The following is a 245,083-nucleotide window of genomic DNA, read 5'->3' on the forward strand; positions in this document are numbered from 1 at the left end:
AGAATGTCCAAAAATATGCAAAAAAAAGTAAAAACCACAAGCTTGAAGGATGTATGATAGACACCTATTCTCTATATTTAAAAAAAAAAAACAACTTGAAAGTAAGATACCTGCTAACCTAAAAGATTTTTAAAGAAAAATCTGAATATTCCTCTGGATCTCTTGGGCATTCTCACATCCAGTTATGTATTTTAGAGTTTCATTATGCTCAGACAGAATTCCAGTTTCCAAGAAAGCCAGGAGCTGCTTTTCTTCTATTGCTGCTGGGGAGAGCTAGCTTTAGTTGACACCCCTACATCCGCTAAATACAAACAAATCATCACTGCTAGTAAGGACTCACAGTGAAGAGCATCAGCCCTAGAAAGAATTATTTTCCAAGCCAAGAGCAATGTCAGACCCGTGGACAGAAAGATTTACCTAGCCAAAAACATATCTAAAGGACCTTAGCTACCAGTTTGCCAGATGCCAGTGTCTGAAGTTTCTTTCTTCAATGAGACTAAATATTTAGATATTGGTGTGTTTAAACCTTCAGAATGCCTCCTGGATATAATTATCCATGAGTTCACAGCTTCTTCCCAGAAATAATTAGGACATCTTACTCACAGAATACATTTCTGAAGGAATGTAAACAACATGGAAGTTTATGAAATAGGTAAGGCATTAAATATTACAGAATGATCTTCTGAGGGGACATGCAGTAATTTTCTATTATTTGCTGCTGTGTTAGTAACTTTATTGAATAAAAGTTGATTTTTTTTTAAATCTAATAAATGCAAGGATTTTGCACAAAAAATAACTCAGTAATATACAGCATACATTTTAAATGATAATTTCATACCTTAGTACATGATAAAATTATAGAATTATAGAATTGTCTGGGTTGGACTGGACCTTCAAAAATCATTTGGTCCAACAACCCCACCATAAGCAGGAACATTTCTCACTAGACCAGGTTTCTTAAAGGTCCCTCCAACTTAACATTGAATGTATCCAATAATAGGACATTATGACTTCTCTGAGCAAGCTGCTCCAGTATCTCACCACCCTCATCATAAAAAAGTCTTTCTTCTATCAAATCTCAGCCTACTCTCTTTCATTTTAAACCATTGCCTCTTGTTCTGTCACTACACACACTGGTAAAATGTCTCTCTGAAAAGCTTTCCCATAAACTCCCGTTATACACTGAAAGGGCACAACAAGGTCTTCCTGGAGTCTTCTCTCCTACAGGTTGAACAACAGCAGTTCTTGCACCTTTCTTCATGTGAATGGTGTTCTAGCCCTCAACAGGAATACATAATATCCATTAACTTTTTTTTCTTTAAAATTAAGATAAATGGAAAGATTGATGTTTTCACAGCTAAATTTTTGAGTTTATAGGACTAAATTGCTTTAAAAATTGAAGCATATATATTAACAAAATTAGAGAATAAATTTTCAAAGTTTAAACTCATCAGCTATGCAGGAATATGTCCACACTGACTCTCAGTTCAAAACATCCAAAGTCTGAGGTTCAGGTCAGGCCCTGAATTATTCAGATCTCTCATTAATAAAGTAGATTTAGCAAATATAGAACATAGGCCTCTATCAGTGCAGAACAGAAGTAATACTACAGAGCTGGCAAATCGACAAAACTGTATTTGAAAATATGTGCACAAGCCAAATCAAAACCATGGGAAGCCTTAAGGTTACTGAAAACATTCCCTAAGGGACTTTACATCACTAAGGGATTTAAAGACTGTCAGTGCTGTAAAAAGTGGCCAGCTGAAAGTTTGTAACAGTAAAATACCCTTTCTAGTCCTTTTAAGAGAGCACTTATGCCAGAGAGAAACCACCCTTCTGATTCTCTCTAGGGCAATTCCACTAGACTTAAAACAGTATAGTACTCACAGTATAAAGACTATGATTCATAGCATTGGAATAAACAAAGAATTACAAATATGGAGGCCTCCTGGATATGCACATCCGGAGCAAAATAAGGCATAGGCTGAAAGCCCCACAACACAATACTGATCAAATGCTTGAAAGAGCTTATAATGGACTAATCTGCATTAGCAGAAAGATAAAACAGATCTTTCAAAGTCTGTAGATCTGTCAGCCATGAGTGATTACGAAGAGAATCTGATTAAACTTTAAATCCATCCTTATTTATTTTTTTTCAAATTCTGCTTCATACAGTTTGTATTCCTTGATGCTTTTTTATAGTGCAGATAGTGGAGTAGAGTTTGAAGTATAGACAAGAAAAGGCAGCATTTGAAGAACGTTACATCTTTTTTGGGGTAATTGCCAAATAACCCTTAAGCACCATCACTTTATTTTACATTTCTGTCTTTAAAAACTCTCTGCATTGAAAAAAATCTTGAAGTAATAATGACAAGAAATGCTGAGTGTTAAAATTACAAGTAGAACCATTTGCAGAAAAGTCTTTCTCATGATGAAGTCAATCATTCCTGTTTGGGTGTGAGAAGATAAATAATAAATTATATAATTACAAAGAAGATAAATAATAAATTTTAATTTCATTATGTTGAGACCACACAGATATGCTGTCACTGACCCCACACATTGGTAACCATGCTGTCAAGATTTTGTCATTTCTCTCCCAATTTTGGTGCTGAAAAGGATCTTTTCAGAGAAAAACTCCACCAGACAATCAAACTGAAGTTCAAAAAAAGAGTCCGGTTTAGTTCTGCACTTTTCTACCTATCTCTGCTTGGAGTACTGCAGTTTCTTTGTAAGAAAAATTTCATATTTTCAGTCATAGTCTTCCAAGCTGCTATGTCCAGTAGAAACAGGAATGCTACTGACATCAGTAATTTCAGCAAAGGAGGCAAGAAGATGGAATGTACTTCCACAGCAAAGAAATTCTATTGATCTAGGAATCAGATGAGGTGGAAGGAATTTGGCTGCATTTGAATGACACACTCAGAAACTCCATGTTCCAGTGAAGAAACCATGTGCAGAGTGGAATAAATTTGGCCTCTTTACAGGATTATGGACAAAATCAAAGGATTCAAAGGAATCAAATAGACTTGTTGGGTGTAATACTGTCCCAACACTGTTGTCCTGCTGCTCAAGTGTTTCACAGAGCTGGGGCAGTTAACTCTGTGTGGAGAAATATATTTCAATGTTATCAAAGGGCAAATACCCAATATCACATACACAAAAAGAGTGAAATTCCTCATGCTTGGTAGAACATGGTGAAGAAGAGTTAAATTGAATCAAATAAAGGAAAAAAAAAAAAAAGAGGAAATAATAGAAGTTACACATTTTAAGGCATATGACATTTGGAAAAATGATGACCCAGGAACTGAAGAAAAGAATGATTTAGAAATGAACCATAAATGAAGAACCTGAACTGCCTTGTTCAACTGTGGCAAAGAGAGGCTTCACTGGGAGTACGAACCCTCATTTCAAGAAAAAGTTGAGGATCCTCAAATCTCCCCAGTTTACTCCCTCAACAAATAAACTAGAAATCTAATGTAACATCCCTCATTATTCTTGTCCTCTGGAGTTCTCCATTGTTGTCCGTCTAGCCCCTCCCTACCCCTCCAAGAAAATAATGCGCATACTGCTATCTTGTCTACCATATTAAATATCATCAGTGCAGTTAGACGATTATTTCCTCTTCTATAAGTCATTAAACAGAAGACAGCAAGTTTGTTTGACAGATCCACTGTTTGGCAGACAAAGATGTTGACAGAATATGCTTAAAACTCTTGATGCTGATACTTTAAATACTTGAAGCTGTACAACTTCTTAGTACAAGGCAGTCAAATAAAATATAAAAGGCTGTACAGTACAGAGATGGAACATACTGCACTAATATAACTTCATTGTTAACGAAGAACAATTCACTATTGACAGTGTTTCTGTTAGAATTAAGACATATATTGTTTTGGGACTGTTGTTAAACTTCTTCCCAATAATAGAGTACATTTTTTGTTGATAAACTCTGTCTCTCAAAAGCAACTCTCTTCATACAGCCAAATAGAAAATGTCTATATTTGGAGATGAGGGACATAAACTGCTGTTATTTCATGCTGAATTATATCCTCATCGGAATATCATTAAAGCAACTAAGAAAAGCTTGCAAAACTGAGTGTGGGAGCTCTGTATCACATAGTATTCATATTATTGAAGTATTTCTGTTGTTTAAGATATCTATATACTTAACTATCCTGAATAATGGAAAGCTAACTATAGTCATTATAACATTGTATTTCTCTAGTTCCCCAGTCATCAGGGTCACCAAGAAACTTATGCCCTCTTTCCGATTTCTCTTGCCTGGGATAGAAAAACTCAATTCCTTCAAAAATGCATATTCCAAACGTCTTTTGACACAACTACTGTAACATTTTCTCAGTGTCAAGCTCTTTATACAATGTCTTACGCTGGACATTGTATGTAGCCAAGACATTGCCAGAACAAAGCATTGTAACCCTTCACACCTTCCAGGTAGCAATACCATTAATACATACGAAATGTCGTCTTTTTTTTAACTAATACTTTACATATTTAGGCTCATTTGTTTAATAATCCACTATGGCCTGCACGTTCTTTCCTATGGCACTTCGACCTAGGCAGTTGTTTTTAATTTTCCAAGCGTGCCCCCTAATTATAGTATTGCACATTATAGAATCATAGAATAGTTAGGGTTGGAAAGGACCTTAAGATCATCCAGTTCCAACCCCCCTGCCATGGGCAAGGACACCTCACACTAAACCATGCCACCCAAGGCCTCATCCAACCTGGCCTTGAACACCACCAAGGATGAAGCACTCACAACCTCCATGGGCAACCCATTCCAGTGCCTCACCACCCTAACAGGAAAGAATTTCTTCCTTATATCCAATCTAAACTTCCCCTGTTTAAGTTTGAACCCGTTACCCCTTGTCCTATCACTACAGTCCCTGATGAATAGTCCATCCCCAGCATCCCTGTAGGACCCCTTCAAATACTGGAAGGCTGCTACGAGGTCTCCACGCAGCCTTATCTTGTCCAGGCTGAACAGCCCCAACTCTCTCAGCCTATCTTCATATGGGAGGTGCTCCACTCCCCTGATGATCCTCGTGGCCCTCCTCTGGACTTGTTCCAACAGTTCCATGTCCTTTTTATGTTGAGGACACCAGAACTGCACACAATACTCCAAGTGAGGTCTCACGAGAGCAGAGTAGAGGGGCAGGATCACCTCCTTCGACCTGCTGGTCACGCTCCTCTTGATGCAGCCCAGGATACAGTTGGCTTTCAGGGCTAAGAGTGCACATTGGAGCCGGCTCATGTTCATTTTCTCATTGACCAACACCCCCAAGTCCTTCTCCACAGGGCTGCTCTGAATCTCTTCTCTGCCCAACCTGTAGCTGTGCCTGGGATTGCTCTGACCCAGGTGTAGGACCTTGCACTTGGCATGGTTAAACTTCATAAGGCTGGCATCAGCCCACTTCACAAGCGTGTCAAGATCCCTCTGGATGGCATCCCTTTCCTCTGGCGTATCAACAGAACCACACAGCTTGGTGTCATTGGCAAACTTGCTGAGGGCACACTCAATCCCACTGTCCGTGTCACTGACAAAGATATTGAACAAGACCGGTCCCAACACCGATCCCTGAGGGACACCACTTGTTACTGGTCTCCAGCTGGACATTGAGCCATTGACCACACCTCTTTGAGTGCGGCCATCCAGCCAGTTCTTTATCCACCGAGTGGTCCACCCATCAAACTGATGCCTCTCCAATTTAGAGACAAGGATGTCATGTGGGACAGTGTCAAACACATTGCACAAGTCCAGGTAGATGACATCAGCTGCTCTGCCCCTGTCAATCAGTTCCGTAGCCCCATCATAGAAGGCCACCAAATTGCTCAGGCAGGATTTCCCCTTAGTGAATCCATGCTGGCTGTCACCAACCACCTTGCTGTTTTTCGTGTGCCTTAGCATGCCTTCCAGGAGAATCTGCTCCAAGAGTTTGCCAGGCACAGAGGTGAGACTGACTGGGCTGTAATTCCCTGGGTCATCCATTTTCCCCTTCTTGAAAATGGGGGTTATATTTCCCTTTTTCCAGTCATCGGGAACTTCACCTGACTGCCATGATTTTTCAAATATGATGGCCAGTGGCTTAGCAACTTCATTCGCCAGCTCCTTCAGGACCTGCGGATGGATTTCATCAGGTCCCATGGACTTGTGTACATTCAGGTTTTTAAGATGGTCTCGAACCAGATCCTCTCCTACAGTGGGCCTAAGGTCTTCATTCTCACAGTCCCTGCGTGTGACTGTGAGTCCCTGCATGAAGACCATCCAAGACTTGGGTGGTGCGGTCAAAGCCTTTGCCGGTGAAGACTGAGGCAAAGAAGTCATTAAGAACCCCAGCCTTCTCCAAATCCAGGGTAGCCAGTTCTCCCCATATCTTCCGGAGGGGGCCTACGTTGTCCCTAGTCTGTCTTTTATTCACTACGTACCTATAGTATCTCTTCCTGCTATCCTTAACATCCCTAGCCAAGTTCAATTCTAACTGGGCCTTAGCTTTCCTCACCTGGTCCCTAGTTTCCCGGACAACATCCCTGTATTCTTCCCAGGCCGCCTGTCCCTGCTCCCACCTTCTATAAGCTTCTTTTTTCCTTCGAATTTTCCTAAGCAGCTCCTTGTCCATCCAAGGAGGTCTCCTGGCCCACTTCCTCTCCTGCTGCACTTCCTTCTAGTTGGGATGCAACACTCCTGTGCTTGTAGCAGGTGATCCTCAAATAACAACCAACAGTTTTGGGCTCCCCTGCCCTCTAGGGCTGCATCCCATGGAACCTTACTAAGCAGGTTCCTGAAGAGGCCAAAGTCTGCTCTCTTGAAGTCCAGGGCAGTGAGCTGGCTGCACGCTCTTCTCACTGTCCTGAGGATCTCGAATTTGACCATCTCGTGGTCGCTGCAACCAAGGCTGCCCTGGAGCGTTACATTTCCAATCAGCCCTTCCCTGTTGGTGAGCACGAGGTCAAGCATGGCACCTCTCCTTGTTGGCTCCTCTATTACTTGCAGAAGGAAGTTGTCTTCCACACAATTGAGGAACCTCCTGGATTGCTTGTGCCGGGCCGTACCTTCACTCCAACAGGTGTCAGGGTGGTTGAAGTCCTCCATGAGAACAAGGGCCTGGGAGTGTGAGGCTGTTCTTATCTGTCTATAGAGTGCTGAAGCAGAATCCACAGATTCCTCTTGATCAGGCGGTCTGTAACAGATCCCCACAGTAACGTCCCCCATTGCTGTTCTCCCTTTAACCTTGACCCACAAACTCTCTTGTCGACTGCTCACCCATTCCCAGACAGAGTTCCATACTCTGTAGCCTATCCCTAACATAAATAGCAACTCCCCTCCCTGCCTGCCGGGCCTGTCTTTTCTATAGAGCCTGTAACCTTCCATTCCAACACTCCAGTCGTAGGAACCATCCCACCATGTTTCTGTGATGCCTACTATATCATACTCCCGTAGTTGTGCACACATCTCTAATTCCTCTTGTTTGTTCCCCATGCTACAGGTGTTTGTACAGAGGCATCTGAGCCGAGCTCCAAATGAAGCCAGCTCATTGGCTGGAGCGGCTGGAATATCTCTGCATCGCTCCGAGCATTTATTGTAGGTGCTGGCAACTGACTGGGTGTGATGGGATGAAACAATGCCCCCCTCCCCCACCACATCTAGTTTAAAGCAACCTTGACCAGCCTGGCAAGTCTCCTACCAAAACCACTCTTCCTCTTCTTTGCCAGATCAGCTCCACCAGTCCCCAGTAGACCTGGCCTACTAACTTGGGTCCCGTGTTCAAGACACCCTGACTATGACACCACCCTTTTAACCATTTCTTAACCTGGCCAATCCTCCTAGCTTTTTTAAGGTCCTCCCCAGTATCCTGGAGAATTGACGAAAAGACAATCTGGGCTCCAGAGCCCCTAACCACCTCTCCCAGGGCTCTGTAGTCCTTCTTTATGTTCTCCAGGCTACTTCTATCAACATCGCTAGCACCCACATGGATCACCAGAAGTGGGTAATAGTCCGTGGGACTCACTAGAGCAGGCAGCCTCTCTGCAACATCCCTGATCTGTGCCCCAGGTAGGCAACACACCTCTCTCGAGACCGGGTCAGGCCGACAGATGAGTGCTTCTGTCCTTTGCAAAGTCAAGTCCCTTACCACTATGACCCGCCTCTTTTTCCTGGCAGCACCAGTAGTGATCTTTAGCTGGTTGTTTCTGGTGCAAGTGCCCTTCCTTCTTAGCCTTCTGGAGGACAGCAAAGCGGCTCTGGGTGGGGACAACAACTTTATTATTATTATGTATGTTCAGTGTATATTATATATATTCAGTGTATATTATGTATATTATTATGTATATTCAGCTTCTTTTATTAATATCATCTACCTGATTTTAGAGGAATTTGTAGTCAGTCTCTGCCTTACTTACACTGTGCTTGTGACTCCATGTATTTTACTGTTGCTCATAGATCATAAATGCACTCCTCTGTCATTGCAGCAGTTAGTGTGAACATGACATGAAAAAAAAAGAATTGTCTTCCAACTGATCAGACTGTCAACAGAATCTATATACCCATATAAACCTGAGATGTCCTCCGGTTTGACAGGAAATTAAAAATTTGCTGAAGTGCTGTTTTACAATGAGGTATAGTTCTGGTTTATTGTAATTTCATCTTATTGTAATCTCCTTCATTTATCAGGAAAATGTCACCAAAAAACCTGTTATAAGTCTTACTGAAGTCAAGGCAGACTTTCTCCTATTGTTTTTGGTGAATTTTTCACCAAGAAAAGCACTGACTATGATTTTTTTTTTTATACATATTGACTATCTTTTATGCCTTTATTATTCCCTAAGTGCTTGCAAATTGATTCATATCTTTCCAGTGTATTTCTGGATAACTAAACTGATTGGCTTGTCATTCCCAAGATACTGTACTGTTTGTCCTTCTTTCATTCACAGGAAGCTTTCTCTGACTTTCCTAAGTCTGGAATGTCTCATTCAGTTCTTTAAATTTTCTTACATAGATTTTGTGTAATCTTTCCTTTTGCTTTTTTTTTATCTTGCTCATTTTTTCCTATATCTCTATTGAAGATTATAGAAACATCAAGCTTTCATCCTAACCTACATTTTTAAAGACACATCATAAATTGTTACATTTTTATCAGATCAATTTTTTTTAGGCAAACCTAAATGATACATGTAATAGTAGATCAGATACCTTAGCATAAATGTGATTGTATTGAAAATGTTTACAAGCAGAAATTAAAAAAAAAAAAAAAGCTGTAGATGGCAACTACTACAGTGGCTAACTACTGTCCCACATCTAGACTGGCAAAACCTGTTCCCTGCCTCCTCATTTGCCTTTTTCTTTTCTAAATGTCACTCAGTCAGATGGCCACAGTCAGCTAGAATCAGGACACAGAAATGTTTCTGACTTACTAATCTCTTCTGGCTGTCTTTCCCAGTCATGTTATTCTTCCATCCCTTTCCTAGTATAACCAAAGTGTAGGCAGCTGGGTAACACAATCAACACCCACAAATACACAGGGAACCTAGTTCAGAGGACCATATGACAAAGGCAAGTTTTGTCATGTGTTTGTGAATGCTTGCATTTTGGTCTAGCAGTGGGCACAAGGACCTAATTTTTGGAGCAGATACACTTCATTCAAGCATTTCATAGAAAAGTATCTAAAGCAGGAGGAAAAAGAATTTTATGTTTGTTCAGCTGATTGAATTACAAATACCTTCTTCATTAAATCCCTTTTTCCTCTGCTACTATTCTTAAATCATTAAGAGTTTGGCTAGAGCTAAAAAATCATGTCATTACTTTGTGAAAAAATGTTCCTGGCAAAATAAACTGTTAATGAATAGCTTACGTAATTTGAGATAATGAAGGTTTATACTTACTTATTATTCCACTTACACATTTTTTCCACACTTGCATGTCAGTTAAATGCAATATTCTTTATAAAATCCGATGAGTTGAAAGTTAGCACTGCTTCACAGAAACCAATGACTCTTTGTAACTTTAGAAATCATTAGATAGCATTATTTTTTGATAAGCTGTACAAACTATGAAGGAGGAATTTTGACCTGACCTGGAAGTAGTGGAAGAATATCACTAAGCAGAATTCATCTGTAACACATAGCTGTGTCAACTGCAAAGATACACAATTGATGGATAATTCTTTTAAATGGAAATCATCCTTTCCTTCTTCATATGCTAACAGAAACAACAAAAGAAATATCTTTTAACCATCAAAAATCTGTCTGCACACCCCTTTATACAGAAAACATACTATAGCAGCTCAAAGTAAGTGATTTAAGGATAGACTCATTTCATGTATTTGCCTTGTTTGTCACTCTTATGCAGTAATCCCAGCAATTCAATTCATTAAAGTTTAAGCTGAGTAAGTGTCTAGATACAGGCTGCTATATGGCAGGTCTATACAAGAAACGGCATTACTTGGCTACCACCTAGAACAAAAAGGAGGATGCACCCACGGTGGCTGTAGCCTCAACATTTTGACACCATATGATGTACTTGAGCATGATGGAACAGTAATATAGTTCTGAAAACCCACGTGTTCTAAGCAGTGTGCATGCATTTAACACATTACCTTGTATAACATTAAGCACAAAACTAGCTGTTTACAGCATCCATCACACTGAGCTTGAAATGGTGAGTTTCCAAGTATTTTTGTCAGAGAATTTAGAACAAAAATTTTTTCCTTCTTCAGTTGTATGTACAAAAATTCAGCATTCAGACTGAATAACAAAGAGAATTAGTTTATAATGGATCTGGTCCAAAACAAATAAATTTCAGTAAGATGCTTTATTTACCTTCCACAGTCTTTGGATGAAGTCTGCTAGACCACTAGACAAATGAAATTTGTTTTTCTCTGTTGCCTTGTTGTAGCTAAAATCTGTATCTAAGGAGGGTTCTTCCCACTGGTGTTATAATCCCTTTTTAAGATAGAAACTATTTTGTTTAGATTTCCTAGACTTCGTTATATTTCTATTGTATTTATGTGACTGTATTACTCCAGACTTCAGTTTTCAAAACACACGAAAGTTTAGCATTGTTGCCTGAAATCATATACTTCAGGGCATTTTTGTAATTAGTTATAGCAAAGATTCATAATTAGCTAAAGCAAAGATCAGCTCTCTTCTGGTATCTTATTTTTATGTGGCAAAGAGTATTTAATTTATTCATTGTGTTACTTTAGTATAATTTATGGAAGCAGTGTTTGTATTACATTGACATACCCAGAGTTCCACTATAAAAGCCTAACTTGCACTGTTAAATTATTTGTTTACTTCTTTTTTTTTTTTTTATGGTAGATTGCGCTACCTTTGAATTTCATACCTATAAAAATGTTCCTTAAGTAACTGAATAGTGTGAAATTCTTTTAAACTTCAATTTTTATTTTCAAATTCTTCTCTCCACCCCTTTCCTGCGAAGATATAGACAGTGGACCTGAAAGAAAGCTCAAACTACTTTAATCCTGGAAAGTAATTTGGACTTTTTTCTTTGGGCATCCACAAAAGTAAAGCAATGAACTATAATATTTTTCTTACCACTTTTAAACAGGTAAGTCTCCCCACAAAGGATTTAGATCTCTCTCCATTCTTTTGTGTTCATTTTCACTTACCTTCAAATAACCACTCTGAACTATATAAATATTTACTGCATATTGAACTTTCTGGGGCATTTCTTTGAAAACTGATTTTCTTCAGGAGTTAAATTTTCTCCATTTTCTTGAATTCCAGGCTTTAATGTTCAAACATTAAACCGTTTACTACCAATTCAAATGTTACAATAGAAACAGGAATGAAAATAACTTGAAGATAAATATAAAATTCAACAGAAAATAGAATAAATCCCAGAAACCTTTTTGGTTTTGTTTTTGCTTTGATTGTTGGTGGGGTTTTTTATCAAATGAAGTCTTCTTTCAGGGTTACATATATAATTCTGATGCCATGGAGTGAAAGGTGAGATATGCCACATATTCTCTAACATCTAGATAAGACCAGACGCCACTTTATTGGTGTGCCACATTCCATTTTAAGTAGGTAATGGGAATCAGAGTTATTTTGTCCTTAATAAAGACATTACTGTCTTTGAGTCTGTCAGATCATTAGTGTACTCTGAGTGGATCTTTCCTCTGCTAAGCAATATGGAATAAAGTAAAACTATACAAAATGGTGGTGATGGTTGTTGTTAAACAGTTATCACTTCACCTTTAGAAGACCACACAAGTGAACTACACAAGAAAATTGAGAGAGTCAGGAAGCGTTGCGGAAAGGGTCTGATAGCCATTCTTAAATGTGCCACAACTGATTATTAGAATCTCTAATGGTATAACAAACAACCCCTTGAAATCCAGCCGCTTCACAATACAACAATAAAAAAAAAAATCATGATTTCAAGACCACCCAGTCCTGGGCTATGTAAGGCACCTACGGCAGGCATGCTGGGCCTAACACTTGGCTGTATTTTGTGTTCAAATGCAGAAAGCAAAGGAATCTCTTGATGACAGCTAAGGTATGTTACGGATCCACAGTTGTTTCTTCTCTCTGTAAGTAGCAAATTTCACACAGGGAGCTCCAACTGTCAAGCAGCTAGTTTTGACAGTATGTGAAGGAGAAGATAGATAGGGCTTATAATGACTAGAAATAGAAAACACTGGTCTTCAAGACATACAGATTCTACATCTAACAAACAACAAAACTAAAGATCTTCCACCAGTCTATAAGATGCACATAGGCCAAATGCTGATTAAAGCAGGACATTACACTCTAAGGAAAACTTAAAGGTAAAAAATTTAGCTATGTGTCAGTTCTGTTCTCTGGGAACCGATAGAGCTATGTCAGCTCTGCAGCATCAGGGAGCTAGCTCTAGAACTTTATTATTATATTTAGTATTACATTAAAAGCTATATCTCCCATAACCTCCAGTGGTCTGGTTGTCACAAAGCTATCCATTTTGACTTTTTCCCATGAGAATAATTCATTTGTGCAGATTATTTACAAGGCAGGACAGTGTTTCAGACAGGAACATGGAGTACGGGAGCAATGACTGTCCTCAGAAGACAGTGTTCACTTTCAAATTGAGTGAAAGCAGAGAAGACATGCCAGAAGGCAGTTCTTAAATAAGTTACAGGCTGTGAAGTGTGAAGTAAGACAAGTGACTTTTCAGAAGTCTCAAATATCATATACTGAACATATGTCCCGTTATTTTTGTCTCCTTCACGCTAGCTACTGTAGCATGATCACTGGCCTTGACTTATTATCCATGTTGGAGAAGGGCAGACTGATTCTTAAGGACAAAGATGATATGCCAGTGCTACATGCTTTTAAGTGAGGGGATTTGCCTTTAAAAGTTGAATACAATTCCATTCATTATCTTAATGAATAGAGTATGAGGTCAAAAAATGCAACAAGTCTCAGTTTATCTATCCCATGAGTTCCCTTGTTTAAAGAGATGTCAGCTCAATAAGAAAAATAAATATATTTGAACTTATTTTTGGCTGACATATGCACAATTTGTACCATCAAAATTTACTCATGCTTTTGCCTGAAATTTCAATGACTTTATAAAATTTCATATATTACCTGATACCAACAGTATACCAACAATTACAATTGATTTAGCATACTACCTTCCAGGGTAAAACTAAAGACCAGCCTTTATACCTACTTGCAAGAGACAATTGACAAAGAGGAAAATTCAGGTTAAGCCTTTTGAAATCTATGAAAACATTTCATGTTTATGTAATACACGCTTTCAAAATATGAAGCAATTCTACCAGTCTCTGTTCAGCTATGAAAAACATAATTGTTAAAGCAGCAGATTAGGATGAATCTTTTCACAGACCAACTCCACTGCTTCTTGAAATTGGTTGCCCAAGCTAATATCAATTTTACTCAATTTAGATCAAATGAGGAGGTATAGACATTTATTGTAACTATGTAATAAGCAGCATTTGCTGTCCAAAAAGTCTCCAGCAAAACTTTTTCAATTGTTCAGTAGCCTGATTACTCCAAGTATCTGGGATACTATTTCCTAATTATAAATTATTAGAAAGGTCATATGACAAATTAAAAGGTGGTGAGGGATAGTACACTGAGGTGATATTTCATATTCATGTGCATGAGCTAAACTTGTCTTGCCTATGCATCAAGCAGTAACCATTTTAAAAGGACTTAATCAGTTACATACTCAGATTTAAAATTTCATCTCAGATAAAGACTTAAGATATCCCAACTGAATCAAGGGTCAGGGAGTATAGAAGTCTCTATAATTTGTCTTCATAGTTTAATTATCCTTCAGTGTACGTTTGTCCAGCCTCCTGGAGAAAAGCAGAAGGTGAAAAGCAGAAGTGAAAAGCAGAAGCTTTTAGAGAGGCCATGCATTTGAAAAGTTATTTCAGAATTATTCCCAAGATTTTTCTGCCCTTAGGTTTAGAGGTCTTCTCGGATAATTTTTTACTGCTTTAGTGGGCTAGTGAGAAAAGTACTCTGGAACTTTTAAGGATTTTTTCTCTGTTCATGGACTGTGGGAATATCACAAGACAATAGAATGTCACTGACATGAGTACATGAAATATTTTTTCCCATGGGCTTCTGGGTGAACAAGGACCATGCTGCTTTAGCAGAATACCCTGTAAGCATACACATCATTGCATCACATGGATGTTTGCTAGTGGTTTACTGTTCCAGCAGCAACTTGAATGTTTTAACTCATTTACATGCACAAATCTTATCAATCTATAATCTAAACATTACATAAATACTGGCTGTGTTAATTTATTCTGTCCTTGCAAAGCACTCCCTAACTGGGAAATGTTTAAGACTATAATCTTACAAACACTTTGCTGCAGACTGCCTGTGGCTTACTTAAGATGGGTTTGAGTTTTTTTGTTTGTTTGGTGGCAGAAAATTAAATGCAGCATCTGTTCAGAGGGGAGCAAAACCACCACACTGTTCACAGAAAGTCAGCAGGATACTAGGATGCCGGTTTTGGGGTTTCGTTTTGTTTGTGTTATTTTAGTCTATAAACAAAACATTGACAAGTTTGTTGAACACTTCTCAATACTAAGACTATTCAGAATTTCTCCTTTGATATGTACCCTTTTCTACTTATTTCTCCCAAGAGAATTGCTGCAAGAATGATGCTTTCTCTGGAAAAACAGCTTTTTTGGTCAATGCATCAGTAGGAAAGTCAAAACATATTTTCCTTCAGATTTTCTTAAAATAAATCAATATGTATCTCTGTTGACTCTGAATCTTTATAATATGTACTTGAACTACTTTAGTGATTTGTATATTTTTCTTCAAAGATCTGGCTAAATAACACCGCAAAATTTGAGCAGCCATAAAATGATCTTTTAAGTTTGGGGTTGTTTGCATCTTAATATGCAGATTGAATTCAAATTAACTTGAACTGAAAAAGTGAAAATTTGTATAATAGATTCACAGGGAAAAATAAGGATTTGAGAGGCTTTTTACTTTATCCCTGCCCCTAAGCAGGATTATACCTAAACTATTTTTAACTTGTATATAAACGAAAATCAGTGGGAAACCATTGCTGGAGGCACACTTTTTACAAAGTATTTTCCAAATTATCACACTTCTCTGAGCTTTCTAAATTAAGTCTTTAGCAATTTCAAAGTATTTCTTGTGCTGGTCTGAGTCAAGAGAGCTGGGTAGGCTACAGGGATTTGCTTGTTTGCAAGTCATTGCCTAAATTTATAGCTCCATCAAAATAATATTAAAGGGAGACAGGCATTTTCTCAGGTAGACTTAGTTCAGTTAATTGCAAGAGGGTAATTTGCAAAAATTCCACAGTAGAACCAACAGCAACTAATTTCTCCTTCTTATTTCACTTCCATATTAAATCAGTTTCCTTTCAGGTACTCAGAATTAGTTTATTATCAAGTCATTTTAGGCTAACACTTTTACTTTTTGCATGTGATCAATGCAGAACATGCCTCCTTATCTGTTAAACATGTGTTTGTTTGTTTTTTAAAAATCCACATCCTTACAATGTTGTGTATATGCACTTGTCTGGTGTGGACCAGTTTCTAGTAATCAATCAATTTGCTTTATACATGGAGTATCTACAACAGTTCAAATGAAATAATATTTTCAGATAAATGAAAGACAATAGAAAATAAAGCAGAACTTAAATGCATCCAAGTAAAAAACCTAAGGCATCCATTAATTCTCAAACTCTCTTTCTGCAACCAGTATTTAATCTATCCGTATCTTGCAGTCTTCAGGAAGACAGCAGATCAGATCTAACAACAGTTTTCTCTTTCTAAATCAGGGTAGCAGTGAGGTCTTGGCAACACCTTGAAGACATTCAATTCCTTTACCCAAGGGTTGTAAACATTTTTCTCTCTTAGAAGCGTACACCATATATTATGGAAAACCTTCTGTAAACAAAGAGGTACTAAAAAATTTCTTGCATGCTACTTCAACTACTGCAAAAGACTGCTATGAAATTAGAAGATTTGTGCATGTGAAGGGCTTACTTTTAGCTAGGTATGACTCTACACAGAGAGGTGGATGGACAGGAGCAGGATTCTATTTGCTTGTAAATAGTAAGGTCTATTTAGAGCCATAACAGAGATGTTTTTCCTCAAATAGAATTGGCAGATGTTGTAGTAGCCTATGCAATGAAAATAATTCTCTTCAAACAGCGCTCAGGTTAAAATGTGATATTTTACAATGTTCTTTCATATTAAATGCTAAGAAATTGCAAGAATTGACAAATATGAATTTACTTGAATTGTACTCAAAATAAACCTGGGACTGAACTAGAAAAGAATCTTAGTCTACAGCTTAGACCAAGCTTATAGAAAATCACCTAGTACTTTCCCTGAAATCTAGATACCTATAAAGATAGGTGTCTAGATACCATCATTTAAAGCTTCTAAAAGAACCAGTTCCCAAATCTGAAATTAGATTTTCTAAAGGTTTACCCTCCTGTTCATGTTCTGCAAAGAGCTACAAGATTTCTCGAGAGAGAGGTATCTGGCATTTGGTCACTATATTAGGTCATACAAGGAAACTGGATAAGACCTGGACTTCAGGAAGCTCATTGAAAGTTCCTGACAAAGATTTTAATTGCAGTAAACAATTAAACCATGTTGGGGGCAGCGGTGGTTGGGAGATGGGGACATTTTGTCTTTGTAACTGACAATGACAGCACAGTACTAAGTGTGCTATTTAGCTGCCAGAGCAAGTGGAAGGACATGGGATGATGATTGGTCATTATTCACACCACCTCCAGGCAGCCCCTGAAATTCATATTTAACTGACCTGGCATGCCACAGCTAAGATGAAAATATGCTCTAACAGAGTGTAAATAAGCACAGAAATAGAGAAATACAGTGTTCCTTTTGTCAGCAACTGAATCCCAAATAAACTTAAACAATAGCTTCTTTGAAATTTGGCTAATGCCTGTAAAGAAAAAGAGGAATGCAAGACCAAAACATCCATCCACAGTCTCACAAGCTGATAATTAAAATCATACTTGTTTACCATTCCAAACTGGTTAACCTTTCTGTTTTGCTTACCCCTCCAGAATCCCACATATTTTATTGTAAAAACTGCTCATTACAAAGCTGATATGTTAATTTAAATGGACATGGTTCTACCACCTTTGAACTCAATATAAAATTTTCCATTACATTCAGTGAGAGCAGGATTTCCCCTAAATCTGAGCTATGTTCTTTAAAATGTGATTTTTATGTGTGAATATATATATATTTATGCACAAACACATAGCCACATTCCATTGGGTTTTTTCCAATCTAAATACTTAAAAAATCTGTCCCTTAAGCTAATACTACAAGAAATCAGACATATATATTGCATCTGGTGGTGCCCAGTGTAAACAGACTGAGATTGTCCACTCAGGTGACTGAGAAAATATTTCATTTCTCAGAAGAAATCGAAATACATAAAGACATTCTGAACTTCCTCACCATGTTTTTTCTCCTCTCTGAATGAATAAGTTCATACTAACTGCAATGAAATCTTAAAGAGACTAAGAATTCACTTTTTCAAATGTGCTTCCAGACAACATATGATGTGTAATTGCTGTGTAATATTTTTTTTAAGAAAGAAGTGGCAGAATTAAAATTGTGTATGAAATGGATATATCCACACTTTCAGCAAAGCCTGTAATGTAGTTGAAGATTCTTGATCCAAAAGTTAGTTTTTTAGTGAGTTACCATTTCTCAATTTTACCCTAGTACAAGCAGCTCAAGTAAATAATAAAATAAAATTCCTTCATATATTAAAAGGCTCAGGAGCCCATTATAACTCTGCCTTGACTGACACAAATTTCAGGGACTTTGAGTTAGAATCTATGTATATGAGATGGGTATAAACCTGAAAGCAGCATCTGTTGGGTGGTAAATGATCATCTGAAAAATGGTTCGTTTCTCATCTACAAGTGCACAGCCTTCAACATGCACAAGTAAGGCAAGACAAGCTGCAATTTTGACAGATAGATCTAATTGGAGTGTTATAAAATAGCTTCCCTGAAAAAATGATAAGATAATAGCACACTCCAAAATTAGCCAGAAAGACTGAAAGAAACTGAAGAACAATTTAATGAAATCAAAACTGCCTGGTATTATGCCAGTGAGGAGAACTTCAGGCAAACAGCTAAAACTCTTAAATTTTCTGCTTGAAATTAATAATTATTTAGGTGTGATTGGTAGATGGCTTGTTCATGCTGAGAGACAGCACTTTAGCACAACCATAAATTACTAACATTAAAAATAAAGTATACTGAACACAGCAAAATAAAACAGAAGTTTAAATGATTGATCCAGAAAAGCTGCATTTTGTTTTTTTCAATCTCTTACCTTAAAATATTATTCTGTATCATTTGCAATAGGTGTTTTAACTTCTATTTATGTATTTTACTATCATGATGAAAGTAATTTCCTTTTCCAGTTGAAATTAATGAATCTTCTCATACGAACTGTTTTAACGAGCTTTTAATCTTGTCTTCTGTAAAAGAAGAGTAAAATATGAAGCAGATGTAGTTCCAGGTTTTGAAGGGATAATTATGAAGGGTATTTTACTTTCTTCATATTCATTTTAATAATAATCTTTTATATTCCAGAATAGTACAGCTATGGCCACAAAAACCTTCTGCCAGTGAAGCAAATGAGAAATATTACGCCATGGATTGTAATATTTCTGATGGGTTTTGGATAAAGCCCTCATTTAGCTGAACTACCTCATAGCCTATTCCTAGAAAAATAGGCTATTTCAATAGAATGAAATCAGTGGTTGTTTGCACAAGCCAAAAAGATCATTGAAAATACCTATTTTATTAAAATGATACTTTGCAAAATGTGAAACAGTTGGATTCTTGAAAAATTATTTCATTACTCCTCATATCCTGACAGCATGTCAATTCCCAGAGGAATTACAGCTCACCAACTGTTTGACAGAACCTGATTTTATACACAACACATTATATGCACATTACAGGTGACTAAGATAATGCTTTACCTTTTGGGTCTTCTGTAACAAGACGCTAAAAGGACACTATTTTATATAATATTTACCAGATCTGACATTATAGACTGTGGCATATTATATGCACAATGACTTTGTTAGAATGTTAAGAGAAACATTCTCAGACAAAAAGAAGGTTGACTCTTTCAACTATTTCATAATCACCTCCTCTTGCTTTCTGACCAGTGCTTTGCTTTTGGTGTTTGTGCTTTTGGTATTACAATGACCTTGCAGTTACAGCCTGTTACCACTGGAACTGCAGCTCACATGCAATATAACCAGACATGTCTGGTTAACAAGTCACCTTTGCTTTTAACATCATTGCTGTTCCAGTGTTATGGTAGTTTCTGATCTCCTAACGGACATCCAAGGAAAGACAACAACTGTTATGCAGCCAGTGCAGGGTTCAGGCTCTTAACAATTAAATGTTTAGCAAGAAAAATGTTTCCCACTGCTCTGGGAGCCTCAGCGTTTCCTACAGAAAAAGAAAAACAAAACAAAACCAAACCCAAACAAAACAAAAACCAAACAAACAAAAACAAGCAAACAAAAAATCCAACAACAAGTAAACAAACAAATAAATAATCAAAAAAAAAAGAAACACAACGCAAAGATGTTATTTCTTTGTCTAATGCTCATTCTCCAATCCTTCCCGCTACCGGAGGTGAAGTGTTCTTCATTTATCTCAGGATATTGTAATTCTTAAACTCAATGCAAATTGTCTTCCACGGGTGATAAGATTACAATTTTAAACCAAGCAATACTTTGCATGAATCTTTGCCCTGAGAATCTGAGCAGAAACTACCCCCCATCTGTTCACAAACAGAAAGGAATCAATTGAGGCTACAGCTTTCAACCTAGCAGATGTCTCAGCTCCTCTCTATTTCTAATGCTTTGCAAAGCGCAAGATAATAACTAGGCCAATTGAAAAGGTATTCTTATTCTAGCTGGGTAATGAAAACCAACTTCTTTTCTATGTGGTGGAACTGAATTGGAAAGATAAGCAGAAACTGCTACGCATTACAAATGCATAGTGCCTCTGTGGAGTAAGTCCTCCTGAAAAGGATTAGGGGAAAAGGTATCATGAGTCAGAAATATAGATCCAAAGCAACCTGAAATTCAGGCAAATGCTAATAGCCAAATTGACTCCAAAACATGATTTATTTAAAATTTAACCCATGGGAAAAATATGCCAAAAGTGATTGTTTCCCCACAGTAGGTACTAAGGGAACATTAATTTTCATGAAGCAAAATATTTCTTTAGAACTGTTTTGAGCTTTCATAACAATGAGAAGAACCATCATGACTCAACCCACACTCACTCATAGACAGCAAACCTCCTGAAGACATTCAGCTTCAGTATTATATCATTTTGCTTTCAGGGACAACAAACTTAGGACTGAATATTTAATTTTGGCTGATCAGAGCCATGTGTCTTTCCGTTTGATTCAGTCAATGATCTGCAGTGTATGAATTCTCAAAATACCTTAGAATGAAAAAGCAATGTATCTGTTTCCAGATGTGTTTCCAGACAGAAAATTTTTCATCATATGCCTGAGGTATCACCTCCTTCAAATAAATTATGTAGATATGTTAAATCTTCATAGAATTGGGGTGTACTTTCGTATATTTTGTGCTTTGAAAAACCTATTTGTTTCTATTTCCTGAACACACCTTTTTTAAAGTTGTGTAGCTACAGTCTAAGAAAACTGTAGCCCAAAATCTCACCTATCTTTAGGTTGCCTATTCTGTCATTTCTGGGACAAATTATAAGAAAACAATCTACTTTAAGAAAAGAATATTGCTGTTGTGGAAAATCATATTCTACCTTCTGTTGCTGGGGAAACTTATTTGTAAGATTTTTTGTTCCATTTTGAATTTCATTGAAAATTTAAATCTCATTTTCAAAGTCAAAGGAGATGGATAATGTAACTGGAAAGCTTAGTTTCTTAGCTTAAGGTTTCTGCAATAATCAGATGTATTCAGTCAAAACACTCTCCAAATGGCAAGCAGTCATTCTGGTTGTGAAACCTGAATTAAGCAATGTGTTAGCTCAACAGACAACTTTTTTTCTGAGTTTCTGTCTAAGGAGAGATTTCTGGCAAGTATGTGTGCTGGGCATAGTGTTTTTTCCATGTCTTCATAGAAATTTCTAAGAATACAACATTATTTTGTTTCCCATCCTTTCCTACTCCTTTTTGGTTGACTTCTCGGGGTTTTGTTTACATTTTAAGGAATTAATATTTTATTGACTTATACATAGTTAAGCTCAATTATATTGTTCTCTCTAATTAATAGTTTCTCCCTCCAGCTTTAAGGCAACCAGACTGAAGTTCATTTTTAAAGCAGGGGCTTATGTAGTAAATTGCATAAAACACAGGCAATTTATATAATTTATCTGAACAGTTAGTGTCTGGATCAGCAATTCTTTCAGTCAGGTTGCCTTCCTGACCTGCCTAAAACACAGGGATCCCAAAGGTTCCTCACATGCAGGCTTCTTTTTACTTCACTTGAAGCAAATCTATAGTCTTATTTAAAAAGTATCAGCATTCTTACCTAGATTATGGGTAAAGAAGCACAGCTGTTTAATTACCTGCTTTGATGGCTGATTTTTCTAAATTACTGGAAAGAAATTATAGCAATAAAACCACTGAAGTCTACTGGTACAAAGAAAGCAAATTGTTGTTTCACTTACTAAGGAGAAAAGCAGCACTTATCTACTTCCTCTTTTTCCATGTCATTGTGTTACAAACTTTTCAAAATCACATTTTCGGTAGCTAAACCACAACCACTTACAGCAGCAAAACTGAGGCTGAGCCTGCAATGGCAAGTTCACAATTTCTTCGCAACAGACAGGCATTTATAATATGTTTTCACAGCATTAATATTATTGCCTTTTCAACTTTAGAAAACAATTTTGGCAGAGTAATTTTACATGTGGAGTTTAAATATGAACAGAGTTCAAGTAAAAATAGTCAAAACAACAGGTGACATAAAGCTTTAGCACAGCAGTCTTCATTGCTACATAACACTAGTTTAACTATTGTTGAGATACAGCTCCAGTGATTAATTGCTTTTCCATTTCACTAACAAGTATATTTATGAAAACTATAAGCACATGTTTGCAAAGCACGAACAGATTATGGGCCATATGGATGGGCATTCAATGAACCACCCCCCGTGAAGGTTAAAAAAATCACCTAAAAACTTTGCTAATTTCAGTAGGTAAAAGAGCACAGAAGAAATGGTTTTACATTCAAGTGTTGGTGTTTATATTCTTTTATTGAAAGGCTTAGAAAATTATGTGTCCTCTTAGACTAGCTCGTATGTATAGAAACCCTCTAATTTAAAAATGGCACTTATTGTTTGCAAATAAAGCAGGGATTTAAAGTTTGTTCATTCATATCCCACCCTTGGAATTAATTATTCAAACTCTCTAGAGAAGCATCCTAACATGAATTATAAAAGTTCTTTGGCTTTTCATTTTAGTTTAATATTTTGGAATAGAGGAAGACCAATAGTTACTTACCACACAAACACCCTCACTCACATACACCAGTTTTGCCTGTCCATAGGGCAACATAAGTAAACTGGGAACTCTGAGATGCAGAGTTAGCCACGGTAAGATTGAAGCAATTTTGTTTGTTAGAAACTGTAGTGCAAAAAAAATCCTCAGACAAATGTGTATACGTATGTGCCAAGAATCCTGCCTGTTCCTGATGGCTGTGGGCAGAAGGATCATTTTTCTCTCCAGCTTTACCTATTTGAGATTTACATAATTTATTGAGAAGTGCAGGAAAAGGATGGCCTCATGAGCTTTATGCAGAAATCTGACGATAGATGTTATACCCAGTAAAAGGCCCATATACAGCGCATTCCTTTGACCAACATGCAGAATTCGTCAAACATGAATTTCAGTGCTAAAAATGCCTTGACAGTTACTACTAATAGTTCATTAAATAAAATTAAATATGTGCAGGGAAAGATACATTTTGTTTTAAAATACTATTAGTGCTCATTTCTATCATCCTGTTGTATCTTCTGACATCTTTAAACATATTCCTTGCTGAAAGCTCTCTTTAGGTGACTTTCAACATTACAGCATTTAGGTGACATTCAACATTTCGGCATGTCCAGTAGAACATGCATGTGATACATCTATTTTCTTTTACCATCATCATAGAAAAAGGATGCCCCATCAAATTCTTGATCCCTCAGCTTTCAATCTGAGGAAGATAGAAGGACTGTGTAGGTAGACAAGTACTCAATGTTAAAAGAGTAGAAAATCTCCACAAATGTTTTAAACACAAAGAGGCAATTTTACAGTAATTTTAATAAAAGTTAAAAAAACAGCTTGAAGACAAGCAACAAAGTGCTTGAAGAAGAGAAGACAGAATAGAATTATTTAATAGAATAATAAAGTGAGAGAAGTTGCAATACACCACATAAAAGAAATATTGTACTTTTAAACTGGAGCACAGTGTAGAAACCAGTGTTGAACAGGACCAAGTAAAAACCTCAGCAGACACTTCTGAGTAAAAGTCGTAGCAGAGGCACCATAAATGGTCTTCTACAAGATTGTCTGCTAGTAAGCATGGTAAGAATGTCGTTGTGATAAACAAAGCTTGAAAGTTGTAAGTCAATTAAAAAAGCTAGAGACCTACTCAGTTGTGAAGAAAATGATGAGGATAGCAAAAATAAAGACTGCAGGCAGGTGAAAGAAGAATAAAATAGCAAGGAGCACTACCCATGCACATCACATTTCTACTCCTAAACCAACTGGGATTTGCACTGTTCTCTTCTTTAAGGATAATTTTCACTGAATAATCTGTTTAACAAGTGTTCACAGCTCAGTGGGGGATCAGTCACTCTTCCCCCCCTAGTAAGTTCTTTTCTGTAGGGTTTATTACTCTGCCCACTGCATTGTAGTTATGTGCTCCAACAAAGATCTTTTTAAATCATCATCTACAGAAACTGTCTAGCTTTTTGGTAATTTAAGACAGGCTATTGCAAAAAATGTAGCATCCTTGTATAATAGAGAATACTCCTCACATAGAGAAAACAAGGATTCATTGCAGACAAGGCAGAAGAACAATAGACTCACTGTTGAAGACAGGCATAAATAATTGAGAACGTCTGCAAAGGGACTAAGTTATGAAAGAAACTGGCTTTTAGCCACTTGTAAATTAATTGTGCAGCACAGAGAAGTAGGAGGCAAACAAACCTGAAATGGTTAGGCAAAGAGCAGCCAAATACTAGTCTCGGTCAAGCAGTCAGCATATCAGCCCTAGCTGTATGTAAGGCACAGCAGACATTTTGTATGAGTTTGTAACAGGAGGCTACACTCTTGTTTCACTGCATGACCTAAGTATCCATGACCTAAGCACGTGCATGTGAATACATGTAAACATACACACAAATGCGTGTGCATACAGATGTATACGTAAAATCAGGCACACTAAAGTATCTGTACATCAGTATAGGACACTACTTGTGGTCTCCAGATGGGTGAACCCCAACATGTTCTACCTAAAGGAACTTATCTCACAACATCTATGCATTCAGTTTAGTATGTACCTTCATACATTCAATATTCAGAGTTCGTTAACATAATGCAAACCCTCAAGGCTCCATAGCCTTTTTCTGCCAAAAGCTGCAACTTGCCCAGTCTCTAACACAAGGCACCATTTGCTGGGACCTTCATCACCTTAAGCTACAGCAAATACAGGACTGTCATTTCTCCTGGAGTTTATACCTCTTTTGCTGATGCTATGAAAATAAAAACAAACAAGTGTAGACCAGTTCTACATTTCTCAGGAAGATTCTTTGAGTGGGCAAGTCCATAAGCACTTTCCTTTTTCCTTGTTCTGCCTCCCTGTGTGGGAGGAAGAAGGAAAAAGAAAAAAAGCAGTCTCTGCCATCTCTGGGGTGACACATCCATTCTGTCTGTGGGCCACAGTACTGCTACAGATGCTGAGCTTCCATTTTACAAGAGCAGGTGGAGCTTAAAATGGTGGTCGGGCACTGGCAAGCCTCTGTCAGTGAAAACTAAATGGTTTGCAATGATGATAGTGATCTCTCAGTGTAACAACACAGTTTCCTATGGTTTCTTTGTATAGAGGTATACTTCTGTTACTCCACTTCCTCTCTTTTTTGTGTGTATACATCTCAGGTTTGGTCCTGTTGCACACTTCTGCGTGTGTAAGATTGATTGTTTCCCTTTTCTTTCAATCTACATTTCTGTTTCTGTTATTTCTTTTTTTTTTTTTTTTCCTGACATAATTACATGGTCTTTTTGGCTTCTGTCTATCACTTTCTAAGACTTTGTAGTCCTTACTTCTTAAAGACAGGCCACTCACCCCAGTGTGTCATCCTGTTGATGTTCATGTTCCTAGTATGATTGCAGGAATTGCTATCACTGTTCTCTGGATCATGACTGGGAAAATAAACATTTCTTCTTCTTTTCTGTTCAGCTTACCTTGTGTGACGAATTTATGTGCCCTCAGAAGAGACCATGTCAGAGAATTAACTGTTTTCCTAAAAGCAACTCTGAGCAAAGGACTACCCTTCTCCTGGGATTTCCAGTACACTCCAGCCAGCCAGGGAGCAACCTGTGGCAATGTTGTTCTCCTTGCTAACTTTTTCACCCAGGAAATGTATGGTTTCAAATTAATCAGCCTGCTGTCAACACACAGAAATCTATTTCACACACTGTCATGCATCTGTACCAGAACATAACTAGTTCAGTATCTCATTGTTTAATAGAAATGCATACTTCTGAAGTGCTACAAACAAGACTAGCATCACTGTTTAGGAGGGAATACTCTCATTCACTTATTAAGTTCAGCCACCTTTACCATCAGTGAAGCCTAAGTTGTACTTTCAGGAAAGGTCACCAAACCAATCTGCATGAGCCTAAGACTTTTTCCTCCATGCATCCCACACCTAACCTACTGCCAAGAGTAATTTAGGTGACAGTTGCACTAGAAAGTAATTAAACCACTTTACACTGGTATATCTATCTTTTTATTTCTTAATTCATTATTGCAACCTTTTACTGAATCATAAGTTGAGCCAATTGTGTTTTTATTGAAATTACTGTACTGCTGATGTAACCATTTGGGTTTGAACATGGAATCTTCTGCTCAGGAAAGACTGAACATTAGTTAATCTCATAAATGTCAATGACTGGCAAAGAAATTTTGTCTAAAAAAAAGCATTAAATGTCTCATACTTACAGTCCAGATGTAACATCATCAGTTTTATATTTTGTAAGAAGAGGCTGAAAAACAAGGAGAACATGAGGAGAAATCTTCCAATAATAGCACATATGCAATGCATCCACCCTGGACAGCGTAACTACCTGTGGCAGCTGATGCCTGCTGCTTTGTCCCTTAGGCCAAGGTTTCCCTTCAATGATTTTGTTTTATCTTACCCTCAATTAAGCTTAAAAAGATAATAAAAAACTCAGCATGAACTCAGAGTATAGGAAACGAATGTTCAGAGAAATTGCTGATATAAACACACAGAAACTATTTTCTATGGCAAAGCGCTACGCTTCTTTCTGCAGCAGTTAGCAGTAGAGCAACGTGCCTGCTCTGCCCTTCCAGCTGCTCTGCTCTCCTGTCAGCTGGGTAATTCTAACCTGTTCCTGCAGGTCTTTCCTCCCTTTCTTCAGGCCATGTTTTCAAGCGAGTCCTTTCTCTAGCAGGGGGCATGCAGAGGAACACTAGTAGCAGCTGTGAGCCTCCTGGGCCTGGTCCAGGCGTGACACATTTGATGTACCACTTCACTTCAGCATTTCCTTTACATGGCAGGATTAAGTGGGTGTATGGGCTCTAGCCACTTTCATTATAGCCTCAAGAGGAAGGTGTGTGTCTGACAGTGAGGCACAGCTGATGCAGTATTGCATATGCTGTTCAAGCTACTTCTGACTGACAAAATTGTTCCTTGGGGCTATAGAGAGCTCTAGAGAAACTGAGGCAATCTGCCTCACTTCTGTGCACCAAAAGAGACACCAGTTAGTTCCACTATTAGAAAATGCAAGAAAAGTCTTAAATCACTGGTATTTTCCATCCCAGGTCTTAAAATATTTCTAGTTTCAAAGGATAAATCTGGAGTTGTTGAAAAAAATCCTGTACTCAGGGACTCGGGTACTTTACTGCATATTTAGCAAGAACAGGGAAACAACTCTCAAGGAAATAAGAAAGGAGTCAGTCATGAAATAACAGGGTCACAGAACAGCCTTGACATTTACACCAAGTGAGGTGAGCACCTCCTCAGAAGTCAACTGGGAGACCTCAGACGATGGTTGCAGCAGCTTCACATCTGTTATGACTGTGTATTTAGTTTTTCAAAGTCTGTCCCAATCTCAAATATAATCCCACAATCAGAAAAATTTGTAAACACTATCCAATTTTGAAAACCAGCACTGTGAAGATTGAAAGTTGGGTAACATTTATGGATTTATAGACTTAGATTTTCCAAACGGAAAATCTAATTTTTTTTTTTTTTATTTTTATCTGAAGATAATTACATAAAAGGACACTGGATGTTTTTTTCTATTTCAGTTTCAATTTTACATTATCTAATTAGAATTGGCATATCTAGGACACCCAAGTAAATGTTGCAGTCATGAAATATCGTAATGTGGACAGGAAACACATAAACTAACTGACAACATTATGTGAAATAGTTAAATGGTTCAGATATACTGGAAGTTTGGAAGTTTGGGGTTTTTTTCATCTTGTTTTCCAAGTTATCGCTAATGTCAAAAGAGCTGTATTATTTGTAGATTTTTAGAAGCAGGAAAAATCAAATTACTGGGTAATAACTTGCGCATTTTAGCCACCTGAAGTGGTTCATTATGGCTGATACTACCTTTGATCTGCCTCATTTACTTTCCACACAGAATTATTACAGTAGAAATTGTTTAGCTTGAGATTAATTGTATACTGCATGTCAGTGCAGCTAATCACATATGATAAACAAGCGTGATATAACATTGTTAAGAAAACAAACTGTACTTTGAACTGAATTGTTAGACAAGAACAGGAACAATTTCCACATATTATAAGCTTTTTCTGCATGATTTTTACTGATAAACTGAATAAAAATGAATAGTCTGAAACGGATTCCATTGCATGTGGAATGATCCCATTAATTTTAAATAAAACAGACATAGCTGTTTTTTTAAATTATACTTTATCTTCTGATTTGATCAAATTTTAGCATTGCAATGAAGTGTCAAAGGCAACTGTATGTTTCTGAAGTCTTAGGTCAGCTAAGAGCAAACTAGTTCCCTTTCCCAAGGTTGAGTATTGCATTCAACACCAACAGTTCTCTGTGATCTATTAGGTTGTATTGTTCCCTGCTGCTTAACATCTCTGTAATGTCCATTTTGTATAGGACACTAGAGTCAGTATTTGTCTCTGTCTTTCTCATTTGTACATGCACATGTCAGAAGAGGTTTTTAATTTTTTCACAGAATATTTTTCATCCTGATTCATGCTGCTTCTAATATGTCTGCTTTAAGTTGACAGTTTGCTAACACTCCAGTAGAGCTCTGAAATCATGGTTTATTGATATAAAGCTGGTAAAAACAAGCAATCAAATAATTGATACTTTGCAGTTATCAAGATGAAAAAAAAGATTGCTTGATCTGGTATTGAAAGTTGAAGAAAGGATTTTTTTGCCTTAACAATAATGCTTAACTGCTTCAAATTATACAAAACCTTAGTTTTAATTATCAAGTTCCCAGCTGCTTTTGTAGGCCAGCAGTTTGTATTGCCCTGGATTCTATCATTAAGCACAGACGGATATTTGTGGAGTCCAATTTTGATTTATTGTACACAACTCAAAGGAACAGATGTGTGAACAAATAGAACAGAATATCAGTGTCCCCACCTCTACAATAACCCTGACAGAAAACACACTGAAAGCTCTACTGTATGAAAGCCTGAAAGCATTATAAACATTTTGGCTCTACAAAGAAGCAACCCTTGGCCACTTTTTAGAAGACAGGCAATCCTATCTGAAAGAAACATGGTACTCATGTCTTAGAGTTCCTCTTAGGCTTCATATATGCTATGAATTTCAGGTCTGTAATTCCCAGCATGTCCAGCTCTGCTCTTGAATCTGTATCAAGCAGGGCTCAGCTGGCAGAAGGTGCTTTTTATTCACCAGCTATCTTGTGTAAATTCCTTACGTGCTCCCATCTCTGCACATAATCTCCAAGATGGGGGTTCAGCCTCTAAAAATATAATTTGTATTCAGTATGATACAGCCTGAAGCTGAGGGCGTTCAGCCTTAGCCACACAGAACTGATCTTATGTGAACTTTCTTTACCCATAATATAACTGCATTAGTTATATTATTAAAAATCAGTAAAAATCAGATATAGTAAAAATCGGATATAGTCCTGGAATAAGCAAATAAAAATACAGACCTTAAAGGCTCTTCTTGATTTTGGAGCAAAATTTTGACAGTTAACAACTTTTTCAAAGTTGTCCAATGTCCAATGGTCTAGATCAACAATAACAGTTAAAAAAATAAGCTTAATAAAATTACATCAGCAGTCCACAGCTCATGAGCAGACCACCCTCTATTAGCAGGTTCTGCTTCACAGTGTGTTTGGTTAGCTTATGGATTTTCCTATGATTTTACAGAGATTACATTTTCTTGTCAGTGGCGGGCCTGCAGATTTCAAAATTCCTTTCCCAGTGAAAAAATGGATTTTTACAGCTAATGAAGGAGAAGGTGAGTCCTAACTGAGACATCTCCCTTCAACTCATGAAGGATTTGAGAAATACCCACCTCTTTTCTCTTCCCCTCCTACTCCAAATTTTTGAAAGAAAAATAGTAGAAAATGACAGCTTCTCAATAAAACACATTGCTTTCTCTGAAAAAAATGCATGCTGGAAATCCATAGAGCAAAACCAGTTAATTCTTCTAAAACTCAGGTATGTGGACCTAGCTTCAGTTAGCACAAATCTTTCTTCCTAGTAAATCTGCTATTACAACTATAGATGGTAGCTGTATTTCTTCACATTCAAGAAATGGTACTTTCACTGGGTGCATAGAATCTTTGACAGGGTGGAGAAAACAGCTTTATGGTTACTTCTAGGTGGATTTACATTCCAGCAGCAATAATGACTTGTCATTAATCCTTGCTCTCAAAATCTAACTTCTGAAATGCGAAGGTACAAAGGCAACACCCATAAAATCGTTACATGGGAGGCTCTGCTATTCTGCTGTGGAAAAGATCACTTCTGTCATCAGTTGCTATGTAATACCTTGGCATTTGATAGCTTTACTGTTTTTATGACAAAATGGTCTAAGCATGTGCAGAAGAATACAGAAAGAGGTAATGAGCGATACTAAAGTAACGTAGTAAGGTACTCAAGTTTTTTTGAAAGAATTTACCCAATAGCTTTATGAAGAGGGAGTAAACTGCGAATCAGTCCTTCTCCCTTTTTCAGCTACCAATACTAAGATGAGAACTATTTTTGCATGCCCACATGGCCATGGAAATTGATTGCAGAAAAGATATTTTTTTGGTTGTTGTTGGATTTCTCTCTGTGTTTTTTTTCTTTTTTTTTTTTTTTTTTAATGGGTAGGGGCTGTAAGGAAGCTTTCAAAGAGACTGTAAGTAAAAATGAAATAGATTTATTTCTTACTTCCATTATCGAATCATCAAATAAATTCTCATGTACTTTTCCACAAAAAGAAAATTAGAGAATTTAGATTACCTGTAATTGTCTCTCTGGATTTCTAATTTGAAAACTTACACATGAAAATTTCAAAGAAAAAATCCACCTACTATTTCATTTTGCCTATGTGAAAAAATGAAACCAATCCAGAAAATAACCTCCATGACAGCAGACCTCAGGCAGTTGAACTTCCAGTGTGATCCTTGCACTGCAAGGAAATGTACTTGGAATTACAGAATGGTGTTGCTGTGAAGAAAACAACATAAGCCATCAGTGTGCTCTTGTGGTGAAGGCAGCCAACCACATCCTGGGCTATATTAGTAGAGGTGCAGTCAGCAGGTTCAGGGCACTGGTATTTCTCTATTCTGCACTAGGGAGACCATGTCTAGTGAACTGTGTTCAGTTTGAGACTCCCCAGGAATGGCTATAGCGGAGCAAGTCCAGCAGATTCCAAGCTGATCAGAGGGCTGGAGCACTTAGTGTGTGAGAAGAGGCTAAAGGAGCAATTTTGTTCAGCCTGTAGGAGGGAAAGCTCAGCTGCTTACAGCTGATGCCCCTGGTGGATGCCGAAGACAATGGAGGTGGGCAATTGAAATTTGATAGATAACACACATTTCAGCATGGAAAATTCCAACAGGATTTCTCATTTTGTTTTGTTTTGTTTTTTAACCTGAGGACTATCAAATAATTATATAATTCTAATTGGCCAGGTTTCCCAGAGAGGCTATGGGAGCTCCATCTTGGGAGATAATAAAAAAAACAGCTGGAGGCAACCCTGAGCAATGTGGTATAGCCAGACCTTCCCTTGTTCTTTTTAAACTTTTGTGATTATGTAACTCTGCATGTTGGCCAACAATGTCTGCTAATGCTGCTATTAATGTTATATATATAAAAAAATCCTTTCTTGATCTCCTGTGTCGATGCATCCTTTGTATGCTAGCATAACTCTGTAATTCTCAGACACTGGTTTTGTTCTATGAGGAGAATGAATGGATCTTTTTAAGGGTTTTTTTTTTGTTTTTACATAATGACAGCCACCCAAATATACAACTGTCATGGAGTGAAGGCACAGAAATATTTTACTCTGTGAGTTACATGGACTAAGGCAAGTACTACAGTCCAGAGGGATGAGGATGCTTGTGAAGTTTATCCCATTTAACTGCAAATTCTTTATCTTGGTTACCAGTATCAAATAATGACAAAATGCTTAGGAAGGTCTGCTGAACCTGTTCAGGATCTGTTCAGTGCTGAGTCAAAACACAGCTTTTTAGTGCTGTGGCTGGGCTACCAGAAGTATTTGAGCTTGTTACTCCAGAGTATAGCTGTGTTTTCCTACACAAACTGCAAGCACAGTAGACATACTATATAAGTCTATGTAATGCAGGTATAGATATAAACTCCATGATGAAGAGCAGAGGAGTGATTTCAGGTAGATATACTGAGGTAGCAGGCATTGTGCTTGTTCACATTAGGATTTTATGCCATTTGCTGTCTTCTTAGAGAAACATGCTCTATGGATTATGTCATAGCTGTGATTGCTTCAGGTAATACTGTCACATGTTTAGTTATATGTGATTAACCATGTCTTTCTTTATGTAAATACAATGGATTCTTTTTTACATTTATGCAATCAGAAAAATTGAGTGTTTTAGTAGTGAGTTAGAACAGATTAAGAATTTCAATACGTCTAAACTAGTTTCAGCCCACTAATGTCAACGGAGTGCTTACATACCCAAGATGATAACAATTTTTTTTAAATGTAGTAACTAGCAATTGTGAATAATTATTTTCTAAACATACAGGAGACAGCCTAGTCTTGATATGTCATTCGATATGGTATTTCTACATAATCCATTTGTTTTAGGCAAGAACTTTCTCAGTCCACATCTTAATCTCAAGGCTATATTTAGCACATTGTGATTTTGTTTATTATTTCTGTGTCTGCTGCTATGTAACAGGCAACACTATGCAATATGTTGCATAAAAACTATGCAACAACCAGTACTTACTGTCAATTAAATTCCACAAAATTATACATTGTACTCACCTCAAAGCTTTCATTTTAATTGTTGTATACATAAGCAGTGTCCTACTTTAATCACACCCATTTTCAATATGGACTAGAGAAAAGCTCCAGAAATGTTGGAAACATTGTGTCATATGGCAGCTTTACATTGCTAGTGAGTTATGTAGGGACAACATATAACATATTCTTCCACTTCAGTGGAAGAAGCTACATTTTTGTACAGAACCCACCATCTTGTCTTCTGAAGCTAACAATAATTAATGAAAGTTGTCAGTCAGTGTTTGTGGTAAGAGCTACAATGGCTAAAAATAACACTCTTGATCAGGTAGCCCATAAGCTAGGTCATGAGGATATGGAAGACAGAGATAGAAATCACAATTCTTCAACTGTTTTAAAGCTCTGACTGATTGCTGCAATTCTTTCATTGTATATTTTGTTACATTTGCCACTGCAGCATGACTTCTTGCTTAATTACACCTGGCAATGTTCCCTTCTGGGAGAAGTAAAGCTTTAGAAACAAGGAGACAGAGGCATCTGAGCTTGTAATCCCAAACAGAAGGAAGAACAGGAAAAAAAAAACCACTAAGGCAGAAAAATCTGAAATGACAAGGTAAGAAGAGAAAAAATTATCTTATGCCACTCATTTGTGAGAAAAGAAACAGCAATGTGTAATGCAGACTCTTGACATCAAGAAATATAGATAGTAAAAAGACAATCTTATTAGTGTATATAAATATATAAAGGGGGAGTGTCACGAGGATGGAGCCAGGCTCTTCTCAGTGCCAAAGAATGATAGGACAAGGGGTAATGGGTACAAACTGGAACACAAGAGGTTCCACTTAAACTTGAGAAGAAACTTCTTCTCAGTGAGGGTGACGGAACACTGGAACAGGCTGCCCAGGGGGGTTGTGGAGTCTCCTTCTCTGGAGACATTCAAAACCTGCCTGGACGCCTTCCTGTGTAACCTCATCTAGGTGTTCCTGCTCCGGCGGGGGGATTGGACTAGATGATCTTTTGAGGTCCCTTCCAATCTCTAACATACTGTGATACTGTGATACTGTGAATATGTGTCATTTCACACAACTGCCATATATACAAAGTAATGTTTTAAGGCAAATCTTTTCTGGTTATGAATCTCGGCACTCTGTTGTTCAACATAAAGACAAAATGCAGAAAGCATCAGCAATTTTTTTCTTTTAATAGATAGATAAGGTTTAAACAAGCGAGACATTTTGTATATATCCAAATTGATTAGAAGGCAGTATTATGTTCTGATAACCTTAAATCAGGATTCTATAGGAAACAGAACAATTTTTAAGTCTCTGCCAAATACCTTCCAAAGTGTAAACAAATAAAAATGCAGACCAAACACCTCAACCAGTTGTAAGACTTAACAAAAAATAGAGTGATAGAATAGAAATGGTGCTATCAATGGTAAATTCAATGTCTGCGTTATGAGACTTTCCCCTTAATTAGCAGTCAGACACCATGAACAAAGATATGTTCTGACACATCAGGAAGCCTGTGAAAGCATGCTGTCACCATATTAATGTTATGGCAGTTATAGGACCAGTTAAAGCTTAACAACCAATGATGTTGCTACTAAAAATTAGTTAAAAAATAAATAAAAAATTGACGGCACACGTGTTAAGCATCAGTGCAGCACTACCAATTCCTTGATGCAGCTGTACGCATTTAGAAATTTGGAGTCTGATTCTTAGTTACACTGATGTAAATCTAAAGAAATGCAGCTGAAGTCTACTGTATCAAGCCAAAGCCATAGGGAATCAGCTCTTAAGAATGTGACCCTCCAACTACAAAAACTTCATAAATACACTTACTTTTTCTGTTGTAAGGTTACTGTGACTAAGGTCTGCTTTGATTTACACTAGAGTCTGAAGTGATTACCAGCATTAGCCATGGAACTATGAAGATGAGGGAGTGTCATTATGTCTTTCTCCTGTCTCAGACTGGGGCTTATTAAACATACTTTAAGATGTAATTCCCTAGATGTTCTGACTCTGGCCTTTGCTGTTTTTTCCTCATATGGAACAAGTAGTTAAAAATATTATTTTGGTTTGATTTTGTTTGGTTGTTTTGGGGGGGTTTTGCCATGGCTTCATTGTGTAATTCTGAGTATCACTTTCCTGTATTCAAAACTGTAATGCCAATTCTAAAAAGCAAGTTAAGAGTTTAAAGCAATGCAGATAAAAGTAGAGAATCTCTCTGAAAATCAAATCAGTAAGACAGAAGTACATTCTAGTCCAAGCACTGGTTATGAAGTTGGTGGGATAGCAGCACTGCACCAAATCCCCCAGTTCCCTTGGAGAAGTTGCACTAATCTAAATAGCAGGTTGAGTGCATCTGCCTCGCCACCAGTTCTCCCACAATAAAACAGCGCTTACACAAAGTAGAAGGAAGTGTGATAGGACCTACTATATTATAAAATTATATCAGAAGTGAAGGATGCATTTTCTTCTTCTGTGTTAACTAGCACAGTGACTTCAACACAGGACAGAAGCTTATGCTCCACAGATCCTACCTTAGCACTGATACTTCAGGGATGAAATCTCCTTTGTCTCTGCCTCCAAAATGATCTTTAACTCTTTCTTTGCTGCTCCTTCTCACGAAGTTAACAATGCACCCAGTGCATGATGGGAATTGATTAGTTAGTGTGCCAAGAGGGAAAAAAGAAAAATTACTATAGTGTCAGCTGCTTTTATTGTGACCCTGACAAAAGAGCCATGACAGCCTCACACGTCAATGCCACAGGAATGATACCAAATGTATAAAAAAGAAAACAGTCCAAAACTTTGCTGCAGAACTCCAGAAGCACTGAAAACAGGATGTAATATGTGGGAAATTAATAGTGTTATCTTCACACAAATTACATCAGCATGATTACTTTCAAGCATGAACTTTCCACGTTTTACAGACTAATCACATTTCAATAAACCAGGATGAAAAACCAAAATACTTTATGTTGGAGAAAATTCAAGTCATGGCTGCAGACCCAGCCATGCTGTAGATCTAGGGTTTTCAGTTTCTTTTCTGTAGTTTTTAGAGGCTTGCAGGCTGCTTCTCAATGGTCACTGACATAGGCAAGTTTGTTGATCTTTGCACCAAATGAAGTATAAATTCCTACCAAATAGTCTACAGATCAGAACAGAGGTTGCAACACCTAAGCTAGACTTCTTGCAAGTGTCCCAAGAGACCATATCTGATACATGTAGGCCTAGTATCTCTGTGTAGAGCCACAAACCTGCAAAACACCCTGTGTAACAATCTTTTTAGACTCACAGGGCCATGGAGCCACACATCAGACACCTCCAGGCTTTCTGGGGGCACGTGTGGTAAAAGCTGACTATGCTATGCAACGCAGATGGCTCTGTCAAAATCAAGCATTACACATCTGCTCAGAATACATAGCAGGCAATAAAAGAAAAACCCAAGTAAAACTGAAATGAGTTTCTATTTACATTTCCTCTTATGTACACAAAAAATCCTCCTCTTGGAAACTTTAAACTCCATTCAACTGTATAAACCCCATCTCTGGCAAGGGAGAAATTTGCTCTGCTGCCAACTGCATCAGTTGGTGGGTCGTTCTTTTTCTCTCTCAGATAGCACAGCTGTACTGCTGGATCTCAACTTCACCTGCCTTTGAAAGAGAGCCCAGATCCTTCGAGTTGCATGGCAATGACAGATACATTTCACCGGAGGTCCAGCGCATGTGTACATATCCAGCAGTGATCCCTACATGGCTCTTGCAGTGTGCACAGAGCTGTGGATTTCTGTGGCTGTATCATTCCTGACACCTGAGCTACTTCAAAGATAGTTCATGTCTGCACAAGTTCTACATAAACCTCTGACCACAGTGGAGAAGCAGCACTGGGGCTGTTCTCGCACACACGCACCCCAGATGTCGCTGAGAACAGGCTCCCAGCTCTATGCTGTTAGGTCAGCACTTTCATTTAAGGGTCATGTCCAAGATGAAAAAGCCTTGAAATCCCCATTGGAGTAAACAGCTTTACTCCTTGGTGTCTACCAATACAGAGTTTTATCTTTGGCCTTATTTGGCTTTATCTGTTCCCAGTAGCCCTTTGACTTAAACTCCTTGTAGCTAGATTGAACAAACTAACATAAATGTATTTATTAAAAAAATACACATATTCCTTCTTTCAGTGCAGTATGTAAGAGTGTATCTGTTTAAAATGTATCAAGAAATATTCATTTAAAAGCATTTTTAAAGATGCACAGGATTTCCTACAGAAACTGATATACAAAAGCCTATACTAGAGTGATGCACAGCTGCAGAGCTGCCTGAGCAGATCTGCATTAGCACACAGACCCTCCCTTTCCAGGCTCATTAATATCTCAGTTCACTCCACAGTCAATACATGTTTTTGTGAGGCACAGTGATATGCCAGAAGCTACATTGTGGACTGGAATAATAGTCTTTCCATTTGAAGTCTGGCCTGGTCTCTCCAAGCAAAGGAAAAGTCAGCTATCTCGAAACTGAATCACCAGCATGTCTTCAGAAATCTTCTGTTAGCCTTTGAGAGAGCAAAGAAAAAAGACTACTGCAGGGGGAAATTGGTGTGAACTTCCTATCTTTGCTATAGTCAATTTAGCAATATCCACAGATAGGCTGACTTGAAGTGACTGCCCAGCAGTATTAAATTCCCCTTAATAGACTGATTTACCCCAGTGGTTTACAAAAATATCTCCCTGGAATGCTTCCAAACATTCCAGAGATGCTGGCTGGCTAAGTATCCAAAATAGTCCTCGGTTAGCAACTTCCAAACTCCACACAAGAATCAAATTGCTTTACTTGAACACTGTACTACATTCCCTTGATCGAAGTCATCATCTCCCTCTTTGGGTGCAATTAGGGAGGAAAGTCTTTTTCTTTTACTAGAAAATAAAATTTATGGAGTCTTCAACAGACCCTGACACAAGAGAGAAATATTAGAATCACAGAATCATAGAATACGTACTCTTTCAGTGTGGCCTCATACTCAAATTCTTATAGGATCATAGAGCACTTAGGGTTGTAAAGGACCTTAAGATCATCTAGTTCCAAACCCCCTGTCATGGGCAGGTACACCTCACACTTATACCATGTCACCCAAGGCTCTGTCCAACCTGGCCTTGAACACTGCCACTGTTAGAGAATTTACCACTTCTTTAGGCAACCTGTTCCAGTACCTCACCACCCTCTCAGTGAAGAACTTCTTTCTTATACCTAACCTGAACTTCCCTTGTTTTAGTTTAAACCCATTGCTCCTTGTCCTATTGCTACAGTTCCTGATGAAGAGTCCCTCTCTGGCATCCTTCTCAGGTCATAGACAGAAATACAATTACTGCTGCTTCATAAATACTGACAGCACATTTAGAGACCACTGGTGCAACAGGAACCTGTCGTTACCTTTCGGAAGTCATCTGAAAGTTTGATTTTGCTTTGATCTAGGTGCCGTAGGACTATAGATAAGTAGCTAAAGCTGATACCTCATGGCTTCTAGAGAACACAGCTGTTCCCTCTGCCCAGTCTACCTCAAAGGTTACCACCCCTGGAATAAGCTGCACTTGTATTTCAGCAGTGACAGAGCACAGCCAGTTTCCTTCCGTGAACTGGTCAGGGAGCTGTGTTTGGGGATATGGTTGCCCTCCTGTGAACTGTGATAACCAGTGTGCAGAGCCACCCCTCCTTCCACTGCCTTTGCTACAAATAGCTGCAACCTTTAATCAGTGGACAGGACAAGCAGCAAGGGGAAATAGCTCTGACTGTCACAGCTAGAGTCAGAGCCTCAGCTCAGATGAGCCAGCACAGCCCCAGCTGTACTAGCTATGGGCTGGCTTTGTTTCTCCACTTACAGGCTGCAAGCCAAAGCACAAAGGAAAACTGCCCAACTGCTTGTCTTATTATAGTACAAGTAAAACAGCTAAATCTAAAGCCTTATCTGAAAACAGGCAGCATGCACCTTCCCTTCCTCACTCCATGAGATGTTTAAGAAGCCTGGTAGCACTAGACTTTTTTCAAGACTTCTCTGTTCAGGAGCGTGGCCTTTTCTCTCCTGGCAGTACATCAAATATTCTTACCACTATAGTGTTTCAGTGCTGCTAAACAATGCTTGCAAACATGCGCTTGGACTCTAAGCAGTTCTACTAAGTTTTATGCAGTCTTTAAAATCTTTCTTTCTTTGATCGATCATGCAGGTAGGTTTTTGTTTACGTTGACTTCTAGGCATGGATTTTCATTGTACAGATAAATTCAAAGACATAGGTAAAGAGGGTGGTGGCTATTTATTGATTCTTAGCACCAGTGAGCCAATTAGGAAACAAAACCAGTGCAGTGTAACCTACAAACCAAGTAAATAGACTGAGTGAATGCTGGAAATCATAGCATCATAGAATCATAGAATAATTTGGGTTCGAAGGGACTTGCAAAGGAAATGCAGGGTCTGAAAATACATGCAAGACTGAAATCTGTTTGCAAAAGCTGTTGTAAGAACAATGCAAAAGCCTATCTTAATAGAAATTAGTTTTGTCACAAAAAGACAAAGAAAAGCCAAAATCATTACATATTTTATTTCCAACAAGTATTACAGTCAGTTATTTGTCAGTTTTAAGAAGTTTAAGCACTGGTTAATGCTAAGAAAGATCATCTTATTGAATATCTGCAAAAACATGGCGGAATTTCTTTCTCCTGAAGTTCTCCAGCTCTTTCAATCTTATGGTATGTGAAACTTCCTCATTTGTCTTCAGAGCAAGGGAAATAGATAGAGTAAGAAGAGTCTTGTGGAGCCTGAAAAGCTAATTTACTACATCCAGATCATAAAAACACATTCTTACTTCATTTGTAAGACACGTTCCTCCACAGACTCGTGTTAATGGTAAAAAGGCTATGAAAGAGAAGATGTGCTCTTGTGACTTACACTACATATTGTTCCAATGAATTCTGAAGAAAAGTTCTGGAAGTGCAACCTTCATCTCTTTCTCAGGGAGGAGATTCAAAAATTTAATTTCCTTTGGTATTTAATTAAAATAAAATTTATTATGTGCACATTCATATGTTGCAACTCCTGTAATATTTAAAAACTACAAACCAGCAAAAAAAATACAGACATTCAGGATTATTTTCTTTTTCTTTATCAGAGTGATAAATAAGCCTACATACTTCTAAGTCTCTAAGCAAGAGCATAGTCAAACTGGCCTTTCTCCAGTCCATCAAGTCCCTCAGCCCAGGTTGTGGTTGGCATACTCCTGTAGGGGTCGAGGAGAATTCGGAAGCAGTGAGCAATGAGGATTCCCAAGAAAATAAATAATAAAATCACAAAGGCAAACGTTGTTTTCTGTTCCAGGGTAATGCTGGAATTTGGTGTCATGTTCCCAGATGGCATGAAAGTGGCAGTGAATACCTCTCCATCCATCATCCAGAGAAGGTGAAATGAATAATCCCACAGCTGCCTTCTCTTCATCATCATCATTTTGCTGAGGTCAGAGTAGAAGCCGTTTAGATGCACTCTGCTATCTGTAGGGCAAAGGGCAAGCAATGGTAACTGCAAATAGCCCTTTTGTTTGTTTACTTCAATACAACTTTCTCATAATGGAGAAAAATTAGATGGAAAAGAACTTGACAGCAGGTTCTGCTTGCCTCAGTGTCATATTTGAGACAAGTTAGAAATCCTGCAATGTTCTGTTGGCAGTACAGAATCCAGCCATAAATCTTAAATGTCGCCCAACCAGAGCTGGCAGTAACTTCTCTCTAATCTACCATGTAATTTGGACTGGAGCAGAATGTTTCTTTCCTGCAAGGGGAAAAATGAGGGGTTTCATCATAGTGGGTAGCACAGAGAAAAGACAAATTTCAAGCCTTGCTGCAGGACAGGTGAACTGTAGTTGATGCCACTCTAAAGTGGGCGAATGGGGTCTGAAAAGCATGTGTAGTTATGGTTTTACACAATGACCAAAAATGTTTTGAGGTGGGATGGACCAGGACCCACTGCAAACCAACAAAATGTGTGTGTGTCCATGACAGAAAGCAGCAATCATTCAATGCCTGAAAACATTGCAGCACTGATGAAGAAAAGCCATAAATAATTTGTGTTTGAGAGTTTTAGAAAGGCAGCTTGAAGTAAGTCAAGTAGAAATTTATCTCAAGGGCAAATGTTTCTAAATGTTTTCTGACTTAAAATCAGAATCAGGCTTACAAACACAGTTAGCAAGAAAGTGTTTTTTATGTTAGCAGTTCTGCCACATCAAGAGAAATGCCAGGATTTAGGATTTGTTCCTAGACAGCAGCGCATATGCTGTGCTACTTCCTGCCTGGCACATCTGCTCCCTTGACTGTCTATCTAGGTATCTGTCTACCATTACTTCCTCCTCCTTTACACACTGGATTTTCCTTCCAGCAGGAGGGAAGGTGGATGCCACAGCTTAGGCCTGGTCATCAACACCACTGAAATTGCCTGTGAAGTGTCCTTAGGAAAAGAAAGGCTTCAAAACTGGTTGAAAGACAACACTGTATCTGCTGAACACGTTGAGCTAATGGAAAGAGGAAGGAAAAGAAATAGAAGAACCCAATGCAGTATGTAGCACACACAGAAAAAAAACTTCACATCATTATAGCCTTCATATCATATACGCTTAATATCATTTTATAGATGGAATCATTATCCTGATTCCATCACTGGACTGGGATCAGTAATTAGATATAAGTAGATTAAGAAAACATGGCAATACTGGAGTATTTCTAGGATTATCCTAAAAACTGTACCTTAAAAAAAATAGAGAAAGTATTAAAGGAACAAAAGATTGGAATCGCATGGCTATTATTGCCTGGTGTAATTTATGATGGAAAAGATAGCAAGATCAAAACTGTTAACAAGTGTCTCAGCTACCAGCTGATAAAAAAGTAATGCAGAGTACTGTAACAGAGAGCTAAAACTGAGGAACAACTGGTTTAAAAAGGCAATAGACATTTGGGGGTGGGGAGGGAGTAACATAGGGTGAAGGAAATAATGAATTCTGGCAATAAATAATCTGATTATAAAAAAGAAGAAACACATAAACTGAGACAGAGTGTATCACTGTCGCACTGATGCTGCAGTGGAGGCCAAAGGTGATGGTGCCCCATTCTAAAAGACCTTTGGCATTCTGATTTTGGAAAGCTTTTCTGTACACACATTATGTCATAGTTTTTAATGTCTTTTTAAGCATATGTCCTCAGCTAAACACATACTATACACATGTAACTTTAGTCTTTCCTAAAACTGTAATTACACAATACAGTAATAATGCTTGCTTCCACAGATCAGAGTGTTTTAGGAAAGGTTTTCCTGTCATTTTTCTAGGCATTACCCGAATACAGTTAGCAACCATGGGAGAAAATGCAAAAGGTGGAAAATCTGTGAGTCTCAGGAAAGATGAACTTTTGATACACTGGTTTTAAATGCCAAACTTAGAACAGACAGAGGATTATGTGCACAGTTTTGAAGAAACTTGATTTTAAAAATGGATGAGCTTATTACCCACTTCTTTTATGACAAAATCATGTTTAAATATCCCCACTGATATAAGCACATGGGTACTTGAAAGGAGAAGTTAACTAGCTAAAGACATTAATTGGGCATATCTAGAGACACAAGTAATAAGCCTTGGAAGCATCTTGGCCACACTCCTGGCTTCTGGTCATATACCTGGAGCAACAGGTATAAGGAAGTCCACGAGTCCCACATCTTCCTCCCTGCCCATCATTTTCTATTGTGTCAGCAGACTTTCCCTGGCACTGAGCATGAGAGTTTCTTTCCAACTGGAAACATTCCCTGTACCATGCACATTGTACATGGCAAACTGTATTTTCTTGTATGAGAACCTCTGCACACCTTGACAGAGTTTCTCCGTCCTGCCTGAGCTCCATCTTGCCTTGATGGTAGTTGTAGTGGGCTGACAGGGAGGACAGGAGCCTGGAAGAGGGTGTTGAGGAGCTGCAGAGAGAGGCAGAAAGGCTCTTCCCCATGGCATGAGGGAGATTTCTGCTACAGCTCTAATGCAGATCCCAAGAGGCCGGAGACAATAGCATGAATGAGATGTACACTATAAATATCCCCATTACAGCACAAAAGCATCCATGCAGCCAAAACAAATAAATAAAAAACACAGATCATAACAAGGGAAGTGGTAGAAAACAGATAATAGTAATAATAACAACACAACCTGACTGTGTTTCTTTTCAGCTTGTTCCAATCACTAAATGCTGAGCCGTTATAGCAGGGGTGGAAGAGCCTCAAGCTTGTTTAAAAATTCGTTGATGTAATCAAGATTCCTGTAGGTGCAAACCTGCTGCTTTTTTTTTTTTTTATTTCACATCTCAGGTAAAATCATAACTGACAGAAGAAACAGGTTATCCTTCACTTGAATGTCTAGCCCTGATTTTTTTTTGTTTGTTGTTTTTGTTGTTGTTGAAGGCAGATGTGCCCCCTTCAGTTACTTTCTGTAACAGATTCCTTGCAGATGTGTTTAATCCTTTGTTTAATGAGTAAACAGTTGCACATCACTCCATCCACATCAGGTTGTTAATATAATTTCTCCTTGCTAGTGTGCACACATCCATTAGATAGTTCAATTATAGCTCTCCTTGAGGTGGTGCTTACAGTCTAAGATAGTAAATTTATAAGGAAATAAAGAAACAGAGTAAAACTTGCATATCATTAGTGGCGTTAAATTGACAGGTTAGTCTCTGGCACATGCTAAACCTTTATAGCCTTCAGAAAGTTTCAGGTATTCACCTGCAGCCCTGTAGCTGAACTACGACCACAGGCCTGGTCAAATGTCACCAAAACATAACTTTTCTGGCCAAGCCACTAAGATATTTGAAGTTAAAATGCCACTGGATTAATTAGTTGATAGAGCTATCTGCACATTCATCTGAAAGATACAAATTCACAGGACTCTGAATAGTTAAGTTTATTCAAAGCTGCTTCAACTGTTTTTTTCAGTTCTTTTAGCATTTCTTTTGTTTCAAAGTTGACTTTAATTGAAAATTGTTATACATTTGAAGGATTTCCTTAGGGCTCATAGTTTAAAGTTTCTTACTTTGAGAACAATAGGACTAACAAAAGAATGGCTTTAAGATCTGCACCTCTAAGAACGACATATTTACAATTAAATGTGGTTTTGTTCTGCTGTTTAAACTGCTCCCTTTTTATAACCATGTATAACCTAAATTGCATTCGGCATCAATACCCATATGTTTATGTTCTTACTGTAAAACATTTGCATGTTGGTGAGTAGTCACAGCCAAACAGACTGTAGGAAATCACATCCCAGTTTGCTGAATAAAATCTTACTTCTACCCATTTTGCCAGGTTCTGTATCCTACCTGCTCATAAACTTGCATATCATCCCATCCCTGTAGCTGCAGTGCTCAGACACAGAGCAGCTCTGCAGCTGACCTTCAGTTGCCGTAAATTGTTCCAAAACGGAGATATACACAGATTAGAATTATTGGCCCTTTGTCTTTCAAATACTGAGGAACTGGTAATTCAAGAAACCATTGAAGACATCCAGGCTGAGCTGTGACATCCACAATCTATGTGCACATGGATTCAAAGCAAATGTTTTAACAAAAATATTAACAATCAAACACCATATAGAATGACAGAATCTGTTTATTACTATTTCTTGACAAATGATTCACTCTACACTGTTCCATGTAAATCACATAAAACAAATAGAAAAGTCTCTGAAACGACCAAGGTCAAAGGAGTAATTTAACTAGCAGAAAACTCTTTGAGTCACAGGGGCCTGCAGCCTTCATAACTAGACACAAGGCCAAGGTTCCTGCTACTACAGCAAGCTATGCTGTTCTGCTGACTTAACCACCATCTTTCCTGCCTTTGGTCCTGCAAAACTTGCTTGATAAAAATTACAGTTAAGCAACAAACAGCAAGACATTAAAGATCAAGATATTTAAAGAGATTAAACACGATATTTTTATCTCTCTTTTAAGTCAATACCCAGGGATTTTCTTTCGCCCTTCTTGTTCACTCAGGATTTACTGGCCTGATCTGTAAGGTCCTGTGACTTAACTGGGTGCTTCACCACATATGCCTGATATGCAGGTATCCTATATTAGTGGAGCAATTGGTTTTCCATTATGAAATATCTCATGGAATGTAGCAAGCAGACAGCTGTGCCAAGACCATGTGCATGATTTTCCTATACCACCCATACTAGTTTCACCGATTACTCACTTCCTTAGCTACAAAAACACATGGCAAGTTTCTTCAGGCTCAAACATCTGTACACAAAATATTTGAGAAAAGATATTTCCATGCCCTCACAGCGCAGTTGCTGTGATTGACATTTTACACTTACCTTAAATAAACAAAATTTGATTACAAAAAGTACCAGGCTAGCAGATTAAATTACATGTGCACTTTCCTTGTACTCGAATGCTTCTTAGGTTCCTTCATACTGTATCCTGTATCCTGTACTGCACCAGAGTCTCTTTCCAACTGTATATATTTGATATATTAGCAATGCCCTTTTCACCTATACTTCATCCTTTTCTTCTTACAGATTTAATATCAAGATGCGATTGCCCTTTCCCTGCAGGCACATATCCTCATCATCTCTCAACAGCTATTAACGACAGATCTTTGTGTGCAAAAAGAGCCCCGTGGTGCACTATTCAGCAGTTAACATTGCTAAAGCAAGTTCATGGGGTTAATTTTAGCAATAAAAAATGCTAGAAAGGTACCTGTTATTTTTTTCCATAGACCCTCTCTAATACCATGCACATCACTTTTACTTAATGCACCATGGAATGTTTAAAATGCAAGCTCACCTTTAATGTGCTAATGTACACAAATAATATTTTGAATTCCTCTACATAAGCTGTGTAAGGATGATTTACACAAAAAAAAAAAAAAAAATCAAAGTAATTCTAAAAACTTGAATGACTCAGTGAATTTTCTAGAGTAATTGCTAGCTTTTCAGCAATTACCGAAGGCATGAATCTGTGAAACATCAATACATTTACACCATTCAGGGGTCTGTGCAATGGTTTGAAATACGCACCCAACAGACTGTTCTTCTTCCTCAATATACACTCTTCTTTCAAAAAGAGGGTGTACAGATACAGAGGTTACAGTAATGCAGCCCTTCTCCAGAGTGAATATTTTAAAGGTATAGCAGTAATAAGATAACAAAAAATGATAAAGCTGTTAAAGCCAATAACATGGCTAATATCTTTATGGGTTGCATCCAACATGAATCTGCAAGTTGAAAAATTGTCGTCATAACAGTCATAAATCCTTACCAAAAGAAATATTTCCAGCTCAAAATGACAAGAAATGGATTTTATACTAGCCTGACATCAGTAAGAGATGAACTGTAATATACTTTTCACAAAATAAATAGGGAATGCGTAACAATATAGTCAGTACATACTAATTTAATTATTGTTATTTTGAAGTCTAATGTCAGTATTCCTGACCTGGTATGGAAGACATAATAAAGAATATTAGCCAGGTATATGCAATATAAAGATTACAGCTTTATTAAATAAATGAAGAAAATTAGACAACCAATTTCTCTGAAACAAATACCATCATCTAGTAGAGGGGGAACCTGACTCATTTCCCACTGCAGCAGTTACAGGTTGTTACAAGTATCTTTAGTTTCCATTCTTCTTCACCTTTCTTGTAATTCTAAGCATAAGGGATCAGGGACAGCCAAGAAACTAGCAAATACCCAAGTTCAAAAGCTGCTGTTTGAAGGCTTAAAATTTTACATGAAAAACCACAAACTGGACTGAGAATCCTATTTGTGTGTTAGAAGTAATTAGCTGACAATACTATTGTTTTTTTAAAGTGAGGCTATAATTTCAGCTCTGCCTCAGCAATGCTTCAATGGATCCTGCTTGGCTGAGTACAGCAGTCGCCTTGCAGCCTGTCTGAAACCATCTTCAGCAGAACATTAACATTCAAAAGGTGTGCCAAAAAATAAACTAACCAAAAAAAAACCCCTACAGGATACTCCCATGCCTTTGCAAAATCAGACCTATAATCTCCTAGTGCTTCTTTCTTCTGTATAGATTGTTGTCACTAATGTGATTTTTTAACTTCAATTAACACTTTTTCCAGTCATTCCAAATAATGATTATAATATCTTAATATTATAATATCTTAATCCTTTATACATCTTAAAATGTAGTGGATTCTATGAATGCCAGTGGTATACTTTCTTTAGAAAATAAACCAACGTTGCAATGGAAGAGGATATAGTCAGTAACATTTAATGCTTAACTTCTGAACTTGTATCTAGGGATTTTTGCCCTGGGAGTTGTACTTGTTTCCACGTACTGAAGCTGCTCTTGATATAGTTGCTTTTTATTTTGAGGGAAAATATCTAACTAAAGCTAGAAGGTTCCTGTTTTCCTTTCCCATGAGAAAAATGAAGTCAGTTTTAGAATGTCAGTCAGATAGGCTGATTAAAAAGCGTAAGGGTTGTTTTTCTGAGAGTTTTTACTTCAAAACAAGCAGGCACACACACACATACATCCACACCGAGACCCCAAACCATTTTAGGGTGACAGAATGTCATTTGTTTTGAATTCTTACAGGGAACTTTAGTTTTCAGATATCCTGTATTTTCATAGACCAGAAAAAGAATATGGGATATTATTCTGCTCTCATATTTCCTTCAGACTTCTGTTATGGACAATAGATTTAAAGCTCACAAGAATTACCTTCCTTTCTCTACCTCTTGAGGATTTTCCTGTGGAAACACCCTTTATCTTAAAACATTAACCTTGCCAACCACATTGTCTTTGGCAGGGTCAACATTGTGGTGCGTGGGACTATCATTTTGTGCATGTAGTAGGACAAAATGAGCTTGCAGGGATGATGCAAAGCTGTCACCCAGATTATCACAATGCAGAGATGGTCATTTTGTGGACACCCATGCAGGCAGCTGGAGACACCCATGCACCCTTGGGGTGGTCTGCCTTAAACCCATTGACAGTCTGGTTTTTCATACCTTACAACCAAAAAGAAAGAAGGAAGCACCTCCTCTTATTGTCACATAAAAATCTCCATGCAGGGCTCTCTCAGCACTTTGCTCATTGCAGGGTAAGCAAGTAACAAGGGCTATCCAGGGACTAGGACTGGCAGATACAAATATTCTGTATGTGACAATTAGTTGCCAGCAGGTTGCTTTGCAGAGTAGCTATACCTCAGTATAAGCCACAAGCCAGCCTGCAGTATGAATGCATTATGCTGACATCAGGGTATACCTCTGCCACTGCAGGAAAACATTTCAGGAAAGAATTTTCACCTCCTTGTTCTCATTTGCACACGTGGGCGTAGATCAGTCCGATGTTGTGTTCTTCACCCTCCAAATCCCTCAGAATCTATCCCTCTAGACAAGCTTTTAAAAAGGTGTCCTAGAACCCCTTTCTACACTTCTCTTAATCCCATCAGCATCTCTTGTTCTGTGACTTTAAAGAGCCAACTTGTAATTTCTCTTTTTAAATCTTTGGGGATTTTCCACTTTCCAAACCTGAGCTCCACACAGCTAGATTAGATCCACTCCATTGCTGTACTCTGCAACTTTTGGAACAATAATTGACAAGGTTTAGTAACCCCTCCTTGTCTGGAATATTCATGACAGGACTTGACAAAAGAGGCTGGATTACATTCCCAGAAGATTTCTGGCATAGGAATTTCATAACATCAGCCAGAAACTTTATATTTTGAGTGTAACTACTCTCAGATCAACCAAAGTCTTACAGACCCAGTAGCACATTACTGCAGCAGCACTGATCTGCGATCAAGGCAAGCTGGTGTGCTTTCTTGAGGTGTACCTTTTTGTCATGAATAAACTCTTCATCACACTTTTCCCTTTAAACAATTCTCATTTTAATAGAAGTTGTCATCCACTCAGCTTCCAGAAACTGAGCAACTCTGGAAGAAAAGAAGGAATGATTCATTTCTTAGAGGAAGATAGATCATAAGAGTGTGAATCTGTAATTCAGCAATGAGGGAATTCCTACAGAAGGGGAGGTTTTCTCCTGTCACTCTATATGCATTTTATGTTAAGTAGCCATTAGATAAAAAAAAAACCAGTACCTGAACCTCAGAAATAATCCACATGGGTTAACACATAAAAGCTCAATGCTCAATGCTGCTGCCACACTGTGTGAGCTGGACTCCAAAGGAGATACATGCACTGCTTTTGCTAGGTTTTGGTCCCAGTAAGATTGAAGCAGGAGCCAAGAATTAAGTGGAAAACTCAGGCATGTCTCAAGGAAGACAAGAGGACAGTCTAGTAAGGCAGTTATTAGCCAGGGACTGCTTTGGATCTCAGTTTCAGAATTAGGTTCTTGTAGTCCCCTTAATGGTGCTTTAGGCAGCTTAAGTTTTTGGGTGTGACTTTCAGTTTAACGGATGCTACAGAGTCAGTTCTTGTAGGGCTTGCAATGAGTGCATCATATCCTGGCTTCCAGCCATATAGGCTGCAAACTCCTGCATTATTTTATTTGAAAACAGTATGCTTCACATGTGCCTTTGAATGTAAATGATGTAAAATTCTAAATAAATATCAGAAATACATTGGTATTTCAGGTAATTTCCTACAGCACTAGCAATGGGATGAATTTATATCTCCAGCTATTTAACAGGGAAGTTCCTTTAATTCTCTTCATAGAGAGTGTTTCTCAGCCAGTATCATTAAAATATTTTCCACAGCCTTGGCTTGCTTTGCTGTACGGTTGTGTTTTACTCTTAACAACTTTTTGAAACAGGAAATATGAATATAATTATATTTAATATTCAGTGCTTCAGTTCCAAAATTGCTGTCGATTTCAGAAAGTATAAATAAGGGCACCCTTTCAGGAAACTATCAGGTTTTGATTAAAAGCCATGAATGCAATCCTGAGACATTCACTGCAATTCAAAAGAGACTCCTGCCAACTTTTTTGTGTGCTTCTATTTTTGTCTACTAACAGATCTGTTACTTACTTTTGAGAGGTGGAGATGGGGGCCTTGAAGTCCTGCATTGTACAAAGTCCAGCATTGTACAAAGCAGCAACATGCCACATACTCAGTAGCAGGCATCCGTCTTGCAGGTCTTCTGCCACCATACTTAACACAGATGGAAAAGGATAATGCAGACTTTTTCCTGCAGTTTGCTCTCACAGATGTTTATAATGAGCTCCCATAAACCTCACAGCTAATGTCAAGAACTGACTTTCTGTGTCAGGTCTGTAGAGATAAAGTAAGGTAGAAAGATTTCAGCTGATTCAACAGGATTTGCACCCCAGCACAGCTTCCTCTTCTCCTGCAGAAAACGGGGGTAGGCCACTCATGTTTGGCCCAAGGGTCACGTGTTAAGTTGCTTAATACACTGAATTTTTATTTTCCCCTAGAGGTGAATTTAATTGCCACTAACATTTGGAGGCATCCTTCCCTATGACATGTATTTGGCTGGAAGTGTGGGCTGATTCTAGCAGGTACTGTGAACATTCCAACCACAGAGTCAGATCAGGCATCTCTTAAACAACATAGAGGTTCCCATCCGCACTTTCCCTCTCAGGCCCTGCCGTTCTACCACTGGCACCCCACCACCTCCATCATGAAAGACATCCTGCAAAATAAGCTCATTTACTATATTCATGCCTCCACTGAAACCACACTGTGTTTTCAGGGTAACTCCATTGCTTTTCTTGTTTCGCGCATGCATGGGGAAGTTTTATTTGGCAGTCATGTGACAGTGCATGAATATCCTCCTTAACATAGGTCATTCAAAATAACAATGTAGTTTAAACATTTTCTGAGAGCAGTAGGCAAGCAACATGACTGCTAACTTCTTACTAGTAAAGATATCTGGAGCGCACATGGGTTCATTATGGTAACCTCAGAAGACAACTTTGACATGGCACAATCTGTTTCCCTGCCTTCTCTATTTAGTACAATTCTACACTGCAATTTCATCTCTGTGATCCAAATATTAGCCAGCATTTTCCATAGCAATTACTTGAGCTTTCACATATATGTTTCATTTGGCATATCATTAAAACTATTTTTTTGGGACCAAGTAAAACTGAAAAAAATAAAAACCTGGAACGTTTCTAAAGGGTGCCTCAGCCTGGACAGCAGGTATCTACCATTGCCAGGGCAAAGCAGGAAGTGTAAAATGTTGGGGAGGGTAAAATATTCAGATGTCTGAAAGAAAAGTGGTATTACAAATGAGATTTACTTCGGAGACTGTGTGGCTTCCCTGCTTTCCTGTCCTAACATAAGTGGTTATCTCATGTTTGCATCTACTGCTGTAATCTTTAGCAACAATGGGTGCACAAACTGATGAGGCTGGAATCCTGGCTTGGCCAGAGAAAGCCATGAGAGACTTTGTTTTGCATTCAGTGTAAGTATTGTCTGTATTCTGATGGTCGATGCTGACAAGTTTTATGATCCTAACCTAAAGAGACTTCTAAAATCTGGGTAAGAACAAAGTGAAAATAACAAATACTGGGGCAGGGAGGGCTGTTGTATGTGGAGAATGAAGAGGGAAAAGGGAACAAGGATAAGTTGTGGGGTGACAGCACCTTCTCTGGGGGAACCTAAAGGCTCCTAAAAAAGTAATAGACTCCTAAAAGGAATCTAAAGTAGGATACAGATAGCTGTAAATCAAAGCTCTTACATTCCTATTTGTGTTGTTTACCTGTATGCAACCATGGCCGTAGTGCTCATTTCAGACATTTCATCCTGAGCATCTCCAACATTATTATACTCTGTTTGACTTGATGAACTTACGGTCTTTTCCAAGCTAGTTGATTCTACGATGCCATGATTGATTATGGGTTTGCCACAAAAGTTGAAAAACCACGTCCTGCTTCAACCTTCTTGGAAGTGCAAGTTGAGTTGCTCACTTCTAACTGAAGGATTGCAGGAATGGGGATCAGCACAGTGCAGTATAATACCTACAAAGTGCAATATGCCACCAACTTAAACCAGAGGTGGCATTCACTTCATTAACTCATTGATATTTAGTACCTCAGAGGCTGTGTTTGCAAATTATATTGCATTAATATTGATTTTTTTATTTGTATTTGTAGTGTGTGTGGATGATTTTCTGGCAAAGAACGGCCATGTACCCAGATGTACCAGCAAGTGCCTACATGGAGTTTGACATGAACCAAGGGACAACTAAAGGTGAAGGCAGATGGGAGTGAGGCACTGGGAGTGAGAATCCCAGCAAGATAAGAAGGAGATGGAATTTACTGAGTTGCTAAATTGAGGACTGTTGGAAAACTTTGAAGGTCAGGTTCTCACACCTGTGCTTAACCAATTATATGTTAGTTGTTAAGAGCCTCAAAAATATGTATCCTATCACAATGGGACAAGTTAGTGTAAACAGCCTTAAGAAATAGTATATAAAGAGTTAGTTTTCTTCAATAAATGGCTTTTGTCTGATCACATTGATCTCTGACTGAGTCCATTCCGCGACAAGTGTGCACCATAGCAATACCAAAAAAGAGGAAAATCCTTAACAAAATTTACATAATTCACCGTAAGAGCCAAGATTTCAAAATGAATTTACCTTCTCTGCACTTTTCCCTACTTCCCATTTTTCTCTTAATACAGCCTAGATGTGACACCTAACATAACATGACAGCACTTCTGCTGTCAAAACATAAAGGTTTGCAACAACTTCTATTTCTTTTCCTACATACAGCTGATTTATGCAGGCAGCTGTGTAAAATTCAGATGGTGTCTGAACAAAAGAGAGTACAAGATGTCTTGTGACTGGCAGCTCCGTAGGAACACTGATTTAAACTTACACATTACACGAACACAGGAAAATAAAAGTGTATGGATAGTTATATTTTTAGTTATATCTATGGTTATGTTTTTAATCCATAGGCTAAATGAATTAATTAAATAAGCAATGTGCGAATTTACTGCTACAATGCTGAAGATTAAGAGACTGGATTAGGATGCCTTTCAAAAGACATCAGTGCATTATTTAGGAATTGTGGTTTGGTATAATGCAGTTCAGTAATGTCAGTTAAGGCACATTTTATGGCTAAGTATCATTAAAAAAACCCAACAGAGTAACATCACTGAACAGATTTTATTTTTTAAGAAATTATAAATGCTACCTAACATTCCCATTCCCACATTTGCTAGCTCGTCTTAAGAGTCACCTCAGAATAACATAAAGAAATTTAGAACAAGGAATATGAAGAGACGTGTGAGAACTTAATGAGCAGGCTGCTGGCTCTCTTGCTGCTTGATTTTGTCCTGATTTTCAACAACTTTGCAGAAATGAGAGCTACTACAGAGAGGGAGACAAGATTGTCTGAGCAGAAAGGTTGAGTGTACAGGCATATAACTGCTGACCTTTAGAGCAATTTGGGATGATGAGTATGTTTTTCCCTTTCAAGAGCCCTGCTTCCTTTATAAAAGCTGCCCCTTTTTTAAAATTATGTCAGTCTTTGATAGTGTGTCATGAAAGGAAGAGGTAGATCCCTTAAATAAACCCATACAGTTAAAATTTCTATAAAATGTGTTACAGAATTCCAGGCAAGGAAGCTGGTAACACCCAAGTGATTCTTATCCACTGTTCTGGTTAAATTAGGGCCTTAAAGGAATGAGAGTCATCCTGTTGGCTAACGCAGAAATGCCAAAGGCAACAGTGCTTTTTCAGGATTTGGAGAAGGCTGAGGTTCTTAATGACTTCTTTGCCTCGGTCTTCACTGGCAAAGGCCCTGACCGCACCACCAAGTCTTGGAAGGTGAACGCAGGGACTGTGAGAATGAAGACCTTAGGCCCACTGTAGGAGAGGATCTGGTTCGAGACCATCTTAAAAACCTGAACGTACACAAGTCCATGGGACCTGATGAAATCCATCCGCAGGTCCTGAAGGAGCTGGCGAATGAAGTTGCTAAGCCACTGTCCATCATATTTGAAAAATCATGGCAGTCAGGTGAAGTTCCTGATGACTGGAGAAAGGGAAATATAACCCCCATTTTCAAGAAGGGGAAAATGGATGACCCAGGGAATTACAGCCCAGTCAGTCTCACCTCTGTGCCTGGCAAACTCTTGGAGCAGATTCTCCTGGAAGGCATGCTAAGGCACATGAAAAACAACAAGGTGGTTGGTGACAGCCAGCATGGCTTCACTAAGGCGAAATCCTGCCTGACCAATTTGGTGGCCTTCTATGATGGGGCTACGGAACTGATGGACAGGGGCAGAGCAGTTGATGTCATCTACCTGGACTTGTGCAAAGCGTTCGACACTGTCCCACACAGAAAGAAGGAGAGATTCAGAGCAGCCCTGCAGAGAAGGACGTGGGGGTGTTAGTCAATGAGAAAATGAACATGAGCTGGCTTCAATGTGCGCTCGCAGCCCAGAAAGCCAACTGTATCCTGGGCTGCATCAAGAGGAGCGTGACCAGCAGGTCGAAGGAGGTGATCCTGCCCCTCTACTCTGCTCTCGTGAGACCTCACTTGGAGTATTGTGTGCAGTTCTGGTGTCCTCAACATAAAAAGGACATGGAACTGTTGGAACAAGTCCAGAGGAGGGCCACGAGGATGATCAGGGGACTGGAGCACCTCCCATATGGAGACAGGCTGAGAAAGTTGGGGCTGTTCAGCCTGGAGAAGAGAAGGCTGCGTGGAGACCTCGTAGCAGCCTTCCAGTATCTGAAGGGGGCCTCCAGGGATGCTGGGGATGGACTATTCATCAGGGACTGTAGTGACAGGACAAGGGGTAACAGGTTCAAACTTAAACAGGGGAAGTTTAGATTGGATATAAAGAAGAAATTCTTTACTGTGAGGGTGGTGAGGCACTGGAATGGGTTGCCCATGGAGGTTGTGAATGCTCCATCCCTGGCAGTGTTCAAGGCCAGGTTGGACGAAGCCTTGGGTGACACGGTTTAGTGTGAGGTGTCCCTGCCCGTGGCAGGGGGGTTGGAACTAGATGATCTTAATGTCCTTTCAACCCTCACTCTTCTATGATTCCATGATTCTAAAAACCACAAAAGTTCCATAATGAATGGTTTACACTCCCAGCAGTGCAACAGGTCACACTGACACAACCAAAATGGAACTTTTTTCCCCACAGCTAAACGTTGCCATTGATCTAATATTATGTACAGACGTTATGTATTTGCATCAGAAAATAGCAGAATACATTATCAGGTAATTTAAGGAAATGTTCATAAAAACCATTATTTAATTTAAGATTATTTAATGTTATTAGTACTTGCACAAATGCTGGAAACAATACATTTCAAATATAAGTATAAAGATTTCATGTGACAAAAGATTAGTTATGCAATTCTCTTTTCCAAACCGCATAATAACTAGCATATTGTAATGCTACTTCTTGCTGTCCTGTCTCATGGAATTTATAATCCTCAAAAAATAAAATTGGTCTCCTTAGTTAAATCTAAAAGCATGTGAGCCCATATCAAAGACAGACAATAGAGTTATTGAATACTGCAGTTACTTTATATTCAAGATATGTTCACATTTTACATGATTGGGGCAACTGATTTAATCCTATTTTAAAAGGTGGTAACAAATATAATGGGCTTCATTTGAAAGACCCTTAGCACATCAATCAAAATTAATCTGAAGGATTCTGTACAAAAGGTAGCACGCTTTTATCTGTGACAAAGCCAGCAGGAGTATGCCAGGTCCTCAGATGTGCATTGAAAAAGATATTTCAAAAGCATGAAAGCTCCTCAAAGTAGTTCTGCTACATTTGTTTCATGCCAACAAATTTGTCATTTGCTAATAGAAATATACCTAAAAGTTCATAACCTTTAATTTGAACCCATCTATATTCTTATTTTGGAAAGTGATTGGTTATATATCCTTCACTTTGTTTATGCTGATATTTCACAAATCATGAACTCAAATTACACTGGGGTTTTTTTCAGCCTCTTTCCTGAGATTTGAAGCACTAATGAAACATTACCAGAATCACAAACAGAATCTAAGTCATTGTAGATCGCTTTTGGACAGGCAGCAGTGAAAGGAAGTTAACCCTCCTCCTTTCCACACCCTCCTACGTTCTCATTCAGGTTGTTCATATCCCTTGGCAATTTCTTCCTCTGTAGCCACCAGGCATGAAGAACCGATGACCTTTTCTCCTCGGAAAATCTGTAGCCAGCCATTTCTCTCCCTGCTTCTTGATTCAAGAGAGACTTTCCATACAGCAGAAAAGTCAGTGTGTGAGCTACTGCCAAAAAGGGGCAAATCTGCACATCCCCACCTTCCAGCCCTGAAAGCAGCCACCCCTCCCTTTACATCAGGCACAGCTATTGTGCAACTACAGCACAAATCAGGTGTGGAAAAATCCATCTGGGGAATAAAAAATGAAACAAAACAAGAAAAAGTTCTTATCAGATCAGTTAGCATCTCAAGAGAAATGGGCACAGAGGGGGGAACCTGAAAGCAGAAGAGCAGAGCTGCCTCTTTCAGCAGTAGCTTATTATTAGATTGGCTTAGCCACAGTTGAAACTGCATCCTAAACCTATCTGCAAAGCTGGGGAGGAAAATCACTATGCAGTCATCTCTCCCTAGAGACAGACAAAGGGAAAGATTAAAACAGATGGGAGGAACCATGGGTGTGCCACAGCTGCAGTTACCTCGAGGAGCAGATATGCAAATAGGACTGTAACAGATCAAGGTTGAAAGGGAGTTGGTTACAGATGGATCTGGGTGATTTCAGCAGTTCACAGTCAGGCTGCACATATAAAGAGAGGTGAAAGCAGCTGTAGAGGGAGATGGGGAGAAACTGTAGGAAAGAAGGCTGAAAAGAGGGAAGATTTGAAGGACAGCTAGTTGCAAAATTACGGTTTCAGTTAAGTGCACATGAAAGCAGAACAGTCTAATGACTGAAAAGAGGGAACAGGAGTTTTCTGCATACCAACATACTGGGAAAGAAGCCACAAGACGACATCAGCTAATAGGATGTGTGCATACACGCAAACACAAACATATATTGAGGTATTCAGATTGTAGTCATGCAATAAACTGAAGACATTTCTGGTAAAGGAGCAAAATTCTTACGGCAAACTACAAGACTCCCAGCCATCCATGCCCACACCTCTCTACACTATTTGTACATGCCCTGTCAGCACAGCTGTAATATTGCCAACTGTAAAGTGCCCTGGTCCTGGTGGAGCTGTGTGTACGACAGCTGTCATGCAGAAGAATAAGAAGATGGAAACTCACCTTCTCCTAAAGGCCCTGTTTTAATTATATTCTCATTGTAAAGTCACAAGTACAAAAGTGAGGGGAAATCTCCAGTGCAAGATTTTTTGGGAGGTGACTTCTCTATCACATACCTTCAAAGTGAAAAATGGGATGTTTTTTAATTTAATATCATATGCTAAATCTAAAGCTAAAGAAGGTTACTTTATCCATTTAAAGAAAACTAAAAGGAACACCCAAAGGTTTTCCTCATTTCTCTATCCTTCTTCAGTTACTTTAATAGGAAATGGAAACCATTCCATCTGAAAATAAGAAAGAATTTTTTTACAGTGAGAACAATCAACAACCTCCCCATGTACATGGTGGAGTCCCCATTGCTGGGGGTTTTCAAGATGTGCTTGGACAGGGTGCTGGATAATCTCAATACTCCCTTTCCCATAAAAGGATGCACCAAATAAGTTTCTAAGGTCCCTTCCAACCTGGGCTAGTCTGTGATTCTGATTCATTCGACACATCTGACATGTCAAAGATGCAAAACAAAGTTAAAAAGAGAGAGACAAGCCTTGCTCTGGGACATTGCGGTACACATCATAAAGCTACAAAAATACCCACAATTTTTTTAAAATCTTTTCAAAGATTTTAAATTTTTCTCATTAATCTCAACCACAGCATGATACAGTATTTTGAAAACCAACTCCCAGCATCTGGGCGTTCAGCCTTGTCAGAGGCAGACTGCAGTATCATTAAAGGCAGGCACAGGAAAGGTACTGGGGTGATTTCTAACTGCAGATTGCAGCAATGAACACTGAAAGTGCTACCAAAACAGCATTTCATTGCCCTCATGAGCACAGCCTTTATGAGTACAAGCATTTGTCAATAAACCTTTCTGGTGACATTAGGCCTTTATAGCCCTTAAGGCTTTCCAGATGATAAAACCCCATTTAAAATGCATTGTATTTAAACCTAAGATATAACAGTAAAACAATTGTGAAGCTTATGAAAAAAGCTGGCTTAACAGAACTGGAGGCTGCAACTTTTTGTCTCTCAGGCTCTGCAGTGGTATGGCAGTATCTCTCTCATGCTGCCTAACAAGGTAACTTTGCTTTGGTTTCATGGGACATCCAATGGGCACAAAACAAATTAATATTGATTCATTAACTCTAATTCACTCTTTATTGACAGCAAACAGTGAGACAAATGAGATACTGTGCAAAATCCTTCTGTGACTTCAAATAGAGACCTCTGGTTTTTTGTTTAAAACAAAATGTTCATTGGGATACATACTGTGTAACTAACAGCCTGAATCTCAGAAGGCAGTACTGCTATAATGCTAATCAGCCAGTTTTTTTGACAAATTTAGTCTTTTTTTCTGCTAACACAAATTCCTTGAAATATCTTTTTAAAGAGGTGAGCAATAACAACTAGCAACTTAGATGTGCCTGGTCACATATCATGGCCTCTTCTCCTAGATTCAAAGCACAGTCAGAGGCAGTGCTTCTCTACCTTCTCTGAATAGTCTACATGCTCTTAGACCATCCCTCCAAGGGTTTTGCAATTACTCATTCAAAACAACAAACCTATATTCTCCTTTTCCCCAGTCATTCTGAAAATCTGCATGCATAGACATCTTGTCTCATCCTGCTATCCTACTTTCCCTGCCATCTCAGAAGCACTGCCTGATACAAGTCCTATCAGAAAGCATTGACAAAGCTGCCATCCTTTACAGGAGTTTGCCGCTCACAATTGCATCTTCTAGTCAGCAGAGTCACCTTAGCACCTTCTTAATTTAGACTTCTAGTAGAGAATCTGTGCAAATTAGCTGCACTAGAGTAATAATTTTCAAGTTACGCTTAGCTTGACAGAGAGCAGCCATCATGTAAAACAACCAATCTGCCGTTTGTTAGTCAGTGTTGCACTGAGATGTGTGAGGCAATGAGGATGCATTTGCAGCACTGACATAGCAATTCTCCTTACAGGGTTACCTGAACTTTCCCAGGAAAGGCACTGAAGGAACTAGTAGAGCTACTGCACTGGTTGCACTTCACCTGAACTAAGGCTGTCTGCTTTTTAGCAATGCGATGCCCTTACACCACTAAATACAGACTTTCTTTGCTACAGCTGCAGTAATTTTAGATGTTAGAAACAGCTGAAAAAAATCATTAATTTCTGTTTGTTTATCCTGCTGTGTTGCTTCCCTAAGCATCTTTCATTTCAGTGAATTCTGACTGCTCACATATTTTCTCTTTGACTTAAATTTAATTTCTTTAAGTTTCATCCAATTACCCATCACAGCTGAAAGTGTGTGTTATTACATTCTCTGTCATTGTTTTTCAGCTGTAGTTCAGAAAAATCTGCTTTGCGTGCTTCTTGGTAGACTTCAGCAATTTCATTTTTCTGCAAAAGATCCTACCAAAATGTTACAGAGAGAAGGCCTCTTCAGTGAGAAGAGAAGGAGATTCTATTTAGTCAGATATTTATAATGACAAAATATAGGCAGGGAAGTGATGCTGCGTTAAAGAAAGGAGAGCCCATCCTGAAGCAGTCTAAGAAGGAACCCAGGTCAGACAAAATTCATCTAAGAGCAGATATGTGGGCTGGAAACCATTACTTCTCCAGAAAGGACACCATTCTCTGATGGAAAGCTGACTTGTTTGGGTTCCACGACACCTTGGTTCTGCTTCAGATTCAGACTTCATAGTTCTGGGGCAGCAGCCTTTATTCTGTTTTGGTTTTCTGTCCCATGTGACCATCTGATTAGTTTCCTTTTCCACTCTATTGAAATCCACCAGGCATTTGATCCTTTCAACATCCTGGATGGGACCCAAAGTTCCCAACACTGGAGAACCCTCCAGGCATTTGCTTCTGCTCACACCCCAGCTAAAGAAGATATATCAAGATGACAGAGTCCTGCCCTGCCAAATCCTGTCCCAAGAAAGCCAGTATCTTGCCTTTGTCATTAGTCAAAGGTGAAAGGACGATCCTGTGTTCTGTGGAGTCTACTCCAAGATCACATGTAGATTACATCAGAGATTATAGATCTATTTTTATCTTTAGCTCAGCTATCACATCCCCACAAACCTCTTGTTCAGTCACTGCTGATGCAGTCAGAAGACAGAAGATATCCTTTTATTGTGGCAGCAAATGAGGGAGCCCAGGAGTCACAGGGGCTCAGCCAGTAACAGGGAATTGGCACCTACAGCACAGTCAGACAGCACTGATAAATCCTTCAAGGCAGGAATAGGCGGGACTTGATTCCCCTTTCTCCAGGAAACACTGTTTACAAAGAAATTATTTTGAGCCATGAGGAGAGAGCTGTGGCTGGCTGGCATTGGCTCTGCTGCCTTTTCCTCATGGACTTAGATACTTCCCCATGCCCTTAGATACTTGTGCGTGTGCAGAGATGCAGTGCCCCTGTGCCATGAAGGCTCAGTGGAGCCCATGGGGAGCTGTCACCAAGTTCTTTCTCCGACCCTCACCGTCTCTTGCCAGGGAGTTGGGGTGGGCTGAGAAAGGTGTTCAGAGATGACCGAAAGATGGGAGGCAGAGCCTGCTACACACCTGGGCTTCTTGACATGCTGGACCTTCCTGCATTTTTGCAGTTCCTGCCTTCTTCCCTCTTCTTTCTTTTCTTTGCTCGTTGGCATTGCCTCTTTCTCTGACCAGACCTCTTGTCTTTTTCTTCACTTTCCATTTTGCTGGGGGGAGCCTGCAAACCTTCCCATCCTACAGGGTGACAAGAAAGGTAAAGCCAGGATCGACTGGAATGCATGGATTTAACCACAGCTGACCCATTTCACCTTCTTTCCTCTGAAAGGCTCCTTAGCTCTTTGACACATGCCAGCGAGCCTGCCCTGCTCTTGGGGGCGGTCGGAGGCAAAGCAACGGGTGCCTAAACCTGAGACAGTGGTGTCAGCAGGTGGCTGGGGATGCACTGGGGTGGTAAGTGGTGGTGCACCAAATTGCTGCTTCAGCTCTACAGAGAAGAGCCCTTCGGCTGCTTTGGACAGCCCTTTCTGCCAGGGTTGGGCCGGGCTTTGGCACACTGTGTGCACACAGGGGGGTGACACTCCGTTCCTTGGTGGGGGCCATTCAGCAGGGAGCCTGCGGTCCCTCTCCAGGCCAGAAAAGGCCAGCACACTTCACTCTGCCAGGGTTTCTTCTGCCCTCCCGAGGCACAGCCCTGACGTTACCTCCCTGGTGCCGCACCACCGTCTGTGGTGGCAGGCTTTGCTTTTGAAATCCGTCTTTCTTGCAGGCATTTTGTAGGTGTTTGCTTTGGTGAAGCACATAAGTCCTGTCAGTTGCTACACTGATTTTTCATTATTTGCTACTCCCTCAGAAGTCCATGCAGCTCCGGAAAACACAAGATCACTGGAGGAAAGCAGCCATCCTTTCTAGCTCCCAACAGTCTAGCCTAGCAGCCTCTGTTTAATAAACTAATTAGTCTAATTTTTCCAGTTTTACCTATGAAATTGGTTGAAATTCAGATTGTCATAATTTTAGTACGTTAAAATTAAGCTAATGTAAAATTTAAGATGAGATGCAGATTGGTGCATTCTGATTTTATACCAATTATTGTAATCAACGGATGAGAGATCAAAAATTCTGCAATGTCAGCATACTAAATATAGATAATTTGCTGTTGCATACTTACTCCTTTTTTAAAAAAAAAAAAAAGATTCTTTTAAAACTGTTTCATTTTCATACTTCCCTATTTCAAAGTATTGGAATACTTCCTGTTTAGCATTTCTTACCAGTACTTGTATGAAGCCATGATATCCAAATTCTAATGACAAACTGAAGAAATATCCAAAAGGGAGTAGGCTGAATTCTTCGTAGTGTTGTTTCTGGACTGAAAGAAAGTGTGCATAACAGGGGATATACAGATTTGCTATTGTAGATATATAACCAGCAGTAGAATGAATCAATTCATGGTACAAATTTCTGTCAGAATAGGAAGTTTGTCGCAAAATTCCTCTGTCTTCATATATTTCACTTACTTTTATTTTGGAAGATTGCTGTGAAGTGTATTTTTCTTCCAGAACTTCCCTCTGTGCAGAATGCAGAGTCTTCAGTTTGCATTCCTAACCAAGGCAACATGACATTCTGACTTGAAAAAATGCACTGGGGTAGGATGTGACTTCCATCTTCCTTCTCCCATCTTCCTCTGCATTCCAACAAAGACACATGAATCTAAAAAAAAAATTTAAAAAAGGCCAAAATTTGGCATGTAATTAAATTGTGTGTGTTGGGCATGGGTGTTCCTGATGGAGAGATCCGTTCTCAAGTGCATGATCAGTGGCATTTTCCCATAAGGATGATGTTAGGAGTAAGGTTTCCTCACAAGCACTCTGGGATAAGGCAGCACCTCAGTGTTTGTCTGGAATGGACAAGAGCTGGGTATTTCCTTGCCGACTGTGCTTGGATCCAGGTGTTTCCTCTTGTTCAATGACTGTATTGTGACTTTTCGTTAGCCATAACTTATATTTCCACACAGTGACAGGATGGGAATAAATGCCACAGATAGCGCCTGAAACGTTCATTTTTGTGGTGTTTCCCAAAAGTCCCAGTCCACACTGAAGGAAGTGGAAGTTTTGTGTCAAAGTGTACATTCCTGAGCATGAATAGGCATGGGGTCAATAGCAACAGAAAATAACCCAACATTTACTTTTTGATAAACAGAGAAATAATTAGCCTAGGCTAATGAGTAAGCACTGAATAACGTTACCAGATACATCTGTCAAATGAAATGAATGGGCTATCTGTAAGCTAAATGCACACTATCTATCTAAATATCCTTGCAAACAGACTCAACACTAAGATACTAAGTAGACTTGCTTTTTCCCGTACATGTTTCTTAAAAATACTGAAAAATTATGATATTTTCTTTTCCATCTAGTTCACAATCTAAGAAAATAAAGTTCCTGTTGTACGAGAGAGGAGAGTTTTGCAGATTTCTGTGTATTATTTCACTTACGGGAGTCACTGCTTGTGTAGTGAGCCTGCCATTGTCATAGCAGTTTGGAAAAGAAAGAAGCGATACTGATCAATATGATAAATATGATATATGATAAATATGGTTAGGGGAAGTAATGGGGATGAATTTTATCTGCTACAGCATCTACTTAAGACCTCCCAGTAAATAAGCTATATCTCCTGTAGTTTCTCTAGAAGCCTGAAACAATGGGCTAAATACTCTGTTGCTGTAGATTAGTTATGCTTTCCTAACTTTATGCATATAAACTTCCTAAGGTTCTACAAGGCAGTACTTTGGAGTGGGTTAGATCTGAAATACAGAGGGCTATTAAAAATAGCCTTTTTTAATTAATTTCTTTAATTTAAAAATGCATGTCTACCACTGTTGACACAGTGTGATTTTAATTCTTTGAAACTACATGTTAAAAATTTAAAAAAAAAAATCAAAAAAAAAAAAATCCAAGAAGGAAAAAGAGCAGGCAAAAACACTTCTGAGGCCTTGAAAACAGCTGAATGTTTCAATTGAAGCAATTGACAGAAAGAAGATTCCCTCATGGAAGGAAGGATAAGGGACTGGAAGATTTCCTGCAGGAGAGAAATTGTATCATCTTGGGGAATGATCTTTTTCATTTTTTTTTTAAATAAAGGAAAAAAAAAAGAGGTTTTGTGTTTGTATAGCTATAAACCAAAACTGACTGAACACCCCCAGTTTTACTTATAAAACCTTCATGCCCAGATGATAATTATCTGCCCAAATATTTTCAGTATTTTAATGTATCTTCTCACCAAAACTTACTCTCTGGGCATTTCCAATGCATTTAAGAGAAACATTCCATAGAGTTTTACTACATTCCCCTCAAACTGCAAGAGTACTTTTCACAAGTAATTGGTCTCGGTTCCAAGCTGAAGGAAAGGGCATAGATACCTGAGTTATCTTCAAGGTTATGTTTCAGGAGGCAACAACTCTAGTGGGAAACAACTTTTGAAACACGTGAAAATCTTAGGCAAATGTTACTGTAATGCTAGCATTAAAACAGGCTAAATGTACTTTTCTATTGCCATTATGGAGCATTTCTGTTCAGATCCATGACTTACCAGGAGATCTCAAGCTTTTAAAGCATGGTTAGCATGCATTTGTCACATTGCAGACAGCTCTTCTCCTTACAAGCTTGTTAATGAAAGTTGTTTGTTCCTCACAGGGCAAGACCCTGCTGTCCACTGACATCTAGTGCCATCATGTGGAGACGTGAACTGTTACTGTCTGACTGCCGAGAACATTGAGGAGTGTTTGTCCAAAGGCCTGCTGCTTTGGTTTGCGGATGCAGAGATCCTTAAGAATCATATTTGTGTATGGCAGACCTCCCAGATGTATCTTTATCACTAGCCAAGACCTCAGGACAAAGTAGTACATCTACTTAGAAACTTCTATTTGCAAAATGAAAGCAAGGAGGGCAGGAAGGGGAGTTGAGGGAAGGGGGGAATGTTCACATTAGTAAAATACTTGGCAATTAAGATCTTCCTTGACTATTAAGATCAATCTTAACCCTAGAGATATGTTCAGCTAGCTGTCATATCTTCCCACTATATTAAACTACAGCAATCCTTTCTCAAATGAAGATGGAGTCTCTTTTGCTCTAATTGTCTAAAATGGTGTGAAAGCATCATCCTCTGGAGTTTACTGGGTACTACACTTTTCAGTGGCTTTCCTCAAGGACAAGGCTACAGATTCCTTTCTCAAGAAGAAAAATACAAGTCAGTTTTATCTTTCATTTGTATATAAATATACACACATATACACATATGCACACATACATAAACACGTGAAAGAAGTATTTAACCTTCAGACAGAATTTAAGGGAGATGCTGGTCTTCTTGTGATTACCAGCCATTTTGACTTTCCTAAGCCATGATTTCAGCCTGTGTGGGTTCCAGAATAAATAGTGGCCTAAAAACATATCCATGTGAAGAAGTAGAACTAAACTAGTAGGAGAACTAAAATAGTTCGTGCTCATTTCTGAACTGTCAGAAGTTACAATTTTGAATGATCAGCTGAAGTGCTAGCAAATACAGGTAGAGCTGAGTGTCCTATTAGCAAATGTCAGACACTGCTATAGACTGACTTTTTTTGGCCCATGTGTTTCCTGGCAAAGAACATACACCTTTGGCTGATAGCAAAGATTTCTAGGGAGGTCAATCTGACCTACAGACAAGCAAGATACCAGTATTTCTTTAAAGTAGATCCAAGATGGGTTTTCCTGTCAGAATCCACTACTGAGAATAGCAACAACACATTAACTCTATTCAAGCCAATAGTCTGTGGTCTGCCGCCTTACTATGTCTCAAACATTCAATTTGAATATATAAAACAAAGAAAATGAGTGGCTGTTTCATCACGTGTTAGATGCCCAGAAGATAACCCTGATTTGCCATGTGATTTTAGCAAGAGTTCTTTCAATTAACGAGGGACTGAATTAGGGTCCAATCCATATGCTGAGAAATATGAAATATGAAAATCCTGCTGCAGTGCTTTGCGCCCCCCCAAGTGCATGCAGCTGCTACGCAGAACATGGAGTCCCCTGAGCGACACCACTTGTCACTGATCTCCTGCCATTTTTGCCCCCCTTCTAGTCAGGACAAAACGCTCCTGCACTTGGAGCAGGTGACCCTTGAATATCAACCAGCAGCGTTGGGCTCCTCTGCCTTCCAGGGCTCTATCCCACAGGACCCTACTGAGCAGGTTCCTGAAGAGGCCAAAGTCTGCTCTCTTGAAGTCCATGGCAGTGAGCTTGCTGCACGCTCTTCTCACTGTCCTGAGGATCTCGAATTCGACCATCTCATGATCACTGCAGGCAAGGCTGCCCTGGAGCGTCACATTTCCAACCAGCCCTTCCCTGTTGGTGAGCACGAGGTCAAGCACGGCACCTCTCCTTGTCGGCTCCTCTGTTACTTGCATCACCTCCCGATGAGAATACAATTTCTGCTCTGTTTTGCCTAAGCTTCTATCAGTTGGGCAACTATAGCTTCTTCATTTGTTGGGCCAGTTTAAACCAGGCCAGTAGCTACCAGCTGCCAAGGGTTGTGTCAGTGGTAAATAGACTGGGAGGACTTCGTTAAAGAAGCATCAGTAAACTGGACTGTAGAAACAGCTATATTAGTAAATAAGGAGAATTGAGGAAGATGCTCAAGCACAGCCCTGCAATGAGTTTAACCCCTAGAACACCCACAGACATCACTGGCTTATGCCATACAGTGCTCTGCCTTGTGATGCCTGGCACAGTTCATGTCTAGTACATGGGAGCCAAAGCAAAGAGGTGTTTTCGATGGATGCTGTGTGTTCATCAATGAACACTCTGTATCCTGTTGCCCACAGGAGGCAATCCTGCCCTACTGATTTTGTTGTGGAAAGGAATAATTTGAGCCCATAGCACAAGAACAACTCAGCACGTAATGATGCTTCTCATGCTACGGCCTCCCATTATCTGACAGATGTAGTTTAAAGATACTGTTGTATTTGTATCTTTGTGATTAATGGCATTTTGTACTCCTTCATTAGTCTCTTTTTTGACCCCAATTATTCTTGTGGATTTACTACAGGATTTAGTTCACAAAAGACTATTTGTTTTGACTCTGTAGTTGATATGTATGGCTGTTAGTTCTGCTGGCTACTCAAGAACAAAACAAAACCACAATTTCTCCCTTTGTGTCACCCTTATTTTTCAAGAATGATACAAGAATCTTCTAGAAAATAACAAAAAATAGTTTTTCTGCTTGTGTTTATGATATAAAGGACATGGTTCAAAAAACCATCTAGATAAAGATCTACATGCGTTTGCTCTGGAAATCCTCAGGTTTTATCTTCTTGCTGACTTGGCAGGTTTGAAGCATGGAAGCCGAATGCACGTAGAAAATGGGTGAACATAGTAAAAACTTTCAAAAAATTACTTTTTTAAATCAAATACTTGTCTTCGACTAGAGCCTCATACTGTCTCCTGTGCATACTCTACTTAGTGGTTACTCTCCAAACAACACTGCAACTCTATATGAAATCACAATTCCTTAGCTGTATGTCCCACTCTTGCTTTAAGCAAGTGACAGTGGTTCTTTAAAGACCTCCCCAGGTAGATGACAAAAAGAAAAAAACAAATAAGCAAACTTCACACAGGAAAACAACATCAGGGCAACCTAAAGCTCTGTCTGTGACTGTCAGATCAGCCCTCCTCATTGGTGTTATATGCTAAAGGCAAAGGCGGAGGGCCAATACAGCATGAAGCTTTGACTGAGTTATTGAGTTGCTCCCCAAAGGGTACAGTGAAGCACTGCCAAAGACTGAAGGAATCAGAAAGGCCCTAACAGCATCCAAGGAGAGGATGAGGTGTACCACAGCAGTAGGACTTCCCTAAAATGGAAGCAAGCCAACAAAACTAGGTGAAGAGAATTAAAAGAAGAAGTGGAGGTGAGGTAAGGGAGCTTCAGTGAATCAGACTAGACTGAGGAGAATCAACAGAAAGGTAAGTGTGTTTGGGTACTCAATAGGATGAGTTTAAATAAAAATATGGCAGATACAACTTCTCTTTGTTCTGATAGTTTTGGAAGCAACAGTCACTTTTATGTAGCTACCTAGGTAGACTGTGCAAAACCAGATGGTATTTGTGATTGCTTACAGACAACTGTTATGTTTTCTGCCTCTGAGCTGTTTTCCTACAGTTCCTACTGCACTGCAGATATGAAGAATATGCAATTACAGACTTTATCAAGAACTGTTTTCCCCTGACTATACAAACCTAAATAAATAAAAAGATTTGCACTGAAACTATATTACTGTAACTGTTTTATTCATACCTGTCTAGTAGGAATTCGATAGAATTTCCTCTACGAGCAGCAATTTTGTGAGTAGGTGATTTAAATGGCTTCAAAAAAATCAACAGAAATATGCCTTTCTTTTAAAAACTGAATTTAAATGTAATTAGGAAACCTCACAGTTAGAAGGGTATTAATGTTGGTAGAGGCAGGATGTTCTGCTCAACACTTACTGGAGACACTTGCTCTCACAACCCTCTGGAGACACATGCTCTCACAACTCTCTGAGTGTTTATTCAACTCTACTTTTTAATGCCAGATGAGTTCAGCTAGCAGTAACTAGAAGGGTAGTTTTGATAGAATCATAGAATCATAGAATCATAGAATAGTTAGGGTTGGAAAGGACCTTGAGATCATCCAGTTCCAACCCCCCTGCCATGGGCAGGGACACCCCACACTAAACCATGTCACCCAAGGCCTCATCCAACCTGGCCTTGAACACCGCCAAGGATGGAGCATTCACAACCTCCCTGGGCAACCCATTCCAGTGCCTCACCGCCCTTACAGTAAAGAATTTCTTCCTTATATCTAATCTAAACTTCCCCTGTTTAAGTTTGAACCTGTTACCCCTTGTCCTGTCACTACACAGCCAATGAGTAGCCAGGTTCATTTCTGAGGCTGCAAAATAATAGCCAGAATATGAACTCTCTTCAGTTTCAAAAACTATGAGACATGTGCAATCTCAGGTTTCTTTGGGCTTCATCTGACTTCTTGATCTGTGGATTCAAATGCACTTTGTTTTAGTTTTGCCATAACACAAAAGTAAAAAAAAAAAACCAACAAACCAACAAAAAACAAAACAAACAAACAAAAAAACACTGCAAAGAAAACATTTTTCCTATTCAATTGTATGTATGGAAGCAATAGTTTGGTATTACTGAGTTCTGCAGAACTCTGAAAAAGTATCTTAGATCCTGCCATCTTTCAACAAAACCAAATCAAAATCATGAAAATGTGGTGCTGTTTCATCAGCCTGCATGAACTGCTATGTTTCCACTTACGTTAAGAGAACAATATTGACCTAAACTAGCAAAGCATTGAGAGTTTGACTAAACCCTGCTCATGCAGGGGCTTTCAAAGTTATTTTGGATAGGCACAGCAGGAGAAGATAAGGCATCATCATGACTGGCTGGATTTTGCATCAGCTCTGATCCCCATGCTTACACCCCCACCTTTACACTCAGTTCCCAAAATACATCTTCAGCTCCTCATCCTTACTGTTTTAATCTATACCCTCTTAAATTTGGCTTATATCCCTCCTTCCCTCCTCAAGTTTTATGCCACATGCTTCCTCATCAGCTAGGTCTTTGGCAGCTTCCTATGGCAAAAGTACTGTTCCCATCTTGGATGGATTGCTACAGAGTTACGGTGAACCAGAAACAAACTGAAATCTACCTGAAGAGAGCCATGGCATCCACAGGAGTCAGCTTTTGTATCTTGCACTTAAGCAAGTAGAAAACCAGAAGAAACTGGGAGCTCACTCACAAGTCTACAGCCATTCAGAGCTGCTCACTTACTAATTTGGCTGTCACTGGCAGTAAGAGAACCTGCTGTCACAGAGTCATGGAATTTGTAGCACTTAAAAAAAAACCCAAACCAAAACACCTTATCCCTAGTAATAATTGTAATGTCTTAGATTTATCAATTTAAGACCAAATTGCATATGTCTGGTATTACTGAGTTCCAATGTCCAAGAAAATAAGCTCTGAAGATACAAAGGACTGCATCTATATAGGACATAAAGAACTGCTAATGCCTGCAACCTTCTAAGTACGGGTATGTGCATTTTTGTAAATACTCTGAGATCCAGAGATTAAAAGACCCATGTAACGGTGGGTTATTAATTTAATTATTAAGTTATTAATTACAGTAGCTCCCGTTACATTAAAAACAAATATTCTCCTGTCCTGTCCTCTTCAGGCACATTTTGTTGACTTTGCTTTGGTCTTAATACATTTTATGAGAAAATAAATTGCAGTATCTGACTCGCATGTGCACAACTGTATTCATTCATCCCACCACAATATATCTCAAGTATGCTGTAGATTGCAGGATAACTGTTTGGCCTATCTGGAAAGACTTTCTAAACCTGTTGCTCTACCAAATACTGGTTTTTATTCTTGTTGGGTGGCATAGCTATTTGACAATTCCACTACTGGTCAAAACACTCTTCCTTACACAAGCTAAAAATTCCTGCACTTTTCCAAGAACTCATGGAACAATCACCACCTGCTTGCAATAGTTGTTCCTGCAACTGTAAGAATTAGATCATGAAAATGATCCCTAAGTACTATGAGTTCATGTGTGGTTTATTGCAAAAGCAAACAGAATAGCTCTCTGTTTCATATTTGAGGAAGAAATAAATTAGGGTGGTTCTCACTGCAGTTAAATGCCGTTCTCTCCACAGCCTGTCCCAGGTTGATAAATTTGCAAGGAGACTTTAATTAACTCTGTATCTCTTATCTACTAATTTTCTCACCAGAAGACATATTTTTTCCATTTTTAGCATAAAGCAGGGCTACAGCTATAGTCTTTTTTGTTACAGAGTGGAAAAAAAAAAAACCCTGAGTTCCTTCTAGTATTCTGTTAGGTGTTTTATTCCGTTAGGAGATAGTCCTATAACTTTCAGAGTAGAATTGACTCAGGTGCTCACTATGGAAGGCATAAACACACAGATACTCAAACTATGCCTTTTCAAGTGAAAACTTAAGACTCAGAGAATTTTTATGGAATACAAGAGAAAATTGAGGGCAGAATTTGACTCAGTGGTTCAATGCATTGCTCAGAACAAAGCTACTAGTTTGTTAACTTTAAGTTTGGTCTTTACCAAATACATGCTGTTTGCATTGATCTGACAAAATTAAAGAAGTCTGAAAGTCTTGATGCATAACTTCTAGCATCAGATCTCCATTAAAAGAAAAACAAAGAAAAAGATCACATTCACTCCTGTTGTGGGGAATATTTTTACGTGAAGCATGGTTTTATGATTAATAAAAAACCCCAAAACCCAGAAATAACATAGAATTCTATGTAATTTTCTGTTAAAGAAAGCCAACATAACTTTGGAAAGCCAGCTCATCTGCTCTCTCACCTACTATATGAGATACTTCCCTATTTTACAGGGAAGTCCATGGGTACATTCACTCGCACTTGTAGAATGCAAACAGTTGGAAATCACTTTCTCAGCACAAAATATTTTAAACTGGTCTGTAACCTTTTTAAGCTACATCTACTTTGATTGTAGTATACAAAAAATCACTGTGTTAGCTCAGAAGGAGCAGTTAAGTGTTTTTGAATATGTTACTCCTCTGCAGCACTGTGTATTCACAACTTAATTGCCAGGTCATAGTCTGGCTGCTTTACAAAGTCAACTGGCTGGAGTATCTAAAGCTCTAACAGAATTCTGAACAACGAGACGATAAATCAAACCAATTGGCATTTTTTCTTTTTATGAACTGTAGCTCTATACACCATTACTCTTAAGCAAATAGTTTTTCCTTAATTGAATAACTATGGATGGAACAGAGCCACAAAGTCAAAGCCAAATGGCTCCAAGATCCAGGATGTCAAAATGTGAGTTCTTGATAGATTACAGACAGATTTAATTCTTAAACTCCACACTGGAAAATTAACCAAGTTTAAAGCTATTTTATTCTGGTTTTCAAGTCTGTTGACAGCTTTTGATGTGGTACAAAATGTTCTCATTTCCTACTTGTTCCAGTGTCTGCTAACAGTAGGAAATGAAGAAAAGCCTTCTAGTTTTTTTTATTTATTTTTTTTTTTTTTATTTTATTTGTTTGGTCAAAAATTATTACTAAAAGTAACAGTAAACTAGACCCACAGAGCTCCTTCAGGCTGAATACCATTCAGCGGTAAACTTATTTTCCATCTGCAAACAGTACATCAGATCATACTACTAAGAAAAAGAAAAGTTACTTTTACAAATATCCGTCAGAATTTTACTAAAATTCCCTTTTTCACAAGTTTAAATATGTAATTCTTCAAAATCCTCCCATTTGAAAAACTGCTCACTGAAAAACCTACCTTATGCTGCATGCAAGGGTAAACTTCAAAGGCAACTTGTAAACTTCATTACCCGCCAAACATCTCTGCTGCAAGACTTGGCATGTATGTGTTGGTGGTCTAAAGCTGGCCAAAGTCAGCAGTAGCAGACACACAAGTTATTCTGTATTCCCATACGATTTTTCAGCCATCCTCTACCATCTCCTGTGTCCAGGACATTGAACAAAAGACATTAAAGATGCTGTTCCTTCTCCTGCACTGCTCGCTAGACATTCTGACTTCTGTGGTACTCTCCTGATTGCTTTCACATCCTTTCATATTTCATTCTTTTCTTTGACTGACTTCTTCTGCCATTTTTCGCTCTATTTGCCAAATTGAGCATGTGTCTAAAAGAGAAGACTAGTATTAGAAGGCATTTCTAAAATCCTTTTGTTAAAGGAGAACATTCTGGAAAGTGCAGGAGCAGCCATCAAGGCTGGTTGGTTTCTCATTTTGGATCAGTATGTTCCACCAAACTCATTTGCTGTTTCAGCAGGCCCCAGATGCTCCATCCTTTTTTCACAGATGTTCATGGCAAACCTTGAGAGGGGCAGTGGTGTGAAAGTTATCAGATTAGTTTCAACAAATGTGGGGGGGATTTTATAACCAAGTTTTTTCTAACAGAACTGTGCCATTCTGAATGGTGCTGTGATGAAAAAACTGAGACCATAGCAGCAACTTTTCAACCCAGCCTAGCTACAGCCAAAACAGAGTGTGAGAGCAGCCCTGGATCACATCAGCTGATTGTGAGTAGAAAGCTTATTATGCTAGAGCATCTGCAGGGGCAGAGACCTCCACCAACAGGGCTCTACACCACCTTAAAGCCACTACAGCATAAGTACAGTACAGCTGCTTGTCAAGTCAGTCTGACTAAAGCCACAGCATAAGAGCTGCAATAGGGATAATTATATACATTCTAACTCAAAATCTGTCCAGACCACTGACTCTGTGAAAATGAAATCCAGGAAAAAAAGGTTTCATCCGAGCAAAGAGGTTTTTGCACACTTGAATTTCCAGCCCTTCTTTACTGATAATCCCGTCACACTCTCCTTTAGAATCATCATTAGTGACAGCATGCCTAAAATTCATCTATCTAATCTTGTAGAAAGCGCATGCCAGTGTATATGTGGTAGAAAGTACTTCTATATTAAGGAGTTGAAAAGAGTAATATTATTTGCTCTTATTCATGGTGGGAATGCAAAACACAGCCCCACTTCTGCCACCTGCACCTTGCCACAATTGGCAAGCGTTCTGAAAAGCAGTGCCAAGGGTTTCATTGCAGAGTATCAACCAGCCCAAAAGAATCCAGAGCCAAAATACAGCCCTATTTTCTTTTGTCATCTACACTAACTAGAATGAGCATACGTAAGCTCATCTCTGCTGCCACCCCATGCCCACTTTGTTGCATAGGTACACCTGCAGCTGGTAGGCACTTGTTCCTCTTTTTGAGGATATTACAATTAGGGTTTTTTGCACAGCTTTCAGCTTGGACCTCTGTTGCATTACTTTTAAGAAGCCTACAAATATTTCTAAAAATACAGAGCATACTTTGTTGTTGTGTTGGTTTTTTTTTGTTGTTGTTGTTGGTGGTGGTGGTTTTGGTTTTTTTTTTTTTACAGAACAGGTACATTGACTGTGAGACCAGAATACTGGGAAAACACAACAAAACTAAGTCTGAATATTACAGTCTCTCCTTAACACTCATTTTTGAACCAGACAGGCAGGCTAACTGAGTGAAACTGAGTGCTTGCAGCACACCTTTGAGAACCTTCCTTTCTCAGTTCTGGCATCCCAGCTTTCCAGCCATGCAGTCAAGTCCAATTTTCACAATTCATTCTGCTTCTAGGAACCTCTCAGCCCCGTAAAAGTTTTCAGCCTTATCACTGCATAGGAATATTTGTGGGGATATTCCTTAGCTGAGCCATCCTATTACATTTTCTGCTCAGTTTTTTTAAACATTATCTTCTCTTGAGGGGGTTACTTCTTGTGAATTGGACCATACCGAGTACTTTCATTAAAAAAATATAAATAAAACCATAATTTCTTAAGCCTACTGATAATAAAAATTACGCAAAACTCCTATGACAAGTGGGAAAGCTTGATAACGGCCACTAGGAGTAATTTGTTACAGAAACTACATGCAACAAGCTTTTAACTGGATGGCAATTGACATAGCGCATCTTAGAGAGTCACTGCCTTGACATCTACAAATGTCCTGGGTTCAGCTGTAGCAGTCATTTTTCTCCCTCTTAGTGGCTGGTGCAGTGATGTGTAAGGAGGGGCACAGAAGCTGGCAGGAGGCAGAGACAGGACACCTGACTCAGATAAAGAGGTATTCCACACCACAGCACGTCATGCCCACTATATAAACTGGGGGCTGTTACCTGGCAGGGCTTGATCACTGCTCGGGTCGGGCTGGGTATCAGTCGGCGGGTGGTGAGCGGTTGTATTCTCTTCCCTTGTTATTTCCCTTATCATTATTATTATTGGTGGTAGCAGTAGTGGTTTGTGTTATACCTTAGTTACTGGACTGTTCTTATCTCAACCCGTGGGAGTTACCGGCTGGACTTAAACCACAGCAACAAAGCAGTGCATTTAACACTTAGCATGAGCCGGGCTGCACAAAAGCAGCAAATGTTGCTACCCAGGGCACCAGGCAACAGCAGAGATAATGAGCTATCTGCAACATTTTAAAGACTGCCTCTGTTTGAACATCATGTAGATCTGCTTTGATTTAATGCAAATGTGGAGAATTTGGCTGTGTCTATTTACAACATACTTTAAAAAATGGTGGTCTAGGGGACAAAATAGATATTCTGGCTTGGACACAGGCATGTGAAGGTTTTTAACCAGAACATCTTTGTCAGAGTCATGAAGTGGTGATTAGGCAGTGCTGAGATGCGCTGGTGCAATCATCTGTCACATTCCAGCCCCAAGGAAATGAACTGATCACATGCTGGCAGTAAATGAAATTACAGGATCATTACAAGGATGTGCAGCAAAAACCCATCAGCATCATCAACACCATAGCAGAGCAGTGCTGTTATTATTACATTTTGGCTTACCTACAGTTGCAAACCACCTCTCACAGCCTGGTCTTCTGCTCCCTGGCAACTACAGTGCTTTTACATTTGACTACAGCGAGGTAGAAACTACAATAGAAGTGAGTCAGGCCAAAATATGTTCTTTTTACAAAAATATTTATCAATGTGCACTTCCTTGCTGAGGCAAGTACCTCTAAAACGTCATGAGAGTACTGAACTAGCCCTGGTCACAGGAAAATTGCTGTCGGTACCACTTGCTACAAGAGATACAGTAAACAAAACAATTAGAACAGCAATTCGAAATAAAAGACTGCAGGTAGCAATAGCTGGTCAATTTCCTTCTGGAAGTATCCCCGTGACCATTTTTAGCAATCCTTGATATCCTCTGTCTTCAAATGTGGGAGCTTTCCTGATTTTTGTTCATGCTCCTATATTTGAGCAAACGTACCTACTCATAAAGCAGCAGAAATGGCTTCTGCAGCTGTATCCGCAGTGATAACTAGCAATCAAGAATTGTCGTTACATTTCCAAATGTGTTCTGATACCTGGCTTTTCTAAGCTGATTTCAACATAAGCTTAACACAGGATGTCAGTGTCCTACCTGCCAAGTTTCCTCCTCCCATTACAGACCACATTACAGCCCAGCAGATGGTAAAAAGCTGAATGTTGTCTTAACTTGCTCCAGAATTCACCCATGCCACTCAGACCCTAAGAAGAGCCTTCACTTCAGGAAGTCATTTCAAATTTTATTAGCTTTCCGGAGCGTACTGTAGACATTTTTCTTTTCCTTGGCTTCTCAGAGAAGCTGAACTCCTGGCTTTTATGTGAGGATGGGTGGTTTTGTTAATACATAAACAAGAAATGCTCAGTAAAGGAAGGAAACTCAATAAAGTTAACATTATAAGCCGTTTTAATTCTTGGGTGAGCTGTCAAAACTACATCAACAGATCTTTATCAAGCCAGAGATTCTGAATGGAGAAAGACCGCTTCATCTGAGTATGTCATATCCCAGCACCCAACCACATGGAGAAAGCACACAGAAAGAAGAGTGTGCAGACACTCTCATTTTGGCATAAAGCAAGCAAATTTATACAGGAGAAAAGAGATGCAAAAGTTCTCTAAGGCAGGCTAAGGCAGCCTTGGAAAATGCCACATTAGTGGCTGTGTAAGATATCTGGAATGCTGGGACAATGTCACCACAATGAACCAGATGCTGCAAAAATGAGAAGCCGCCTTCTGTCTCCACTCTTACCACCTTTGAAAACCAGTGAAGACCACGGCCTGGAAAGACAGAAAGAAAACACAAATTCTCATTCAGTTTCTTCTGTTTTAATTTTAACTTAGGCCACGGCACATAAACCTAATGATCATTTCAGGTCCTCTTTGTTTGCAACATGGAGGATGCTGCAAGCAGGGGACAAAAGGGCAGCATTCAACATATTATACACTGCAAACTGAAATTACAATAAAAGTGAAGATGCCTTTAGCAAAAAATGGCAAACAGAAGCCCCTGTATCATCCTTCTAGTTTATAATACAAAGAAGTGCTCCCAATAAGAGATCTCAAGACCACAAGAGTCAGATTCTGTTTGTTTGGGGTTTTCTTCAGACAAGACAGGCATTTAAGTATGTGCCAAATTCGTAATTTAACCATGCAAACATCATTTCAATAAACAGATGTTCATCAGCTATATTAAAAAATAAACCTCTAAAATGGATACAGTGCTGTAGGAAAACCATTTATTCAACTGATTTATGGAGTAAACCAATTAAGGCAAAATATATTACTTGGAAATAGGCTTTCACTGGGCACAAATATGAGCTGGCTTAACATCTTGTTATATATAAAAATGTCATTTGAAAGCATCAAAGAAAGGTAAAGGCAGAGCAGTATAAGATGAAAAACTGCTTCAAGGCAAACAAGAAGTATTTTTTAATTCTTTGTTTCTTAAAAAAGTATTATTACCAAAACATTTTCTTCACAATTACTTCCATATTTCTAAATACAGGTTTAAGATTATGTAAGCATGGATAAAGGGCATTTGTAGCCATGAAAAAAATCAGACACCACTGAAGACTTACATGAGAAACAATGAGCTCATGATACCAGGAAGATATTTAAGATTTCAAAATACTTAGAAAACCCAGGAAAGCAAAGCAAGTGATACAGTTCTCACCATTTTCACATCAAACTGCTGAGAACCATAACTTCATAGAAGAAATTATATAATTCCATATAAAAGATGAAGTTTGGAAGCACTGGAGTAAACTAAATTGTTGAAACTGCTGAGATAATTTCATGTGTTTGTGGTACCTGATCCATAACCCACTGAAGCACTTGAAATTTGTCTAGTGTTTTAATTAAACATGCATCTTATTACTGTTACAAAAAAAAAAAAAAAACAGAAAAAAGATGCAACATGGAACATGAAATTTCAAAATACTTTAGCAACAATTTCAACTAATGAGGGATAGATTTGTGCTTTTTTAGTAGCTGACCAGTATGTGTTGAAAGGGCTACCCAGTATCACTCCTGAGAACTTCTATACAGACATGAAAACATATCATGTGTTAAGTATCATCTAAGCACAGGCTCCAAGAAACCATCTAACACAGAAGATAAGACTCTCTGGATTGAAATGCATATATAACATACATTTTATTTTGTCGACATGTACATTACTAATATAATAGAAATAGCTAAACAATTATCCCCTTCTTTTAAAAAGTATACTAACTAAAATATCTCAGCAAATGCATAGTAAGGTCTCAAATAACAGCACATTCACCATACAAACTGTAATGCTATTTGTTCCAGTTATAAATATATATTTGTTCTCATTTCCCATTTTGTGAATCATATTGGAAATCATATATTAGTTAAAAATTGCAATAGCTCATTTCTGCTATTGAAAATGACCTTCTCTTCTTAAAAAGCAAAATTCAGTTTAAAGTTAGATTACAAATGTGTGTTGCATCCACTGAGAATTAGAATGTGTAGCTTTCACTTCAATTCTAGCATCACAAACCCAGTATTCTTTAGTGTCGTGGATCAGCCTTCTTTCAAACAGTCCTGGGTGGTAACTGTTGTTTGTACATTCCTGCTAGAGCCTTAGCTGCACTGTAGATCATCTGTCGACGGGACATGCCAGTGAATACCACATGCCAATCAGTCCTGTTGACATTCTGTATGTTCTTCTCAAGCACTTCACCCACAGTCACCAACAGGCCTGACCATCTCAGACTGTAGTCCTCAGGAGTGAGACTCTTTGCCTGTGTAACATTTTGAGAAGTGATTATTGAAAATTTAAAAGGAGGTTTTGTTTCCTATCTTCACCATTACCAACTCTGATATATCAATAGAATGTACATAGCAAATTAAAAGAGTCTGAGAATCCAAATTTCAGACTGCCTCATAATTTGCCTAGCCAATTAATACTTTTTGGATTTGTATGTATCATGATCCAAACAGAATACTCTAAAGCTAAAATATGATGCTTGAAAGAGTAAAGACATTCCACCATTACCAGGAAGTAGTTTTCTCATTTGAAGTACCTAACAGATGGAATCAATTATATATATTTATCAATGACTCTTACCTGCCTAAGGTTTAAAAATCATTAAAATGTCCCTCTGAAGCAGACAAGTAGCCAAATACAAGAAGAAAGCTGCGGCTGGCAGAAATGGAGGACTGAGCTATTTGCATGAGACACAGGATTACATACACGTAATTCCCTGAAGCTGGAAGCAGAAGGGATGCAGTGGGGGAAATATCACTGCAATTAATGGCTCTGATGCTCATCCTAGGCAAACACCTCTGGCCATTGTCACATACAGTGAAGCGTAGAAGACTTTTAGCCACACTAAGACTGCTCTAAGTATTATCCAGTTCTTCATAGCATTGCTTGTTGGGCCCAATTCTTCATACAGACTTTATTTTGACACAGCCTGTTTCCAGTGCTTGTACAGCAGGTTAAGTTCATTACTGTGTTCTATGCTTCCTCAAACTACTGTCTTGCAACAATAACAGGATATGTAAATTTGTCAGAAAACACAGTCTACTCCAATATCAAAATAACTTGTGATTATCAAGAGGTATGTAAAAAGCAGACTTCTTAAGCAAAGGAACAGGACTAGTCCTTACTAGTCAAAACAGTGGCAGCAAGAAGTAAAGAGGAGTGCACCTAGCTGCAAGTAGGGACTGAGTATCTTATTATATCTCCACTAAGATCCACAATTACACATAACTTTGAGGGTTTTTTTATTATTATTTGGTATTTTTATTGCTAAAAATTTGAAGAGAACTTCAAATAAAATAAAAAAGATCAACCTTGCAGTAGTTTCCCATCACAGCTGCAATTTCTGCCTCACCTAAAAACAAGATGACAGCTGGTCTGTTAACAGAAAAAGTTTCTCAAAACAAGCCCTCCAGTCCACCTTTTTACCTTCTCAAATCAAGCAGTATTTTAGAGTTATATACAGCCATGAGTCTCATTTTATGTGCTCAGAAAACTCCATGCTGCTGGTAAAGACATTAACAAAAGAGCATCAATCCTACAAAGACAGTTTTTTACCACTATTTCCTTATACAGGACAATAGGACACATAGCTAGCAAGAACTATGAGGAACATAACTGGTTTTAATATTCAGAAAACTACAGAATGGCTGGGGTTGGAAGAGACTTCTGGAGATCACCTAGTCCAACTCCCCCTCCAAAGCAGGTTCAACTAGAGCAGGTTGCCTCTATTAAATGTTTTGTACTGTGAATAAAAGAATAACACTGCCTGTCCAACACATTTATTTTCTGTTTGTAGTCACACAATTGCTGGGTTTTTTTCCCTGCTGTAATCTGATTTTGCTTAAAGACACTGGACTGCATTTATACCAACATGTGTTTCTTAGACGCCCCTGAGAGAAACTCACTCTGTTTGTAAAAGAGACATAATAGGAACAAAGGCATAAAACAAAGCTATGTTTTGCTGTTGACGTATATACAAGAACAGTTTTCTTTAAATACGAGAACTCAATCTAATCCAAGTTTAAAGACTTACTAAATCTGTGATGTACACCAAGCTATACGCCAAATGGGCTGCACAAAAGTTTAAACAAGAATGCTTTCTGCTATCACAAGGTAAATACTAATTTTGAAAGTTACAAAATACGTTTACATAAGAGAAGAGAAATACTCAAAAAGGTTACTATTAACTTATAATTTTTAAATGACACAACAGGATATTCTGTGAAACAAAAATTAAATATACCTGTTGTGCTTTATGTTTAAAAAAAATCATTTGGTTCGTATCGGTGCTCCACATAGAATGTGACAATAATTTAATTAGTAACTTCACATTGATTTCATAGCATCATAGAATGGTTTGGGTTGGAAAGGAGCTTTAAAGATCATCTAGTCAATTAAGTTGCATCTGCATAATCAATATGTTTTTCCTTAGCTTCATATCTTTCCTGACTCCTTTTGAAAAGCATTCTGGAAAACTAAAGAGAGACTGAGCAACAACAATATTTCTCCTTTTGCCACTTGTCAGCTTTTCAAAATTGTAAGAACTCTGAAATATAAGAACTAAAACCAATCCCAAAATGTTCACTCTATTGGAGATAGTAGTAACAGGAAAAAAAACCCCAAACAGTTACTATTTGTTTTCTCAAAACAGCCCCCTGAGGATCAAACCCGAAACAGTTTGTTTTGAAATTCCTCACAGAAACATTTATTTAAAAATAATTCTCAGAGCAGAGTTAACTAATTCATGACTCGTATCTTCCTTCAGGCAACATGCAGTGACTGGAGTTTGGAATAATTCCTAGTGCATATCCAAAGAAATGTAACAATCTCATGAAAAACTTCTGTTGGTGATATTTAAGACCTGCATACTACTGCATTATTTTAAATGGGATGAACCATGACATTTCCAAGATTAAAATCTTTCCATTTCAGAAATTTTGGATCCCTGTCAGGATAAGATAGTCAAGAAGAGGAAATCAGCCTTGAATTTTAGGTAACAGTCTGTATGTTCATAGTGGACTTAAGTCCAAGCCCAACTCTAAAGAAGGGGTATCCTTTATTTATTTATTAGGAATGACTTTTCAGAATACTAATTAGTACAGTATGCAGTCTGTTTGGTGGTAAATAACAACATAAATACCAAAGCTTTATGACCTTTAGTAAAAATTGCATGGCAAGTTCTCAATTTAAAAATTTCTGCCTAAATGAAACGTAAGGTATGTTACTGAATTACTAACACATACATATGTGCACACAGACAATTCACTATTACGCACTTTTGTTGGCATTAACACTCCAATATATACATGAAACAAGTTAAGAAAAGGAAACCAAGCCTTTGGATGGATAAAAGTGGTTACTGCACTTCTTTGTGCAGTTGCTTAGTGCATTTTGTAAGCTGCAAAGAACTCCTTCCACACCTGAGGAAGAATGAGTATTCTTACCTTATCAACATAAAGATTCATGAGGGTTAAGTCTGAGTCACTGAACCAGACTGATGATGATATTTCAATTATTAAAATTATATTTCATTTTTCATGGAGTACTTCTTGGTGGTTAATTTCTTCTTAGATAATATTTCCTCTTGATTAATTTCTTCTTGGAATATTTCTTCTTTGTTATTAGAAAAGTAAAACTAGTGCTTACAAGTACCATGTATTTCAGAATGAGACTACTGATCAAAAATTGCTTTGTGACAAATGCCTGACGATTTCTAGGTAATACATAAATATGATTCAAAAATAGTTTTTATCCTAATTTCATAAATTAAAACATTCAAGTGGAGTGACTGCAAGAACTGACATCATAAGTGAAATTAAACCTTAAGTCTTATCTTTTAACTGTTAATCCAACATTTGTAACAAAAGTGAAAACTCACCTGCTGAACATACTGCAAAGGCACAGGTGTTGCTTGGGTAAAAGCTTCCAGATGAATTCCATGAATGGGATCCTCAATAATCAGACATCCAATGTCAAACCACCTGCAATGATATACAACCTACTTTATTTCTGAGTACCGAGCATCACTGAATTGAAAAACAACATGCTAACAGTTAAACTATGACCATTTTACAAATTCTACCACAAATGTAGTAATAATGAGTTTCATCAGTTTTCTAATATTTTTCAAGTAAAATTTGCACATAGCTATTTTTATATATATAAAATTATACTGCGTACGCATGCACGTGAAATACGTAATATACATTAAAATATATAAAATACATAAAATTTACAGACCAAAAAACCACACAAATTTGGTGGGGTAGGCATATGTGCAGATATATTCTTTTGGCCATAGTTACTATGCTTTTAGAGAATGTTTCTTATTGAGATAACCTGCCCTAACAATTAAGAAAAAAGAATATCTATTTATCATTCATGTTCTATATTCATAAGATTTTTTGGTATGTGTAATCTTATAACAACCATTTAAATGATTTATTCAGAGAAACACTTCCACACCTTTCTGAAAAGATGGTGCCTGCTGTAGCATACACAGTAAAGGCTACTGAAGCAGTACCCAAAACAGTTCCCTATTTAGCTTGCAAAAACATTAGATAATTTCTCCTATCAACAAACTAACAACACTGACATAATCCAAATAAAAACAAGGACAATGCACCAACATTAACTCACTGTATTCAATTCCTGTAACGGTTTTACAGTTCAGTTGCCACAGGAGAAACATGCTCCAGGGAAACCACAAACACAAAACCAAGGCCAAGTATCATAAAAGACTTAAAAAGAAAATTATTATTGTAGTTTTTGTTTCATATATATATTATATAGTGTATTTTGGGAAGTAAAGGTGTTGTTCTAAAACAAAATGCAAGACTCCAATTTTAAGAAATGACTGGGTGAACCATGTAAGTTTCATGTTAAGAGTTTAATGGAGCAAGACAGGAAGAAGTATTTCACTTGTGTCATCTCTGTAGCAGGGAACAGAGCAATGCTGCCTACTGAATAAAAATTAAAGCATCCATTAAGTTATTCTTTGCTTCTGTTGTAACTAATATCAAAGATCAAGGTGTTCTGGGGACCTGTCATGTGTGGAGAGAAGAGCTATTATTCCCTTCAGTAACACTTCAGTCCTGGTTGAGCTTTTTCATGTTGAATTCTTTAAGCAACACTTTCAGATTTAGGAACAACAGAATTTGAAGGACAAGAACAGCAATTATTCTGAAACAGAGATTTCACTGTCACATTTAATCCTTCCTGGTAATATGATAAAACATCTATATCAGACTAGATGGAAATAAATACTAAACAAAACTTAAACCACTTCCTAATTCTATTTACTGTAGAAAATCACCATCTACCTTCCACTAAGGATACTAAATGTACCTTTAAAAATGCACAAAACATTAGAAAAAAAACTAAGCTTGTATTAAGAAAACCATGATGTTGTCCTTAATGCTTTGGAAATTAATTATAAAGCTACTTCAAGAACTGTCAAAAAGCATGTTATGAAATCAAGTTGTATTTGGAAACACCATTGTTACATCTGTGCAGTGCAAATTAAAAGCAGTAAACACAGTGAAAATAAATTAGATAAGATATTATCTGATAAAATCATATTGCTACAAATGAACTACAAATGACAGAACATCTCCCAGTGTACTTTCTGAACTGAATACAATTTTGGAGAAAGTGAAGAAACAGGAGTTCTGCTCAGAGGAGTAAGCAAACCACTAGCTAAATTCCAACTTCTACAGCTATTTAGTTTTGTCATTTCAGTGTAACTTCATTGTGTTTTTATATTGTGAATCTTGAAAAAATTGAGGATTTTGTATGTTAAAGTCTCAAGGACAAAAAGCTGAACATCATTACCAAACTCAAGTCTGCTAAACCAATACTGAAGACAAACTCTCCTTTCTTCTGCTCAGAGTGATTCTGCCAGCAACTCTTTTTTAGGCCCCTTTGAGTCAACAAAGAATATTCCTTTCCCCTGCATCCCACCCTCCCCTAGAATTTATCTGAAGTTCTCACTTGTCAGGAAGCAATTCCTCAATGAAGCTTTCTGCTGATACAGCGGGCTGTTTTTCATGTATTACTCCTGTCCGACGCAAGCTGTCTATCCTTTCTTGGGCTCCCTAAATGATAACACAAGCTGTTAGACAACATTCTCTTTGAATCACAACACAGTGCAATGCTTGCAGATTAATGCAAGAAGAATACTAGAACATACTTTTCAAGTTAAACAGAAAACGTGAGAGATTTTTTAAAACTTACTCTTATTTCAACATTAGAAAAACAAACAAAAAAAAACCAACCCAAACCTCACAAAAAGCCACAACGGAATCCCTAACAGTAACAAAAACTATGATAAAACTCATTAAATATTTTATTATTTTTCCCTGAAAAAGACCTAGATTCCTAACCTGTTACTGCGACAAGTTTCATTATTAGTTAAAGCATCAGTATATATGACTGTTACTCATATTGACATTTTTGCAGATTTGTTGGGTCGTTTAAGAGCACTGGACCAACTTTGGAAGAGTAAGTGAGAGAATCCCTTTCCTGTGTTACCTATTCAACTAAGATGAAGGAATCATTTGCTCCAAACCTCTCATCACTCTGAAGTTGTAACAGAAATACTACTACACTGCAGTAGCTAAACAGTTAAAGGAACATTATACTCCTTACCTCAACATAAAATTGTATCAGCTAATATGTTGCTATGAGGATAGGTTTTACTCATCTGCGCACACTGCCACAGCAGTTAGGAGAAAACTTTCTTTTTATTGAGTAAATGATTTGCCTGTATTTAAGAAGCAGAATACTAAATAGTTGTTTTCAGGGTTTTTAGTTACTGGCCAGGGAGGTAGTTACATATAAATATACCTGATGAACACATACATTTTTAAAATCTGGTGAAACAACTTTTGATAGCACTTGCAGCCAGCACAGCTGTCTGCAAGGCTGCAGAGTGAATTCTCACTTTTAAAATACCACAGATCTAGTTGAGAAGATACCTGACAAGTGTTGATCAAACTATTACTGATCTACAGAATTAGTGGGGAGAAAACTCAGTTTTAAAGAAACTCTTTTAATTTCTAGCATTTCCAACATGTGTGCTAGTAAGTCTAAGAAAAGCCTGCTACACTTTGAAACTACAGTACTATCACAATGTGTGATAGATGTGATGGCAATCGATGACAGTGTAAGAAAACTGACATGAATATCATTCGTTGTGAATATCTTTGCAAAAAAAACCAAAAACAAACCCTAAAACTATTTCATCAAGTACCTTCAAACTGATCTAATGACTCAGATGGCAATTAAAGAAAAAAAAAAAATTATACCTATCTCACAATTGCCCTCCCCTTTACAGAAATCAGATTTTTGTAGGTGAATGATTCCATGCTCTCTCTTTGCATTGGAGGTACTTTGGTACTGTTACATATCAACTTACTTTTAAACCTGCAGCATAGCCCACAGGTTGGGGTGCAATGTTAGACTGTGCCGCCTCTCCAGTAACAACCGCCATCCCAAAGACTTCTTGAAAGGCATCCCGAATTGCTGCAACTTTTACCTCTTTATTAGAAGTAACCACTATGTCCAGTTCTCCCCCAGTTTCTGTAAAATAAATATATATATATATATATATATATATATAAAATCATAGAATCATAGAACCAACTAGGTTGGAAAAGACCTTTAAGATCATGAAGTTCAACCATTACCCCAGGACTGCCAAGACCACCACTAAACCATGTCACTAAGGGACTCATTTACATGTTTACACGACGGACAGTGACTCCATCACTGCTCCGGGCAGCCTGTTCCAATGCCTGATCACTCTCTCTGTGAAGAATTTTTTCCTAATATCCAATCTAAACCTCCCCTCATGCAGCTTGAGGCCATTATTTCTTGTCCTATCACTTGTTACCTGTGAGAAGAGACCGATCCCCACATCACCACAATCTCCTCTCAGGTAGTTGTAGAGAGTGGTAAGGTCCCTGGGGCCTTCTCTTCTCCAGACTAAACAGCCCCAGTTACCTCAGACGTTCCTCATCAAGACTTGTGCTCCAGACCCTTCACCAGCTTTGGGGCCCTTTTCTGGGCCCACCCCAGCGCCTCAATGTCTTCCTTGTAGCAAGGGGCCCAGAACTGAACACAGTATTCTAGGTGTGGCCTCACACGTGCCAAGTACCAGATGCTCATGTATTTTTCCTCATTCACATTATAAACTAGTTCAAATACATTTTATTTCTTATAAAACTATGCTTCAGAGTTGGTCTCCTCTTTCTTTGCCACTGTATAGAAGTAACTTAGGAAGTAGAAGTTAGATGAAGAACTAAGTAACTTAGGAAGTAGAATTTAGGTGAAGAACCAAGTAATTCAAGAATGAAAGACAGACAACAGCAACTGACGTTTATTCAGCAACTGAAAAAAAACCCCATATCACTCATCTAAGATGACAATGGATTTAGAAGAATAACTTGGACATCCATTTCTGAAGATATTTTGGTGTTCTGCAAAGGGGTAAGGAATGTTTATGTGACACACAAAGTCTTCCTTATGAAAGAGATAAAGAATACTGATGCAGTTCATAAAATCCAATGAACAGCTGTCAACCTTTAAAAGAAAGGCTCATATTACTTTATAGGTGTCTGTGGACTGTGAATTTTATTGCCTGTCTGCCTCCCTACAGCTTTATCCTGATTTAGATACTTATGGAACAAAATTTATGGAATATCTATGGGACAAAAAAGTTGTATTTCTGAATCATTTCCATATGACAGTATCTTCATAAAGAGGGTGAGTTTTCACGAAGCTTCTTTAGAATAAAAGAAAACAGTTAATGAATTAAAACATTTCTAGATGGAAGTAAATATTAAGTTTACAAATCTCTGCCCTATCCCCACAACCTGCAACTATAAAAAAAAAAGGCAGTATTTTAATAGCCAAGACATATACAGATGCTTTCCCTAACAACATGACTTCAGAGAAGTTTGAGATAACTACTGTATTCGTTTACTCTAACTGAATCTTATAAGCAAAGCATTTTATTAGAATTACTTCCTCTAGGTAACATTGTTCCATCCAATAAATAGTGTATCAAAACATCCAAACCATAACTGGATACTGTCAGATCCTATTTTAAAAAGGGATGGTCATGACTGCAATAGCAACCTTAAACAGAGTTTGCCAAATTGTGCATAATCAACATTTACTCTAGTTTTGTATTGCATCCCTCTACTCAAAAACTTTCTCAGTTTCTGGGTGGCCTTCTCACTGATTTCATATCCCACTATCTCCTCAATAGTCAGTTGCTGACATACTTTCCCTTAAATGTAACACAATTAACTACTTAATAATCTGGTTATCTTCCCCTTTTATGCCACATATTGTCCACTGGATTAGAACAATAGTGCAGAAATGTGGTTAAACGGATCACAGAATAGGTCCACCTGAAAAACAGCTTAGAAAACAAAATGCAAGAATATTTTAATAGTTTGTTCTCAGTCTTATCAGTTTCATCTACATGCAGACAAAGGGCAGTACTGGCAGAACCAAGGAGGAAGACTGCTTACCAGACTGCTGAAAAAAAAAAACCAAAACAAAACCACCAACAACAAAACAAACCAAGCCATCACACTGGACAATTCATGTCTGTTGCTTCACCATTATAAAAAAGTAGAAATTTCACATCGGCTGTATGTCACATGTAATGTACTCTGGTAAAAAACGCTGAATACCACAACAAACTGTAATTAAAATACTATGCTCTTCCTTCCTGGCTCAGTGCATTTCAGACTTCATGAGACTATTTTAGAATTTTAAAGTTACTACTAACTGAATCAGAAACTGCTTCAAGTTTGATGAATTTCTTAAAAATAGTGTAAATACTATTAAGTAGAAAAGTGCAACAGTGAAAAGAAAGTCTCAAAAGCCATGTAAATACCTATGTTCTATGCCTCTCAGAGTATGCCTACCTTTTGGCTTGTTTTAGCCCTAATGTGACATCTTCCATGGTACTATTTAGGGTTATGTGATCCAGCAGAAAACATATGATGTGTTTAAACTCAGCTCCATAAGGCTTAAATAGAGACACAGTAGGAGAAAATAATATGCCACAGAGGGATTACAGGGAAGTCTCTTCAATTTTTTTTTTCATTTTTATTTATAACTTCTTCATCTTTCACTATCTGAATCTGAATTAAACAGTATTACTACGCAATTATTTGAACTACAGCAGAATACAAAAGTGAAATGAACCTCGAGACACACATAAAAATTCAGCCTTCAAAATGAGTTTCAGCAGACAAATCACTTTAGAAATCAATACAGTACTGTGACTGTGAATTAACATACTACATATACAAACTTCAAGTGTAAAAGTAGTGTGCTATTATATTAACCTCTCCAACATTTAAAGGTATTACTTAATGGTTTGTCACAAATACTTACTGATATATGGAACCATGCCAGGATCCAGTGTTGTGATCATGGTCTCCACTGAATGTTTGGTTTTATCAAGAACAGACTTCACCATGGGATTCTCAGCTACACCCTAAATTTAAGCAAAACGTATTTCCATATTATCTTTTTTTCTTGAGAAACTCAAAATGTTACAGTTAAAAAAACCCAAAACAAATAAAAAGCAAATATTAAGCGGCTTTGTGTTTCTCTTATCACATTTACACTACGTAACACCTACTGTATCTCACTCCTCAGCACAAACATTACAGAATATGGCTATCACTGCATGAGTTTTCAGTTAAAACATGAAGTTCAAATATCACCTTTACCATCCTTTTCTGCATTAATGTAGAAGCAGTACCACCAGCGGTGATGGGCAACAAACTTGATCTAGTTCTATTCTGGAGCATTAAAAAAACCTGTAGATTCCTAATGCTAATTATAGGTATCATAAGACTAGGTAGCTCGATTTAGACTGTGATAACTCAAGCTGAAGAGTCTCTTTTTCTGTTCTTAAAGACAATAGGATCTATTTTTAAATGGCTCATTACTAACAAATATTTCTAGAGCAATTGAGCTGGAAGTCCTCAATTTATAAATAGATTTTTAACATTGCTGGAAAAATGTTCTACATTCTCCAGCCAAGTCATAGGTGGAGCTGCTGACAGACCTAAAAGTTCATTAAATATAAACCCAAACACCACCCCGTGTCTTGCATAGTCTTAATGAATGTCTGTATCTCATCAAAAGTTTATTTAAATTCAGATATGATCACAGGGTGAAAGAAGAAAAATACCTTTGCTGAATCACTGAAAGATAAAGCACTGGAAACTATTTCACAGAAATCTTTTAGCAAACTTCTTCAGCAAACTGGCTGTTTTCAGCCAAATATTAAAACTGCATATGCTTGTATCTGTTTCATTAAATGACAAACCTTACACAGGACAGCACTGTGCACATACATCTTTCCACTTGCTTAATACACCACACAGTATTCCAGAGAACTGCAGAATCAGAGTAGTTTTAATTATTTCAGAATAAGTTTTGCTCAGCAAAGCTTCTTTCCCATAAACAACATAATGGTTTGGGTTGGAAGGGGCCTTACCTATCACCTAGTTCCATCCCGTCTGCCATGGGCAGGGACACCTTCCACTAGACCAGGTTGCTCAAAGCCACATCCAACCTTTGAATGCTTTCTTTGTAGAAAGCTTGAAAAAAACCTCAAACAACTAACCAACCGAAAACAAAAATCTCACACTTCTACAGACACTGCGACATTGTTTGGCTACTAATAATGATGATTATCTTATGTCTCACACTGAAACAGTTTACCACTGGGTTTAGGTACTCTTCTCAATGCTGTGCAGAACACTAAGCCTGACTGCAGAATTTGATAATGAAAACAATTACTCACTCATACACAATTAAGATTTTCAAGCCAGAGCCCACTATAGCCACTTGTTTCTCACGAATACAAGACTTTTCTGAATGGTAGCATTCACTGAGTAATACATAAACTCTTGTGACTACTCATGTACCCACAGGATGCCATCAAGAACAAGGAAGTTTAAATTCCTCCTTCAGCTCTCCCACAACTTGAAGTTTCTCTGTTGTTTTAACAAAAACTGAGCACTGTGAGACTCTCAGAAACATTTAAAGTATGAATTTCCAGCTCTGGTATCATTCCAGTAATGCAAAGGCAAGCTGTACTTCTTCAATCAGCAGTTTGCCTGCCTAACTAACTCAAAGTCATTATACATATCGTGAAGACAATCAGATTCCTGAGTAGCAAGAAGCTGTTGCTTCTACCTGTGGAAGATGCCTTTATGTTCATCAGTCTAGCACAAATAGGGACAAAAAATCCAGTTTTATACCAATACAAAACATTAAGTTATCACAACACTGAACCAGAATGTAGTTTAGTTTGGATTTCTACCTAAATAAATTCTAAGTCAACATAAATTTAAATGGTTCAAATAGAGAATCTTCCAGATTGGCAGAGCACAAACACAAATATTTTGAAAATTCAGGTCCTGTCTGTCTTCATTTCTCAAACAGTTAAATATGCAAGGTGTCAGGTGCAATTACTGCCACAGTACCCAGCTTTGCCTTCTATTATGTAGAAACCAGTATTGGAACTGATACAAGACTGACTACTCAGCCATCTCTGATGATGTTTCAAAGGAACTGAAAACAGTCTTGTTCAATTCTAGACAATTAATTTGTCAATTTTAGATTGTCACAGTTTTGGGATATTATCTAGCTTGAAAGAAACCCGGAAAAAAGGTGTATGACTTCTTAAGAACACTAGAGGAAAAAGGGTAGTTCAAACTACTTCAAGAACAGAAATAAAGATAACTGCTGCAACTACTGTGTAAGCTTTTCCAGGGAATCCAGGATGCATTTCTGTAATAATTACCAGTTAGTCTCCCAGATCCTGGCTGATCTTTAAGAAACAGAGATTCTGATGTGTGCTTACACACACCAAGAACTTGATGGTTCAGTATCTGACTCCACATTCTTCCACCGCAGCCATTCTCAAAAACAGGTCATCACTGAACACAGAGAGCACATGGAATGCTTAATACTTCAACAAAAATCTGTATTTTATTATTGAAATCAGTAATGTGGACTTTCTCCATAAATAAGAACAGGACACCTTCTGGATCCTACTGGTATAAAGGCAACAGTAACATGGATGAAATTGGCTTTTCAAGTAATCTGCAATGGCAAGCTCTGGTACTTCCAAAACAGCTACAGAATCATGTTACCAAAAAAAATGTTCCCTTCTGGAACATTACCATCTATTGTGAATATTAAGAGGTGCATGATAACTGAGAGAAGGGCATTATTTAAAGGAAGACAGAAGATGTGCTTTTATGATCATGAAAAGACATCTCTCCTTGAAAAGGGCAGCATGACAACTTTGTTTTCACCATACTAACAGAGGATTATTCTTGCTCTTTAAGACTGTATCACTGTCAAGATGTGTATTCCTGGAGGAAGGGAGAGCTCAGTCTGCCATAACACACATAACTTTTTCTCCCAGCTCTTCATGCGTGAAAGGGCTTGAAAGCCACTCCAAAATTCTGCAATCCCGTTGAGGTATCAATCTTGTTGATTCTTCCGTCACTTCTAGTATGAGACAGTACAAAAAAACTGTTGCTCTTGAAGACGCTTCAGTGTTCATTCACAGCCCTTACATCTTTTTGCCACAATCTTCACGATCCTACTTACATGTAACATTTGTCACAACTCCAGAAAGGTTATAGGCTAATGAAATTCTAGTAAGTTGATGTTGCTTCTTTTTTCCTCTGTATGATTAGATCACATCACAAGGAGTATCCGTTCTGCACTATATACCCCATACCCTGCAGCAGAACAGAAGAATCCTACATCTCTCAAACACTTCTTAGGTAAACTGTTCTTTGATTGAAGAATTGAAGAAAATATATTTTCCTCTCCTTGAAGAGACATTTTTGTTCTGTAACGGGCAAGACTGCATCTCATAGAAATCAAATTCAGTTCATTTGGGAATAATAAAGAAACATGATATATAAAGAACCCTGGTGAGGTAAAACAGACTTTCTGCATTCAGTCACTGTAAAGTAAAAACTAGCTTTCAGGTCTTAAAGAGGTCCTAAAGCTTCCCCAATTTAAGAACATGTGACAGAACTTGTTAGGTATACATATCTTCCTGTCACAGCAATATATTAACCTAAACCACCAGCATTTGTGCACTCCTCTCTCTTTCACACAGAGGAAGAGCAAAAGCATAGTCTCAGCCACCTTGCATATGAGACTAGAGAGAGATTTATAGCAACGTGCATTTAAAATATAAGATATGTCTTCTAGTCAGTAAAAACAGTAATTCCTCATGACATGTAACAGACAAAACCCCATACCTTTATAAATCCCCACAGCCCTCCTGTAGCAGTTGATACTCTGGGGTCATCATGCTCCTCAGGAAAAGTGATTGTAGAATCAGTTCCAGCAGGCAAAGCTGATGACAAATTTGCTTGTTGAGTAACAGGATCTGCCAAAGCACCTAGGAAGGGGGGAAAATAAATCACAAGTGTTCTCTTATTTTACTGCATTTAATTTATTATACTGTAGGAACACACAATAGCTTAACAAGAAAATGAGCAGGAAGAACAGAATACTCAGCCAATTCACTTCATTTCTTGAAGGCCCCAGAACAATTCTGCTTATTAAAGGTTAGCAGATATAACTACTCTAAAAGACTTCAACAATACCTGCTATTAGAACAGAGACTGCCTGTACATTATGTATAAAATTAAACAGTGATTTTTTTCTTAGTAAGTTAGTCTAACAGTAGTGCTTTTTATTGTATTCAAATTTTCATAATAATCCCTCATTAGAAGAAAAAGAGGAATGGGTGTTGCTCTCTGAACAAAGAGATAGGAATGATCTCACACATAATAGAAGAAAGAGAAGTAGGAAATTTTCTAACCCTGAGTGCTGGAAATCAGTAGCAACAGAAAAAGGAGCAAGCAAATGAATAGCTTTACATAATTCAAAGGAAAACAAAAGAACCTCAAAAAGTATAAAATTTAAGCATGAGCCTTTGCTGCATTACTCAAGTCTATTTTAACAGATTTTCCAGTCTGGCTCTCAGCTGATCCTTAGATAAGCTAATTTTGCTCTCTAAACCAAGTTTAGCTAGAAAATTTAGTCAGAAAAATAGAAATGACCATTTTTTGTAGCAGTAACCTATCGGATCAGCTCAAGCATCTCACTAGTCTCAGCCTAAACACCAATGACAGTAAACTATAGGCCAAGCTGCACTAATGCAATGGTCTTCAAACTTTATCTCACACACTTATCAGAAAAAATTTTTGAGCATGGAACACCCATGCAATTTCTAAATTATTTACACATATCACTATAGTGTAGTATATTACGCGTATCACAAACCATACACAATACAAATGTTAAAAGGACGTGATAAAGAGGAATTTTTTTTTAATTATCTAACAGTACAAAAACTTTTCTGCTTGCACTAACAATTGTTTTATTAATATAATAACAATATAATAATACAAATGTCAATAACTATTGACATGTTATATAATACAATTATTATTAATAATATTTTATGTGAGCAATGTGATTGAAGAAGCCTCCTTATTTTTTAAACCTTGGTTTAACACCATGATTTGAAAGTCTGGTTTGATGTTCAGACAATTCTGACACAGCTTTAACGGCTGTAACTGCTGGAAAAGATACCTCACAAAGATACAGAGATCTAAATGGAAGAAGTGCATCATTGTCTGTGCTTACTAAACCATGCTACTTATTTTCCACTCCCACTAACCAGTTATGCAAAGGTTTTCTTGAAATTCAGCTAGCAAATTCCCATCTTTAGTGATATCAATCAATTTTCTTGCAAACTAATCAGAAGGTATTGCAACTTAGTATTTTTAAAAATGGGTTTAAGCCCCACTGAAACTCTTTGGAGTGTTTTTACATAGGTCAGGAAGTCCTCTTTGCAAGTTTATGTGTACAGATGTGACAGCTTTTATATGACACTTGCATTGCTTATGGCAGTAGGACTGCATAATGTTGGAAACATTTCCAAGTATGAATTTTTAAAATGCTCTCTCAAAAGCATGACTTTCCTACAAAAAGTAGTTACTGCATCACTCCTTGTTAAAATGTTACCTTTACCTTGAAGGAACAAAGTATGAGTGCAATTTTTTTTGAAAACAGCTACTAGCCAGCACACTGGTGACAGCTACTTGTCATGACAGGAAACATCAGCAAATCTGGGAGACTTGTCTTCATGTAAAAGAAAATTGTTCATGCCACCTTTACGTTCAACAACACTTTTAAACACCTTGCCACATGGCAACCAGCAAACCTCCGTGCAATACAAAAAAAAAATTCATAGTCTCTCCCTATCTAAAAAAAAAATTACTATTTAATTTTCCTTAAATTAACCACATTGAAGACATCCTGTAGCACTTTGTGCCCTTCTGGCTCTTGTTTCTTTGTTGCAATAGCTTGCTAAAGAATGAGGCAACGAATAAATTTAACATGTGGCGAATCTCTGTAACATTATTCCAAAATCTATTTTCATCCTAGTCAAAGTAACTACTCCATATGTGGTTATAATTACACAGTTTTAATAAAAACTTTGCTTTTATTAAAGAAGTCATTTACTGTTGAGGATAAATCTTCTCTGGCACATCCCTCCTCTAGCATTTGACAATAAAATAGTTATTTCTGTATTTTATCACTGAAACAGAATTTAGCAAAAGCAGTAAGCTGAGACATGTCAGAAACACCTGTACTTTCAGGCAGCTTTACAGGAAACCTGCCATGTTGCGCCCTTTCTTCTAATACTTGTTTCTTCAACGCCTCAGCAACGTTTTCTATGCTTCTTCCAACAGTATCTGCTGATGAATACAGTTTAGCTTGTCACCATACTGTTTCCCATGTATTATTTCAGAAACTTTAACCATGTCAGGAAGAGCAGGTGTTTCCCCAATGTAAATAGCTTTTTATCTTCACTATTAAGTAAGAAATTTCCAAAGAGGCTTATAAAGACTTATGAGAATGCATACTATATTAAAAAAAAAGAAATAAAAAAATAGGCTTTCATGTTCTGCTTAGGTTTTAGAGGTCTGCTAATTATAGTGGCTTCACAGTATCCCCACCTATTATCTCAAGACACAATGTACACTTAGAGCAAGGTACACCATTAACAATACCAGATGTAAATATATATTTCAAATAGTCCTCAAAAAATTAATTTTTTTTTTTTGCCAACTTTATGTCAGATCCAATCAGACTGCTAGCCATACTACAAGATAAAAACAACGGCAAAGAGCTCGTACTAGGAGTCAGAGAAGTCTCAGATATTTCACTTTCTTCTGGTTTGCCCATGCTTGCATTATTAGTAGTATTTCCAATACACTGTTTCTTTGCAGGAACCCTTTTTGAGTCACTTGTCCATTTCATGAGGGTTAATATAGTTAAAACTAGATAATGTAACCCATAAATTGCCTTGAGCAGGCACACAAACTGCAAGGCATAGTAGCATGATTAGCAAACAAGTGATGGTGATGCTGTCAACCCCTTTGCATTGTGGAACACCCACTCTTCCCTAAGCGCATGTGAATGTCCCAACATATGAATCGAGTGAAGACACTAGTGTCAACCTGTATATTAAATATCAGTAAAGCTTGATTTCTTTCTTATTTTTTAAATAACAAGAAATACTAATGAAGGATTAGTATTTTTTCCCCACACCCCTGCGAATTGCTTTGCACACCCCCTGGGTTAAGGGTACTCCACTTTGGAGTCCACTGCACTTAGTGTGACTCACGAGAACAATACCAAGTGTGCCAGAAAATAAAGTATTTGGTGTTCAGATTCTTGAAAAATCAGGTAAAGTGTTTTGATTACCACCCACAATATTAAAAACCAAGTGATTATTCAAGTTTACTACAATCCCCTACAATACTGTAAATTTCTTTGGTTTTAATTTCCCTTCTATGCTGCTCATCTAAATGTGCACTGTAGTGGAAGGTATTATTTGCCTTAAAAAACACAAGTGCATCCACAAGACATCATTAAAAGGTTTCAAGAATAAAAAAATGTTTAATATTTTCTGTCAGACACATGTCAGATAAAGAGCACACTTCCATGATTAAGAAACAATTTAAATTCTTCCAATTAGTCTGGAGAAGAGCACTGTAACTATGCTGATAGCACTGTTTTTGGATGAACTGCTGTGCTTCAAAAAGCATGAATAAATGTGACTAAACTGCTCAGAAAATTTTTGTACCTAATGAGACAGGTGTAGCAGTGGCAGCAGCAGTAGCAGCAGCATCCCTTGCTGTGCTTGTGCTTGGTGGGGGCGTGCCAGGTGGAGTTGCTTCTATACCACTCTCTTCCATCATTTTCTTTCAGCTACAAAAAGCTGTGAGAAGGAAAAAAAAAAAAACCAGCATATCTTGAGAAACAAGGGAAAGACTATAAATTAGAATGTAAAGGCCACAACGCAGTAATTTACATCCCTGAACAGAGCAGGTGATTAAAATCCAACTCTAGAAAAAGAAAAAAAAAATGCTCAAGTACATAATTATCCACTATGTCTGATTTCTACTGCATCCTCCCTTTACTTTTAGCACCATAATATTATCTCTAACTCCAAGCCTCCCTCCAAAAACCTTATCGTGCATGCCCAGTTACTGTTTCCAATATACACTGGTGGTACTTACGTGAGAAATATCAAAGAAGTAATTACACTTCACAAAATCCATATCCCACTGCAAAAAACTTAACTACAGGGTAGTATTTTGCTGCATTATTGAGTGGTAGTAACTCAAACAAGGAACTGTTATTTTCAGAGCTGACACATGACAGAATGCAAACTTGGCAAGAGGCAAGACAGGTCTCCCTCTTCTGACAGTGAAGAACCACAACTACACAAGAAGCTGTAGCCCTCTGAGACTTAAGCACTTTAACAGATACTCCTGAGCATCACACCCGAGGGCAAACACCTTACTGAAGGCCACAGACAGCAGCATAGCTGGCAACAGGCCAGGCACCCAGACTCTGTGGCCTACACTCCAACCATGATTTTGTCCACCTTCAAACAGAACTGTTTTAGGGCCAGCTGAATAAGCCTCCAGAAAAGCTAAATGAAACCAGATGAAATTCACTTCCAACATAGATTAAATTACACTGAAATTAATTTACACTGAACAAGTTTTCCAGTACAAACTTGCTGTAAAATGCCATACTCTTCTGGTGACACTATCAGAAGTGAAAGTAATTGAAAACTTTGGCTTTTATTTTGAAGGCTGGATTACGTTGAAATTATCTTCTAACATCTTTTGAGTAAACCTTTAAAATATACTACTTCCAGAAAAGTATAGCTATATGCTTATTAAAAAAATCTTAAGTATGCTTATAAAAACCAATGTAAAAGAGTATATAAGAAGGGAAAAAACTGAGACTTTAACAAAGTTGTGGAGATTTTTGTTTGTGAAGAGGCAGCTAACAAAACCCCATGCTTCCTCCCAAGTCTATCAAACTAGACAGCAATGATTTGTACTACCCCAAGGTGATATTTCTTCATGAAATAAAAATCCTACATGAAGTAATATGTATGAAAAATAGATTCAAACATTTTCCACCATATCCATTACATCAGCAGCTACTGAGGACTGCCAGCTTTATTCCCTTTAACAATTTACAGAGGAAAAGGCTTAGATAACATGTTGAATAAAAATATCCATGTGTATATAAAAATAACTCCACTTACAAAAATACTGGTTTTCCTCTTTCAACCCCCTCCTGATTGCCTCATTGTTGATTTAATGTATATGCAACTCAAGTTCGATATGGAGGAAAAATTACTGTTGTTGCCAAACTGAAAAATCCAGAAAGGATGTCAATGTTAATCTTGAGAAGCTTAGTCTCAAAAACAAATGCAAGTATCAAAATCACAACTTATACTCCCTCTGACAAAGTGTGGTTTATGCGTAGCACCCTTCATGAAAACTCTCATCACAGAGGGATTTTAGGTTCCAAGTACCTCTTCAATTCGTTTAAAAGCTTCTCCTCCAAAAGGATGAAAAGGTCAGTAATTGCTTGGTGTGGCACTGACTGTCCTTGCAGAATGAGTACATCTCATCATCTCTTCAAAAAGAACTGCAGGGTCTTCTGTTAAACTTCACTAAGTGAAAGAATTTGCAATAAGATTATGTTCTTAATCAAGCTAAATGAGTTTACATTCCCCCTTGGAGAAGTATTGCTAAAGTCATTCTTTCAATTATACACTGCAAAGCAAGAAAGAACTTTCCATTGTGCAGCTGAAGTAATCACTGATCAAAACCTCCCAGACCCATTTTATTTTACCAAGGCTCTCTGAATCTGCCCTTTATTTCACCTAATGCCATGACTAAAAACTGCTGAGAGGTGCTTACTACTTAAAATAAATACAGTGGCCATGAAGAATGACTGGAAAAGTTCCAGGCTTTTCAAAACACTCTGTACAAAGCTTTTTTGAAGCTTCACAGAGCTATTGGAAGGATGAGGGGCAGAACAGGGGAGGAAGGAACAAGCTACCCAAAATGTAATCTGACATCTGCAAAGTAAGGAAATAGAATAAATGGAAGTAACTCTATAGTTGCTTCACTCTATTAACCTTACAATGTGAAAAATGAAGAAACTATTAAAACAGCAATCCCAAACTTGCAAAAATTATGAGTCAGTTGCTGGAATATAATTACAAAAAAAACCCAAAAAACCAAACATGGAACCAACTTAAAATTTGAATCTCCTCTCACTTGTAAGCCTCTGGGAAAGCCAGTCATCTGCAAATCCATCCTGGACAGGAGATGGAAGCCTGGGAGAGAAATCCTGCCAGTTGTAAAGCTTATTTCCATTCCCTCGGTCATTGCAGGCTCAGGCACACACCATTAGGCAGTGTGTCTGAGTAAGCTGGATACTCTCAGAGTGATGTCCAGTCACAAGCATACTGCTATTTCTCTTGTGTCTGGCTTAAATTTATCCTATGACCCCAGTACTCTTTCATATATTGACCACTATAATCAATTGGCTTCTTACCACCATCTGGGGAAAAGATGAACTCTACTTTTCACTGAAAGAGTAGACAAATTCCTTTATCCTCTCACACAATGCACAACCACAATAGCCTGCAGCATTTTCCTCCCACTCTCAATTTTTCCTTCACTCTTTTCCCTTTCCGTCTACCCATCCCCATACCAATTAGAGAACCCTGAAGCCAAAATGCCCCTATATTCTTTTCTCCTTCCTTTACCCCCTCACACAACCATCAATCTCACTGTGAAGTCCCGACATGGCAGGGACTAACGTGAAGCCTGCACAAATAACAGCTTTCTATACACTGAGCTCTCAACATAAGCCAGCTGTACTCTGCATGTGCTGCAAGAAAACACACAAATAATAATAACAATAATTAAAAAGAAGTTTAAGGAGAAAGATAAGACATGGAAGAAGGAAAACACAAAAGGAAGAGACAGCAAACCGTTCAACAGGTGTAACTGGAAGCTAATAGCTCATTGTGTTGAAAGAATCCAGCACTACATATAATTAAAATTCATCCTACAGGATGTATGGTTTAACACTTTAATCTAAATGGCCTATGAAACCAGTTATATGTGAAAAATAGGGAAGCATTATGGTGGAAGAACAACATGGCAGTGGAACCCAGGCAATCCACAGACTTTTAATAGGATTCCATCCTCAGCAGTTTCCAATGAGAGTTTTTAACTTCTCTGCGGAGAGATGCAGGAAAATGTTCCCCAGTAAGATCATCCTACCAATTCCTTATGAGTGACTGCTGGGTGTGGAACTGGTCTGTTTTCTCAGCCATTATTAAAAAAAAAAAAAAAAAAAAAAAAAAACACATAAAAAAGAAAGTAATAATACTTCATAGTCCAAGCCACAACCTCCTAATTTGTAGCAAGCAGCATCTGAAAATTCAGCCTAACTTCTTAAGAAAATTACTTTTGTGCCTTCCTGCAAACTAGAACATTTTGTATTACTAAACTGAAAAAACAAAGGAATAACTGAGACAAGCAAACTGAAGCAAGTACAATTAGGTGAAAATAACAGCAGTACTGCCATCTAGTGATTTGTGACCATAAATTAATTTCACCAATTTGATAATCTCACATTGAGCTTATGCGGATACGGAAAATAAAAATAGAGAAAAGCATAGAAAAAAACATTCCCAATGATCAGTCGTTCTCCAAATAACTCACAGAAGATGTAGAAGCATGAATTTTGTTATGCTTCTATCACTTATTTGGTTAAAAAATTAATCTTTGTAAGTACTAATGAAGACACTACAAGGATGATGTTAAACCCATATAACACAAAGAATAGGCAGCATACCCAGTATATCACAATCACAGAACAGTTTGTGTTAGAAGGGACCTTCAAAGGTCATCTAGTCCAATACCCCTGCAATGAGCACAGACAACTTCAACTAGCTCAAGAACCACATCCAGCCTGACGCTTTGGGATGTTCTCTCTTCTCTGCTCCTTCACCACTGCACTCTGGAAATCTGAACCTAAAAATGCATTTTTGGGGTTTTGCTCTTTTTAATTACATTGACCTGTACATCAGGAACATCTCTATAGCTTTCAGTGGGGTTTGTTACTATACGAAACTTCAAGGCTTTTTCTGCTTTTTGGCCCTGATTTTGTGACTTGCCAGGCATGTGCTTAATTTAAATCACAGAATCATTAGGTCTATCCCTAGCTGTCTGGTAACTATACTTTACAGACTCCTACCAGCTGAATCTCATCCATTAACCTAATTCCCAAATGCAAGGCCTGTGTATACTGAAAGGAAAACCAGGCTAAAGTTCCAACTGAAAATTTTAACAGGGCTCATGTTAAAATAGGAATGAAATTATTTGATTTAGAGACTAAAAGGCTGAACTGAAAAATTACTCATCTTTTGACTTAAATTTAACATGGAGTAATCACCTTTGCACTAATCTTTTGCAACGATCTTAACGGCATAACCATACTCAAAAGCATTCTTCAGGTTATTACTCCAAAATAAAGATATGAACAGTTAACAATATGATTATCTACAAATTGAGATTAGCAAATCTCACATGGATAAAAACATATTCTCTAGAAATCATTCATACTTTAGAATTTATAGTGAAGCCATACTTTCAGTCACCCTTAATTAACCCCTTCTTATATTTTGGAAAATGCTTCTGCTAATTAAAACAAAACAAACATACACACACACACACCAAAAAAAAAAAAAAACAACCAAGCAACTCACTCCACAATACTTCAGAATTCTAAGAGGCAAAACTATTCTCAAAACTGAGCCTAAAGTGAAAAAAAGACACTGCTGGAAAACTAAATTCAAATGCTGTTAAACTTCTTCTGAAAATAACTCTGCCTATTACGATTGTGTATAACAGTACTGGTTACATAAACTGTTAATGGCTAACCACAAGTTGAAGCTGTCCAGAATAAAGCACATTTATTTATTTGAACAAATAAATTGTTTGGAGCCATTCCCAGTGCAACCACCTCTTCAAACAAAATGTTATATTAACTGATAGATTCACAGGCACATACAGGAGATTCAACAGGACAGGTCAAAGAGGAAATAAAACCCAACAACTCACAAAGACACAAATGAGAGAAAAAACAGAATGACTAAGAAGAAAGCAAGAAAAAACATGACAAAAGTCTTCAGCTATTAAGCTGAAGCTGACACCTATCAAAAAGATAACACTTTAAACTAAACAAAACCAGAGTTTAATAGTTAGTACATTAAAGTTTCATCTGAAAAACCCTTCACATTGGTTTTCTCAATTTTAGAAAGGGAGAGCACAAAGACAGGGATAAAATTTTCATCAGATTCCAGTCTGCTAAATGCAGGCAAGTTCCATAAGACAGAGAGAGTCTGCCTGAAGCCAAAAGAAGGGCATAGGGGGATCATCAGTTTAATCACCTGGTGTTAAATGACTTGTTCTAAAGTCCAAAGCCTTAAAGAGCGCTATGCAAGCAAGGAAACAAAAACCAACCAAACAAAAAAAAAATATAACCACATACACACAAAAAAACCCCAAACAACCAAAAGCATAAAAACCACACCAAAAAAAACCCCGAAACCCCAAACAAAACAAAAAACCAAACAGAACTCTCCTATACCTGTTTTATATGCATAGCATACTGTTAACCCTTTTTCACCTGAAAAAAAAATCTAAAAAAATTTATCAAGCAGAATCTAGTAGATTCTGCCACAGACCTTACATAGGATCAAGATAGCTCAGAACCAAACATGCCATAAGTGGTTGGTCTTGAGACTATTACAGACAGTTATCATAGTCCATAGATATATTTCATAAGAAATAGGAAGTTCCACTGTTTTAAAAGCTTCCTAATCAATCCCTGAGGATTATTTTGTTTCCCACATTCTTAGTGCCACTGCCAGCCGTCAGGATTTGTTCTTGACCACGTGCACCCTTCCTATCAAATACATATTTTCAAATATCACAAAGCTTATATAGTCCATGGACTAATGAACCTCATGAAACATCGCTTCTATCAGATACTAACAGATCCTCAAACGAGAGGATTTCCACTATCATGCTAATTCAAGCTCAAGTCACAAGGGTTTACCAGAACCAGCATTTCCATCCATAGCTGCAAGGCTGGAACACAAGAGCCCTAAGGCCAGACATCCAACTTTCTACACAGTGCCTGGAGGAAGCTTGGTCGGCCTAAGAATGATTCAGAAGAGCTGAACAGTATGCATGGCCTTGCAGGGAAATAGAACCAGGCAACTGTAAATTCGATGGAGTGCTGGCCCATGCATTTGCTTGCAATGCCACCAGTCACTGAGGCAGCAAGGACTCCTGCTGTAAGGTCTCTTACCTGCCCACAATCCCCATCTTATGACAAGCCCCAAGGCATGTTCCTGTCAGTAGGCAGGACAGGAGCTACTACTGCCCTAGAAGGACAAGATGGTTCTAAACACGCGGAATAAGCTATGGTGGCCAGAGCAGGTGCCTGGCTGCTCTCCAGGCCTGAGACGGTGAGGGCATACATTGTGCAGCCTAAGCATGCCGCCCAAGAGGGAAAAACGACAGGTAAGGGCATACGTGTATACGGCCCCCGGAGCTCGGCCCGGGGCCTCTACGCGCTCAAACACACGCATACGTCCCGTGGGGCCGGCAGCTGGGGGCACGACCCCAGCGATGACAGGCCGCAGAAGCGGCGCGGCCTATGCCGGCAGGTCAGGCGGAGACACACGGAACGCGCCTGCAACACCTCCCATCCCCGCACCGGGAACACCTCAGCGGCCCCCCTGCCCCACATGCCATAGCCTCCCACATTGTCCCCGGCCCCGCCACCCTAACCTTCAGACGTGCCCCAGCCGCTTCGGTACTCAACGACACCCTACTACCACAGCCGCCACCCAGGAGAGCGGTGAAGGCACTCTGCCGTCCGCCGCAGCCCGGCCTAGCCCAGCCCTTCAGCCACTCCTTCCCCGCCGCCGGGGACGACGGGTGCCAGTGTGTACGCTCTGCCCACCACGACATGCGGCCTCACCAAACTCAAGCGCCAGAGCCCGCCAGCCCTCCCGCCGGGTGTCTCCCCCCGCCGCGGCCCACCCGGCAAAGCTCGTTTCGCAGGAACACCACAGCTCAAACCCCTCCGGCGATGAATGGAGGCACCGACGGCCGCCAACTACAACTCCCAGCAACCCCAGCGCGCGGCCCCGCCCCGTGCTGCCACGTCTACCCTGCGGAGCTGTCTAGCGGTGGTGCGCGCGCATACCCGGGCGCCCCGTGTCTTGCAGCCGCGCAGCGGGGCGCCCCCTGGCGGCATGTTCTTCTACCCCGGGCGGGGGTTGCGGGTCTGCGCTCTGCGTCCCTCGCCAGCGCACTGCTCCCGACACCCAACATGGCGGCAGCAGGGGGTGGGACGCCTCTTTTGCCACGTCCGCGAGCGGCCGCTGGGAGGGGCCGCGGGGCCGGCGGACTCTGCCTGCTGCGGTGTAGCGGCGGTGGTGGCGTGTGGGTTACGTTCGCCCGATCTCCCCCCGCTACATTTGCACGCCAGGACTGAAGGGGTTGGAAGGGAGCTAGTAAAGGAACAGCCAGGTGTGTGGCTGGAAGCCACCTGGGCAGCTGGTGTTCAATAAGCCGTCGTTCTGTTGCTGCAGGGCTGTGAGCAGTGGGGTGGTTATGGAGCTCCTGCATGGCGGCTGATGACACATGATGCCGCAGATGGTGTGACAACATGCTCCTCAAAGTCGTCATCAGCCCGCACCGGGGGCATGATAGAAACGATCCTCCTCTTGCAGAGGGGGCACTCAGGCTTGCTTTCAAACCAATGCAGGATGCATGGATAGCAGAATTGGTGGCGACATGGCAGTACAGAGCTGGCCTCCTCCCAGCCCTCCAGGCATATTGACAGCAGTTGTCCAGCACTGCAGCCATGCTCTTCATGGGCAGCAGTGAGCTGGGAGGTGGTGAAGGTGTCCCTCATTGCCACTGCAGCAGGAGGTATCACACTAGAAAGGAAGAGAGGCCAGGGTCACTGGCTGGCTTGGGGAGGGTGAAAGAAATGCCCAGGTCTCTAAAAAGGAAACACACCCAGCTCACCACCCCAGGTGAGAGTTCCCCACCTAGCTCACCTCTGCTGCTGCAAGAGCAGCTCTGGGGGTCTACTGGCTGCCTGAACCTGGTAGGGCTGGGGAGGATCCTCTGAGCGCTGCAGCTGAACAGCCCCCAAGCACACCAGCACCAAGACCTCACTCAGGGCTTCAAATCTCGCCAACTGCTCAGCTGAAGTGAGGGCACAAGCCATCTGTGTGAGACTCAGCAACCAAATGCAGCGAGGGATGCATGGTCACAAAACATCGCTTGGGGACACCAGAACCCGTCACTCAGGGATGTCACAGCAGACCATCCGTTCCTGTGGCACTCACCCCACTAGCACTGCAGTCCCAGCACATGCATCTGGGGTTACTGCAGTGCCACTGACTACTCCATCCCCCTCTCTTTTGTGCTTGGCGTAAGTACTCCATGCCAGTCACCAAGGCCTCGGTTGTGTCTTCTCAGACCACGTCAGGTCACTGTGGCCATGGCAGACGTTTTCCAGGCACATCTGGTTCACTCAGCAACATCTTGTGCTTCCCTGGGTGGCTGCAGGACAAAGTCCCACAGACCCTCCATGCACTCCAGCAGAGCCTGTCAGCCATCTGGGCTCCACTGCTTACTCCCACAAGGTGTCACAGGCTTGCTGTGGTTCATCTTCTACCTTCATCTCCTTCCCATCCAAACCACTCTATTGTTTCTATTATGAGTTCTTAATGCCAGTCTCTCATCCTTGAACTGTGATAGGAAAGAAAAATTTCCCACCTCATCTGTCTCTAGCCAGTGTTGTAGATCCATGTTTGGGGGTCAGAATAATAAAAAAGAAATTATGCATGTTACCCCTTTTAAGTTGTGTTTGTATTTTGGTTAACTGTTTTTCTAAGGGTTAATCCAAGGCTAATACCCTAACAAAAAGGGAAAATGCCTTGCTTTTGGCAACCCAGGTCTCCATCTTAATCAAGGTTAAAACTTTAAATATTCAAGGGACAGGCTGGAAAGCATCACCCTGTTTACGTAATTAATTCCTGCAGGAACAGGCAGTAATCACAAAAGTTCCATAGTTCAATATCAGCCTTGATTTTCTGCATAGCATCTCATAAATTGCTTGCTTTCTAGAAAAGGGAAAATAAAATATATTACTTGGTGGTCCAGCATGGACAAGGGTGATATTTTCTATATTTCCCATGCTATTTCCATCCTAAGGAAATGGAAAACAAAGGAAAAAAAATCAAAGTATTTCTTTCATTAGAAACTTTATTACATTAACCTACAGGTATGTGAAGTGAAATAAATGGTAGTGAAGGGCAGAATGATGAACATCAGTCATCTTTGGAAAATAGATATATTTTCACAACAAAACACTTTTTTGTTACAGCTAAGAAAAAAAGCCAAGCATACTTGATAGGTTTTCTTTAAAAATACATTACAGTTCAATCATATCAAAGTGAAGTGTTGTGGGCTAAAAAACTGGACATAGAAGAGTTAGGTTCAGTGCTAGAGCACTAATAGGAGCGTACTAAATTACATGATTTTCTGTACATTAATTAACAAACATGCACCCTTTTGTCTTTAGTAATTTTAACTAATATATATATAATCTTTAATATAAAGCATTTTTGTCAAAATTAGCTCTGTATTCTTTAGTCTAGACTTTAGAGCTTCAGTTTAAGGATTATTATTTGGACACATTTCTAATAAAAAATTTCAGTTGAAGTCACAGTACTTGAAAAATTCACTATATTTTAAATAACGTTCCCCACTTTTGATTTTATCCCAACTTCACTTCAGTATAAACTTAACTTTGCAGATTGTCTCAACAGAAACTATGAGTACAATGAAATCTTTCCCCTCTAATCTTCATGTACATCTCCAATTAATGGGAGTTTTCTGGGTACGTCAAGATAAGGACAAAATTTTATGTGTAACAGTGTGTTGTGATTAAAAATCTTTGATATAGTAAAAAGCTTTGAGGTTTACAATGCTTCTAAATGACCAAAATTAATATGCCTACATTATTTAAAACCTAAAGTTTATACTCACTACTTACTTTAAAACCAGCTATTAACTTTGTGCAGCATTTTGCACTTCATTAAACTGATAACAAGTTGCTAAGGGATAGCTATCTCCATTTTCAATGCTATGTTTCTTGTTGTAACGTGAATAGAGGCAAGGCCTCTCTTTCCGTTACTGTCTGTGATGAAGCCAGTTCTCTGAGTAGATGGTGTTTGCTAAAATTATTGTATCCAGGACAGTATAGTATATATGCTGAAAGATATTTAAGTTCTCTGAAGAGCATACTGTGATACAAAAAGGGCTGTGTGTCGGTTGTGAGGATTAAGCTGGCGTTGTCTTAAATCGACTGCAGAGTATACACCCTAGCCATACAGCAAACAGCAGGATTCCTAATGTGAGTCCCATGCACTTCTTTCCTTTGGAATGACACGCTGCCATCATTTAACGAGGATACATTACCCCTGCAGGCAGTCTGTTTTCTGAGTGTCTGCCAAAGATCATTCACTGAAATAAATTCACAAGTCATTTACTTGACCAATGCGTATTGCAAATCCTGCTCAGATATATGCAGGTATTGCTTAATGCTGACTGTGCAGCAGGAGTTTAACCCACAAATAGAAAGGCAGACTTTGGTAATGTATATATTTAGAACATACAAAATAGGCAAAATTATCAGAAACTCATCTGTTTTCACGCATATTTGGCTGAATATATCACTTGAGGATATGTGACATACTGGAAATTTCCAAACAATTGTAATCTATTCAGCTCTTCACTTTTTCACATGAAAAAGGAACTGGTTATATTATGAAGATCATCTGTGGTCTCCAAATTTTTACACAGAGGAAGAAGATAAGTTTTTTTGAGATCACAATTGCTAAATACAGCATTTGCTATTCATGGCTTGAGAGAAGAAAGGTTTTATTTTAACGTCTGTTTCATACAGTACAAACACAAGTATATACCACTTAGCTCTATGTGTTATCTATATGCACACAAACCAAATCAATACTTTTGCCTTACAGAAGGATTAAATTGTAACTGGCTTTTGAAATCTTGTAGTTAATTTCTGTACTTGCAAAATGCAAAGATAATCAAATTATTTATTCCAAAGATATATAAGAAATGCCCAGGGAATTGCAAAAGAGCCAGTGCTCATGGCTAGAAAGAGCCAAGTATGTCACGGTGCACTTCATGCAGGCATATACATTCTCAGGCTTGGACACATCCGCAATGATGTCTTCAGCTGCAGATCTCTCATTTATCACCACTTCAGTGACAAAAACTAAAAGCAAACTGTACTTCCATTTCAGCTCTGGGGTTCCTTTTAAAAAAAAAAAAAATAATAATCCATTTTTTTTTTCCAGTTTTTCTTCCAGTTGATCCTCTGTTGCATTTAGTATTCCAAAGGCAACTGGTTGTGATTTTCTTCAGAATATATCAATGCTCTCACAGTAGTGATAATACTTTGTCTCAGACTGTATTACAGTCCAGATGTAACAATAAAAATTGTTGTGGCACTCCCTGTGCTAAGTTGAGAAGCACATACACCAAATTCTTGACCTATTGACTGCTTTTCCTATTGTCATTATCACAGGTCTCATGTGCCAAAATGTGACCCCAAAAGCAGAAAGAGGACTAGTGCTTCCCATTGTATGTCATACAATGCAACCACTTGTGTCCTTCCCTCATCAATTGGGAATATACCAACCCCCAGGACAAGCTATTCACAAGAAGCCACAGAGTTACCACCAGGGCAGGGTAGAAGAGCTTGCCAGGGTAACCTTACTGCCTGGTAGACCATGTTTAGCAGGTAGCATCACTGACAGCAACAGCAGCTGAAATAATACTGTGACATCATTTTTAGGTTTCTAAAGGTAACTTTCCACTGAAAGAGAATGTCCAACCTATATCAACCATTATTTTTTTTTTTAGGCTGACATGTCTGGGCAACAATTTTCCCTCAATACATGGATACCTTGGCAAATTTAATTTCCACTGAATTGTGCACTTAAAAACCAGACTCTTTTGGAGAAAAGGAGCCATTTGGAAAGATTGTCTCCATCCATACAGTTGACAGAATCAGCTAAACTTCACAGAGGGACTGGTTTTTACTTTTTTTTCTGCATTCTTGTTATTATCCTCAGCAAAAACACCTTGTTGGTTTGGATTTATTTTTTTTTCCTAGTTAATTTGTTAAGTTAAACTACTTAACACTAACTACCTCTGACAGAGATCAGTATGACAGGAATTCTTACTTTAATCCTTTTCCTTCTGCACAGAGGTGTCTATAACCATATAAAATAAAGTCCAGTTAGCAAAAATGCAAAAGAAATGGGCACATAGTGAAGTACTTTTGCAGTTACAAGCTAGATCACTAAAAACACAGACACGCAGCATAAAAATGGAGACACAAGTTAAGAATGGGGAGCACGTTATTAGCAATGCAAAAGACCAGCTTAAGCACGTTTCCCTACATCAACTATAAAAAAGAAAAGGTGCCTTTTGAGCAAATACGCACAGAGATTGCTTAGTTATTTCTAAGAAAAAAACAGAACACTTTACTACTTTTATTCTATAATACAGTCATTATTACTACCTGTTTATAAAATGTAAACCCTTCCTTGCAGTTAAGATTTACAGCAGTCATCACCTTTGTCCACTCCTTACATAATCAGTCCACGGTGACAAAAATAAACTGATTTAAGTCACATATTTATGAAGTGATTAGTGATATGTGATAGATTACTTGTTGTGTACAGCAGAAACAGTGGTCAGAACTGCAACATATGAACAGTAGCAAAACATTCGTTGAAGACTGGTGCTGCAGTACCAAGAGATCTCGAGGCATGTAATACTGATGTACACAATGATTTTATCTGCAAAACTATTCAAGCATGGTATGCCTACCACCAGTAATGGACAAAAAAGTGTAATGACAGATTTCCCAAACTGCAGAATTGTGCTTACTTATCCCCATCAGATCTTGTCTCTTAGTATGTCTTGACTAAAGATCAGAATGGAAGGTAAAATTTGGCAAGGCAGTTTTTCTTCTACATAACTAGTAAATCAGATCACCTATATGAAGTGGTATTTGGTAATTTCCAGTGTCCTGGGAGTATTTCTACTCAAACGTGACAAACATGAAGTCTATATTTAAAATTGTTGAAATGGGTTGTTATCAACACTGATCCGCAAACTAATGTTTTTAAGCCAGTATATTTCAGTATAAATGTATTGCATACCTGTTTCTGTAAAATTTACTGCCATGAAAACAAAAAAGCATGAACAGGATCCCCAGAGTGTGGCATTTGTCCATCTGTCACTTGTATACACCATACAAACCTCATGTTGAGATTCTGTTTAATGTACAGCACTTGTCTGCTGGACAGATTAGGAGCCAAATATGATGGTAAAACTAGAGGAAGGAGCACAACCATGCCACTTTGCCCCTTCAGAGTCCCACTGTGCCACACATCAGCTTTTGGGCTCATTCACTGTTGACCCCTTTTGCAGAGGATTTAGGGCTATCTCGAACTGGTAGCAAGTCATAATGACATGGAATATGGCTGTTTTTTGGAAGATCATAAGGATCCTGGCTGAAACGTCCACTGCTGCTGAATGCTCCCTGGACAACACTCACCGTAGGTTCTGTGATAAAAGAGAGCACATACTTTTAACGCCAGAAGTGACAAAGAGAAGGCAAACACTGTATTTCATTTCAGTTCACATTAAAATATATCCCCTCCTTTCTGCATCAATGTAGGGATTCCTTGTCAGGCTTAGTCCTGAAATACAGGTGTAAAAACAAAGGCTGATGTTTAGGGGTTTTGGCTTTAAAATAAGTTACACCTGTGGGCTTGCAACAGGGCCCTGCCATGAGTATATTTACTGACAGAAGCAAGTGGACCAGCATCTGTTCTCTGTGTGTGGACAAACTGAAAAAACAAAACAAAACAAAAACAAAAAACAAAACCTTAAAAAAAGAAACAAAACAAAAAACAACCAACAAAAAAAATCCCAAAACACTCACAACTTTTATTCAAGATTTTATAAAAATCCTTAGAAACACCATTAGGACAACTACCTTTCCGCGCGACCCCGAAGTTTTCTATAACTATACTAAAACGGTAGCTAGATGTGGCCCATATCAATTAAATACTACATCTGTTGGTGAAGATGCTGTTTTTTCTGACCAAAGGGAGGAAACAGATCTTTCCTATTCCTCCGATAAACTTAATTCAGCTGTATTCAGTACTTGACAGCCTAATCTAGTGTTGAATTATACTGCAATCAAATGCTAAGCTTATCTTATGCTGTTGTTTAAAGAAAGGCTTTCAAACCAGGGAAATTCAGAGGTACCTCTAGGTTACAGAACAGAGCTGAAAGTATTTCAAACTCTGTTCTTGTGAATTATACTGCTTATGTCAAAAGAATGAGATTGTTACAGCTTTTGAGCAGAAAACAGACTCTGAATGCATCATCTTTTTTTTTCAGTAATTTTTCATGTGTTCTGTTTAGAATGATTCAAAGAATAAAAACCCTGTGCTCTTTGTTCTTAACCTTCCAAATCTAGAAGTAGATTTTGTACTCACCAACTTCATAAATGTTCTTGTTGGCTGAAGCAGATCCAGCGATCTCAGCATATGGGGAGTCCCTGCGTGCTGGTGACTTCATTTCAACATATCCACATTCTGAATTTTTTGGTACAAGAGCTGGTGGGTCTTTTATAGTAGCATATGGGTTCTCAGAACTACTTAAAGAGCAATTACTTAAATTGTATTCTGAGTTCTTCACTAGATCTGCAAAAAGAAAAACAATTGTTCTCTCAAGCATGCTACATACTATGGACATTGCTGCTAACCAGGGCATTCTTTGAGTTCAAAAAAGTTACCCATAAATGATTATTTAAGTGGAAACCAGTCATAGCACTTCAAAAGTACGTGCAGCAAAGTACGTCTAATGCTATGCTTTTTTATGGGCTTGATCTTGCCAGCAGGAAATTTCTTTTACAAGGTCTGAGAACCTTCAGTTCTCATTAAAATAGTAGCAAGAATTAACTACAGAAAATGTGTAGAACCAGTTTTTAGAAGGAACTTCAGAATACTTTTTGCCTTTCTAATTGCTAAACTCAGGACACTATTAAATTATCTAAGACTGCTCCCAATAGCAGTGTCTGAGCAAATGATAGGGTGAAGTTAAGGTTGTCCAGTTTGATCATCTTAGGAAACTGAATGTGCACAAGCCCATGGGACCTGATGAAATCCATCCACGGGTCCTGAAGGAGCTCGCGAATGAAGTTGCTAAGCCACTGTCCATCATATTTAAAAAATCATGGCAGTCAGGTGAAGTTCACGATGACTGGAAAAAGGGAAAAGAAGGGGAAAATGGAAGACCCAAGGAACTATAGACCAGTCAGTCTCATCTCTGTGCCTGGCAGGATCATAGAGCAGATTCTCTTAGAAACCATTTTAGGGTACATGAAAGACAATGAGGTGGCTGGTGACAGGCAAATCATGCCTGACCGATTTGGTGGCCTTCTATGATGGGGCTACGAAACTGATGGACAGGGGAAAGCAGTTGATGTTGTCTACCTGGACTTGTGCAAAGTGTTTCACACTGTCCCACATGACATCCTTGTCTCTAAATTGGAGAGACATCAATTTGATGGGTGGACCACTCAGTGGATAAAGAACTGGCTGGATGGCCGCATGCAAAGAGTTGTGGTCAATGGCTCCATGTCCAACTGGAGATAAGTAACGAGTGGTGTCCCTCAGGGATTGGCGTTGAGACTGATCCTGTTTTTTGGTGTCATGGACAGTGGGATTGAGTGCGCCCTCAGCAAGTTTGCCAATGACACCAAGCTGTGTGGTTCAGTTGATACACTGGAGGGAAGGAATGCCATCCAGATGGACCTTGACCTGCTTGAGAGGTGGGACTATGCCAATCTCATGAAGTTCAACCATGCAAGGTGCAAGGTCCTACACCTGGGTCGGAGCAATCCCAGGCCCAGCTACAGGTCGGGCAGAGAACAGGTTCAGAGCAGCCCTGCAGAGAAGGACTTGGGGGTGCTGGTCAACGAGAAACTTAACATGATCTGGCTTCAGTGTGCGCTCACAGCCCAGAAAGCCAACCATATCCTGGGCTGCATCCAAAGGAGCGTGACCAGCAGGTCGAAGGTGATCCTGCCCTCTACTCTGCTCTCATGAGACCCCACTTTTAGCACTGTGTGCAGTTTTGGTGTCCTAAGCATAAGAACATGTCTACGTCCAACAGCTGTTGGAGCAAGTCCAGAGGAGAGCCACAAGAATGATGAGGGGACTGGAGCACCTCCCGTATGAAGACAGGCTGAGAAAGTTGGGGCTGTTCAGCCTGGAGAAGAGAAGGCTGTGTGGAGATCTCATAGCAGCCTTCCAGTATCTGAAGCAGGCCTACAATGATGCTGGGGAGGTACTCTTCATTGCAACTGTAGTGATAGGACAAGGGGTAATGGCTTTGAAGTTAAACAGGGGAAGTTCAGGTTAGATACAAGGAAGAAGTTCTTTACTGTGACGGTGGTGAAGCACTGGAACAGGTTGCCCAAAGAAATGCTACATCTCTGGCAGTGTTCAAGACCAGGTTGGACACAGCCTTGAGCAGCATGGTCTAGTGGGAGGCATCCCTTCCCATGACAGGGGGTTTGGAACTAGACGATCTGCAAGTCTTTTCCAACCCTAAGCCCTCTATGATTCTATGAGAATTTGAGTATGGGCCACACTGAAAGAGTAACCATCTTCTTAAAAGTTTCTGTAAGGTGCAAACAGAACTGAAAACAAAACATCAGGTGGCTTGTTATTTCAGGATTTAACTGAAGGACAGATAACTGTAGTTTAAGAGAAGATGTGTTTTCTTATGCTGGGAAGAGATTTTGTGGTGTCTGTGTTCCTTTGTTTTCTGTGTTGTTCTGTGATATGCTGTGTTATTTAAGCTTTAGAGCTGAGATTTTCCAAGCTTGTTCCTGACTGAATATGAAGCATGAGACTGACCTTAGTGAACCTGTCAGTGGGTAGGTGCTTCACTTTGTGACTGCTTTAGTATATTTTTAATTGGGCTTCCCTTAACCATAGAATTGTTTAGGTTGGAAAAGACCTTTAAGCTCATTGCGTCCAACTGTTAACCCAGCACTGCCAAGTCCATCACTAAACCATGTCCATAAGCGCCACATCTACTCATCTTTAAAGTATCTCCAGGGATGGTGATTCCAGCAATTCTCTGGGCAGCCTGTTCCAATGCCTGATCACCCTCTCTGCGAAGAAATTTTTCCTACATCCAGTCTAAACCTCCCCTGGTGCAGCCTGGGGCTATTTCCTCTTGTCCTATCACTTGTTACTTGGGAGAAGAGACCGACCCGCACCTCACTACAACCTCCTTTCATGTAGCTGAGGGAATAATAAGGCCTTCCCCTGAGCCTTCTCTTCTCCAGACTCAGCACCCCCAGGTCCCTCAGCCACTCCTCATAAGACTTACTCTCCAGACCCTTCAGCAGCTTCATTGCCCTTCTCTGGACCCACTCGAGCACATCAATGTCTCTCTTGTAGTGAAGGGCCCAGAACTGAGCACAGGATTTGAGGTGCAGCTTCACCAGTGCCAAGTACAGGGGGATGATCACTGCCCTGGCCCTGCTGACCACAGGAAGCTGATACAGGCCAGGATGCCACTGGCCTTCTTGGCTGCCCAGGCACAAGCTGGATCATGTTCAGCTCCATCAATCAGCACCCCCAGGGCCTTTTCCACTGAGCACCTTTCCAGCCATGCTTTCCAAGGCCTGTAGCATTGCATGGGGTTGTTGTGACCCAAATCCAGGAAATGTCAGGTATAATAAAACCACTCCTTCAGATGAATTGTCATGTATTATACATAAGGTGACAAACCAGCTGCTTTTTGCCTACATATTTATTTTGTCTCATTCATATTAACGCTTAGCTACACTTTCTTCATTTTCTGGATATCCAGGCAATTCTAGTCACCCTTGGCATACCTGAATCATATAACAAAAATAGTGACACATACCAGTATGGTCCAGTATGAAATCTTACAAGAAAACCAGATAATTCAAAAGATAAAAATATCATCACTACCCTGAATTTCTGAAGCTTATAATTCCTCTCTATTCATATTTTCACATCCTTTTCAAAGGCCTGCAGTGAATGTGATGAAGCAGTGCAGGCTTGTAGTCATGCAGTCCTACCATACCAGTTGCAAGAGGAATTGTATCACTTTTAAAGTCTTTCATCAGAGGCAGCATGCATCCTTACCTGGCTCTCTAGGCTGAATTCAAGGGCCATCCCTGTTCTGCTGTCTATTTAGAATAGAACTATTTTGTGACTCAGCTGTTACAGAAATATTTGATGGATGTGACACAAAGGGGACTTAAAAAGGCTTGGCTTGTTGTTTTGTTTTTTGTAGTTTGTTGGGGTTTTGTTTTATTATTTTATTTTATTTTATTTTATTTTATTTTATTTTAACCTTCTTCTCAAAAGAAAAGAAAAATCATGCATTGATTTAATGTCTAGGAATAACTTAGTCCAAAATTATTTTATGTTTTCTTCACACAGAAGCCAAAGAGTAATTAGAAGAGTAAACTGAATGTCTACACCATTCACTCAAATGCATCAGAAAATCACCTCACCTTTCAGGGACTTTCCCAAATATCCCCTATCAAGTCCAAAAGCACCTGAGAAAAACAGCACAAATAAACAGAATAGTTTTAAAATCAGAGAAAAATTATTAGATAACAGCTTCTAAAGCTTTTAAAATTGCCTTGGGACTAATTTCTACCTCAGCAGAATAATTCTCTTATAAGCCCTGTGGCCTAAACACCTATTGTCTAAGTCTATAGCTTTGCAATTATCTGTTAGTAATAGATTTCTCTCAATATAAATCCCAATGTAAACATCAGCAATCAACAGTGCCTGACAACTGTCTTCAGAGACCTGGCACTTGGTTACTAATTCATATACAACCCCTAATTTATTTAAAAAGAATATGTAATTTTTGTACAATGTAAAAATTGTACAAAAAGCAGAGCCTTATTGTACAGTACCCATTATTTTATGAAACTAATTGATAAACAAATCTTTTTATAAAAATGAGATACTTTGCACATCTTGTCTCCATTGGGCATCAGACTGATTTGCTGTGACTGATTCCTCAAAAGGAGTTACTTTTTTTTTTATCTGTAAGAATGCTGCCTTAATGGAAGGTCAGATCCATGACCCTGAACCTCACACACAGTCTAACAAGCCTGGCATTACCCTAAGTGGAGAACCAGGAAAACATCCCTGGTTTTCAACCCATCCCAAACACACTAAGTAACATTCACATTCTCCTTATTACCAAGCTCATTGAGGTAGCCACCATGTTTCCAGTCTGCAGGCAGTGTCCCTGTGTAGTCCATGATGTTGCCTCGTTTTCCAGGTTCCACGTTTTTAAGGTTCACAAACAGCTGGCTGGTTTTTGCCTGTATCAAAGAAAGATAGGTTATAGAAACTGAAACTGATGGAAAGTTTCTGAATTTCCATGTGATAATCAGGGAAAGTAAAACTAAACAAGAAACATTAGGGAAGCAAATCAAAGGCTCATTTACACAAAAGGATCCAGATTTTTATGCTTTACCTTTGCCAGGGTCAGCCTGTCCATGTTGTTGACATGAGGTGGGGTAGTGCATTGAGTTAGAGTATGATAACTAGGATTAGAGAAATAGTGACTGTTTGCATTTCCACCACTACCATGAGGAATGGTTTCTGAAATGGAAAAGAAATAAACTAGTAAAAATAACATGGCATTTCTTTCTCAGGATATATTTTTGACAGTACTGTACTGATTTCAGAATCTGATTTAGTTTCTTGGAAAAAAAAAAGAAGTTTAAAAATTTTGCATCCATTTGAAGAAATTAGAGATAGTAACTGACTAGTCACTGCCTGAATTTCAAATCTCAAATTCTCTGGATTGGAAACAGATGGTGGGAGAGTATGTTAAAAATCTATAAAATTATAAAAATATACAGAAGGCAAAGAAAGTACTCACTGTTCTTCCTAATAAAAGCAAGGGTACCTAATAAAATTTATAGTGAATTTAAACCTAACAGAGCAAGCAGGTTTTCACTCAACATACAAAGGAGTAGAAGCGAAGAAACAGAATAGGTAAAAATCTATTCTCAATTACAGTGATGGTTATTAAACACTGTGATTTAGATGCGCCTTTTGGTTGAGAAGATTTCTATGCTGATAACTGTATATTTAGGAAGGTACTGAAGGCATATCTCTATACTTGTTAAATATGCCACATAGTTTCATGTACCCATCCACATGCACTTTCATAGGCTGAAAACTCCTGTTTCAGGAGCAATGCTCCTTTTAATTTGTTTTAAACTTAAGCCACTCTGCTATCTGCCTCTCTACAGAATCTTGCCACAACTAATGTAAAATCCTGATTTTCTATAGCTATAGCAGTCTTTCTGTATTCAAGCTGTTGGCATTGAATTTAAAGTCTCAGTAGAAACTATTTTTTGCTACACTTTTCAATTCTGTTTAAAAATAAGCAAAGAGGAATAGAAACATCCATACTTCCACTTTTTAATGCAGAAAAAACATTTGAGCTGAACCACTTAAGAGCTCAGCTGAAAAAGCACAAGATTAAGAGACAGAGAAAAAGCCCTGTTCTAAGTATCACTTACCCGAAATGGTGTAATCAGCATTGATGACTCTCATAGCAGGTGTATAGGTCACTGCAGGCATATTTGTTTCTTTTCCTTTCTGCTTTTGTCTGTAAATTATGAACAGCACTAGCAGGAAAAGCACAACCAGGACAAGAATAATGATGCCTGCTATAGCCCCTATCTGGTAAGAATCAGCAGGGATGGCAGTACTGGTACGGCTTAAACTGTTCAAGTTTCCTACTATAATTACACCAGCTGAAATACAAGAAGAAATGAAAATATGTGGCATAAATTCAGAGGCTTATGTGTCAGGAGCAGAAGACAATATTTCACTTCTAAACCTTTCTGCTAATTTAACTGCATTTAATAATGCCAAAATAGAACTATGTCAGAAAGCAATACAAAGACAGTCCTAGCCTTAAGAAAAAGCATTCATCTTCTTCAAAGAAAGAGATATTTCATGGAGTCGAAAAAGTAAGAACACTCACTAGGCAAAAGCAGAGAGCAGGTAAAGCACATGCTCTATCAGCAGCTCGGGGCAGCACAGCACTGCAAAACATGTTATGAATGCTTTGCTCCAACAAACTATCACTGAGGCAGTTAATATTTTAAAAAATCTACAGAACATGTATAATTTAATAGAATGGACTATTTAAACACACATGCCTTATCAGGTTAATTTAATGAATAATATAGATGTGGCATTTAATATGCTAATCCAAGTCTTATATAAAACAATTACAATAATTTTATTGCATCTAGGTTTTACCTTGATCACACCTGGCCCCTTTCCAGCCTGGGCTGCAGTAACACGTTCCTGTGATGTGGTCACAAGTTGAGTTGTTTAGACAGTCACATATCTGCCGGCATCCATACCCATATGTGCCTTGAGGGCATTCTGCACAAAATGAATACAAATAAACATCAGACACAGTACTTCTTAAATGGTTTGGTATTACAGATCGGAATTACAGATCTACAGCACTTTACATGCTGCCATGCATTTCTAACCTCATACGGTTTTGTACATGGCCAGCAGATGGCAATGTGTTATTAGTACCAGACCTAACAAGATGTTCCTGAGAGGTCCTCTCTGTATAGGTGTGTATGCCTGGGAAAGGAGATTGTATTCAGAAGTTATTTTCCTTTACTTGTAATGTTGCTGTCGCCGAGGCAATGAAATTAAGAAAGAAAACAAAATAAAATAAAATAAAACAAAACAACAACAAAATTTTCCCCTGCCCCAAACAAAAAACCCCCACAAACCCCAACACTTAAAAGGTAGAAGACCCTTTAAACTGGCAACAGTTTTACACCAGAATGTCAAGTCTCACAGGTTACTCAGATCCCTTCTGGAAATATCACATAATCATATGAGTGGAGCCAGACATCTGGCTGGTGTTATGTCATATGACAGATGTGCTGATGTGGTAAAAGAGTAAGAGTATGCCTACAGCATACTTTGGTACTGCAATGTGTACATTAAGGAACTACCTACAGGAGAAAAATGGTAAATTATGAAAAATAAGCTCATTGGAAGAGGTTTATGTTATTTTTTTCTCGTGAAAAATGACTTCAATACAATAATTAATTACTGATCAAAGTGTCTTCTACATCATGTAATCAGCATGATAGGGAATTATCCTACACTGATAAAAGTTATTTCTTCTATACCACCACCTCTGTTAGTGTGTGGCTGGTTGCATCACTGTAGTTCTGGCTGTTTGAGGAATTTGTGGTATTTCTTCACCTTCTGAGACTCAATTTTCTGAAATCTCTCAGGAGTTTGTAACTATATTAATTTGGTTTTCATCTTTAAAAGAATATACCTAATCTTTTATGCATTTCTAACTTAGAATAATTTACAAGATAACGTAACACAGTGGGTGCTAGATAAATATTCTTACAGTCTTGGTAAATCTAGACTCAAGTGGAATTTTATGCTTATATACCAACTCTTTCTTTTGGGTATATCCAGTAAAACAAGATTATAAGTAATGAAGACAATATCTGGGCAAACCCCATCACACTATAATGTATTTTGGCATTTTAAAATCTGAATTGAAATAAAAAGTCCATTTTTAAAACTTAAATTCAAATTCAGAAATGCAAAAATGTTTAGTTTAATACTATTAAATCGTTGTCAGATTATACTATAAAGTATAAAATCTATAAAACTTAATTATAAAGCTATATTTCCTGAAGTATTCAAAATTATTTTTTATAACATAGCAGGCTGAATGGACTGCTTTGCAATGTAATATAATGCATGCAGTGTGGGAGCACCACTCTGTAGTGTTAGCAAAACTTGGGCCAAAAGCTTGATTATTCTTTTAATATTGTACAGCGTTGTAACACTATTGATGTCAGTGGTGTCATTCTTGTTTTCCTGGGGTAAAGAATCACACACATATGAAAACAAAATGATGATGCTTTTGTCATCAAATTGTTTTGTAAAACCACATCATAAAATTAATTTTATCCTCTAGGATTCATGTATTTCTTTACTTTTCTATTAGTTTTCATTGTAGTTTATGCTAATGACAATTACTTGGATTCATTTGTTACACTTACATGGCAGAGTTGTTGGGGGTTTTTAGCACTATGTCCAAAGCAACTAGAATGAAGTACAAATGCCTCTTACATGTAGCTATAAATTGAAAGAAACAGCCGTTCCAATTGGAACCAGTCTTAATAACTAATTCTGCGGGCTTTGATCTGTTTGGAAAAGGCTGAGGTCCAACTCCTGAAGCTCTTTCCCCATCAAAATTCCCACTGAAGAGAAGAGGTTGTATCACAACACCAGCCAAAACAACAGAGGTTTGGCTCAGGGTTTAATATTTGTTATCCTGCATGGAGAATTCCTGTCCCTACTCACTCTGCTCACAATGCTTCCCCATGAACCCTGTGCGGCAGGTGCACTGCCCGCTGATGTGGTCACAGTCGGCTCCATTCTGACACTGGCATATCAGTGCACAGTCCTTCCCATAAAACCCTAGGGGACATCCTGCAATACAAAAAGAAGCAGGGGAAAAGGAGTGAAACAACTGCTCTGGAAATGAAATGCAAATATCCTGATTAAGTATGTTATTGAGAAGTCATATCTATAACCCTACTACTTAGCATAGCATTCTCTAAACAATAAATCAAGACCTACCCTATTTTAACTGGTTTAAAATACATGTTAGGCAAAAACTCCATAAAAATGAGGTTGAGATATTGCACAGACAGCAGATGTTCAGAAGAAGGCAGCAAGAAGGTCTCTTCAAAGAAATGGGTTTAAAAAGATATTTGAAGGAGGAGACAGAGGGCAGTTTGTGAACCAGAGCAGGGGGTCTATTCAGTGATAAATGAACCCTTGGACATATTTTTGCACAGTTGATGTTGAAACATAAAAAAATAAAAATAATAACATATTGTATCTCAGCTCCTTGCCAAGATACCATTTCAGCATGAAGACATATCACCACAGAGAGATCATTATTCACCAGCAGGAAGCACAATAACCATGATAGCTGACAGCTGAACCAGTATAGTGAATGTCTTCCCGAACTGCATCCATATGGCCCTATAATATATCGGTTATTTCCTGCCACTATGACATTATTCACTTGAAAAAGGAGATTTCTGATTAAATGAAAAAGTGTACTTAAGAACTGAATGCAAAACACAGCAGTCTTAATTTTCTTGAGTTCAAAATAACAGTTGTGCACAGATTACAGACAGCAGGGGTGCCCGGGTTGAAGGTAAACCAAATTGAAGCTGTAATGTGATGAAGAAGCCAACTTTATCAATATCTATCTCTACTGCATGGCTAGTATTTTAATTTTAATGAAAAGTTCTTGGGGAAAAAAGAAAATCAGATTAGTGTATTAATTACATGAAGAAAATTCAAAAATTTATGAGTCTAGAGAAGTTAAGTTTCTGAGTTCCAAATAAAATAGCTTTATCAGTGTCTGAATTACAGGTGCTGAGCTAGAGCTGTTGTTGCAATTGATCCTGGAGATAGCAGTTACAGATACAAGATTTACTGTATGACCATTTTGCAGTTACAACAGGGACTGTGCCTCAGCAGACCACAGCCACAGCTAAGGTAGAAGCTATAATCATGGCTTCAGTCAGCTCTATGTTATCTTACAAGTCTTGGTCATCAGGTCCCTGCTACTAGAGCACTTCCTAGGGTGGTTTCAGAGAAGGAAGAAATTAAATGGTACCATCATCCCACCCTGTGGGGAATGGGTGAAGAACTGACACAATCAGTGCTTTGGACTGTAGCCAAACCACACATGCGCAGTGGTAGCATCTGAATGTCAGAGTCATTCTGTGTATGCACGTGACAGACTCTTCCACAGGGATGCCCAGCTGCAACCAAAAGTTGTCTTCTTCTGAAGGAATGCTAAAGAGGATCCCAAATGAAGTGATCAGCACTCTAACAGTGCTTATACAAGGCCTCCCCTGCAACCATGGGGACAATGTGTTGCATCTTCTGTATCAAAAAAGATTCAGCAGCATGGGAAGAAATCGATGATTAAAGTGTGAAAATACTAAAGAAAAATTCTGTCAATGACTATAGACTAAGGATGGATAACAAAAGTCACTTACTTTGTGTACAGTAAAGGCCAGTCCATCCTGGGGTACATTTGCACTCCCCATCATAGGCACTGCAGTAAGCTCCATTATGGCAGTTGCAGGTGTGGATGCAGTTTGGTCCCCAGTGGGAAGGTGGGCAAGCTAAAACAACAATTAATCTCAAATGACAAAGATCCTTGATACCCATGAACAGAGCTGCTTACATTCATTAATAAGCACTGCTCCATTTGGGGCTTGCTTTTCTTTTAAACGTATTTTTTGTGCTGCTTCATTCTGAGAAAAAAAATACAGACTTTTTTTTTTTTTTAACTAAGGAATCATTTTAGTCTAGATAGAAAGTGCTGAAAACCAGATAAAAGATTAGATGTGTGAAAGAAACCAGTGATACATACTTGATACTCAGCACCTAAAACACTCATACCAGCTTTCACATAGAGAAAGCCATGCAAGTTTCCTTTCTTGATTAATTTTTTAATCTGCAAACAGTTCAGTAAGCACAATTAAGGGGATCAGCCTTTTGAGCCTTAAAAGTGAAGAAGAAAGAGAAGATTGAAGCGTCTTACAGCCTTAGACCCAAGAGCAATAGACACATCTATTGCTTTAGACCCAATACTAAGCTTACTTCTTTTATTTCCACCGTATAGATTCTACACAGTTGCCTAAACGTGGTACATATAATCAGGACCATACAGCACGTTAATTCAGTTGCTTCTGTGGGTCCATTAATCAATATAATATTTCTAAAACCCAAGTAATTCTCTATAAAATGGAGATTTTTTTTTTTCATTCACAATCATTTGGACATGTTACGAGACAGAATTTTACTGTAGATTTTTGACTGCTTTGAAAATGTCATAGTGAATGAATTTGATACTATGTGCTGCCATTAGAATAGTGAATGGTTCCAAAATTATAATTACTATTCAGACACAGCAAAAGATAGTTTTCTTCATGTCAGAATATCACTAAATGCAGAAGGTACTCTTAAGAATAGTCCCTTTCTGCTGATTAGGATTCACATCCTGAGGTTTTTATTTGTTTCTTTAGTTAAAGAGATGCATAAACTAAGAATAGCTTTATGGAAGTGCAACATGAATATTTCACAAGAGATAAGAAAGAGATCAGACACCGAAGCCTTAGCTCTATACCTACATAAGTTTAAAAAGACTGGTAACTCCCTTTACTGGTACTGATTTTGTTGTCCAGAGACCTGTCTGACAGCAATAAGAGTTCCTGAATCCTTTAAATGTTTGCATAATGATTCATCTATGTGTGGGCTGTATTTTTGCAGTGTTCTCTTTGTCCAAATTTCACTTCATTAAGAAATACACTATGCTGTGTTAGAAAAAAGTACTAAGCTTGTTTTTTGTTCTTTCCATTTCAGTTGTGCCACACAATGATTTTTATTATTGTTTTGTATTCAAAATTAGTGGTCAACGAAGAAGGAATGTAAATCACATGCAGACCAAAGGTTAGAAGTTTCAAAAAGGTCGCTGGTTCCAAAAGAAATTAATGGAATCATTATTTTCCATGTGAACGAAAAACCTTTATACAAAGCAAATTAACTTCCTCTGTTACGGTCCATGAGCACAGCTTCAGTAGACACTTCCATTCATATTGCTGGCACCATTTTCTTGTTATTGATTCAGTAAGTCCCTCCTCCTCCTAAATACCCCTATTCTGCTACTCTCCCAAATACCTACTTATTTTACCATAAAAACAGGGACCTTTGTTGCTACTTGCTTCCACAGAAACAGGCCGAAGATTTATTTTGGTATCATATTGACTTGTACATGCTAATCCCTTCACAGAATGTAGCCAGAAAAGCTTTTCTTCCAAATTGATCAGATGTTACATCACACTGCTACAGAGCCCGTTAACCTGGACCAGTCAAACCGTAAATGATATAATGTTATTAGGCATGTTATTAGGAAATGCACCTCCCTGGAAACCCCACCACAATGTCTTTTGAATTTTGACGTATCAGGGTCTTGTACAGCTTCTTTTATTCATAAAAATGGGTTGGCTGAAATTTTGGTATGTCATGTTAGCCAGACTGTATGGATTTTGATACCTTATGGTTTTGGATATGCTTCTTGTGGGAATTTTGCTTCAGATATTTATTTCCTGTCATTAGTAATTTGCATAGACCAAGCAAGACATCTGGGAGTGCCTAATTATTTAATAAAATATGAAAGAATAAAATTACCCTTCTTCTTTTTAAGTCAGGAACAAAGTAGACCCTAAGTTTAGCATACCAAGACAATATTCAAGGGAGGTAGAATGACACTAAAAATGTGTATCTGTGAAACATTTATAAAAAGAAGAAAAAAATCCATAAAAAATTGTAAGTACTTTAAAAAGTCATGGTGAAAAATTTGTTAACAAGATGTTCAAATGTTTAACAAGAATAAGGATGATTTTGCAGCCACAGCAGTAAATTGTATCTGACAAAATCTTGACTCTGTTCTGAGCCTTGCCAGTGGCTCTGTATGCAACCGTGTTAAGAAAAAACACTGTCTTTAAGTGCCTCAGCTCCTAATTTGTAAAATGTAAGACATTTGTTAAATGTAAGACTGTCTTGAGAATACAAGCCCTGGTATCTTCACGTTACCATGGAAAAACTGAATAATTACAGACAAGCAAACTACAAGTCAAGAACCCTCTCTTCAATGCAAGATTCATCAAGTCACAGACTTTTTCATGTTGGAAGAGACATCTTAGCATCACCTAGTCCAACATCAAAGGATCTTCAACAGTGATACTTTCACAGCCTCTTTCAGGCTGGAGACTTCAGAGCCTCTGTGGACAGTTGCTGTGCTTGACCACTCACACAGTAGCGATTTATTCTTTTTTTTCTTTTATCTAGCACAAGTAACCCTTGCTGCCACTTCTGAAACAAATCTCATGCAACTTCTCTACAACTCTTCTTTGGACAGTGGAAGAATGAAAATTGATCCCTTTCTGTCATATGATCTAGCCCACTTACTAGGAAAATCACAGTGCAGATGTGTTTCTAATAATGCTGATGAAATGTAGAAAAGTTTGGGATCTCTTCATTATATCCCATGAAATCCTCATTTCTGACTTACACAGTGGTTTTTTACCAAAAAACTAGAGAATTCAAATAGCCAAACCTTGATCAATTGCTTCAAAAATAAAGGAAAAAAAGATGATACTTACGCTGAGAGCAGTCACTACCAATCCAGCCAGGGTAACACTGACAGGATCTATCAATAGGATTACACGTTCCGTTATTGGTACAGGTGCATATGCCAATGCAGTTCTTGCCAAATCTGCCGCTGGGACATACTGAGAACAAGTTGTCAGAATTAGAACTCCTTAGTCATCAGAAGAAGATTGTATTTTCCTTACTTCAAGAGAAAGCAACTGGTACTTGGGTCAAGAAATGTGTTGCTTAGTATAATGTTAATGTATGGCATTAAAAATTCTGGTAAGACCAGTATACATACTCATTATACAAATAATGCAAACAAGAATACAATGGGGTTTATGCTTCAGGATCAAATGTTCAAACAGCTTAAACCTGCTTAAGATTTCTAATTTATAAGCTGCACATACTAAAACAGAAACTGGTTTTGGTTTCATTATTTCCAAATTGTGAAATTAAAATTATTACAGTGCTTGATCTGCATCCCATTAAGTCTTTATTATAACATGTACCTTCATTACAGAGGGCTCCTGTAAATCCAGGTAAGCAGTCACATAAGCCAGTAATGTGATGGCAGGGACCACTGCTGTGTACACACTGCGGGCATGCCTGGCTGCAGCGGTGTCCATAAAACCCAGGGGAACAAACTGGAATTAGAAAGAACAAATTGTCGTTGCTTCCTGTATTTTCTCTATGGCTGTGAACTACTCTTCAGTGCATGAGTTCCTAACTTTGAATTAGCTCTCCTTTCTAAATACATAAGAATTGCAATGGCGGTTGGTATTATTTATAAAGTCCCATGCTTTACTCACAAAAGGAGATTTGCTCATCTTCCACAAGAGTTTACTATATTCTAGTTAGTGATGATTTAGTTGCATTCTATTACCTGTCAGGCCTCAGTGCCTTTGAGTTATGTTTGAAATGCATGTATACTATACATGTTATATGTATTTTTCTATGCATTACATGTCCTCTGCAACATCAATGTCTTCTAAAGCACCTTTGAAGAGAAGTGATTTAAAATAATAGAGTGGATAGTTTTATCTGTAGATTACTAGAATCATCTTAGATCTTGACTTCTGTGTTTTCTAACTTAAAATACAAATAGCCGTTACTTCACTGAGAAAAACATACAAATGTTTTCCATTCATTCTTTCATTTAGGTATTCACTGTACTCATTACATGGTACAGACAGCTATGCATCACCTACCTTTTAGGGAACCTAAGATCAGAAATACAGAGTCATTTACTTAATTCTTACACTAAAGACACTGGTTTCTTTGAAAAAAAAATAAAAGGAGGAAAAAAATAAAAGAAAAAGACTGTTGCATAAAATCTCCTTTGTTGCTTTAATCGCTTTTGACATTTATTTCCTGATAAATTAGAATATTAGGTAATGCATCAAGAGAAATACCTGTTTCACAGCAGCAATTAGCACTGATGAAAAGTAACTTGGAATCTTTTCAATTTTAATTTCATTCAAGATTCAGTCTTTTAATTATACACTTGAGACAAGTTATGTGGCCAGACCTCTCTAGAGACATTAACTTTTCCAAGTGAAACAGTGCCAAAAGGTCTTCCTGTTTACTGAAAAGGCACTTTCTGACTGGGATCCAAATTATTCATATGACCTTTGTCTTCCCTGCCTCCAGACCGTACATCAGAGAGGGACTCTGAGAGCCACTGGACTGGAAGCCTCTTGTCCAGGTTATAGGCACAGTTCCAAAACACAGGGAACATTTTTATATGTAGTGTTACACTTAGTCTGCCTTTGGATTAACTGATTAACTGCTAGGCCTTTCGAGATTAGATAGTAAGAATAATTTCTGCAGTTAGTTAAAAATGCTTAAGGAATGCTAATGCCACACTAATGTGGGATTTAGCAGTGCCATAGGCAATTACATTTTTCAGCTTGAAAACTTGCCATTCCTAGACTGTAACACTTTATCCTCCTCTGGTTCTCCTTCTACCTTCTCGTAACCATTTCATGTCATCTCCTGCCTTTAAGCCTCTTTTGGAGAGCCTATAAGCAACTCCACTTAGCCTACTACACCTACTTCTTGGCCCTGTTTCTGGAAGACCTCCTCTCGAAACAGGGTTATCCTCCAAGTGCAGAGGACTCAATTTCTCTTCTCTGAACACCTTTTCCTCACAGCTTCAATAATTCAGACTGAAGGCAGCTAGATTGCTGACAAACTGTGACAAATCTTGGAAGGGTAGGTATTTTGCACATCAGCTTATTTTTGCCTCCCTGTTTTTGGTATTATTTGCCTCAGTTCATCTGTATCTCTTCTTTTAACATTTAAATTTTACAGAGACAATTTTTCCAAGTGCAACTATGGGTACACATGATATCATCTACTTACTGTAAGGCCTTATCCCTCTGGCCATTCTTTGCTGCTTCAAAATAAGTGTTAAAAGAAGGCAGTAATTTAGCCAATGATTAGACTCAATGGGAAGCCTGGGTGTCTAGCTGCTAAATCTCACATGTTTTCTTTACCTACTAAAATATGTATTACAAAATTAATGCTCATCAATCACATTTGGAAATGCTTGCCTTTAGAATGGAATGCCGTACTGAATTTGTTTCTTTGAAAGTCACATGCGTAGCAATGTCACAGCACAGACAGTAAACAAAAGTTCCACAAGAAGAGCACTACTAGTTGGAAACACTTTTTAATTCCAGGTAACACTTAAATCTGTATATTCAGACCCTTTAACACAATATACAATCAAAGAGTGTTTCATAGTACTTCATACTACAATTAAAAAAATATTATGGTATTATATTCCAAGTAAAGGAGGGAGAAACAGAGATTGTAAAGCATTTATTTTGTCCTTACTTCTCTGACAAGTGGTGCCTCTGTATCCTGGTGCACACTCACAGATTCCGTCATCTGGAGAGCAGGACGCTCCATTTTTGCAGTAACAAGACAACGAGCAATTTGGACCCCACTGTCCCTCAGCACATACGCTGTCACAGTGAATGCCTGCAATCATAAATAAACAAAACTGTCAGCTTTTGTAGAGAACTCTCACATGGAGTTAGTTTAAACCTTTGGTCCTCAAAGGACTCATTTTTAAAACAAAGCTCACAAAACTTGTTTATGAAAATATCATTAACATCAGGAAAATATAACAAGGTAAACTTGTATCTCTGCTCATGCCTTTCCTCAGAGCAATGGATTTCTTTCATTTTCCAGTTTTGAAAGATGTACATAAGGGCTGATCCTGAGTTCTGTAACAGGAAAGCACTTCTGCAGATTTACAGGGAACATAAGAGCTCAATGGGATCCTACCTCCAGGCTTCCTGCTTGCAGGTACTTTAATATCTACAAAAAAGAATGCAAACCTCTGAATAGGATAAAGAGTTTGATCATTTTCCAAGACCTTTACACATATAAAAATTTAAAAAGGTCTTTTATTTCTCTCACTTTCACCATTGGTATCCATAAAAAGAATCAAAAAAGAAAGTAATTTAAATGCAGCAAAATAATGGCTTTTGCTTCCTCTATAATAGCTGTTTCAAAACAGCAAAAGCTTATTTTTAATTTTTATGTTAGGGAAATTCACAACAAAATGTTTTGCAGAAACTTTTCCTCCTCAGTGTAAAAATACTTAAGGTCTGACATAATTTTATTTAATAATAGGATGCAGGACATGGAATGATTTCTAATTAGTTGTGAGCTGATTACTGCTCAGCCTCATACCAAATGGAAAAATGTAGCACACACAAAGGGTTCCCAGACACATCATGCGAACATTCCAAAATGCTTAGCTGCAACAGTTTTAAGGATGCTGGTCAGTTAGAGCTTTGTCTAACCATTTTTGGCACAAAATTTATTATAAAATGGCCACAACCTGAACCTCTATACATAAATCATAATACAGATTGCTAATTACAATCATCCAGTCATGTGGTGTTTTATTTCTTTGCAATGCAGCAACATTAAATATCACTTTCCTGTTTGCTTTTTCCACTATCTGCTTTTTAAAAGCACACTGCATGTTAAATGCCAGCGGGCACCACTGTAGAACTCAGACCGTATTGTGTCTACAGTACTTTGCATTAACAATTAAGTCTTATTGTAATGCCTCTACTGAATGAAGCCCTTCGCTAAAGGAAAAGTGGACTGGATCCAGCCACAAGCATGTCTTGCGTTGTAAGTTTTTCCAGCAAAATATTCCACAGGTTCACTGGCTGCCAGTGTCATAAAAAAGCAAAGCAGTTTCACATGTGGCACTAAAAAGTTCTTTTAACTTTGAAGAGCAAAACCTACTGTTTGTAACAATGCTGAAAAAATGTTTACTGATAGACCAGACTTAAAGGTGATTCCTCAACCCTTGCAGCATTTGCTTTGTAAAGCTGCCTATATCCAAATACCTAACTCTCTAACTAGAGGAAAAGTGAAACTCTAGGCTCTCAAATTGTTTGCTTCTCTACAACACAATCAACAGACTGAATAATCAAATATGTGGTTCAACAAATCGCACCAGTTTATGCCAGCAAGGGAGACAAGTACATGCCTTTTAGAATCCAGACACCAACCAGCAGCAGACAGTACATGGGCCACCTAAAAGCCCCAACTGTACAATGACCATTGATTAATACTGATTTAAACCAAATTTATTGTCAAAAAATGAAAGGTCTCTTATATCACTACTTTTTTTTTTTTTTTTCATTTTTGCCTGTGTAAGTAATATCATTCTCCTATCTTCATCTACATTTGAGAGGCACTGTAGGCTTGCTTCTCAGTAGCCTGGGTCAACTTTTTCATTAACTCCCTATTTGTGGATAAATAGATAAAATGGTGGTTTGATTTTGAGAGATGCTGATGCACATTAGCTAGATGAGATCACAGCACTTTTTTTAGAAACAAGACCACTTACATTTCAACTTGTAAGAAATTGCTCTGCTTTAGGTTCCAAAATTTGAGAACTCAAGTTTATAATCTGTGAAAGCATAAACAGACACATGCAGAACATCTCAGAATTGAGCCTAGCATTCTGTTCATGTGAGTGTTATCTGTCGTATCATACATATAGCTTCACTCACTGAACCCTGCTACAGAAAAGACATTTTTCACAGAGCTTTAATGGGTTTCAGTAGTGTTCAGTATACAATGGTCACTATTAACAAGTCAGCAGTTGCCAAGAGTTACCATAGTGCATTATCTGAGATTATGTAGACCAGTGACATACAATAACACCAGGCTCAATTATATCATCTTGATCTGTGAACAGAGGATGCTTTATGACAGCATGGTGTCAAAGGGTGATACTGGGCACACTAGGATAGAAAAGACAGTGGGTCCCATACTGCATAGACCCACGATACTTAAAAGAGCCAACAACTACCATTAAAAATAAAAAGGAAAAATTTCCTCCAGTACACATCGGGGAAAATTATCCATTAGGGAAACTGAAAAAAATATCTTTTCTTTCCCACTTTCACCCCTTATAGTCAGGTGAAGAACGGCATCCCCCTACTTTGCAAAGAAACAGTGCATCCTGAGTACCACTGGGTAATAACTATGAGAGTATAACATACTACAAGTGTGCTGAATACTACTTACGTTCCACTGCAGAAAGAATTCTATTCTGTTCATTATTGATCACAAGCAAAATTAATTTCACTCCTCTGTGTGCATGCCAAGAACATATGTAGCAAAGCCAAAAGACTAGTACATTCAGTGATTTACTGCATCTCTGCTTATAAAAAGATTTTAAAATCTCACTCACTGTTATTTAGATAAGTTCATAAGGCACTTAAAAACAAGAAACCAAGTTTCACATCTTATAGCTGTAAAAATCAAATGTGTATTTTTGAGAAAGAATAGGTTAGAAATATTAAAAGGATTAAAAAATTGAAAAAAGAATTTTCCAGACTGATGCTTTATATGAAATTTCAGCAAAGAAAGGTATGCTTTTATAGAAGAGCTAAACATTTTTGAGGAAGAAAACATTTTTACTAGAACTTACAAAGCAAGATTTTAGACTCAGCTTTTACAATAAGGGTATCAACATTGTACTGGCTTATGATTGCCACAATTTCAAGCGAGTATTAATCTCTTATAAAATGAAATTTTTTTAATAAGTTTTTTCATGTTCATTTTGATAGTGATAAGGATATATGAGAGGAAATGTTTTTGCCAGAGCTATGGACAAAGAGCTCTTTGATGGCCTTCACAAGTTGCTAGGCAATAGCTGAATGGTCATGATAAACTTCAGCTAAGCTACTCTGAAGAAATGCTCATGCATTTAATGCCCAGTGCTTTATGCTGGGGGCCTCACATCTAAATCAGCATTCCCCCAGCATTCGTAATTGCATGAATGAAGTAAATAAATTCTTTAGGTATACCATAGTTTCGGCCCATGCCAGTGAAGTGTTTACATATTCCATATGCTATATTTGCAAGTTGAGACTCAATGATCCATCCAATTCTGATGAATGGAGAGCTAATTTGTTTTAGCACTTGAAGAGGAAAAAAAATCTACCAATTATTTCTTACAGTCTTTCCAGGTAATTTATTATTAGACTAAGTACTATTTTACAGCTTATTAGGTTTCCATTAGTCTGATAAGTAGCTATCCAAACCTTAAAAAGATACTTTTTTCATGAAGAATGTGTATTTGGTATACATATCTTCACAACACATGGAGCTTTCCAGTATAGACTCTCAGAATTAAAACCTATTTGTGTATTGGTATACTTCCCCTATATCAGAGCTAAACTGGATATACAACAGCCTAAATAAGAGAAGGATCAAGCCCTCAAACCTTGGGAAAATCTTTGTGTCATAAAGCTAATGATATATTTACATTATGGTCCAAGACCTCACCCTTCATATTCTTTCATATGAGAGATACAAACACTAGATCACATCTGCTCAAGGAAACTGAGATTTCTGATGGTGGCAATTACTCCCCTCCTTTTCTGTCAATTGATGGAGGAGGAGCTCAAAGAAAGGAGAAAAACACTACAGGGATATGGTGAAAAACTTTGTAGGCACTATTTATAAGTGAATTGTCTTTAAGGGAAGAGAAGTACCTTGCCCACTAGCTGAAGGCAGCCAGAAGACTAAATAAAAGTGTCTTAAATTAAAGAGTTAATAAAAGGTTCAAAGATTTTTCTTTAGAAGTTCAGACTGCTGTTTCTTCACTCCCGCAGCAGGAAGTTTGTGCCCATTTTGGCAGTTTTGGTAGGAAGACAGCTACAAAAGCTTGTAAACAAAACCAGCAGTGTAACAGAGTTTGAAAGCAAGCATCAGTATCTGCAAATTTTAGTGGAAGAATCACTTTTGAGACAATCCCAGTATCTTTTTGAAGGCCATACTTTTGCTGTACCCTGTTACTTACTCCAGAGAAGCTCTTCATCTACCACATTTTATGTAGCCACAAGAAAATAGTATATTTCTCCTTTTCTTACCTTCCTGATATGTAGAAAATAAAAATGCTTAATCTACTGATTTGAAGTTCTTCTTCTAAAAGACTGGTATTTTTTACACATAAACACCCAGCACAACACATAGGCAATAAAGATACAGACCCAGTGAAGTCCAGATTTAGGGTAGGCCAAGCCTCTTATTGAAGAACTCATCTCCCTAGGTTTGGAAAGTAAATATGCTACTTATCAAGACACAGTGCCTGCATATAATTGCATTCTGTGGCACACTGAATATTCATCACAATGGGAGGGACCTCGCACATCAAGAGCCATGTGGAAATCAGCCAAGGTGGACAGTAACCCATGCTCTTGCAAAAGGTTCTCCTCTTGGGTTGACTAGGGTGCCAGCACCACACACACCACTCGAGCACAGCTTGTTTCTCACTCTTAAGGAGCAGGAGACCCATGAAAAAGTACTGGTTTATATCTTTTATTCAGCTATGTAAGAGAGGAAGAAAATGCATTACATATTAAAAGCTAAGGACCGAAGGAGAGTGGTAGTTAGCACTTCCCAGAGGACCTGGTTATTTGCATCAGTGTGGCAGGTGTCAGATGACAGTCCTCCCCGTTATAATCCAGCAACAAATATGCCTCTTAGAAATAATGTCAGAAGCACATGGAAAGGCACAGCGCTTCCTCACAGAAACAACACATCTGGTGATGGGCAATCTGACTAGTGTCAGCAGGTGTCCAGCACAGCAAAAAGCCACCAACACCCTATCTGCTGTAGCGTATGAATGAACACTATGCACGCCGGTAAAATGTAGGCTGATATTACTGCATCTGTTTTTCCCATAAACCAATGCTATTGTTTTGTTACAGATAGCAGACTAGCAGTGTTTAGTAATCCCTGGCACCATCTAACCTTTAAATTGGTTTTAAAAATAACAAAAGTGGTATCAGTATGACATGACATTTCTTCACAGAGAAGTCCAGAAGAAAGCACAACAGTAATGTGCTATCACACAGAGCAACACCCACATTACTGTACATTTGTACATTACTGTACCACATTCCTGTAATACAAACTGTCTGGAGAAAAGAACTTGGTTCTTTTTACAATGCTTTTGAAATCTCAGTTTGCAAGAATGTGAATTTTCTAATCTTTTAGGGAATTTGGAAAGTGTATTTTGACATCTGCTTGCAGAATTAAGGGATGAAATTAACAGTTACCGTGGATTGTGGTCACTGGGAGAAATGGTAGAGGTGGCTCTTCAAAGTTATCTAATGTTTTGGTATATATTACTAGAAGAATTAATTGTCATTGCCTATTGCAGGAATACATTTTCTGTGCCTTTCGTCTGCTTTCTATTTTAATGGTTCTTAATTCTTCCCCTGTCTAACTATTGCACTCTCTCCAAATGAAGAAAAGTTACTTATAAGATACAGTGAAAAAGTCAAGGGACAAGAGCGTTTGGGGCAGATATCATCCTCAGTGTGGGCAGTGTTTCTCTTTTGTGCCATCCTATCATGTGGCTCCTGGAATGTGATGGAATGGTCAGACTGCCAGGAAAAACATCACCCTTAACTCTTGCTTTTTCAAGCAGAATAAGGCTGCTGTGCAGGGAGCATTTGGTGTAAATTAGAGAGCGTAGGATTTCTAACAAGAGTCCCATAAATGAAGTCACTTTTGTTTAGATGAGAAAATCTAACTATCCTCATAGGCAATAGAACCTAAATTAAAACCAGAAACCCTAAATTAAAATAGAAACCAATGAAAACAAATTTTAATTATTTCTTTAATTTTATAGCAGCTCATGAAAACACAATAGTCAGTAACTGAACTTACATGTTTGCTCATAACTAGGACCTAAGAAGCAAAAGATAATATATTGGGCCTCTTAAAAAATAATAACACACTTAAAACCCCTAAACTATATAGCATCTTATTGTTGTCCAAGTGGTCAGCTGCAGCTGTATCTTGAGATGAAAGGGTAGGATATTAGCTAGGCTACCCCTTTGGTAAATGACAGTTGCACTTATGTCCACTTCAGCAGCTCAGAGATCCCTCGCTATGCAAGGGAGCATGTGCAGTACTAGGCCAGTGACCTCCTTCCCTGTGCATCATGTTTCCTGTTCCCCAGCATTATGGTACAACTTCGTCACCCAGCAAGGGAAAAAATCTTCCACCCTTCGCTTATTTTTGCAAAGTTACATAAACTATTCCCTCTGATTAAATTCTCTGGAGAAAGTTTAGACAACCGCTCTGTGCACAGGGCCGAGAAAAATACTACATTTAAAATATGTATTTGGAAACTTTATATAATTTTGGTGGCATCAAACCATCTGAGGAAGTTCACCTTGCACTTATCAATTTATTCTAGTTGAAACAGAAAAAAGACTCACAAATTACATTTCTAAGCCTCTTCAAATGTATTCATTTTTTAACATTACTCTCTCAATGTTTTTGAAACAACTAAATCCTTCATTTGGGTTAGATAAGCATTAGACTGATCCAAAATCAGTTTCTTCCTCTCTTTGGTTCTTTCTGGTAGGTGCTACTAACCACCAAAAAACTATTGTCTGATGTTTAGTTTAACAAATTTAGCAGAAAATGAAATCTAAGCTATTCTAAAGTAATTTGTTTCATTTTAGTACCTTTCTATATGTTCACAAAGCCTTCATCTGATTCTCCACCTATTATGCATCCAAATACACACAGCACCTCTCTTAATCCTACAATCTAATGCTATCTCTGCAATGTAACATTACAGTACAGCTATTTGAGAACCTGTTTCTGAAGTATTCTCTCCTTTTTTTAATCATTCTAAATATAAGTACCTACACAAAGACCAAATTCCTCATGGGTATTGCTCTGACATGTGAAGTGTGGGAGGATGATTTTTCCAGACACTGATTATAAAGCTAACTATGCCGTTTATGTTATATTGTCTGTCTAGACATCACCAACATGTTGAAACTAGTCTGTTACACACACTGTTGTGATGACGTCATCCAGGGACAGATACTCAATTTGTATCTGTAATCATGCATGAAGTGTCTTTCTAGTGAAATCTTTTTCCTTACTAAAAAATGAAGACAAAAAAAAAAAAGATTTCACTGAAGGCAAAAATATTGTCACATTTTCAATGCCTGAGTTCAAGCACAGTCAAGGTTTGTGCTATGCTTGAAGCCACTGTCACATCCTAGGTTAGTTATAGCACACTGGCTAGGTAACTTTTATACCTCTTATAAAAAGTTGCTACATTTTTTGTACAGCCTTTCTAAACTACTTATTTTAATGTGGCTCACCCAGTAACATACTTCTGGTTTCAGCCTTAGAACACTCACAAGATGTATTTTGAGCAGTACATCTGGAAATTGTGAGCAGCTCTAACTGCCTACACCATGGTTGCTCAAGATTAGCAACTGTTCACATGTTTTTAATGTGAGTATTCTTTGCTTAATACATTTGTTAATTTAAGGAATTGTATTTTGAGAAGATCCAAATACAAATTTGAGAAATTTGTCCAAATACACACACACAGTTACCTGAAACTAGCTGTAAGTAAGAACAGTCATCAAAGGCCATTAACATCATAACAAAATAAATACAAATTAATGTCTCACAAAATAGTAATAGATGGCATAATGCTAATAGTATATTTTTACAATTCGCTCAGATAACTTTTATTTTTTTTGCATTCTTGTGGTAGTGACTTCCTAGAGGTATCTGAGTGGCTGATGTTAAGGCAACCTTCAGCTTGTGGAAAAGGATGAAAACCAACAAACTTTTGGCACAGTTAGGTGAGTGCTGGCTCTGAAAGCCTCTCTCTTTCAAACTGGAAAGTTCAACAAGCGAGAGACCCAACGGTTAGACAGGCCTTCTCAAAGAACTTGGCAGAAGCTTAATATACAGACAAATTGCACAAATCATAAATGGGTTTGGACTTCCAAACCAAAGCAGGAGCCCTTTCTGCCCACGGCTGTATCCCTGAAAGATACTTCCGACCCCCTTCCCCCCCTAGTAATTACAAAAATCATGTTTATCTGAACAGAAAGTATTAAAAAACACCAGTAAGCTGTAATCAACTACAACGAATCAACCTGAACTGCAGACTGTGTTTCATACTTTGAACAAAATGCCTGTGATCCATCTACAGAGCTATGGGGGTGAGGGGGAGAAAGGCATATAAAAATCAAAGTTGGACAAAAAACTCAGTAAAGACTGTACCCAAGGAAGTCATAAGCTCTACACAAACTTCTGTGAGCACAATTATTTGCTAAGCTTTTCAAATAAATGGCTTGCTGCAGACTGTCTGCTCACCTCCATCTGCTATGTCTGGAAGCAAGCACCAGAGAAAACAGAAAACAATTATATCATGAACTCGCAAGTTACTTAGGAAAAATATTAACTTATAAATGAGTGGACAATAAATAATAGTAAATGATATCTGAAATCACAAAAAAAAAACCCATCTCCTTTCTTTTCACAGCAGAAACATGCTTTGTTCACTTAATGTGTGTTTTTCATGCTAACTTCTCATTATTAAATGGAAGGAGTCCACATAGACAGGTGATATGAAACCTGACCTATGCAACACTAACAATATGCCAGTGAGACAGAGTCCAGAACATTTGGAGAGGGGAAAACTTACAGTGTCAATTAAACCTTACAGAAGATGGAAGAGTTTTCTCAACACTTATTGCTTAGAAATCTATGTGAGCACTAAAACTACCTCCTAGAGATAAAGGGAACATTTCATGATAGCTTGCCCTTGCATAGCTTCATCAGATTTTTAGAAAAATTTGCTTTCCACAAATGAGTTAGGGTAAGAACAGTGTCAAATTCAAATTTTGAATAATAATGAAATATATATAGTTCTTAAAACCACAATGAAAATGTTGGAGAAACTTTGTGAAAAAAAGTGGAACAATTTACATACAAAAAATATGTGCAGAGAAACAATTTTTTCAACAGTTTGAGAAACTCAAATGGCAGCACAGCTTCTGCACAGTTTATCCTCTTTTTGGCTGCCTGAGCAAAGCTTTCTGGATGTGATGCTGTGCTTACCAAAGCTTCCAGCTCAACCTTGAATATTTAGGTTATTCACCACTTTCATAAGAAATCATATGGTAGAGGTGCCCACGTGTTAAGATTTCCCCTTCTATTCCTGTTATCTGTGGATCCCATGCTCAAAAAATTTTCTACATATGTGCATTACAGATGGGACACGGCAGCCACAGAACTGTCCCGTTTCTTCTGCCAACCCCATGTACTCCTCTGTTTTCCTCCTCTACCCACAAAACCAAAATACAAGACCAAGTCCCAGACATGTTGGAAACTCTTGTCCTTCACCACAGTCTTTTTTGTACCTGACCATCCTGGCAGACAGCGACAGTATCCTGTGGTGGGATGACAACCATCCGCATGGCTGCAGTCACAGCGTTCAGCACAATCCAGACCATATGTGCCATCCTGTGGCAACAAAAGAAACCAAACAACCCAGAGATGATGACAACTGGAAGTTAGAGGAGAACAAGTTCTGGTCAGTCCGGCCTCGAAAAGCAACCACTGATCATTCCTGCATCCATAATCTGCTTTGTTAATATAAAATGGCTTTTGGAACATTTTAGTGGCCTACACCTCCATTCTCCATTTAAAAGGGGAAGATAAGAATTTACTACATTCTTCTGAAAAATCCCAGACTAATGGACTTGGAGATAATGATTCAGAACACAGTAACAGGCTGCAACGAAAACTTTCTTGTGCTTGTACTTGTCCCTCTAATTTCTGTTACAGCTGAATTCCTATTCCAGGACCTCAATGTCCCTTGATGGAAAAGCAATTCAGTCTCCCTTCTGCCTCAGACCCTCAGCACTTAACATGTTGGTCGAAGCCGCTATTGCATAAAGCCACAACTTCTAAACAAGAGCAGTAAAACATTAGATTAAAATATGCCTTCAGACTAAATTTTATTGCTTAAACAATGCAAACTGCATCACTTTCTTTTGATTAAAATCCTTTTTCTGCATTACAGCATATACTATGTTAAAAAAGGAAGCTCTTTGGCTATGAGACAGTGTACAAAACAAAATTATTTTTTGGCTATGTGACATTTCTTGAACCACAAGAGAGATTACAGTTACAAGCTGAACACCCGTCTTGGGGTATTCAGCTGTGCCAAAAGAACACAGCTGATTTTCATACAACTACATCTAAACACTTAAATTTGCCTTTTCTGCTTCTTCTGTAGAAGATGGCACAAATATTTGGGGGTAATTCCATACAAAATCGATCTGAGAAACTGAAAAGAGAAAAATCTTTATAATTGCATTCTCAAAACACGGCAAAGTACAACACTAAATTGATTTTACAGAAGAAGTGTCAAAACCAAATTAAAAAACTATGGAAAAAAGCAAGTATAGTTTAACATAATATAATGTGGTGTTACCCACAGCAAAGGCAAAAAGGAAAAAATTTATCAGGTTTAAAACCCAATCATTTAAATTTGAGGCTAAAAATTGGTCTCACCCACATTAAAAATCAAAATAAAACCTGTATGAAAATGTATCTGCTGCTCTGCAGTATTTTTAGTCTGCTATGTATTTGGATTGAAGTTCGAACTTCAGTCAAATATTGGGTAACAATCTGGCCAGTGATACTAATTTTCTGAAGTTATTGAAACAAATTGAAATACATTGATTTAAAAAACTTTGTTCAACAAGAGAAAAATCAGACAACACTGGACACATCTGAGTTAGTTTTCTGTTTATTCTCCTGTTGTGGAATTTTGAGGCAGAAAAGGCATTTGAAATATGTAAATGCTTGGGAAATCATTTGACACAGTGCGAACAAGACAATGAGTATGGACATGCTCAATTATATAAAATAAAACTGCTTTTAAGCATTATTTTACTAAATTTGGAATAGTGAAGCCGATGCCATGAAGCAATAACAATATTTTTTAATAAGTCAGTTTTGGAAGAGCTAATGGAGCTTGGGAGACAGAATCATCCTTCAGAATCAAGACACTAAGTGATAAACAAAGCTGCTTAGGAAGAAGAAAAATTAGTCTTCTGATGGAGATGCATTGTTGGAAACACTGCATCAACATGCACAGATGGTACCCTAATCAACTTTCCAGAATATTTTAGAATTTGCTTGCCACTTTACTCACTGTATCAGTGTACACTATACCTCATCTTAAAACAAACAAACAAAAAAACCCCAAAGAAAAATATTTCTTCTGAGTATTCCAAGAGCAATTCAAGAGAGCAAATTTTCATTCAAAACAGAGGTGCAGTTTCCAGTCTCACACAGTACATAGGTCAGCCTCTCCATATTACATTACCGCTCAGTAAAGCAAGTTCAAACTGACAGAAGACTGAATGTGATATGAGAGGGGAATTTACAAGGTTTATGTTCAGTTCAGGTAATTCCTGAATACAATCCCTAACACAGTTATATTAAACCAACAGCCTGCTAAGCAATGAGTATTGCAAAAGTGAAGAAAAGACAGTAGAGAAGAAAAGGAGAGCCAACAGAAGTTCTTTGGCATGCTGAGCAGCAGAGTTCTTGCAGAAGAATTGCTGGTGCACGTCCCTGATCTGTAACCCAGTTGTATATCGGCTACCAGCTGCAGTGCTCTTAATTACCATGAAGTCAGAAGAACAAAAAGAGCATGCACCTGCCCAGCATTACCCCACAGTGCAAAATTCAGTGAAATTATTAAACTACCTGGCAAGGGAGTTCACATTTTTCTCCTCTCCAGCCCGGGGCACAGGTACAGGTTCCATCCAGAGCATTGCAAGCCCCTCCATTAAGACACTGGCAAGTTAAGTTACAGCCAAGTCCCCAGGTACCACTGGGACAATTTATTGAGCAATCGACACCATGCCAACCTGCCAAAATTAAGAAAGTGACAAATTAATCAGGCTTTGGCCCATTCTTCTCTGAGGATGTTCCCTCTGCCTACATGTGGCATCTCTTGGAGATGTGTAATATTGGGGTAACATTAACTACAGGCTAGTACCAGCAGTTTCAGCTAAGAATTTGTCCAGGTTTGAATAAAGGTGCTCAAGGGCACCTTGTAACATCTGTGCACAGCACACTTTTGCAGATCAGTGCCAGCATACAAAACCAATTGATGGGAGATCTGAAATGAAAACAGAGACACCTTGAAATTTCACGAATAAAGCACTAAACTATACTGAAATTTTTAAGGCATAGCCTGAAAAAAAAATAGGAATATTTTCCCTAGAAAGCTGCTGCTGTCATAATTCTTCCACCAGTGTTTGTGGATGATTTTCTGGCAAAGAACGGCCATGTACCCAGATCAGCAAATGCCTGCATGGAGCTCAACATGGATTCAGGGTCATCCAAGAGCGAAGGAGGACACGAATAAGGGAGCGAGAAAGCAAGATAAGAAGGAGCTGGAATTTACTGAGTTGCTAAATTGTGGACTGTGGGCAAGCTTTGAAGGTCAGGTTCTCACACCTGTGCTTGACCAACTACATGCTAGTTGTTAAGGGCCTTAAAGATATGTATCCAACCATAATGTACCACATTACTGTAAACAGTTTTGAGCTACAGTATATAAGGATCTGATACTTTGTATTAAATGGCTTTTGTCTGATCACATTGATCTCCGACTGAGTCCATTCCGTGACAAGTGTTCAGTACAGACAGTTCTGCAATATGGTTTTAACAGAAATCTTAGACAAAAAAAGTGAAAACATTGAAGTAGTGCATAAGTTGGATTTCTCCAAGGATACATAGAACTTTTAAATTATTTCTGTACTTCTTTCCAAATACTAAAAAAAGAATCAATGGAAAAAGGTTCTAAAATGCAACATTCAACACTGATTATGCCTGATAGCAATGATTCATAGACTGTGCACTGTATAGACGGACGTGTAACTAGATGATCTTAAGGCCCTTTCCAACCCTAACTATTCTATGATTCTATGTAAACAGATTTTCTAAAATGTGATAATATATTGGATACAAGAGGAATGCCATGAACCAGTCATATGTTATCATCAGGAATGACACACATCGAGTTTCTAATTTTGTACCTTGTTTACAGGAAGCAAAAGGAAAAATAATTCCACACTGAGTCTAATCAATAGACTATGTAAAACACATGTATTGAAATGAAGCTGACTTGTACCCTGGTTTGGTAATTTTGAATTTAAGGGTCATTTCAGGAAAAAAATATTATACTACCCTCACTAAAAACCAGACATTTTTTCTCAAGTGTTTTTCCAGAATTTATGAATTTCCTTCACTTACATGACAAATATCTATGTTTGGTTTAATTTCACCATTTGCTGTCCTTTTTCATCATAGTATGACTAAAACTGTATTATGCACTAGAAGATAGGATTATGCATGGCTCAAGAAAGAGTTTTTCTCCTCATGGCCTAGCTACTTAGCATAGCTACTTAGCTACTTAACAGAGTTAAATCAGCTCCACTCTCTATGGCAAAAAAAAATTGGAAACTCCCCACATTCCTACACTATAGATTCATTACCATTCCCTTACAAATTTAATGACAATTTGTCTAACTCTGAACACCTCTCCCCTACTCTCAACTTTTGTGTATTTTTTAGAAAAACGTTTTTAGATGGGAGGAGGTGTCTGTAACATAGGCTGGGCAAGGGATTTGCGTGGGAGCATTCAACAGCCTTCCTCTCTCTCTGAACAGTCAATCCAGCACCACAGCTGAAGGATGCTGGACTTCAAATCCTTCCCAACAGCAGAAGTGAAAAAGAGAACAGGTGTACTGTAAAAGTGGATCTTTAAGTGAAGTTGAGCAGCATATTCTGGGTTGAACAGGAACACCATGTGGACCTGTGGACCTGTAAGCCTTTATATGGGAAAATGTCTCTGCAAAACCAGCACTGGAGCGTGTCTCAAGTATCTCTGCCCCAGCCAAAGGCATGTGCTACTGGGAGATGGAAACGTAGACAGGCACATATGGTTGCTAGTGGGAGGTACAATGACTATTAAAATTACTGTTAGGAGGAGAGAGCCAGGCAGAGGGGTCGAAGAACACGAGTCCACTCGCACTAATACTGGGAAATTCAGAACGTTTCTCATGGAAGCAGGGAACTGCAGAGGGCCCAGGCTGGGAAGGGGGTTAGGCAAGGTTTTGTCGGAGAATTAATGAAAGAAAGAATATTCAAATTAAAAAAAAAAAAAAAAAAAAAAACCAACAAAAAAACAAAACAACAAACCAATAGATGTCAACATCAGTGCCAGACTGTCAGGAATGTCTGTGTCTCTGTAATGCTGAGAGGGGCAAGGGTGACAGCCAGAGGTGGTACTCCCTGAGGCTGAGGTATTTTGACTAGGAAGGCTGACATCAGATAAATGGCCCACTGGCAACCTTTTAGCAGACCACAGTGCTACCACAAGAACCAGTGGTGTCCCATCTCAGATTAAACACCAGCAATTTTCCCAGCCAAAGTGTCCAGGCCACTGAGAACTGCATGGAGGAAACATGAACACGAGACACACACTCTTCTCTAAGCAGATATTCTTGTTTTCTCCCCCTCAGAGAAGTTGAAGCATAAAGTATCTAGTGATATGGTCTCAAGATGGTCTGCTTTTTATTAAGTTTCTATTAAGTTTCTTTCTTTTTCTCTATAGGAAAAGAAAATTAATCATAAGGGATACTTACCTGCTTTGCAGGCACAAGAGCCGTCTACTGGTGAACAGACGGCATCATTTTTGCAGTTGCATACAGATGAACAATTTACTCCATATGTTCCCGGAAGACAAGGAGTACCACAAGTAGCACCCTGAATTACACAAAAATAAGAGTCTATTTAAGGAGTTTCAGACAATACAACTAATAAATGACCGCGACTGACTCAGATCCTACAAAAGCCAGAAAACATACAGCCCCTCACTGTCCTAGGCTGTCACTGAGTTATCCCGAATTTAAGGGACAGAGAGTCCTTAATACTTTTTAAGTCTACACTAAGCATTAGTTTACTATTAGTTGCTGTGAGAGCTCAGGACACATAGGTAACAGCACTTGGTTAAATCAATGGACAGCATTTTCAGCAATAAAGAAGCCCTTTATGAGAACAAAACACAATGCGGCAGGAGTTTAATGGAAAATAATGTAGATATGGGAACTATTTTTAAGAATTAATTTGGCTGAAGTTTTCAGAGTTACTGTTCCGAGAGGAACAGTGATACTGTAAAATGTTTTCTATGTCAGATTAGCATCCAATGAAGAGGTAACAGTAAGTGAGTTATAAAAGCTTCAGAATAGTCTGTCCTGAACTATTAAAACAAACATCTTTATCCAGAGTTTCTCTGTATGGAGCATGAGGCCTTGGTGGAACAAGATAATGATTGAAAGCTATTGCTCTTCCTTTTATTTACACCTCAACAGCACACCCTCATTATTCTCTATGTCTTTTAGAGCAACTAACTTTTTTTTCTTAAAATGGCTTCCTTTCTGTACTGACAACCAATCACAAATTTTGTTTGTAAGACACCCATTGGTATCTAAGTCTCTTTACCTCCTTTACTGTGGTGGAGAAAGGACACTCTCATCTTGAAGAATTTCGCACCTAACTAAAGGCTGCTGTGAAAGTGAGACTTATTTACCTTAAATCCAGGGGCACAGGTGCATTTTCCAGTCACACTATCGCAGTCAGCACCATTTTGGCAGCTGCAGATCTGCTGACATGACTCGCCATAGAATCCTGGAGAGCACGTCTCGTTGCAGTAGAGCCCAGACCAACCAGGCTTGCAGGAGCATTCCCCAGACATAGGGTGACAGCTGCCAGGGGGTATGAAAGGATAAATAATTGAGGACTAAACATGACTTTTTTTTTTTCTCCAGATAAAAACATGTTGTTATAGATGGGTTGCATAGCAGATCTTGCATAGAGATAGGTTTACTCCTCAAACCACAAAGCAAAGGGTGCTGTATATGTACTTATAAATGCATACCAATTAAAGAAATGCAACAACATACAAATTATGGACATTTTGGGAGGACCTGGAAAGAAAATAAGTTTTTTCCATAAAATAGATATCCATGGTTGCAAATATTAAGGTGATGAAACCACTACACTTCCCAGAATGCGTTGTGACTCCAAGTATAATAGGATCACTTTCATAACATTCTTATGTTACATTCAGCAGCATATTGTCTGACAGATACGATGTTTTGGAAATACAGCATGACATCCAACACTAAATAACAACACAGCACCCAGTAAGTAGCGAGCATGCTCTTTTCTTTAAATTATTGGCAGAAAAGAGGACAACTGGCATTTTTCCAGGAATGCTACAAATTTATCTGCATCAGGTGGAAGTCAGATATACCGTCAGAGCAGTGACCTTCTGGAGAGTCTTCCCCCTGTGCTGGCCATACCTGGTGGCAGACCAGCTGTCTCTACCTGGAACAGCAGTTTCATTGAAGGGCCAGACAGACAGCTGCTGTCTCATAACAAATGGACATCATCAGCTGTGCAAAGATATATGTGCTGGAAAAGTGGACACAATGGGGTACTCTGTAGCACTCTGGCAGACAAAGCACTTGCTTAATTCGCACCAAAGGAAAGCCTTAATATCCAAATCTAATATATTTACAATGGGAAGACTGTTTAAAGATATTTGTGTGCCACTGATTGAAGTTCCTTTAAGTGTGCTAGAGAAAAGAAGTGCCTTCATCCAGACATATTAAATAACCCATGACAAGAGCCTGATTTTGCAAGATTTGCTGACTTCTTGTGTGGGGGTGTGTTTGAAACTGAGTATTTTTCTGACCGTTTGAAAGTTTGAAAAAATACCTACTGCACATTTCGATGCTATAACATAAGTAACAGCAATATTGTTAGAAAAAGTTGAAACGTAAGATGGGAATACAGTATTAGTTGCAACTGCATTTGGACTCGACAACTACTCATCAAACTAAGAGTTCCCTGCTCCTGAATACAATCAACTGACAACATACTTCTGATCAAGGAAATTATTAATTACAAAGGTTAGAATGTCATTCTGCATTCTTCTCACTACATATTATTGCATATGTTATAACATCTTAAGAATCTGGGGGTCTTGGTCCTGAAGATACTAAAATCTCTTTGACAGTATCAAGCTTGTTTACATAAAGTGAGAGGAAAGGTCTTCTCAACTAGAGAACCAACTGCAGAAATGGTTCAAAACTCATGGTGTTCATAGTCAACAGCCCTTGTTACTTGTTCCATTACAAAGATACCTGCCATGAAATAAGTTGAAATGGAACTATTCTCATATCAAATACATGTAAAATTATGACATAATTTTCCTAACTTCCTGTAGGAACTCACTGGCATTTTGGATCCAATTCCCATGTTTCTTATCAGTGGAAGAATACACAGCAGGGAATAAGAAAAGATTTTTCAGTTCACAACTGAATAGTCATTAGGAAATGTATTAGAATATATTTATAACATAAAATTAGGAGTACTGTCATTTTAAGACATAAATCGCTGCATTGTTTGTTGTTGGGTTTTTTTTTTCCCTTTCAGGAGAGGGGGAGACCACACACATGAGTAAGCATTGGGTATGAAGCAGAGGCATTGATATTCTGTGCCCCCCCAGTGAGCGTTAATAAGGCATACTTGCACATATATTGATTGACACCAAAATTAGTATTCTGTAATTTGTAATTAGATGTAGGAAGCTGAAGCACTTCTGAAGCTTTTTGATGGGTTCTCATGCAGTTATCTTAATTGCTAGCAACATTTATATATTAAGATGGGGAAATAAGAGATGTTTGAGAGATACTGCCAGTACATCCACTTTTATTCCTGGTCTTTTGTTCACACTTTCTGGCAATACAACCCTACCATGTACAAAGACAAAAGAAATACTTACAGGTAGTTGATATTATATATTTGAAGGACTTAAATGAACATAATGATTTTCATGTGATTTATATAGATGTTTCACTATTACAATTTCCAACTAAATTCTGTAGCACTCTTTGCAATATAAAATTTCCATGAACAGCTCTTGTATGTACATACAAGATCATTAGAAAAATGCAAAATTGTAAGATGCCCTTATCTTGGCTTTAAAAACACACAGCCTGAACTATACCAAATTAGTTGACAGAATTACTCCAGCTGATATCACCTACTACAAGTGTGACACAGTGTTGGAAGACCACCAGAAAAAGCTTACAAGAAAAAATTCAGGGTATCTCAAATTTAGCTTGGAGATCAACCTGAAACCACTGCGTATGCTGTCGGTAACACAGGTATAACAAATATCCTTCATAAACTTTTTAGACAAATATACAGCTACAATCTGCCCTTTTTATATTTTCTGGATGGTGATCAGTTGTCACTTGAGCAAAGGAATGACAAAACCCAGTCTAAAAGTGGTTTAGGCTGGAAGATCATTCCTATACAAAACCAAGCGACAATGTTGATGAAGGCAGATTGAGGTCTTTTTTACTCATTCTTGCAAACTGGATCTTCAGAATGACAAGTTTCTGTAAGCTCCACACACTCTGGATGGCAATGGCAGGACATATGGGTCTGCTCATTCCAGTTCACAGCACTGTGGTTGTACCCCACTGAGGAAACATGTTTTTCGTGGCCTTAGTCTTAACCAGCTTGCACTCACTCTATTTCTCTTGACTATCGAGTAAAAAGGGAAAAATTGACAGTGTCGCTTAGTCACGAAGATCAGAGGTCTGTGTCTGATTTGCACTCTAGCTCAAATCATTTCATATATGTCAAGAGATGCAATAGCAAAGAACCATGTGTGAAAAAACTCTCAGCACAAGAGGGCTGTTACCTGCCACTGTCCTCTGGACCTCTCAAAAAGAATAAAATCACTCAAGTGTATCTATACTTAACCCTTTATGAAGCTTTTAATAGGGGATGCTGATACCACTAAGAGCAAGGATGGATTCACATTCCATACCCAGCAGCTGCCATCAACCAATAACAATGGCAAAATCCCTGTAGCTTAGCCTACCCAAAATGCAAATTATGAATTACTGCCAAAGCTGTTTTGATGCAATATCCTCAATCATAAAATAGTAATAGAAATTTGTATGCATTTTTGAACTATGAGGTATCATGATGGTTTTGTATCTTCAAGTATTTGAAGAAATTGGATGGACATACACTTGTATACTATACCATATGTACACATGTATTACAGTGTTATTTTTTGGTGCTAAGTTTGGTTTTTTTTTTAACTAACATTTAGTTCATTTCCGTATCTATGAATACTAAGAACATAAGTAGTAACAAAGGGCTCTAAGCCTATGAACAGCCCCTCTCTGAGGAGATTTAAACTGGTGGTCATACCCAGATGAAAGAAGCTTTTAATAATACCAAGGCCCCCAGAATCCTATACCTACAGATACACAAAGTGTATTTGAAGAAGGAATTGTACCCCCTGTTTCATGCCCTGGCCTTATTGGTTGTTACATTGCTGCTAAATGGGTTAGTGCTATAAAGACAATCCTTTGGCTACAGTCAGCCCAAATAGTACCTGTGGCAGAGAAGTACGATGAGCATATTCCCTGATATGCTTAAAAAGTTATCTCCTAGTGGACTGACATTTAGTAAGAGATGAAGACAGCCAGATACAACTGGCTTCTCAAAAAGTTCTTAGAAATGTAAAGTGTCCCTTTTTATCTTCTGTACCATTATCCAGATGCCTTTTGATTTCTGTTATTTGGTAGTCTAAATCACTTCCTGACCCAGGGGAAAGGAACCCATATACGAAAAATACACCTGTGAAATCATGAAAATCTTTGTTTTCCTCACAGATCATTGCAAATATGCTCCCGCACCTTCAGAGCTGTTAAGTGCCTTTTGATTCGTCATACATAGGGGAAAATGTTCAAAAAAAGACCAGCCATATGCAGCTGTTTACATGTGAACATTTGTGATCTGATTTGACCACAAGCTGTCTTCCAGTTGTATAAATGAAGGAACAGCTGTGTTGAACATGAATCAGAAGTAATCCCTGTAATATCAGAAATACTATACAGTGTAATACATTCCTGTTAAGCCTGTAGGGCTGCTACAACAGTCTGCAGACAAATTTTCAGGAAATCAGCTTACCGTAACTTATAATATGAGTTATTATTTGGTCTACTAGCATGATTTGAGAGCTAGACAGGTCAGCATTATGGTGTCATTTATTCTTGAACGCATTGCCCAAAGAATGAATCTCTTGATTTTATGTCAAAACCTGTATTTTTTCAAAAGACATGTCAAGTAAATAGGATAAACATAAGCACGAGCACACAACTGTAAAAGCGTATGAATGGAAAGGGAAAAAATTCAAGTTTGCAACATGATTTGTCAATGAAAGGTATGTTGAACAACTCAGACAATCCACAAAGTAATTTTTCACACAGGCCTAACAGCATAGAAATTTCCATGTACATGCTTGCGTGCTTTAACATCATTGTTAAATTCTGCCTAAAGGCTTTTGGTTTATCTATGAGGAATAAAAAGTGCATAGTATATACAACATGTATAAGTATTCTATGTGACAGTCAACAGTTCCTGCAAATTTCTTTCACAGCTATTTTCAACAGCAGAAATTTTAGACAATGCTCACAAACCTGATAAAAGGTACTGTGATTGGTAATGCAATAAAGTGCAAATGAATGAACAACCTGTTTCGTCAAAACTGCATTTCGTAACAGGAGAAAGCTGTCCAGGATTGTTCTATAAATACGTTGGATTGCCTCAACTCACACGTGATGTTCCTCCCTCACAGCTGAAACTTTGCCTTCAAAAACCTAGTATTCAGAATTTCATAACAACATGATGAAACATTGAAAAATCCACAAAGACACACAAAACTCAAAAAATAGGACTCTCCACCTGAATAAGGAGAGATAGTAAAAGGTAAGCTAATTGCAAAGCTATTTCCATTTGATTTCCAGGGATCAGATTTTACCTGCCTTCTAGAAAAATCACTGAAATGACAAAAAATGTATTTTTCAAATCTAGATTTACAATTGGTAGGGCTTCGGAAATTTTGTATTAAATCAGTCACCTACACCTATTCTTATATATTTATACACAGAGAGAAAAAGAGAGAGAAATAGATTCTCCTCTCACACCCAACTCTTAAGGCAAGTACTCATCTACAGTACACCAGAATATGCAAGAGACATATGATTGTATGCTGACTTTATATGGTGAACAATATAATGATTTATTCATGTGGTAAATATAGACAAAGATCACACTTTGTCTTAATGTTTATTTCATGGGTCAGAGATCAAATACAATAGTGAATATTCAGATCAAATGTAGCTGCAAGCACTAAAATTCAGAGGCTCTTTTGAGCTGGTATTTTCTTTCTTGATATGGTTACGGAACACCAAATACTGCTTCATTTTGTATGAAAGTACTATAAAAGATAGGAAACATTTATTTGCAGATTATATTCTGATTTCTATTCTCTATGTAGAAGAAGAAAACAAGCTAAAGCCTGTAAAGCCTACCTCCAGGTATTAGACATGTGGCAGGGACACTTCTTATCACACTTGAGACCATAAATTCCTTCAGGGCAAAGCCTTGTTTCACAGTGCTCTCCAGTGTATCCTGGTTCACAGATACAGGCACCACTAATATGGTAACATTTCCCACCATTCATACACTTGCAGGTCTCAGCACACTGCACTCCGTAAGTCCCCACTGGACACTCATCTTGGCATCTGTGAGAAAAACAAGCAAACAAAAATTAATTTTATTTCCCATAAACTACCACTTGTGGAGATTTAAGGGAAATACAGTTTTTAAGGAATATCTTATACTGGCGTAAATTTACATAACTTCATATTCAAAAATGCCTGTCTCTGGTTTCTTTTGCTGTTCAGTTAGACAGGCTTAAAAACATTGGCTTTGCAAATTCTTTTGGAAAAGTTCTCCCTTCAACAAATGAGACAAGTTGCATACACAGACATTTGCACTTCTCATTCAGGAACCAGAACAAAACCAAACCCTTTAAAATCAAACCTGAAGTATGAAAGAATAAATTTTCAAGTATTTGGTTTCAAAAGCCATCCATCTGTAATTTTTTTAAGTGATCTAGATTCTTCACTTGACAATAGTGTGAACAGCCAGCAGACACACGTGCTCCTGCAGATGCTTAGGCCAGGAAGTTCCCTGGCAATCATGCTCAGCAGTCTCTGAAGAGAATATTTTCTAACTGTGTTTCCAAACACATGATGTTTCCAGAATACCTTTCTTTTCAGAATTTCATTCTGAACATTTTTAATGTTTTTATTTTGCCCTTCAAAAATTCACAGCATAACATGGAAAAATCTTCAGGAATACGAATCCATTCTTTTCATCTGACTTTTCCAATAGATTAAAGTGAAAATTAGTAAAGACCCATATGGGAGAATAGTAATGATTTTTGTTGCTCCATGAGGAAAAAATATCGTAATAAAGAGACTTCTTCACCAAACCTCTCTGCTTTCATTCACACAGATTTTAGAAGAAGCTACTGGGGTAACAGTCTTATTTTCTTAATGTTTTGCATATGAAAGACATTATTTGAGTTAAAGATCACACTGTATGTTTAGCTGTATGTTTAGCTGTCCAGCCTAACTAAAAGACAATTTTCAGTATCCTGCTTCTAAAACTTGCAAATCATTTACTAAAGAGTTTCCAGATAGCAATTTCATTGACCATGTATTTCAGAGATACAATATGAGCTTGATGTTTTCAGCTTTCTCTTTTTTTTTAATATAACTGAATTGTTAAAATTTGGAACGGCAGCACTACTACAGCATTAATATAGGCTCCAGCTCTAAGTGCACATAAAATATTTTATTATATGTATAAGACCTCTCAACTCAACAGATTTGTATCTCAGAGCCAAGGATGACAACATTTCATAGCTTATGTATCAGGGAAAATCCTCATACTTTTCAATATAAGTATCCTATAAGCTCTGAATTATGCTGACATAGACAAAAAGACAAAACAGCTAAATTCCAAAGCTTTAGGTCCAGAATATGATGACACTGAAGTCCTGAAGTGTGCTGGGAAATGAAAGGGCACAAAACATCTGCAATTTGGGTATCTGTAAGTTTTACAAAGTTACAGATTGTACAAAAATACTGCTTAATAATACAGCACATTATTAATGGTTTTATCAGCTTATAACCTACTCATGTCCCCAGTCCTATAAAAGAATTTCCTTGGTGGTGTCTTTCCATTTTTCTTAAATAGTTGTCTTTTTTTGTTTGTTTTGGAGTGGGTTTTTTTGTATGATTGGTGGTTTATTACAGGAGATTTTCCAAGACATGATGCAAGTCACTGCAAAATGTACAGAATTTAGGGTCTGACTGACATAAAATAGGTATACACATTCATTTCATGCTTCTGCAGTGACAGCCTCAGTTTGATGCTGCTATCCAGAAGTTTCAAGGTATTCATAACTCTGCCTGGGCTGAAGCCAGAAATATATCTCCTTTCCTTCAGAGATGTAGCATAATGATAGAGCTAATAACCCTGTTTAAATGTTTCCTAATGAAGTTATACAAATAAAGCTGAGAATTAATTTTCTCCAAATGACAATCAGGAATCCCAGTCAAATTAGACAAATTTAACACTACAATTTTTATTTTATTTTTATTGTATCCTCTGAAATATCCTTTTCGGCTTCATGGTGAGGACAGGCTTCAATCAAAAAGTATTAGACAGAAGAATTATAAAGGCATTTTAAACTAGATTTGCTTGTGTTAACCCTAGAAACTATTACATGCTCTACGAGTCCTCTTTTTCTTCCTGTATGAAGCAGTTCAAGGAGTCACCACCACACTGAAATCTCAGACAAATAATTTTGTGGTTACACAAAATTTACAAAAGTTTGTGGTTACACACAGAAGTGAAGAGTTTAGCACATTTAAAAAACATCCTTTTTGCTGCTTTATGTAAGTGCTAGCTCAGCCAAAGCCCGCACATTTGTTTTAACCCTACCCTCCCTTGCCAGTCCACAGACATGAAATAAGAACCAGGTCTAAAACCTTGCTTCTGACCCGTTCCTGCCCTTGCAATACCTTGAAAACAAAGGAATTGCAAATACAGCCTGTTTTGCAGGAAAGAGGGAGCTCAGACTTGCAAAAGTGATCAACGTGGTGCAGCCAGTAAGGCACTTAAGGTTAAAGTCAGATTTAAATTACAAGTGAAAAAAAAAAATTGCTTCTAGAAACACCAGAGTAGTGCAGTGCATGGACTCTCATATGGATATTCCTTCAATTTCCGTGCTGACTCGTTTGTGTCTCTTTAAATGTGCCTACTACTGTCTACACCGTTTCTTCACAGATGCGAATTTTAATCTGGCATCCAAATGGCTCTGGGCTAAATGTTTCCCTTCTTCATGAGGTTTTTTTCCTCCTTATGACTGGTACAGCTCTTGCCATGTCCTGTGAACACTTGTGTGGGAAGAGCTTACGGTTACAATGCCTACAAATTGTTGGCAGAGGTCCCCTGGCTGACCCCAGTGATTAAGCTGCTGCTGACTTCAGCAAATGAGTTGTGTGCTGTTTAAAATACTTGCAGGAAATCACTTCTTTCATCACTTGCCACTGCCTTCAAAGATTATGTCTTGCAATGCTACCTTTCCAACCTACCAAAGGTGATTTTTAACAATCAAGTCAGAAAATAAAGAAGTTTCAATTATTCATTTGAATGAAATAATTTAGGTAACACCTTTCCAGCCTGCTCAGTCTGAAGAATTGTATGAGCCTCCCCTGCTACTGTGATTGCCAAACATCTGCACAAAACCAAGAGCTTCCCTTCTCATCCCTTCACCATACCCCAAAATGCGTCACTCTGCAAACCACTCAAGTGAAGACCCACAAGACACTGCCAGAGCATGGGCCACAGCAGGAAAAATCCAAAACCAAGCAGCTCCCCATAGAAGGCTGATCACATAAGCACTTTTAACTTGTGACCCAGCATCAGCTATGTGACATGACAAATATTTCACAGGACTCTTTTAATATTATCACAGGTATTTTCATTCTGCTTTCAATCAGCTTCTACCAGCCACAGCAGATCCCTTGCAAAGTTCAGCAGTCCAGCAAAAATATGTTTTCCTTACCGTTCCCCTGTGTAACCTGGGCTGCAATGGCATTGACCTGTGGCTGAGTCACAGGTCCCTCCGTTGTGGCACTGGCACTCCTGGGAACAGTTTTTCCCATAACGGCCCTCAGGACAAGGCTGACCACAGACCATGCCCTGCATGTGCAGAAAACAAAATATCTTAATATTAGATTTGGGATTACAGCTTCAGTGGGCAACGAAGAAATGTTTGTAATCAAGGAAGATCAAGGAGATCTTGTGTCACTTGTCTAGCGCTCATCTTGGAAATGCCAGAATCTTCTCCAGCTTTAAACACAGGCTATGTCTCAGCACTGAGGGGATAATATTCTAGGATTTCCATTTGGAAGCGTAAGCTAATGAAAAATGCTATCTCTAAGCAACAGTGAAAACACTTAGACATTTAAGACTAATTGATATCAAGATCTTCCCAATTTATTTATGAGGAGTAGTATATATCAAGACATCCGGAAATGCCTTTTAATAAGTAGAGGTGTAGAAATCAGTAATTGCTGTAATGCCCCAATTATACTACTTTATGATAAGTTGTTTTTTTTCTGATGAAAGGAGAAGCTGTTTGTAATTTAATTCAAAGGAGCATATCTTAAAAGCTTACATAGGATGCCTGCTTCCCTTTAACGGGTTTTGAATTTCTGCACTGCTATTTACATCCTTGGAATTAATTACATCTGTGTAGTGAGGGGAGCATCAGATCTTAAGACTTTCAAGAAGCCATTTCAAGAAAAACATCTGCAGGCATTTCATCAGACAAAAGACATGCAGGTATTTCAGTTAACGTAAGATACTGCAGAATTTATACCTGCTTACTTTAAACCTTCCCTACATGTAAAGCAAAAAATGTTGCATTGACAAAATTGTGTTTTACAGAATCAAAAAATCTGAACCTAATGACCTATGCTTAAATAACTACTTGGAATGGAAAATTAGCTAAAGAGCTAACCAATAAGTTATTAGTTAAGACACACACTAGTATAAAATTTCCATTGCAGGTTCACATGCGCTTCACATGCGCTCTCATTTTTCATTACCTGTATTTAGGCAAATAAAGGGAGTTAAGAATGTATGCAAAAAACTGTATTCTATAACAAATAATTTCATTCTTCTAAGATGAAGTAGAATGAAAAATAAAAATGGCCATAAGCCAAGTTAGGCAGTCAGGATCGTTGGTGCTACTCAAACACACAGAGACGATCGTTTATAGCTATGCTGTCTAGTTGGTGAAGACCTGACCTCTGCAATAGGTTATTTCAATGTAATATCTCAATTATCATGAGATAATTAAAAGCTCAGTAAATGTGGATTTTTGTCTAAAAGGACATTTCAATTAAAAATAATATAAACAAATACTATTGATCAATATCATCTGTGAATGTATGTAAAGAAATTATTTGGGCTTTGATCACCTTCCAGCCTTTTGATCATATTCCAACTCCATTATTTTCCACCTTGGAGTTGGCAGCCTGGTAGTATAGGTGGCTACTTGCAAAACTAAGGTCAATTCTTCTTTCCCTATCCACTGCCAAAAAGCTAGAAAGTCTAAAGATAATGTCAAAGTTCTGATGTCCCATTTCCAACGGCAACATTTAACACAATATTTAAAGGTCTGGTGTTTTTGCTGTGCATACTATACATAAGAAAACAGGCACAAAACCCACTGCTAAAACATATAACAGTGTCACCTCCCTATAATATCAACTTATATGTAGAAATTAATGACTTCCAGACAAGATCTAAACAATGTTGCCTCATCACAGTATGAATCATATATTTTGCTTCTCAGAATCTGATAGTTAAAAAGGCAGCACAGAACTGGAGGATTTTCAGTAACAGATGGTTTTGCAAGTATTTTGTTCCAGTCCTTTAAAATACGTTCCTCATTACTCCTGGCAGCAGGCAGACTACATTTGCTATCCTCATTTGCTACCCTTTCTGGTGCTGCCTTAAATCTACAAATATGGAAGTTTTACAGGGTTGTGTTGATTTCGGGAAGTGTTTTTACCGTCCATCCTGGTGGGCAGGCACACTCCCCGGTGACGTGGTGACAGATGCCTCCATTCTGGCAGGGGCACCTCTCCTCACACTGGGGCCCATGCTTCCCGGGGGGACAGAGGTCCTCGCAGCTGGGGAGGTGGTGGTTTACAACAGAGACAACTGTTACTTCAGCACACACTCCAGTCGCCAGCCACCTCTCTATTTTTAATGCAACCGTTAATTTTTCCAGCCGAAAGTATAAAACAGAAAGCAATCCAACAGCAAGAGACGCACGGTGAATATTGTACAGCATCTATGCAACAAATCTAAGGAAACGCACCTGGCAATCTAGGAACTATTTCTTCTTGAAGATATTTCTTTCTACACTGGCCGATGCTCATTTGTTGTTAGTGACAAAGCTCAAAATCTATTCTCGAATGGCAAAGCTGAATAATTCTTTCACGGCGATTTCCCAGACTTGTAGTCAAACCATTTTCATGTGGGCATGACAAAGCTCCTGCTGCTACTTTCTGCAGCTTTTACATAAGAGTACAGATTAATAGGGCTTTCAGCTACACTTTTGAATATGCACTGCAATACAGTTTGCCCAACTGCTTCTTAGCCACCAACCGCACTTCCCTGCACTATGCAGCAACCAAACTAACAGTGGAGTATTAAGTTAATCTAAACTTTATTTCTCTTGTTAGCACTATTTAAGAATCGCATCTTTCCCCCTGAAATAATATACTAATGCTCACAAGGCACCAGTGTATCCAGGAGGACATCTGCACTCTCCAGTCACGTGGTCACAGGTGGCTCCATTTTGACACTGGCATCTTTGATGGCAGTCATTTCCATATGTTCCTTGATCACAATGCTCCTCGCAGCGCCAACCTTTGAAACCCGATGCACAGTGGCAGGCTCCAGTGATGGGGTTGCACAACGCTCCATTCTTGCACTGGCAGCGGCTGCTGCAGTGAGGTCCCCAGTGGTCACTGTCACATGCTGACAGGGTTGAAGGAAAAAGTTACAGCAGTTTTAGGATAGCTCATGTTACAGCAATGAAGATACTATGAGTCAACTGTAAACAACCAACCAAAAAAGTTATAAAATGGAAATAGTCATGTAGTACATCCTCAGTTCTCTTTGGTCCTCAAGAATCTTGTCAGGCAGAAAGAATTTATGCACAAAAATTGACTTCTTAAGCTGTGAACTAAATGCAAGTTCTAGTTCCTTCATTGTCAAAACTCTTCATTATGACTCTCTACCATCAACTAGCAGTTATGGTTGCAGTGAGCTTTCATTTACACAGAGAAGTCTTGCAAACTTAAAAAAGTAAAAAAAATGCAGTCTAAATCCATAAACTGTCTGAATCCCACAAGGAAGTTGTGAAACTTACACAATATAAGATTATGATTTTATTTAAATTCAGAAGTTCCTACTTGTTTACACAAGTACAAGTATTTCCTTTTCAATATTGCAATATACTGATAGGGTGAAAGAAAACACAAGATGTGTTTCACCAAGCAATAGAAATTAAAGATTATATGGCTAAATTTCATCTGGATATTACATGTTTGGTTATCCAATGTGTCTTCATGGTAATTCAAAAGCTTCTCTTCTTGTCTGCCCCAATGAAGCCCATTAAAACCCTATGAGCAAACCACGCAGCTGTTATTTCAGCATCAAAAGAAAAACCTTAATGCTAAGGAAGATATTTTTCTTAAGTGAGAAACACTGGAGTTCTCTAAAGAGCTAGAAGATGAAGGTCACCTAGAGTTCAACAGGAATGCTAATCATATGGTCAAATGATCTGATTTTATTTTTATGTTCTGTTGATAACAGCAGTACAACAGGAAAGCCCGTCAATTGCGCCAACTGACTCTCCACTGGGAGACTGACAACCATTGTTCTCTCAGTCTTCTCCCGGGGCAAAAAAGTCAGGCAGAAAACTGACACACTTTCCTAGACTAATGCAAAGTAATTCAAGAATCCTCCTCAGGGCAGGCACTATTCAGCTATAGTAGCTGTTCACTCAGGCTACACAAATAGAAAGGGATTAAGTCTTTTAAAGAACCTACTCCTTAAGATTTATTTTTTTTTTTTCCAGGAGAGGTCACCAGAACATAAATCCATAATGGATATATTGCAAGCACCTAAAACCAATAAAATATAGAGCAACAAAGTACTGCATGTATTATAAACACCCAGTAATACTGTCAAACTGTCAGAACAACTGTCCATCTTATTATTGGCCTCTCTCTGAACACATTGTGGGTTTTGTTTGGGACTACACTACAATGCACTGCTGTCTACAGCACACAGTATCTCACAAGTTGCCTTTCCCCATAATAACTCACATTCATTCAGAACTGCTATATGTTTATTTTCAACATCCCTGCATGGAAGAGAAAGTGTAAGCCTCATGCTTAACCAGTACTCAAATTGTCAGGAAACTAGCTATTTTGAGATATATAAAAATACATGTACGAGCGGTGAGATGTCTGAGACATTCACATATTCTGTCTTGATTGAGCAGACACCCCTACATTTTATTCTATGCTTAACACATTAGCCTGATTTCAGATTAACAGTCACCCTCCTGCTTCCAAACAAAATAGACAATTTCAATTTCATCCATTCCTAATGGAATAATTATAAAATTAAAACAAACAAACAAAACAAAACAACAACAAAACCCACTAACAACAACAAAAAAACCTGCCCTGGCATGTCTGACAAACAGAACAATTTTAGACTGACTGCCAGGTCACAAGTATTCCAGTGCAGAGCTCAGTCAAGGGTGAATGTGGCCTGAACACACTTTAGCTATAAAAACATGACAGGCAGTAGACTTCATCTTGGCTGCTAAGTGCGAGTTTGTGCTCTTCCACCAGTTACTGGAAACGGAATGTTTGGTGCTGTGCAACAGCGTTCATATTAGCTGCTTGAAGACTCAGCATAATGAGCCTCAGAGCCACACAGACCAGAAACACCACCATCCATCTGCTACTGCACCCAACACCCAGGCCCCAAAACAGCCTTGCTAGAAACCGCTTCATTTGTGAAGCAGCAGAGGCCTTTTACTCTCTCTGCTCTTTTTACAATCCCATCACCAGTCTGCCTCCTGGAGATGTGCCTGTCTCCTAAAGATTTACTGACATCCAGGGTGAACGACATTCACATGCTGTGTCTGTGAACTTGAACCTGTCTCAACTATTTTACCGTAAGAGCATGTACCACACAGTACATAACAATATATTAGTTTCCTGGTGTGATCTTCTCATGTTTGCAGGAAATCATTAAAATAAAAAGCATCAATATAGCTGCTGATACGATTTCCAGTCTCACCACCATTCTCCTGGCAACAGCCAGCTGGATAACAAATGCTGACTATGCAATTTTTCAGTACAGCACAACCATGAAGCATTCCACCAGGACAAAACCATAGTACAACTGCATAATAGTCTTTCACGAAATTCTGTCACCAGCCTGGCATCTATCCGTGAGTTATGGCAAGAACCATGGAGAAATTTGTACGATTAATGGGAATAAAAAATAATTTGGAACAAGATGGATAAATCACATATTTCACTTCTCTGTCCCCTGACTGATAATCAATAGTGTTCCCCATAGGAAATTAAAGTGATTTGTCAGAAACCAATGCCCAGTTTACTATTGAAAAAAGAAGAGGCCAAAGCATAGAAACATTTCCTGTGGCAAGCTTGGTTTATTTTTAATTAGTTTTGGAGGCTAAATTTATGAACTATTATGTCAGACTATTTCTGTTGCTTCCTAGTATTCAGACACTAAGAAAGCTGGGCTGGAACTCACACAGCTGCTAATCTGGTGGAATGGGATAGTCTTTGAGTTAATGACTATCATCAGGTTACACACTGTCAGCTGGAGTTTAATCAGAATAGCTGCTCTGACTGTCCTCACTGGACCAAGGTCACAGGCACACGCATACATGCAAACATTACATGCATGCACGCATAAGCAAAAGCATAAGCATCAGCTTCTGAACAGATTTGGGGCTGTAAATCATCTGTCTCAGGAAAAAGTATATCTGAAAGGGAAGTAACGTATAGACAAGAGCCTCATGTTCAGAATGGTTTTGTCACCACTACAAGGACAATGCATCTCAGCCTCAGTAACTCCTCGAAGCAGTTTGAATCATGCAGAAATGCAAAACCCAATTAAGTAAACCAAAGTTAAATTTTGGTATTGATCATACAGAAATGGACTAATGCTGCCCTGTTTCACACGGAGCACCTTCCTTACAAAAGTAATTCCTCTTTTCATATATTTTATATTCATCCTCAGGTTCTGCTGTTTTAAACAGAAGAACCAGCTAACTGAAAAAAATAATCAAATGAAACATTTTACAAACACCATGGTATTAATGCTACATCTTGTCATTTTTCTTTTTATCTGTTCATCTGGGAATATCTTTTTTTGTAATCACAGTGCATGCTGTGCACATCACACAATGCTACAAATACAGGACAGAGGGAACTTTTCTCTGAAAAGGCTACTTCAGTGAATGCGGAAGTTTGATTTGGGAATAAGGTCACTGCATTATATAAACTCTTATTCTAAATGAGCATGTATGGTATATGAAACTCTAAGACAATATGGTCTATCATCATAAAGAAACGCTCACTGAAACTAATGGCCAAACAACAACTTTAGAAACATAGAGAAGCTCAAGGATTCAACAGTGCAAAAGTCTTCTTCATGAAGCAATTGAAATCTGTGATTCAAACTGCTTTCATTTTTGGGCCTTCTCTAGCATCTTTGAAGATGTAGATTTCTGTACCTCCTAGTATAATAATTTCAGGGCACATTGTTATTCTGCTGGGCTAGATGTGCTTTCATGTATAGGTTTCTGTGAGTGGCTGGTGATTTGCCAATTAGAATGGTGGGAGCCCTGCTATTTCATAGCACAAGGTATGAATTTTTATAATAATCTGAAACACGTCTGAAGAATTTGGCAACTCTTTTATTGCTCCCTATAAACAAAGACATTTTTAATTAAATGTGGTCACATAATTGTTAGGTCTTTTCCTGCCTTTTTTTCTTTTTTTTCCTCATCGATTTCATTAAAAGGTGACAAAAAAAGTGCAGACGAGTTTGAGTTTATTCCTGACAAACCCACCTTGATTACCTACAGTTCTGTACTTCTCTAAAGAATGGCCTATAATGAGAACAAAATAAGGCTATCAAATCAAGTCAAAGAATATTTCAGAAGCAAAACCTCCTCATAACTTCCAACTGCAACTACTACCTTTTAAGTGTGATACAGTTTCCTTTATAACATGATATTCAGGCTAAACAATGCGTATTGCAATACGTTTTTTAACACTTTTTCTTTTTGTCTTTCTTTTCTTGCTAATGGGGAGGTGGAAGTAAAGAAACACAGTAAAACTAAGATCTATTTTTCTTGCTATCTTTTGTAGCTGTCTGAATGCAGCACCAAGACAACAGGATGACATTTTATTCTGGCATACACATTTTTCTGTGACAAACACTGTGTGTTTCTGGTAATATGTACCACTGTTGCCAAAACAGAAGATTTTTATTGCAATATTAGGCTTATGTATTTTTATGGTCCTTTAGAGCAACTGAAAACAAAAATCTGCACCACTGACAGCAGAAACATAGTGAGCGCTCCCTCGCTTGGAATGAAATACTGGGAAGTATAAATTTAAAATAAGCAAACAGTGATAAACATGAAGAATTTCTCTCTCTCTCTATTTCTTCACAACTTCAGCATAATTTCCAGATAGGTTCAAGGAGCCACAGCCTTTGGTAAGTGAAAATTTTCCTTGCTACAGCATGCATAACCGAAGCTGCCCATAACTTCAACTTTGATTGACCTTAAATCCTTTTTAAGTTGTCACATCAAGGACAAGTCTAAATCTGTGTGCCTTCTTTTGCATCCCTCCTTTGACTCTCAGATCTCTATTGCCTTGTCCTTTCATGGCCTTTATGGTGTAACCATCATCTATCATTTCTCATCCAGTAACCAAATATCAACCCCCACATTTACATCGCCCATGACATTAGCACGCGTGTAGCATTCTCAGACTATCATCTTCCATGCTACTCCTCAAGTTGCTTCTACAACTTGGCACAGCTCTCCATACCCCAAGCCATAAAACTGCCATGATGTCCTCCTCTACATCCCTACCTTATAACTCCTCCTTCCTGTGAAGTCCACAAAAAGTTGACACAGCAAGTATGTCAAACCACTACCTGCCATGGTCATTTATCAGTGTTTGTTTCCTTCCTCATCTCTTATGTGTTTCCTCTTTTCCTTCAACCACAGGTTCCCTGGTGCAGAGGCAATTTTCTGTTGTGCATTTTTACTTGCAGAAGGAGTCCACAAATCCCCAGCAGGGGCAGCCATGAGCTCCACCAAGGAGCAAGCATAACCATCACCTACAGCTAAAAGTAGCCCAAATGTAACATGTTTCATTCAAAATCTATTCCGGTCTTTTGGAGCAGAAGATATAAATAAGAGTAACATTTCTAGGAGGGCCCACAAGTGACTTGCATTATCAGGGAATAACCACTGCTAATAGGCAAGCATAGTCAGTGCAAGTAAAATAGACTAATATTGAAAATTACAACAGCCAAATAGGTCCTATATTACATTAAAGCATCACACACCTTGGTCTACAAAAAACTAAACTTGTATAATACTTTATGGATCTTTAATTAATAGTTAATAAGAATAGGAAAAGTCATAGCTATGTAGATGCTACCTGTAACAATCTTAATTTCTGAGAGTGTGTTCAGAACAATGTTCACTTATTCACTAAGCAAAAACTATTAAAAAACTATGAATATTGCCATTAACCTAAATCCACAGCATCCTCACTGGAAAGTTTAGAGAATATTTTTGAAACTAGTCTCTGCTCTTACGATTTGGTTAGCTGCAGATCTAAACTGATGGCATTTGTTTCCCGTAGGATATTTGTGCAGGACAAGAAACAGATAATAATACTCCCACCTGAAATTTAAGCCAAATAAAAGTAAATTCCCTCTGATTCTAGAAGCTATAAATACCCAAGTGTGCTCAAAATTCAACAAGATGCATTAAGCCCCTTGTGACATCAACCTGTATGTCAGCCTGGATTGCAAGATAGTAAATGTGGATCATGGCAAACAAAAATTTCAGAAATTAGTCAGGAAAGCCAGAAAACAAAGCCAGCTATTCTGCAAAGTAGAATAAAAACATCCTTTAGAAAAACATCAAAATCTTATTTAATAAAAGGATTATTCTCCATGTATTTTTTATCTGCTAAGGATGTGATGAAAATATGTGCACATGTGTATCAGAAAAAAAAATCTTTTTCCTTTATAGAATAATTCATAATAATTATAAAATACCAGTTCCTTTTAGTAAACACTTATTTTACCTACATCCCAGACAAAAACGCTTAGTAGTGTCTGGGGTTTTTTTCACAATGCACTTTCTATTAAATCTGGATTTTCTTTCAGTCTTTTGTTTCTATCTGACTTCATTTGTCATACTGTAGGCTTTTTACCCTGTGGCATATTTTTCATTCTTACTTTTTGTTTTGTGTATAAGAAAGGATTTTTATTCAAAATGTTAAGCTTTAATTTAATTTAGGGATTTTTCTTTTTTTTACTTTGTAAAAGCCTTTTGATCCATGAAGTGGAAGAACAATGAAAATGTGTTTTTCAGATCCTGTAAAAGACTGGAACTATATGCCTTTCACATGCCATAAATTTCAGAAAACTCCTTAAAGTGCTTTGGACAGCAGAACACAAGGTTGGATAATTGCTGAGAAAAACACACACAGATGGTTCTTGGTGTTCATTTTATCTTGCTACTAAGATAATATCTATTAAAAATTTTCACTATTCAAGGAGAAGTTATAAAATTGTAAGAATCTGATTATACTGGTTATAAAATGGACTGTTGCCCACAATCGTGATGTTGCACAGATCTCCTTGTAGGACCGTAAATTAGCCTTTTTAATTTCTTATAATAACTTGAAGGTCATCTTAATTTTAAATTGACAACAAATTTTATTCTTCACATTCTTGAAAACCTGCTACATGAGCCATTGACAACATGTAAGTTGGCCAATATATAAAGCAGATTGTAATTAAACGAATGCTAAAAATACTTTCACATTGTTACCAGAAGAAAAAAAATTACATACATATCATTTAAGAAACCAACTTAGGTAAATACCGCAATACTGAGTTTCTGAAATGAGGAAAGCAGAAATTAAAAGAATCTCTGAACTGGAAAATGTTTACAAATCAGTAACACTAATACTCTTTCCTGCAACACTTTTCCTTCAGTAAATCTCAACATAAGTAAATACTATTTTGTAGAAAATATTTTTTTGTTTCTGCTTTTGCTTAAAGGTTTGGAACTGTAATTCAGCAAAAAGCTGAATCTATAAATAATCCATAAAAATCTATTAATTAGCCTAGAACTTCAAAACCAAAATGCTTTATAGGACAGAAATTATATTAAACATAAAAATATTATAATTTCAAATACATCTTTGTAATTAATTCTAGAACTAAAGCACAGCTGCTATGTACCCCTGAGGATTTTGATACCACCTACCACAGTAACACCATAGTTAGTGACTTTGCCAACAATGATGGTGATGGTAATTTCCATTAATACCTATTTTCCCTATTTTCACCTGACTGAACTTGTTGGTGGATTAGTTTCTCAACCTAGAGATATTCAACCTTGTTAAGAGGAGAAAATAAAGACTTCAGCTGGCAAAACTGAGAAGTTAGGTAGGGTGATTACAGAAGTAATAATTACAGAATTAAGGGTAGTGAAGAGTTTGGGATAGACACATGTAATAAAAAGAGGTTAAATTTGAGACTCTTTATGACCTGCTGTCACTTTTGCTAATAGGATGCCTTTGCATATGTGGCTGTTTGAGAGCCGTGGTTGGTGGCAGTTCTGCATTACTTGAACAAGCTATTTCACTGCATTTCCAATGAAAGCAAGCAGCTCTCTTTAAGGATCCTCTGCAGTTTCACTTGTGTGTTCTGAGAATCGAGCCTTTCTTGTGCAAACCAGAACCTATTTCTACAGCCTGTTGAATGGCTTGGAAAACTTAAGGATGAGCTAGCTCTTCAAGCGTATCTTGTAAGCGCTGTTAGTCAAAATGCTTTCAGCAAACAAAAAGGAAAGCAATGCCTTGGTCACAAAAGCTCAGTTCCAGATTCACAAGCTGTGACATGAGAGCGTACAAGATGCTCCAAGGCACCTTGCCTGGTACCTGCACCAAGGGAGATGTTTCACTTGGGAGTGCAAGTGTGTTCGTGGAAAACAGTCACAAATCCACCTCTACAGGGTTAATGGAAATTATAAACTCTACTGAGAAACTGGCAGTGCTTGTAACTCACGTGAGTGTCTCACACAAGCTGTGCCAAGGGATCCAGTTTCTGCCATATTCTGCATCTGCCAACTCCCATGAAGAAAACAGCAAGATTTTAATGGAATTTGCTAACTTTACAAACACCCATGGCAGTAAAGCAAATCTGACAGTAGCAGAGCGACTGTACTTTAAAAATTTCCTTAAGAAGTGCATTTAAAGGTAAGAAAATGTTCTTCTGAGATATCAGCTTTAAGCACTCTGCTTAATGTATTGAGGAAAAAGGCAGTCCTCTTCTGATGCTTTATAAAACTCTGGAGCCAAATTATGCCTTAACACCACTTGTTCTACTCCCATTCCCTCAGATTATAGTCCCAATGAAACCTATTAATCACCAACAGAATCAAAATACAAATTAAAATCCTAACATACTTGTGATAAACCAAAACCATGTCATTCCCTTTTTGCTTTACTGGCCAGCTTGGGGGTCACGAAAGATATAACCTTTGCAGATTAGTCAGTGTAATATTGATTTTGGCCTTTTGCCTCTGCTCCAGCTTATTCAGAAAGTGTCCTATTGATTTTGAAGGAATTATTTGTGGACTACTAAGCATGAGAAGAAAAACAAAGTGAGTGTCTTGATTGCTTAGTGGGGCTCCACGTTAAGCTGCATGTGTTACCTAGCTTGCACACACATTCAAAACTGACAATCTGATCCCTATATTGTGTATTACAGCAAATATTGTTACATGAGTGTGAGCAGAAAAAAAGCAGAAAACAATCTGAAAATGTAAAACATGGTTTGATCGTCTCTTCACATCTCAACAGTCAACTATCACTATGTGTAGCAACACTTACGGAAGACTGCTTTATACACAAGGTTTTTAATACAACCTGTATTCACATTCTTGCAACCTTTAACAATCCAACCTGACACATGCAACTTAAAAAATTGATATGAAAAATGATCTAGTTTGAGAAGGAAAGGTTGTGTTGGCTTGTTCATTTCTCAATAAATTCCATTTGTTTATATTTTAATTTAAAAACATACCTGTCTTTACAGCTGTGTCCTTTTTATTAAATTTTGTCCTATCCCCAGCCTAGAACGGATCAACTTACACTCCTGACGTTCACAGACACATCTTCAAAGGGGTGCTGACAGCATGTTGATTATGCTGATTTGTTTACTCCAGCGGACAGGTTCAACACATCTTCTGTCCACTCATTTGTTGCTGACCTCGCTACTGTGTTCAGTCAATAAATCTTCATTAGATTATTATTAGAATAACTTGTTCTGCATGACTGTCATCTCTCCCACTAGAATGGAAGTGTTCTGTATATGAGTGATGTCTCAATCCAGGTAGTATTTCTTTTCAGATATATGTACATTATCATAAACTCCATCACCTCCCATTGAAATTCGCTGCAAGCAAACACTGCCTAATACAGTGTATTTATCTAAAAGGAAAGGACCTTTCCTTTTAAAGAAAAAAAAAAAAAATCTCACATTGGAAATGTTCCCCAAGGGGATATTATTTAGTTAGCCAAATTCCAAGATCACCACTCAGATTTTACCGACAGAAGAATACATCCAATACTATTTTCCTCTCATGTGTGACATAAGGTTTCCAGAAAGGCAGGTGGGGAAGAGTTATGGGTTGAGCTAGAATTAAGCACTGAAACAAGAAAGCCCTCCTCTCCCTAAACTGAAAACAGCCAGTAGCATAGGCTATTAGGAATTGGGTAAAACTAATCACAAAAAGGAGGTAATAGTTGCCACAAAATCAAATGGGAGTCTTCTAAATAGTTTAGTCCCTGGAAAGGTTCTTAGGCAGTAGCACACAGTGGTGTGCAAAGCTACAGAGGAAGCTTGCTGATTCAGCTTTTACTGCACAACACATGAATTTAGTCCATGCAATCACTATGTCATTTTTGGAGAGAACACTACAGCATTTAGGAAGCATTTGTCTGCAATTACCACCCAGGGAGCCACTGTCACATATAAGCTGTGGAATATGGTTTAAAATTTTATTTTAACACAGTGGATAAATACAAGCAAGAAACAACTGATAAAATCAAGCTGGGGGTTGGCAGATGGACAAATGCTGCAACAGGAATAACTCTGTTCTCAGATACTTATGGGTGAAATTTCTTTGTAGGGAGAATAACCTGTCCTAATAGAGAAAAGATAGTACTTTGGAAGAGAAGCTTAGTTCTGCAGTTTTACAAAAAGTTTCGTGCTTAGGTAGAACAGTTGCTTCCAGCATGGTTGTGTCCATGAAAATAAACAGATTCCTAAACTGGAAGTTTGCCTAATATCTCACGCTTTGAGAATAATCTCTCCCTTTCAGTCACAGTATTTTATCTGACCATCAGTAACCACTAAATCCCCAAGTGTCTGCCTTACAAAAATACTGGCCTGTCTTGTAATCATTGTTCCTTCCCTATTATGCAGCTAAATAGTTACATACTTAAAATGTTTACATGATAGACATTATTACAATATAGCAATTTGCATGTATTTTTCTTGTATTAATAACTTGTCATATCAATAAAATTAGTGTTTTTTTAAAAAGCATCTCTTTATTTTAACTTATTGTACCTTTCTGTGACTAAAATTAATCCACTTGGGGATCATGCAGAAAATACAGTTAAAGGCAAAACGTGAATGTCTCCTATATAGGGCAAGCAACAATAAAACTGAGTGTCAGCATGCCCAAACTCTATCACTTACTGTCTTTCCAACATCATCCACTGTTCTTCAATTCAATTTGGTTTGTGCTATAGCTCTCAGACATACAGAAAGGAAGTCATGCACAGCTACCAACAAACAGCCGTGCTCAAACTTGGAAGGACAGTCTGGTCAAAGCCACATTTTTCTTAAGTTTGTCCACACAGAATGGGATGAATTCCAAAACAAATGTTGCAGCAGCACATGCACAAAAGTATCCTCTTCCTCAGCCTATCCCCCTTCTCGTAGGACTACTCTAATGATCCGAAACAAATTTCGGCAGTTCCAGTTAGCTCTAATGTCACACAAAAGCCTTTAGAGGATCACCAGCCCCTCCAGAGATCATACTGTTTAAAAGTATGTGTACAAAGGTTCTTTCAGTTTTGGGCTGTTGTGTACACACAACAGAAAGTATTTTTGCTATTGAGGCTGCTGTTAAAAGCAATCAAAGGCAACCAGCTGAGGATGAAGCAGAGGAAAAGAGCTGCACATGCATTCAAAATGAATTATATCAGGCACGTAAGGGAAAAGGATTCTAGAAAATCCTGTGAGAGGAAGGATTATTTCCGAAGGCAGATTTAGAGGTTCCTGTCTTGCCTAAAGAGTCCTTTCAGCAAGTTTCAGACTTGGAAATCTCAATAAATAACAGTATCTCCCCATTCTATGTTGTCTAGTGATACATATTTCTTCTTCACATTTGATGAAGTAAAGAAAAGCTCAATACACAAGCTTTTTGAAGGAAAGATAAAATTTTTTGGAGATTTCTTTGGACAATCCCGCACACTAGATTAAGATTGGTATTGCAGTATTACTGCATTGCTAACTCTTTCAGTTCTATGCCTAACAAGAAAGTTGATGTTTCTTTAGAGCTGTTTAGGGAAAGAATCACATTTAGGTATATACAAAGACTATACAACAAATGTAATCATCTTTAAATGGTTAAATTTTCCCTCATGTGATTTATTATTATTTTTATTCACACACACTCTGTGTCAAATTTCACCAACCATGCTGCCTGAACAACAAATTTCCATTACCCGCATGTTTCTGAGCACAAATTAACTCATGACATTTAGTGTTGCTGCTACAGGACAATACTGTTTGCAAGTAAATGAAAAAAAATCACGTCATGCAGGGGAACCTGATAACTCAGAACAGCCCCCTGACCAGAAAGCAGGAGCCCAAGCACAGGATCGATGGTAATCTGCCCAAAGGAAAGGACAACACTGTGGAAAGAGGATGAGACAGGCAGAGGCAGGTGAAAACTCACCACTGGAGCAGTTGGGTCCTCCCCAGCCAGGCTCACACTGACAGGTGTTTGGAGCAATACAACGACCGTGGACACATTTATCAGCACAATGAGCTGTCACAGAAGGGAATAAAAAAAAGAATTAAAGAAGGACTATTAATAGGAAAAAAATATTCTAAACTTATTACTAATCCAGACCTTTCCTGTCTCAAATGTCTTTTAAAAGCGAAGCAAACATTTGTGTATTAATGTTTGATGGCATCTCTGCAAAATAAATTTTCTTAATTCGCCTGTCTCCTATTTCTCCAAAGTTTGAAGGCTCCAACTAAAACCATGTTTGCGCTACTAAAATATTCTGGCATTTAAGGAAGCAAATTCATCCACATTTAATGAAAAAAGAGACACAGTAGGACATAGGCTGGAAACCCATCTGAATACGATCCTGGGCAAGAGGCTGTAGGTTGCCCTGCCTCGGAAGTTAGGGAAGGTAACTTCCACAAGTCCTTTCCAACGGCAGCTAGTCCCTGATTCTCTGAAGCAAACTCTCACACTAACAAAAAGAGGGAAACTTCTGCACTCATAAAAAAAGGACTCTTTTGCAACAGCTTGGATAAAATACAATCCACAACAGATCAGAATTTTAATATTGAAGCACAACAAAACAGTGATGTTGATTAAGGTGAGGCACAAGATACAAATAGTATGAATCACTGCAACCTTTATTCTAAGTGCTAAGCAGAGCTGGTGGGGCAGTTTTGTTTGGTTTTTTGGGTTGGTTTTTTTTTTGTTTTTTTTTTTTTTTTTTAAGCCTGTACTTCTGCGGTTAAGGCTTACTTTGAAATAGAGCTTTGATTTGAAACTTTTAACAATTTGAAATAGTTCTGATACCTGGTACATCAATGTAACTGTCTCAGAATACAACACACTGAAAGGAAGAATCTGCAACCAGCAACAGTTCGCTAGCGTCATATCCATCTCAAAATACCCTTAAGCTTTCCAAAATATACACACTGTAATACTTTCCTTCTAGTTTGAACAACAATAAAACCAAAAAAAATATGCACAGTATGAGAATTTTCTTTGTACTAACACTTCCAGAGAAACTACTACAGGACCCTGATCAGTATGCCAATGAATACAAGGTGAACGATGGGAAAAAGACAAAGTTGCTCTTTACAGTAAGTTTAATGGGATTATACATGAATCAAATTGGCTCTGAATGGATTGAAAATGCTCTACATTAATTAGTAGAAATACTTGAAAAATGTCCCAGTTTTTTCCTAATTAAACATGATGCAGCACATTGGTCATTTATATATTTTGTGTAGCCAAGAAAAAGGAAAGCCATACAGCAATCAATCACATATATTATTAAATTTTTATTTTATTTTATTTTATTTATATTTATTTTATTTTTTAGTATCCCAGTCACTAGTTGCACAATTGATCTTTGTTCTCAGTTTTTATTTCTACTATTTTTCAACTATGCATTCAAATGATCTTTATTAGAAATGAACAGAGAGAATATGAATTTTTAAATGTCAGATGATACAAGAAAGCTAGTTCATTGTTCTCTATTATGAAAATAATGACTTTTAATAATACATCACAATTTTCAATTATTCTTATACCTAGACATGAATTACTTGTATCTTTGAAGATTCTTGCCTAGTAAGTTCTACCTTAGGAACTGAAGCTCTTCCTAAACCAAGTGTGTGAAAAATCTTACGAATAAACCATTAAGACATTCCATCACATAATCTGTGAAAAAGATGGAAAAAAATACAAAAATAAAAATGTTATAAGGAAATGGACCCAGCGCGAGGTGTCAAAGAAGCTCGTTGAGCATCTCCTTGCACTGCCCCTCATGCCATGCTGAGCGCAGAGGTCCTTCCTACAGTCCCTATGTAACAGTACATACTATGGCACTGTGCAAATAATCATCAATTCAAATAATAAAATAGAGTTTTATTTATATTTATATATATAAAAATATATATTTTTATATATAATATTTTATAATATATATAATATATATAATATATACTTATATATACATATATATACACATATATGTATGTATATATATGTATATATGTGTATATATGTATGTATATATATACACACATACATATAATATATACATATATATAATATATATAATATATATAATATAATATATATAATATAAATATATTTATATTTATTTATATTTATGAATGTATAACAGATGAAACTTTGGGTCAGTCTTCATCATGCAAAGTCATCTCACAAATTAGAGCTGTATTCTTTTCTTGGCCACAACAGCATAAACCAACAGCAGCTGCTCTTCAGACACTGAAAAAGGGTTTCAGTTTTCCAGTAATAGAAGGTAAATCTAACACAACTCTTAAAAAAAGGCTATATCTAGTAAGCCTCTACATAAGTTATCTATAGGTAACAATGTTGGGAGTTTTGACAGCCAAAACTCTGCTGACTTCAATGATGAAGAAATATGGGGTAAGGAGCACTGAAGGAAGCTGTATAATGCAAATATTGCTGCTTCCAAATAAATTCAATGAAGATCAATTAAGATTTTGTATGTGAGTATATATATGAGACACACAAATACACTTTACAGGGTAACAGATTCATAGCAGCTGAATCATAGCCAACAACCCTAAAAGACAGCATCTGTAAAAAAATTATTACACTGAACATGGGAATACAAGAACCTGTATCTGCATATAAACTGCATTCAGATCAGCTCAGAAAGTCCATCAGATCTAAACATTAATTTTTTTTTTTTAAACTCATGATGACTGTTCAGGGGTGGTCTTTTCCATAAAACTCTTAACAGGTATCTATTTCTACTGTGACTGTCTTCTTCATATCAATTGCATTAGTCAAAAGAAGAGGATGATAAAATTTTGTATCAATTTGGACAGTTTACATTAAAATAGTTATTTTTAATTTAGAGAAGAACAAACAAAACAAAAATATTCATATGAGTGATAAAAAGGCCTTTTTGCATATTTTCCATATATACATATATTCCACACATACATATTGCATATATATATGTATATATACACATATACACACACTGAATCCAAAGACAAAACACAAAAGAAATTTTCATCAAAAGTGAAAGCACAACACAAGTCTCACCCACTGAAAATTTTCAGGAACAAGTATGGAAGTCAGAGTCACAAATCTTGTATGCTAAATTAAATCCAAATTCATCTGTTCAGACTGGACTTCAAAAGACTAAAATTATTCGCACTTAAATTTCAGCTAGTGCTTTTTTCTGGCTGTTAGTCATTCTTTTCCTTTGCAAATATAACATTTACAGACTCCAGCAACATGAGGCTGGCACATTCTCACAACTCTTTATGCAGTGACAACTAATTCTCTTCCCACTATAGGCAGTGAAGTGGCACTGCCACTAGTAAGTACTACCTCTAGCAGAACAGTAAATGGTGAGTATTCACACTGTAGATTTCTGTTATTTTGAAAAGGAAGTCATAAGATTTCACTGAAGTGTTAAGTCATACCAAAATCATCTACCAGTAGAATTTTCTAATTGAGTTTTCTAAATTGAGAAGTCAAATAAAGGAACAAACAAACAAAACACTAACAACACCATAAATATTTCAGCCTTTTAGAAGCATCCTACATCTTCCACTAAGAAAATAATAATCAAAACTCCATGGAAAATAAAATTACCCTAATGGCAATGCTGTGCACATTGTGGAGCAATAGCAGCATAAATGAAGATATCTGTAACACTTCAGATGGCTTTGCTTCTCTTTTTTGCATATAAAAAAGGGAGGAGGTGAGTATGTGTTCTTCAGCGTGGTTGCCATTTTCTTGTGGAAAAAGATAGTGTGTTGGCTTTCTGCCGTTGATATTTCTGCTATGATGACATAGGAAAAGAATCCTCCCCATATACTATCTCTTACCATTTAATCTCAGCTGTCAGCATCACACTTGCTTTCAAAGTTCAACTGGATGACTAGTAATAATACTAGTAAATACACAGCCAATGCAGGCATCATCTGTTATGTACAAGTTCACTACAAAGAAAGCTGGTTGAAACAATGGAAAGTATGAAATATTTGCTGCCTTCCACTAACTACTGAGCTCCTTCTTTGCCTTGAATCTTCAGCTGTACTTGAAGATCATGAGGAATGAAGGTCTCTCAATCCCTTCCATGGACAACCATTACAGCATCAAATAAATGTAAAGTTAGCTCCACTGAAGGATCTTTACTTTTAACATAATTTGAAGTCTGAGGCATTCCAAAATTGCTTCAAAAGTCAGAGCAGGTTATGTTCTGAATATAAGCATTTGGCATCTTTTATGAAATATAAATAAAAAATTGCTCGTGAGACCTCACTTGGAGTATTGTGTGCAGTTCTGGTGTCCTCAACATAAAAAGGACATGGAACTGTTGGAACAAGTCCAAAGGAAGGTCACGAGGATAGTTAGGGGGCTGGCTGGAGCACCTCCTGTATGAAGATAGGCTGAGAAAGTTGAGGCTGTTCAGCCTGGAGAAGAGAAGGCTGCGTGGAGACCTCATAGCAGCCTTCCAGTATCTGAAGGGGGGCTATAGGATGCTGGGGATGGACTATTCATCAGGGACTGTAGTGATAGGACAAGGGGTAATGGGTTAAAACTTAAACAGGGGAAATTTAGATTGGATATAAGGAGGAATTTCTGTACTGTAAGGGTGGTGAGGCACTGGAATGGGTTGCCCAAGGAAGCTGTGAATGCTCTATGCCTGGCAGTGTTCAAGGCCAGGTTGGACAGTGCCTTGGGTGACATGGTTTAGTGTGAGGTGTCCCTGCCCATGGCAAGGGGTTGGAACTAGGTGACCTTAAGGTCCTTTCCAACCCTAACTATTCTATGATTCTATGATTAGTACAACCAATGTGATCTGAATTTACTGTTTTCAGTAGTACTAACTTAATACAGAATTAATTTACTACATATACTATAGCTATGCAAAAGCTGTAGTCACATGAGGTTCATCATTATACTTCTCGCATGATCAGTCAAACTGTTATATACTTCAAAAAGAATACTCCTTAATTAAAAATTAAATATGATCATTCAAATGCTGTACAATAACAAAATGTAGTTAGAAAGTAGTTATTGTAAATCTAATACATACACATTAAAAACAAAAAGGTTAAAAAAATTGCCAATATGATCTCAGATGGATGCATTTTTTAAATATTTTTAAATCTTTTTAAAAATATCATTTTAATCCTGCTTTTCCATGTGCAGAAAACAGCTTAAATCAAAGATCTTACTCTTGCATTTTCAAATTCCAGGAAGTGCTGTAAAGCAAAAATATAAATGGGTATAGTGTGATGTGTTATGACATTCACAGGTGATTATTGCCAGGGATACAAATAAATTCTGTTGGTTACTTGCACCTCACAACAAGCAGAAAGGCATAAATTAAGAAACTATTCTGTATTTGTATTGAATAAATACATTTAACGTACATACCAATACTGATTTTCAGACTGATTTATTGGTAAAAACCAAAGACTTATCCACTGCACTGCTGTCTGCTAAACTGTGCAAAATCCAGTGACAACAACAAATCTCATTATCTGTTATCGCACCGAATGTTTTCCTGGATAAGTTTTGCCACACTTTGAATGCCGTGCTTCACCACGGTCATCATAAGGCAGATAATAATGCAATGAATGTATCTCCATATTTCTCAATCCCAACTGACAAAAAAAAAAACACCAGGCAAAGCAGTGTGCCACAGAGAGTTATACAGAGCCAGTCTTTCACATGTGCCTCAGTCCAGGTCCTGTTGCAGAGGGAGCCTGCCAGCAGGACCCTACGCAGACCAGCCAAGCCGTAGTTTGAGTCAGGCGTGACACAGAGCTTCAAATGCAAGGAGCTGAAGCAGCCACCAAAACAGCTCACATATGGTGGCTTTCCCAATAAACTGAGTGTTTCGCTTTTTTTCTCCTGGCAACTCTTGCCAGCTGATTGCCTGTCCAGAAACTAGGCAGCAAGCCCAAGGGCAGCCTCTGCAGTCGAGAGGCTCCAGCCCCTCTCTGGTCTGCTCTTAGAGAGACCCACATTTCCAGAAAAAAATGAAGTATCGCACCTCAGTCCCTCTGAAATTGTTCATTAATGTTTTTCAGGTTTTTTAAAATCTCTTTACTATAAAAGCTGAAGTCAAGGAAGGGATATTGTATTTTTTTCATTATAATGCATGCCTGTTCTCTAAAATTAATTAAATTATATGTACAGGTGGACATCACAAATAATGTTACAGAAAAAAAGATTGCCCCTGATGAGCTCATTTCTAAAAGGAGATGAAAAGATGAAGAGATTTGGTTCCCTGGCTTCTGGAAAACTTACTGCCACAGTTCATGCTACACATTCACAGGGACAAATAATTCGAAATACTGTTGAATCATTTTCATATGTAGCCCTATGCATTTGCCTGCCTCCAAGGATATGCTGTCCTTCTCAACTTCATGCTTATCACAAGCTCCCTGCCTTCAGTCCTGCTGACATGAGCATGTAGCTACCCAACCTGCTGTATGACTTTGAACAGCCCTATGTTAAATTACTAACCATACACTTCCAGGGCTCTGGGTTCTATGATTCTATGATTAACACCTCCTCTGTTTTCATTCTGCCTTTTTACTATGCTTTTGAGTTAATACCATTTTAAGAATCATACTTTCCTAGATCTTTACAAGGCTGCACAAGAGAAAAAGCTGAGCACAAGCCACCATGCTCTGGACACAGCTCTTCCCCCTTTAGACTGAGGAAGATATGGAGAAAGGGATGTGTCACATGAAAAGGTGGTGCTGCCACCTTTAAACAGTTGTTACAGATCTCTGTATCTGCAAGACAGACCAAGCATAGGGATCAACCACAGCCCGCATTAAGGACAAAACCTTGTATTTCCCTTCTGGTTTTGAACTTTATATTTATTTACTGTGTTGGAAAACGCACTGACACTTTTGCTGTGCATTTTCCATGTGATCATTACTTAGAATCACATCAAGGCTGGTTACTTAGACATCTGAGATCCAATTATCCTGTCATTTGCATATGCACAACACCAATTGACTTCGAGAGCTGCACGTGCACCACTGATGAATAACTGAGCCCCTACAACAGCTTCCACAAGTTGACGATCAAAGGAGAGTCAAACCAGCACTGTGATAAATGTATGGAATTTCAAAGCAACTAGAAGCTAAACTTACGGACACACATTTCCCTGCTTTCATAAAATCCAGGGCAGCACTGGGATTTACGCCTGTACATTGTTTTTTCACCATGTCTGTAGGCAGTACGGTAACTGATCCTAGAGAAAAGAATGAATGGTTGTTACATACAATTCATGGTACAGAAACAAAATAATACATATTCTTATGTATTTTAAAAAACATTCTGGTATCAGTAAGAGGAGAGAAAAAAAGGTTCAAAGAGATCTTGATTTATCTGTTGCTGAGTTCAAGAGTCCTAGTTGTTCCACAACAAGCCTTATGTATGTGGGTGGCCAGACAGCAGGGAAAACTGTTAAGGATTTTGACTACTTAACTAATATGCAAACCAGAGCATCACTGCCTTTGCCATTAGCATTCTTTATGGAGGCTAAAGGCTGGCAATACAAATCAGTTTGCTGGATCATTGTAGGTATCAGTTTCCGAGGGAAACACTTCTTGGGATCATCCTCCCAAGGGTGAGTCAGGTTTTCTGAAGCACAGATGTTGTAAGAAGAGTCCTTTTTAAGGCAAGAGACAGAAGGGCTAAAGGAGACCTTGGGCCCCCTGGGCAGCTGGCAGCACAGCATGCCTCTGGCCATGAGGATGGCTGTGATTTGTCAAATGCAGCCCTGCAGGGCAATGGTGAGCAGTACACAGAGGTATCAGCACATAAACCCATCACGAACTGCAGAAAATACATCTTCCTTCTGACATGAGCAAGTAGTATTTATCAGAAGTGGGCTCTCTCACCATTCTCTCTTCTCTGCTCCTCACTGTGTCCATAAATCTCCAATCCTGCCTCTGCTGGCTGCTGACTACGTACTCCACCAATGAGTAAACACATCTCCACAACATCTGAGACAGTCTGAACTCCCAGTAAAGAACAGCTTGTATGTAAGTGTCATAGGTAAAAAAAAAACTAATCTCTCTTTGAATGCAGTATCTGCTTTTTACGTACTATCTGTACTGATCTGTCTCCTCCAGCTGTTGTGCTCCAGGGAGCCTTTCCCACTGCTGACAGTTAATACTTATAAGGACATTCTCTGGAGAAAATTCTTTTTATAGCTGTCACCAGTTTTTAATCATTCGCCCCTTGCTTACTTTCTGCAAGCACAAGGAGTTATCTTTAACAAATATTTTATTTTCCTGTCAAGTAGCATACACTTGCCCCAGAACGTAAGGTTGCAAGCAGCAAAAGGTCTCACCTGGTATTTCTCTACAAATACACCTCACAGGGTCTGAGGAATTTAATTTTGTACATTGCATGCTCTTTCTCAAACTGTCTGTTTTCTGTTAGCACTTCATGGGATGTTACTTCCTAATCTGCTGATACGTGATGCTGCTTGGACAAGCATCTTCCAGTTGGTACAGACTGTAGCAGTTAGACTACTCGCTAGAGCTAAGACATCCTACGTCTGCTTGAGTTTGCCAGACACAAAATCTTTACAAATATCTATAAAATCAGCAGTTGGACAATATCAACAACTATACATCACCTGTGTCGTGTGCACTTAAACCAGTTTAGGATGTCAGTACAGCTGGTGTAGTAAATTTGATCAAAAGGATGTGGATATGACTCTTGCACTGTAACTGAGTAACTGGGGAGAGAAAGAGAGCAAGCAGAGAGATTATGAAGCAAGTCTGATTTAAGTGTCTTTTACAGAGTCCTAGTACAGAAAGGAATAAATATAACAAACTATTACAATAAAAAATAACGAAAACCCACAGAAAATTCAAGTAAAACACAAACCAGCTAACTTTACAATACAGAAGATATCAATTAAAAGGTTTTTCTTCCATGACGCAAAGAAAGAAGTTTATTCAGAGAGCCATCATGTCTCTACTGTGTAATACATTTGATAAAATGGTACTACTAAACATCTAAAGAAAAGTAATGTAAGCCTAAATCTAAAAAATCCAAACCACCTGTCTCTCAAATGAGCAGCAAATTGAAGTAGCATGTAGTACATGTTCTCCTGTGGCAATAAACTTTTACTAACCTCACTGGATAGCTGGAAAACTAGTTAAGAGCCAGAAAATGAAGATTCTTCTATTATACAATATATATATATATGTTGTTATTATCATAAAAACTATATTATTTTCTGCCAAATTATAAGCACAGTGCCCTAGAAATGAAGCTACACTTTGAACTCCAGAGCCTCTAAAGTTGTCAGTGCAGGAAGAGGAACACAGCCCTGTTGCAGAAGGGAAAAATACTGAATCATCCTACAAAACTCTTCAGCAGGCTGATTGTGCTGGCAATCAGTCAGTTCTTGATTGCACAAGAGGGCTAGAAAATAGAGGAATGCATGGCAAGTTCCTGCTGTAGGACTAATTCCCAGGACCAGCCAAAATACTAAGTATGTAGCCCATCTGGCTTTCACTCACACCCTCTTTGACCTCTTACCACCTTTTGCAGGCTAACAGCCACACTCTCCTCTTCCTCCTGTCACCACCTATACTGAGTGAAAACATATCTAGACCCACTTACTCTAACTGCCTGGAACTTACTCCCTGTTTTTCCTATGTCCAAATGAAGGCAAGCAGTGCTAATCCATCCAGCTGTCCAACCTAGTCTGACAAAACATTGATGGGGTGCCAATCCTGCCTGAGGCTCTGCGCTCTCTGTTCGAGGCAGGGCACAATCTCCCCCTTCTTGCTGTGATCATGGTTCATTTGTAAAAAACAATTTATTACTGGCTGGGGTAGATTTATTTAAAGCATACAGCACTACCAGTGACAGCAGCAGTAAATAGCTTGTACCTGGGGTACACTCTCATACTTACGTATGAAATATGTATACTTTCATACTTTTTTATGTATACTTTCATACTTATGTACCTTTGTCGCTTGTTCTGAGCTACAGCATGAATGTTTCAGTAAGTTTACTTGGAGTTCCTCCCTACTCCTGGGAATCAGAAGGAAAAGCTTCATGCAATAAAATGCACCAGGTATATTTCGATTTCTGTACATCTTGATTAGTTTGTTTTAAAATGCATCATGCAATGTAAATAGTTGTATTTGAGGTTTTTTTCCCATTTTGCTTTTGCTACCTTATAGCTTCCCTCAAAACTGCTTTTATCACTAAAAGCAGTAAACAAAGCCTATAGGGGTGAATACTGCAAGCAAATATTTGTATGGTTTGTATGGTAACTACTTCATATACACATTGTTGTATAAACCAAACTGTACACAACAGTTGAGGCAGAGACTCCTAATGCTTCACATGAATCTCAAATAAATTCCTGGGGAAATGTTGTGGTTTGTTTGTTGTTGTTGTTTTTTTTTTGGAAAGACTTTATTAAAAAGTAAATGCAGTTTTTTATTTTCTTTGCAAAGATTCAGCCATAACAATTGCAAACAAAAGTATAGTGTCTTTGCAACACTCTCAGTGATTAAACCCATAATACAGTTTGCCATAAATGCAGGAAATACTGATGTCCTCAAGTGAACAGTTAGACTGTCTCAAGGACTAGTTGATCAATCATAATAATAATAATAATACATAATAATAATAAAAACTGTCTCAAGGACTAGTTGATCAATCATAATAATAATAATAATGCATAATAATAATAATAACGCATAATAATAATAATAACGAGACCATAAGGCTGGATTTCACTACTATAACCTTTACGCAAGAAAAGAAATACAGCAAATGCTTGTAGCTCAACCTCTCCTACCCATTGTGTTGTGCAATTCATGTGAAACTGGATGAAAGAATGGGCCAATTAAATTGATTAATTTCCTTCTGTACGTCAAAAATCTCTGAACATCAAAAATAAAAAAAACAAAGAAAAAAACCCCAAAACAACACCCAAACACAAACCAGACCTTAATTCAGATTCTGTGAATGAGAAACTAAGTAAGAAAGAATCAACATAATCAAATTTTGGCCAAATTCCAATATGGTTAATTATATTTTGCATATGTAAAAGCTTCTTTTCACTTAAATTGAAAAATCTATTTTTATTCACTTCTTGTACCCAGATGGTTGTGTAACACTGCTGGTGCCACTGTAGTGGTTTTCGTATCCTAACACCCTACTGCAAAAATGACTGCATTTCAGCTGAGTATGAAATTATCTTTTACTTATCCATGAACTTACCTTACCTATGCAGTAATTTTTTTTCCCCACTTCATTACTCAACTAAAAGCTTTAAATCATTTGAAATGTGCTAAGTAAAACAAAACAAAATTATTACAATCAGAATTCGTGTCATGTATTTTCCAGAAGAAAATATTACCTTTCCCAGTGGCTACACACATTGGGATCTTCCAGATTCAAAGATAAAGTTGTCCCCATCCAATGGTACAGGAGTATGACAGGGAAGCCAAAAAAGGAGTTCAAGTGAAGAATCATCTTTCCAAAAAGGTGGCTGTATGAAAAAATATTTATAATATGTTATTATACGAATTATAAAGGAGGTAAAACTGTTGACCCATATATAATCAATATATATGATATAAAGCAAAAGGTACTTCAAGAAACACACACTGCTTGTCTAGCAGTAGCAGTACCATGCCTATTTTGGAAGGACCCAAATGAAGTAGTTTCACATGAATGTCAGGGCAGTTAGCTGGTGGACAATCTACATTTTAGAGGTCCCACTGTCCCATCGAATTGCAGGAAGCCACGCTCAGAGGCTGTTTAGTGGACAGCTTGTCCACACCAAATGACAGAGCTACAATTTAAAATAAAGGCCGACATTTGCTCAAGAGAGCAAGAGTAGAAAGGTTCAGCTGATGACACACCACCAGAAATCCTGCACATTACTTACAGGAGGGGTCTGTGCTACTCCATTGTCAGAAGCATCCCCAACTCCTGCAGCCTACACTGGCCTCCTGAAAACACCACATAACACTCCACCTCAAGCAACATCTTTCATAAACAGCTCTTCCCCAAAATTACACACTGCCTTCACTATGTGGCTTTCCTAAGGAAGCACTAGCACCTGGGGCCCAGGCCACCAAGGAGAGGTAATGCCCAGGGTCTTCTTGGAAAAGGCTGTACTCTTAACACCTGGGCACTACCTTGATCTCGGTATCTCCGTAAACTGCCTTCCTACAGGACCCAAGCAACAGCATCATGTGGAAACATGCAAGTCAGAGCAACAAAATCCAGTACAAGATATTCTGTAGGGCTCAGGGAGTGGTGGTGTTCATTTTTTAATGCAAACATATAAATTAAATTATATATGTGCATGAATACTTATCAGTACTTCAAGACGCTACACTACTGGAAGGTGCAATACAAGGTCATGACTTGCAAAAAATGGCATGGTTCTTTTCTTAAATAACATTAATGTTATATATATACAGTAATTTTCATGCAAACAAATTAATTAATCAGGGAAAGGGCTAAATGACTCTTCATTGTTAACAGCCTCACATTATCCTGCTTTTAATAGCTGAATTCCCAAGATAGTTTTGCAAAAATACCCCCTCCTCTGCCAGTTGTACAATTTCCAAACAGACTGAACACTTTGCTAATAAAAAAGTAATAACATAAGAATCTAAAATATTGTCCTAGCACTCTGGCTAGTTCCATCTTTCTTTTCAAGCAAACAATTTTAGTTTGCATATTGAAATACTTTTAATCCAACCTGCCATTAATCCACAAATGCCAGATTGAATCCTAGTAGAAGGTAATTTGTAACAACTTAAACTGCTACATTTCCCTTTCAGTGAATATTTGACTTTATATCCTCGTTTTCACAAATTTAACAGTATGTGGCTACAGAGATTAAAAAAAAAAAAAAAAAAAGATATCATTGAGTCTAATCTGTAGTTAAGAAAATAAATTCTAATAATATGTCTGGCTTCAAATAATACAAGTATTTTTAACAAAGTTAATTCATCAGAAGTAGAAATTTCTTACTTTAAATATTATGGAACAGAATAAAGGAAACCACACCAATAACTTTATTCTAAGAGAAAATGTCTGCTGGGCCATAGGAAAAAAAAAAGGGGGGGGAGACAGATGAAATAGTCTTACTTTACAATATCTTCTTCAGAAGTCAACATAAGAAAAGCTTACAAAAAGAAACTATTATATATAAGGTACCTGAGTATACAGAGATAATCCCATTTTGCTAAATCCCTCTTGAAAAATCAGAGCTGCTGAAAGACATTTCATGGTCTGTAACTGTTTCTCTCCATGCACACTGCATAGCAAAGTAGTTAGTGTGCAGTTGTTTAAAAAGCAGTAAAAGCAGCTGTGTTTTCAGCTAATAATTTCAACAAAGTGGTGATTTCCCTCATTGAGAATAGTCACTTTGATTATGCAGACTGTAAACTGCATTTCCTTTTTTTCTTTAATTCTCAACTTCAGCAACTTTCCTATTTGGATGCACTTAACAAAATTTAAAAGAAAATTATATTTAAAAAAAATCATTTGCATGAACCCCCTAGTGTAAAACTTGATTGCATTCCAAATCTTTGGCTTAATTATTAAGGAAAATCAAAACAGAAAATCAGTACAACTGATTAGCATTGCTAAAATGTTTATATTAGCAATAAAAAATGTAGATGACTCATTTAACTCTTGCTGTCTACAGTTTGCAACAAGATACCCTGTTCAGAGACTCACTTTTCATATTATATATTGCTTATGTCACTCAATAATGCATCAGTATCTTCACTACCTATATATACCATAGAACCTGTGGTTTGAGTACTGAAAATGCTACGTTGCAGAATGCATTCCGTATGCAAATTAGTGATCAGCATATGCATGAGAGAGTATATACCTCATGCTAAAACTGAAAACTCCTCTGACCTCCTACATCACATTGTATAATTTATGTTCCTGAGCAGTAAACAGGAATTTTGGTACCAGGCATTGAGCTTTCTACCATGAGTAGCACTGTTAATCTCCATGAAAAAGAACTTCAAAGCAGCAAATGGTTGTCCCCAAAATACTCTCCAATATCCAGCAACATGTTTGCATATACAGGGGGCAAAGAAAAAAAACAGACTTTTTTAAGCTTCATACTGGAGTGAGCAAAATACATTTTTCCATCATTTTGAGTGTTAACCAAAGTGTACGACCCCCTTAAGCACAGGTGAAGTCTCTGACTTTACAATCCAACTGAACACACAACAAATTCAAACTAGCCCACAGCGGTTTACTGCCAGGTCTTTCTTCCATTGTTAAGACATATGTCTTAAGAGAAGACATATGTTAAGACATATGTCTTAACAGAACGCTAAAAATCTTATCATCCTAACATTTTTTATACTATTTGAGGAAAAACTTTAGTTGGCAAAGCTCCATCGTTATTTTCATTTAGGCATGATCTTTAAGGAAGGTTCTGTTCGGAAGGTTCTGACAGTTCTAAACTAAGAGGTCTGTTTAGCTTACAGACTTCTCTGTTTCCCTAGACTTTAAGGCAGGCCCATGTTTTAAAAATGTTGACAGGAAAGCACTGCAGCTGCATGAAGCAACCACAGACTACTTCCCTAAAACTTTGTAATCTGATGAAGGAATATTAACTCATTATATGCCTATTACATCAAAGGAAGATATAAATAGTCACCAATAAGTCATATAAAAAAATTAACCTGATCATCCTAAGGCATAGTATAATTACTAACAAGCTCATTTTAAAATGGAGTAACAGGTATGCAGGTATCCCAAAACCATACTCCTATAAGTCTCCTAAAATACATTTTAATGGCAGTAACTACAGAAACTGCATTTGTCTCGCTAGTAAGCAGTTGAAAAAGCCTGTATGTGCACCATACAAACACAAACAGTTAACCATTACTACACATCACCTGAAATTTGTAGGCACTTTCTCTGCCACTACTAAATATGTAAACAGCTTTGCACATATATTGTTTTGGTTTGTTTCTTTTCCTATAGAAGTCAGCATCAAAACCAGAGAGAGTAGGCAACTATAAAAGGCAAACAAATGCTTCTCCTTCAATCAATGAAAACTGAGACGCAGTTACAAATTAATCTCTCCACCTACCCACAGCAGAGCAACAAGCAAATCTCTGGACACTCAGCTCTCCCTCAGATTTGTCCTAACAAAAGGTAAATACAAGTGGAACTGGGGGATCAGGGAAGACAAAACGATGCAAAATGGAAAAGAAGTGAAGACTGCTCAAGGCTGAGAGCCAAGTACTTTTGGGTCAGCAAAATCAAAGGGTGCTGGTGAATTAAGCAGGATTAGAACTGCATGAGCAACAGAGAATAGTACGATGCAGTTGCTAACATGACATAATAGACCCAAGATCAAGGGAAATGCTGATGTAGCTTTCTCATTACAGTTGCAAAAGCATTTTTACCAATGCAACATAAAAAATGCAGCAGCAATATGCCAGTTAGTTAAAAGATGAACTACAGAATAGTACTTTCCGTATTCTGTCATGGTACCTGTATGGTTTTACTTGACGTATTTCTGCTTTCTGCAGTGATGCTGAGTACGTTGATGATGAGTACGTTGAACAGCTCTCTGGGCTGTAATCCCATGGGCTAGTCTTAATTACAGTACGTTGCATTCACCAGCATGTACTGCAAATGTTATTTTAAAAAATCTTCATTCTGTCCATCACAGTTAAATTTCCAGACTGAACTGTAAACAACACAGTTGTTACTGCAGAGCCCACGGCTGATGCCCTTGTCTGCATGCTCTCCAGAGCATGATCAAGCCAGCATCCCATAACAGATTTTGTGATTGCTACCTTAAACTGGAAATCATGGCCCCAGAATTTTTCCTCAAGATTTTCCAGGAAAGATTTGTTTGGTCCTTCACTTTCTACGCAATGTTTTTCATAGCACTACACTCTTCTCAGTCCTGAGTTTCAGCTCCTCTATCAGAGGCACGGTTTGTTTATAAAATCCTCCTATACACTATCGATGTCAGGCACAGCAAAATTTGAATCTGACCTAATCTTGTCAATGATGATTAGTCCCATGTTAACTTCCGTGGAAAGAACTGATTGCTTTTATTGATTACATTAGAGAATTAATGGGTGCAGAGCAGAAGGCGTTTTTCCTTTGGAAATCAGTAAATCAGTTTGATGCCATGTCACATGAAACCTCACTCATAAACCAAATATGAATGAAACTGAATAGGAGCTTTATCATAAAGACCCTAAACTGGCTGATGAAGTACCTAAATGTATGACTAGCCACAAACAATAATAACCCAATCACTGGGCTCTCCTTCAAAATATACTATTAATTTCCTTATTTCATACTACACCACACAAAATAGTCCTTCCCGTTATCCTCTTCATATGTTTATTCTTCTGCAAGCTTTTTCACTCCCAAGATCTCTTAGAGGGTGGCAGCCATTTATGTCAATTAAGTTTAGGCACACAAGGCAATGCAGCAGCATGCCAGGCCTCCCTTCCCAAACACTAGCCAGTCTTGCATGAGAAAGAAAGTACCCCTAAATCACTCAAAAACAGTTACAATGCAGACAAAGTCTCAAATTCGTTAGTTACTGAGATTCAAAGTGAAGCAAACTAACACGTTTGAAGAGTCCAAAGGTATTTAAAATGGACTAAGTGCATGAAATGTGAGGTGTCCCTGCCCAGGGCAGGGGAGTTGGAACTAGATGATCTTAAGGTCCTTTCCAACCCTAAGTATTCTATGATTCTATGATGCTATGAAATGGAAAAACAATTTAGACTGGTACCTGAAGAATAACTAAAACAGAGGCTAAGTGGGTTAGAGCAAGTCCCTTTCATGGAGACAGATACACTTCTACATTTTCAAAGTGCCATGTTACTAACAAAAATAAATCATTAATGAATTGCCATTTTTCTTCAATTAGTAGATCAGATAATTTTTATTTTTCTGTCTAACTATCAGATATTTCTAAGAAAATTAGGTTTATGTAATCACAATGTTTGTGTATGTGTTCTGGCCTTATCCCCAGTAATTCCCAAATCCAGTGATCATTTAAACTGGAGTTTACAGAAGTGAAGAATTCTTGAACTCTCAAGTCCCAGTAAACCCCCTGATAACCCACAAGTATGGAAGACAGCCAGCTTTATTCACCCATAAGTCGTGGAAATACCTGGTTTGAAAGCTATGGCATCACGATCCTTTAAGCAACGTTATCATTTCACAGGCTGCATACCTGTACCATTCCTTCTAAATAAAAATGCATGTACATGATCTGCTCTTAAATAACAGAGAGCACCTGTTAATCTACTACTTAACAGGAAAACTTTCAGGAGGAAGCCTGGAGAGGTTGGGAGCCATTACACTATATATTGTTTTCTAAGTGTCAACCTTTTGGACTGCAATTATAAGGACAGTTCCACTTCCAAAATGAAATACAGCAATTCCAAAAAATGGACAAACCAGAAATCTCTGACTCTCATCAAATATCTAGCCTCATACTAGCAAAGTAACCCAGCGCCACGGCACAGTCCCAGATGGCTGATCCCTTCATAGCACTGCACATCCCAGCATCATGCTGCAGTACAGACCCAAAAGCACAGCAGTATTGCACAACCAACACAAACAGGGTCCTCAAGGACTCTGTATTCGCTTGCAAGTCACTCAGCAGTACCTTTTACAAGATTTTTTCTTACTGTAAAAGATCAGATGAGAGTTTCCCTAGGAACTTGTGGCCTCTTGAAAAGCAAGACTCCTTTTGGCCCACTAATCTCACTTACTGCCATGCAACCCCCTCATGATACAGTGAGAGTTTCTATAGACACTAAACTGGCAGGGAAGATACATCCATTGATCAGTCCTCTTCTCCCTCAAATCAGTATTGAAAGGGGAGGGAAAGAAAGTTCAGTAGAAGTCAAGTTTGCACAAGGCAAGGAGGCATAGTAAAGACAAATGCCAGCATGCCAGATCCTTTGGAGATGGACTCATTATTATTCCCCAAAGACAGGCTGCCAACATCACAAGCATGGGGTCACTTCACTGTAGCTGTCATTGTCCACTAAATCAGAGCACTGTTCACATTGAAAGATTTTTTTTTTTTCCAGGCAGATAACTAGTATAGGTCTTGAACAAGCAAACCTGTGATCATTAAGGTTATTTACAGCACATGGTACTGTGTGTTTATTTACATGGAAGTCAATAGGATGAACTGTTAACAAAAATCTTTTGACTAAACCAAAAGATTATTCAGTTATGTTCCATTCAGATTAGAAGTTACCAAATAAGACAGTTAAGGCTGTCTAGAATCCAAATCAAAGCATCAGAAAAGCACACTTTTAGAAGATGAAATAACAGCAAGAACATAAACCCTGATATACTTCTTTTACACAAGACACTTCAGGTGAACCATGTAGTATACTTATTATGTATTTCTGGTCTGGGCATTAAAGAGCAATATTTTATTGCTTCAGACTCTCAGACCAAAAAAAACCTGGGAAATTCCTCAAGATGCTTAACACTGCTTCATCTCAAGACAAATAATGAAATGAGTAAGTGCTGGAACAGAAAAGCTATCCGTGAGGTGAGAAAGGAGAAATAAAAGGAAACTTTTTCTAAAAAGGATTTATAATAAACCGATTTTATAAAGACAGACCACTGAGAATCTGCACAAGATGTGTCTGTATTGTAGGTGGTAGCATTGCCTCAAAGTCATATTTTGGGGTAATGGCAATGTCTTCCTTGTCACTGCAGGACAACTTGAAGCCAAGAGTAGATCCTCTTCCACTTGCAGGGAATGGCATACAGCAGCCTGTTTTAGAAAGGCCACCCTCAATCATCTCTTCAGTGTGTGTAGATCTTTGGAGGTTGCCATTCCCCAGATGACTGCCTGTTTGCCAATGAACTATTGCAGCTGTTTGTTGTCTGCAACCTCCAGTCAGACCTTCAGTGTCTTCCTCCTCCCCTTCCAGCCCCTCCCCACAGCTGCAGACTGCCCCGGGGCTGGCCAGCTGCTCCCAGGGAAGCCACAGGCCACATTTTGGAAGAAAACAGTGGTGGGATGCAGAGACATGCAGGAGCCAGGGGCTGCCTGGTGACTCACCCAGCTGGGACAAAGCTACTGATGCAGGCACCAGCAGCCTTCACCCTGCGCACAGATGGCACCTATCAGCCCTGGGCATCTTTCCAGGGTAGCTGTTGTCAGTGAACAGTCAGTAGTGAAAGCAAGTAACACATATCTTAAGAAAGGCTACATGATATAGGACATGATACAAAAATCATATCCACACAGGCTTCTTTTCCCCCCTCTTGCCCTTTTCTTCTTAATCAACTTACTGAACAAGTGGTATTTTATATTAATTCCAGGGGAGTTTTACTAGTGCAGGTGAAGTCTAGAAGGCTTTAGAGTAAAAATGGCTGCATACATATGTTTAAGAAAAGTTATTTCTCAAGTTAGATGTTAACTGGCAGGACATGAGAAATCTGGATTGATTTTTTACCAGTCCCATAAGCAGACAACACCCCCAGACATCTGCTATTTCATTTTTTCATTGGGAATCATAAGAAAGGATATTGTATTCATGGATACAACTGTGAAAACTCTGTGGTTGCTGACAAGTTGCCCGGGACAATCCTGTGGTTGCCTAAATACAACAATGCCCTGGTTTCACTGCTGCGGAAAGTTTCATTCATGGTTTTCCCCTCTCTTGACTGTAGCTTTTGTAACCCCTCTTTTCCTATTATGTCAAGTATCAACCTTCCAGACACTGTGCCACTTCCAGTTTATTGCCAGCATGTAAACGAGTACAATCACCAGATTCAGACAATTCCTTTAGCTTCCTATGTAATTTAGGGTCCATTTCAAATGGGCCTGACTTCCTTTAAATGTCTTCTACTTTCTTGATTCATCTCTCTTCAAAGACAGCCTCTGTTTCTTTTCTTCCCCCATTACATACACATTCTTTTTCTCCATATACATTTCCATCATACATTAGATTCTTCCCTTTCCCAGACACAGCCTCCATTATTATTGGCAAACTCTTCAGTCTGCAGCTCCCCACACTTGTCACAGCCTTTCACAGAACCCTTCCATTATGAAAATCAGCCATATGAACACCTTCATTTTTTTACATCTTCTGATACCATGTTGTTAAAATTTGTGAACAAATTTGTTGGTAACACTGTTTCAGTATGTTTATCTTTGTATATTGTGCAAGGAAATGCTCTTTTGCATATAATGCCCACAGAAAATAAAAGTTGTTATTCCAGTTAGCTCCTATTCTCATGATTTAGACTGAGCATTTCATTTACTGTGTACATCCTTATCAAAATATTTTGTTAAAAACGTCCATTTTCAAATTATCTTTTTTTGGAAAAAAAAAGTTAATTAACTCTGATGCCATCTCATTTTAAAGCTTCTGAACATTTCAATGCATTACTTACCAGCTTTTCTTTTCTACTTCCAGCAATCTAGTTCAAAGCACCTATGATTCATTGCATGAGCTTTCCCCTCCACCCTCTCTCCCAGTAAATCCAAAACATTCTGGTAGAAGAACGGGGAGCCCATAAGTGTTTTCTTTGACACTTCATTCATTCATTCAATTCTTCCATGTTTTATTTTGGCATTTACAAAGGTTAGAATGAATGTAGTATTCCTGCATTCTTTCCTCAAAGGGGAAAATGGAAAACCATAATGCAAAACTGAGAAAGAGTGGTCAATTCTAGTTTTTTAACCACAGTTAAAGGGACAAATCCTATTCCCACTAAAGTCAAAGGGAATCCTGCACTGAATACCTGTCAGTGAGACACTATAACCTGATGAGGCCATCCTATTAAGTGAGCAACATATAAGACTCTGGTTTTCCGTAAACTAGCTCAACAACACTGCAATATTCTTTCAGTGCATCTTTTGGAGTTGCTACTAATTGGAATAAATGGAAGGAGCTCTACAGAACAACACATGCAAGACCAGAACCATCTTCCCACCAACTCATTTCATTTCTCACCCATCTCCCTGTCTCTACCACAGTTAATTTACTACTGCTGAAGGCCTTAACGCGATGCCATCAAGTGATCATACTGTATCCATTTACACTTTCAGCAGCTGTATATTCATTGCTACTGCTCCAGGAGAAGTGGGGCAAGACTTCAGTTTTATTCTAACTCTACACCTTTCATAACGATTCTAAGAATATGTAGTAATGTAAACAATGCTTTTCTCTGGGAGCCTTCTCCTCCACCTTTACTTACCTAGCTTGTTTGATCTGCTCTGCTCCCTGACATTACAGGGTGACAATTTGGTCTCATTATCCCACCTGTAGCCCGTAATATTTACTGACATAGTATGATCAACAGGTTAAGGAGTAGCTGAACATTTAAGACACCTGAACTCAATCATAGAATCATAGAATAGTTAGGGTTAGAAAGGATCTTAAGATCATCTAGTTCCAACCCCCCTGCCATGGGCAGGGACACCTCACGCACACCTCACACTAAACCATGCCACCCAAGGCCTCATCCAACCTGGCCTTGAACACCGCCAGGCATGGAGCATCCACACTTCCCCGGCAACCCATTCCAGTGCCTCACCACCCTAACAGTAAAGAATTTCTTCCTTATATCCAATCCAAACTTCCCCTGTTTAAGTTTGAACCCGTTACCCCTTGTCCTGTCACTACACTCCCTGATGAACAGTCCCTCCCCAGCATCATTGTAGGCCCCCTTCAGATACTGGAAGGCTGCTATGAGGTCTCCACGCAGCCTTCTCTTCTCCAGGCTGAACAGCCCCAACTTTCTCAGCCTGTCTCCATACGGGAGGTGCTCCAGTCCCCTGATCATCCTCGTGGCCCTCCTCTGGACTTGTTCCAACAGTTCCATGTCCTTTTTATGTTGAGGACACCAGAACTGCACACAATACTCCAAGTGAGGTCTCACAAGAGCAGAGTAGAGGGGCAGGATCATTTCCTTCAACCTGCTGGTCACGCTCCTCTTAATGCAGCCCGGGATATGGTTAGCTTTCTGGGCTGTGAGTGCACACTGAAGCCAGCTTATGATAAGTTTCTCATTCACCAACACCCCAAGTCCTTCTCCACAGGGCTGCTCTGAATCTCTTCTCTGCCCAACCTGTAGCATGCTTGAACTTCATGAGATTGGCATAGTCCCACCTCACAAGCGTGTCGAGGTCCCTCTGGATGGCATCCCTTCCCTCTAGTGTATCAACCGAACCACACAGCTTGGTGTCATCGGCAAACTTGCTGAGGGCGCACTCAATCCCACTGTCCATGTCACTGACAAAGATGTTGAACAAGACCGGTCCCAACATCAATCCCTGAGGGACACCACTCGTTACTGGTCGCCAGCTGGAGTTTGAGCCATTGACCACCATTCTTTGCGTGCGGCCATCCAGCCAGTTCTTTTTCCACCGAGTGGTCCATCTATCAAATTGGTGTCTCTATAAACTTACAATCATGTTTGCATTTCTGTAGTTTTAGTGCTTAGTCTCCCTGTTAGCAGCGAAAAAACGTACTCCTAGGGAGATATTCAGCTTGCCAGGTGCTAATGGTGTCTGCAGGTTTTCTGTGTGTGCATGTGTGTGTGCATGCACAGTGGTGCATATATATATATATGTGCAAGTAAATGTTCACAGGGACTGACAGATTCTGTGTACTCCTAGATAAATAGTTGAATCCTGTAAGACAAGAAACTGCACTTCAGTGAAAAGATAATACTTCTAAGAAATAAAAATACTACCAACAATTGTGATGGGCAGTAAAAAAACGTGTTCTTTCCAACAGTGACAAAGAAAACAACTTTGTATTTCATGCATAAAACCACTTTGATACTAAAAGAGTAATTCCATATCAAAGTTTCCAGTTCTGATTTATACCAGCTTCAATTTTCTTACCATAATTTTTAAGACATATAAAATCATTAAATTCTTAAATTAATTTAATGATGACTTAGACTCTTCTTTCAAAAGAGTGCTTAGTACATCATTAAAATGAACTAATGAAGCCAAATGCCCTAGAAGCTCCAACAATCAAAAGAAGACTTTTTTTGGTTGCAATTAATATATTTTTTCAAGATGATTTCTCTTATTAAAATATGTTAATATACTTTGGTTACAGGTTATCTGAAACTTTCCTAAATGTCTGATGCTAATTCCAGCTGAAGGCAGTGTAACTTGAACCCAGAAGAATCAAGACCACATTTTTATTAACTTGAGCACAAGGCCCTAAATCCCTTAAAATGTTACCCTTCAGGACACATGTTGCCTTCTTTAAACCTGTACCTCTTTGCAGTATGGGTTGTAAAAGGACAGCAGTAGCACAAGCACGTATCTGTCATTACAAAAATGGTCTATTCATAGCATTGTCTGACAAAGCACCTTAGTAAGTATCTTATTCAGAGATCTAATTTTTGCAGGCATTTGTATGCCAAATTTAAAAAATCTCTGTGATGGTGGGTTTAATGAGGTACTTTGTTATTCTCTGTAATAAAAATTAAAAGAGAGACAGAATTCTTCAGCTTAATTGCCACATCTGTTATTAGGCATTTTACAATGATTGACTGAAGTGTATGTGTCAGAGACTGCCAGAAAACAAGCAAACTTTGTTAGTAGACATAAAACTTATAGCCCAACTGGCATCAGCAGCATCTCTCTTACAACTTCTGCTGCCACTCAGTTAAAATTACAGGAACGTTGTTGGCCGTGGTTCAGTCATTCATTAAAAATAAAAACAAGTATTGCAAATTGTGCATGGGCTTTTTTAAAGACAAATAAAAAGCATTCACTATTTTCAGAAGGAAATGTTCATCTGAATGTGTGAATGTGTCATCTCTCATTAATGGATGAGAGACATAAGCAATCCAGGGTTTGGAAATTGTGCAGGACAGAATTTCAAGTTCAGTAGTACATCTGCTGCTTTATTCTGCTAACAGATGAGCAACCAGCTAAGAGGACACTGAAAACAGCATTTGCAGAGGGACTGGATGGTCACAGTGAGGGAGCTTCTGGGAAGAGCCAAAATGGAAAGGGTGCTCTTCTCTCATCTCTGCGGAAATCTGTGATGAAATCTGAACTCACCCATGAAACTGCTTGCTCTCTCTGAAATCCAGAGCAACCTAACAGCTCAACGCTGACTGCCTAGTCATCTCATTGGCATCAGCAAGGACACTGCAAGCAGTTTAGCAGTGTTTCTCAGAGAGATAGCAAAACCCAACTGTAGCTCCCTGGCAGCACGCAGTGCAAACAAGGAGAAATCAAAGCCAATGTAAGAGTAAGAGATCAGAAGAGCCACCCCAAAGGATTGTGTGATGCAAGAGGAAGAACATCCCTCCTCCTGCCCATGGCCCTGTGCTGGGTGCTGCTGCGACCAACCTGATGACTAAAGACTCTGATTCATGATCATGACACCTTGTGAAACTCCATGCTTGGGCTGGCCAATAACTACTATTGAACTGTTTTTACTACCAGCCGATCTTCTTTTGGCTCTAAACCCCAACCTTTTAGCATCTACCAGTCCTGACATAGCAAAACAACTCTGATCTTCACTCACGTTCTCCCTTGACTAAGTGGTTTTTTCAATTTCATAGAGGCTTTCTACTAAGAGCACAGAAATGTATGTAGCTATTGTCAGCAAGGAAGACAGACAGACCAGCTGCTATACTGCTTAAAATTACTTCTTTTCATCCATTTCACCCAGTAAGCAGCAAGGGATTACTTGACCTTCCTCACCAATTTTCTGCTGCTCTAGAGAGTGTGAAGGAAGGTAAGAATGTGTAGAAGAGCAACAAAAACTGTACTGATACCCATTGCATCCACTCCTGAAAGGCGGAAGGATGCCTATGTGTTTGAAAGCCAAAGCAAAGCTGTCTACCAAGGGCTGGTTCAAGCAAAAGTCTCTTTATCTGACCCCACATATCAGCAGCCCAGTGAACTAATCCATGAATAAATCTTTCTTTTCTCTGGTGGGCAGAGTGGGACACTGTAATTCCCTGCCTCCATGACAGCAAGCGACCAATTTTTTGGAAGGAGTCTCCCTCGATGGGTGAGATGAGCCAGGGCAGATGTTATCTGTCACTGTTCAAAGGTCTTTGTTGTGCCCTCAAGAGTCCAAGGCTGCTCCATGCAGCAAGGGGTTGCAGCACGTTTCCATGTGGCTCTCTCTCTCAGCTCTCTTTCCTTTCATGTGCCTTTTGCAAATACCTGATCTCCCTCAGACTCTAATTCAGAAAAAAGATAGACTTCACTTAAAGAAGCACACTCACTTTTAGGTATATGTTATGTCATAATCTCACATACAGTATTTTTATCAATGTCACTCCCTGTAAGATCTGCAACACTTTTTCTAACACTGTAAGGTTTTTTGGTTTTAATGCTACTCTTCAGAAGCACACTGTTCTTAGGCTCCTGTCTAAATGTTTTATCTCATTAAAAAAAAAAAAAAAAAAAAAAAAAAAAAAAAAAAAAAAACCTGGCAGAGCTGAAAACAGAATTTAAATCTGCTACTCTCCATTTCCAGCCTATCCTTAGGACCCACACATCCAGCTCAATATTTTGCCACAGTGGCAATTACATGCACATCATGCTTAGAGTACTTACCACGGGTGTAGTATTAGCATCATGAAATATGGACTTTGGGGTCAGAGATATTTACAAAGGAATCGCCACGCACAGTACCACAACTGAGAGAATTTTTAACAGATTTGGGACACCTCTGAGGAAGCCAATAATGCTCTCTTCTCTGTCTGTTTCTTTATTTATTTTCCCATTGGTATTCTTGTTGTGAACTGCAATGAAGACAAGCACACATAACATGCTGAAGGAAGACCTAGTTGTACTGAAACTTTGGTATTTCCCTGGAGATGGGCAATGCAACAGAAATCAGTGTAATTTTTGGAAGTGTAGTGAGAGACTACCATCAGAGAAGAAGAGGAAGCTTAAAGTACATCCTAGGATGCAGCCTCCAGAGATGTTTCTGAATGTCACTGGACATTTTTTGGATGACTGCAATGGATTTCTATTTAATTCCAAAATCTTCCTACTGCAGACCAAAAGCCAGTAACCCCAGACATTTTATTCTTACATCTTCTCTCATTGCCACATTCCTTCATCCCAGCAATACTTCAGCAAACAAAAAAACCCTAAAATTTATTTTCTGAGGTTGATCCACTGTCAAATAAAAATCAACTTGTAAAAGGGTGTTGTACACACAGAAAGGTTGACAGTTTGTGAAAACACAAATAAAGTCCTCTGTATTTTAGCGGTGGAAACCAGAACCCCAAATCCCTGCATCCTTTGAGGTTCACTTACCATGAATGCATATCCTGGCTGTTGTTATTCATACATAATGCAAATTGGCATGAACTAGTGTTCAGCAAGAAAGAATGGAGCCTATGTTAGAAGTGCATTAAAGTTGCAGAGAAACAATATTGTTTCAGAGAGGAGATTAAGTCTCCCAGCTCTCTGAAATGGGTTATGGAGACAGAAAAAATCTACTACACAGCAACAGGGATACTTCAAGCAAAGAAGCTTCTCCCTTGCTGTGCTTTTTTGTTTCATTCTTCAATAACTGCTCTCCCAATCTTCTTATTCAATAATGAAAAATTCACTCTGTTGCAGGATCAAAATTTAAGTAACTTCCTCAGAACTTGTAAAACTTCTGTTCAGTACCATCTTCTATCTTAAAATGATGAAGCCCTGTGGCATACCTGCATAGCAGCATTTGCAGCTGGTAGAGCCTTATTCAAAACTACCCTAAAGCATAAAGAACACTAATGCTGCCATGCATTCTCAGCAGAGGCCATTACAGAGCTTGCAATTCAGCTTTTTTTCTGGAAGAAAATTTAATAATCTATTAAAAGAGGCCAGTTGTTCTGGCTTTAATGGAGGCAGGTTTGGGATAGCTGGATAACAGAGACATGTATATGTTCACAGGTCCTACAATATGTTTCCCAGGCAATGCACAAGAGATCCATGTTCATGCGCCTCACCTCAGATACTCTGAAAGTCCCCTGATCTCACTTGAGTTATTCCTAGTTTACTCAATGCAAGTAGGAAGAACATTCTTCTGTTCTCTTGTGCCTTTTATTTTAAAAGAAATGAAACTAGCTGCAATAATTCACAAGAAAAGAAAGCACATTCTTTGCACACAGCTAAAACCTTCATGAAATCTACCCCTCAATTTAAAATATGCATTTCAATCCCACTGACAGGTACCCTTCAGAAACAGTTGTTATTTACAATATCGGTCTGGGGAGGAAAAAAAAAGGAGAGGAAAAAAAAAGGAAAGGGAAAAAAAAAAAAAGATTAAAAGATCAAGTTACTCTTCACTTCCAAACAAGCCCGGCCACAGCTGTACTTCAGCTTCCGAGCAACTGCTCCGCAAACACACAACAGGGCTTCTGTTTTACCACAGGGTTTGCTCGGGTCACCCGCATGTGGCGTGGATTAAAGCAGCACGAAGGCTCCGTTACAGCGCAGGCGGAGCCACAAGTTCCACGAACCGCTGGTGAATGAATGCCCCCGCCCGGAGCTGTGCCCGGCGGGTCTGCCCCGGCGCCAGGAGCCCGCACTCAGCCTCGCACGGTCCATGAACGGGGCAGAAAAAAGAACGCCAGTGATTTTCTGCTTTCGCGTTTTCAGTATGTAAGCAGAAGAAAATCTGAGGGAAGGAGATAAGCGTGTTAAGGGGGCGGAGGGGAGGGATTGGGGCAAAAAGACGGTAATGAAGAGGCAGCCTATGATTTTGGAGATGACAGAGCAATGGAGTCAGCCAGCCTGTGTAAACTGGGAAATTTTCTTTAGAAACACCATTGCCAAAACTGAAAACTAGAGGAAGGTGCAGTTCCCCATGTCAAACACTTGAGTACACAGTGCAGAGGTTCCCCGTATGGGCATACCTCCTCAACCCACTGGAAACAAAGAGCTCATCCCTCAGTTCCCAGGCGGGCTACAACTGGAGTACCCAACCCTACATGAAACCCATACCCTTGCCAAGAGTTAAGACCTCAGTCCCCTACACAGTGGGGGAAGCAGTTTGTTTGACCAGGGCTGTTACACTTGGTAGACCACCAGCCTTCCTGCTTCTCAACAGGCAAGAGAAACAGCCAACAGAGTGAGGGAAGTGTTTTGTTTGCTACTGGACTTAGAGCTCCTCTCTTCACAAACATGACATTGAGAACCTGAAGAGTGTTACATACTTTTTTTTTCCTCTTGGTCATGCCAGGAAGACAACACAAGTACAAAGAAGCAGCAGCAGCCATCTGTCCACAGGTGCCCCAGATATTTGACATGGCAGGAAAAAAAATCCATACCTTACCTCACATTCTTATGCATAAAAGGCAATCATGTGGTTAACCAGAATCCACTAAAATAAATTACATAATAATAATAATAATAATTACATCATCGTAATAATAGTGTACTGCAGCCAGTGAAACACTCCTCAGCTGCTGTGTACCAAAAACTCCCACTAGCAGGAAAGCAACACCACCCTGCAGGAATAATGGCACCAGGCATTTTATTCTGCCTCTCTTACATGCTCTCTAACCAACATACAGCCAGTGTGGACAAGTATTAATTACTTAACTGCTTCACCTTAGCTGCTTTGAGGAATGTGGCCTCTGTCTGGCAGAAGAGTCTGTGAAGCAGCAGCAGGGGACATGCAGTCTCCGAACTCAGAATAAACAGACACAAGTCTGAACATATTACAATTATCTAGAGAGGATATAAACTAAGACTTGTTGAACACAAGTGACAAACCTCCTTCTCATCTTTCCACAGAACCTTCTTCAAGTGGTGTTTCAGATTCTTGAAAGTCTCCTAGTTGCGCCATAAAAAGCAAAATTTCACAAGTTTCAAAGTTCCCATGTTTTGTGGTTTTGTGTCATTGAATACCTTAATTTTGATGCATCAGAAAATACCAAAAGTGTGGGAGGTCCTGAGAACATCAAACAGGACTGTAAAAGCTTACATCACAACAGATAGCAACACCTATACCAAATATAGAAGGCAGGAATCACATAGCACTATCTCTGCAATTAAGCCCTATGCATAATTTTTAAAATATATACTCAAATATCTATGTCTTTTGTGGTCCCTAAAACAAATATGGTACAGCAGGATGTGATCTGAACAGTAAAGCACACCCGTGACATGAGTTCATTTGTACAAATCCAAACATTAGTATTTGGAAGCAATAATTTCCTTTCTAAGTGAAAGGGCCACATAAGAGATGGGATTTCAGATCTGGAGAAGCTGTTTCCTTTGTTGTCTTGAGGAGATGACAATGTACTGTTTCACATGACACGCGCTTTTAGAACATTCATAGTGACTTTATAATCAAAGAGATTCCCATACAAAAAAAAAGTAATTATATGGATAATTAAAATCTACTACTGTCATTAAGCTGTTCAGTGGCCTACAAACATCCTTTAACAGCAGCACATACAGAGATCACAAGCATCACTTCCGTAGAGCTTGCAAGAGAAAAGGAAATACTTACTTCCATGCAGTCTAACAGAGTTTAAAAGAAAAAAGTAGCAATCCTTTTATTCAGGATTGTTTGTAAAAAACAGCCTATCTGGCCCAGCTGTACCCTTAGCAAGCATTTATTCATCTGCTGTACTGAGACAGATCACTGAATGTCTTAAGCTGAAAGCTCAGTCTCCTAACACCAATTGGTCTGTATCCTTGGACTTCTTTCTATTTAGAAGATTTACTAAAATATGTAAGGTAAACACTGCAGTAACAAGCTGGTCAGGAGTCTAATTCTGCCAGCTGTGCTCCCAAAACCAAGCACATCCTGCTTTTTTGCCAGGGGCAGTGAGACTGTTCGAACACACTGTTAAAGAAAGAAGTAGCAATGACCAAAACCTCATCAAGTGTCAGACCAAAACTGGCTGGGATTTTTACTGACATGTAGAATTCAGACAAAACCATTAAGCTTTCTAGTTTTGATCCTCAAGCACCAGCAACTTGGCATAAAAAGGAATTTGTGAGCAAAAGTGCCAAGTTCATCCAGAGCTTGCAACAAGTCCCAAGAGTCATGTTTTTGGAGTGGTGGGGAGTGACCATGCAGAAGGGCTGGCTGCTGGAGGCAGCCCTCAGCACACGCTGGATGGAACAGGACTGAACTTGGCCTTTCAATGGTGCAGGTGATAGTAACAAAATCATCAGCTCCTTGGGCATCTGTATTGTGTATTTAAATAGAGCCACCAATATGCTATGCTTCTTGATTTATCACTTGTACCTCAAACACAAAATACAGCCTGACTCTCTACAGAATACTTCTTGGCTCAAAAGTATAGACAAAAAAACCCTTCAAAGAAAAGCCTAATGACAGAGTACTGAGTAAATAAAAATATTAATTATTTAATACTAATCCATCACCAGTTGCAAAAAAAAATGTTTTCTGTTCCTCTTTACACTGTAACAGCTTCTCTAAAATAAAATACTCACTAGGAATGTGTAAACAAAGTAGGAAAAAAAGTGTCAGTATAAACAAAACAACTGAAGAATATGAAATCATTTTATATTTTGAACTTCTTTATTCAGCAAGAGTAATAGAGCAAAATGAAAAAAGCATATTTGAACCTTACATAAAATTAAAGAAATTGAACTCACAGTGCTTTGGTTTTATACCAATGCCAGTATACCAACAAACAAGAAAAGACTGCTCTGTAAATAATGTTCTTCCTGTAAGCTAAGTGTTTAGGAGTGAATACCATCAAAAGCAAACACTAGTTTAATAAAGTCCTCGATCAGAATAAGAAAAAAGAAAAAGGAAGAGAGAGAAAAAAAGAGAAGAAGAAGAGCAAGAAAGAAAGAGGAAGAAGGAAAAAAAAGGGGGGAGGGTGTGGAAAAAAAAAAAACAAAGGGAGAAAAAAAAGTAACATACAGCAGTAGATAGGGAATGAGGCCAAAGCACCTTTGTTGGTTGCACCAGCGACTGGTCATCATCAGGTGCCCCCTCCTGTGTGATGGCCCAGCTCTCAATGCTGCAAAGGTGAAACAGTTGTTTTTAAACAAATAAATCTCTCATTGAAGAGCTTTCCACTCCAGCCGCAGTACCCTATTTTTTAAGTAGATTTACAATGGCTGATGTAAATCTGAGGCCTCTTGGGCCAAAACTGACCCAGGGCTCAAGTTGTCAGGGACACTTGTTCATGTACCAAGTGCTTTGATTCTTTCCAGTGGTCTGGAACCCTTTGAAGAAGATTTATAAGTCACCAAAAAAAAATGCTTCCCACAAACACACATAAGCAGTATTTGTGCCTAAGTTCCAGTGATCATAAAATGTGCACTGACAGTCCAGTGCAGTCCAAATTTTTGTAAACACTGTAGAGGAAAACAAAACTCAATCACACATGCTCCAAAGCACACTGTGGCAAGCAATCTTGTAGCAGGGCACAAAAGAACTTAAGACCTACTTGTTCTGTTGACATACTCTGTCTTACTCCCACCTAGTCTGTCCTCAGTGTAGCATTACATGTAGGTTTTTCAACTTCCACAAAAACATAAATCAATTACATCATTTTGTACTTATAACTTAATCAGACCTTGGTGCACACACACACATACACGCGTGCGCATGCACACACACATATCTTTTTCTTCTTTTTTAACACGAGAGTGCTTCTAGTGTATTCACGTTCTCGGGGCGACCAAGCTTAGTCTGACTGTTGGCTTTGGGAAGATCTGATGCTAGCCAGCCGTACATAATGGCCTCTTTGTCTGGCTGTCACATGAACAGCGTTGTATTACAATCACTGTCACTCTGGGTTTAAACTGCAAGGCATGCTTCACACAAAACATTCACTTTGGGGGCCCTTTTTGGCAGAGCCCTGTGATCGAAACTCTTTCGCTGCTTTTTAGTCAATCAGCTCAGCAGTGCTGAAACTTTGAAAGTCAGGATTCAGAAACTCTCACACAAATCGACTGATTCTGAAATTTCTCTAGAGACCACATGAAGAAAGGGGCAAGCAACATAACATAGTCACCATCTAAATCACTATGCAAGATCAACAGCAAACTCAGCTGTTGAGCAATATGGTTAATAAAAAGTAGACTGCCATGGTTTAAAAGGTCTGAATGAAGAAAACAGTAGTGAAAACGTAGAAATAAGTTTGATTTAGTTCGTCTTTGCTATATGTGATGTCAGAAGGATACTAGCATGGTGGTGGGATCTTCCTAAAGCCCATTTTAGGAGAAGACAAGCACAGCATCGCAGCTGCAAATTCCTCCCTATTGTTCCACCAGCTAAGAACCTCACTATTCCCACATGTGTCTACAATGCAAGGGAGATGCACCCTGTAGCCCTGATCACTGGATGTGCATTATGACAGTCAAAACTGCACATCAAAATGAGATTGCAGTGTAGAGCTTCCTGAAGCACATGCTGGCTCCCCACAAGAGTATGAGCAGAGGCAGAGCTGGGGAGCTCTCAGGCAGCTCCCACACTCCAGGCTGGCACGACTACAAAGCTTCGGCATGACTGCAGAGTACAGGCACTGCCACATCCACTGTGAATCATGGATGAGGATCTCATCATGACTTTCCCTGAGCCCTATGATAGCAGAGTATTTTGTTCCAAGTAGCAGTTGGGAATAGAAAAAGTCCCAAGTCAAAGTTGTCAACACCTGTAGTATTTTAATCCTGTACTTCAGAAAACTGTCTGCAAGATAAAAGTCAAAACATCTCCATAAGATAAAGATGAGCAAATTGCCAGGTGGCAATATTATTATTTGCTATGTCAATCCTTTAAATTTATCAAGTACACAAAAAAAAAGTCCTGAAAAGTAATAAATAAGATTTCTATATAGGAGAAGTTTCAAAAGTTTCTGCGTACATGCTGAATTGAAGACCCTGCACGGATGTATTTGTTTTCATTACTGAAAAATATTCTCACAGAGCTAAGATAAAAATATGTTAAGAACAAGATCCTACCACCCTTACTGTCTCTCTGAATCATTTTCAGTTGCATGTATTTTTCTTGTACTGTTACTTATGGAACACAACGCTACTCACTTTGACGAGAGCTTAAAGGATCTACCCTTAAAGGACATAAGCACAATGTGGCAAGGTCTCATAGAATAATGCTTGCAACATATGGAACACTTTACAAAGCAATGGCTTTTTTCCAAAAGAAATGGGCTTGTGCATGGAATAGCTACCAGCTTGCTGCTTGTTTTGTGTCCTGTCCATTTTTCAAGAGAAAATCCAACTGCAGTCCATCAAAATAACATATCTTCTCTGGCTTAGTATTCTACCCCGCTATTACTCATAGATGTGCCAGTTGCCCAAAACACACATTATTACTGTCTTGATCATCTCTCTTTCCTGAGGAGCCCTGACCATCCCTCCTTCTGTACATCATGTACCAGTTTTGATCACACTCTTCCAGACCAGCACTGCCTATGAGAGACACTACCAGGCTGGGCCAGGGCTTATGCCTGCACAACTTTACCCACACCACAAAACCCTCCGAACTTCTCCTGTCCAGCCTGACAAATCCACCTGCTAGTCTAAAGTCATGACTTCTCTGAGCCTCCCCTTGCCTTTCATGGTCTCTTCCCATGCCCAGCATTTCTGGAACTTATCAGGATGTTGACCTCTTCAGCAGTGCCATGGTACCAGCCCTCACTGGTAATACACTGGTGTTTCAGAGAAGCAGTTCTACACCACCTCCTATTTGAAGACTGTCCCCTGAAAAAAAAGCTGTTAATAATCCCTTTAAGTATTTTAATTTCCATAATTATTGATGAATAATAATGACTGTGCTTGACAGCTGTTTTAACTAGTTCACTGTCCTTCCTTGTTTCTTATTGTCTTTTGTCTTAAATTTTAGATTGTAAAAGGCAAGATTATTTTTGCTATTGTTTTGTGCTGTTGTACAGTCACTCCTGTGACTGGAGTGGTGGGACACTAAAGCCATACAACCTACAGCTGTCAGTGCTAGTGTTTCTATTTTAAACATGGCACATTAATATGAAGTCTTTATATTCAAGTTACTTTGCAGGAGTTAACTTGCATCTTTGAGTGTTCAACAAAAATAATTTTGTAAGCTTAGAAGAGTGTTCTTGTACAGCAACAGAAAAAAGATTAAATTTCTTCCCTAAGGTCACACAGTAAGTCAATGTCAAAGGTAAAATTATGCTTTTTGTTTCCTAATCTATATTCTTTCATTGTCTTGCACATCAAAAGAGGTCAGAATTAGCACCTCATTAATGACTATTGGCTAATTTCTCTGACAATCAGATACAAAACAGAGATAACGGAGATGAAGAGCTAGCTGTCTACATTTTAATATAAACCTAATGTGTACATCCAAAGGCATGAACTACAAATCCTTACACAAGCAAAACATCAATTAAAGACCAGTTTGAATAGGTTAATTAACAAGAACACTGACACAATCAATAAAGCTATTCTAGTAAAGCAAATCCCTCCCCAGAATACTCCTCCTGTTTTTCTGACAGACGGCTTTAGATGATACATACCTTTTTTATAAGAAAAATCATTTGGAATATCAAGACATAGATTGTCCTCATAGATTAAAGAATAATACAGTTATACCCATGATTCTAGCATGTTTCAAATCTTTAAAGCAGAATATGAGTACCAGTTACTGTCAAGCGCATCTCTTGATATTAAAAATCAGGGTAAAATTCTATTGCTGATAGTGAGTTGGTAACATAACTACTATATAGTGAAATCCGGTGCCATTGGCATCAATCATCAACAATGACACCACTTAATGGAAATAAGGATGCAAGAACTTTGACTCTAATTTCACTACACCATTCTACTGCCAAAGAAAGTCTTACAATGGACTTTTACTGCTCTACACTGTGTTGTATTTTAAAAATTAATATACTGGATCACATCCAAGTTACAGTATTCTGTATGGAATAATCAACCTATCTTTGTTTTGACCAAGATTGTGGTACATATGCAAAGAATCTGTTTATGTTTTCTTTTCCTCAAAAGCCATTTACTTTCCCCAATGAGAAGAAGTGAAAATACCTAGAAAAGAAAAAGGTATGTAGAGACACATTACAAATCTCCTGCCACCTAATCTGAATATAAATTCAAGGGATCCTAACCAGCTGCAGCCAAAAGCCCGCTCCAAATTCTGTTAGATGTTAATCAAACCTAAGTATGTTAATCCACGGTTCCTGTGTTCTTTGCATAGATGAGTTAACTCCTTTTCTTAAGCTGCATTTGCCTCCCTAGATGTAAGCCTGCAGACAGCAGAATACATCCTTTCATGGAAAACGAGGTTATGAGAATCACCACAGGACTGTTCACTAGGTCAAAATCTTCTGTTCACCTGCAGGGCAGGAACAGCTCATTTAACACTGTTAACCTCTGGACACGTCCACTTGTGAGGATGCAACCCCACACCTCAAGCCGCATTTTGTTGGTGTTAGCTATGCATGTTTTAGCTAGAGCAGCTAAACAGTAAAATTTAGGGTAAATGAAGGGCTAAAGCATCATGTTATTGAGGCAAAGGAAATACAGTTTCTGCCTACTGGTGGTGTCCATGGGGAGTTGAAATAGGCACGCAGAGCCCCCCCCCCCCCCCCCCCCCCCCCCGGAACACAGAGCAGACTCCAGACCTTTTCACCACCTAGTATTCAAAATAGGGGAACTCTGATATATGATTTCCAAGGAAATTAAATAGATACCACCAGCTTACTCCACACAGGCCACTGAGCAGCCAGCAGCTGAGCATTTTTTTGCAAGACATGGATTTCAGTCACTGAGATGCAGAAAATTCATTGACAGTCCTGTGAATGGCTTATCTTCTGGCAGAGACTTTCAACACTCCAGACTTAAAACTGCACCATCTTAAGAAGCCAAACACAAAGCCATGCCTTCTCCACAGCACATTAACTATAAATACTAACATGATCCAATTGATCCACCTCTTGTGGGAGTGATACCATTTAAATTTGATTGTCTGACAAGGCCACGTGGTGATTACAATAGTCTGTGTAAGAAAAATTCAATTAATTTTTACTAGATAAGGTCTTACATTTTGATGCTATGCAGGTGATGACTTGCATGAGCAAACAAGTAGAAATGTGAGCCTAAATTACGTTGTTTGTCCCGCTTATTAAAAACCTGCAGCACACCTGCCTGGCTGACCTTTCTGTCTTGAGACAGGAAATAAAAGTAGGTTTCCAAATACAGTTTCATTTGCAGAGCCACTGAGTAGCAATTGATACAGATAATTTGGCCACCCAAGCTGTTATTTTCCTAAATTCTCTCTCCACCTCAGACAGTTGGATTCCCCCCTCCACTTCAAGAGGAACGCACATACCTAATTACGTATGCTTTCCTCATGGTATTGTGTTATTGGGCACAAATGGCATTTAGGGGTTTTGACAAGGAAACTTAAGCCAGCTTTCAGCTTCAGTCTCACATCAGACATGCTGCTCAGTCAAGGCATCTAACGCTTTTCACCGTAGGTCTGTAGCTTATCTGCTGGGAAACTCTCCAGACTTGCCTTTTCTTTTTCTTCCAAGTTGCTGGATAAAACCATTTTTCCTAAATAGAATCATTATGTTAATCTGCTTTCCAAACTGCTGCTGCCAAAGCTCAGTTACAAACCTGAGGAAGTATGCCATGGAACATCTTCAGTACTGACAGGATTGGTCCAAACTGAGGTTTTAAACTTGCTCTACAACCAAAAGTTGGTACTTGAGAACAACTTCAGAGCTGTATGTGATTCTGTGAAATACATGTCTACTTGGACTACATTTGATTTCTCAATGACTGGCAGCAACGTCTAGGTAATTCGTAAGATTAGCAAAAAGCCTGCATTACTAGCTCATTCTAGGAACAGCAGCTGCCTATTTTTCCTAATTGATTTGTGCCTACATTTCCAGATCAAGCCTACTTCTTGGCTGGAACACAAAATAGGAAATATTTATACTACTATAACTGTCGCCAAAAGAAAATCTGTACAGGATACCACACAACTGAGAATTTCTCTAGGCAGCTTCTGCTGAAGGACATAATGCTGGAACAAAGTCAAGTTATGTAACAGATGTGCAAGTCACGCTTATTTACATACACACACAAACATCCCTCTATATCAGTATCTGTGCTCGTTCCAGTCTCTGTTTAGGACTGTCAAAAACTTTCCGTGAAAACGAACGGCAACCTTTAAAAAAAGATCTTTCCGCAGCAATACAGGAAAGCCTGAACTGACTCGTCCCGGGAAACGGCGGCGACGTGGTCAGGGGAGAAAGGGATGAGCCTGCCCGAAGCCCGCTCGCCCAACCAGCCTCAACGCGGTTTGAAACATGCATGGGCGTTCGACTGCTCTGCAAAGATGGAGATACCGGGTTACCGGACGAGGGGGACAGCATCGCGCCGCTACCCAGAGGCCACCTTTGCCCAGGGCAAAATCCCCGCCCCGTTCTGCTCCGCTTCGGGAGCAATGTTGCGTTTGCCGCCGCTCTAACAGGGATGCCGCCGCGCTGCTCCGCGGCATCCAGGCACCGCGGCATTCCGACACCTTGGCATCCCGGCGCCGCACCTGCGGAGAGTGGAGGGACGGGACGGAGAGGGATGGGATGGGATGGGATGGAACAGGATTGGGTGGGACGGAAATGGATGGTCCGTACCTACCTGTCCCGCTGGCGCCCTCCCCGTCCGAGCCGGCTCCGAGAGCCCCTTCGCCGCTGCGCCGAGCGAGGGGCGGTGAGAGCAGCGGGACCGGCGGGGTGCAGTTCCTCCTCCTTCTCCTCCTCCTTCTCCTCCCCCCAGCCCGGCGGTGCCCGACCCGCCCCCGACTCCGGCCCCGGCGCTACCGTCGCGGCGGACGAGGAGTGGCGGCGCGTAGCAACGATGGCCAGACCGACAACTTCACCACTTACAGGCTTTGCGGGGACGCTCCCCAGGGCGGATGTTGCCTTCACCCCCTTCTCCCGACGCTCTCCACGCACCCCAAAAATAGCCTTTCCCCCCAGTCACTTGTAGGCAAAGTGAAAGCTACACAAGAGCCTCAGAGGTTACTTCGTTCATCCCAGAGAAGGAGGGGCTCCACCCAGTGCTGACCGAAGAATAGCATAGTCAAAGCTCCTTCGGTCCCGCGAACAGGAGACCCAGATCCAAAGAAGAACAGATGTCACGTGATCCCCTCCGATACTGCTTGAGAAAGGATGGAAATCGTTAATTTCTCACTTACATATATTTTTTTCATGTGGGAGTTGAGATGCGCTTTAATATTCCCCTAATATTTCACGTCAGTCAGACCTGTGAGCCTGTTTCATGACTAAAGTTGCAGCATGGAGCAGGGGAAGGAAAATGTTCTGTGAAAGCAACCACTACTTTTTCCTTACACAAAAGAGAGACCAGAAGAGACGGACAAATAGCGTGTTGTGTGTATCCCTTGTAAGACAGCCGTTACACAATAAACAAATGTAAGTATGTTTAAAACACGAAAAGCTGTCACAAATAATGACAGCAGCTAATATACTAAATTAGCTTCTCAAGGGGGAACCCGCCCTGCATAACCGGTTAAGTACTATTTTGCCTATAGATCTATTTTCGCTCTTTGTTGTAATGGTTGTGCCATTACAGCACCTTCTTTACAGAACAGCGGGTAGGGTCTATTGTTTATTGGCGCTGCTACCTCAGGCGGGGTCTGAAAACAGTGCGCAGGGTGCGCAGGACAGGTTGGGGGGAGCCGGCGCCGGGGCAGGGGCTGAGTCCGATATGCGGGAAAGCGGAGACACCTGCTGTTAATAAAGGCGTTGTGGGGCTGAGGAACTTCTTCAAGAACAGTACTACAGCTACACAGCTGTAATAGCTGTAATACTGCCTGTAGATAATATCTTCCCTTTACCAAGAAAAAAAAAAAAAAAAAAGAGACAACCCTTTTTTTTTTTATTTTGGCAGATGTATTCGTAGTCTGTCTATCTAACCTTATAAGTACTAATGGCAGTTTTGTTCTGGTATTAAGCCTAAATGATTAATAAACCACTAAGAAAAAGCACGAGGATTGCAAATAAAAAAGAAAATATTGAGTTGATTCAAATTAAGTGTTCTAATTATGGAAAGATTTTTTAAGGCAATCCAGAACGAAATGTTAATTGTCTGCACAAGGAGCTGATCAAGCCAACTGAAGACCACCAGTGTCACTTGTATGCTTGTTGCTTAAACTTAGTTAAATTTAGAATCCTTCTTGAGAGCATGTATCTGTTCACTCCTTCTCAATGTGTGTGCCTTCAGAGTTACTAGCATATTAAAACACTGCAGTATCTCCAAAGCTTGTAATTTATTGCAATCACCATTCCTCCAGTTTTGATGTCAAAGATACATTCATTCTGAGCTCTCCAATTAACTTCACATCAAATGAAGAAAATTGAAAATGAACCAAAAAGTTATGTTCATATCAAATGAAGTTATGCCAATTGTGTGTTACTCTTTTTTGACATCTCTGGCAACTTGAACAACTTCCTCTCCATTTCCTTTCATCATTTGTTCATCTGTAATGTATGCATATAAATGTGTAATAGTAAGATAATGTATTTCTACTTCTCATCTTTTTTGGTTTTTTCACTGAGAACAACATTCTTTTGTAATTTTCATTAAGGGAAGTTGTGGAAGAATCATAGAATAGTTAGGGTTAGAAAGGATCTTAGGATCATCTAGTTCCAACCCCCCTGCCATGGGCAGGGACACCCCACACTAAACCATGCCACCCAAGGCCTCATCCAACCTGGCCTTGAACACCGCTAAGGATGGAGCATTCACAACCTCCCTGAGCAACCCATTCCAGTGCCTCACCACACTGACAGTAAAGAATTTCTTCCTTATATCCAATCCAAACTTCCCCTGTTTAAGTTTGAACCCATTACCCCTTGTCCTGTCACTACACTCCCTGATGAACAGTCCATCCCCAGCATCCTTGTAGGCCCCCTTCAGATACTGGAAGGCTGCTATGAGGTCTCCACGCAGCCTTCTCTTCTCCAGGCTGAACAGCCCCAACTTTCTCAGCCTGTCTTCATACGGGAGGTGCTCCAGTCCCCTGATCATCCTCGTGGCCCTCCTCTGGACTTGTTCCAACAGTTCCATGTCCTTTTTATGTTGAGGACACCAGAACTGCACACAATACTCCAAGTGAGGTCTCACAAGAGCAGAGTAGAGGGGCAGGATCACCTTCTTTGACCTGCTGGTCACTCTCCTCTTGATGCAGCCCAGGATACAGTTGGCTTTCTGGGCTGCAAGCGCACACTGCCGGCTCATATTCATTTTCTCATTGATCAGCACCCCCAAGTCCTTCCCCACAGGGCTGCTCTGAATCTCTTCTCTGCCCAACCTGTAGCATGCTTGAACTTCATGGGATTGCTCCCACCCAGGTGTAGGACCTTGCACTTGGCATGGTTAAACTTCATAAGGTCGGCATCAGCCCATCTCAGAAGTGTGTCAAGGTCCCTCTGGATGGCATCCCTTCCCTCCAGTGTATCATCTGAACCACACAGCTTGGTGTCATTGGAAAACTTGCTGAGGGCGCACTCAATCCCACTGTCCATGTCACCAACAAAGATGTTGAACAAGACCGGTCCCAACACCGATCCCTGGGGGACACCACTCATTACTGGTCTCCAGTTGGACATGGAGCCATTGACCACAACTCTTTGCGTGCAGCCATCCAGCCAGTTCTTTATCCACCGCGTGGTCCACCCATCAAATTGATGTCTCTCCAATTCAGAGACAAGGATGTCATGTGGGACAGTGTCAAACGCTTTGCACAAATCCAGGTAGATGACATCAACTGCTCTGCCCCTGTCCATCAGTTTCGTAGCCCCATCATAGAAGGCCACTAAATCCCCATCATAGAAGGCCACTAAATTGGTCAGGCAGGATTTCACAAAAATGGTTTTTGAATTGTTCTTCAAAGACATCCATCCTGCATTTCAAGACAGGCAATATATTTAACCACTCATCATCATTTTAAAATAAAAGTATTTTGGGCCTAGCTCTGAGTATGAACACTTGTGGTAATCCTGCTATAACATTTGATAGCAGAGAGAAACAAGACAAGTGTAGAGTTAAAAAGAGGCATGTAAGACTGAAATATATTTAATGCAAAAGCATGAAGTCCATTTCATTAAAGTTCAGCATTCCTGAATACTAAAAGACATGCATTCATTTTTGGAAGCTAAGCATCTTTTAACACACTTCATATATTATTTTCTGTGCTAGATTTTAAACTAGTTTCTGTTGTGCAGGATAGTTAAGTCAATATCAGCACAGTAGGCTTGTATAAGAAAGAAACTATCTCTAGCTTATGCAATCAAAACAGTTGTGTCCTTTGGAGCTATTAGGCCATATATAGCACACAGTCAGTGACATAATCAATCAGATGTGCCTTACCACATGTTGACTTGTACTGATGAAAGTAAAGCTATCATATCTTCTTCATCTAATAGCTGGGACTATGCCTGTAGTGTAACAGAAATAACTATCTATAAAGTCCAAACATTTACAAGAATTTATTTTAGTCCATCAGAGCCCACAAATATATATAAATATATATATATTATTGTGTATGCATTTTACAATATTATATATGAATATATGTGCAACGTTTCTGCAAAGAATTTATCCCAACCAGTGCAGCATCCATGGATTTCAAATATGCGTTTGAATTCAGAGTCGTGATACAGAAAAGGAATACAATACGGTATCACTTTCAATGAAATAGCTATTTAAACAGCAGTTAACTACATACAGAAAAGAAAACCACACACAATTAAAAAAAAAAAAAAAAGGAAAACAAACAGACACACACACACACAAAAACCTCCATACAGCTGCCTTCTACCTTTTTTGATAATCTCTTATTTTGAACCTCTCAGTTTTAAAGTATGGCTCTGAGGGTACTTCTAGTTAAAATCCCTTTTTTTTAAGACAGCGTTGTGTAAATTAAGAGACGATTGAGTAGAAAGAAATGCAATAGGGTACCATTATTGCAGAAAAAAAGAAAACTACTGAATTTTCATTTCACCGTTTCCAAATATAATTTCTTAAAAATAGTTTTTATGCTCATGTCGGGGTTTAAGCCCAGTCAGCAACTCAGCCACGCAGCCGCTCACTCAGACCCCACCTTCCTCCCACCCGCTGCCAGAGGGATGGGGAGGAGAATGGAAAGAATGTAACTCCCACAGGTTGAGATAAGAACAGTCCAGTAACAAAAGATATAACACAAACCACTACTGCTACCACCAATAATAATAATGATAAGGGAAATAACAATGGAAGAGAATATAGCCGCTCACCAACCGCTGACTGATGCCCAGCCCGACCCAAGCACTGATCTAGCCCTTCCGGGTAACTGCCCCTAGTTCTACATCCTGGGCATGACGTGCTGTGGTATGGAATACCTCTTTGGCTAGTTTGGGTCAGGTGTCCTGTCTCTGCTTCCTCCTGGCTTGCCCTCCTCCCTGGCAGAGCATGAGACTCAGAAAGTCCTTGGTCAGTGTAAACATTACTGAGCAGCAACTAAAAACATCAGTGTTATCAGCGCTGTTCCCAGGCTGAAAGTCAAAACCACAGCACTGTACCAGCTACTAAGGAGAAAAATGACTGCTACTGCTGAACCCAGGATGCTCATTACAAGTAAATTTTGCTGCTTCTAAAAATGATTGCATTCGGTTCTGATAATCTGTCACTGCATATTCTTGAAGTTTGATAATAAAGTCTTCCAATTTAATTTTTTTGAAAAATACTTGCTCTCCTGTATCAATAATTGTAGGTTTTCAGCCTGATAGATTACACATGAATCAAAAAAAAAAAAATTATGTAAAGGTCAACCATACCAATATGCAACTCCAATCCCAGAAAGTAATTTTCATTTGCATAGTGACAAGAGATGAAGCTCTGCTCACCCTAGTTAGAATCACAAAATCATTTGGGAGGGAAAAGACCCTTAAACTCAAGAGTAATAATTAAGGGTTGTCTGCTCAAAAACCAGGGACTTCTTGTGTGTGAGACAAATGTGATAACAACTACACTACAGAAATGCTCCGTATCTACTTGCTCACATACTCTGGGAGAAGTGCCTATATTCAAAACAGTTATGGCATACAATTTTATTTATTCAATATCTAGTGTGAAATTATAATTTCTCCTGCTCAAATATTATATCCTATGTGTATAAATGGAATATATTAGTATATTTGTTTGAGGTGACAGAAATAAGCTTTAAAAGTTCACTAATGTGGCTCAATACAATTTTCAACACAAAACATGAAGTTAGTGTTGCCATACCTTCATTTAGATCCCACTAAGGAAAAAGAAAGGGAAAAAAGCATTTACGTAAATGAAAAGCCTTATTTGAAGTTAGATCTGATTTGTGAGAGTAACATTTAAACACTTAATGTTTATCACACTACAGAAAGGCAAACGATTTTCTTGATCCCCGAAGAAGATATATGGCTTCTCTTGCAGGCTTTAGTACCTTATAAGAATAGAAAATTAAATTTTCCAGTTCATTGTGACCTCATGATAAGGTAGATCTCATTTGCATATGGAAGCAAAGGAAACTGAGATTTGGTGGCAGAGGTATTAATGTGAAAATCTTGACATACAACTCTGCTACAAAACCTCTGAGGTTGGCATGTTAAGTGTTTTAACATTAAAGACAACTTAGAAAAGAAAGAAATGAGGCAAATCCATATGTAAATTGGCTGTTAAGAATTTCTTCAGTTTATGCTCCTCTTTTTTGCTTTTAATCCAATCTGTTTTACCAAAAAAGTAAAAACAAAATAATGAATTATATCCATTTAGACAAATTCATCTTCAGATTTCAAAGCAGAAAATTGAGATGTTCAGAGCCTCATAAAACTAAGTGCAGTTTAAATCAATCACACCTCTTATGTGCAGCAAAAAGAAGAAAAGCATCATCCAATTATGTCCACAGTCTCTGGAGCCCTATGTGCTGCCAGGCGCTGAATGCTGGCCTACCAGCTTGCATTGGGAATTGTCAGAAACGCCTCATATGTCTATCTCAGAGTTTAAATACGAAGATTCTGTAGCATTTAAAAGAGTAGAGGGTTTAATTAACCCTCCTTAAGCATTTAGTGCTTTCTTACTTAGTTTTTTAGGAAAATCCTGGTTTGGGATTACTTCTTTTGAATTGCAAATTTAGCTTAAACAGCTTATTAGTCTTCCTTACCAAAGGGATGTTCTTCAAAGTTAGTGCAAGCTGTATTAGCAGCTATGTTTTCTGGCAGAGCTGGGAATTTGAAAGACTAGGAAAGCGTGCCAGGCTAGGAAAACAGAAGTGGGAAATAATGCCACATTCCTTCCAATGTAATTTGGTAGCCTGAAGTTCTGTTAGAAGCCACTGGTTATTTGCTACCAGCACTTTGCTTTATCTCAACTCCTGAACGCTCATTTCATTATGCATGTGCTATTTTTTAACATGGTGGGCATCTGAAAGTGTGGCTTGCCCCAGTGAATGCAGCCTATTAGGGATGGTTGCATTGCAAAGGGTATATGGAAATAGGATTGCCAAGAAAACATGCAGATGTTGCCTGCAACTCCAAGACATTGCAGATGTGTCTGTGTTTAGCACAGCTGCCCTCTACTGCTGCACACATTGATACCTAAAAGAGAAATTAATAAGGCAATTATGTTTGCAGTTGTATAGTCTTGCTATCAAAATCCTTATATTGTTGAGGGCAATAGATCAAGCACAGAAGCTTCAGCATGTCTCAGACTGGACACAGTGGCTCAGTATGCATTTATAGCATTATTAATTACCTTTGGATTTTATTTATGGTTGGTTTGGTTTTGGTGGGTTTTTTTTGTTTGTTTGTTTGGTTTGGTTTGGTTTGGTTTTTGTTTTTTTTTTTTTTTTGTTTGTTTTTTTTTTTTTGTTTGTTTTTTTTTTGTTTGTTTGTTTGTTTTTTTTGTTTTTTTTTTTTATGATGTAGTCTACCCTCAAATTCCACTGTTGCTTTCTTCCGCATAATAAAGCAGAAATGACAGATTATTTTTACACTTCAGCATTTGAAAGATGAGAAGCCGATGTGGTGCCTGTTAATGTGTGGTCCATCAATCACGTTATAGATCCACAAGCAGAAAAGGCATAACACAGTAGGAAGGGAACACTTGCATGGTACTTTACTCTGTAGTTCACTGCACAGTCTCAAGAATGATTGCAGCCACTCCAGACACTGTAATGTACACATAGCAAGCAAAGTAAATGAAAACCAGAAGTCCTGGCAGCAAAGGAGACTCTTTCTGTGGGTTTTTCTAGGCAAACGGAGTCAAGACTATGGTGCAGTTTTAGGCACTTCCAGAGAAAATATCACTTCATATCCATCAGTGCAATCAATCAAAAGCATCTAGCAGAGGTAATAATGTCAGCATGAATATCTTTGGGGTGAGTTTTAGGGTGACATGCCAAACTTTAAACTGAAATTGTTCTCCTCTGCCTTTGCAGTGCACACTAAGGAGCCTGCTAGTCAAAAGGCAGAATAGTGATGTAACAGGGACACTGTCTCCTTACTTCTTTCTCCTTGCCACACTCTCAATGTCAGTTTAGGTGAGGCTAATGTAAGGCTATTCAGAATATGACTGAACAACATCTTTTAAGCATTGTGTAGGTGTAAAGCAGCCTATGCACATCAGAATAGAGCTTTGTAAAGGGCATTGTCTGTAATGGGATGTATTTGTCTAAGTAGAGCTTCGGATGAAAATGAAAATTATCAGTATGCAAAAATCTGCCTAGACCTACCCCAGGTATGTATGCACAGCCCTGAACTAAGAATGAAAAAGATTCCTTGTTCCGTGTACCTTGCTGGTGACTTATCAAGGCAACAAGCATGGGTCAAGCACTTGCAATAGCACTTGCCTTGTAAGGATGCCAGCAGCACCCATGTACTCCAAGACTCATTTTGTCACAGCCTTTTTCCATAATGTTACCAGAAATCTGTATTTTAAAAGTTAGCTCATGTCCTTGTCCTTTGGGCTGTATAGCTTCCAAGATGGACCTTGCAGGAGATATTCCTGTTTCACATGGAAGCCAAGGTGAAAAAAAGGTATTTGAGTGCAAGAGTTCTTATTTTGAAAGACATTTATTTAGCATTTTGATACCTACAGGAAAGGATAGTAACACAGCTTTAGTCTCAGTTCTCTGCAACAGTTTATGAACAAAAGATTGCTACTGATAAAGAAATACATTAATGCTTAAAAAATCTCTGTTATGGTGAAGCAGAAATGAGTCTATAGATAGAATTACACTCTATTAAGCAGTTATTTACATTTGACTTTTACAAAATCAATTATTTCCTCTTGAAATTTCTGAATTATAGTCTTCTACTGATTAAAACTCTTGTGGAGAGATTTTTTAAATTAAGACAAGACTTTCCAAACTACCACAGTTCAAGGAGTTTTATTTTCCTCCTTCAGAAAAGTTTTCTATGCTGTACATGTATGCAAGAAGAACAACTGCTTCTGCCTAAGGTGTTTCTGTGCTTTACATGCATAGTTTCCATTGAAACCTCCACCTCTTTATGCAGTTCATTGTTAGCTTTCCTAAAACTGGATGTCCAGAAAGAATGATTATCTACTCTCCACAAACTAGTTTTGCAAGTATATGGACTTTTTCCAGTTATAGGGCACACAACCCATTATAGTAGTATATATTTTTACAATCAAATTGGTGAGGTGGTGATATTTTATATAGCTCAATATTTTTTTTCCATAGAATAACGTGTTAAAAAACTAACTGAGACTATCAAAGAAGCAGAGGTAATACTTCTGCAGTTCTATTATATATTACAAATTTTTCAGAGATAACCTAAGAGAGTACAGTTTACAAGTATTCTCTCTATTATTAAAAAATACTTGAAGGTTAGAAAGAAACTGTTAGGTTTATGGAACGAAAACATATATAAATCAGATTTTCTTTTTTTTTTTTGTCTTCAGAAAGTAGGTTTATATGTTAGACTATTTAATATTTTTCATTTAAGTTTCCCAAAATTTTTGCAGTAACCTAGCCAGACTCTCAGCTAGATACCCCTTGCATGTTGCACAGCACAGGAAGCTGTACATGCTTTTAAAATATCTTTCAACATGGAATAACACATTTTACAAAAACTAGCATATATGCTATATACTGTATTTTGAGTATTCGGATTCTTTTTTTTTTTTTTTTTTTTTGAATTTCACTATCACTTTTATACATTTTAAAATAAATACAGGCAGATTTGACCTAAAAACTTCTCTATACCACTTACAGCATTTTCAAACTTTTGTTAATATTCAAAGGACCTAATTATAGAAGGTCTTGAACTGCTAACAGCTCCATCCAACACTAACTACAGACAGGTTGTAGCACAGTTACTGAAATGTCATACTGACAGATTTCAGTCGTGTTTTCTTCTAATGTGTCAAAATCATTACTTCTGCATTAGAACTTAAATGGATAAATGGGTGCAAATGTACTTATGAAACCTGACATTTGTTTCAGAGGCCAAAATTATGCCTTCCTTTTGCAAATCCACTTGAAAAGTCAGGACGATGCAACATTTTCTCGAGATCTCATCATTAAATTTCCTGCTATATAGTTCCGCATTATTCTAAAGGAGTTGGCTCCTAAGCCTTTGACAGAATAACTAACAGCTCAAACCTGAATGATATTATTGGCATCATTCAGTATTGATAATATGTACCCATTAGTACTACTGATAACAACACTAATTAACTATTAGTACCTAAATGTGCCAGTTAAATTCTCATTAGGGCAAATTCCTCACTGAGCTCTACAACCTGCTAGGTATTCAACACACTTTAAGGCAAGCTTAGGTGTCTCTACTGTGTTGCTGTCATTTTTTTGCATGGAAGGATAATCTGATAGATAGCTGTCAAAAATTAAAAACAAAATAAGAGGATCTTTTTGGTTCTCATTCATGCACATGCACACCCACCAATCCATTTCCTCTGCCCTCTTCCCCTTTGTTTTCTTACATTTTTCTGTGAAGTTGCTCTGGTATTTCTTGCCTATTGGAAGTGTTTCACAGGCTAGTCTGGTTTTGGGCATCATGCCCTAGTTAAGCCCTACTTTCAACTACGTAATCAAAATTCTGCCCAAACTCAGTCCAACTAACATCCTTTATACTTCTCTGGGTGCTTTAGGTTTAATTAATTCACCAAGAAACACTGCTTAGTGTTTATGTTGCATTGTAAAGACCAGGATTCAGGATTCATCGGTCTGTGTTGCTGGAACGAAACCTATTACCTGAGATTTGTGTTGCTGAGTCCATCTGAGCATTGAAAGTTTAGTGGCTAGCAAAACAGAACTACAGCAATGTCTTCATTTCCTTCCAAGTAGACAAGGAATATCATTACATAGGCTGTGAAACAACCTGCAGTGATATTAGGGTTGGTTTGCAAAGAATAAATAAAACAATAAAGCAAGGGTGCAAACAGTGGCATCACTGCCTCACTTTCATGACAGGATTTTGTTAAAATGCCATAAGTGACACTCAAAGGTGTCAGAGAGCTCTCCTCTGTGCCCCTCCGCACCCAGTCCTGGTCCCAGCAGCCAGATGCACAGGGGCTTAGTAGGTGTGATGCTGAAATGTGCTCAGAAGACTGTCTCATATAAAGAGTATATTGCAGTAGCAGAAAAAAGGGGTACACAGAGCCTTCAGAAATTAGTAACAGGGCCCTTACTTCAGAACTGAGTTAAAATTATCCATACTAGGTTTCTAAATATCAGGAGACAAGGTTGGAAAAGCCTTACTTGAGGCTCTACTTTAGGTCCAGGTCAATGTGATTCAATGTAACCTGTGCTGTTGGATATAGACATACCTATATATATATGTAAATATATATATATATATATAGGTATAAGCTGAGAGGTGGCTTCTAGCTTTCTGTGAATAATGGAAAGATGACACCAAGTAGTGAAGGTTAATAGCAGAGGGTAAAAGCTATTGGGTTTTAATAACTTTTCAAAGATGAAATAACTTTTCATAGTCTTGCCCCAAATACATTCTATCTCCTATGCAGAAAATTAAGGTTTCTGAAACAAAATCGCTATCTTTCGTGAGCTAGCATAAATTACTTACTTTCATGTGCATTATAATAATAACTAGCATGCATCAATCAGAGAGATTTTACTACGGGATTTTAAATGTTGCAAAATCAAGCAGAAGCCACAGGGTGCCGCTATTCTCACTGTCAAATAACATTCTCTGCGTTTTACTTGTCCAATAAATTTAGGACACGAGGAAAAGTTGTAATGACACCTGTAAATGCAGTAAAAAAAGCCAAGGAATGATTCTGCATCCTGATGACTCTCATTGAAGAATTACTAGGTAACTTACAATTGCTTCACTGCAATCAGACCCATTAAAAAGGAATGAAATTCAGAAAGAACATAACAGAAGGGAGTGAAACACAGAGATATAGCCAGACAAACTCCAAATAGCTCTTTGCTTCTTTCCACTCCATCATCACACAAAATTCTGATCAGATGCTTTAGTCTATGGTGTAATTAGTGTGTACCGTATTGAGACAGGCTCGTAACATTTTGAAGTTGATCTCCCAAGATCATGGTGCTCCACCTGTTATGGTATTATGCACAGACTTCTCACTAATTTAAAATCTGTCTCATTCTTCAGCTGCAAATGCCTTCTGGCAATCTACTCCTTCTGTACCTGTGAAGTGTATGAGTTTAAATAGTTAATGGTTCTTTTCAGTGCTTGCTTCAAGAAAAACTGGTCTGCACTGATTGATTTAAAATCCATAACGAAATGGCCTTGGCAGAAATTAGCTCTCCTTGATCAATAGAAATTATTGATTCTTCTGCTTTGTAAACAAAGTTGTAAGTACCTTGTTAAAAAACTGTAAAGCTTTGGAGTTGCTTCTTGTAGTAACCCCAAAGTGCTGAAGTCCCTGCTGAAAGGTATGCTGAATTTGTAATAGCTTGCTGTGATAATCCTCAAGAATTAATAGATTCTCCAGGATTTTAGTAGCTGCCTTACTGCTTCCTTCTCCATCAGCTGCTGTAGAAACGTAACGAACAGAAGACTATCATACTTTGGCTCACTGTAAATTTTTCTTTATTAATTTCTGGTTTTTTTTGTTTTTTTCTGGTTTTTTTTTTTTTTCTGTTTTTTTTGCTGGTCCAAACAGAAGACAGCAAATGGCTAAAGACACTTTAGGCACAAGTAATAGTGCATAAAACCCCTTGCTCAAAGAGTTGGAGTGTTATAGCCAGAATATCTTATTTCACAAAACAGTTTTCAGAACTCTTCCTATTTCTGCTTATATAGCTATATTTTTTACATAAAGCTGACAACATATCATGTGTCCAGCTAGTTTCTGAAATAATGAAAATAGTTGCTTCCAACACAAACAGGCTGTTCTGCAGAAAGTCTTTTTAATTAACTGCATCATTGTCTTGAGCAAAGTTGGGCTGAACAAAACTATACAGGTGACATGATGAAAATAATAGGCTGAGGACATTTTATATACATGGAGAATATATGCATAGGAAGCAAGACTTCATCTTTCCTCTTCTCAAGGACAAAGAAAGGCTTTTGCAGCAACAAAGCTGTAAACTTTTTTATTTATAAATAAATAGGAAAGACCACAGATTAGAGATACTGTATGACAAGAGCTAGATAGACCAGAGAAGTGACAACTGAGAGAGAGGTATGAGTTGAAGAGTTTGCCCAGTTATCAGCCTGAATAACACACAATATGGTGACATTCCACAGGAGACAGAGAAAAAAAGGTGGCAGGGAAGAATCAGAGAGAGATTTATGTTGTTTTACCTCAGCAGAACTAACAACTAGACAAACAAACAGACAGACAAAAAGTACTAAACCAGCTGCATTTTCATTTGGACAGCAGAGAGAGGTCCAGAATAAAGAATTTTCAGGTTAAAACAGTTGCTGAATCTGTGTTGGAGGATCACTTGCAGGGAAACAAGTTGTTGGGAAAACAAGGCAAATACTGTGTTAACCTTCCTCCTTTACCTATTTTCAACTTGATAATGCATGCACACTTGCATAAACACACAAGTTGATTAGAAGTTGAACAGCCCAATGCTGAAGGAGTGATTAGGAAACAATAAATTCTTTCTCCCATGCTCTCTAATGCCCACTGAAAAGTACATATTCTTGCTAAATACTTTGGGATGAAATCTTGACTTTTGGGTAGATTTGACAAAGCCCATGCTGAGTATATGCATACTGTCTTTTTAAGCTGTAGGATCTCCAGTTTAACCTAACAGTTCAAAGAAAGTACTAAATGGAGTCTCAGAAATATTATTAAAATTAAATCAAACAGAAAGGATAGGGCATTTTGATATATCTGCATTGATTAGGAATAGAACAAAAAGCTCATATTTGAGAGCATCTGTGCACAGATTAACACAGAATTGCTTTAACTGGGCAATGGTGCTGAAATAAAGCTGCCATCCTTTCTGGCTATATATTTTGTGAATATCCCAGGGCAGCTGATAAAGCACGATGAGAAGCTTTATATCAGCAGCAATAATCAGATGTCACAATCACTGTCACCTTACAATTTTTGTTCCATGAAATTATAATTACAGCAAAACCCAAGGTGTGATATAGCCCATCGTGTATCTGTCTGCAGTATCAGACACAATACTGCCCTGCATGCTAGGGAGATACTCATTACTGGAATTTTAGCTTTGAATATTGTTTGAGATCAAATCAACTCCGTGATCCAAACAGCATAATGTAACTGATTTTTGTGCCATCAAACCAAATCCTTGAGATGTCTAGACAATGAAGATCATATAGCTCAACGCATTTTTGGTAAAACAAGCTTTACACAGAAAGTCAGAGACCTTGTCCAAGAAAAAAAATCATAGTAACGTCATGTTCAGCTAGACCACATTATGTTGCAGAGCATGAAACCAAAAGCCTTTTCATCTCAGCATTCCAATAGATAATGAGTCTATCTATATGGCTCTCTTCAAAGTCAAGAAACAGAACAAACCAGAATGGGCTGAACTCATGCTAGTCTGCTACAAGAGCCAAACACCATGTTTAAAGCTTGTCTGGGCATCCTTAGGCTAAGGAAACTGTTACTGTGCAGACATCCCAAAAGACAGAAACGTCCATGAACCTTGAAGCTAGCTTCTCCATTTCTAGTCTCCCTGACCTGACAACAACGCATTAATGGTCCCCCAAATATCTGCAAAAAGGCATCATCACCCTGAGATCTTAGCACACTAAAACAACTGCCAAAAAAAACCCACCCAGCTTTTACAGAAGAAAGGCCAAGTAAAGTAAAGGGCCCCAAGTAAAGGGCCCAGCATATGATGATGAGACGCTTTTCCATGCCTTTAGGTACCTACTTAAGAAAAGAACAGTAAATCCACAATGTAATCATTCTCATGCCTTGGAATACTCCTATTGAGGAGACAGGCTCAATATGGATTTTGATGTTGGACACTTTTTCTTTTGATTGTCTTCCATCTTGGTGTTGAAAGGAAAAACTTTGATCATAAAAACTATGCTTGTCACATCCCTGGACCTGCAAGGCCCTTCTGCAGCTAAAACACATAAATAAATGTGGTTTGTTCCCATTACTTCGTTCAAAAACAAAGCACACTCCCTAGCTCATGTACTCACCTGCACATACTTAGCATTATTCAGAAAAGACCTAGATTTTTAGTCCACTGAAAAACTGAAGGGTGCAAGCTAACAAAATAGTATCAACACCAGTGTGCCAATACTTGCTGCTGCTGTGGCTCAGTTTAGCTTAATGGCATGCCAAAACCCAGTAGCCTCACAGGCAGGCAGCATGTGTGGGGCTGGAACAGAGCCACGGCTCCATGGTGCAGACAAGACTGAGTGACACATCCACGGGTTAAATGTTGAAGCACTTTGGGAGGGATGTTTGTCTGGTCTTGACAAGCATAAATAGAATAGTGAGAGTACACCCATCCCCTCCTAAGGATCATGATCCTGCGACAGCTGCATGATGTCTTAGTGACTACAGTTTGTATGACTCAGTATTTTTATTACAAAATGAAGTACACATTGGATAAATGTTTTTCTGTATCAGAGTTAAACTCCGCATTGGTCCTATATATCGTGCAATTTTAAGTTTGTGGTCAGTTTTTAATTGATTTTAAATCAACACAAAACTGAACATTGCTGCTGTTACCAATTCGCAAAAGAACTTCTCTAGAAAAGACCATGGCACCAGAGGGGATGGCTTACAATACAGGTTATGCTATTAGTGAGACAATTTTTTACTGTGTAGCAAAGGCAACAGTAGTAAGAAACAAAATATCCTTGAAAAACTTCTGCGAACAGAACTTGTATGCTGCGTACAGTTTTTAATCAGATTGTTAGATTTAAAATAATTATAATTTCAACTATAAGGCCACTGTTTTACTTTTTACTCAAATGGAATTCAAAATAGGGAAGAATTTTAACACTTTCTAATATTTCTTATTAGCTTTTTAGGAGAGGGACAGAATATGACTTTGTTGTGTTTGATTCTAAAGTGATTGGAGTAACGACAGAAATTGGCCCTTGCATGACAGTGACTACATTTTTTGTTAACAGTGTAAAAGTATAAGGATATCCATTTCCTTTAGAAACCAGTATCAAGAGGGAGGAAATAAAAGCAACACATTGTGTATTAGATAGTACATCATCACTTAATACATCATTAACCTTATAAAGAACCTCCTTCTTTTTCATTTGATAGCTGAGAGGATACCAGAGCCTCACATTCAGTCTTCTTTTTTCTCATTTTCTTTCAAACTCCAAATGTTTTTTTCAATCCATGGTGCTGCAGTATGATACAAGGAGAGGACCTTTTTGTCTTAAGAGGCAAATCCATGTAAAACACTGGAAGACATTTTTAGGAAAAAGATACGAATGTACAGAAGTAAACCAAAATCTCTGCTGTTCACTTTATAATGCCAAACAACTGCTGCTTGTTCACGTACCATTTAGGTGCAATCAAAAGGCATAATATATCATAAGAAAATTTTGGTTAGAAAAATTACTTCTGAAACTTCATATAATTTACTGAGGACATGTGGACCAAAATTATATACCTTATTTCACTGTCCTTTTATTCTTCTGTATGATCTCAGAGATGAGGGGAGTAAGATATTTACAACCACTGTTTATCAGAGTGGTCTTAATGTTTGTTTGAAGATAAGGCTAGTACTTATCCTAGCTCCTATACAAACTTCTATCTTCCTACAAATACTGTCCACTAAGCTGGAATTTATATAAAGGAAATGTTACTATTAAAAAGGTTGTTAGATGCAAACATACTCAACTCTTTTCTAGCACTTCGAAGAAATATACAATTATTTTCTGTGCTGCATGCAAAGGAATGGTCTGACACAAAGCTTTTTAAAGAGAAGAGAAAGAATGACATTTATTTCCAAGAGCTCTATTGGTGCTTAGTGTGCAGATAATAGTCATCACAGCAATGTTCCAAGAGAAATTATTAGATATAAGGTCAAAGTACCATCCAAAGCACGATTACACAGTGTGTCATTTATGTGCCAGTACATCTAATGTTCAGATGATCACTGGGCTAACAGACAGTGAAACTTCATAGGCAGGCAGTCCTCTCACTTAGGTAGGCCATTTAGGCAAATGCAAATGCACTCAACTGACATTCATCATTTAAAGAGGCACACTGTGGTTTTTTCAGCATATGCCTCAAGGAGCTTTGCCTCGGGCTAAGATCTCTAAGAGCCATGCCTGGCAGTTACACTTTATTAAGAGAAATTGTTTTATTCTTAGAACCAAATTTACTTCTTTTTTCCTGACATTCCTCCACTCCTTATGTAAGTTATTGAATCTGTGACACTGATTTTTTTTTTTTTCTTTTTCAGGTTTTTAGCCTTTTCATATTTAAATTACTTGAGCATTCAGAAACTCACATTTCACCCATACAAAATTATTCCCTCCCTTAGGCAGCCTGTTCCAATGCTTGATAATCCTTTCAGTAAAGACATTTTTCCTAAAATCTAAACCTCCCCTAGTGCAACTTGCGATCATTTCCTCTTATTCTCTCTGCACTGATCTGAGTGCAGTTGGTTACCTTGTCTTGTCTTTCTGGGCCCTCTTTTCCCTCACTCAAGTGCTACGGGGATATGAGTTGCTGCCATTGAGCAGAGGCTTTCTTCCTGCTCTCCCACATCCAGTCTTGGCACTGATATTTCTTCTCCTCCACTTGGAAAGGCCCCATCTTTGTCAGATGGGCACCGCCAGTTCCCCAGCAGGCCTCACCACCAGCACCACCCCTCCCTACCGCAAGATCTCTGCAGGATTCCTTTAGCACTACACTGTGCTGCAATTGAACCTCACAGAAACAGCAGTGCATCTTCTCTGTGCTCCCCCGGGCCGCTTGCTCTCCTTCCATACACTGCTCCATGACCCCTCTGCAGCCAAGTTGGACATGCAAGGTGAGGGAGAGGATAGAATGCAGCTTCTGGGTTTGGCAATAAGAGCTGCTGACAGGCCCCAAAGAGAGACGAAAGGCCAGAGCTCAACTAGAGTTGAAACTGGCCAGTCTTGCGTCAGACAAAAAAGGGCTTTTTAAGTATGTTAATAGCAAGAGGAGGAAAATGTTGGGCCAATACTTGATGGAGATGAACTGAAACTACTCTATTCTATTTTATTGTTTTACTACCTATTGATTGAAGAGAGGAATAAATAATTAATCTTTTAATAGTGTTATGCAGCATTTTAAATACAGTATTTATTATATGTCCAAATAAAAGAAAACATACAAGGTAAGGAAAAGCATACTGTGATATACACCAGATACAAAAATGAGAAACAGTACAGTAAGTCAAAATATCAGAGAAATAACAAAGAAATCTGGAAAAGAACCTATTTGAAGGCTATTTGGAACAGCAATTCATCACAACACATATTCTTTTTAGTTCAAAATGGTGTAAGCATCCCCATACTTCATTTAAGAGATGTTCAAAAAAAGACAGGAAGACTTGTGCACTACAGCAGGATGCCTATGCAGCAAATTTAGCCATTGAGCCCTAACTGCTCTTGCTATTTAAAGCATATCCTATGTGCCAGAATGAAAAATACAGTGCATTTGCATTACTTTCAGATAATTTTTAAATAGGAAAATTTACAGAAATTCATCTTATCCTAAGCACAGCAATAGTGTCATGTGTCCTAAGGTAATAATTCTTTCTGCATCTGTAATATTATATTTTCCCTCTCAAATTGCTATGAACATTAAAAAAGATTCATCACATAAGTAATATATTAAAACCAAAAGTAGTTTTGTGCTGAACTATCCACAATGCTGTACCAATGCTACCAAAGCAAAGCTGGTCAATTACAAAGCACTTTAAACAAGTAAATACTTGTTACAGAAGTTTGTAGTATAAGGAACCCTGGCTTTTTTTTTCTCCCACATATTTATCCCAGATTATAAACAACCTGGTTTAAAGGTGAAACCTGCCCGCACCAGATAGACCTAAACACAGAAACGTGAAAGACTGAAAGCTCTTGAAAAATATTTCTCTCTTGCAAACAGTAAACAGTCAAATGAATGCCATTTTGAACAGTTACCTCATCGAGGCCTATTAGTGGTTTGGTTAGTAACTGAACTGGGTTAGGTAACATGACAATCACATTGGAATCAGGAAAGATACATGGCCAGAACACCACTTAGCTTCAGCAGCAATTCTGTTTGAATAAAGTTACCAGCTTGGGGACTGTTCGCCTATCTCCTCTAGCTTCCTTTGGAAATGCTAGATGGATATCTCAGAGTGGGCTAGACTAATTTTTGGAGTAAGAGTGAGAAAACTAATTTTGAACATGCTTATTTCTTTACTTACCACTGCTTTTCAACCAGACTCTGCTGAAATTGCTCACTCCCTAAATGTTTTCCTTCAACCCCTTCTCAGAAATTAGAAGCCAGGTGGGATCCAGTTCAGTGATTCCTTCATATGAGGCTTGACAGGTCTAGTGTATACCAATGCCAAACACCAAAATCTGATACTGGATTTTCTGACTTTGATACAAAAATGAGCAGTGTCAGCTGCCACCATTACATCTCTGTTCAACAGAAGGGATTAAGCTAATAGTTGAAAATGAGTCAGTAAGATCCAGAGCTGACTAATCCTCATGTTAGTTTAGTCTGCTGTTAATTAGATTCATCATGTCAGCAGGGTAAGACTGCTCTCCTGGAGGGCCTTCCTAGTACATGCTGGTGTACTTCTAAAAGCACAGATGAAGAGGGGAAGCTGGCTTGAGACTATACCCCAGAAGATTTGTCTCCCACTCTGGGCCCAAGAACAACTACAAAAGCACAACCAAAATCAAAAGCACAACCAAAATCCTGATGGAAATGCAGCAGCTAAAAGAACATGAGCCTACAGCTTTCATTCCCCAGCAGGGAATGCTTGCTGGGTTTTATTTAAAAAAATAGTAACCTTTTCTTTCTCTTTTATGGAGAAAGGAAAATGAACACAGGTGACAACTAAAACACCGCACAGTAGTCAAACAGAGTATCAAGTGCAAAGAAGGGCACACTACACATTTCTTTAAGCCAAATGTGTGTCACAACAGAAGGGACAAGTCAGAGTTTCAGACAAGAATGTGGCAATTCACTTCAGCATGGAAAGAGCTCTTCTCCAAGACTGTCAGCTTGGTAACTTCTTTAAATCAGTACTTTTCCTGCTTTTATTGAATCCCATTATGTTAATTTGAGCCTCTTTAATTTGGATTTATTAATATATTTAATTTGTTTAATTTGGATTTATTCATATGCCTCAAAATCTTATTGTTTGAGCCCAGTTTCACATCACCCACTAATTTGCTTAGCTCACATACTGTGTAATGCTTCAAGCTGTTCATGAAAATAGCAGAGTATCATGTTTGGAATGGATGTCTGTAGTCTCCCACTCTTTTGCCCAATGTTACACTCAATTATGACTATACTTGCTGCCTGCACTGAATTTTAAAAGGTAAAAATTAAAAAAGCAACACATCATGTCTTCAATAAAAATTAATTTTATCTACATTGCTGCTGCTTGAGTCACAGGGAAGTGGAAAGTCTCACTAAAACTGAAATACATACTGTCAAAAAGACAATTACTTTCTTCTGTTATGTTAAACTTATCACAATTTCAAAGGAAAGAAATTAAATTAAAGCCCACTTACTCCATTTGAAGCCAACAGACCATCATGAGCAAAAGAACTGAAGGACTGGTGCTTTGCTTTGGAGAAGTTTCTGCCTTTCTACCTTTGCAGCCTACAATTTCGCAGTGCATTTTCCCCGTATCTTTCCCTTATGATCCCTGTGTGCTTTCTTTGTTGCGACCCATTGTGCTTTAAGTGCTACACACTAAAAGGTATGTGGGTTTTACCTATATATGTCTGGAGATACTCCTTTGTCAGCCTGAGTGGGTGGCCAAAATCCTGGCCCTGCACACCCGTCCGGGATGGAGAAGCACATGATGAGGCAGACCCGTACTGTCTGATACACAACGGAGGGCAGGGAGTACGAGAAGCAGGGTAACTCAGGGCGGCACGGCGTGGAGGCTGCAAGCCAGAAACCCTCTCCGGCACTGAAGAAAGGGTCGCCCACTTGTAGCGGAGCTCTCAGCTCCTACAAAGCCCGGCCGACTGCAGGGGCGCCTGCGGCCTCGGGTGGACATCCGCAGGAGCCAGGACAACCGCCTCCCGCCGGCGAGACTCATGCAGAGCTGCCTCTGACTTAAGGGAGATACACCTGGGAAGACAGAGGGCTGGAAGCAGCTGACAATGCCCCTCCGGAAGGGGCGCCAGGAGCTCTGGGGCAGAGGCCGGCTGGGGACGGCCCGGCTGCTGAAGGGAAGGGAGTAGAGGGAGCGGGCGGCGGGGGCAAGGCCACCAGCAGGGGGCGCGGCAGTGGCGGGAGGCAGGCGGGGCCGCCGAGCCTACGCGTTCCTTCCGCATCGGAGCCACCGGAAGCCCTTGCCGCGGCCCCGCGGGAGGTGGGTGTTGGCAGCCCCGGCTCTTGCCGCAAGCTGCGCCCAACGCCCTAGCGCCGGCTGGTGCGGCGCGCCGGGATGGTCCACGCCAGGCCGCGGTCCTAGGCAGTGGCCGCAGGGGCCTCCTCAGCGCTGTCGGCGCAGGCGCGGGGGTCGCGGGCCTTGTGGCGAGCCAGGGTTTCTCGCCGGCAGCGGGTCGGAGGCCGAGAGCACAGAGCCGGGTGGCGGGAGTGGGGTGCTGCGGTGCGGTGATGTGATCTTTGGGGGGTAAAACTCTTGGGGTCTCGTTTGTTTAATGGGCTTTGACTCTGTCTGTAGAGGGCATTATTGCTTTAGAAAATGCCACCAAGAAAAATGAGGCTTTCCCATTTCAGGAGATGAAGGGAAGACCGCTGGGTGCAGTCTTTACGCAACTTGGTGAGTTGGCCGTGGGGGGTAATGGATCAGTCCGCTGGAAGGTTTTCAGATGAAGATGCTTAAAATAGGCTTTTAAACTATTATAATTTTACTGTATGATAATGGTCCCTTGTATACACAAATTCTTTAGGCTTCAGAAATAGGCTGGTGGCCATTACAGGAACCTCTTGAGTGGTTTCTAGTTCCAAAATTTGGAGTACAGGTCTTGGACCAGAGTCCAGAGTGAATACCACTGGAGGGATCACTAAACAAAATTCGTTGCACAGTAGCATGAAATCATACTTTTAATCTTTTCTGGGATGGAATGCAGTGGGTTTGTGACATTTACCCCTTATTTACTATGGTAAGTAGTTTGGAGGAGAAAATGCATAGAAATATGCATCAATTGATAGACCACACCACCTCACAGAAACAGGTGTATTACTCATGACGTTTTTGAATTTTGAGTTGATGTAAAAATCTGATTCTTCCCTAAAGACCTGAGGAGTTAAATGTGTTTGCAAAAAGAAGTTCAGGATTTTCCTGTATTTTGCATACCTCCTCTGAACAGCTGGTGGGATAAAAGCCTAACTGGAATCTCGACAGCTGAAGGATTTGGTGTCCCTACTCACACGTGCTCCTTGGTCTCCTGCTATGGCACCGTGTTTTCATGTTCAGCTTTTCTCTGGTAGGGAATCAAACTGGCAACAGGAGACTCCCAGCAGGTTTGCTTTCCTTGAAGACTAAAGCTGGTTTTGAATGAGGGACAACAAAAGAAAATGTTTTAAACCACCACTAACTTGGGTCCTCAGGAAGTGTTCTTGTATTTGTATCTGCTTGCTTTCCCCATTGCCTTTCACTTGATACTCCTTTGTCAGAGTACACCTAGGATTAAATGGCAGATAGGAGTCAGTTTAATAGACAAAAGGTTTCTTTAAGACAAATAGGTAGAAAATGCCTAGGACATTTTCAATGTAATATTTTCCCACATTCCTGATGTGTTACTTGCAGAAAGAGGTGTGATTTGTCCATGTGATCCCCATATTCTGCCAAACCCAGGTTAGGATTCCAAAATCAAATACTACATGACTATAAAGTATATACAGACAAATACCTGCAAGTTTATAGTAATTTCATGTTTGTGTATATGTATACAGATCCATGGAAAATACAACATAATCCTGTCCAAATGTGTGGTAATTATGCATATAAAACATTCAGAACAGCAGAGCAAGAATATATTGGTGGCTTGAAGATGAGATTATTTAAGAGCATGTAGCATCATTAAAACTTACGTGGTTGGAGAGGAAATCAGCCATGCTTCTTGTTCCTTGATTGATGTTAAGATGAGGTTTTTACAGGTAATTATCTAAATAATGGCTACTTTTAGTGTCACATCATATTTTTCCAGCAGATGAGGATTGATGGAAATTCTGTTAACAGGAAATTAGTCCAATTTGGCTTTGCAAAATACAGCATGGGAAACGTCCAGACTTGCAAGCACCATTTATTAAATCATTCTGTAGCATTGTAGTATAGGGAAGGGTAAGTTCTGAAGTTCACAAGCATCCTTTTTTACGTTTACATATTAAATCTGTTCTCCAAAGAAATTGTTACAATTACTGGGGGGTAGGTTAAATGGAGCTCCAGAACAACTACATTGAAAGATTTTGTGTGTGCTTTTAGCAGTTGAGTTTTTTCTTAACAGAAGATGCATATGATACAGATGTGAGCTGGACGTGAAAGCCTAAAGGGCATCAGTGGGACACTTTTCTTTCTCCCAGCAATGAAACCAGCATGGAGGTGACCTCTGAGGTTGGAGCTCTGCCTTCCAGAAATATTGCTCAGCTTAGCGCAGGCGGGAACCCGCTTGTTCACATGATGGTAGTATGCATGCACTAAACACCCATGTGGCCCTGGGGTGCTGCTCAGAGAAATGGAAATGCTGCAGTAGATTTGCCTAATGAGTGATAGGATGTTTGCTTTCTTTGCCTCCTGATCAATAGCAACTATACTTAACATTTCACTATGTTAGCATCCTTCAGTGTTTGTGCAAAACCACTGTGGTTTATCTGCATCCTTTTTACTTAATCCAAATATATAAGATTAGTAAATTCTGCTGATTTAAAAGCAAGTTTCTATGAGGGCAGAGCCTTTGTTGCAGTCCTGTAAAGCTGAAGTTGCACCATGCTATAGCCCAGGTTAAATTCAGCTAGCAGGTCTGACTGCTTCCTAATGATGCTGTCTGGCAGCTGGGCTTCAGAAGCTCAGGAAAGTCAAGCTGTGTCATCTGTACTGTGGGAACATGATGCCATCTGACAGTATCTCACCCTCCCTCAGGGCCAAATGTCTCAGTCTGCTTTATGCTAATGGATGAGCAGAGCATGACTAGGGCCTGGATGGAGAGTGGAGTCATTTTATGAGTTGGGATTAGTCCTTTGAGTTTTTTTGTAAGTGGCATTACTGTATAGCCTTAGTATCATTCTACATAGGTGAATAAATTGACAACAGGACTCTCTTTTCCTTAACTTATTTACAAAAAACATCCAGTCAGTCTCAAGTTAGCTCTGGAAACAGCAAGCTGTTGCTTCAGTAGAAGTACTGGTCAGCAAAGATTTGCTCCTGAATTCCAAAGGTAGTGTTGCTTACAATTATTTAAAACTAGTAAGGAAGTAAGACATTGTGATACCTTATTTTTCTTTGTGAGATCTTGAAGCTTAGGTTCTGATATTGTCTTACTCATTCCCCTTCAGTTGAAGTTTTGGTGGGAATCAAGAGGACTAAAATTTACCAGAGAGTAGGGGGATGGGGCAGCCACAGCTTCTCTGGGCAACCTGTTCTAGTGTCTCACCACCCTCACGGTGAAGAATTTCTTCCTAATGTCTAATCTAAATCTCCCCTCTTTCAGTTTGAAGCCATTCCCCCTTGTCCTACCACTACCTGCCGTTGTAAAAAGTCTCTCCCCAGATTTCTTGTAGGCCCCTTCAGGTACTGGAGGGTTGCTCTAAGGTCTCCCTTGAGCCTTCTTCAGACTGAACAAGCCAAACTCTCTCAGCAGCCTGTGTTTATAGGAGAGGTGCTCTAGCCCTCTGTTCATCTTTGTGGCCATCCTCTGGACTCACTCTAACAGCTCCACATGCTTCTTATGTTGGGGATCACAGAGCTGGACACAGTACTGCAGGTAGGGTCCTATGAGTGTGAAGTAGAGGGGGAGAATCACCTCTGTCAACCTGCTGGACACTGTCCTTTTGATGCACCTAGGATACAGTTGGCTGGTCATGCCTGAACAGAAACTAAATGGAAGCAGTTTGGATTTATATAGAAGGGACTTGATTTGCCCAGTGTGAATTCTGATGCCAGGTCTTTGTGCAGACTCCCTTTTGCTTCTGTTTTTTTGCCTTTCAGTCTTAAAATGGCTCGTAAAGGTCCTATTAAGACACAAGCTTGGAGGAAGCATTGTTAGTGTTACTATAAACACATGACTTCAAGACTCCAGCATGGCACGCTTCAACAACATTAAGTTTACTTAAACTCTCCCAAAGAAATTGCAGACCTATCAATATCTTTGGAGAAATAATTTGCTGTTGCAGGAAGGACTTGGGGCAATGTGCATGCTTTTAATATTACCAAGTTAAATTGTCTTGGCTGCAGCTTTTTTTTCACTGCATAAAGCATTATATTAATGTTCTGATTAGGTAGAGATTAGTTTCTTGATGGAATAATTTGAGTAAGTAGAGTATGTCAAGCGCTTCAGCAAGATTATTAGGTTCAAAGCACAGTACTTTGCATTTTGTTAATATCGTAATTTTTACTGACATCTATGCAGTTGAAACAGCATAATGCATTTATGTCAGCATTTGTGTTAGGGAATTTAGAAGAGGCATTTCAGTAAGAAAATACAGTGTTGGGGTTTGTTGTTTTTTTTTTTAATGGAACTACATTTCTGAGCCAGAGCCACACAACAGTTCTGCTGCACTGCATAGTAAACCATTTCTCTGATTAATATGTAGATACTGTAAGCATAAAAATCCTGGGGAAATTATCTGATCATGTGTATTTTAGAACTGTAACTGAAGCATCACATTTATCTTAACATTAAATTTTATGAGCTATAATTTGCCACAAAACAATTAAAGATTTTATTTTTGCCTTAACAGGACAATGATGCTGTGTGCTCTGAGCAGAACATTAAAACTAGCAAGACATTCGTACAGTGCACTGGGGAGACCACTTTGTTCCGCCAGCACAAATAAGCCAGTGCTGACTTTATTCACCAAGGTAAAAGTTCTTTACAGAATAAAGCTAGGCAAGACTGCGTATTTATCAATTTTGATATATATGAATCCCACATGAAAGGGCTTTGCCATGCTTTTTGTCCCCATAATATTTGTGTAGTATCCCAATACTACACACTTTACTTCAGAGGTGTCTTTTACACTAGCCTTTACAGCATAGTCCTGCTGTCACTGTAGCAAGAAAGTAATTACCAACCAGTAAATGAAGATTTCAAGATAATTGTGGCTTAGTGACACTACAGTCCATTTACTAGTTGAAAATTGTTCTCTAACGACCAATGTTTCATCCTTGAAATGGAGAGCAAAGATGAGTTGTTACGCATAATCTGTCCAGGGCAAGCATCAACAGCTGAAGTAGGCTCTTCAAAACATTCATGTTTACTTTCAGCATCACCTGTGAGACTGAAAATATATCCAAGTAGTGTTAGTAGCACATGAGGAAAAAGTAGGTTGCGCTTTATCCTCTTTTTGCTTTGTTGGCTATAATGTTAGTAGGAATAAAATGCAGATAAAGGTTTGTCTGTGGCATGAGCAGACAGGATTCTTAAACATGTTTATAAAAGAGAAGTGATGAGCAGGAGCAGTCATTTGTGAACTGTCATCAAGAGCCTATATTACCTGCAGAGGTCTTCTGCACTTTTAGGTGGAATGGTACATGATGGGCTTTACTGCCTTTTATGGTTTATGTAGTCTTAAGAGAGCAGAGTAACTAGAAATGCAAAGCACTGAATGTTGACATCAGTATGGTCATGTTTGTTGGAGATGGTTGCAACTAAAATAATTTCCTCCTCTTTCATAATGTTTGTTCATTCCTTTCCTAGCAGTAAAGGAGTGCTTAAACAGCGTGGCATATGAATAGGTTAAAAAAATCTGTTTATTAATCTGTGTTTACAGCTCTCTCCCCCCCGGCCTGATTCAGCATCAGCTCATTCATAATACAAATGTGATAAGGGAGTAACGAGCTTACCTTTGGATTAATTATTGGAAAAAAGCTCTTTGTCTAATATCTGTGTCTTAAAATTTCTAACTAGTAAGACACTATGAAATCAAATTTTCTAATAGCAGAATTCATGTAGTTCTCTAAAGTATCCTCTTGCTGGGTGTGTTTTAAACTTAAAATATTTTTCATGTCTGATACCACTGGCAATTGCAAAACAAAATGCAGACTACTTTAAAATAAATCTAATTTGTACTCTTAGTTTATTCTAATTAACTGATTTTTCTCTTCTTCCTATTTTTAAAAGTAAGGAGAAAGGAGGAGAAGGCGGAAGGGAGCTGTGACTTCTGCAGCCACTTCAAACTGGTAGAAGCTAGCACTGCCACATGATTTTCTCTTCATAGGCTCCTTTTATGCCAACACAAGCATTTGTGCAACAACTGCTCCATCTTAAAAAGAAAAAAAACACCAACTTTTTTTTTTGGGGGGGGTGGGAAGGTTACTGTTAACTCAGATCAATTCTCCTGTCTAGCTCTACTGTACAGCTGTTTGAGTGCTTATGCCAGCACAAAAGAAGCAGTGACAGGAAGATGTCTTTGCTTCTTTCAGCATCAGTGCCAGCTTAGAGTGACCACAGAACTGCAGTCTAAGTATGCAGCATAAATGGCAATTGTCTGTAGAAATAAAACTGTCCCTCCCACCGTGTGCATTGTCTGATGGATCTAGCTATCAGCACTGCATGTCACTTAAGGAAGGGTTTTTTACTACCTCAGCAGTGGGAGTCCCTGTTGCCATTGTAACATACATCTAAGAGAGAAGGTTGTCCAAGACAGTTTTATCTAGGCAGTTCTATTACAAATTAACATAAAACAAGTGATGGCAGAAACCTACTATTGTACTTTTCTATTGAAAAATATGTACTAATATAAATGGATTTTTTTAACAGATTTCACTTTTGGTTAACGTAGTTCACTGTCTGATTTTAAAATAGTTCCAGCAGTAAAAACATATTATTTGCTAAGAGTCAGCTTAGTTTGTCAAATGCTTTTATGTGACTTTTTTAGTAGAAAGGTCTCCACAGACCTAGGGGAATCAAGTATATCCTACTTTAACTGTCAGGAGCCTGGCATGTTACAAAACTGATGTGGAGGATTGACTCCATGTTTAAACAAGCCCTAGGAAGACTTTAAGTGGGAGGAAGAGGAGAAGGTATTTTGTGGCAGTGAAACAGAGCCATCACCTTCACCACTATATGCTTTCCTACGTGAATTATAGGCCAAACTCTGCCATTACAGTCATTGAAGCAACATGCCTTAATGTGAGTTATTTCTTCATGTACTCACTAATCTAATAATCATGATGCATGCCCAGTAGAAGTCAGCTGTAGAGTAGCTTCCTGTAGTGTAAGACTTAAGGAATTTTAAAAAATGACATGTTTTCTTTGACCCCATAACAGGTCAAAACACTGCAGCTGTTTGCCAGTTCTTCCTGCAGGTTGGAGGATCATGCTTAATTCCTTTCAGGCAAAGATAACCATCAGGTCATCTTAAATCACCATCTTTAGATATATGAACTGACCCTACTGACTCAATCTGATTAGAAATTACTTCCTCATTCCCCTTCTATCAAGGGAAATTCTTCTGTCAAGACTGGTAGCTGCAGTTATTTTCAGTTTTGAATATCCATTGCTGCTTACCAAAAGAAGGGGTCTGTGCATGACCTTTCAAAATATGCCCTTGAATCAGCCTTTAGAAAAGCCATTGAAAGCTGTTCATTTGCACCATGAGAAAAATAATAGCAAATAAGAAATAATTAAATTCCTTGGCTGAATAGTTTTTGTTTTATCCATGTTGCAATGATAAATAAATTTAGAAAGCATTAAGACAGGGTGGAACTGGGGGGGAACCCACATTTACGCTAATGATCACTCTTGTCAGTGTATGTTACTTTACAGTACAAATTATCTGTGTGGTTTACTGTATGCTTTAAGTTGGTCTGAATTTTTTTTCTTTAGAAACCATGCCCTTTATGTGATGAAGCAAAAGAAGTGCTTGAGCCATATAAGAGAAAGGTAATGTATTGCAATATTGCCTACATTTTCTGTATAGAAAGGACAGTTAATCAGGATTATTTGTAAAAGAAAATTGGATGGATTTATTTGCAGTGCTTTCATGGGTGACTCTTCAAGACAATTTCAGCACTTAGTTCAATAAAACTCATTATCCAAAAGCATTTTGCAACAATGCTACTCAAATAAGTATTGGCAAACTAAACCAATATACACCTTGTCACAATAGTTTTTAAAACCACATCTTTTGTAAATACTATTGCCTCATCTGATAGAGGAATTTTCAGTTTTTATAAAGCAGATAATAATTTGTGAAGGATGTTAGTAAGTGGGGCTTCAAATATTTGAACTGTATGTGACTGCAATTTTTGCCATTCTTCAAACAGATTTTGATCTCTTTCTTGAAGAAACTATTAACAGAAGCATTAAGTGGTCTTACACTCTGCTGCCTAATAAGCAGCCGTGTGTTGCCAGCTGCACATTTGTTGTGGTTGGTGCTCACAGGAGAATGGCTCTGCACACAGGACCAAGAATATCATCCTCTACTAGGGAGAGAGTCCTTTGCAGACACATGGCCAAGGATTGTGGCTACATACATTTTGTACCCACAGAATGGGTAGTTGTCTACAACATGGAAGAATAAATCCAAAAGCACCAAGAAAAGAGCCTTGCATTTACCAAAAAAAAAAAAAAAAAAAGCAGGTGGTGTTTCTCAGTGTCCAGTAGGTACTAACACTTTTTTTCTGTCACAGTTTGTTTTGCAGGAGGTAGATATTACTCTTCCAGAGAACTCGGCGTGGTATGATGAATACAAATATGACATACCCGTTTTTCATTTAAATGGGAAGTTCCTAATGAAGCATCAAGTAGACATGCAAAAGCTTGAGGACCAGCTTCTGAAGCTGGAGTTGCAAAATGATGGAAAACAGTAAAGAAAATGTGTCTGCTATGGTGTGAACCTGAAAGGACTGTACAAGATAAATGGTGTGAAAAGCAGTATTCATTATCTGGCCTTATATTTCTTAGAACATATGGCACCAGTGTCCTAAAAAACTTGTGTGGCTTGAATTCTATTTTTGTATTAATCATCTAGCCCCACTGCATCAGTGGCAGTTCTGTACCGTTTATTTGCTGCTATCCTAGGCTGGCTTTTCACTGAGAGAATGCATGCTGCTGTAGAGCAGCAGATAAAAGAGAATTGTGTTTATATTGGGTTTGCATGGCACGGATTTGGTAGCAGGAGGGGGTGAGGTGAGGGGTGGCTGTAGGGTGCCTTCTGTTAGAAGCTGCCGTAAGCTTCCCCTCTGTCCAGTAGAGCCAGTGCCATCTGGCTCCAGGACAGACGTACTGCTGGCCAAGGCTGAGCCCATCAGTAAGGGTGGTAGCACCTCTGGGGTAGCGTAGTTAAAAAGAGGGCGGTAGGGTGTGAAGGAATCTGAGCAATTGCAGCGAGACAAAGGTGTGAGAATATGTGAGAGAAACAGCTCTGCAGACACTAAGGCCAGTGACGAAGGAGGGCAAGAGATGCTCCAGGCACTGGTGCAGAGAATCGCCTGAGGTAAGGACCATGGTGGAGCAGATCTCCACCTGCAGCCTGTGAAGGATTCCACACTGGAGCAGAGGTATGCTTGAAGGAGGCTGTGACCCCATGTGAAGTCCATGCTGGAGCAGGACCTATGGCTCTGTGGAGAGAGGAGCCCATGCTGGAGCAGGTTTGCTGGCAGGATTTGTGACCCTGTGGGGGACCCATGCTGGAGCAGTCTGTTCCTGAAGGACTGCACTCTGTGGGAGGGACCCACACTGGAGGAGTTCATGAAGAACTGCAGCCTGTGGGAAGGACTCATGTTGGAGAACGTGAAGAACTGTCTTCTGTGGGAGGGACCTCACACTGGAGCAGGGGCAGAGTGTGAGAAGTCCTCCTGAGAAAGAGGGAGTGGCTGAAACAGTATATGATGAGCTGACTACAACCCCCTTTCCCATCACCCTGAAGTACTTGTGGGGAGGAGGTAGAGAATTTCAGAGTAAAGGTAAGTCCAAGAAGAAGGGAAGAGTGCGGAAAAGATGTTTTCAAGATTTCTTTTTGTTTCTTACTATCCTACTCTGACTTGATTGGTAATAAGTTTCCTCAAGTCAAGTCTGTTTTGCCCATGACAGTATCTGGTGAGTGATCTCTTTGGGTCCGTATCTTGACCCATGAGCCTTAGGTTATATTTTCTGTCCCCTGTCCAGCTGGGGAGGTGAGTGATACAGTGGCTTTGATGGCACCGGGCATCCAGGCAGGGTCAATGCATCACAGTGTTTCGAGACTCTTAATACATGCAAGCTGCAGGTCTGCAAGAGACTTCCTTGAAGAAGTCTAGGAGGCTAACCCAAGTGTTCATTTGAAATGGAGAAGAGGGCATTTGCTATAAATTAAAAGGACACTTGATTAGATGGCATACTTTCACTGAAGCCGAGTCATGTCTATAGAAAAGTCATTACAATTTGATACAGTTGTTGCCAACACAAGAACACTGGATAGTTTATTTTTCTAATGGCATGAACGTATGTTGCATTTAAGCCTATTTTATCTACTACAGAAAACTGTGAGCTCTTTAGTACTTGAGGTACTCTTAGTGACAAGAAAAAATAAAAATTGCGTGAACTACAATTGAACCAAAAGAACTGAATCTGCAATGAAAACAGCATTTATCAACTCTGGACATGTCTCTCTGAATGCTACTAATTTCAAAATACAAAGTAAAGTAAGTAACCCCGTGAATGTCTTAAAAAATTTCCAGGCCTAAGAGATGCAACTTCTTCCTTAGGCTCCAGTTGTGTTCTTCTAAAAATAAGTATTAATATATGGTCTTTTACCCTGCTTAGGGATGCTTGTATCATAATTCATCATTACAAATCCACTGAATAGAGAAAACCTGTTTCTCTGATGTTACGGGAACAGTGGATGGTCCTATGGACTAAAGTTCTGTGTTATTAGAGTCTGGCAGGAAAGAAATAACATTTCAGTTCTGTTTACAACACAACTGCAAATCTATTTTATCATGTGGCAAGAGTACCACTTTATCAAGGGTTACTACAGTTCTTTAAGTGCATAATTGGCAATGTAGGGATGTGAGATAGATAGGCAGACAGAATGGCTAAGTTCAATATATTTGCAGGAGGAGGAGAAGAGTAGGTTAAGGGAAAGTTAATTGTTTTAAGTTAAATAGTCTGTAATAAGTACTGGAGAAAGATGTTGATATTTTTTGTCTAATTAATAGATCCTGAAGCACAGAAACTAATCCCTACCTTCTGCATTTCTGTTCTTTCTACCATGGTGATACTGAGTCTTCACTGGGAGATTTGTGGCACAGTACCCAGTTAGAACAGCAAACTGAAATTCACCAGGATTGATTTTGGGCTTTAGCTTTTGGAGTATGGTTCAATCAGAAGCCAGCTGATCTGTGGTGAAGATGGGCAGTTCCTTTACATCCCATCCTACATTGTCTTTAGTGTTTGACAGCTCATTTGCAATGCAGTTCTGATGTATTCTGCAAGATGAAAAATCTCTGGACACTGGGTGTTGAGAAATAGATTTTCTTCTAGTTCAGCAACTAAAGTCCACTCAGGAAATGGTGTGGAAGTATCGAAGAGTTCCCATGAGAGAGAGCTGTGCCTTTTTTATAGCAGAGAGCTTTAGGTAAGTTCAGACACAACATCTAACTATACCCTGCGATATAAAGGACTTCAACAACTTCAATTTCAATCACTTCATCCTCCTCTGAGGGTGCAGAAGGAGGGGAGAGGTCAGCAGAAAAGAGTGTGGTATCCAGCAGAATGGATTTAGTAGAGTTGCAAGAACTAAAGAGAAGCTTAGAAGTTTAAACATGTCCTTAGACATGTTTAGGTCTTTTTATCAGTAATTCTGTACCTGGTCTAAAACCAAAATTGCAGCCAACTGCTGTGTCTAAAGGAAAACACTCATCCTGACTTGAAGTAATCAGTTTATTTATTTTTTTGCAGCCCTACTTTACCTGTAGAGCCTCTTGCTTTACCCTGATAGTGGTCATTTACATTGTAGAGGAAAAGTTGAGGAGATTGTTGAAAAAAAAACAAGCTGAAACTTCTCAGGAATAAGTGAGTGACCTGGAGTAACCTGGCAAAGTGCTAAATGTGATGTTTTCCCCAACAGGAGAAAAGGAAAAAAAAAAAGAAAAAAAAAAAAAAAAAAGGCAAAACTTGAAATACCAAGATGCTTCTTGGATTGTATGTTGCAGTATAGCTTTGCCCTATCCACCATGGTTTTCATCGCCATTTACAGAAGAACAGGACCCTGGAGACAAAACCTTCTTTCTGCAGTTCATAATGCTACAGTCAAACTTCTAACTGTACCACGAATTACTTTAAATAGGTCTGAATTACCTCTGTATCGGCAAGCAAATGCCATTTGCTTTCCTTCTATAATCTGAGATGGCTTCAGAGGGCCCAGGTTTTTACTTTACTGAGGTTTTGTAATGAGAACTGGCATTCAGCACTTGTCAGACATAGCTCAAGTGCTTTTCTAAAATATACCATCATTATCTCAAAAGATATGGAGGACAGAGGTTATGTGGACTTGCCCCAATTTCCAAATACACATCACTGACAGAAGCTGGAATAGTCATTAGAGACCAATTTGCGTTTCTTTTATTTTTAATAAGGTCTGATTTGAAAAGGAAAAAAAAAAAAGTAAGCTAAAAGCAAACTTCTTAATCACATAAGATATTATTAATCCCTTGTTCCTTATTCATGCAGACTGTGGAGGTTTTCTTCTGTAGCCAGAGCCAGAATTCACACACCCCCCCTTTGTTTTGTAAAGTGAATAATGGGATTTTTATAATAACTTTTGCATATGGCATAGCCTTTATCTGTGAGATGGAGGTTTTCCATTAGTTCTGGCTGCAAGTGCTAGTTGTTTCTAACGTACAGAGAAGAGGTGGCTCTTTCTTCCAACTTCTCTAGGTGGATAATCCCCTGCCTTGTGCATGCCTCAACCCTGTTTTCCTTGTCAACACAAGCAGCAGCTTCAGATGTGTGAGAAAGGTCATTACAGACCAAAGTGCAAGGAACAGGCCTGGACTCCAAGGTGAATCTTCCATGGTATGGAAAGACCACTGCCAGCCATTCCTCTTCAAACACCACCCTGTCCTTCCGAAGCTAAAATGGGTACATTGCCAGAACTTTCCTGTGGTATCTGAGATGATACCATTCTATGGTTTTAAGCGAGTGGAAGCCCTGTTCTCATAAGCTCAGATACAAAGATAGCAACTTGAAACATCAATGTGAAGCGTTGGTAGCACACCTCAAAGAAGGAGCTGTGCTACAATAGGTTCTAGATAAAAGCACTGCAGGATGAGATAATGAGAAAGAGTCTGACAGCTCATTTTGGACTGTAGGCTACTGTAGGTTTCTCATTACAAAATTAGGTTGTGTCAAAGTTGATGAAGATGTTACTGGCTTCTGTGTTACCTTCTCCAAGGAATGAAAAATACTGAAGAAAGTACTCCAGGAGGCCACCTTCTCTTCTGAAGCCAGCAGCACTACTCGTTGGAATAATAAGGCATTCAATGACATCTGCACATGTGAACACCAAGAATTCTAAGTAGTACATTAGACAGGAAAGTATTTCAGTGTCATCTTCCATTTAACTGCTATTATTAGTTAAAAATAGCTAAAAATAGCCATGTGAATTTGTGATCCCACAGGAAAAAATAATTTATTAACCTCAATGGGACCAGAATTTTATCTCAAATAATTTATTATTCTCCATTTCCTTTGACATGTGGAGAGACTGAGCAAGTGCTTGTGTGACTTAGCCCGACAAGCAGGTCAGCCACCTTTATTTTCAAAAATCAACAAAGGATGTATCCTACATAAATTTAAGGGGGGGGGGGGGTGTGTGTGTTTCTCTTTTTTTGTTTTGTTTTGTTTTTTTTTAATATTAGAAATGAAGCAGGCTTCCAGCACATGTGTCTTTCTGATCAAATGTGTTAAATTGTAACCTTACAACAAGAAGGCATATGCCTCTGCTGAATATATATGTATGGAGGCATATGCAACTATGTGAAAACTGGCAATTTACTCTTTTGACAGTGAACATTGCCAGGAATGCAAAGCTCCGTGATGTACTATCCGTATAATGTTAAATGAGCTTGAATACAAGAAGAACTTATTTCCTATTTCTGGCCAAGTAAAAAGCACATACACAATGTCCTGTCTTGTTCCAGTAGCTATAAATATATAAATAACAGATACCCACCACACTTACTTTCTTGTATCGTTCTACTTCTCTGACTCTATTTACATCTTTAAATTACACACAGAACACACAAGAGGTTGTCTCTTTAAGCATAACGTTCCTAGCAGTGTCTTCTCATGGAAACTTGCCTTTGACACATAACTTGATTCCCTCCTTTCCTTAAAGAAAGCTCCTTCTGTAAAGTATGGTTCTCATCTAATTTTTATCTCTCTTATTAGTCTAACTTCCTAAGTTAAAAAATCTGCATGCAGGCTTAGCCAGTTCTGAAAGTATTAAACTCTACTTCAACTTGTGTGTGTATTCATCCTTAATCACATGGCCATCTGGATTAGCTAGGAGTGCAGCAACACATGGAAGTAAACAAAGCCACATGTGCAAGTGGCAAGATCATAGCCTTTTTTTTTTTTTTTTTTTTGCTTAGCAACAGCATCACTTTCCAGTCAGCTTTTCCAGTCTATGCTGTACCAGTATCATGACTCCCTTCTATCACATCCTGCTGGCAAGAAGTCTCCATCCCATTCCTGTGAATATTCCTGTGAAGCTGCTGGACCCTGGCTACCCAAACCTGAGTTCTTGTAGGTCAAGACGATCTGTGAGAATCACCTGAATAGGAAAGTTTCAGCAATTAGGGAATTCCAACTGTATACTGCCTTGCACTGCCTTGGCAAAAGGCATGCTAAGAACAACAAAACCACTCTGCCCTCTACCCTCACCTCCTATAGCATTTCAGATCAAATTTGAGGTCTTAGTCATTATCTGCAGGTAATGCACGACACATGCCCAAGATGCCTTGTCTGTCTGGTCTGCGGAATGAACTGAAGGAACTGACAGCACTCCAGACCTTCCCCATTTTGCCTTGATGCTGTCTTCTGGAGTGCACGTGGTTGATCAAAATTCTACATACAGGATATAAAACAAATCCCCCCTAGTCATACCCTCCTGCTTGGACACAGAACTACAGCCACTTCTCCTGGGGAGAAGATGAAAGAACAACATGCAATATGCATTACTGGAATGCATCCAGATACATTGGTGATCAGGGCATGTAAAATTGTCATCTTTAATTCAGGACCTTAATAACAAACAAATATTTTTGGCCTGTCATCTACAGAAATGAGACTTGGACCATGTAACCCTGTATTAGTCCAGTTCTTTTCCTTCCCTTACCCATTTCCTCTCTGACTCCTCTCATTCCTTCCCACAAACATTTAACCCAGGGAGCAGTTCAACAAAGTGATCCAACTGTTGGGGGTTTTTTGGTTTGTGGTTTTTTTTCTTTTTTTCTGTTTGGGTTTTTATGTTTATTTAGTTTGTTTATTTGTTTTTCCCCAGTTATTACATTCTTACAAGTTTCCTGAAGATCTGATCTCAGGAAGGTGACAGAAATCTCTCCATCCATGTCCCCAGTGGACAGGTAGCTCTGTACTGGCAGTGACATTTAACATCTCTCATGCAGAAAGGCATATCACAGCAAATATGTTAAGGAGTCATGTTGGTGCAGTGGAAGGAAGCTTATGAGATAAAGTACATAAATCGACTGGTAAGCAGGTTCATTAATTTTGTGTCTCACAAAGCAGTCTAGTTGGAGACAAGTGCTTGCGAAGCATCACTGCAGAATTCAGTCGCTTAAAGACAAGAAAGTGTTCTTTAACTATAACCATGTTTTTACACATTAGGTTTGATGTGTGTGTAGGTCAAGATGCATATTGAAGCTTCTACTCTAGAAGGTGAGGCATCCATTGCAACAAGGTCTTCATGATGGTAAGGACTGTCACTGCAGATCTGTTTGCAAGACTGGGTTCCAAGTGGCTTTATTAATGTCCCAGATCCAGTGAACATCTACTTTTCTGCTTAATTTTACTCACCTGCCTTCTGCCACAGTTTGCAGAGTGACTCCAACAACCACTGTTGGGCCCTCTCCTTTTAGTTTAGTACACGTAGCACCTATATGCAGCTTCTGTTTCCTCCTAGAAGAGCACCAGTGTCACAGGGGTGAACACACAGCCAGGGGAAAATGTAGGGATGTTCTTGCTCCACTGAGGGGAAACCAGACCACCTCATTAGGCTTCTAGCAAACTTTAAATTTATCTTGGTGTTCTAATGTGCAATTATATCAAAAGAACACAGCAGTTTTTTAAAAATACGGCAAAATAGATACTACCACAGCCCCACAATGCTCATTCGGTTTTGGCCAAGGAAAGAAAGGTTGCTTGAAATGGAGAACTATAATGAAGCAAACAAAAATATTGGCCTCCAGGTTTCCTTTAGGTCATTATTGCTGTCTTAGGAACTTGGAGCTGTCATTTTAGACACAGCTTTAACTGAGTTTCAGAGGCTCAGACATCAACACAAGCTTCATAGGGTCCCAAGTGTAGTAGCAGGCTTCAGAAAAGCTTTATCTCTGAGTACCAAGAAATGGGTATTTTGAGGATTTAATTTGTGATAAAAAACCTGATTGGTTTTCTATGTTTGTGTTGTATGGGTTTTTTGTTGTTGCTGTTTGTTCATTTTGTTTGCATATTTGGTTTTGTG

At 38.6% G+C, this 245,083-nt stretch overlaps 4 protein-coding genes across 7 annotated transcripts; 1 reads left to right on the forward strand and 3 right to left on the reverse strand.

Moving 5' to 3' along the window:
- Window positions 1–40,472: 40,472 nt before the first annotated feature.
- CTXN3 (cortexin 3) lies at window positions 40,473–40,787 on the reverse strand (the record flags this gene model as incomplete). The annotated part of the gene is made up of 1 exon (XM_080637754.1): window positions 40,473–40,787. Exon 1 carries the CDS (start codon window positions 40,770–40,772, stop codon window positions 40,473–40,475), a length of 300 nt encoding a protein of 99 aa, XP_080493880.1. The 5' UTR covers window positions 40,773–40,787.
- A 35,875-nt stretch (window positions 40,788–76,662) lies between these two features.
- Window positions 76,663–104,357, reverse strand: PRRC1 (proline rich coiled-coil 1). Of its 4 annotated transcripts, XM_080638147.1 has the most exons (9): window positions 103,840–103,946; window positions 98,484–98,624; window positions 96,726–96,860; window positions 92,815–92,957; window positions 88,898–89,000; window positions 85,896–86,059; window positions 84,470–84,573; window positions 82,356–82,458; window positions 76,810–78,731 (listed from the first exon to the last, which is right to left on the reverse strand). In XM_080638147.1, exons 3-9 carry the CDS (start codon window positions 96,838–96,840, stop codon window positions 78,522–78,524), a joined length of 942 nt encoding a protein of 313 aa, XP_080494273.1. In that variant the 5' UTR covers window positions 96,841–96,860; window positions 98,484–98,624; window positions 103,840–103,946; the 3' UTR covers window positions 76,810–78,521. The 4 variants fall into 4 exon arrangements, with proteins under 4 accessions (XP_080494275.1, XP_080494273.1, XP_080494274.1 ...); XM_080638148.1 differs by lacking the exons at window positions 98,484–98,624; window positions 103,840–103,946 and adding an exon at window positions 104,261–104,357; XM_080638146.1 differs by lacking the exon at window positions 98,484–98,624 and having other exon boundaries at window positions 103,840–103,943.
- Window positions 104,358–110,370: 6,013 nt separating this feature from the next.
- On the reverse strand, window positions 110,371–181,053 carry MEGF10 (multiple EGF like domains 10; the record flags this gene model as incomplete). The annotated part of the gene is made up of 24 exons (XM_080637366.1): window positions 110,371–110,748; window positions 111,693–111,899; window positions 115,766–115,810; window positions 116,473–116,596; window positions 116,752–116,879; window positions 117,812–118,048; window positions 118,563–118,691; window positions 120,672–120,800; window positions 122,396–122,524; window positions 125,567–125,695; window positions 126,068–126,202; window positions 128,400–128,546; window positions 138,320–138,422; window positions 140,685–140,848; window positions 143,636–143,756; window positions 144,580–144,754; window positions 150,461–150,673; window positions 154,075–154,211; window positions 156,094–156,214; window positions 156,824–157,070; window positions 169,462–169,554; window positions 176,682–176,782; window positions 178,181–178,282; window positions 180,938–181,053. 24 exons carry the CDS (start codon window positions 181,051–181,053, stop codon window positions 110,588–110,590), a joined length of 3,393 nt encoding a protein of 1,130 aa, XP_080493492.1. The 3' UTR covers window positions 110,371–110,587.
- Window positions 181,054–233,135: 52,082 nt separating this feature from the next.
- LOC308232459 (glutaredoxin-like protein C5orf63 homolog) lies at window positions 233,136–237,206 on the forward strand (the record flags this gene model as incomplete). Its single annotated transcript, XM_080638675.1, has 3 exons — window positions 233,136–233,252; window positions 236,221–236,277; window positions 237,027–237,206. 3 exons carry the CDS (start codon window positions 233,136–233,138, stop codon window positions 237,204–237,206), a joined length of 354 nt encoding a protein of 117 aa, XP_080494801.1.
- Between the last annotated feature and the right edge of the window lie 7,877 nt (window positions 237,207–245,083).

The sequence above is a fragment of the Psittacula echo genome (genome assembly GCF_963264785.1).
Source record: "Psittacula echo genome assembly, chromosome: Z".
Classification (NCBI taxonomy): domain Eukaryota; kingdom Metazoa; phylum Chordata; class Aves; order Psittaciformes; family Psittacidae; genus Psittacula; species Psittacula echo.

Bases quoted from the DNA above. Each gene is read 5' to 3' on its own strand.
- PRRC1 (XM_080638148.1), bottom strand. From the start codon at position 96,840: ATGATGGAAGAGAGTGGTATAGAAGCAACTCCACCTGGCACGCCCCCA. The intron at 89,001-92,814 runs GTATGGGGTTTT...GCTTAAATTTAG, and splicing joins GGCTGTGGGGATTTATAAAG to GGTGTAGCTGAGAATCCCAT. The intron at 84,574-85,895 runs GTAAGTTGATAT...GTTATCATTTAG, and splicing joins GCTATGCTGCAGGTTTAAAA to GGAGCCCAAGAAAGGATAGA.